This window comes from Trachurus japonicus, chromosome 19 (assembly GCF_045865225.1).
Source record: "Trachurus japonicus isolate A0001 chromosome 19, Traja_1.0".
Taxonomy (NCBI): Eukaryota; Metazoa; Chordata; class Actinopteri; order Carangiformes; family Carangidae; genus Trachurus; species Trachurus japonicus.
The window spans coordinates 15,976,235-16,231,694 of NC_140925.1; the positions used below are offsets into that span (position 1 = coordinate 15,976,235).

General features: G+C 41.6%; 15 protein-coding genes across 21 annotated transcripts; 7 read left to right on the forward strand and 8 right to left on the reverse strand.

The window, feature by feature from the left end:
- The first annotated feature begins 13,695 nt into the window (after positions 1 to 13,695).
- Positions 13,696 to 16,876, forward strand: LOC146967635 (ectonucleotide pyrophosphatase/phosphodiesterase family member 7-like). The gene is made up of 4 exons (XM_085761594.1): positions 13,696 to 14,190; positions 15,382 to 15,527; positions 15,711 to 16,343; positions 16,625 to 16,876. Exons 1-4 carry the CDS (start codon positions 13,914 to 13,916, stop codon positions 16,850 to 16,852), a joined length of 1,284 nt encoding a protein of 427 aa, XP_085617720.1. The 5' UTR covers positions 13,696 to 13,913; the 3' UTR covers positions 16,853 to 16,876.
- Positions 16,877 to 19,950: 3,074 nt separating this feature from the next.
- On the forward strand, positions 19,951 to 24,988 carry LOC146967636 (DNA-directed RNA polymerase III subunit RPC4). Of its 2 annotated transcripts, none has more exons than XM_085761604.1 (8): positions 19,951 to 20,764; positions 21,621 to 21,667; positions 21,758 to 21,918; positions 22,005 to 22,129; positions 22,615 to 22,693; positions 23,505 to 23,776; positions 23,947 to 24,096; positions 24,404 to 24,988. In XM_085761604.1, the coding sequence occupies exons 1-8, from the start codon at positions 20,573 to 20,575 to the stop codon at positions 24,542 to 24,544; spliced, it is 1,167 nt and encodes a 388-aa protein (XP_085617730.1). In that variant the 5' UTR covers positions 19,951 to 20,572; the 3' UTR covers positions 24,545 to 24,988. The 2 variants fall into 2 exon arrangements, with proteins under 2 accessions (XP_085617730.1, XP_085617729.1); XM_085761603.1 differs by having other exon boundaries at positions 19,952 to 20,764; positions 23,944 to 24,096.
- A 1,275-nt stretch (positions 24,989 to 26,263) lies between these two features.
- Positions 26,264 to 31,556, reverse strand: tfam (transcription factor A, mitochondrial). The gene is made up of 7 exons (XM_085761066.1): positions 31,309 to 31,556; positions 30,434 to 30,573; positions 29,707 to 29,777; positions 29,363 to 29,512; positions 29,153 to 29,248; positions 27,970 to 28,026; positions 26,264 to 27,867 (listed from the first exon to the last, which is right to left on the reverse strand). The coding sequence occupies exons 1-7, from the start codon at positions 31,392 to 31,394 to the stop codon at positions 27,592 to 27,594; spliced, it is 876 nt and encodes a 291-aa protein (XP_085617192.1). The 5' UTR covers positions 31,395 to 31,556; the 3' UTR covers positions 26,264 to 27,591.
- A 1,079-nt stretch (positions 31,557 to 32,635) lies between these two features.
- Positions 32,636 to 39,743, reverse strand: ube2d1b (ubiquitin-conjugating enzyme E2D 1b). Its single transcript, XM_085761394.1, has 7 exons — positions 39,518 to 39,743; positions 38,451 to 38,514; positions 37,726 to 37,757; positions 36,387 to 36,464; positions 35,324 to 35,429; positions 33,598 to 33,691; positions 32,636 to 33,506 (listed from the first exon to the last, which is right to left on the reverse strand). The coding sequence occupies exons 1-7, from the start codon at positions 39,539 to 39,541 to the stop codon at positions 33,461 to 33,463; spliced, it is 444 nt and encodes a 147-aa protein (XP_085617520.1). The 5' UTR covers positions 39,542 to 39,743; the 3' UTR covers positions 32,636 to 33,460.
- Positions 39,744 to 45,768: 6,025 nt separating this feature from the next.
- ipmkb (inositol polyphosphate multikinase b) lies at positions 45,769 to 67,372 on the forward strand. Its single transcript, XM_085761381.1, has 6 exons — positions 45,769 to 46,124; positions 57,152 to 57,237; positions 61,143 to 61,239; positions 62,547 to 62,719; positions 65,515 to 65,596; positions 66,336 to 67,372. Exons 1-6 carry the CDS (start codon positions 45,887 to 45,889, stop codon positions 67,172 to 67,174), a joined length of 1,515 nt encoding a protein of 504 aa, XP_085617507.1. The 5' UTR covers positions 45,769 to 45,886; the 3' UTR covers positions 67,175 to 67,372.
- An 8,171-nt stretch (positions 67,373 to 75,543) lies between these two features.
- naglu (N-acetylglucosaminidase, alpha) lies at positions 75,544 to 85,674 on the reverse strand. Of its 2 annotated transcripts, XR_015034374.1 has the most exons (7): positions 85,170 to 85,674; positions 81,283 to 81,430; positions 80,880 to 81,026; positions 80,035 to 80,120; positions 79,018 to 79,274; positions 75,790 to 78,788; positions 75,544 to 75,749 (listed from the first exon to the last, which is right to left on the reverse strand). XR_015034374.1 is itself a non-coding variant. In XM_085761206.1 (6 exons), the coding sequence occupies exons 1-6, from the start codon at positions 85,580 to 85,582 to the stop codon at positions 77,584 to 77,586; spliced, it is 2,256 nt and encodes a 751-aa protein (XP_085617332.1). In that variant the 5' UTR covers positions 85,583 to 85,674; the 3' UTR covers positions 75,544 to 77,583. The 2 variants fall into 2 exon arrangements, 1 of the variants encoding a protein (XP_085617332.1); XM_085761206.1 differs by having other exon boundaries at positions 75,544 to 78,788.
- A 3,773-nt stretch (positions 85,675 to 89,447) lies between these two features.
- On the reverse strand, positions 89,448 to 104,981 carry LOC146967641 (signal transducer and activator of transcription 5B-like). The gene is made up of 18 exons (XM_085760652.1): positions 104,853 to 104,981; positions 104,026 to 104,182; positions 102,958 to 103,047; positions 102,612 to 102,789; positions 101,627 to 101,757; positions 100,525 to 100,676; positions 100,197 to 100,352; positions 99,186 to 99,365; positions 98,933 to 99,020; positions 97,917 to 98,039; positions 97,563 to 97,655; positions 96,523 to 96,729; positions 95,969 to 96,063; positions 94,716 to 94,858; positions 94,472 to 94,627; positions 94,270 to 94,321; positions 93,898 to 94,005; positions 89,448 to 93,677 (listed from the first exon to the last, which is right to left on the reverse strand). Exons 1-18 carry the CDS (start codon positions 104,978 to 104,980, stop codon positions 93,554 to 93,556), a joined length of 2,361 nt encoding a protein of 786 aa, XP_085616778.1. The 5' UTR covers position 104,981; the 3' UTR covers positions 89,448 to 93,553.
- A 2,176-nt stretch (positions 104,982 to 107,157) lies between these two features.
- Positions 107,158 to 132,703, reverse strand: LOC146967642 (caveolae-associated protein 1-like). Its single transcript, XM_085762128.1, has 2 exons — positions 131,864 to 132,703; positions 107,158 to 111,165 (listed from the first exon to the last, which is right to left on the reverse strand). Exons 1-2 carry the CDS (start codon positions 132,392 to 132,394, stop codon positions 110,293 to 110,295), a joined length of 1,404 nt encoding a protein of 467 aa, XP_085618254.1. The 5' UTR covers positions 132,395 to 132,703; the 3' UTR covers positions 107,158 to 110,292.
- A 3,560-nt stretch (positions 132,704 to 136,263) lies between these two features.
- atp6v0a1b (ATPase H+ transporting V0 subunit a1b) lies at positions 136,264 to 162,723 on the forward strand. Of its 4 annotated transcripts, none has more exons than XM_085761379.1 (22): positions 136,264 to 136,343; positions 138,289 to 138,445; positions 138,576 to 138,654; positions 139,684 to 139,781; positions 139,940 to 140,068; positions 141,284 to 141,366; positions 141,529 to 141,655; positions 141,807 to 141,889; positions 143,107 to 143,200; positions 144,591 to 144,803; positions 145,146 to 145,296; positions 145,608 to 145,747; positions 145,838 to 146,001; positions 146,284 to 146,374; positions 147,425 to 147,543; positions 147,869 to 148,085; positions 148,863 to 148,970; positions 150,374 to 150,481; positions 152,190 to 152,207; positions 154,053 to 154,170; positions 154,500 to 154,671; positions 161,493 to 162,723. In XM_085761379.1, the coding sequence occupies exons 2-22, from the start codon at positions 138,329 to 138,331 to the stop codon at positions 161,584 to 161,586; spliced, it is 2,523 nt and encodes an 840-aa protein (XP_085617505.1). In that variant the 5' UTR covers positions 136,264 to 136,343; positions 138,289 to 138,328; the 3' UTR covers positions 161,587 to 162,723. The 4 variants fall into 4 exon arrangements, with proteins under 4 accessions (XP_085617505.1, XP_085617503.1, XP_085617506.1 ...); XM_085761377.1 differs by having other exon boundaries at positions 150,281 to 150,481; positions 161,493 to 161,866; XM_085761380.1 differs by lacking the exon at positions 152,190 to 152,207 and having other exon boundaries at positions 161,493 to 161,947.
- Positions 162,724 to 166,534: 3,811 nt separating this feature from the next.
- Positions 166,535 to 179,330, reverse strand: rfng (RFNG O-fucosylpeptide 3-beta-N-acetylglucosaminyltransferase). Its single transcript, XM_085761382.1, has 9 exons — positions 178,954 to 179,330; positions 176,752 to 177,303; positions 169,983 to 170,031; positions 169,739 to 169,841; positions 169,448 to 169,601; positions 169,191 to 169,276; positions 168,789 to 168,954; positions 168,187 to 168,272; positions 166,535 to 167,534 (listed from the first exon to the last, which is right to left on the reverse strand). The coding sequence occupies exons 2-9, from the start codon at positions 177,235 to 177,237 to the stop codon at positions 167,459 to 167,461; spliced, it is 1,206 nt and encodes a 401-aa protein (XP_085617508.1). The 5' UTR covers positions 177,238 to 177,303; positions 178,954 to 179,330; the 3' UTR covers positions 166,535 to 167,458.
- Positions 179,331 to 180,141: 811 nt separating this feature from the next.
- Positions 180,142 to 191,188, forward strand: dcxr (dicarbonyl/L-xylulose reductase). Its single transcript, XM_085761337.1, has 8 exons — positions 180,142 to 180,359; positions 181,381 to 181,478; positions 182,488 to 182,642; positions 182,773 to 182,815; positions 183,398 to 183,497; positions 183,595 to 183,659; positions 184,994 to 185,111; positions 190,945 to 191,188. The coding sequence occupies exons 1-8, from the start codon at positions 180,308 to 180,310 to the stop codon at positions 191,046 to 191,048; spliced, it is 735 nt and encodes a 244-aa protein (XP_085617463.1). The 5' UTR covers positions 180,142 to 180,307; the 3' UTR covers positions 191,049 to 191,188.
- A 3,009-nt stretch (positions 191,189 to 194,197) lies between these two features.
- rac3b (Rac family small GTPase 3b) lies at positions 194,198 to 202,474 on the reverse strand. The gene is made up of 6 exons (XM_085762400.1): positions 202,271 to 202,474; positions 199,488 to 199,559; positions 198,215 to 198,332; positions 197,310 to 197,372; positions 196,526 to 196,685; positions 194,198 to 195,084 (listed from the first exon to the last, which is right to left on the reverse strand). Exons 1-6 carry the CDS (start codon positions 202,303 to 202,305, stop codon positions 194,954 to 194,956), a joined length of 579 nt encoding a protein of 192 aa, XP_085618526.1. The 5' UTR covers positions 202,306 to 202,474; the 3' UTR covers positions 194,198 to 194,953.
- Positions 202,475 to 205,568: 3,094 nt separating this feature from the next.
- Positions 205,569 to 219,137, reverse strand: lrrc45 (leucine rich repeat containing 45). The gene is made up of 18 exons (XM_085762399.1): positions 219,054 to 219,137; positions 217,735 to 218,028; positions 217,184 to 217,245; positions 217,032 to 217,102; positions 215,373 to 215,551; positions 214,821 to 214,949; positions 214,514 to 214,626; positions 214,099 to 214,157; positions 213,822 to 213,899; positions 213,420 to 213,555; positions 212,642 to 212,719; positions 211,511 to 211,622; positions 211,327 to 211,397; positions 210,350 to 210,442; positions 209,265 to 209,357; positions 207,961 to 208,134; positions 206,666 to 206,813; positions 205,569 to 205,978 (listed from the first exon to the last, which is right to left on the reverse strand). Exons 2-18 carry the CDS (start codon positions 217,961 to 217,963, stop codon positions 205,779 to 205,781), a joined length of 2,025 nt encoding a protein of 674 aa, XP_085618525.1. The 5' UTR covers positions 217,964 to 218,028; positions 219,054 to 219,137; the 3' UTR covers positions 205,569 to 205,778.
- A 284-nt stretch (positions 219,138 to 219,421) lies between these two features.
- On the forward strand, positions 219,422 to 226,235 carry trub1 (TruB pseudouridine (psi) synthase family member 1). The gene is made up of 8 exons (XM_085761563.1): positions 219,422 to 219,608; positions 219,696 to 219,794; positions 221,531 to 221,586; positions 222,111 to 222,192; positions 222,324 to 222,396; positions 224,623 to 224,762; positions 224,916 to 224,972; positions 225,642 to 226,235. The coding sequence occupies exons 1-8, from the start codon at positions 219,461 to 219,463 to the stop codon at positions 225,821 to 225,823; spliced, it is 837 nt and encodes a 278-aa protein (XP_085617689.1). The 5' UTR covers positions 219,422 to 219,460; the 3' UTR covers positions 225,824 to 226,235.
- A 4,967-nt stretch (positions 226,236 to 231,202) lies between these two features.
- Positions 231,203 to 236,360, forward strand: hhex (hematopoietically expressed homeobox). Of its 2 annotated transcripts, none has more exons than XM_085761281.1 (4): positions 231,203 to 231,930; positions 234,919 to 235,097; positions 235,779 to 235,829; positions 235,959 to 236,360. In XM_085761281.1, exons 1-4 carry the CDS (start codon positions 231,522 to 231,524, stop codon positions 236,262 to 236,264), a joined length of 945 nt encoding a protein of 314 aa, XP_085617407.1. In that variant the 5' UTR covers positions 231,203 to 231,521; the 3' UTR covers positions 236,265 to 236,360. The 2 variants fall into 2 exon arrangements, with proteins under 2 accessions (XP_085617407.1, XP_085617406.1); XM_085761280.1 differs by having other exon boundaries at positions 231,204 to 231,930; positions 235,956 to 236,360.
- Positions 236,361 to 255,460: the final 19,100 nt, after the last annotated feature.

The window sequence follows — 255,460 nt, forward strand, 5'->3', positions numbered from 1 at the left end:
AATATCTTCATATGTTCTGACAGTTGATTGTACAACTCTGGATGAGATGAAAATGCTGGCATGTGAGAAGCCGTGTGTGTGTGTGTGTGTGTGTGTGTTGCTCTGGCCATGGTGCAGGTATATGAGCCGGAGCTGGAGCTGTCCAACTGTCCTTTAACTGATAAAACCAGGAGACGCTGCTGGCTTTGGGTCGTCTGGATGGAGTCTGATTGCCTGCCCGTCTCTTCGGGTCCAATCCGCTATCAGGTTTGGTGGTGCCACTCAGGAACCACTTGCACAGACCCCCTACACACACACACACAGTTTTATACGCACACTGTGCACATACTTGGAAACGCTGACACACGCACACACACACAGGAGGAGAGAGGCTCTGTCTCACCTGGATGCACACACAGAACCCACAGAAATATAATAACCAAAGCAGATTTCCACTCATTGTGATTGTGCTGCACTGTAAAGTATGTACACATGTGCCTGACGTCACAGTCGTGCACATCCACATACTGTACATGCTTCCACACGGATCTACACACACACGGTTAATGAAAAGCAGGATTCCTGGGAGTGTCTGGCCAGAGTTTGATCTTTATCTCAGATCAATGTCAGTAGATTGCAGGGGAGCCGTGAGTCTCACATCTCCACTCAATACTAAGACTAGACCAAGCGGCTGTGTGTGTGTGCATGTGTGTGTGTGTGTGTGTTTGAGATAGAGAGAGGGAGCAGAGAGTGTGTCTGTGAGTGAGCGAGGGGCAGAACCCCGTTAGACAGTGATTTTTAAGGGTAGCCATTTGACAGTCTGCTTTACTAAGTTTTGTGAAACTTCATTATACTGCCAAACTCCACTCAGTCCACTCAAACAGCTGCACAAACACTATCGCGACTCACATTTAGAAAATCTCTGCTTGTGTCAGTAGGTGGAGTGTTGGAGCCTGCACGGAGAAAACCACACATTCTCCTTTGGCTGTATGAAAAGTGTCCTGACATAACCTCTGTTGGGATTTTGTGCTTGATAGATAAAACTGACACTGAAACTTTTGTTGCTTCCATATTTACTGTAATTCATTTTGATAAAACACTGGTAATTAGTTTTTTAACTTGTGTTCTGTAGTTATCGTAATATCATTTCTTTTAGTTCAATGTCAGCAGGTATGTTGGTTTAGGTAATTGTTAATGCATTATAACATTAACATAATATAATGCAACATAATACATGTGCATAATAAATATTAAGCCATTTAAATAACCATAAATATTAACATAATAAATATAGATACATATGTGTATAGAGGTGACATGAAAATAAAAATGGGCCTGTGGTATTTGACTCCTTCACATATAGAGCCCATTATTAAACTTTATTTTAGTTCAGAGAGTACAAATCAAATTGGACAGTAATAAACAGACTTATTTTAGTGACTGTGTCTTTTATCACTGGATCTGTCAGTAATAATATTCTATAGATGTGAGCTGATCACAGACTTCAATTCACATCACATCATTATCCTGCTGAATAAAGTCAGACTAGATGCCTGTTGTCTTCTGACTGGTGTTCATACTGTGCGTACTGGGGTCTAATACTGGGAGCTGCTCTGCTCTTCTTGTCTCTTGTCTGCAAAGTAACTGCTGCTGGGTGCACAACTGTCTGAAGTAATTAGTTTCTTTCTGTGTTTGTAATTTTTTTTTCTCTGAGTTTTTCAGACAATCAGTGTGTAAAACAATAAATGGCGAGGAGCTGCAGGACTCAACAGAGCGTTGACAGAAACAGACGAGGGAGATGAGAGTTACATATAGCCATGTTCCACAACACAACCACCTCTATCTCTATTACTCAGCAATGTTGTTTCAATGAGAAAACACTGGTTCCTCCATTAAAAAGTTGAACCTTATGCAGCATTTACCTCCTGATTTTGGTGTGAACATCCAGTAAGTTCATGAAACCACCCTGTAGACAGTTTCCCGCTGCAGTCGTTCCACATTCCTATTGAACCGGACCTTTCTTACTATGTATCACAATGTAGAGCCAGAGCACACGTTAACTCTGCGATCTTTCCCCAATTTTTCACAGCAGCTGGTCATCGTGGTAGCTGGAGGGCCACTGTGGCTGCGAGTGAACAGGATTGAGTGAAATGTTAAAAACTCCTTGATATATGTGTTGATCCCCTCTGACTCCGTCCGGACGTGAGCGCACTGTCAAAATCCCCCCTTGCGCTCTTCCCAGCTGTGAATTTTCACACAGCCTTCTGGGAAAGGGTGTTCTGAGGAAGCGTTTTAAGCTCTGCTGATCAAGCCTGCCAATGGACTACAATCAATCCATGTCCACCAGCATATTATTCATTAAAGCATCAAGTGAAAAGAGAGAAGGGTGGGCAAGGGGGGGGTACTTGACCCACTTGGAGCCTCTCTCTCTTAGTCTCTCTTTGACACATATCCACACAAAGCTGTCAGCCATGTCCCCTGTTTCCACTCTGTGTTTTGGTTAGCCGCTGCTTATAAATGAAATGAGACTTCACCATGTGTCAGCCCCTCCGCAGTCTGAGCCGGCTCACCCCTGATTCATGGACAGACATATTTATTTACAAGCTACACGCCATGACTAAGGCCTATCAATCACACACACGCACATGTTCACACACAAGAAGTCAAACACAGTGGCATGTTGATAGCTGCCCCTTAGTGGTGGTCATCAAGGTGCCACAGCCACAAGCTCTAAGCTGCTGCCTATACCTGCTGCAGCCCCTACCTGGCTATTAGTAATCACTGTGTATGCATACTGTGAGCAGATACAGTCGGTGGGTACATGTACATGCCAGTGCAGCTCCACTAATGGCCACTGGTTCTGGCGTTCTTCAGTTCTCGCTGTTTATATTTACATTTGATCCCCTGTGATAGCTGCATCTAAAAATAAACCGATGAATACATTATTTCCATTCTCTGCTAATGAGCAGCAGCAGGTTTTTTTTTTGCATAACGCACTGAAATATTATTGTGATGATCTGTACCATGTCTCCCTCACACTTCTGAAAAATGTGCCGTTACCTGTAATTACACTTATTTTTTCCACCTTCCAAAAAAAGTAGTATCCATACTGGTGCGCGAGCCTCGGTGTGTGCAGATGGCAAAGCAGAAGGAGTCGGATGTTTTCCTGCCACACTAACAAGGGGTGGAACACTCGTTCTTTTAACTTGCATTTTTAAACTCTGACAGCTTTCTTAAAACTCTGCGGTAATGAATCCATTTTGTCAGTTTTATTGCCAACAGCACTTTGATCATTCACACAATTAAAAGCTTGTCACAGTGTCCATTCAGTATTGTATACAATCCACAGACTATAGCTGACAGCACCTCTTTCTGTCAGTCTAATATATATTTTTTCCATTAAATATATATTGCGGTTACACCATTTACAGCATCCAAAAGCTGTGAAGAGTGAAATTATAATTGGCTGGTTATAAGTGACCCCCTTGAGCCCTGTGAGTGGGGGCATTGGTATCCAGGAGAGGGCCCCTCCCATTAGGATAGAAATGTGTCATGCATCAATGACCCAGGAGTAAATTCCAGTTGTATCTTTTCCTATATACTGGCAAAACCCTAATGTTAGTGGTTGTGGCCAATGTTTAAGTTTTTTTTTTTTTTTTTTTTTTTAATGTTTGTCCACTTTTTTGATTTAATGACTACATGAAGGTAAGCATAGCAACATGTTTTTACAAAACCTGATGACCTGTGTTTTCCTCACATGCCCTGACAATCTTGTGGTGTAATAGAGTGCTCGCCTCCCTCAGTTTGCAAGTGTCCCCACAAATGTTCAATGCGGTTGAGGTCAGGTGTCGGTAGAGGAAGGTCCATGACAGTCAGCACTAACTTTGGTCTTTTGCAAAGCTTTGGGGTGTGTTTGAGTCATTATCCTCCTGCAGTATGAATCTTTCTCCACTAAAGTGCAAACCAGAGTGTTATGTGTATATGTCTCTGCAGATCAGAGTGGTGCATCTCTTTGGTGAAGGTGGGGGTGATTCAGTGCAGGAGTCCAACTCCAGGAATAAAAAAAAAAGCCTAATCTTGAATATTCCCACCGCCATGTTTCAATGCTGCCTTTCTGTTGTTTCCATGCGTCTAAAAGTTGGATTCATCGCTAAATAGGACTTTTTTCTTCCCCCAAGCATTTGTCTTTGCCACCTCTCCTGAGAAGTGGTTTAGAAACTGGTATTGGTCCTCTGAGACCACTACAAGACAGTTGTCTTTTGACAGTATCTGTATCACTGATGAAGTTGTTTTTTCTTTCTCCCAGGGAGGTAGGATGGTGTTGTGGTTATCTGCCTGATCAGGATTTGAAAACAAGTTCCAGCAAAATGTTTCTCTTTGCTGAGAAAAACAATTTGACACTTGAAGTTAGTTATGATGTCTTCCTTCCCTCCATCACAGTGCTACTTATGAGCTATGGCCTGCTGGAGACTATAGGCACAACCTTATTTGTAGGTAATAGGTCATTTTGATACCAAGCTGAGTTATTTGAACAAGCTTCTCATTAGTCGACAATCCACATTGCTTCACTGGGTGGAATACATCTCTTGGAAATCAGAGAAATTAAGTTGGTTATATTTGATTTCTGACACAAAAACAGTGCAGAATCATAAATATTTCCTCTCTCTTACACAATGCAACTTCATGTATTTTTAAATGTTTCTGATATCTTGATTTTTACACACAGCAGTCTCCAGACTTTTGCTCAAAGAGACAGTGATAAGAAACATCCAATCAGCTATGTGGATAGAAACACACTGTTGATGAAAGGGGTCAGAGGAGAATGGACAAACTGGCTGGAGCTCCATAGATTCAGACTCTCTTGAGTGAGTAGAAACGTATCTCAGAATGAAGAACATGTTCAACCTTGGTTGAACCAAGGTGGATTTACTCCAGTAGCAGAAGACCAGGTTATAGGTTCCACTTCCTGTGAAGCTGCAGTTGACACAGATTCACTAATAGGCTACTAGACAGTTGAATGATCAACAGCATGAACAAGTTATGGAGAATTAAGGTGGTGGCGAGATGATGTAAGGAATGTTTTCTTCTGCATTCGGCTGTGACAGAATCAGGCTCCTTATGTCATGTCCTTCATGTGTTTCCCTGTTTAGTTTGAGGTTTCCTGTTTTATTTTGAAATCACTTTGTCCTTGTCTTTTTCCTGCCGTCTTTGTCTTCCACACCCTGTCTCATTTGTCATTAACCCTGTGTTAATTTAGTCTGTGTTTCTTTTTGTCTTTGCCAATGTGTCTCATCCACCTTGTCATCCTCATGGTCTCAGTCAGTTTGTTGGTTTCTCCTCTATGTCCCTTCTTAGGCCCTATTGTGAGTATTTGGTTTCTTTTGCACTTTTCTGGTGACCTCTTTTGTGTCCCCTTATTGTGCCTTCTGGGGTTTTTGGCCCATGGTATTTTGTTAGACAGTTAGACACCTTTTTGACTTTGTTGTACCTTTTTTCAAATAAATTACTTTGTACCTGCTCCCCTGTGTCTTCATCTGCGTTTGGGTCCTAAGTTTCCCCAACAAAGGTGACACCAAGCATCCAGACAAAGAGCTGAACTGCAGTGGATACTGCAGTGGCGTGTTCAGGAGGTGTCCTTGGGTGGCACAGGCCACCCCTAAAAATCTGATTGGCCACCCTAGGTGCCACCCCAAAATATGATCATCATTTTATACATTGTTTATACTGGCTTTTGTTTTTTTTGTTTGTTTTTTTTTTGTGGTAGCCTACTGAGGAGTAAGGACCACACCAACACCAACATCTAAACAGATGTAGGAGGATACTTAGCAGTTAGCAGGGTCTCAGTGTTTAGTTGCGTTGCACTGCTTTGAATCCGTGTATCTGCTGTGATTACATGAGTAATTTGTTTGTTTTTTTTTTTTTTTTTTCAGGAATAAACATTAGGTTTTCTATCACAATTGTATGTTGCCACTCCTGCATTTTGACTAATAGGTCTAGTTTTTCTTGCAGTGTTAGTAATTGAAGTAGATATGGGTTTTGCAGACAAAACTGTGTGGGTGTGTGTTTGCATGTGCATACATGAGTATGTAATGTGTGCATGCAGGCATTCATGCTCAGGCTTCATGTCACCCCACCATAAGTCAGTACCCCACTTGGGCCACCCCTATCAAAAATGTCTGGACACGCCCCTGGGATACTGCATGAGACAGGACAGAATAAGATTTGAGAGAATAAGAAAATGCAGAATACTCATGAATCATTTGGATGCAGACACCTGAACATTGTCCAAAGACTCTGTATAATGTGTTTATGCTTGTGTGTATGTGTGTCAGTGTGGGTATCATGACAGTTCTATCTCCCCGACATGGATGCAGGAAGAGATTAGCATAAACATACTGCAATTCCCATGAACACCATTGTCAGGATCTGTCATTGCAATAGCACTGACACCACAGAGCACAAAGCATTAACCCCCAGATTAACCCACATCCCTCCTTTGGACAGGAGAGAGGAGGAGGAGGAGGGGGAGGAGGAGGAAGAAGGAGGAGGTGGAGGATTGAGGAAGATGTGAGGAAAAAGGTGAGAAAAGATGGGGTGAAGGGGGAAAAGAAGACAAGTAACAAAGAGAAAGAGAGAAGGGGGGTGAGATAAAGGAGGGTTGGAGAGGGAGGAAAAGAGGAAATGACAAAGAGTTAGACGAGAAAAGCATAGACACAGGAATGGAGAATGAACCAGCAGAGGAGAGGGAAACAAGGGGGAGTAGTGCCAGAGAGGAGAGGATTAGATGAGTGTCATCGTGGAGTGATCACATGCAGCCCTCATCCATCACAGACCCAACAGGAGGGAAGCTCCGCTGTCTGTTCGTCCACTCCATTGCAACTGGTAGAAAGGCACAAGGACACAGAGACGGTCAGAGTTTTCAAAATTGACTTGAATAACATAAGCAGGGGCCTTTTTTCAGTTTGGGTTCCTGGGCTCCAGGTCCACACCTAAAAATATTCCATATATGGTCTGTGTGATGGTCCAGGAACTGTGAACATGCTGCAGTGATAATCATAAGTGATAGGTTAAATAAACACTCCAGGAACAAAGCAAAACATCCACCTGATGAGACTCAGGGCCGTTGTATAGGGGAGAAAGGTGATGATAATTCTAGGGGCCCAGCACCCAGTAGGGCCCACAAAAAACCCCAGACTGAATTATTCTGCATAAGACCCTGACTAATACTTATAGTAATGCTGCATTAGCATCAAAATAAAGTAGGCTAAATAAAAAATGATAATACATACGTAGTCTAAGAAAAAAAGTGGAAAAGTCAGGGGCCCACTTTGGTATTCTTTCAGGGGGCCCAGAATTCCTAGCAACGGCCCTGTGAGACTGAAGCTCAAGCAAACCTCCATCAGCATCCAGATTTTATTTGGAACAAGTAGGTCTGCTCAACTGCAAAGCACTTTTACATGCTAGAACAAACTACGTCTCTTTGCTGCTGTCTGGTATTAAGTCAAATTTTAATTTTTTTTTTTTACTATGATGGCTTTTAGGTCTCATTTAGAGCATTTTGAATTGTTTTATTGTTGATGTTCTCTACAAATAAAGTTGGAAGCAGTCGATGACTGGAGAAGAAACCCTGGCAGCATGCCTAGAGCATCTCACTACATGTATCTAGAGAGAATATAAAGTGTAACACATGTGTGGACATTTGAACAAAGTATGAGGAATTTCTTTTATTCTGAGATTTAGATTTTGTTAGGAAGTTTAGTCTGGAGAGAGAGCTGAGTACAATGGTCAGTGCAGCCTGACTCAGTGACTCTCCACTCTTTTGTCCAGTTTGGCCTGAACCTCCAGCCCTCTGAGTTTATTCATTTTCTTCTTAATAAACTCACTTTGTTGTTGTTGTGTTTCTTTCCATTTACAGTCCGTTTGTTCTTTTTGCACTTGAGTATTATAAAATTCACTTTATTATCTTGTCTCTGCGTCCAGACCATAAGGCCTAGGTGGAGAAGCCCCAGCAGTTTCCAGAAAAAAGTTTTGATTAGTGAATTGCGTTTTTCCTCACAAAAATAACACATCCTCCTTCCACCAAGACCTATTCATTTCAGATAGAAGAAACTGTCAACATATAATAGTATAAAAGTACTGTGATTACTCCAAGCACTACAGATTGTTGTGACTTAAATGTCCTCGAGGTTTCACATGTTAACTGTAAAGGGTGTATCCCAGACATGAATGAGAACCATAGAGCGAACGGTTATCTATGTGTGTCTGGCCTGTATGTCTCAGCTTGTAGCCAGTCCCTTAGAATCATATGGCGCCATCTACACACACACGCACATACACACACACCTCCTCTTCCTCAGTAATGGCCTGAACCGCCAGAGGCCGAAGAGCAGAGCAAACAAGCAAAGTGGTTTCCAGGACAATGCCACTGACCCTTTGGCCCTTTTGCTGTCCATATTGGAGGCTCTGAGGTCACATGACAACAACGCACACAAAAAACAAATGAGAGGGGAAAAAAAGAGGAAAAAAAGGTGATATTGAATTCAAGTTAATTAAAAATGTTTGTACAAGAAACGTGAGAATTGCGTGTTTACTTATACACTGTAATGTGTGTGCTGTGCCACCTTTCTCCCTCTCCCTCTGCGAGTGGATGTAGATGAGTTTTCTCAGTGCTGTAGGCGAATGGGCTGCGGTTGGCTGGCCTGACTGCAGACCGCTCTGTGGAAAAGAACGACTTTTTAAATTACCCATACATCACTGTCACTGCAGCACAGACTGGGGCGATAGTGCCGCGAACACATGCACACGCGCATATACATGTATACACATTCACACCGTCCCCTCGCTCCTCCTCCTCCTCAGTCAACATGTTTACAGACATGCAAACACGCAGCTCTGCAATGCAAACCTAATCACATTCTTGTATGTACACGCAAAATATGGAAATATGAAGACTAATACTGAAGCAGCATCTATGAAAAAGATGTAACTGATTTATGAACTAAATAAACACATGCATAAGCCATAAGAGTACAACTGCAGAACCATCAGCAGCTGGTGAATCTCTTTCTCCCCACTCTCTTCCTCTCTGCTTGCCATTCTCCTCCTCCTCTTCCTCCTCCTCCTCCTCCTCATCTAACGAACTGGATCTTAAATGCAGGTAATTAAACTGCTCATGGTTTACAAAGCAGGGAAAGTGCTAGCAGCATGTGTGTGGGCAATAAAACGCCAAGACATTACACCACTTGGAAGAGTTTGATGGTCGTCACTCGGATGGATGTTGCTCCGTTATCTCTCCGTCTTATTCCTCTCGCTCAACTGCTTAATTACAATATCAGGAAATGTGAAACATAGGCTGAACGCCCACTCAATGAGCAGGCATATATATACACGCCCACAGAAAATGCATATTGCCATGTGTGTTTGAGTGGATCTTGCAGGTGATATGCAGCAGAGGGGGACAGAGAGCCCGGAAATAATGGAGGAGCACGGCGGTGACGCTACAGAGACTGTACGGATGGATAGGTGTACGTGTTGAGGTTTATCTTTGTGAAAATGTGATGGAATGTCTTTTGAGTTTTTCTTTTCTTCACTTTAACTGTCTTCTTTTAAATCCAAATGCAGACATGCAGGCAGACTGAAGCAGTGAAGTCTCCTTTAATGAAGAAGTGATGAAGTGGTTGACAAGATGACAAGATGGCAGGCAGGTATCCAGGAACAAACAATAGGGAAATGAACACAGGTAGAGGGTTACACTCGGCAACTGACACAGCATCCAGCAAATGTGGAACACAAGGGAACACACGCACAAGATTGAGACAAACACAGAGACTAAACACGCAGAGAATGCAGGGATCACCAGGACCAGGTGGAGCTAATTGGGGCGAGGCTTCAATAGAAATGGCAGAAGGCACACAAGAGTAAGTAGTTTCAAAATAAAACAGCAGATTGTGACACTTTCTTTTTTTTTCTGTGTCCAAGAGTGAACTTGACACCCTCAGTGACAATTTAGATTATTAGTTTAGTACTTTTGTTCATGTCCTGTAAAGCAGAAATTTTAAAGAGACAGTAGATGACAGTTCTCAGATAACTTCAATATCAGAGATGTGTCAATAACTTCATGATCTTGAGATTCTGCTGCTAAATTAAGTCTTAGTGCATTTTATATTATTTTCACGAGGTAGTTGTAATTCTGTAATGTAATTCTCCCGCAAGATACATTCACATAGGAACTCAAACAGGTCACAGTATAGTATAGGCTATAGTCCTTGCCGCAGCGCCCCTGGTTCGATTCCATCAGTGGCCCTTTGCTGCATATTATCCCCCTTCTCTGTCTCCCCACTTCTTGTCGCTCTACAGCAGGAGTCCTATCAATTAAAGGCCTTAAAGCCCCCAAACACAAGTAAAAAAAAAAAAAAAGGTATTCTTTCACTTATGTTGTAGGCTACATGCATTTATTATAAGACATAAAAAAAAATACACTTCTTGAGAAAATTCTGTGCTATTAACTACTGTTTCACTGTGCCCAAATCAAATTCTGGGTTGCAACCAACTGCCTCCACAGGAGGACAGTCTCCATAGGACACTATAGAAAACCTGGAAATGTGCTGTATGGTGGAAAACACTGATTGATCTTGGGATGGATCTTGAATGGGTATACAGGCATGGGCTGAGCTCAGACAGCTTTTCTAGTGTGGTCAAAAGAAATTTCAAATCCAGTTTCAGGAGCCAGTGGCAGCACTTAAAGTGTGTGGTTTTGACATGAGACTGTGTTCACTGCATCTTGATATCTTCTGTACTGTCCTGCCATTTTGCTGATATAATGTCAGATGCTGTCGTGAAGTGATTTACGATGCTGCACAGGTACTATGAAAGTTTTCTTAAATATTACACGGTTGTCGTTTCTTTTCAAAAGTTACTAAAAAATTCAAGTAGGAATCAGACCAAATGGAGAGCTGTTTCCTTCCAGTCTTGAATGAATGAGTCTGGCTTTGACTAATATCATGTTATCATCATGGTTTCCACAGGAGACAGGCGGGGGGTAAATGTTGCTGTGGGGATGTATAAGCCTTTTATAGTGAAAAACTGTGCAAATAAAACCCATATCAGTCTAGTTCAAAATGCTCTTAAGTGTTGGTCTGTGCAGAAATAGAAGATAAACTCATTTATTTTGCTCACCAACATAATGTGAGTGTAATAACTATGATTCATGTCTCTGTGCTGTGGCTGGCAGTTATACTGCACCTCATTCCCTGTGTGACTTTTGAGGCAGACAGCAGTAACCATCTCTGGTTTCATTAAAGGGCATTTTCAGTAAAATACTTTCAATCAGGCCATGGGAGTGAAGCTGGACCTAATCCTGTGGAGTTTAGAAAACACTCACCAGCTGCATTCTTTGCATTTGTTTAATGGCTCACATTTTGAATCAGGATTTAAATACTGAACAGATAAATAACATACACACAAAGATGTATGAACCTATAGGCTATATTTTGACAGACACAATCTGTTTGGTATCAATGTTGGTATTAACTTTGTTCATCAAAACAGGAAAGAAAATATGGCAAATTTAAATCAATAATCATTTTTGTTAATTTCTTCCCCATGGAAGTCAGAAAATTTCTGAGTACCAGTAGCTACTTTTCAGTATGTTTTAATGTAGCATGACACATTTTGACAGTTTCATTCTCCCCTATTCTGATTTCATTCTCAGCAGAGAGGTGAAGACAGAACCAGAGAGGACATAGGAGGAGTGGACACGGAAAGATGAGTACTTCACTGACAGTCTGAACCACTGGCTCATAGAGTGGAGTCGCCACCTGCTGGTTATCAAAAGTATTGTCTGGGTTCTTTGTTTTCTACTGTTGAGTTTTTGATTGGGTGTCTTGATGGATGATCAGATTCTGGTTTAACATCGTTATGTTTATCACTAGTTTAATATAGTACTTTTCCTCCAAATCTGCAGTGTATCGTGGTTAAATGACATTGAAGAGTGACTGTTTTAATTACACTATACATACAAGCTCAACTGGGAACAAGAGTTTTGTAAGACTTAACAACTTGTGCAACTTGGAACTTTATTAAATCACAATGTTTCTAGCTACTACTAAACTTCAACCTGTAGTGTGATTTAGCTCTGAGCTATACAAAAGCCTGTCTTCTTCGAAAGTTAGTAACAAGTTGTAAGAGCATGAAATTAAACAAGGCTGCAAAGGTGGACAAGTGGGTAGGTCAGTTTTTATGTTCACTGTGATCACAATCAACATTTCCCTTGTAGACGATTGTTAGAAACTGGCCTTTTTAAGAGACATCAAAGCTCAAAGTCCTCAGGAGTGGGATTTGTAACAGCAGGAACCAACACTGGATGACAGCCAAGTAAATCTTTAGTCCTACTTTAAAGTGGCCCAGTGGCATTCACCTCAACATTTCACTCATTTGCAAGATGTCCAAGGAAGTGAAGCAGGTGGTGTTGGAAACAGTCAAAACAAACAAACCACTGTGCCGTGTTTACAGAATCACAGAATCCACAGACTGTAAAATCCATTTCCTCAACAGTATGACCTCAACTCGGTCATTCCACATTTTGACTTGAATTATTAATGGTTAATTCATTGACTATTTCATTATGTTAATCAATAACATGCAGAGTAGAGTAGTCATATCATATATTCAACTTCATCTTCCAAACTACCGCTAAACCAGATTCATATCATACTTGTGTAGAATTCTACTCATGTCTCAAAGTGTGTGTCAAACCTCTTCACAGTTTGCTGATCATTTAGTTCCCATCTTGTTTGTCCTCTCACTTTCTTTTTGCCTCAGAGAACAGGAGACAGAGTTTGTAACAATTCATGCTTGGGTCCTCCTTGTTCAAAGTACTGTCTAATGAAACAATAGAAACGCACTTATTAATCAAAGGTCATTACCACTACTTACTGCAGTGTGAACAGATGTAAAAATGTGGACATATATGTTAGTGCATAAATGAAATGGACTCTTTGTCCAGCTGTGATTGTCTTGGACAGCTACCAGTTCTGAATGTGTGTATTTAGATGAGTACAGCAAGTATATTGAGATGGCTGTTTAAATACGCACACATAGCCTATGTAGACTAATACAAACTGACTCAGACAAAATGGATTTAAATGACAGGAACGTGGTAAGGTGGTGGTGATTATTGCTCTGACTAGCCTATAAGATAAAAGGTTGAGTATTGATAAGGCAGTGTGAAGGCTACAATGAGTTGCTATCAGAAAGGTTAGATGGGCTGATATTTTGAACTTTAACTTAAGCAGAAGAAAACGCGATATAGACAAGAGGCGAGTTCATTTCCAGCTCTGGAGAAAACTTTTGGTGAGTAAAGACATGAAGTTTAATGCTGAGCTCACATTTCTTCCAGACTGGCAAGTAAACAGCTGTTACTGCTAATGCTCTGAAGCGATACCAGCACTTACAAATAGCTGCACTCCTTTTAAGATTATTGTATATTTTCCTAAGTGAATTCACCTCTTCACTCCTGTTGGACATGCAGGTCCAAGGGGTTGACAGTTATTCTCAGCAATCTCACACATGCACACATGCACAATGTTCTCTCTCTCGCTATCAACACTGTATATCACTAATAAAGACATAAAACTTGCCCTCTTTGAAAGGATAGATAAGGGTTAAATAATATCCCATATCAAAACACGAGTTAAGACTGCACAGTGAATTGCACAGCACAGTCTCATATTAGCCTCGGGGTAATGTTGTACTTTTGCAGTTGGAGCAGAGGAACAATTAGATTTTTCGTGTAAAATATTTAGCGTTTAGCGTGGCGTAACATTGCAGACAGATATAAATGATTTAATTTAGACTAAATTAAGGCAGGTAGAAGAGAGAGGTCTTGATAAATTGTAATTCAGTGGATTTCGGGATACAAGGTCTAACCCTCAGTCATGCTGCTGGTCTGTCTCACTATCCTCGGCCTAACTGCCAGCTCTCCCTGTGTCGCTGCCCCGCCGAGGACCTATGTTTCTGATCTGAAGTCAGTTGTGACAAGGTCCACCAGAAACAAACTTCTGCTGATCTCCTTCGACGGATTCCGCTGGGACTACGACCGAGATGTTGACACCCCAAACCTGGATGAGATGGCTCAGGATGGGGTGAAGGCGGCCTACGTCACTCCAGCCTTCCTCACCATTACCAGCCCTTCACACTTCACAATGCTGACAGGTAAAACCACAGCTTAGCATCCACAGTATGTACGTAACTTTTAAAGCTGTGCAAAACATTATCTTCTGGAGAAGGCTCAGAGTTTGTATGTATTAGTATATAACATTTGGGTTTCCTTTTCTATATGTAAAAGATGGTTTATATCACAATATGTTAAGAAGGAACAGGGCCGGGGCATGGTACAGCTCTTTGGGTTGAGCAGACACCCCATATACAGAAGCTATTAGTCCTTGCTGCAGCCAACCCCAGTTCATATTCCCCATTTCCTGTCTCTCTCTGACTATCATATTAACTAAAGGCATCAAAGCCCCCCAAAAAACAGTCAAAAAAAGAGAGGGAAGGAACAGGGCCAAATTTCCAGGTCTGGGTTTGGTGCTCACAAGGACTTCAATGCAGAATGCATCAGTTTGTTTGTAAACGTGTATTAATTATTGCTTTTGGCACTAATTGGTCCTCCTACGTTCCATCCTCGGGGACACCACGGTCTCTCGTTTCACTGAGCAGAGTTGAGTTCCAGATAATTGGGGAGATGTGCCATTTGTCTGTCACCAGTGCTATCACATTGAACAGCAGAATAACCATGTATGGAATTTCTGTCATGTCTTTCAAATCTTCAGCTCTTACTCATTTTACGTGTAGTAGACAACACATACAGGATTTCAGATATGGAAAATTTTTTCCCAAGAACATGTTTAAGTTTAAGTTTAAGTTTAATTTATAGCACCTTAAAAGCAAAGAGCATTTGCACCAAAGTGCTTCACAGTCAACAAGTCAAATAGGCATAAACCAACATCAATACAATGCAACATCATACACTTCAATTAATCAAAAGAAGAGATAAAAATTATTAAATCCCAGGGTTATCGAATGTATATTAAAAACAGATTAAGTGCTAATTAAAAGCCAAAAAATGGGTCTTAATGTGGGAGCCAGACAACCAACCCTCGATCTCCACAGCCGAGAACTGTGGCCAAATTCATTACCCACTTCCTTTGAAATATTAATTAATATCATTTTATAGTTGTATGAATCTTGACCAACAGGATCCTCCTTTTTAAAATGACCCAACTCTAATCTATCAAATATTACATATCCTCTGTGAGTATGAGCAGTCCATTGATCATCTGCAAGCGAACGTCAGATTTGCATACGTCTAGCTTTCTTTATCTGTTTGTCTTTGTCTTTTATCAGGGCGACATATTGAGAATCATGGAGTGATCCACAACATGTGGTTCAACACCACCACTCAGGAGAAGAAGCAGTACCACGCGACTCAGTTTGTCGATAGCTACTGGGACAACGGCAGCTTACCCATCTGGATAACAGCACAGAGACAGGTTTGTCCATCCAGCCATTAGCCGTACCACTTATCCATGCAGGGTTGCAGAAGAGTCAGACAGGTTCAGGCTTACCACACTTGTATTTGTGTTTGTTCTACCAATTAAATACTCATTAATGTCTTATTAAAGAAGTTTTGAAGGTTCATTTTCTTACATTTAAAGTGTCTTTTCTTTCCCCAGGGGCTGAAAGCAGGGTCTCTGCATTTCCCCGGCACAGCAGCTGTCTACAAGGGAGAGAAAGTGGGGGTGGGACAAGTGGAAGGTCCTTTCTATGACCATTCCAACGAGACAGATTGGAGGCTGAACGTTGACAAGGTGATTGGAGAGTGGTTCCACCAGCAGGACCTGGACTTTGTCTCCTTGTACTTTGGAGAACCAGATTTGGCTGGGCACGAGCATGGACCAGATTCACCAGAGCGGCGGGAGATGGTTCAACAAGTGGATCGCACTATAGGCTACATCCGGGAGAAGATCCATGACCATGGCCTCACAGACCGCCTCAACATTATCATAACTGCTGACCACGGTATGAGTACAGTTCTGCGGGGTGGACTGGTCGAGGAGATCATCCTCTCTAAAATCCCTGGCTTCAGCTTCAGAGACATTCAGTTCCAGCTGTTGGATTACGGTCCTGCTGGGATGCTGCTTCCTAAAGAAGGGAAGCTGGAGAAGGTGTACCAGGCTTTGAAGGGAGCCCACCCTAACCTTCATGTGTATAAAAAGGAGGAGATGCCAGCCAGGCTGCACTACAGTAAACATCCTCGACTCCTGCCCATCATCCTCATTGCTGACCCTGGATATCTTGTCAATGGGGTGAGAGTTAGAGGGTGTTTTTAAGCTTTGAAGAGTTCTGTATGTTAGGAAAGTTAATATGAATCGTATTTAGTGGGGTACTCAGTACTCAACAGACCTACAGATGTATCTTTGAGGCTGATGTTGTATTGGTTTTCCCTTTATGGACCTTTAATTTAAAGGTTATCACATGATCATGCAGTGTCAATAGTTCTCATATCCTGCTATTTTACTGAAAGTCTGAGTTTGAATCTGTCAGGGGACCTTGACTCTTATGAACTGTCTTGTTTCTGTGTCCATAGTTTTTACCTCTGAACCCCAACAAAGGAGACCACGGCTATGATAATGAAGTCATGGACATGAAAGCCTTCTTCAGGGCAGTGGGGCCTGACTTCCAGAAGAACGCGAAGGTGGATCCCTTGGATATGGTTGATTTATACCCACTGATGTGTCACCTACTGGGAATAAAACCAGAAATCCACGATGGAAACTTGAACAAGACCAAAACCATGCTGCTGGAACGTAAGTGAGGGAAAGACAACACAATATTTTTTGTTAAGGTGAAAGTACCATTTACATTATCATGTATATAGACTTATTGTCTTGCTTGTTTCCACTGGCAGTAATGTTTAGTTCACCTTGACCACTGAAACACAAACAATTCCAGCCTTAAATTTGAAACATGTATTGCATTTATCTCTTCTATTTATTTGATATATCAGGTGTCCAACCTCTGTTGGACTTTTCCATACAGATGATATCTTTCTGCAGTGGTGAATATATATAAAGTGGATTTGGCAGCCACTGTTACCCTTCAGTATATCATAGTGGGAAGATAAGAGACCACTATCTAGCCTAGTGATAGCCATCAGCAGACTTCAACCCTGACATTGCCATGGGCTCTTTTACATTATCTAACTGCTGTGAGGTCATATCTTATCAGTTTAAAAAAAGTTATTGTAGTCTGAGATTTTTGAATCATCATCAGAATTTTTAATGATGGGAATTGTTTTTTGTATTTGGTTACTTATACACTTTTTCTGTCTTGTCTGCAGATCCAGAGAACATGATGGACATAGTGATTGGCTTGTCAGCAGTAATTGGGATTCTTGTGCTTGTGTTTGTCATTGCAGTTACTTACAAAATGTGTAAAGGGACTAGAGCATAATGAATTCGGAAAGCAATCTCAAAACGTAGAGTCACAGGGGAAAATAAAGTAAAAATAAGTTATTCCGTTCCGTTTAGGTTTCCCGCACAAATATTACTTAGCCATATTGATTCTGCAACTAAAAACAGTGATTTTGGTATCTTCATGTCAGTTTGTTTCATAGCAAGATGCACTCTGGACTTCTGTGAGCCTCGACTGTTAAGACGTTCTGCTGCTATTTCTTCTTTCTTCCTCTGTCCCTGCACACACGCAGTCTGTGCTTCAGTGGAATCACTCCAATCATATTGCCCTTTCACAATGTGGTTACAAAAGATAAGACAGCATCAAAGCCTCCCCTAATCAAAACTAAAGACAACTATACAGTTCACACGTGTTTGCAGAGACTGATATCAATGTTCCCCTAAGAAATCAGGGATCAACACACATGCACAAAATGAAAATTCAGATTTTCCAAAACAAACGTAACAAATATAGGCTGTGATGTTGCTGTAATGTTGTTGAAGTAACTATTCCATCTGTATTTTTCAACATTTTTTTCAATCAAAGCGCAACAGAGGTAATAATAATTGCTCATTTTAAGACATAAAATAGTACAAACAATTGGATTCGTTTGTTAGTCACTCATGACTATATTGCAAGTTTGTTTGCTTAAAATAATAACAACTGTTCTTTGATTAATAAATTAATAAAAATTTTGATATAAATAAACCATTGTGGATTTTTTTTATTGTAAAATAATTCAAACAGTGCATATGGAAACTATTCAGACCCCTTTCACATTTTCAATGTTATTTTGCAGCTTTATGTTATGTTTATGTCCCCCCCCCCATAATGACAGCACAAACCCAGAATTGTTGCAAAAATGATATCCATGAGATCCATAAGGTCAAAGAAACTATCCCAAGAGCTCAGAGACAGAATTGTAGCAAGACACAGATCTGGGCGAGGCTACAAAAATATTCTGCTGGCCGTTCAGCCAAACTGAACAGTTTGGGGAGAAGAGCCTTGGTCAGAGAAGTAACCAAGAACCCAAAGATCACTCTGAGCTCAACAGATCCTGTGTGGAGATGGGAGAAAGTAGAAGATCAACCATTCAACCATTGCTGCAGCTTCCAGCAGCTTCCACCAAATAGGGCAGAGTGGCCCGACGAAAGCCTCTCCTCAGTGTTAGACACAGGAAATGCTGCAAAGAGTTACTAACAGGCTTTATGTGGTTGTTTGCAAACTCTATATGCAACCTTTCATGTGTTTAGAACTGAGGAGAAGCTTTTGTTGGGCCACTCCACCATATAGTAATATAGCCTATATTACTGATTGATTCGAAAAAATACCAAGGCAGCTCTGTTTTGACAAAAAGTTAAAATGCCTTAATTAACATGGCCAGGTACAAATAGAAAAGGTTAAAAAGCTAAGACCAACGGGTTTCAGCTCAAATGAGCCTTCATCAGGGTTGCTACAGGCCCAGGCTCACACTGGGGCATCAATTATGAGGCACACCTGTGTCAACAGGCTGCTGCTTTATGAAGCTTGAACTGACAATTAAAAGAGGGTTAACAAGAGGTAGATCAACATCATAGGGCAGTGGTTCTCAACTAGTGGGTCGGGACCCAAAAGTGGGTCGCGGACCCGTTCTGGATGGGTCGCGGACAGCTGGTCATCTGATGTTGGACATGTCTTTTATTTTGAAAAATAACTTATATTGAAAGGCACGCGTCACGTGAACACATGCAGTTTAATGGTCCTCCTCAGTTTCTTATTATTTGCTCTGAATGCAGTGAATCTTGTTTTGTTTTGTGGGTCTTTATTTTGTGCAATTTGATATTTATTCACTTTTGTGAATATGCTCTGAATGCAGAGATGCATTAGAAGTGAATGTCATTTTGTTGGTCTCCATTTTATGCAGTTTGATATTTTTTCATTCACTTCCGTACATGCAGTTGTCATGGTCCTCAGTTTCATTCATGTGCTCTGAAATGCACTTTGCTCAATAAAGAGCAAAATGAGTTTTTAAAGGCTTAAAAAAAAAATCTTGGTTTGAATTCTATAAAAGTGGGTCGCGACTTAATGACCATGGGAAAATGTGGGTCCCAGAGTGAGACTAGTTGAGAACCCCTGTCATAGGGGACAATACAGGAGGAGCACAGATATCGATCAGAAAGTTTAGATACCGGTATGCCAATTCTACCAGCAGACCCAAGCCAACCAGATGGACCACAGCATACAAGACAACCTAAATAATGGAGAGAAATTCTATTTTTCGAATCTATCAGTTTTGTGGCAGCCAAAGAGCAACTGTTTTTTTCTTTTTCACTCCAAGATCCACGCAGCGCTTCCTCGTCCTCTTGTTTCTCTGGTTTGGTTGGGATCCTAATATAATACATCCATGGTTGGGATTCTTTGTAACTGAGAAAAGACAGGAAATGCTCTCACACACACCGGACAAACACCGCCATCTTGTGGTCGCACGTGTGAAGTACCGTTTTCAAAACAATAACAATAGCAGCGCAGCACGGAAGGACGTTAGAGCCTTTTAAACTGACCTGGTACCAACAGGCGGTAAAACGGAACTGCCGGAGTAACGAAGCTGCCTGGACGTATTAGACGACTTTACCTGGGGCTGCATTTTCTACAGACCCCGCCCGGAGACCCCGCCGTGTTTTGACGAGACGACGAAGTGTCAGAGATGAGGAGTTGTCTGTGCACAGCCTCCAGGAGGAGGACAGCTACTGCCCTGCAGCGGGACACTGTGTAATCACCGTCCATGGTGCCGCGTTCAGCAAAAACGGAAATAATTGTGTCTGCGTGGGAGCACGGGGCAGCGGACTGGCGCAGTCTTATAGCGCCTGTAGGAACAAAATGGAGGATAATAAGCTGATAAGTTGTCTGCTGTGTGTGGAGCAGTGCTCGGTTTAGACTGTGGTGTCTCCATTAGAGCACAAGCAGCTGAGTGAAACCTGACTTGCGACGCCATTACTTTAAGAATAAAAGCGCCAAGACAGTCCCAAACTGTGACGCTGTTCATCGGCCTATGAAGCTCCGGTTACCGCTAAAGTGAAACACCACACCTCCTCCCCATCCCATCATGACCGACCCGGGGGACTCGGCCAGTGCACCCGGTCCCTCCGGCCTCGGCAGCGGGGCTGGGGTGAGTCTCATAGCGGGGAGAGGACTCCCAGGAGCGGTCAGGGCTCTGTCCTCCCCAACCGCACCAGGTAGACTGTCGTCCCTCAGGACCAGGGACTTCACACTGGGGGGAGCCTACAAAAAACCAAAGGTAATGATCCATACACCATAGGATCATAAGATATCTATTACAGCGCGAAGGGACTGAACCATAAAACTGTGTTAGAATATAATAACTACAAGTAGAGAATCACATGGATACAGGTGATTGGATAAATATCAGGTGCCTGATTTGGCCCAACCCACATGAGATTACACCCAGATCCTCACTCTCAAAGTGAAGAAAAAACAAAGAAAAAAGCAGGACACAGATCTATATGTGTCTAAACATATGAGATGATATTATACTGAAACTGAATAAATCCAATTTATAACACTGTCATGTTGATGACAGGCAAATCACATAATTGAGCCATGTCAAATGTCTTATATTTTCTATCAGACCTGTGGGACAGATAGCACACCTAATTTCCCTAAGAGAATATAGAAGGAGAAAAGGTTTGTGTTATGCTGCTGCTGGAAACTAACATTTCTGTTAAATAAAGCACCCCAGACTCATACTGTTCTGGATGAGAACCAGCAGATGGCAGGATTTGCTGGTTAATGTGCTGGGACAGTTTTGGGTCCATGTATACAAACCAAAAAGAGGAAGAGCCTAAAGCAAAGACTGAAAAGTAGTAGTAGTAGTTTAAAGTTGAAATGGTCAAAAACGTTATGTAAATCTACAAAGCAAGAGAGTCACAATTAAAGTGAAGCTAGTTATAAAGAACAAACATAATTTGCTGGTGAGAAAAAACAACAATGTCATCACCAACAAGAAAATACAATTTATAGCATTTAAGTATTTAGCAAATACATTATACAATGTTTGTAGCAGATTGTTCCAAATAGTATTATGGTATTGACAATATTTTCTATTTCACTTCTTCTCTTTTTCATCTCCATAGAAAACCTTTGAGCCGAACATCCACGCTGTGAGGAAGAGCAAAGATGAGTAAGTGACCATCGATGTCTCATAATGAGCACCGCCTTCTCAGGGCGTCGAGTTAAATGATGGTGAGCTTTGTGTCCGACTCTCGCCCAGGTTAAAGGAAAAGACGCGCGTGGCGCCGAGGAAGGAGAGAAGAGAGAGGGATGAGAGGAGAGGAGCGAGGGAGAACAGAGGGAAGAGGAGAGAGAGGCCTCAGACCATCCAGTCTCACTCCATCTTCGAACAGGGCCCCGCTGACACCGTTTGTAGAACAGGTGTCCACCTTGTTTCTTTCATATCCTTCCTTTTTCAGCGAGTTTATACACTAGAGTTTAATTACAGATGGGTTATATGTGTTCAGGCTGGCGAGGTTCTGCAGACCTGCGCGACTCCACCACCGCTCCCGTGTGTAAACTTGTGAAGAAAGAGAGGAAACATTCAGAGGACGATGAGGATGAGATCCTCAGTAAACTACAGAGGGATGATGTGAGTACTTCCAACCATCAACACCCAGTTTCACAAATGTATGAGTCAATCGTAACGCGATTGTCTGGCGCCAAAATGAGCAGATTAACTTTGGTGTAAAGAGAGAATGGAGGGTTCCTGGATGTGGTTGTAGATGCAGTTTCAGCTTCTCCAATTCTCACTTGAACTACATTATGCTATTTCCCATTTGACATTTAATCTCACATTTTGCTGACACCAGAACATTTGTTTCTGGACTTATAACTAAGTTTCACCTAGAGCTTTCATGAAAAGTGAGCAGTGTTATGTTCAGGTGACTGTTCTCCATCTCAAATACGAACAGAAAGCTGTTCTCCAGGAATGATATCTCTCCAATTAAACAGAAAATAAAGTTCTTGTTAGGCGCTTCCGTTAAGGATGTCATCCACGTAAAATGATTTCTTAAGTTAACAATAACTGATAATAAATAGCTCATAACTCTTTTTTATTATTTGTTCCACTTTCAGTTCATAGATGATCCAGATCTGTGCAACGATGACAGGCTGAAGCCCATCCAGCTGCCTCTGTGTCAGTCCAGCAGAACATGTGAGAAAACCACCTTCCTCTACTTCTGCTGCAGCTTTTTGCACAATAGTGCCACATTACATGTCGGTTAAAGGGATAGTTCAACATTTTGACAAATTCGACTATTGCCATAATCCCTATAGTCAGAGAGGTAGGTTAATTATCAGTGTATGTTGTTTTGAGATCAGCGGGGCAGAGGTGCAAGCTGTTCAGTGAACACAATGGAGGTGAACGGTACAGGTCCCCTGTCCCTCAAAACTCATCAAATACACAATCCAACAACTCCAAAACGCTCTCGTGGAGAAGTTGTGACCTGCACATTCACCACACTATGAAATAATATTGTGACATTACGAGACTGAGTTGTTTTCTAGGCAAATGCATAGCTGTAACTACATTCCAGACATGGCTGCTGGGCGGAGTGACTTCAAAAGCACAAATAGTTCAGAGTATTGCTTCATGTCTCAGAGTGTTACATAATAATTACACATGATCATTTCATAGTGTGGTGAATGTGCAGGTCACAACTTCTCTATGAGAGCGTTTTGGAGTTGTTGGATTGTGTATTTGATGAGGGACAGGGCACCTGAATCATTCACCTCCATTGTGTTCGCTGAGCAGCTTGCGTCTCTGCCCCGCTGATCTCAAAGCAACATGCGCCGATAAAAAGGTAATGAACCTACTCCTAAAACTATAGGGATTATGGCAATAGGTGAATTTGCGAAAATGTTTAACTATCCCTTTAACAAGGAGCTCATTACAGTCCATGTGACTATAATGGGACTTCCTTGAGTCCATCCTTGTGTTGATGAGTTTGTGGTTGTGTTGTCAGGTCCAGAGAACCCTCCTCCGGTCTGTGGAGCCCAGGCGAGGAGAGGCCCCAGCAGGACGGACTTCAAAAAAGAGCAGTCATCTCTGGTGGACCTGCTGCAGGACCTCAGCCTGTCTGGTAGAGAGGAGCTCTTCTTCATGCAGCTCCCTGACTGTATGCCGGGCAGAGCGTCTGGACAGAAGCCAGACCAAACTGTAGCTTCTACCGCCGCCAAAGCTGCCAAGAAGGGAGGCAAGGCTGAAGAGAAGAGGCCTGCACATTTAGAAGCAAAGGTGAGTCAACACAAAGAAAACTAAAACTGATCTTATAAGTTCTTACGTTTCTGTATGACTCCCATCTTCTCTCCTCTTTCCTATAGTGGTCTCTGCTTGCAGATAATTCTGATGTTACTTCATACCAGCTAGTTTTTCTGATGCTGTGTGTCTGTGTGTCTCTCCAGCAGGCTGTGATGAAGGAAGATTGTCCCGTGCTGTCACAATTCCCAGAGGGATTTCTGGGTAAATTGCAGATCAGAAGGTCAGGAAAGGTGGAGCTGAAGCTGGGCGATATCGTCATGGACGTCTCTGAAGGAGCTGCGTTCTCCTTCCTGCAGGTACCGCATGCGTCCATTATAAAAGGAGAATGGTAGCTGTCATTTTAGTTATTTGTCTTAAAAAATGATTACATTAATAAACACAGCTAAATGTGACAAATTAAATTGTATTTTATTTTTTGATTTGTCACAGAAAAACGCATACCATTAATAATTTCTTATTACTTGATTATATTAATTTATTGTTAAACATGTCTTCAGAAACGCTACCAAACCAGAGCAATATTGTGCCAGTGGTCTTGAGTCAGTTTGTGATTTAAAAATAAAAGTACTTTGTCACAGAATCCATCTCTTCTTCCTTCTGCAGCAACTGGTGTCTGTGCGTCTGTCTGAGGGACGGCCTGGAGACATGATGGTGCTGGGAAATGTCCACCACAAACTGGTCTTGTCTCCCGACTTCCATGCTTTACTGAAGCAAGCCTCAGCACAGCAGCAGAAAGGACTCTGATCATCTCAGCAGATCTGAAAAGTTAAAAACTATTCAACAAAAGTGGAAATAATGTTGGACCCTTGGCCTGCCGGCGCTCGTTTTGCAGTTCTGGCACAGTTCTCTATACCTCGGCTCTGAGGTCTTTAAGGCAGCTACTTCATGAACCTGATTTGACTATTTTTAATCCGTGAAAACTTTTATCTGGTTAGAAGTTTTTTAAATCCTGCGATGGTACAAAAACAAACCATCATAATTTGAATGAATCTCTGTCTGAGTTGATTTCTGGAAAGATGAATACTGGGTTTAAACTCGGTCTTTCTGTTTCCTGTGCACTGATAACTGATAACTAACTCAGCTCTACTCTCACCAGCACAGCAGCAAACATGATTGTGAGCTGACTGAACACCAGTCACCAGCATCCACTTGGAAGAGGTCAAAGGTCAACATTGTAATGCAAACTTTGAGTGGAATCTAAAGACTGAATGCTTCTGTTGGAGCACTGATAATGTACATGGTGGTCTGTTACATTTGTAGCATTGAGTGATGTTTCACTGCCATATTTCCACCACTATTGTGTTTGTTTTGTCTGCTTGGTCTTCTGCTGCCTCCGCATCAGTTACTATTACATTTCTCTCCACATCAGCCTGAGCATGTGTGAATCCAGATGCAGACCAGAACTGGACTGGAAAACCTTTCCATTGCACTTTCTGCTCAGTTAATCTTGAAATACTGTATATCTCAGTGCAGAAAACTTGTCAGTCTGATGCAGGAGGAGACACAGCTCTGTTTTTATTTTTGCTGGACTTCAGTGTAGTGTAGCTTCTTATCCAGTTTAGCAGACCGTCCTATGAGCAGCCCTCAGCAGTGGCTGTGAAGGTTTGTACTGAAGGTTGTTGATCGCTCAACATCATATTTCATCCTGAGTGGTGGACACAAACCTGCTGCTCCTGTCCATGGGTTTAAAACTAGACTGAGGAGCTCAGGCTAAAGCTCATTTTTATTAACTGTCCATCATTTATTTTGATGTCCTTTATACTGATATCATCTGTTTTATACTCTGGACATTGTAAATTGTGATGAGATTGATGCTTTCTTGGCTTCATGCCTTCAATTAATTCAGAATCTTTGAACTGTTTTGCATTGGTTTTGAAAAATGCTAAAATAAACTTTATTATTCAATTAATTCACAATAGTATGTCAGGGTTATGGTCTTTCAGTGTTAGACCACAATTTCCTTTAAAAGGAAGAAACATCCAACAGAACCAGTGTGGAGGGTTGAAGGGTTTGAGATTGATTGTCATCTGGTAAGTGTTGTCAGCTGCAGTTCAGCCTGTCATTACTGTTGACTGTAAATACTGCTGCAACTGCTTTTCATTTTCACCCAGAGGAGATGAGTGACGCATTTCAACTCAATGTTTTATTACTTATTTACTCAAACACAACATACCTCGGCTTGACCATGCTCAAAGTCAGCAAAAGTTGTCATGATTCTCCTATGTACATCTGTAGGTGTCAATAGGTGGACAATAACTCAATAATATTGTTCATGGCCTGATATTCAACACATTTATGTAGTTCAAATAACTCATTTGGAAGCTGTATTATTTCAAATGAGCAAATGATGCATTTCTTGTCTGATGGTGTATTTTATAACATCTCACTCCCACTCTCTGCATCATAAAATCTACTGTTTATTGATATGAGTGGGGGTGGCGTGCTACAGAACACAAAAACTCATTTTGTAGAAAAGTTTATGTAAATGTTTATTCAGTTAACACACAATACAAAGAAAAGAAACTGTTACTGTCTGAATATGGCAGCTCTAAACACAAAACCGTCAATACTGAAAGTATGTTCTTCATAGTTAACAAGAGTGTGACTTGACATGAAGACCAGAGAGAATCTGGATTTCAGGGTCATTAACCGACATTATCTGAGTTTTCATAAATGAGGAGGCTCTGACAGGGGGGAGGCCCTTAACATCAGTTTGACATAATCATTTGGATGAAGATGCTGTGGAAAAAAAAAAAAGAGCATCTCATATAAGCTCCTTTGTAACAATGCATAGTCATGATGTTTTGTGTTTAAAGCCCAAAATGTCAGTTGATTATGTTACTTATGCAACGATTTCACAGTTTTAGGATGTAAAAGCTTATGTAATGCTAACAACAGTGACCGTCCAGTCAGGTTGCATTCAGGGGAGCTGTGGTACCGTCGGATCTTTAAGTGCTGTCAATCCATAGCCAGTAAGAAGTAGACTAATGAGCTCCACTGTGCCATCACCGCCTCCTGACTGTCTCAGATCACAGTGAGCAGCTGGTTTGTGAAATTTCTGAACCTTTTTCTTTTTAAATTGAAACTGTATTTGAGAGGTAATATGCTCTTCAGTAGGAACTAAAGGGGTTTTGAGCTGAGACTTACAGTAGAGAAGTCAGGAAGTACTGACAAACAGGCAATCACACTGTTATAGACTTTTCATGGATTTGCTGACAACAAAATAGAGTCTCACTCTTTATCTCAACACTCTGTGGTATAACAAAAATAGAAACTGTGGTTGTTCTTGGGACGGCAATAGTACTTTTTTTTTTTTTTTTTAACATTTCCCTCAAAGTTTACCATGGTTCCACTCAGGAAACCTGAACACTCCTGTATTCACTTCCACACCTCACTCAAATATCTATGCTTTTACAATCATTACATCTCATCACTTATCAAGCTGCACTGCACAACTTTCAACCTCTCTAAGCCAGATGTGTGTTTTTAGAGTGGATGAGAAAAAAAAGCTCATAATGTGGCTGGCAACAATCCTGCTTTCAGGATTCACTTGGAGTCATTTGAACTGAATATGGGAGTAACTGCCGTGAAATTATTGTAATAGTCTGAATGCTGTAAAAAGCCTGGCCAGTTGGAGCTAAGAAGCATGATTAACAACAGCTCACTATGTGTTTTTTTGTTTTTCTTTGAACTTGAAAGTCAGAAACAGAGCCCAGCCCTGTGCCGTCAGAACTCCTGTCTTCAGTTGTCATCACTCTTTTTCTCCTCTAGACTCAGTAGATGGACACATTCTATTTGCTCTTGGTGGTCTTGGTAGTCCTGACAGTTTTTGCGGGGCTACTTTTCGTTGTCTTCCTGGTTGCTTGTGTCTTTCCTGTGGCAGCGGCCTTCTTCACTTTCGCTTTTGCTTTCTTTGTGGGTTTCTTTTTGGTAGCAAGTTTTTTCTTGGCAGACACGGTCTGCTCTCGGATCAGGTCGTCTCGACCAATGTCCACCATGTGCTCCTCCCACGACTTCATCTCATTCTTGTAGCGGATTTTGTCGTCTTCAGCCAGCTGTGTGTAGACCTGAGAAGTGGCACAAAGACACAGAACATCTGTATGAAAACCTTGTAACTGTAACAATAAGGCATATGTCATGACTGTATGTGTGTGAGTGTGTGCACCAACCTGTTTCTGATGGTTGAACAGATTCCTCCAGTCCTCTATTAGGGACTTCATCTTTGCCTGGATGACAAACATCAGCAACAACGTTGTATCATCAACTGATCAAAAATTCTCTTTTGCAACACATAGCCACATGTAGCCTGAACACGTCATGTATGTTAAAGGGGAACTATGCAATCCCGGGCGCTTTTCCACTGTCTTGCTAACCCTCCTCCTGTCCATGTGGGTGGCTGACGAGAAATCAATCAATAGAGCAGTAGATAACCTTATATATCATATACGATGTTACGACGTATATATTTGTGTAGTTTAATCCATCATAAACAAGAGATTACAGATTATGGGGCGCGTTTGTGTCACGGTGCACAGAGATGAGAGCTGGGACACCAGGGCAGCGGCCTCGATCTTGCAAAGTTGTTTTTCAACCAAGCGACGCAATAAGTGACACACACGTGGAAGGCAGAGAGCCTCCATTCTCCCTCGCAACAAGTTAAGCCATTTATTAAACCATCACAATTACTCCAAAGCAGTTTAATTAAGGTAAAAATTTAGCATAGTTAAGAAACAAATCCTGCATAGTTCCTCTTTAAACACTACTTCAAGTCTGGAGATGATAGAGGGATACAAATACAGTGGAGTCCGCTCTGAGAACTGAGCAAGAAATGAAACATCAGGGCTTCTACAGGGAAGGACAGAGCTGCCTTTGGGGGAATTAAATGCAGACCTCTGTTGTGGCCGTTGCAAAGTTTTTTGCTGCAGTGTGTTGAGGCAGCAGCACCAGATCCAGCAACACTAACAAACAAATCATGTTCAGGAAGGCTGGCTCTGTGTCTCTGGAGCTCTTGAACTTGGTTATAGGGAGGAGGATGCTGCACAAACTGCTAAACATCATAGAGAACATCACAGTGCCTCCACCACCTGCTGCTGAACAGCTGAACTACTTCATCTTCTTCACTTTCATCTCATCAGCACACACTACGGCTATGGGTCTTTTTTTAGTCTCTTTTTTTGTATTGAAGCTTAAGGGGGGAAAAATCCTCATTTTCATCTAAAACATTTTTCCAATTCCAGTGAAGTTTACTAGGACAGGACAACTGCACCATGTCTGACCCAGTCACCTGCACACCACGCCACGGATCTAATACCACCTTATGTCAAAAAATCATGCCATGGTGTAGTGATGTACCTGTGTGGTGGTTCCTCTGGCCTCTTCAAAGTGCTCTGACATGAAGATGTTAAACGGAGAACGAGGACGTTTAGGTTTCCCCAGGCTGTTTAACTCCTGGATCACACACACACACAGGGAGAAGCCACAGTTTAAGTATTCTAGATACTTGAGATATCACAGAAATGAAAATATATCTTGAGGGTCTGACTACTACACAGTCTATCTTACTCTCTTCTTGCGGATGGTCCTCCTCTTGGCCAACTTCTGCCTTTTCTCCTGGGCTTGCTGCTGGACCTCTGCTGGGGTCAGCTGGGCCTGGTAGCGCTGGAGATCCACCTTAAATTGCTCCCTGGCCCGTAAAGAGGCCTCCTGGAAGGGCTACACAGGAGAGAAAACAAAAACTTATACCTATACCTACCTATATGGAAACAGATACTGTGTTTTTGTGTTGTGTTACATTTATTCTGTATCAGAGATGATCGGCCATGTGCCTTAGCCTACAAGCTATGCACTTCGATTAATATTAAAGCTACGCAGACTAAAAAGGTTCCAACAAGTACGCAAGTAAATACCTGTTTCTGTTGTGGACTCAAAGTTCTCCACTGCTGGGCGATCTTTCTGATGATATCCACTGGTTTGATTTCTAAAGGTAGATATTACAAGATGAAAATGAATAACAAAATATGATTTAAAGCAGAAGTAAGTGATATATTTGTGTTAATATAAGTCTTAAATAGTTATATCTTCCGACAGCAATCACTTACATAGAGTGTTTGGACTGAAACACGGGTCTGTCAGTCCCTCTGCTCTGCTCTGAGCCGAGGAGAAAACATTTATCGTATCCTACAGTTTTTATCCAATGAGGAGAGAGAACGGCATGCAGGGCTGTGTGTGCAGCCAAGGGACGCCGTGAATGTGGTGATGCAGGGACGAGGACTGTTATGGTGCGTTCAAGGAAACTCGTATTTTTCCGACCGTGAAGTTGTACCAGTTTGATCTGGTACGAGTTCACGGGTCAGAAGTTACGAGTGGCCGTTATAGTGACTTTTACCGGTAAAACAGGTCGGAGAAACACGAGTGGGTTGCCTGGAACGCTACAAAGTCGTAAGTTGCGACTTGAAGCTGTAATTTACGATTTCAAAAGCCTGCCTGGAACGCAGCATTAGCGAAAACGACCGGACCACTTACTTCTGCTTTAAGTCCTGTACTAAAAACTGTGATTTCATTACACAGTCTTCATACTTCTTGTCATACCAGTGCAATGTGTTAATGAAATCCCTATGAGAATCAACAGTTTACCTGGGTTTTGTCTGATAACGAATGGCTTCTGCTCCATGACATATCTCATGTATCCATTCAGGGGCCTCTTTGGAGGGCCGGCCTGGGAAGTCAGACATTTCACTTGGTTGATGTAAAGAGCAGGGAGGACACTGGTACACCTAGAGGGAGGCATGTGCACACACACGTTAACATTATGTTTCACAAAGATCGGCTGCACATGTATTTTGATGGTGCCTTCTCTAGTGCATCTTAACATTTCAAACATCTCTTGTGCAATATAGTATATCCCACACAGCAGAGCAACACTTCTTTGAATAAATGATTAACTTAACTAACTAAAGGATCTGAACTCCTTTAACTCATACAATCCTTTTACACGAAAATCCACTGTGGAATTATACATAAGCTATCTTGGTCACTGTCTGCTGGATCGCCTGTGTTAGGGCCTGAACTAATTCATGCATGTACTTCTCCCCCTAAAAAGACAACATTACTGCAAGAGGCTAAAATGCTGCACGTGGTTATGGACATGTAAGCCCCACAATCGTGCATTTCTTACAATGTCAAAAGTCAACTTGTTTATTTAACACCTTTTATTACTTATTGAATATTAACACAAATATCCTCACAGCCGTTCAAAGCGTCCTACAAACAGGATGTTGTTTGAATTAACGCACTTAAGCGTGGCTGTCTGCTATCCGGTCGTAGTTGACTTAAGGTCATATACTATTTCCTCTCCCTTTATGTTCTCTCTCGTCTCAAAAAATAAAATAACATGCTGTCTCTTAGCATGCAGACTGTCGAGGCAGTGAGCTGAAGCTAGCTGGCTAACTTAGCCGTGCCCCAGCTTCAGCTCGCTGCTGCCTGCACAGAGTAAACTTGAGGTTAGCTACCTGGCCAGGGAGCTGGTGCAGGAGAAGACGCCGAAGGACTTAGCCAGCAGGCTAACGCTGGCTGTTAAGACGCTGAACGGAGCCATGTCGGTGTTAATTACCCTAAAAGGCTGTTAACTAAAGTAATGAAAGACAGTAACGTATTGTCCCACAAAGCCAGCGTGTTATTAATTTCATGCATTAGATGTTTGAATTGAAGCGGTGTCTCCTCCCTCCTCCTTGTTGACATGCAGGGAACAGCAAAAGGCGCCCTCAGTCTCACCCGGTGCATTGTGGGAAAGGGTCAACGCTGTTTACTTCCGCTTCCGCCTCAGTTCTATTTATTCTACATGGATGTGTTCATAGCATGGATCTATTATAGCTATAGAAATGTTTCTATATCTATGGATGTGTTGGTGTATTTTGGCATAACTTCATCATTTTGATGATATGGTCATATATATTATCCTAAAAAAAGAAGAAAATAACCACCTGTTGTCCAGCCTGTGCACATTGAACCTCTCTGTAACTTTATGAATGATTAATTAAAATACTACGTACGTACCCAAATACGGTTTTGTGTATTACAGAATAGTCTGTTGTCTTCTTTACTAGTGTAGACTAGAGTGCACTCTAGTGTAGAAAACCTGTATGTTTTGCCCTTTTGCCATGCTTTTTCTCAATTTTGAACCAAGACTTTGCCCTTTATTTAGTGCAATTTTGTACTTGTACGTTGCATATTCATAGGTCTCCATATTGATGTTTGTAAACATTAGCTATGTTCGTTTACTACTTTTGTTCGTCTATAGCATTTAGGTGTATGTTTTTGTACCAATTAATATAGCTACCACAAATTAGAATTAGATTAATACCCAACGATGCTGATCAATAAATGAATCAAGACAACATTACAAAGACTGTACTCCCCACAGCTATACACACCGCTAAAAACTGAGCTAGACCATGAAGTCATGATTAAAAAAATAAATAATAATAATAGAAAACACTGTACCATTCTTTAATTCAGTACAAAAGGTGCCACACAGGCCTCAAAGACACAAGTGAAGGCGTGTTTACACAGGTACTGAAAATTAGATTTCTTTATTTTATTTACCCTTTGTATAGCATAGATAGATACTGTATTAAGACAGATTAGAGGTTGAAGAGAGGAACAAGTTCAACCCTTGGGTAGAGCTTTTGCTGGGTCAAAAATCTGATCTTTGTACCTGTGTAAATCCAACCAAAAATCCAACATTACAGCTATTCCCAGGGGAAAAGAGTACATAATTTTAATGATAGATTTACATTGTTATGACTCTACTTCAAATGAGAACAAATGAAACAGCTATACAGTTCAAGAGGAGGCTTTTAATACTATACAAATAATAATAATAACAATAATAACAATAATAGGAGATGAAGAACACAGTAATACGTGACTTGTAATTGCTCCCATTTTAAGGGGATCTGCAACAGTACATTCTTTCATTCGACTTAGTCTGCAACAAGATGCAAAAGAGCTAAACAAGAGTCTCCTTCACCCCCTACATGAAGCTGAGGTGACGTTGTAATGTTACAGGGGTTACCGTAATGCTGTCAATATTCCTTTGTTTTACAGACATGTGTCAAAATGAGGCTCTTACATATTTGGTATTCACGCATCGACATTCCCTTGGTTGAGCGTGTATCTTGCTGGCTGCTGATGGACGCGAGCAGAGACTGAAGCTGTGATTTTCCAGTTTTGGAGCAGTGCGTGTTGTTAAGTATGTGATCCTGCCGCTCTAATACACAGCTCCTCCCTTGTTGCTGTGCAGCATATTGTGGGATTTGTGTCATACAGTTCACTACTTTTGCTTAAAAATGAAGAATTCTGTCAAGCAGTTTGAAACAAATTGGTGTTTTAAAAATATAATGTCATTGATGCAAAATCAACTTGCCAAACTTTAAAATGTCAAGACGGCCATTAAATGACCACAGGCCATCTCTCTCAAAGTAAAACAAATAATGTATGGTCTCAGATTAATAACAATGACATTACAGTTTGATGAATGTTAACAAAGATTACTGAATGACTCCATACTATAATTTACAGTGTGTTGTGACTTTAAAAAAGGACGGAAAAAGAAGAAAAAAAAATCAGCTTTTTTTTTTTTTTACTTTGATATTTTTTCATTTACATGGCATACTTTTGGGTCCATTCTTTTGCTAGTTTGTTGTATCTGAGGAGAGAAGACAAGAGAAGAGTTACTGAATGTTGACACTGATATAAGTGGACAGTGAAGCATCACCTGAACCTGTGCTCACACTTACTTGTCTTTGTCGTTCTTGTAGATGTGTGCTATGTCTGGAACTAAGGGATCGTCTGGGTTTGGATCACAAAGCAATGAACATATGGACAATAAAACTGGAACGAAGACAAATTCAAAACATCACATTAGTAAAGGACGTTCAGGCAAAGTTAGTTTATCTTTATACCACCTTTAACAATAAACAGTGCTCTAAAGTATTAAAAGGTATTAGGAAAAGAAACAAAGAAGTCTAATCCAACAGTCCTGCAATAAATTCTCCATTATGTCATCATAAAATGTAACGTTCAGCTTGTGTTGATCAATTTAAATGAATGATTGTTTTGGAGGCTGCAGTTTAGGTTGCTGCTGAGGAATCTCACACTAAACTGTTGCAACTCATAAACTTTATATTCTCTATTTATATGTTGAATGGAAATAGTGCAAACTATTTTCAGTTCACTGTCACTTATTATAGTTTAATGGGCAGCCACAGCTCTCAAAGAGACTGAAGCTCTTGGTAGATTAACACACATGAACACGAAAAACCCCAACTACGAGTCTGATGTTGTTTCCTCTCGGTTAACGTGCACAACAGCATCTCAGCTGTAAAGAATATTTTGACTGTAAAAACGGTCAAAAATCACATTACCATACAGTCATGGCCAAAGTATTGGCAACCCTGCACTTTTTTTCAGATAATGCCCCAAGATCTCTCTGGAAATTGTTGCAACTACAAATGTTTTGGTATTCAGAAGTGTATTACTTTGGTTAGAAATCTCACATTTTACACACAAAACTCCAAAAATGAAGTGTAATCCCTTACCAACAGCACCTGTTAATTGGCAAAGGATGACTTAAAATACAAATTAAAAGGGACATCACATGCTTAAAAATCCAATGTTTTCTTTCACTTTTGAAAAGTGCCAATTGTTTTCTCGTGTCTATTTTCTGGAGTTATGTGTGTATAAGGTAAGATTTTACCTTTTTCCTCAGTGTTTAGCAAACCAAAGAAATACGTACACTTGAGGGAGAAATGTGGAATTATCTGTTGTGGAGCTATTCAATTATTGTTAGTATTATTGTTTAGTGAAGTATTTAGTTCAGTTAGTATTTAGATTTTGATTTACTGATTGATACAGTAGTATTCTGTCAGTTTATTATTTGTTTAGTTCAGTTGTGTTGTTGTTTATTATTTGTGTGTTTATTTCATTTGGGCACATTGTGGGCACCAAAAAGAGGTAGGTCGCTGGTAAGGGACCAGAATGCACCTGGGTGGGCTGATGTTTTTTTTTTTTTTCTTATCAGAGCGGGAGAGGCACGGAGGAAATTCTTTTGTTCTATGTTGTTTGCTCGTTTTGGTTAAATAAACTCCTTTTTTGTTGGAACTGAACATGGAATGGACGTTACATTTTTTTCGCCCAAGTAAACCACCAACCATACCCATGGTGCAGCAGTGGTCTTTAGATTTTTTACGATTTGAAGAGTTTGACCTGGACCTTTTTGACCTACCATCTAAAAAAGTGCAGGGGTGCCAATACTTCTGACTCTGACTGTATATAGTGTAAACCTGTTATTAATGTTTTCACATTTCAGAATGAAATCTAAAACATGTGGATGAATTCACACTTGCACTGATGGAAACAGCCAAAACAGTATCGAGCACTATTCCATTTTGATTTGACAGTGGATATGTGGTTGTGTCGTAGTCACATCTGACAGTAGTCATAGCAACAGGAGAGCGTGATTACCTTTAGACACTGTTAGTGCTGGAGACCACTGTGACCGTAGAATGTCCAAACAGATACTGCCATTGCTGTTAATATTTGGGTGATAAATCTTTGTTGTAAACGCTACCTGTGAAAATATCAAAGAGACACACACAGGCACATTTATTCACACAGGTCTGTATGAGCTGATAAAATATACTGAAGTGTTCCTCATGCTCCGTGTTTCAGCACATTCAATTTTAAAGAAAGAAGAAGTCTCAGCTTTAATTCAAGCATTTTCATCAATAGATAAAGAGAGGGTTAGCCTTTTAAAGACACACTTCCAAATTTGCAAAATATGTGGTTAGACTGCCTTTGGCCCTCTAAATTTTAGAGAGACCGGATAATTTGGAAACATGAGAGAGAAGATAAGAACTTGTCTCTTTGTCTGGGGTTAACAATAGTGTAGCCTCTATTTACATCGCCCTCTAGAATGGGACAGACTTTTAGTAGACCTTGGTCTTTATTCCTCCCTCTGTTTGCTATGTAGAGTACCAGTATCTCTCTATCTTTCCTGCTTTTTCTGCACAGTGTGACTTATGTCTAGTTCGTTGTCTGTCTCTTCCAGCATCAATGATACATGTAATGAAAGTAGTTTTATTACATGTATCATTGTACTCAGTGTACTGGGAGTGCTCCTCCACTTCCCTGCAGTTTCTGGGCAGCTGGGAAACCAGAGCGGCTCAGTAGAGTGCGTCTTGGGGAAATTCATGATTAATGAGGGCTGGCCCCACTGTTGCAGTCCAGCCAAAAAGTTGTATAAGTTCGTATTTTTGAAGACTGTTACAGATTCCAGAGGAACGACACCACAGGCAGTTGCTAATTATCCACCCCCTATCACACATCTTGGCCCAAATATCGTCTGCTGTCGCCGTTTATTGAAAGCAATCATGGAGCATACATCTTGCCAGTGCTGCCATCCTTTACAAATTGTGTATGAAAGAGGATAGGTTTTGAGCACCTGATGGTTTTGTGACTGAAAACCAGCTGTGATAAATTCCATGATACGGCAGGACAAGGCTTTAGTAACCACAGCAGCTCTTACCTTTGGTGGCTTGAATGGGTAGTCGGTGGGGAAGTGGATTGTGAGAAAGAAAACTCCTCCTTGATAAGGACTGTCACCCTGACATAATGACAAGTGAGACATCTGTCAGAAAAACATTTCCCAACATTCAAATGACTAACAATCAGCAGACTACACCTTCAGAGAGAACAGGGCCCTTTATCAAAGGGTTCAACTAAATGTGTTATTGGTAATAATATATTTACCAATTGATAAAATAAATACTAATAAAAACTAAATGGTCAGATCTTTCTACTAGAAACATGCCATTCAGCTTTATAATGGGAAAATATGATGTAACTGGTACATTCATTTTGGGCTTTTTCTTCTATAAAGACAACGACTCAGTTTTTCCTCTGAGGCGAGGCGACTCATCAATATGTGGCTTGAGCCACATATGAATGAATTGAATGAATTGAATTTCGAGCTGAATGTCTGACATGCCTGCACTCCAGGATAGGATAGCTGTGCTTCATAGGTTACCATGCTCATCACTTCCAGTTAAAGCCAATGTGATGCCACAAGGTTAGCTAATTAGCTAACATGACTGTACTACAGCTCCTGTGAGAATATGCAGCAATTTCATAATAATGAATTATGAGCAATATCAGTTCTTTATGCGTCATTTAGGTGGGGACGCCTATCCATATAGATTTATGTTCACTTGGGGATGATGCAATGATGAGCACGATGCAATGAGCCAATGATGCAAAACTATTAAAAGGAAATGCAAAAGTAGGTAGCCACGGTCTTAAAGGTACACTACCGGTGAAAAGTTTTAGATCAACCCATTTTAAGCAGGTCAACTCCAGTGAACAACTGGTACACGTCAGCAGTAAACTGTCCCAAGGTTTACCATCCCTGACATGAAAGAGTTGTTTAACTTCCAGCTTACCTGCAACAATAGAATTAAAGGAAGTCACAAAGTCTCTGTCTGTACCTCTCTGTTTTTCTACACCCTACGACAACAATGTACTGCAGGGAGTGGGACTTAATACTGATGACAGAATGGAGATATAAAAAAAAGACAAGTAGATAGACTGGTTCAGGTTCATCCTCCATTAGGATAATGAGCCATATAAAGGGGAAAATTAGCCCAAAAACTATTTTACATTTAGTTCAATGAGAACTGTCTTTGGTTGTAAAACCCCTGGTTGTTTATTTGCTCTGTGCTTTTATTTAGGCAAAAATTAGACACCGAATTATGCAAATTTGAATAAGAGCTGGAATAACTGAGGTGTTCTAAAACTTCTCTACTAGTGTTTCTAACATAAATTATATTTAAAGGAGTGGAAGTTTAAGCAGATGGTGTGATACTCACTGGACCCATTATGGTTGCCTGCCAATGAAACACTAGAGGCAATCAAGGAGAAAAAGAGAAAACAGAAGAATGTAAAGTGAATAACACAGACAGAGTGTTCACCTGTCATCATCCATCACCCACTGCCCACAGAAGCTCACACCACTGCTCTCTCTTTGTTTATCTATAGGTGAAGCTGGTTTTACCACTTTGACCAGTACAGGTTTAGACTATTTAGAAGGTAACCTATCAGATCTAATGCAGGTTTTGCTGTGCTGAATGTATCTGTCAGCACAAATTTCAAAGTCAAGTTCCCCGACTATTACATGTTTCCCATCCTGTCACTTCCTAAATAAGTTGGGATGCTCGCAATCAACCCTGTAGGCAAAGCTTTAAATCTGGACTGACTCTTCTAACACCTCTTCCTCTAACTAACCTTGTTCTTCTTATTTGAAACACTCATTCTGTTGATGGTGAGTCCATTACAAGGACAAACTGTCAGCCTACAATTACAGTTCTGAATTTGTTAGTATTATGCAACCCAATTGAAACAATGTAACGATTGAGTGTTATTACCACACATCAACTATCAAACAGCCCCCAGCAGGAAGCTGCCACTTTCAGATGTACTCAGGTGAAATGCTGTGGCCTGAAATGTGTGTGTGTGTGTGTGTGTGTGTGTGTGTGTGTGTGTGTGTGTGTGTGTGTGTGTGTGTGTGTGTGTGTGTGTGTGTGTGTGTACTCACAATCATCCCCCACTGGTCCAGCAGAGCACTGTGCTGGAGGATCTCTCTGCAGGTCCTGCAGCTCCTGCTCGACAGCAAAAATACTACACTTAGTTATACTGCTTTTAATGCATCATGTTTTCCCCTGGTTAAATTTGATGAGCTTAACCTCAGTGACAAAAGCAGCCGCATGAGGGTAGTCGAGGGACAATGATTTCAGTGGGGTGGGTGTATATTGTCTGGCTACACTCACTGGGATACATCAGTTACCAATTGCTCTTCTTGATGTTTCAATAACAACTTGTCCCAAGAGGCCTGCATTTACTATGAGTGCTCCCCCCCTCCACTGCCTGTACCAGGGTACTTCCTGGTTGGAAAGGTGTGGCACCAGAGAGGAAGGGTTTTAAAGATCTTCCCTAGGAGGTGTAAAACTAGAATAAAGTGTATAGAAGTTTTTTATATTTCATATTCTCCCAACTAAGTAAATAATTCACCTACAGGATACTTGTGCTTGTATAGAGGGCAGATATCTGACTCTTTCCTGGTGTCCATCCATTTTTAATACTCTATTAAAGCACTTGATCCTGCCAGCACTAACAGCAGAGCAGACGTTTGATAACAAAAAACAACAAAATGAAACCGTTGGAAATGAACGACGTTGGGAATAAGGGACTTTCCTTATCGTTGTAGTGCCTGGCCACAACCAGGAGAACATGTATAAGAACAACAGGGTTGTGGTTGGGTCACTCAGACCAGATAAAGAGCTTGTCGAGTGACAGCTTTAACAAAAAACAAAAATACAGTGACAGACTGACACGGAGGTAGCCAAACAGGACACTCACTGAAGCTAACTTGGCTACATGTTAGCGAGACAGTACGAAACTTTGAAGTTGTTATTGTGTGTGTTACGGGAGGTGTCAGCTCACAGCTCATTCCCAGAAACGTTACAAAGTTCACCAGAAGTTGTTTATGTGCGGGAAAAGCGTTGAAATCTTCGTTAGTGAACCATATTAACTCTTAACGTTAGCCTCTGCTCGGTCAGTTAGCTGCCATTAGCCGGGGAACCAGAGCTAGCTAGTCAAACTTACCTTCTGTATTCTTTTCAGCGCCATGGTGACTGATGCTGCTCGCTCCTCGGCTCACTTCCACTCGCTCTCTGTTTTTTAGTTTTATTAATATTGCTGCAGAGGTCAATGGCTGTAGTTTATTCCCTGAGTACTGCCACGGCCAGGGATGTGTTTGTGTTTTAATAAAACCTCCTTTGTTTCCGCTTGTTTCTGTTTACGGTCGCTCCTCCGAAGTGGATCATGGGAAACGTAGTTAAACGCACTTCAGACACACTCACACAGAGAGACACACACACGCACGCACGCACACACACACACACACACACACACACACACACACACACACACACACACACACACACACACACACACACACACACCTAATATGAATATGTATACAACAAATAAGAGAATATATCGCCTATATATTTTCTTATTAAGAGATAAATAAGAAAGAAGATATGTAGGCCTATTCTTATTTGTTTTTGATTTACATTTACAACTGCTCTTCAACTGCTATTTTGCATTTAAGAGAAACAAACCTGTAGCCTACCTATAATAGCCTACTGCATCTATCTTTCCCTTCTACATGATATATGATGAAGCAATGAGTTTCCACAGGCCTCTACACTGAGCATGAGCAAAAAGAAACAACAAAATATAATGAAAAACACAGACTCATTCTTGACCAAAGCCCACAAATAGGTTATAGGCTATTAGGCTATAGCTATGACCTTAAGTCCACGCATCAAAGAGAGACAACTAGTCTGCTGATTAGCTGCAAGTAAATACTTTTCAGCACCCAGATACTGTATATTGTATATTCTGAATGAGAGTTGGTATTTAGGTTGACTTGACATTTAGTGTCTCTAAAGGAAAACCATTGCAGTTGTCAAATAAATCCAACATGTTCATAAAACAGACAGGTCAAAAAAAGTTAATTCTGTGTCGTTTCTCACTCAGTTGTTTTATTTATTATGAGTAACAGTGGGTTTGCAACTAAGTATGTGGATATTTAATCTAATTTGTAAAATATTCAATACATATCAATCCAATACTAAAATAATATGTTTTGTACTGTTTTTCCTAAAAGTTGTTGTCCAAAGAAGCTGCATGCACCACAGCATCTGCAGGCCTAGCCTACAACCCTCAAACCTGTGATAACATCATTGTGTGTTTTAGTGACGACTACATGAAATGACTGTCTCCAGATAGGTTGATAAAACAATGTTTATTGATATGAAAATTATATCCCATGGAGGTATGAGCCTCTACTTATATAATACAGACAGGAATCATGAACTTAATCAGAACATGACATTACGGATGTGGGCCTACAGAATAAACACTCTCATTACGTTGTTATGAGCAAGAGAGTGGACTGAGCAGCTCCTCACTTCAGTGTAAACAGAGCTGCAATCTGTTTACTGATCCCAATATTTGTGTTTATGGAACTTTAGGCCAATTAGAGTGATAGCATGAATTTTCCGACAGATAAGTGTAATTGTCAGTGCAATTAGGGATACAGACTCATCTGGAGCTGCAAATTGCAAAGTCCCAGTATGATGGGAGTGATAATTGGATGTCTCACCCTTAGATTACTTGTATCGCATGGAAAACTAGAATGGAAAAATGTCAATATAGAGCACAGCAAAATGTTTACAGCAAAGACCAAACAGAGGCAGATATCTGAGAAGATCCAAACCTGTACTACAAATTATGTTCATATACAGTATACGTTCATTTAGGGGGAAAAAATCAAATTCAGAAAGTAATGTAATATTCTATCAAAGGCCTGACAGCTGGTCTTTATTGTGTGTGATTGTGTCTTAACATATGGATAGATGTAAAAGTCATCAGTTGTAATATAAGCCTATCTCTGAAATGTATTTCATAATTATACTAATAGCATAGCTCATATCTATAATATTATTCTTGTGTGCATATAAATAGAGTTTAATATTAACTTTTTGAAATGAGACAATTAAAAGGCTATGCTCTACTGGAAACATTTAGTCATTCAGTTGATGACAGATATAAACTTCTGTTAAACTGTGACAATGTTGATGACTGATAGGGGATTAACCCACAGAGCATATTATTTATAACAAATTTGATATTTTCTGCCTGCACAATACATATGATTCTGAAACTATACAGGCTGTGGTCTTTCAGCAGAACTTACAGATCAGGGTGGGAGGATATACAGTAGTGTCCACAGGCTCTATTCTTTGCATGGTTGCATGGCTGTCTTTACCGGACACTATTGTTCCTTAGCAACTACTTGTTCACTATTTGTCCCCTCTGCTGCACAAAATGCCTTTCGGCGCTCCAGGTCAAATGTCCACATGTCCAACCATTCTGTGCAACCCTCAAACGTATGCATCACACTTCTGCCTGCGTACCACTGCTATAGCTACTACATCTCTACTCTCAGGCTGGAGAGATGCTGCCATCTCCCACCAGACACCCCCATCCTCTCTAATTAATGGTATTAGCTCATAATGTTAATTACTGTGTACTGCATAATGGTTCCGGCTCACTGGAACACCTTAATGAGACACTTTGGATATGACTCATCATTAATGCTATGAGCTACACCTGTGCTTCACAGTTAACTGGTTATAACATAACCAGGAAGCCTCCTCAGAAATACACTAAAAGGTAGAGCCCTATATCATATGGTGAGCAATACAACATGATGATGATTTCATTTTCAGTGTCACCTACATCACATAACAAACAAGACCAGAGTAGTTAGACTTGTTTCTATATAACGATGGTAATGTAGCCTACTTAAACATAACTGTGTACACAGAGATGTTTGACTTCAATTGAATTCTGCCTCACAGACACAACACTGTTTTTCACCAGACAAAATGTCCACAGTTTAAATTGGTTCCAAGAATCAGGAGCAATTTGTGTTTTGGATTATGAATATTACTCTATAATGTAGGCCTAATCTGATTGGAACACAAAATGGCTGCAAGACCTTAACAGAGAGCAGCTTCCTACATTTACAATATGTCTGATGTTTGAAGCTTTATGAACTCCTAAAATACTCTGTAACAAACTGTGCAGTTAACACCTCCACAGAATAGGAAGAATCACCTTCTGAAACAGGACACACACACAACAACACTAATGCAAATGCATCTTTAAATAGTTTGACTATCAGTCAATAAAAAACTGGTACTATATATTGAATGACACATGACATAAGTGTTGAACCAAGCCACAGAGTGAAGCACTGCAGATGTGTTAAACTCTGCAAGTAAGAACATACAGACAATCACATGATCTGTTTCAATCTGCAGGTTATAAAGTGTGAAGAGTTTATCATAAACAGAGGACAGTGCTGTTGACAACCCATTGTTATGCTTCATACAAACTTAGTGGGAAACCACCTGTTCTAAACTCAGTGACCGCAGGCAACATGTGCTTGATAAAGTGATAATATTAGTATTACATTTTCTATCTGCAAATGCAATTTCCTACTATTGGTGGCTCTCTAAGAGGGTCTTTTTAGATTTACATTCTTTAATTCTAACTCTGACAAATGAAGTTATTATAATAACTGGTGCTACTCTGGCTTTTCGCATGACAGAGCTCTCATTTACCAGAGAACCTATTATTAGTGTGACTGCTGAAGCAGTCACACTATTGTTCTTCTGTTTGGCCATTTTCTTCCGCCTTTTTACGGTCTTCTTCTAGTCCTTCATACTTTGTGCTATTTCAACAATTCATATATCAAAACGTGCAGCTTTTTTTTGAACTTTATCGGCATTACTTTTCTCTTTTTAACTATTTATACTTTTTAAAATATTTAACTTTTTCACAAAAAATCTCACATTCATCAAAGTCTCAACCTCTCTTCTTCACAACTCCACTGTAGTGTAGGGGGTAGGGTGGCCGTTTGCCAACCCTAAGGTCACTGGTTCGAATCCAAGGGAAGAACTCTTGTTATGTTATGTTGAATTCTGCTCTCCTCCCCCGCCTTCAATTGGTTACAGGTGTTTGTTATCTCCTTGATTACTCATACCAGTTTGCAGCACATCATCACATTACAATGAATGACAACAGTCTTGAAAGCAGTGTGCTCTCTGTAGCCGAGTGGCAGAGTAAAGGTTTAGTGATCATATGGTCATGGGTTCGATTCCTGCCTCAGTCTTTTCACTTCATTGCTTGACTTTTGATTCCAATTATTCAGCTGTCATTGGACAGTCTTTGATTCCTCATAGTATAAAGCTCATTGTAACTCAGGTTCTCTGTGGCCATATGGTTAGTGCTCAGCCTGAAATTCACAGACATTTTCATTCTAAGTCATTCAAGCTTGACTCTCAAGCTTTCTTGATGTTGACAGTGTGCAGATCATTAACAGACAACAGTCTCTGCAACTGTGTGTGCACTGTGGCCTAGAGGCAGAGTGGAAGTCTAATGACCATGAGGATGTGGGTTCGATTCTGACCTTGGTCAAACATTTATGGTGATCACAGCTTGCACTATTTGCTAATTCTGCAACAGCGTTCAGTTGCTATCAGCAGTCACACCATTTCCATTCTTGGAAATGCTTTTTCTAGTTTCCACTTGATCTTCAAGTGATGAATATGTTCATATTTTGCTCTGTTACAGTTAATGCCACTGTTAATTGTAATTAAGTGGTAGGATCACTTATTACTTGGAGACATGGGGTACATTGTAGCCTACCACTGGTAAGAGTTTGAAAAAGCTGGTTTAGTTTTATATTATTGCAAATGTTAAAGCTTCACACAACAATATGAATCCAGCCCATGCTCTGGCCCAATGCTTGTTTCATTATGGCCCAGTACACCAGATAGTGATCGTGATAGTCAGATATCACCCCATGACAGGACCAATCCCAGTGCAGAATACCCTTCAGCCATAGAGGATATACACAGGCAGATGTAGATCATCCAGAACCTCTGCTCTTGTCTTTACTGTACAGCACAGTCTAAAATTATCTGCATTTCACATACAGATAATTTCAAGATATTTGTATTTCTATTTGCACTTAATTTCTTTATCGTGTGGGGATCACTACAGTACAGGCTGTGTAATCTCACACAACATCTGAATTCTGCTCCATGGAAATACTGCAAAGTCTGTTAAGTCACACTGGTATTCTGTCTTTATTTAGTCACATACACATCAGTGAAAGGAAACAAAGGACAGAATGAACCTTTATGTTTTGCACATAAACGCCCTGATATGAAATGCTAATCAAGCTGCTGCCGCAAAGGTGTGAAAAGGTGGTGTGTTTTGCGACAGTAATGGCAAATGTCGCAAACGTGGGAAGCTCTGGGCGTTGGTTACGTAGAGAGGTAGCCGCCTACACTGACCTGGATATCTGCGGCTGAGGAGGACTCTGCCGACCTCTTTAATAACATGGATTTTAGGACGACGAACCGTCGTTTTTGGGCTAATCCTCGGCGGACAGGCCTTCCTCTCGGAGGCGGTTATGCGGCCGGTGTGATGTCTCTGTGGTCTGCCGAGCTGTGACGCCGCGAGGACGGGCTCGTGCAGCAGCCAAATGGACACTATCGATAAGCTGTCAATCAAAATCTGGACCGGGTCGCCTGTTTGTGTGCTTTAGCTCGGCTCGGCCCGCCTGCCTGCCTCTGTACTGGTTAACTGGAGCTGGATATCGTCCCGACTTTGTCGTAACATCAGCGTTACTGAGACACAACAGTGTCGAGGAAGTGAAGCTGAGGTTGATGAGATAAGACCGGAAACGGAGTGATTTTCCCTTCACAATAAAGGCGCCTCATATATTTGTTTTTTGTTTTTTAAATAAAGACTGTTGGAGTTAAACTGAGCTGCAAACCCGACTATCAAACCGACAACTTCCTCCTTCTTTAAACAAATAACTTCGTAGTTTACCTCGGTGTACTGCATTTTCAACGCGACAGCAGTCGTTTTATTCTGGAAGCTGCGAGCGGAAGTAGCATTTCGTCCTGCTGATTGCGAGTCTAGTAGGAAGGGGGATGTGGCCAGGATGTATTTATGCTGCTGTTCAAGATATGAAAATCATTGAATCGGCGCTGCTTCGGGAGCCCTGCTTCACCACCGGGCACAGCGGGGGAACCACGGTGCTGCCGTCCGTCAGCGTGGTGGTTGTCGGGGGTCGAGAACAGCCAACACGACCGAGGCGTCTGTGCTGGTTTCGTCTGGACTGGACCATTTCCATGCAGGCTTCTCAACCTCACGCCCAAACAATTTGTTGATTTAGTGTGCGGGGCTATATTCTGGGCTTATGTAATAACAGTATGTGAATCGACACAGTCATATTGTTTTTTATTATTCGTTTAATTCATTCATTTTGGACAGAAGGCTTTGTTCTTTTATTTTTTATTTTTTTATTTTTTACAAATGTCAACAACTCAGCATCAAGTGATGATGGAGTCCTCTCTAGCTCTCGGTAGATTGGAGCTGACCCCCAGCTCCGCCGCCGTCGGGGTCAACCTGACCCCGCGGCTGTCCGGCGGTCCCCCCGCGAAAGAGAAGAGCGGCCAGCGGCCTCTGGGGCCACAAGGCCAGGCTCACCTGAACGGCTGTGTCCCGCTGTCACATCAGGTGGCGGGTCACAAGTACGGAGTGGACAAAGTGGGTAAGTGAGCTGAACAAGATATCCTCTGTTTATGTCCTGCACTTAGAACTTCTGCCACCTCTGTTGTCAGGACATGCCATGTGTAAATGAATGAATGAGGTCTGGCTCCTGTGACTCAAGGCATCATGAATTGTGTTTATTCATTGAGAAAAAAAAGGTCCACTAAGCAGTTTCTCATCATTATAATCATGTAACTTTGTTCACACTGCTTTGTGCTTGCTACCAGTAAGAAGAAAGATCATAGGCAGATCAAAAGTGAAAGATAAAATGAGGTTTTTAGTCCAATCACTTAGCTGTATGATGCATCCTGTACCACAGCGAGGGTGACAGAGCTGTGAAACTACCAGATATCTTCACTGTCAGCAAGAACAGGACACTGTGAGAACATCCCTCGTGTATTTTCATACATGAGAGAGCAGCATGCACACGAGGTATAAGATTCATGCTGTGGAAATGATGTAGAATATCTTCCATCCTGATCTGCACCAACTCCTCTCTCTCTCTCACACACATACACACACACGAGGCCTCTCCTTTAACCTGATCAGGCACAGATCTGTCTCCCTCATCCGTCTCCATTTGTGCCCATTGAGAATCCCCCTGCTCCGTGGTCTGTGTCTCGTCTCCACTGTCACACACTCGTGCACGCACGTAAGCAAGCAAGCAGGCGCACCTGACGTTACCAAAAGCCTCCCCTCTGCATAATTAGGCTAAGTGTTGAGCTGAATTGATTGTGCATGATACAGTCAGCAGCTGGTGTCACGGTACAGTGTCAGATGGATGAGTCATTACTGTTTAGTCAGGTACATTGATGAAATGCAACTTCCTGGAAAATCCGTCTTTATTTTGTTTGGTACAGAGGGACAGGGACATTTTCCAGGAGTTGTGTCTGCTGCAGTGAGCAGTGGGTCAGGATGATGCAGCCAACACAGACCTGTCCGTCCACAGAAACCAGCTCTGGCTCCAGTTCACGGTTTTTTAGATGAGGGCAGTGGCATACACACATTCTTTGGTGTGATCTTCTATATTCACAGTGTTGATTTATGGTCCGACAAAAAAAAAAAAAAAAAAAGTCACATGGGAGCTCATCACATCATGGAAAATTACACATGACGGTTTCAAAGATAGTGGACTGCTTTGACAGAAATTAAGCTGTAAAACTAACTTTAAGTCATAAAATAAAAGCTGCTTGGATTTCATGTTAAAACAATTAAGAAATGACTTGTTACATGTGAATAATCAAATCTAAGTGTGTGTGGAATTGTGGGATGATGATTTGAGAGTCTGCTCCTCTCTTAAATGGAAGCAAAGGGAAGGATTCAGTGATAAATTACATCTGACAGCAATGTGGAACCATCTTATCTTAGTCCCTCCTTGGGCTTGGTTGTGAATAATCATTAACGCTGGCTTCGTGGGTTGAAACTAACAGACAGGTATTGACACAGTGCTGAGGCTGAAGCACCGGCACAGTCTCTCCTTTAGTCTCCACAGCGGTTGTATAACAAGCGCTGGAATCCTGTTCGGCTTGTACTGCTGCTGACTGAAAATGATCCCGCTCACTCCTCCCACCGTTTCCCTCGGCCTCCGGTCTCCTTTTCCTCCATAGCTCTTTTGTTTGAATGTGAGTTGTTAGCGGGCAGCTATGTGCCACAGTGGAGTGGGAGTGTGGAAGTTTCTAACTGTCCACTCACTAGCCCCGAACAGGTGGATTTATTGTCTCATAACTCTTTGGTTGTGATGAAGATCCTCTGTGGCACATACACATCATCTCTTTTCTGCATCTGGATGAGGATGAGAAGTGTTTGACTGGCTGGTTCTTAATCAGGAAGTTTGTTCACAAGCGAGCAACCTTGATTTCCCATGCATCAGACTGTGTTGGTGCAGTAATTACATGTCACTGTGTTGTTAATAGAGCCAGACTGATTAATCAGCCAGGCTGATATCAGCCCGTGGCTTATTACCAGCTGTTTGATTTACATAATTCAACGTCTCAGCGTTTCTGCAATTAAGTCAGAGAGCAAATAAACAGAGTTGAAAAACAAGCCTGACTGACTCGGATCTAAATCAAACTTGGTTCAGAAAGTCGGTCGTGACCGTGGCAGAACTTCACGCTGATGTGTTGCACTTTCCTCATGCTTTGCTTTCACCTTCAGTCCACTTCATTCCAAACCTCCTTCATGGAGTTGACAGATAAAAACATTACTGAAAATGCCTTAAAGGAGACATATTCTGCCCCCTTTCCACAAATTAAAATAGTTCCCAGATGTCTTAAAGACATGTCTGTGACATGCTTTGGTCAAAATACCCCAAGGATTTTGATACTCTCAAAACAGAACGGCTGGTTTCAGTGCCTGTCCCTATAAATGCAAATAAACCACTGCTCGCCCCGCCCCACCCTTTCTATCGATCCCAGGTAGGGGTGATATTATGCAAATTTGAATCCTAGTTACATCACTGAAGACAACTGAGGGAACAGCTCTTAAAACCACGTGGATTTTAACCTAGGGAACCTACACCCAAATACAGTGGGTACGGAAAGTATTCAGACCCCTTTAAATTTTTCACTCTTTGTTTCATTGCAGCCATTTGCTAAAATCAAAAAAGTTCATTTTATTTCTCATTAATGTACACTCAGCACCCCATCTTGACAGAAAAAAACAGAAATGTAGAAATGTTTGCAAATTTATTAAAAAAGAAAAACTGAAATATCACATGGTCATAAGTAACCCTTTGCTGTGACACTCATATTTAACTCGCATGCTGTCCATTTCTTCTGATCCTCCTTGAGATGGTTCTACTCCTTCATTGGAGGTTACAAAAGAATTTCTGCAGCACTCAAGGTTCCTAAGAGCACAGTGGCCTCCATAATCCTTAAATGGAAGAAGTTTGGGACGACCAGAACTCTTCCTAGACCTGGCCGTCCAGCCAAACTGAGCAATCGTGGGAGAAGAGCCTTGGTGAGAGAGGTAAAGAAGAACCCAAAGATCACTGTGGCTGAGCTCCAGAGATGCAGTGGGGAGATGGGAGAAAGTTCCAGACAGTCAACTATCACTGCAGCCCTCCACCAGTCGGGGCTTTATGGCAGAGTGGCCCGACGGAAGCCTCTCCTCAGTGCAAGACATATGAAAGCCCGCACAGAGTTTGCCAAAAAACACCTGAAGGACTCCCAGACTATGAGAAATAGGATTCTCTGGTCTGATGAGACGAAGATTGAACTTTTTGGCATTAATTCTCAGCGGTATGTGTGGAGAAAACCAGGCACTGCTCATCACCTGTCCAGTACAAAGGGCTGCAGTGATAGTTGACTTTGTGGAACTTTCTCCCATCTCCCCACTGCATCTCTGGAGCTCAGCCACAGTGGTCTTTGGGTTCTTCTTTACCTTTTTCTGTTTTTTTCTGTCAAGATGGGGTGCTGAGTGTACATTAATGAGAAATAAAATGAACTTTTTTGATTTTAGCAAATGGCTGCAATGAAATAAAGAGTGAAAAATTTAAAGGGGTCTGAATACTTTCCGTACCCACTGTATATGTTAAAGAGCCTTCAAAAAGTGATACTTCCATAATATGTCCCCTTTAAGGAAATTTTGGTTCCAGTTGCAGCACCATATAAAAGAGAAGAGAAAGAATTCACACAAAAAAAACAAAATTCTAACAAAATTAAAAATGGGGTCAGATATCATATATGGTTGAGCAACAAACAGATGAAAAGGTTAAACATGTGCAAAGGTAGCAGTAGTTACATCATCTTGAGTGACTAATTTAAAAAAAAAAAAAAATAAAAAAATAGTGAATCTTGATGTGGAAAGAAGGGATGTCCTGACTGATCACCTTAAAACAGATCCCCTGTGGTTAATACTCCTGTGTCTGCGGCTGATGTCGGCGCAGAATCACTGTGGTGTGTGTGACAAACCACCAAAACAAAACAACATGTTGGCAATGAGGAACTGTAAAGTGTGTGAGACTAATGTGATGTGCAGCATCTGTAATGCATGATGCCGAGTAACGCTTGGTATCCCAGCATCAGCCTGTCCCGCTCATAAACGGCTGTGTGTAGTGAGTGTCCAATAGGGACACTCACTATCTGTCCTGCATGTCAAGCCACTCTCTGGTTCATCTCTTGTCATGTTTGACTGGACAGTGAGTGGACAGTGCATGCTGCTTTGCCATGAGATGATGACTCTATTACATAGGGTTACTTTAACTCCATTGTTTGGGATATTATTACAAGATGAGGTGAAATACATACAACAAGGCAACATAGGCTTTATTTAAATGTCTTTTCAACATGTTTGCTGATAGAGATGCCAAATCAGAGAGTAAAAGTGCATAGTGTGAATAAGCACCAACACCTAGAGTTATTTCCTGGAGAGGTAAAGGTGACAGACGTGTTGGATGTAGTTTCTCAGTTCAGGGGAATTTTTTATCTCCCATTAAAGGTGACAGTGGTTGTGCTGAATTTCTATGGAACAGTGGTGGAGCAGGTTAGACCTGCAGCATGAGTTGGTGATGAGCCAGTTGTGTGATGAGTTGAACCCCACTGATAACTGATCAATAATCTTTCTTTGCGATAAGGCCCCTTTGTCTTATTATAAACAGTCTGTGTGCATTAATGTGTGTAATTTGTGCAGATGATGGAAACAGAGTGGGTCCAAAATGTCCCACACTGAAAAGTGTTTGCAGAATCAAAAGCATATTTCCTGTTCTCTGCTTATGAACGTGGCACCAGTTCAAATTTAGAATAGTTCTTTTTTTTTTTTTTTGCTCAACCTGGAAACCCACTTGCAGATTTTTTTTTCAACTGCTTTAGATGAGAAATTTGTGCTGATTTTATATAAAAGTACAATTGGGTTATGAAACACGCTCCTCTGTTGGTGTGTGTGTGTGTGTGTGTGGTACGCTGGTGGTTAGGTCATAATGTTGTTAGAGCGTCTGATGCAAGACAGAAAGCAAAGGTGAAAGTCCGGCTGTGTGACTGAGCAGACCTCACCTGTAAGTCAGCTGCTGCCGGTGGAGGAGTCTTCATGTTGAAGTCAGGACAGGACTCACCCTCCATCCTGACGGCTGCATTGTCCACTGGGATCACTGACTCTTTTCTGTTTTATTATACTGCATCTATTATAACAGGTTCAGAAATCAGAATCAGAAAAGGTTTTATTGCCAAGATCAGTAAAGGTCACTTCACAGCTCAAGGAACTTGACATAGTGTCAGGTGCAAACGCTAAAGCAGTGTTTTTCAACCTTGGGGTCGGGACCCCATGTGGGGTCGTCTGGAATTCAACTGGGGTCACCTGAAATGTCTAATAATTGATAAAAGAAAATTACGGATAAAAAATATTTTTTAAACTAATTATTATTTGTTTTAAATGTATGATTAAAAACACCACACACAATCTTAAACAACTGTATTCTATACACGCAGAAATCTGATATGTCAAAATGAGGTCACGAGCCAAAAACGGTTGGGAACTACTGCACTAAAGGAACAAAAAATATTAAAAAGTAGCGATAAATGAAAATAAAACAAAATAAAATAGTACAAAAAACATGCATATTCTACAATTTAGGATTTATATACAATAGAATAAAGATAGATTCATTTATCTCCAAGCAGAGTCACTCAGTGTGGTTTTAGAGAGATGTGATAAAACAAAAACCAGCAGCAGTTGTAATCATCACATTATGGTTTATTGTCTTATTAGTTGATTCACTTACAGTCTTACAGTGTTATAACTAGTTGTTTTGGACAAACATGTGCAAACCTCCACCTCATGCTGGACAGTAGAATTAGTTGCTTCCTCTTTTTATTTTGACCTCTGCTTTTTCCCTCCTGCCTCTGTCACACCATCATTCACCAGTCCAGCTCAGTGTCTCATGTCAGCTGACTCTGTGTGTGTGCGTGTGTGTGTGTCTCAGTAAGTCATTTGATGTCTTACAAAAATGACACACTTCTACAGAACCGCCTGATTAAGTGACAGGCTGGTGATGAGATGTGTTCACTGACTGACAGACTCTGTGTGTGTGTGTGGTCAGCAGACTGATGCACTGACCAGGAAGTTCAGCCCATACAAACTTGTATATGATGCCTGTGTGTGTGATGTAATCCCCTTTTGTTGTTAATGAATCAATCCATTTTTCTTGTGAACACCCAGTCAAACATCAGCCCACTGTTCACACAAATCTACTTTGTCCCAGCAGCAACACCCATAATGACACAGTGTACTCATGCACTACGCTGTTATTATGTTATTACAACTGAAGCTATTTATGCTTTGAGCTTCCGGAGATTAAAATGCTGCTTATGGAGTATTTCATGCATTAGTCACAATAGCCTAGTGGTATAAAGTCAGTTGTTGGTTTATTAGGAACACCGAGCTAACTCTCAAGTCAGTCTAATGCCTCTCTAAGGATTTGAATAAAATCTGAACATTTTTACTTTCAATATGGAAAAATAATTACAGGGCTGATGTGTTAGCCTGGTTTAGTTTTATCTAGGTATTCCTAATAATAACATACTGCTGGCTGAGTCTATATAATTATACAACCCTGAAGGAAAGGGGTAATTTTCTATAATGATATCTGAAAGAACGAAATATACATTTCTAATAACTGAAGTTTTAAACTTTAAATTCTAATAAACTGTAATGGAGCTGTTATTATTTAAGCAGAATGAATGTTTGAATACTTATTTCAGCTCTGTATGTATAAAGCAGTGTGAGAACATAATGTAGGATCAGTGGTTGTCTGCACAGGCTCAGCTCTGCTCAGCTGTGTGCAGTTGTGTGTCTCCCACACACACTGGACGGAACAGATGCACTTCTATTTTAATCAATCCAGCTGTCTACACGCACGCCGCGAGACACACAGTGCGTCTCCGTCGCGCTGTTGTTTACACGTAGCCGTGACTACGAGCCCGTGTTCACGCCTCACGTCGTCCGTTTGACACGTGTAAAGTGCTGTGATTGTGTCGACCTGCACTCAGCACTGTGCCTGAACGCATCATGTGTGGACTGGACACACACTAAAAGCTGCTGTGCTGCTTTTCCCACACAGACATGCTGTACCATTAATTTGTGATGATGATGATGATGAAGAGGGGTGGAGCAGTGCAGATACACAGTCCCACTCAGGGGCGGTGCGAGGGCAGCAGTGCACTGAGGCGATGACTCTGCCTCCTCTTCATCTCAGGGCTGACAGTGATGACATCACAGACACAGGACAGATGTCTCCCCTCAGGCTCGTATTGCTCCCCCCCCCCCCCCCAAACACCCACCCACCCACCCTCACCCCTTCACCTCCATCCCCTCCATCCCTTGTGTGCTGGTTGTTTTCACATGAGTCAGGAGGTTTTGCATATTGTTTCGTATTTCTGTGTGTTTGTGTGTGTGTGTGTGTGTTTGTGTGTGTGTGTTCGCACATGCACATCTTTGTGTTCTTAGAAAAATCTAGAGATCAGCCAGAGAGCGGACTAATCCTCTCCACTGCAGGTTCCTTCATTCAGACTGTAATCAGCTGTGGTCAGCTTGTGATGATGTAACAGGACACTCATCATCTTTCTTACTAAACAAGAAGTAGGTTAACAGAGGAGCCGTGTTGACTGGTAACTTAAAATAATCCACTCACTCAGAGTTCGGGCTGCAACTAACGATTATTTTCATTATCGATTCATCTGTTCACTATTTAAACGACAGTTGTTTGGTCAATAGAATGTAAAAGAAATGTTGAAAAATATCAATCAGTGTTTCCCAAACCACAAGATGACGTCCTCAAACAAAACCAAAGAGATACTCAGTTTATTGTCGTAAAGGAACAAAGAAACCAGAAATATTCACATTTAAGAAGCTGAAATCAGAGAATTTGGCCTTTAAAAAAAAATACTCAAACCGATTATTCGTTTATAGTTGACGAAAAAAAATGTAGCTATAACCTTTAAATTAATCGTCAAACGATTAATCTTTCAAAAATAATACATCCACAGAACGTTTAAAGGGGTGCAGAATAAAAGTATAAATTTTACTGAAAAAAAATATAGTATGGAAATAATTATTTTATACATTTTGACGGGTCCAAAATATATAAATATTTACACCTGGTTACGTTGGCAACGTCAACATGAATCTCTGCGCCAAAAGCATTAGTTTGTTGATGTCACGTGAGACGGCACAATTTAAGGTTGGAGCGAGAGCGGGCGAGTGTGACACCTACTGGCCAGGAGGAATTAAACTTGTAGCTAACCCCTTTAATAATCAATTATTGTTAGATTAATCGATAAATTGTTGCAACTCTACTCAGAGTGCTCCAATATAAAATTAATATATTACTTTAGCGTGTATTGTAATGACCAAATGAATTTGAACGGTCAGATAATAGCATGTGGCATCGCCTGCTGAAACCAGAGTCATCATGATAAATCCCAACAGCGATTATGTGATGTGTGTTAATCAGGCAATAATACTAATGATCCATTTGATTTTATGGAGGTTTACTGTTTGTTTGTATTTGGTTTCACTGCTGCACATACACAGGGCTCACTAACCACACTGATGATACTACTATGCATGAACGTGTTTTTCTTGCTCTTCCTACTGTGTCAACATTGAGCGAGCGTATCACCTGCTCTGTGCTAATGTTCTGTTAAACAAGGACCATAAAGGAGACATGAAGAGCAGCTTTTCCATTGTTTCATATAGGACAGTGGGAGCAGATGAAGTGAGCTGTAATGGTGAAACCCTGAAGAAAGGAACTTGTGCAGCTCTGTTTTGATGAATTTATGACGTTTGAAACTGGTTTCAGGTGCCTTGCTGATTCAGCTGGGAGAGCTTTAGGATCAGTTATTAATAAAGTGAAAGTTTGTAATGATTTGGGTTACTCTACATATACTCAACTGTACGATGCATGCGTCTCTCCCGTACTGAATTACGCTGCAGGAGTGTGGGGATTTAGATAGTCCAAAGCTATTAAGAATAGAGCTATACAATGTTTTTTGGGTGTTCATAGATTGGCGCCAATTCCAGCAATAGAGGGAGACTGGGCTGGATTCCAGGATGTATACAAAGAAAATGAAATGATTCGACTGTGGAATCAAACAAAATGGCAGAGGATAGAATGAATAAAAAAGTATTTATATGGAGCAAATTATGTAGTTCCCCCTGGTCAAAAGAGATTTACTCCATTTTTGAGTAGGTGGATATGGTGTATATTTACAGGAATAATTTGTGTAGTAATGTTAACTCCATTAAAAATAAGCTTCTATTTATAATTTGAAGAGAAATGGTTTGAAAATGTTCTATTAAAACCAAAATTAAGGACATATATGCAGATTAAATCTAACTTTGGCCCTGCATTGTATGTTACATCACATTTACAGAGAAGTCAAAGATCTTTAGTTGCACAGCTGAGATCTGGTATTCTTCCTCTGGCCATTGAGGTTGGTCGTTTTAAAAATATTCCAGAGGAGAATAGAATATGTGAAATGTGTGAGTTAGATGAAGTAGAAAGTGAGTCTCATTTCCTTAAAGTATGATGATTTGATAGAGGTATTATTTCATGAAATCTGTGGACAAAACCCTGAAGTATTTTGCTGCTCTGATGAGCAGAAGCTGGAGTGGTTGTTTAATTTCAGTGTGTTTGAGACTGCTAGTTTTATTTCTAAAGCCTGGAAAAGAAGACAGGAAAATTCTAATTAATTAATTTCTGATGATTTCCCTTGAACACTGGCATTGTTTTCCTTTTCTTTTTTCGGATAATGGTTTTGAACCCCTGTTTGTTTTCTTGTTTCTTTGATGTGTTGATGATGTGCTCTGCTCCCGCTTTGTTGTCTTGGTGTCTTCTAAGCCCAGGCGGGCTGGGCATACAGAAGTATGCATGACACATTAATAATAATAATAGTCATTCATTCATTCTGTCCAGACTTGGGCTGAAACTCATGATCACTTTGATTATTGATTAATGAGTTGAAGGCGACGTCTCAGTTTGTTTAACGACGGATTAAAACCCCAAAGAGATTCCGTCTGTAATCATGTAAAACAAGGAGAAGCCGATTTATTTATCCGTTGATTGACTAATCCAGTAAGCGGTCACTCAGACAGACAATAGCACCCATTCATCCCGCTGTAATACAGTGTTGTTATTGTTGATGCGAAGTGATTGAGCAAAACACTAAGTTGTCTGACAGCTGTTGCTCCACGGTGGTAACTTTCCAGAGGAGGGGTGTAACTCAGTATCAGCGTTCTGATCCACTGTTGGGTGATGTGGTGAGATGATAAAGCTCCAGAGATGTGGATCTGTTCCTCAAACCGGTCCTCCAGTTCCAGCTCAGATACTCAGAGAGAAAAACACAAGACCTGGTTCCTGCATTCTTTTTCTCTGGCAATATCAGATTGCATTTTTTTTTTCCTGTTTATATCTTCATAGATGAGATTGAATTTCATTTGTGTGGTGTAAATGTAGCATGAATGAGTGGAGTTTCTCATCAGCAGGCTTGTAGAGAATTACAGTTTTATTGTAGGCCTAGTGTCTGTATGACAAAGTTACTCATTCTCTCTGATTATTTATCTCTCAGTGGTTAATATATCAATATCTAAATGTTATCAACACATTCTTTCTCCTGTGCCTGATGGATGGTTTTCTCCCTCTTATCTGTACCTGTCTATACTTGTGGTTTACTGCTGCTGACTAAGCTCTGTATGTTTGATAAATGTCAGAGTTTGTTGTTCAGTATCTAACACTAACATTAACCTCAGCGTGGAAGGCAGTGAACTCAACAGTGTACGGTTGAACAGGCAATGTGGTCGTCTACCAACATTAAACCGAGCCGTCTGAAAAACCGTCATTTAACCCTGACGTGCTGCGGCGGCGGGGGGGTCACAGGCAGCTACCCCCCAGGCCGGGGTCGCCTCCTCTCCTCTCCTCTCCTCTCCTCTCCTCTCCTCTCCTCTCCTCTCCTCTCCTCTCCTCTCCTCTCACTGACACTTGTGCTGCTTCGCTTTTGGTTTTCACTCTCACACTCTTCTCTTCTGTGTCTGTTGCAGGGATCCTGCAGCATCCAGACGGAACGGTCCTGAAGCAGCTTCAGCCTCCACCAAGGGGTCCACGAGAGATGCAGTTTTACGGCATGGTAACACCTGAGCCTTCACAACACACACACACACACACACTTAGACTTACATAGGCAGAATGGGGACACAACAGTCTGTCTGCGAGATGAACGAATGCTTATTATCTAGATTAAAGTGAAATTCCGGCGTAAGTGTAAACCATGGTCAAACACACCGTAACACCGAGTTAGACCCCCCCTCGAGAGATCAATTTGCCCGACCGCTACATTCACGAGATCCACCAACTTCAGCAAATACCGCAATATCGCCACACACGGCGCTGTCCGGATCCACTGTCTGACCGCAACCAAAACGCCACCATTTGCCCAAAATAATGCTCAGAACTGCACCAAATGTCATCAATAGTACACACAGGGTCCCAGCACGTAGTACGAGTTGTCAAACATCTGCTAGCTTTGCCTGTTTTCTTTAGCAAGGAGATGCAACTCAACTCACCTACTTCTCCTCCGGGAGCCGCTCGTTGGTGAGGAAGCCCTGACGAGTCGATCACCGAGTGCACCGGAGTTCCGCAGCTCTTAAAAATGCTCATTTGCGCCTATATCGTGGCCAGCACTCGATAATAATAGTTATAAAGTGATATGCAAGATAAAAAAAAAAAACTCTGATTGTATTTCCATGAGGTAATTGTTGATTGAGCTGCGGAACTCCGGTGCACTCGGTGATCGACTCGTCAGGGCTTCCTCACCAACGAGCGGCTCCCGGAGGAGAAGTAGGTGAGTTGAGTTGCATCTCCTTGCTAAAGAAAACAGGCAAAGCTAGCAGATGTTTGACAACTCGTACTACGTGCTGGGACCCTGTGTGTACTATTGATGACATTTGGTGCAGTTCTGAGCATTATTTTGGGCAAATGGTGGCGTTTTGGTTGCGGTCAGACAGTGGATCCGGACAGCGCCGTGTGTGGCGATAATGCGGTATTTGCTGAAGTTGGTGGATCTCGTGAATGTAGCGGTCGGGCAAATTGATCTCTCGAGGGGGGGTCTAACTCGGTGTTATGGTGTGTTTGACCATGGTTTACACTTACGCCGGAATTTCACTTTAAGTCTTTGGTTTGTATAATCTGATTTTAAACAAGATATTTCAACTGAGCTCAAATATCTCGTGAGAAAATCACATCAACAAAACAATGACTCGTAGATATCATCTAATATCCAACAAAGTGATAAGATGCAGTTTACATGACCTCAGTGACTTTATTTTCATTATTGATTGTTCGATATCAAGAAATAACTGAAAATGTCTGTTTTTTATTGACCCACACTTAAAAATGCACAGATATTAATATTACAGTCACATAAAGCATTGAAAATACCCACAGGCTATGTGATATTTGTTTGATGACTGACTTCAGTAATGGTTTCGGTGTGTAAATCATTATTCAGCATCACATTCGCACATAGTCAAATCGTTAAATTGTGCAATATGGTTTTGACGCATTCACACACCTTTACTCATTGTACAGGAATGGATCAGAGTTGTGTAAGGTCCTCACCCTGTCAAGCTGTAAATATGCAACAATACATAAGCTTTAGCCTCCGCCGTGAGTCAAATACTGACTTGTTAAACTCGCATTCCAACGCACTCGCTTTGGTTTTCCAGTTCGCACAGGACACCTCACACTGCATACCGCACATAGACTGATTATCAGTTTACTAATGTTTGTCTGCTGCTGATATCTGACCCATTCTATGGATCTGTACAGTGGCCCGGTGTGAACACGTGGAAATGATCCAGCACATGCAGACACAAAGTAGAAACACAATAACATCACTGACATTATTATAAACTGTCAGCTTACAATAATGTATGTAATGTTTGAAGCGGAGAGTGTTTATTGTACAGGTTGTACAGGCGACATTAAGAATACAGGCCCCCGAAGCGCAACCTCAGGATTATAAAAGTGAGAGCAACTGTGGTTTCCAGTTAAGTTTCAATAGAAAAACAAGGTTATAAAAGAACCTGTGAACACCACAGCCTCCTCGGCGCTGAGCTGTTTCTAATGCAGCGTGGCTCCACGTGAAGTCGCTGCCAGAACAATAAAAGAACAGACTTTGAGAATGCAGACGGAGAAGGAACCAGAGCACTGACTCCACTGGACATGAAGTGGACAGAGCTGCAGCAGAGGTTATACCAGCAGATACACTGTCAATAACAGAAAGTGGTGATGAACCCAGTGCTTCTGACCTGACACAAGGATTATCAGTGTTGACTCCAGTCGACCATGGAAACTGTAACTCATGAGACGGCACAAAACTGCAGATTGAACAAAGAAGATGATGTACTGTATGTTGGTAGCACAGACTTTGGTCAGATGAAACCAAATAATGAATAATATAAATTGATTATTATAATAAATGGGCAGGATTTGTATGCATGATAACTGTTTTTTAATAGTTAAGATGTAGTGATTAAAGATGAAATTAACATTAACATATGATTTACAAAATAATATAACAGACATCATTACTGTAATCACAACAAAAACAAGAACAGTTGTGACTCTTCAAAAAATCAATATTTATTGGTCACACTTTAAAATAATTACACACTATTAGGCATTAGTTAAGCATTAATAAAAACTGAATTCTTCATTTATAAAGCATGAATACTCCATTAGTATGTAGTTTATAAATACAGTGAATGCTTACATTCACATTACATTACATCTTTAACTGTGTTTATAAACTACATACTAATGAGTATTCATGTGTTATAAATGATGAATTCAGTATTTAATGCTTAACTGATGCTTAGTAGTGTGTACTTATTATAAAACGTTACCCATTTATTATTGGTTCATATCAAAAATGAGCAAAGTTTAGTTTAGTTTTAGTTTAGTGTGTTTATTTTGGTCTTGTAAAAACAAGTACAATGGACAAATATAAAAGTATAGATACAAAACAAAAACACAACAAAGTAGTTCAATGCACTTTAGTTTGACCGAAAAGATGTAGGCTGACCTACCCTTCTTAGCAATGTTGGTTGCTACTAATCTGCAAAAAAATGATTTGTCTGATTTATCTGTGTTTTTTACCGATATCAGGCCGATAATTATCTATCGTTACCAATAGTTATGGTGCATCCCTACCATTACATAGTAGTGATCCTACCCTGGGTGCGCTTTGATGGGATGCTGCTGGGACCTCGGCAGTAAAGCGCAGCAGTTAAAATAAATCTCCACTTGCGGCGATAAAGATAATCTGTGTGTCCGTGCAGGTGTAAGAGAAGACAAGAGTTAATTCTTAATAATGAGCGTAGACATGAGCCGCTCCGTATGCTCCTGTCTCATCACACACAGAGGAGAGGACCATCCTCAGCTCCAGAGGCTCAGTGTTTGCTTTAGAGCTTAGCAGAGCTGTCAGTCTCAGCAACTCTCATACAAACAGGAGTGAGTCATGGCATCACGTCCACCCGACTCTCCACCCGGCCTATCAAACTCAGCCCCGGCTACACACACACACACACACACACACACCACATCACGCACTGACCCAGCATCCCTGCACTGACCTGGATGTCTAGTTACAGTAATGTAAAAAAAAACAAACATTACTGAGCTGTTTAACAGTAACCAGTATATTACATATCTTTAGGATTTCATTTTATGCTTTATTTGTTTTAGAACAATTCAACAAATCATATTATACAAAATCAGCTATTATACTACTGTCTGTTGTCTCTATCATTTTGATGCTTATAAATACTGCTGAACAGTTTTGATCTGAAAAATAAAAAAAAATGAAACAATGCCGGAAATCATTCTGTGTGACAGTGATGACAGAGATTATTGGTTAACAGAAAAACCAACAAGCCACCGCTCTGATATTCAGATCAACATTCACTCTGACACCAAACATACTTCTATGTACAGTGAAATGTGATGATGATGATGATGATGTGTCTCCAGGTGTATGCAGAGGACTGCAGTGACCTGTGTCTCCTGGAGCTTCAGAACCACCTCCCTAAGTACTACGGCGCCTGGTCGTCCCCCGACAGCCCCAATGGTGAGAGACTGATTGACCCTGTTCACTCCTGCATTGACACATGTCCTCACTCGTCCCTTCACATGAGCACAGATTCAGGTCACACCAGCCAATAAGATGCCTCTCACCTCTGCCTTTACATGCAAATAAACATGTGTGCACTGAGAGGGAGTGAGAGTGTGTGCTGCAGCCGCTGGCTCTCCCTCATACACATGCAGGTTAGATGAATCTACCAAAACACGGATGATCCTCATATCCCTGATATTTTTTACCCCATTTATGAGCAAGTTGTGAAGTGAAGTGGGTCATTTTCCAGAGTGCAGTGAAGCGTGTCAGTGCTCTCTGGTGGACAAACTCTGGAACTGAGGCGGTGTTTCTAAATGACCTGAGTTCAGCCTCTCTGCACTGACAGTTCTTTTTCTATTATCTACAATCAGCAAACATATCAGCTAATATGATGTCATAATCACAGTGAAGGATATATTGGTCTAGGTCTGCTGGTTATCTCTCTGAACTAGTGCATGCTGGGATAGGTCCAACAGTTTCGGTGAGAGATGGTGCTGATGAACCATAAATACCAAAGATTAGTCACCAATGTTATTTCTACAATAAGTTTCTTGTCATTCCTCTAAATATGATAGATATTTATGATTCCTGGGAGGTTTGTACTGCACACAGTTGAGTAAAGTCCTCACACATGTCTGGAAACTTTCTCCCTTAAAGGGATAGTTCAACATTTTGGCAAATTGGCCCATTGCCATAATCCCTATAATCTTAGGAGTAGGTTTGCTACTACTTTAATTGTCGGTGCAAGCTATTTTTAGAACGGTGGAGCAGAGCCGCAAGCTGCTCAGAGCTACGCTACGGAGGCTCATGGAATTTCTTGGTTTCCCTCATCAAACTCATCAATCTGTCTCGTAACGTTCCGTTATTATCTCATAGCGTGGTGAATGTGCAGGTCACAACTTGTCCACGAGAGCGTTCTGGAGTTGTTGGATTGTGTATTTGATGAGTTTGATGAGGGAAACCAAGAAATTCCATTAGCCTCCGTAGTGTAGCTCTGAGCAGCTCGCGGCTCTGCTCCGCCGTTCTAAAAATAGCTTGCACCAACAATTAAAGGTAATGAACCTACTCCTAAAACTATAGTGATTATGGCAATGGGCCAAGTTGCCAAAATGTTGAACTATCCCTTTAACAACTTATGGAAATAATGGAGATACTAACATGCAGTCAACAAGCTAATAAGAACATCCTTCATATAGGAAACATGCTGTAGGCAGCAGTGAAACATTTAATTCATCAGTCTTGTGTCTTTGCCTCTGACTCAGACCTCTACCTGAAGCTGGAGGACGTGACCCGTCGCTTCGTCAAGCCGTGCATCATGGACGTGAAGCTGGGCCAGCGCAGCTACGACCCGTACGCCTCGCAGGAGAAACGAGAGCAGCAGATCAGGAAGTACCCGCTGATGGAGGAGATTGGCTTCCTGGTCCTCGGCATGAGGGTGAGTCTGACCTGACCCTGCTGCCGCTGTGTTTAATCTACCGCTGTCATGGTTTTGAAACACCGGAGCCTGGTTTTCATCACATTTTTGAGGAGAGTCCATCCGTCTGGTGCATGGAAATACATTTCTCCTCCCGTTCGATCAATACCAAGGGCTGCACTTCACTTGTGGATCAGTTGCTGCAGATGTTTTTGAGGCTGTCAGATACAGATTTAGTCAACATGTCATTGAATATAAAAACTTACACACTGTATCACCTGTCTATATCCACCCATCTTCTGTTACTTATCTGGGGTAATTTAGATGTTCTTAAAAGTAGAGTTTTAGGACTACGGTGTGGAGTTTTTTCAGACATGGAGGTGTTTCAAATGCCTTTGGATAACAACTATGGTCCAGTGCAAACCAGATTCTGATTGCTAATAATGTGTTTCCTTAGAACACACAGAAGGAGCCATCACTGTGTTAACAAGTTTGTAAAAATTCAAGCCTGAAGCAAAATAGTTACAGCAGCAAATTAACATCTATGTTAGAGGAAAAATACAATTTTGTACGTTATCAAAAAATGTGGCAGAGAGGAATGACCATAGAAGAAACTGATTTTGCAGTGGCCCCTTTTGCTCTCGGGTGCATCCATTAGACTGGATGATGGTAGTTTAGATTTGTATTTTACAACAATTAAGTTAATTTATTCATACTTGTCCACTTCAATAAAACTTTTCACTGACTGAACAGATGTTTCACATGCACTCTCTTTACTGTTTGGTGTTTGCCCTCTGCAGAGGAATTGAAAAATATATAGAATATTCATTTAATAGAGGTAAACGATAACAGACTTTACTCTCAGAATTTTGCTGAATACATTTCTCCAGTGGGTCTTTCTGCCTGTGTGAGTCACATGACCTGCCCCGTGCAAGTTGTATTGATGTGTTCTGTATCTCACACCATCTCCCCTCAGCTCCCTGCACGATCAGACATAAGTTACTTTAAAGTCAGGAAGTTAATAATTATAACAGATGCTGGTTGATAATATCTTAATTTCTAACACACACACACACACACACACACACACACACACACACACACACACACACACACACACACATACATACACACACACACACACAGTGTCTTCTTGTCCTGTCACGGCAGCGAGGCAGACAGATGACAGGAAAGACAACGAGAGAACTTCTTATCTGTTGGAAAGGAAGAGAGTCAAATAGCGAAACCTTTTTATCGGTCTGATCAGTTTCCATCACAACCTACAGTTGGTGTCATCTTCTCTAAGTGTCCTGGTTTCCTGCTGCAGCAAGAAACAAACAAAACCGGTTAAAACTGACCATAATTCAAGGAGGAAACAGAAGCTGGTTTAATTATTGAACTATATTGAATTTGAGACAGAACCTTCTAGTTCATTTTTCATAAGCACAGAATTACACCATTCATCTTTAAATCTAATTACTATAATGAAAGCTTATATGCCACAGCAGAATGTCACCATATTTAAAAATGCACAATGTGGAAACTAAAAGTGAAAATGAAAAGAAACAGTGCCACGGTTCAGCATCAGAAAATAAATGGCAGAATAAACTCCAATCCTGTTTTCAGAAAGTGAACCATCAAACCCAGTGTGTTGGACAAACCAGTTCTGAACTCCTACACTATAAAGCATGTGAATGTCTATTCATCCCAGTCACATAACTTGGTTTAAGGTCATATACTCAGTGTGAGAAGAGCTGCAGATATGGAGGGGGGTGTGTTTCAGGAGCGAGGAGGTCATAAACTGTTTGGTTTTTTTTTCTTTTTGAGGAAATGATTAATATTTTTGAAAGTGCCAGTCATTGTGTAGAGGAGGAAACAGGCCTGTGATTGATGGCTGATCCTGAGAGTCCTGATAGTGTTTGCTCACCGTGACAAGGGGCAGGACTAACCCAACCTGCAACCTGCAGAGTTGGACGTAAGTTTAGTACAGGATGTGCCTGTCAGTGAGCTGAGAAGTTCCCTGCACTTATCTCTGTCCTGTGTTTGTTTAGATAGAGAAGAGACTAATTAGTGGTAATGATCTTCCTCCCAATGGAGTGATAGTGGGGTAAGAGAGAGTTTAAGAAAGACTGAAAGGAAAGATAACAAGAGGTGATTAAGGAGAGACACTCCCTGGTCTAAATATAAAACCTGAAGCCCCTCGTATAAAGTTCAATCTTCGACTGTGGCTGATTGAATCCAGTCTAACCTGCTTTATCAGGCCTAACAGATCTTGTTCATTCTCACCCACATGATTGGGTTCCAGTTGAGTTAACCTAAACAACAATGCGCTCTTGTTTAGAAATAAAGATATAGATTTAAAACCACGATCAGCAGTCATGTGACTGGCCAAGTGCTGATCATGTGATTGCAGTTATGAGGAATGTTTGGAACTTTCCCAGCAGGCACCGGGGCATTAGATTCATGGGCATAAGTCATATTCAGTCGGTGGTAGTAGCAGTAATAGTAGTAGCAAAGTGATTTTGTTGGAAATGGATAGATAATTTTCAATAACCTGTATGCTCTAATGTGAAATCCTAATTGTATCAGCCTTTGTATAGCTCAGCAGCATGAAGGTGTATGGTTTCATCTACAGTTATAGAAGGATGGTGGATGTGAGGGTAGGTGAGGACCAGCAGGTGGAGGAAGAGAGTGACAGAACCATCACTGACTCATCTCTAGTCGGAGAGAAAATCTATTTTCTGTATGAATTCAGTAGCTTATGTCGTTTATAAACTCTATTGATTATGATGTACATGTATGTTCTTGTATTGCAGGTGTATAAGGTCTGCAGTGACACGTTTGACTCCTATGACCAGCACTATGGAAGAGGACTGGTGAAGGACACTATTAAAGATGGTGCGTATGTGTGTGTGTGTGTACCTTTCATAATAACTTTCAGATGATTACAATCATATTTACAATATGCTGAGTAGAATAAAAACAGCCAATCAGACACAAGGACAACTGGACATCTTTACATGTAGAAATATGAAAATAAAGATATTTTCAAACGTACACCTTAGGATGGAATAATAATGAGGAAACTTGCTGTAAAGGAAACTAATAAGAGAATAAAGTAAAATATTGTTTCTGTAACACAATGTACATCAGATAATAACAAGTGCAGACAATAAAGATGCACTGGAACGCATAAAAAAAAATCAATCACTGCTTGTTGCAATAATGCCAGATAAATAATTCATGTCCCATCAAAACTGTAGCTTACAACACAACAGCAGCTTTGACTGGTCCGCTACAAAACTGTCCTTGAAAAGAAACGTTTCCTCAGCTCATATATTATTGATACATATGGTACAATCGAAATCTTGTTTTTCTCTGAGCAACACTTGCTTAACTTTAAACTCAACTATGATTTAAACGTGTTAATGCCTCTCCTCTCCTCTCCTCTCCTCTCCTCTCCTCTCCTCTCCTCTCCTCTCCTCTCCTCTCCTCTCCTCTCCTCTCCTCTCCTCTCCTCTCCTCTCCTCTCCTCTCCTCCTCTCCTCCTCTCCTCTCCTCTCCTCTTCATCTTCCTCCTCTCCTCTTCTTTTCTTCTTCCTCCTCCTCTCCTCTCCTCTCCTCTCCTCTCCTCCAGGCTTGGCTAAATTCTTCCACAACGGTGTGAGTCTGAGGAAGGATGCGGTGTCAGCCAGTATCCACAGGGTGCAGCAGATCCTCCACTGGTTTGAGTCTCAGCAGCAGCTGGCCTTTTACGCCAGCTCCCTCCTCTTCGTCTACGAGGGTCTCCCCTCCTCTTCCTCCTCCTCCTCGTCTCTTTCTTCCCTCCTCAGCACCCCGTCGATCAGCCCGACCGTGGTGAAAAGCGTCACGCTGTCATCGGCGGCCGACGGCCGTCAGAGGGCGGAGGGGAAGTCCAGACAGGAAGGGGCGGGGCAAGAGGAGGAGGTGGCCGAGTACAACAACAACAACATCCAGGTGGTCTCGCCCTGGGACTGCAGCCTGACCACCATCTACACCAACCACAGGAAACACGGCCACCACTACTGCGCCAAGGGCCATCTCCACGGCAACAGCGGCGCAGACGCATCCGCGGAGACCACGGCGAGCACGGTACCCGGAGATAACAACTCGGTACTGTGTCAAGAAGACAACTCGGCGTGGAAACGAACAGGTGAGTCGCAGCAGCCGCCGAACGGAAACGGAAACAAAACGCAACTGGAAAGAAAGAGCGAGGAAGGAGAGGGGGAGGACGGAGGCATGAGGAGGAGGAGAGAGGAGGAGGAGGAGGAGGAGGAGGGGGAGGAGGGACGAGGAGATGACGCGACAGAGGTGGGCGGAGGAGACAAAGAGGTGGAGGTCAGGATGATCGACTTTGCCCACGTTTTCCCGAGCGAGAGCCACGATCACGGCTACATCTACGGCCTCAAACACCTGCTGACGGTGCTGGAGCAGATCCTCTGTGACGCTGCCTAGAGCCCCCGCCCCACCCCACTCCGCCCCACTCCACCTCCACCTCCACCTCCTGACCCGCTCAGAATGAACCACTGCCCCCTCCCCACCGCTCTCCTCTTTTCCTCTCAAAAGACCGACGCCTTCAGAGGAGAGAGGGCCGAATCAAAGAAGTGAATAATGAAGCATCATCATCATCATCGTTGTCGTCATCTCACCTGATTGTGATGGTCCGTCAGTCATGTGTGTGTGTGTGTGTGCGTGTGTGTGTGTTTGTGCATGTGTGTGTCTGTGGAGGTGGTAGAGCTGTGTTCTCCCTGTGCTCAGCAGCACTACATGCACTAATCAGTCCATGAAGGCATTACAGCCCTGCACTTGAACACAACACCTCCAGCTCAACGCTTTACTGATGCTCGCACAAGCTCCGGGTCACCTGACCTCCAGGTCCACTCTTATAATACATTTAAATCACATTGATTTTAAATTTATTCATCTCTAATGAGGCTTGCTTCAAATAAATATTGTGTTTACAGATGTTTTACAACAGCTGTGTTATCAGATGTCCTCTTCTCTGGATTGCCAAATGCAAACATTTAAATATGTATTTCAAAATACAGTTATACTGTGATGGAAGATTTCATCCACGCTGCCCACCCATACTACAGATGTGTTTCTATAAAACAATCCCTAATGTGCCGGGAGATGCTACCAGGTCCTGACCTGTCAAAGTCTATTAGATTCAGGCAATAAACACTAATAACACAATAATTCCTGTAGTTGGTGGTGTGTGATGTAGTGGTATGAAGCATTACATCAGCAGGATGACTTTGATGCACTTATCTGACCTTAAACGACATCTTCAAACACAGGATTGTTGACATCTCACATCTTAGGAGCGAGCTAAGGATTGGACGTTCATATAATTCATTCAAGACTTAATGGATCAGGAACACTCCCGATCCCAGTGGATTGGCTTTCCATCACCTGCTCTAAACGTTTTCAATCACTGAGGTTTGCTACGTTGTCATGGAAATAGATAGTGTTTACATGTGAGCTCTGTAGCAGTTTTGAGTTCACCATTAAAACTTCTAACCATAGATATAGAAACATTCTGAATCCTGTTCCTATATCTACGCTTCTAACAGCTGAGGATCGGGATTTGGCCCGATCCTCAGGATTTTAAAGCGATATACAGAAAACATACAGAAAACTGATTCCTCAGACCCAGTGAATTCAAGTCAAATTTCAGTGAGCACTGAAAAAATGTAATTTTATCCACAGTGGTCACCTGGATTTGGTTCACGTAGGTTTGCCGTACATTACAAACTAACAGACTGCAGCTGGGAAGCAGACGTCCCCTGATAGTTGTCTATTCAAACCAATATGAAATGAAATAAGTAGCAGCATCATCAGAGTTAACTGGCACAGATCCACTGTAGGTTTGTGAGCATCAGGTAAAACAAGAGTCTGGGGTGTTGAGGTCGAAGCGGGTTGTCATTTTGTGTTTTTGTTTGAACCACTGTCTACAGGTTTCTAACTCAGGTAAATTTACTGTAAAAGAAAAAATGTTTAATATTACTACTATTGTCCTACAAGATGATCCTCATGCTGTCTGGTTGTTCAGCTCTAAATGATTGTTTTATAGAGTCTTATCTCATGATTCAGCTTATCTCATCAGTGTTGACCTTGACTCTTTTACTTGTTTGTTTGCTCTCTCTCTTTTTTCTTTTTTTTTTACCTCTTAACCTTACGACGACCTTACACACGTTGTGTTGTCTTTTACCATGGCTATTTTAATTGTTGTTGTACATGTGCGGCTGCTAAATCACCTCTTCTCTCTGAAGCCTGTGCTCTTTGCTGTGCTGTTTGCTGTGGACTTCAGTGCCATTGGTCTAACATTAACCAGGAGTTGCTTTGTGATTTCAAGTTATTGTGATGTAATGGATTGATTTTTTTATTTTTATTTTTTATAGAAGGTAACAGTTGGAAAAATCCACCTCCACTGTTCCCTTCCCATGTTTTTGATCCAGTGCAGATGGACAGAAATCCACAAATGTAATTTTACACTAATTTAAGCTGGAGCCAGTGGCTTCACCGGTTAATGTTGTTTTTAAATCTGATACATTGGTAGGAAATATGCTGATCCAGGAGATGGTCAGGTTTCTATTAGGACCAGCACTGTCCTCTGAACCAGTGTAATTCCTGGAGCTGTGATAGATTTCTGGAAGCTGCCTTTGTCGTTTAGTTAGTTTTGTCCCGTCGAGAGATCAAACACAACACAGCTTGTGTTTTCTTGCAGTCATGACTTAATTATCTCCTTTTCTCCAGGAAGTAACATTAGTTTGATATATATAAAAAAAACTTTATCCAGAGATTTCAGCCACATACCATGGCCTTCATTAGCAGATTGTAGAGCCCAGCAAGTCGACCTAATGACACCTTCCTTTCCCCCCCCTCTAATCCTATGAAGCTGTGCAAATATTTATTAAGATGTTTATCTTGAGTTGGATGTGTCGTGGTCACGGTGAGGAAATAACCCTGGATAGACTGTAAAGAATGAGCCTGACATCAGAGACGAGGCAGGATTAACCAATGAGCCCCCGGACTCCCAGGGGTTTGTAGTAATTGGAAGAATTTCAAATCCAAATATGTTTCATAATATGCACCTTTTTAAAGCACAATAGAAAGGTAAAAGTGACAGACTGAAGCTCTCAGTGGGGGTTGTACAGATGTTGACCTCTGTATTAGTCTGACTCTACCTTCCAGTGTGATGACAGCGAATGAAATGTTCAGCGTCTCAGCTCAGCGCCAGAGGGTGTTTTTTTTTTTTTAAAGATGGAACTACTTTTTACTCATCGATCCCTGAACGCCTCGCAGCAGACTGTGTGGTCTTCTGTGTGGGTTTACTGACTCCACCCTCTGCTCTCCACACTAACAATGGAGCTGCTTTAAATAAATAAAAAAAGTGTAATGCTAAATCTCACTGCCAAAGTACACCAACAAACACACTTTGATTTTAACCAGTAATATGCACAGGCCTCTTCAGCTTGTAATATATGAATATAACGAACATAATGAAAGTCAATGAGCTTGATTAGATGTGTAATGATTTTAATCAGAAGCTGAAGAGACTGCGATCTATTAGAATATATTTTCTCTATCGTCGTTTCTTTTTAATAAACTAGATATTTTCTTTGAAATAATCAATGTGAAAGTTTAGGAGTCTGAAGGGACATTTACAGGAGTTAGAAGAATCGATTCTTTTTTCTTTCTTTTTTTTTTAATCACTGCCTTATTTTCTGTTCATGTCTCCATGTTGTCTCTCTGTGTGTTTTAAATATTGATTATTGATCATTCTGGCAGCTTTGTGAATCTCCTCTGTGTTTCTAGCCTGTTGTATTATGGCTAACTAACAAAAAGCATATCATGCATTTGCATACAGGGCATTGTTGATCTGAAATGGTTTGATTGTTGACTGAGTCACGGTGATGCAACCCTTCACTTAAACTCCCTGCAGTCAGTGGAATAATCAGACAGTGTTGGTTTCGGCAGCACACACACACTTACACTGAATGTTCAGAGATTTACAAGCAGCTGCGGTTCACACAGAAGGGTTATGCATTGATCCCACTTATGACTTATCATTTCTTTTTTTTTTCTTTTCTTTTTACAAAAAAGCCGATCAGCTGACACCTTCCAGGCAGGCACTGGTTTCCATTTCCTATTGTTTCTGCCTTTACTGGTTTACGGGCATTTCTAATCACCACAGTGGAGGTGAAATCAACTAATGTAGAGAAAACAATGGAAATCTTTCATCCATAAAATGCATCTCAAAGAGATAAAGCTCTCAGACAGAAAGCTTGTGCTAATAACCATAACTGAACATAATGCAACATAACAAAGTTAAAAGCAGACAGGATGCTCCGTGTGGAGCCAGGACTAATTACAGACTTTTACAGTGTAATGCTATATTAACCTGAATTATAATCTTATCACACAGTAAAATGATTGTTTTTCTTATTATTAATTGATTATGTTTACATTTAAATGGTGCAATATAAAATTAATGGAAACATTTAATTTAAAGGTTTGTTGGTTAATAGTTCTTAAAGTAATAATTACTGAATTTTCAAATGAAATTCCACTATGAATATTAAAATCAATATTTTTGTGTTCCATTTAAATATGTATTTTTCTACCATTTAAATGAAATAAATTATTTTAAGAGCTGTGGAGTGTTGCAGAGATCTGGCCAACAGAGCTGCTGCTCACTTTCTGATATCTATCATGTATTTGTTGTAATTCCAATTAATCATTTATTCATAATTCCAGAATATGATAAAAAAAAAACTATTAAATTGTATTTTTTTTACATGATGTTTTAAAATTTTATGCAAATCAAATTATAATAAAGAAGACATTTATGAATTGATTCTAACAAAACACTGTGGGGTCTGTAATTTTTCCAGTGCACACTTCAGTGTGATGAATAATTTCTCTAAAGTTCCCTTTAAGTCTGCAGGTTGATTTTTCTTTAAACCACAGTGAAATGGAGACAAGTGACGCCTGGAAGGACGAAGACAAAATACTTGAGTTAAATAGATGATATGCAGTTTGTGGGTAAATGAGTTTAAACATGCATTAAAAACTAATGTAGTCATTTAGACCTTCACTTCACTGAGCTGAAACCAATTTTAAAAGGAATATTTGAAGCCAAGCAAAACCAGAGCGGTGCAGAAAGCGGACGCAGCATGTTTGGTTGCGTGTTAGGACTGATGTTTCTGTCCAATCAGTGAACAGTCTGGTCCTGGACCTGGCAAACACCACTCACCTCTACTGCCTCAGAATAATGCAGGGTCATCTCTGGATGCACCTTCAGCCATACTGGAAATAAATATGACCCCGTCTCAGTTTAGTCTTCAGGACTTAACGTGACAGCAGGAGTCGTGTCGGAGGAGGTTTACTGCTCATCTGTCACATCTGTCTTATCAGAGTGGACCACACATGTGAATCTAGTGTCTCAGTCCATCTGTGGTTAGTGCAAGTTTAATCTGCTTGTCTGACTTGTCCCCACTGAGGATGACAGTGATCAGATGAAGGTGAACCTGGGTTTGTTCTGGCTCCGCGTTGCTCTCTGTGAACGCTCTACTCATTTGTTTACATTTCAGTTGCTCTCCGTGTGACCAGGAGACGTCAGCCATGGGCCAGAGCATCATTTCTGTTCTTTAGCTCCAGGACTCGAACAGGGTGTTGAGTTCTGGCTGAGACCGTCTCTGTAGTTTTTATCTGTCTCCATGCTCTGCAGACTAATGGAACAGCCAGTTTACCACATTATGTTTTTACTCATTTCTCTCTCCTGTGAACAAAGTACCTAACCAGTCACTCTGCATTAAAGGACCATAAAGCTGGTGTGTCACATTAACCACAAGTGATGTGTACAGTAGATCACTTGGTAGCTGGATAAGCTCATCATCAGTTCAGTTAAAGCTACTCTCACTGTTGCTGTAATTGGAGAAATTGGCAGATTAGTTCCAGTTAAATCACATTCACAACTTAAAATGAGTTAAGTTGCCTCAGTTAGACTGAGTTGAGATTTATTTGCTTCAAGATTTTTCAGAAGGTCTGAGTTAAAAACTCAGCAACATTCAAAGCTGCAACTATGTAAATCTGTAAATTATTGTTATTTGGAGGAAGTTAATGGAAATTGAGAAAAAGTCAAAGAGGAAACATTAAGTTGAATTGCCTTATTTTATAGTTAACTTATAACTTGATGAACTTTTTGCTTTTAAATATATAACCTTATCCTTCACTTTTTCATTGTGACTGTTTATGTTTATAGAGTTCTTGTCTCCATTTTAAAATCATTTTGAAGAAACAACCAAATTTAAATGTTTTCCAAAACATATATATTTCCACTTTATCACTATTTAAATTCTACGAAGTAGATAATGCAAGACGTTCAACACAAAGATGTGAAATCTCTTCAACAAAAAACTAAAATCGTATTAGATGCTTTGGAAGATGCAGAGCAGTGATGTTTAAATCAAGTAGTCACACTGTACAGGGCCGGAAATATGCAAAACCAGCTGTATGGTTCCTTAATGGGCTCCAGGAAGAAAAAAAGTAGCATCTTCTCAGCCAATCAGAATCATTTGCTCTCAGACTTGGCCTCCTCCATTTGGTTTGTGATGCTGCATTCATGTCATAAGGTTTGAACCGGTTGAATGAGTCATATCTCTCTCATCCTACATCACAGATGTTTAATAAGCTAAGCTGCATCTTTGAAACCTCTGCACAGTCTGCACAGATGCAGCGCTGAGGAAAGACAAAACTCTCTGCTCCTGATTGGCTGAGATGTTCTTCGGCCTTTTTTCTTCCAGGCGATGACTTTCAATCCACTCAAGTGTCTTCATGTGTCGCCTGACGGAAACGTTCAGGCGTGAACCCGCAGTTAGCTCGGCTGACTGCCAGTACCATTGGTGTGGTGTCAAAGGTTTAACAGTGTGAATGCTGTAGCTGCGCTGTCGTCATGGAAACAAAAGCTATTGATGGATAGACGGTGTGAGTGAGAGCAGGTCAGCTTCTCTGGCCAGTGTCGGCCAGAGAGGAGCTGAAGCTGCCTCCGCTCTGCTGAACCCTGTCGTGGAAACTGAGCTCTTAAAACTCCTCAATGTGGATTTTGAGTGTTTGAATTTTGATATACTGGATTTAACATGTTATAAAAATGAGCCTAAAACAGAACAGAACATGTCATCAGTGTACATAAGGAGAGGAACTCAAACAGTTCAAGTCCCTCTACAACTACAAACCTGATAATCATTATTTTTTCAACAATAAAACTATTAATCAGACTGTGTCGGTCGCCTTGTGTTTCATTTGTACAGTCATCACTAACTAACACATGCTCTTTCAAAACACTGCTGCAAAGAGCAACAATATTAACATTAAATATTGAAAAGGCTATGTCATTCTGTGAGCCATGCTCTCTCCTCTTCCGTTCATCAGATCAGGAGGAACAATGCTGAATGTTGCAAAATGAACTCATCATGAAGTATGTTGTTTTACAAACATACTAATTAGTCTCAACTTTAATAACTACTTTTTGTATCAAAGTTAAAATCATTGGCCAGTAAAATGAGAATGTGAAAAAAGTAGCATAACAAGATTAGATTTAGATTAATGTGGTTAATTGTCCTATATTATATAATAATCACAGTAAATGAGCCTGAAGGGAAACTACATGGAAATCATATTCAATTTAAAGGCATGAGGCATTTACTAAATATAGTCATTTAAGGTTACGTTTTTATATGTTGATGATGAAGAAGAACTTTGCCTTCAACAAACTCATCACTTTGTCTTCACTGTGGTGTCCAAACAAAAAACAGCAGTAGGAAAAACAATATAGAACTGTAATATACACTACTCACAAAAAGTTAGGGATATTCGACTTTTGGGTGAAATGTATGGAAAGTGTAAAAAGTTCATGCTACAGTGATATTATATCATGAAAGTAGGGCATTTAAGTAGAAGTACGGAATAATAATTTCTTTATCTCAAACAATGTGTTGAAACAAAAGCTAACAACAGCGGTGGTTATACAGTACCACAACAAAACGTCTGTTGCAACCTGGTGGTGAGACACTTCCCTCTGACAACATCCCATCATCTGAAGCCTCCACATGTTCAGGTACTGATGCCAGAATGTGAAAAGCATGATGAAGAGGACTGTTAATACAAACTGTCATTAAAGCAGAACTTTTAATTTAGTGGTCGACTCATGGATCAGACACTCAATTAATCACTGTGTTAGAAAACAGCATGTTTGGGCATGTGCATTCAAAACTTCACCTGTAAAGGTGCATTTTAGGTGCATTCTGAATTTTTTTCCCAATATCCCTAACTTTTGGTGAGTAGTGCATGTTGAATTTGTAGGATTTAATAACTGTTTCTACTATCAAAACAACTGTCATTTCTATACTGTATGTATATTTTTGTGTGTGTGTGTTCTTGTACATGCTACGTTGTGAGGACCTGAACGAGTTTTTAACCAACAGAGTGAGGACATTTTTGGTAAGTGAGGACATTTTGGCCGGGCCTCACTTTTTCCAAGGGCTGTTTGAGGGTTAAGACGTTAGGTTATAATTAGGTTTAGAGTAATGGTTAAGTTTAAGCATTTGTTTTGGATGGTTAAGGTTAGGGTAAGGGGCTGAATTCGGAGTATGAATAGTTGTGTGTATGTAAAGACTGATGACCTGCTGGGATGTGCCCTGCTTTTTCCCCAAAGCATGCTGGGACATGATCCTACCCAGTCCTCCCTAGTTGAGAATAGAGATTGAAATGTACTGTACAGTGTTGTGTGGAGATGTGGTAACTGAGCACACACACAGGTCAAGAATGAAATCAATGTATTAGTCACACAGCCTTAAGACTTTTATGACATGCCTGAGTAGAAGAATCACAACAAGTTGAACTCATCAAAATACAAAAATAAACACAAAAATTTATACAAAACAGAAACTAAAACACTGTGCAACTTGGAATGCTTGTTATCTGCTTATCATCTGTTCCCATAGTGACTGATAAAAAAATTAAAAAACTGAAAATCATCACTATTCTCCCAGAATATTAAAAATCACCTTTAGCTAAGAATACATTTAAGAAAAAGGGGGGAAAAAACATGTCATCTACACTGCAGTGATCCCAAAGGAAACCAGTGTGACTCAGTACATACAGTATATATAATCTGTAAGAGTTAAAGGCCATCTAGGAACCGAGGACATGGGGTTATCTGCTAAGGTGCATCATGAACCGGTTTGGTAGAGCTACTTTTCAGAATTAGACTACTTTCTCTCCACAGACTCAGAGTGGAGCAGTCCAGACTCTCTAACCACAGTAGCATGAAACTGTAAGTGAAACAGAAAAATAGGTCAGGTCTATGAGGCAAACGGTCGTGTCGGCACTTTGCTCCAAATAAGGCACAAGGTTCAAATTCGCTTAACTCTGATGAGTGACAGTAAATTCATTAGAATACCCGTCTGTCACTGTGTGGTACATGTGATTTAAAGAAGCAGGCAGTCTGTGTGTTAAGAGCCTGAATCAGGATATGGTTAGCCTAGCTTAGCATAAAGAGTGCAAGCAAAGGGATGGATGATGAACTGAAATGTAAATATAAACAGTTTGTGGTTTCACTGGGGGAGTTTTGCACTCAAACTATGATTTGTGAACAACAAACCAAGCACCTGGACTGTGTGCTACTTCCTGAAGTTAGTGAGGTTGCCAGGTTTGATACTATTGTGGCTGTGGAGACACCAGAACCTCGCCTGTTACCTGTGCTACATCTGAAGACCCTGCAGAAGTATGGATGTCATTTTCATGTGTGTTTACAGGTTAAACAAAAAGTCTACACAGCTTTAGTGTTGTTTTCACTTTGGACAGTCAGGCTGCTTTTCCCTTTCCTTCCCTTCAGAGTGCTAAGCTAGGCTAACCACATCCCAGCTCCTTTGAAATACCTCACTGTGAAAAAGAATGCATCTTTCTAAAAACGCTGAAATATTTCTTCATTAATAGTGGAATCAATAATCGTATGAACAGACAAACAAACCACACACAACAGCCTCAAATCACCTTCTTAAAGGGAAAGTTGGACATTTGGGCAACTTGGCCCATTGCCATAATACCCATCATAGCAGTAGGTTCATTACCTTTAATTGACGGTGCAAGCTATTTTTAGAATAGTGGAGCAGAGCCGCGAGCTGCACAGAGCTATGCTACGGAGGCTCATGGAATTTCTTGGTTTCCCTCATCAAACTCATCAAATAGACAATCCCATAACCTCAAAACGCTCTCGTGGACAAGTTGTGACCTGCACATTCACCATACTATGAGATAATAACAGAACATTACGAGACGGAGATGTTTTTGAGGTAAATTCATGCAAAACCGCTGATGCGTGTTGCTGTCGGGGGCAATTTTTCAGCAAGCAGTCTCTGCATTTGCCTCGAAAACAACTCCATACAACTTTCAATGAGCCTCTGTAGCGTAGCTCTGAGAAGCTTGCAGCTCTGCTCCGCCTACTAAAAATAGCTTGCACCGACAATTAAAGGTAACAAACCTATTCCTAAGACTACAGGGATTACGGCAATGGGCCAATTTGCAAAAATGTTGAACTATCCCTTTAACTAAGTCATTACCATTACTGAGTCATTCGTTTTTGCTTTCTCCTCTTTTATAAGGCCTGATTGGTGTCAATGTACAAAGGCGATTTTAGTACATCTGCAAAACAGTTCATGTAAATTCCTGTGATTCAGGCTGTTCCGATTTCCTACATCACAATGTTTTGGGATCACCCTGCATGACTGGAGGTGGAGGAAGACATTCTTCACGCTGTGACTTGAGACAAGTTTTTTCCACAGTATGGTGGTCTCTGCTCACTATAGTCTCTTTAAGGCCTGCGGGTAGTACTTGAGGAAGATCCTGTAGGCGATCTCGTAGGTGTCTCCCTGAGGCTTGGTCGGGTACTTCCTACCGTTGTAAACGAATCCCTTTTCTACCTGGAAAACCATCTGGTTGAAGGTGTCCTGCTTGAACGGTCGCCCGCTGTCCAGACATTCCACCAGCGTGTTGACAAACAGCCCCCAGCGTTGGGCGTAGTAGTCTTCCATGAGGCCTCCCCACTCCTTACTTGCATAGTCGAGGATCTCGCCGCTGGGACCCCACAACGTGAGCTGGTTTCTGGCATTTACTTCATACAGATCTGCTTCTTTCTCATCCAGGCCTAAGGATCTTGCCCGTTCCAGCCACGTCCCCAACAGGAAATTGCGATCGCTGTTCAGCAAACGATTGAGCTCAGGCAGCACGTCGTAGACCAGCACGCCGCCTGCGACCAGCAGTTCGGGCATCTTTTGTAGCGCAAAGGCTCCTGCGATATCCTGATAGAAGGACGTCGTTAGATCTTGAAGGACCTGCCGAGTCACATCAACAAGGTCGTACCGGAAGGTCTCCTTGGACATCAGAGGGGGGGCCGCCTCCATGATCAGTTTCCAGGCTTTGATCAGGTCTGCGGGGTCGTACCAACGGCCGGTGTTCAAGCGAAAGGAAGGCCTGCGCACCAGCGGGCTGTGGTTGTGGTTTCTGTAGTGTGGCACGGTGCAGTTGTAGACACTGCCGAACAGGAGCACCCACGCGGCCGTCAGCTTCTCGTCCGTGCTGCCGTAACGGCGGATTGCGTACAAGGACGCCCACTTGGCCAAGTTCACCGGCTCTTTGCGCCAAGCCAGCTCGCTCATCAGCTCGTACATCACGGGGTTTTGCTCGATACCCTCGGGCGTCATGCCGATGCCCACCATGGTGGAGTTTGGGAAATTCGAGGCTTCAAAGGGACCCGTGTTGATGCTCTCCACAGTCCCAAAGAAACCGCTGTTACCGCCAAAGTTGTTCAGCATGCACCAGATAAAGGGCTGCCCGTAGAAAGACTCTGTGTAGTTGAATATCGGTTCAGTCTCTGCGAACAGGTCCAGCACGATCATTCGTCCAAGCGGCACCCCGTGTAGCAGGGCCTGAATCTGTTCTGGCTGCCAGAAGGATGCGGCACTGAAGAACAGCCAGCCTTGCATCAGCCAAATTGCATGAGGATCAACTGGGGAGAAAAAAAAAATTAGATTTGGTTAAGGGACAAAAAGGGGACAGTTATCAAACATGGCAGAAAACCAGGGGGGATCTCGAGGGGGGGGCTGTCTGCATAAGTGTTGTACAACAGGTCATCCATGGGTCAGCAAACTAGGGCAATTACTGGACTTGTATCCTGAAATATCAGCACCCAGGAAAACTTACAGGCTCTGTCAGGCTCTGTTTACTAGTGCACTCACCTGCAGTCATCGAGGCAAAGACAGAGCGACTGACTGCAGACAGGTACTCCGGGTCAGAGGAAGGAGGGATCATCTCATTGAAGGTGTCAGTGTTGTAGATGTGATCTGTCCCAAACATCTTCACCACCTGGGACAGATACATGGAGCCGATCTTGAGGAACAGTGGATCCCGAGGGTCCAGGACATAGGAGCATGAGAAGCTGCAGTTGAACTGAGCCCAAGGCCCCAGTCTGGTTACATTGGCTGCTGGATACAACCTGAAACACAGCAAATACTTCAGTGATTACTATTACTATTGTACTATTACTTTTTACTATTTTTAATTCGAAGTTTCACTATGACATCACAAAGTTACAGAAGTCCTGATGGCTTGTTTTAAAGCTCAGTTTCTGAATACCAGATGCTTTTTTGTGCTTTTTGACTTTGATATTTTCACAGTATTAATATAGAACATAAACCTGATCTATAATCAAAAACACATAGACATCTACATTTATAGTATATGGGACTTTAAAACTACCCAAAAATATATAGAGTAGCTCAAAGTAACTCAGTTTTTACTGACTTTTTTAAATTAGTGCATCAGAAATGATAAACCAATAAGATAATATACACAAGTAGAACAGTCTGATTGGCCATTTCTTTTTACTTTTAATACTTATGCAGATTTTGCTGAAAATACTAACACTTTGTTACTTAAAGGACCGGTAAAAATATTAAAAGGTCCTTCAGAGCCAAAAAGAGGCTCAATTAATTAACAGAGATTGAGAACATCATACTCAATAACTTCCTTTAAGATGTTGACCTCCTGTAAACAAGCCACAGATGCATCAGTAGCATCATATACTATATGTTAGTTGATAAATGGAGAAATAGAGAAATATCATAACAGAAACACCAAAGATATGAGAAAGGTACTGTAAGTTAGAGGTAAGTTATAAAGTCTGTTCACTGAAGAGCACAAATAACCAGTCTTAGATGTTGTCTGTGTTGCTGTGCCATAAAACGCTGAGTCACCTGAGGATTCCCTTGGGGATGTTCCCAGAGAAGGCCGGCAGCACAGGAACCATACCAAACGATCTCATTCGCTCCAAGATTTTATACTGCAAAGAGAAATGAATGAACTTTTATCATAAACATCACAAACACTGAGCCCTTCAATGACACCCCTGCTTTACAACACGCTGTTTTTTATTATTGAAGTTTTGGCTGTCACTCCTTCTCACTAAGGCCAAAGAACATGAAACATCAGATGAACAACCAGAAGAGAAAACAAAGGGGAACAGTAACACTATGACTCAAACTGTCTGTTGTCATCACCCACTTCCTGCTTCCTGCTTCAGGTGATCTTCTGGCCTGGTTTACTGTGCCAGTGCAGTTCCATGTAAAAAGCTAACTGAAGAGGAGACTGGTATCAGCTGAAACTGACCAGTCCACTTACTTACTGTTGCTTTTTTCTTATCTTATATTATTTACTTAAATACATATACCCTGCCACTTGAGGGTTTCAGCATTTGCTTTGTATTATGTTCTCATAAAAAAAAAGCTGGCAAAACTAGAAAAACCTGTAGTTTCTCCCATGCAGGAACACCTGTGTTTATTGTCTGTTACCATGTAATACAGGTGTACAGGCCTCTGAGGACAGTAAAGACCATCTATCGATCTAAACTAAGACCCAGCATGTAATGAACTGGAGTTAAATTTAAACTTGGATGGCAGTCAAAAACTATCTTTACACACTACTTTCTGCTTTTAACTCATTCATTATTATTTTAAGTGTTTACTATGACCACTAGGGGGCACCAAAGTGAGAAATGTTCTGATTCTGCACATTGTAGCCATTAGTAAATGTGTTTCAGTACCTGGAGGATGAGCTGGTTCACGTGCCAGGACTGTGGCAGAGGACCGCCGAACCTGAACATGTTTCCCATCCGGTTCCAGGCCAGAAACGCCGGACCTGAGAAGAAATCCTCGATCTCCGTCTGGTTTAACCCAAGGGCTTGGTAAACCTGAACACCACAGAATAAGTTGATGAGCAGATGTTCACATGCTACGGCACAGTTCAAGGTCTGTGTCATGGATCTGTTTCTAATGGACCGAATACAGTATCAGTATCTATCTTATAATGGAAATAAAAATAAATTCAAAAGCGGCTTTAAAGGAGCCAGTAATGAAGTTTCCACTGATACTAAGGTCTGTTTGAACTGTGCTTTAACATAGATTTTGTAGAGACTAGACAGTTTCAGGTGACAGGTTTACTCTAACCTCTTGCCACAGGGCTTCCTGGCCAGTGAAAGCCAGCGGCAGGTTGATCCCATTGAGCGCCATCCAGTCGATCTCTCTCTCCCATCTCGTCCAGTCCCACCACACAGAGGAGTAGCTGAAGGTGCAGACGTTCTGGTAATACCGGAATCTAGACGCAAAGACGTAGACGTGCTGTTTATAGGTGATCTGCCAGGCCGCGTATGCAAATTTTAAAACTGAAGCTACAAGATAGGAAAAAGAAACTAAATGATAAAAACAGGCCTTGTTGCATTTGGCTGAGAACGACAAGCAGTGTCGTTGAAACTGAACTTTCATTCAAAGTTCAGTTGAATGCATTTAGTGCAGATATTCTCCTTTACATTTTGTCACTGTGCCATCTAGAGCCGGTTTGCGCCTCTCATGTATTATCATGGATTTAGGTCACAGATCATAGATGCATCTGACCCTCTGAAATTTACTCCATGAGCTCCATAATTTCTAACCTTTGATACTGTGGCCTAAATCAATCAGTCATTGGTATATTAAGCAAATGGCACATCGCATATGGAACATATTTTACAATGCTTTTATCAATTATGTTGTCCATAATTTTCACATGTCATATATTCAACGGTCATATCAATGTATTTTCATCCATCATCATCTAACAGCATCATCTTTATCTTAACCTTTTATGCCCAGTGCTGTGCTTACTTTAAAGTGTTGTGATGTTTTGTATTCATTGTGTTGTGTCACTGCTGTTGTCCTGTGAGCACACCAGTGGTGTGTCGTCAATTAAGGAAGCAGCGTTAAACCTCTTAAAGCTAGAAGACAGAAAGATTAGAAAGATACTGAAGTAAAAGTGATATCTCTTCTAACATCTGATCTCAGGACAGCCTTCTGTCCAATTAAATATCAATTGCTTGTTTGCAATCATCATGTAATTTACTGCTAATTTTCAACAGGGTCTGTGGAGGTTTAGCTTCCAGCTGTCACACCTGTTTTTTCTCTCATTGTCCTGGGTGTCATGGCGTCCCACTGACAGACTGGGGCCTGTCAAGAGGAAGCGAGGACGTTGTCGCATTTTCTGGACAGACTTTGACAGTTGACGAGCTGTTTACACACAGGTTTCTACTGATTACAGTGATGTCAGCTGCTACTACACTGAGATCAGTTACTATAATACACATGCACTTCTGAAGCATGTAAAGACAGAGGCAGCAAGTAGATAAATTACACTGTGATAGGCGACAGTTAACACATAATTACAGTCAACTATGTACTTACACAGAGGTCTATCGATTCAGTTCTGCTTTTTAGTCTTCATATGAATATCACATTGTTTCCTTTCTGTTGCTCAGTGTGTCAGGTTCTCAGCAGCAAGTGTGAAAAGTTTGGGGCCTTTGTTTGGACATATATTTTTTCCTCTGTACTGGAGATCTGATGCGTTTACCATCACTTCAAGTACGGATGTGCAGCAAGTTAACTTAAGTTAAGTTCCTCCTTCCTTTTTCTCTGGTAAAAGGGTTTTTACCAGAGGATGTTGTTATGATGCTCTGTAAAGCCCTTTGAGACAAACTGTTGCAGCAAGGCCTATATCCCTAGGCCTATCATTGTAACACAGCTTCCACTAGATATTACTACCAGGACTTTCCAAGCACTTTGATGATTGTAAGCACTTTATCCCCTGCCCGGGCACGGTTGCACTTTTGTACTACTGTCGTACTATGGTACTGAATCTGTATTATTATATTCTACTGTACTGTAAACTGAATGCTGCTATTTTATAACATGCTTTTGTTTTTATTTATTGTATTTGTACTAGGGAACATCTATGTATCGGACAACGGATGGAAATTAGCCTGTGGCTACAATCTGGCTTGTTTATGATTTTATACTTCGTTCATGAACATGCACTGTCCCACCTCAAATAAATTGAATTGAATTGAAGGCAAAATTGCCTCGCTTTGCTTTGCCTTGCCTTAAACTTTACTCTGCTCCTTTTCCAGTCTGTGTCTAGCACTACAAATTATTTTTTGCTGAAAGAAAATGAAAGAATATGCTTTATTTATTTATTTTAGGTATTTTTAGATAACTTATGGATATAAAAGATTCCCTGTTGTTTGCATTCAACAGCACACAAGAGGCTCAGACTGGAGGAGCCTTGTTACAATAATAACATTCATAGATATTCATAGTTAGTGCTGGATTAAATATCTGACTAGCACCTACACACATCTGACCGGGCTTCACACAGACTATTTACATTGGATGCATGGACGCACACACCTCCATCCTAACCTTTACCTTGTAGGCTGTAACACACACCAGAGGAGCCACTCTTTGCACCAGCCATGTGCTGTAGTTGAGCCTTTTTGTCTGTTGTATGTCTGAATAATCATAAATAATAAACGATGATCTGAAGTGGCTATGAGCTGGCCTCCACCGCTAAGTTATCGTCATGGGAAAACCAGACTGTGCCATGTGTGCCATGGCTTTTTCAATCTAACTACTGTGCACATGACATAACTGGGGTGAGCTGATGCGGGTCTAATGCACAACAGATAATTGAAAGGAAGGGTCCTTTAAAGGGCCCGGCCATGGTACAAGTGTGCATAGTAAACAATGAAAAGTAATGTGTAACAACGCTCAATTTGTCATGCACCCATGGGTTTTGTTGTGCTGCGTTGCAGAGGAAGGGGCGGGGGGTGACATGCCCCCCAAACCCAAAACACTGTAATGACAGAACACAAACACATAGACAGATCATGGCAGGTTTTATCATAAGGTTTGAACTGTGTCTGCAGCTCTACAACTGAGAGAAAAAGCTGATCAGTCATAAACTGTGATTTTAGCAGAAGTGGTTCCTCTATTGGTGAAGTTCTCCTTCTGCTCGTGGAGGGAGGAAGAACACACTGTCGGCCGCAGCAGAGTGAAAAGGATTTGGATGGGAAAACAATATTTCAAAAGATGCTGTTTCGCTGATGTCAGTAAAATACAGTATGACCCATCGGTGGTTTCTACCGTTCAAACACATGGGCTATGAATAAGGAAGGGAAACTACAAGCCTACACTTGAATACATAAAACACAAATGGCACCATGATAAAGATCACAGAACATACAGTCTGACAGGTCATTATTATTTATTTTCTAGATCATATTTTATGACCTATTAGCTTCACTCTCCTTGAGTAACCTTTTCCATATGAAACTATTTATTCACTTAGAAGTAGCAACACCTCAACAGCTCCTGTAAAAATATGTCATTACTACATCGTTAGTGCATGTCATGTTTTTCATGTCAGTGACACAAACCACAGACGAGCATCTGACAAGATTTTTGTTTTTACAGGATGTCTCTGAAACTCTTGACCTGAATTGTCATTCAATCTGCTGTGCTCTCTGTTTATTATTGTGAAAATAAATGGTTCTTCTTTTGACTGGTGACCCCTTTACTGACCCCCGGGGGCCCCTGGGCCCCTCTGTGTGAATCACTGATTTAATCTATATTCATTTTTGACCTCAAAAGTAACTAGTGGTGAGGATTAAGCCTAAAACAGGCTAGAAGATGCTTCTTCACACTCCTTTTCGATTATGACATTTATTTTCTTTTTCCTGTGTTTTATTATTATTTTACATCCTCGGTTTTCATTTCTATATTGTTGTGCAAATAATTTGGGAAGCTCTTTACTATTTGCATAATGGATATAGTAAACTACAAGGAGAGAGCTGAAACAACCGCAGTAATGAAGTGAGAGTCTGACAGCTGCCCTCATTCAGTCCTGAGTGAACCTCTGTCCTGTAGAGATGATCTCTGCTCAATCAAACATCTATAACCAATAATAAGCTGTGATCTCCAGCGGCTCTTCCTCCACCTGAGTAGGCTGCAGCGTGGCGGCCACTGACCTGTGCGGGGTGTTGATGCGCAGGACGCCGGTGAGCTTGGGCAGAGGCCGGGGCAGGTCCAGCTGGTCCCCGGACCAGGAAACATGGCAGTTGCAGAAATACTTCAGGTAGTTGTAGATGCCGGAGGCCAGGGCCACGCCGGAGCTGCCCGTGGCCACGATCTTGTTGTTCCTGGTGGACTTGAGCTCGCACACGTCCAGGCTGTCGTTGGAGAGGCTCCTGTTGACCGACACGATGAACTCTGTGGATCTGTTGCCGATGAGGCGGCGCAGCAGCTCGGCCACGGCTCTGCCCTGCGCCTTGCCGCTGGCTCGGGGCTTCAGGTGCTCCAGCGTGGGGAAGTCACAGTGGGCCGTCACGACCAGACACAGCGCCACGACCAGCACCAGGCTGCGGCCGCTTCCCGACGACATGCTGATATATACCGGTGCTGCTGCTGCTGCTGGGATCCGGACTTTCCCACCGGGACACAGGTTTAAAAACAAGTTGTTTTCTCCAATGGCTGAAAAACCAGGAAGCGCCGCTCTAACTTGAGAAGCTGCGGACCAATCAGAGCGCGGGGATCCGCCCTTAGCTCCGCTCACAGCCAATCGCGTCTGCAGAAACACAGTGTGAGGGGGTGAACTGCTCGTCCTGTGATGACACTGTCATGTGATGGTAATATCACAGAGGTGACCTGATTCCAGGTGGAGTCATGTGATCATGTTATAAACACACGATGCCGGAAAAAAAAACTACTCCACCTGCTTTGTCATGAAAAACAAGGTTCGAGATACATAACCAGGACAAGTGGGTCGTGGCTGTTGAAGATCTGAAATCACAAACAGACTCCCTGTTCTACCATAATCACCATTCAGCACAGTATCAATGAACCCACAGAAGCTTTTAGTCGTGGAGTAATAAACCATTGTGCTACATTAGTTAAAGCAGCTGGCTCTCATAGCCTACTACAGGTCTGTCATGTCCAGGGCCGTTGCTAGGAATTCTCTACCCTGAAAGAATGGGCCCCTGACTTTTCCACTTTTTTTCCTTAGACTACGTATGTATTATCATTTTTTATTTAGCCTACTTTGTTTTGATGCTAATGCAGCATTACTATGAGTATTAGTCAGGGTTTTATGCAGAATAATTCAGTCATACAAAATTAGACTACTGGGGTTTTTTGTGGGCCCTACTGGGCGCTGGGCCCCTAGAATTATCATCATCTTTCTCCCCTATACAACAGCCCTGGTCATGTCATTTCTGGCTTAACTCAGATCAAAGCCAATCACAGGACTGGACCCTCTCTTCTTATTGGTTGATTGTTTTCTGAGAGATAAAATCAAAATTTTGTAGATCAGGAAAATTAATAGGGAAACCAAATCCTGCAAGTGTGGATGGTGGATTCAGGTGGGTGAGAGTGGTGACATCACAAAGTAACAGATGTCCTGCTGGCTGGTTTTCAGACACGGTTTCTCTGACCACATTACTTTCACAGTAACAGCTTGAAATCAAAGTAGACAGAGACCTCACTTTATTTAAAAGAATAAAAAGTGAATAAAATGTACAGAGGAGCTCTTTTTTTAGTTGGCTAATGGTAACGCACTGACTTCATGCTTTTTCAGGCTGAAAACAAACTCTATGTCAAGAGAACTGATGTGTTTGGATCTGCATGAAGCTGATTGGCTGCTGACGAGCTGCTGCCACTGCAAACTGCAAACTGTCATCACAAGACATCTGCTCAATAAGCCAAAACCCTGTCAAGTGACATCTCTTACATAACATCTGATAGTCACACAGTGTTGACCAACCATCAGTATCAATAAAGCTCTTTACTGAGGTAGTGAGTCAAATCAACTATGGTATGTTTACTCTGGTCCTGCACAGATGTCACAGTTTTGAGGTTCTTATATTGGGTGATGATACTTTCCATTAAAAAACAAAAACAAATACAGGAGTTTTCCATGTAATTGCACAATTTTACATTTTGGTATTTCTACATTTAAGTACTGCCATACAACCCCTGCCCACCTGCATACCTGTCCCTCATTACCCACTTACTTCCCAGTTTATATCCTGGTCTATTTCTTTCCTCTATACTGAAGACCTGATGTGTTTACCACCATGTCAAAGAGTTCTGAAGTCTTCAGCAAGGAAGATAAGGATCAAGTTAAACTTTCTCCAGCACTACACATTACTTTTTAGCTGAGCTCACAAACAGAATGTACTTTTATACTGATCGAGAACATACTTTTTTTTTTCCTTTAAAAAAAAGGATATTTTCTTGTTGTTTGCATTGAACAGCACATGAAAGGCTCAGACTGGAGCCATGTTACAATAATAACATTCATATCTCTAGTTTGTGTTGGACTCTTGGACTCACTCCATCTGTATGGGCTGTGAGTTTGTGCTGGATTAAATATAAGACTAGCACTTTTAAACACACACACCTGACAGGGCACCACACTGTGTCCATGACACAAATTAACACATTTCAATGATTTACCCAACGACACACACTTTTCAAGGACAGTCAGTTTTCTATGTCACACTGGTTTCAGGTTAAGAAATGCTCATTCTGAGTCAGGTGTAAGATCTGTTTTTAAAAGGACCATATTTATTCCCTAAATCCTTATTGGCCTAAAGTATAACATAACGTATCACATCTCAGATATAGACAGTGACCCAGTGGCTGTCCTGCATTTTCTTTATTTATATATGGCAATTCTAAAAACTACAGTGTCATACAGCTTTAGAACGATGAATATTTAAAAACTATGTCTATGTCTTCAGAAACTGTGTCTTTTGAAGATTGAGGTCCTCACCAGGAACCAGTAAAAGCCACAGGATTCAGAAGTTGGATGTGTAGAGAGAATGTTGAAAATAAGCAAGATCCAGAGGAGCAGCCTTATCATCCCAAAGCTCTGCCTCCACCCCAATCCCTTTTCTCTCCTAATATGTCCCTGCAGATCGATTGAAGAAGAGAAACTGTAAGTTCAGCTCAGCAAAGCTTTGTCTGTTAAACCTTCTGGTATCCTGGTATCTCTGGTATATGGAGGTCTGGTCTCAGGCCAGTGCTCTCCTGCTCTTCAAGCTCTCTGTTGCTGGTGTGTAGGGAGCACGTCACAGCTCTGTGATGTCACTGGGCTGCCTGATGACACAGATGAGTGGAGCCCTGTCTGCTGTACGTGGGGCACTGTGGGTCAATGGGAAAGCTCCCGCTCAGAAAACACTGGAATGCAGAGAGACTCACTGCTGCTTTCAAGTGACATTTGTCTTTAATTAATGAAAATTCAGCTCCTGCAATTGCTCAGCTCCAATATGAAGCACTGGAGTCAGACTGTAAAATACTCATCATTTTGTGATCGATCATTAGTTACCCATAAGAAATGTGGTCAATGTGGCTCCATAGTTGTTTTAACATGCATTTTCATATCCTTCACACACCCGACTATTAGCCTATTAAAATTTCTGTTTTGAAATTTTGGTGAAATAAAAGCACTTACTTATGCCTACTTCCCCAACTTTGGGCATAGGCCACGAACAAGAGCCCTCCAGGCATCCTGAGTCCTGGGCCAATTTCTCAACTGTCCCCATGTATGGCCAGACCTGCCAGTCACGGCACCATGTGTTTCTTGGTCTGTCTCTTTCCGTTTTCCCTTGTGGATTCCAGAAGAGGGCATATTATATCTTGAACTTTATGGCTCCTGTTGTCTCACAAAAACAAAAATCCTCAAAGACAAAACACATCCAGGTCACTGTCTTTTTGAGCTACTGTCCTCCGGCAGGAGATACAGATACAGGACAGTCAAAGCCAGTACAAACAGATTAAAAACAGCTTTCACCCCAAAGCACTAATTGCACTCAGTGCTATGGGGATGTGAAAATAGAAGGTGCTCAGATGTAGGTAAAAGGACAGTATATTGTATGTTTCTTTTGTCTGTGTTTTATGTGTTTTTAATGTTTTTATGACTTTGCACTACAGGAGATGCACTTCAATTATGTTGTAGTGGAAATGACAATGACAATAAAGTATCTATCTATCTATCTATCTATCTATCTATCTATCTATCTATCTATCTATCTATCTATCTATCTATCTGGCCGATTAGTTATGAAGGATCAAACACTTAAATCATAGTTACATTCATATATTTTTTGCCAAACAAAAATGTCAATCTGTAGGTGACATCACCAAAGTGGACTGCCTAAATGTTACTGTCACCACTGCAGTCATTTAATGATGATACTAAAATATTCTACTAAAGATTAGGAAAATGCCAATAAACCACAATGTAATTCAATTACTTAAAAAAAACTTTATTTCCATGTCCCTAATCCGAAAACATCAAACTTCCAGCAAAATGTAGCACAATTTGGAAGTAAACAAGAAATCTGCAAAACAGGCCACAGACTCTACAGAAGCCAGAGGACACATGGCAGCATGGACGCACAAACACTGAGTTGATTCAAGGACAAACAGGAGAAGTTCTGCATTATTAAAAAAAAAAACAACATCAAATAACTGCTGGTGTGAGCAACAAAGTGCTTGTTCGCTTTTCTTGATTTAACATGATCAAAGTTCGTGTTTCGACGTTTAATTAACGATCTAAAGACAAGCGTAGAAAGAGGCAAAAGTAGCTCGAGAGTTAGAAAAGCATCTCCACTTGAGTCGCCGGCTGTTATTTGGTTTTTGTTTGGACTCTTCTACTTTTAGTTCACAGTGACTTTTCCTGAGGTTTGCTGTGTGTACTTTCATTCTGGGTGAAGGAATTCAGCATTCCTGGTTGACGCTGGTATTAGTGCAGCGTTAATGACAATGGCTTCAACATGTCCTGTATAGACAGTGTTGTCCCTTAACTATCCACAAGGCACAGACAGATCTACAGAGACTCCAGCTGTGTCCCGGTTCAGGGGCTGCATTTTGAACACTGGACTGAAATGAGTAGATCCTCGTTGGCCCAACCTATCCCAAGATTCATTGCGTGCCGGTAATTAAAACAATATGATGGCAAACACCAACAGAGAGCAGGAGGGTTACACTTTAAAATGTGCCAGATCAGTTCAGCAGCTGTAAAAGCCTCAAGTCCTCATGGGAAAAAAAGGGTACATGTTGTCAAAGTTGCTAGGTGGCAGGAGCTGCACCTTGTTACGCAATGGTAGAGGCAGGCACAGCTGAGAAAAGCCTCCTGAGGCCACGCCTCCGTTCTCCATCCTCTGGAGGAATCAGCCCCTGAACTGTGACACTGTGTGAGTCTCCACAGACAAGATTTGAACTGAGGGTTATTTCTGGATAAATGAGAATCTTTATAAAAGCTTTCAATGCAGAATCATCATCACCACCATCACGACGGTGCAGATTTGACAGACTCTAGCTGAGGTTGATTGTAGTCTTCTTGTTACAGAAGCAATGCTGCATGATTGAGCTGTGAAGCTGCAGTGATTATTTCAGAGAGAGAAATTAATCATATCTTCATAATTGATTATTTGTTTAAGTCCCTTTTCATGCAAAATGTGTGAACAATGAAAAAAAATAAGTTTTACAGTTCAAGCATCTCAAACGTCATAGTAAACTGAATATTTTCGCATTTTGGAAAATAAATTGATGTGATGATATCACTTTGGGGAATTCTGATTGTAAAACAAACAAACAACAAAGAATTGTTTCCCATTTTTTTCTTCCTCAAAACAACTGCCAGATTAATAATGAGAAGAATTGTTAGTTGCAGCTTTGAGGAGTTGCTGTCCTGATTATCCTAGCTGAAGTGTGAGGTATGGGTATTTTCCCAAAGAGTCCACCGACAGATAACTAAAGTTAGCTTGTAAAATACAGCACATACATCCAACCACGGGTCCATCCTCACTACATATGTTCATATGCGGGAGATTCATTCAATGTAAATGCCTCAGTCCCACTTCCATGAAGCGACACTGACTCGTGTCATTGGTGGTCGAGCTGGAGTCGCGTTTAAAAGCACTCGTTCGTTTTAGGTTTGGACAGACACACCTGATACAGTAGGAGAGAGAGGAGGATCAACACTGACGTCCACAGTTGCAGGGAACCTCCTCTGATCGTTGGGAGGATTGGGCAGCTCTAAGGAGACTGCAGGGCGTCACAGAGTAGAAAACAATAATATGATGTTTACAGACTGCTACAGTCAGAGAAGAGATGAATAAACTGTCAAATTATTAAGTAAAATTTAGTAGTTCAACAGCAGATTTGAACCTCTGGAATCTGACATTTAGCATCAAATAGGGGAATGAAAAAAATCCTCAAATAAACTTGTTAAAGAGGAACTATGCAAGTCTGGTGGTATTTCCGCTGTTTTGCTAACCTTCCGCCTGGTCATGTGCATTTGTTTTTAACGAAGTTGGCGAAAAAACAATACATGGAGCGGTGGATAACGTTACATACGTATATGTGTAGACAGCCTCAGTTTAATCATCCCTTCTCTGTGACGTAGCGATCTGTGTGCATGTGTTTGTTTTCTACCCTTTGACAACCTGTGAGAAGAGCTGTATAAAAACAAATCTTTAAATTATGAGTTCATCATTCATCAAGGTGTGGAGCATTTACCAAATGCAGTCTACAACATCTGTTTTCTGCACAGAAACATGTCTTGTCAAAGTGTCCAGATGAAAAATTAAAGACTTTGTGTGACCAAAGCACCTAATCCGTAACACCTGAGGCTGTTTGAACATTTTGCTGTAGCACCAGATCCTCAGAGAACAGCTGTAATAGAAAAATCAATTTCTAAAATTTTACAAAATCACCAAATGAAAGCAGGAACAGATTTAAAACCTAGCTCTGGTCCTTAAAGTTGGACTATATAACCTTTGAAGTAAAATAAATAAATAAAACAAATCCTTGTATTATTAAAAGCTGGTTGTGTGTGTGTGTTGAGTTCAGTAGAATCCAGGTTCAGCTGCTGCAGTCTTACCTCACTGTGTTATTTCACCAGTAGCTTATCGAGGCTAATGTTCGCAAATTTAAGATTAACATTACTGTGTACCGTGTCAGCTTGCTGACTTTGTGACTTTGTCATTACTTGTGCTCCAACTGCTTGATTATTATCATGATACAGGAAACTGAAACACTGTGTAAACACATGGAGGCTGTAGTGATGCTCATTAGCTCAGCGCAGGTTTGAAAACAGCCTCAGTTACTGCTGATTTTATAATTACTGCCGATCAGATGATTCAGTAATGTCACTGTAGGAATAAACTGTGCATCTGATCATCACAAAATAACATCACACACTTGACTGTCAACATAGAAGCATATTATATAGGTAAACGTCTGGCCTGTATGATAATAACTGTTCCTTTGAAATTTGTGGCAAGATCAACAACCTGTCAAATACCCGTTTATATTCTAACTGCTCTTAAAATGCATCTTTGCATCTTTGATTCTGTGTTTTTTGTAACAATCACAGTCTCAGGTGACAACACAGAGGCTCAACTGTCTGACACCTTCTGTTGGTGTGTGAATTCGTACATAGTTTCTGCACAGAAACTTTCACTGACCTCTAGTGTTGTTAGATGGTTTCTACAGGACACAGCAGCTACACCACAGGTGAAGCTGAAGCTGCAGCTTCTGAGGACACAGTCGTGGCATTGAGGAAACCATTCAGTTTATGACAGTACAGGTTTATACCCGTTTTAAAGCTGGAGGTAACGTCAAAGCAGCAGCTCTGTTTGTGGATCTACTGACTCACCAGAAACTTAGGATATGAAGGAAAATTCAGTCTGCCACCATGCTGTAAATACTTGTGGTCTTCACAGTGGTTGATGCTCAGCAAAAGTTACATAGTCTCACTTCAGGACTTTTATATGAGATTTTCAAACATAATACTAAAAATGATTAACATATATGTTAAATGAAAGAGATTCAATGTCAATATTTCATCAATCTGATCAATGTTGGCTGTGAGATGAATTTTAAAGAGAAGCTAGTTTGCTGTGAAACTTTATGCAAAAGTCTTGTGGTGCTGGATAAAACTATTCAGGCACATGTGAATGCGAAGCTTACATAAGAGCTAACTGTAGTTCAACATTTTGTCCCAAACCAGCTCCACACGACCGCTCTGAGAAGCTCCGAGAAGTGGGAGAGGACATTAACACCAGTTTCTGTCAAATGCAAGTAACACTGACTTGAAAAAAATGGTCTGCTGCCTCCACAGAGGCATTTGGGCGGCTCATCATTACCGGACCTGTCCGTTTCCAAAGCACGAGGGGCAACTAAAGCTGAAGATACATGGTGAATGGTAATGTGGCTCTGGCAGAAGGACTGATAAAAAACAGGAAATATCTTGCAGTCCGGTGAGAGAGAATTACAGGTGTGTGTTGCTGTTGGATTAGATGGAGAAGACCTGAAGTTGGGCAGCAGGATTCAGGGTTCTGGTTCAGGACTGCTGGCTGCTCCACTGGTTGGCCATGGGCCTGCGGAGCAGCTCCTCCACATGACGCGCCACGTCCATCGTGTCCTCCAGGTCAAAGTCTCCGTCTGCATCCAACATGCTGTCGCTCCTGACAAGACCAGAGCAGCAGAAGGACGTTCACTGGAAATACTTTGTACAACACTGAGCTGGGATTGTGGACATATTTATTTATATACAGTTGTTGCATTGATTGCACAGGCAGGGGTGTGCATGTATTTCAAGAGTCATGTATAAAAGAACTGTTAATGAAGGGAAAGGTGCATTATCAGACAGTGTAGTGTGTAAATGCAGTAAAGCAGTGTTCTTACATGGGAGGATAAACACTGAAGTTGTTGGGGTGGCTCACAGAGGGAGAAGCTGTCTGGTCCATGAATGTCGGAGTTCCTCCGCTGGGTTCAGGGTTAGGGGTGGTAAACCTGCCAGAGACACGCGCAACACATTACTTCATTCAATGACAGTTTAAAATGAACTGTTCAATTGAACTGAATTTTAATGACAAATACAGAACGTTCTGAAAGTGTTAGGCTCGTATCTGCCACACTGTACCATGTAGGAGTCTGATGGCTCCTGAACCTGCCACCACATGTGTTTTAAACCTTGGAAACTTACTCTATATTCATTCCTGTTGGATTCATAGGCATGTGTGAGAGTGTGTGTTTGCATGTGTGTATACAACTTACTCTGGCACAACTTGTTTAATTTGTGGTTTTACGTATCCATCCACTGCTTTTGCTGCAAGAGAGACATAATGCCAAAACTGTACTTTAGGGTGATTGAAATGTACATGTCTTTATATACGTATACTGTATATATATATATATATATCCATCTTAAAGAAGTGATGTATTGATGTGAAAAGATGTACGTAGTGCTGATACATACAGAGTGGAGGGGTGTAGTACTTGGCAAAAACCTCATCTTTGGGCCGGTCGGGGTAGAGGAACAGGAGGTGGTTCAGGTCACTGATGCGATCAGCCAGGGAGCGGATGGAGAAGTCCTTGGTGGTGTAAGGCAAAAGATTCCAGACCAGCCTCTCACCTTTCCAAAGACAGGAGCAACCAAAGACTCAATCACTGCTCTACGTATATATGATCATTTTCTTGAAAAGCAAAGCAAAGTTCAGCACCTGGTTTGTTGGGATTCTCAGCCACCCAGGCTATGGTGATGCCTCCGATCTCAGAGTCACTGAAGCGCAGCAGGAAGGTGCCGTTGGGTTTGGACAGCAGCATGTCCTGTGCCTGCTGCTTGTTCACAAAGCCCAAGATGGCTCTGCAAACAGAACACAGACACATGGGTATTTACACATCAACTCTTTACTGTTCTGGCGACACTCCCTCCACCTTCTTTGTCATTAGCAGCTGAATGTTTGAATTCATTCTTACAACTGGTAGAAAAACATGACGGTTCCTGCTCAGTAAACACAACACTTTATAATAAGCACACACTATTAAGCATTAGTTAAGCATTAATAAATACTGAATTCTTCATTTATAACACATGAAAACTCAGTAGTATGTAGTTTATAAATACAGTTAGTGCTTATCAATGATGAGTAAAACACTTTTAACTGTGTTTATAAACTACATACTAATGAGTATTCATGTGTTATATATGATGAATTCAGTATTTAATGCTTAACTAATGCTTAATAGTGTGAACTTATTATAAAGTGCTACCAGAATCTCTGCTGTCCTGTTGCATTGCTGTGTAGTAGTATAGTTGCTCCTTGGTAAAGGTTTGTTAATTGTTTTACCTTAAAGCAGATATCAGTGGCACGGCCGTTTCGGCTAATGCTGTGTTCAAGGCAGGCTTTTGAAACCGTAAGTTACAGCTTCAAGTCACAACTACGACTTGGTAGCGTTCCAGGTGACCCGTAGCTCGTGTTTTTACCGTCCTGTTGTCTGTGAAAGTTCCCTATAACGGCCACTCGTAACTTCCGACCCGTGAACTCGTACCAGATCGAACTGGTATGACTTCACAGGAAGGAAAAACACAAAGTACGAGTTTCCTTGAACGCACCATGAGTTAGCAGCCCCCACCCTTGTCAGGCATCAATTGGTCCTCGTGCTACGTCACCACATTCACGCGCATCCCTTGGCTGCACACACAGCCCTTCATGCCGTTCTCTCCCCTCATTGGATAACACTTGTATCCCACAAGGAAAATTTTCTCCTCGGGTTACAGCAGAGCAGAGTGACGGAGAGACTCGTGTTTAGGCTGAAATACTTCATGTAAGTAATTGCTGACGGAAAATAGGACTATTTAGGACTTATATTAACAAAAACATTCCACTGATATCTGCTTTAAATAACAAACCGTTGTCTTTGTAGTGAACATAAAACCATTTTCTAGCAAAACAAAGTGAGGCGTGGTCATTACCCATCATTCCAGTGAGGCTTGAGATGTTTCTTCATGAGCTCCACAACTCCATCAAACCACTGCCAGAAGGTGAAGTTGCGTCCAGGTAAACTCTCCTGTACAAATAAAACATGTTCCATCAGTGTGTTTATAAGCTCACAAGAAAACAGATTAGCCTGTGAATTCAGGCTCATCAGAACATGTATTAAAAGCACTGCAGTAACCTGGTTACCATAAAAACACACTATCACATAGCAGGGTTATTTAGCGGCTGTGGTTTAGCTTTTTCTTTGGGAATTCTTGGGGCTTTTTATGACTCTATTGTTGCTTCAGTGAGAGAGAGGAGAGAAATTTGGCAAGACAGAGAGAGGATGATATGCAACAGATGGCAACAGGTTGGACTTGGACCAGTGCCAGTGTGGTGATAATAAGCCTTAAAGATGAGCGCTCTACTAGCTGAGCCAACATGGTGTCCTGAGTGGTTCTAGTCTTGGTGATGTGAAGCTGCTGCTGACTTGCTGTAGTGACAGTACAGTGTAGCCTGGTCTGGAGTTCAGTCAGTAGTCTGGCCTCACCCGGTTGAACTGCGCCCAGGATATGGTCATGTTGAGGTAATCCTCAGGATTGTTGCTGCTGCTTGTGAAAGCCTTTTGTGCCAAGAAGACTAGGTTATCCTCCGACAGGCCACGCCCACTGCTCATCTCCGCCTTGTACTTCATATCCAGGGCCTCGCACAGCTGGGGCCACAGCACCTTGTCTGGTACGATGAATGGCACCCTGCCCTGAGGACACAACAGACAGCAGTGAGTAAAGATGCCCAACAGTTCAGATCCTGACTGCCACCTTCTGGCAGGATGCATTATTGACTTACTTGCTTTAACAAAACACCAAAATGACACCAATAACAATCTGTTCTTTTCAAATGATTTGAAATGAAACTGAAGGGAGGTCGACGATGTGGCACAGTCTGCAGCTTTACTCCTGTCAGTCTGATGTTTTTGTTTCTTATTCTCAACAAATGCATTTGTTGAAATCAGAAAATATAGAGTATAACCACACTTACTTTAAAGGGATAGTTCAACATTTTGGCAAATTGGCCCATTGCCATAATCCCTATAGTTTTAGGAGTAGGTTCATTACCTTTAATTGTCAGCTACACTACGAAGGCTCATGGAATTTCTTGGTTTCCCTCATCAAACTCATCAAATACACAATCCAACAACTCCAAAACGCTGTGGTGGACAAGTTGTGACCTGCACATTCATCACGCTATGAGATAATAACGGAACGTTAAGAAATTTGCCTCGAAAACTGAGGGAAAATGAGGGAAACCAAGAAATTCCATGAGCCTCCATAGTGTAGCTCTGAGCAGCTCACGTCTCTGCTCCACCGTTCTAAAAACAGCTTGCACTGACAATTAAAGGTAACAAACCTACTCCTAAAACTATAGGGATTATGGCAATGGGCCAATTTGCCAAAATGTTGAACTATCCCTTTAACCAACCATGTTGCTACCTAACCCCTGACAAGCTGATACTGTGAGCAGTAGGGAAATATTACTTGATATCGTGAAGTATAAAGGAGCCACTGTGGAGTCATGGAGCAGCCAACTTACAGGTTCAGCAAAGGCGTTGTCCCACAGGACTGTTGCTGTGGCATTGTTGTCCTGACTGCCGTGGACTATCACTACAACAGGCAGCGATAAGGTCTGAAAGTTACAAGCACAACAGGAGGGACAGTTATAAAATCAAGAAGAACAGACTCTTGGGCCAATTTATCGCTAGAGAGCATTTAGATCAAATGTAGACAAAGCCATAATAGTATCTGGCGTTTCTTTCTCAGACACAGTGAAGATGACATCAGGAGCGAAAGGCCACAGAGTAAAGCCGACCACTCAATAATCAAACAAGATAGGAGTCCTTTAGCTGCTTTTAACTGAAACAGGAAATAAAATGTCCCATCTGATTACTTTGACATGGAAGACCAGCTCGTTGCCCCCGACACTGAACTGTGATTCAAACAGGACTGTGAACTTCTCCTCCGTCACCGACTCTGCACCTCGACGGTCAGAACGTTTGATCCGTTTCAGTGACTGCAAACACACACACACACACACAGCAAACGTATGAGACAGGTTGCTTCATTCTGAAAAACGTAGTAAGTGTAAAACATTCTGAGAAAACAGTGCGACTGCATTTTCAAAGCTCAGAGAGAAATAAACTATATCAGGCTTTGGATGCACGCACAATACTTGTTAGCAGCAGGAGTCAATACAATAATAATACTGGATAAAATTGACAGATTCTTGAAATGTACATTCATGCCATATCTTAGTAAAGATGTCTAACTTTACTTTGCTGAAGTTTTAAAAAAAAGAAGTTAAAAAATATGACACTGCTATGCGCTACCTTGAAACAGTCTCATAAACATGACTAACATGACACAGTCTGTGTGGACATCCCACAGTTTTACAGGTTAGTTGTGAAACAAAACAACTCATAATTAATGTTGATGAAATTAAAGGTTGTTGAGTAAATTAGAGCTGCTTTACGCAATATGGCGATTAATCAGATACAACTGAATCACTAACACACCCATATTTTAGACCAGTCCCGTATTTCATTTGAAGGGTTGATCCATAGGAAGATATTTTTGAGGTTTTAACAACCATACACCATCTCAGTTTTGTTGTGCGTCTCCTCTCTCAGGCTTCTCTCTAGAGCTCTAGTAACAACAGATCAGTAGGCCAAATAAAAGAGAGGATTAAGCCTCTCTTCAGCCAATCAGAAGACAAGACGCTTTCGGACACTCTTTGATGAAGTTTTATGTCGTAATCATACATGAGGTTTCTAACCAACCAAACTAAACAAATGTAAATAGGAAGTTAATTGCAACACAATTCTATTATTACTATAAAAATGTTATACTGGTGGTGGACATTTACGCAAAGACCTTTCGTTATCACTCTAGCTGACATACACTTACCATGTTTCTGAAGTGTGCACTGAGGGTGCCAGTGGCCTGGTGATACTCCATCACACAGTTGTTGTTGAGGATTTCTCCACTGCTTTCACTACCCAGGCAAAAGAAAGATGCACTTTTTTCATCATTTACTGTATCTCTTTAATATAAGCTTTTAATCTCACATGGTACCAAACCACAGTGTAACATTCAATTAATCAATTACCAATGCATTTGAGATCCTTTAGTATTCATGGACAAGTCAGTGCCAGCTCACCTGTGTGTGCTCTCATTCTTCAGCAGAGCTTTGGCCTGCTGCTCGCTGACAATGACAGCCTTGACCTGCGGTGGGTTCATGTGGACATTGAGTTTTCCGCCCACCAGGAGGCGCACGGTGGCTGCAAACTTGGTCTGGGTCTTCAACACCTGGGGCGGCTGCTTTTCAATGATGAAGGTGCTGAAGAGAGGAGGAGACAATGAAATAATGAGCTGGTCTTATGAGGGGGGAGTAGTGTTATGACATAACAATATGCTTCTTGTCATAAAGACAAATACAGTTCTCACTCTGGTTCAACAGGGACAAAGTTAGCCTATAATGTAGGTCCTAGACCCCTATACTCAAGCAGCCAATCGCATATTCCCCACCGAGGATCATCCAGTCCACAAATAAAACATGGACTGGACGCAGTGCCCTTACTAGCAGTGTAAAGAGAGAGAGTGAAGTAGAGAGAGAAGTAAAACTGAAACTTAACTTTATTAATTGTGCAATGTAATTCTGGTGTAATTCTGTGGTTGCATGTTGCACTGGAGATATGCAAAATACTCTGCAGACAGGGGCATTGATAAAGGTGACAACCAGACATTACTGAGGGTGAGCGTCAATTCATTGGCCCTGTATCTCCTGTATGAAAAGGGCAAACAGCTTCACGCTCTGGACACAATAAATAGACCACTTAAACAATACTGGCCAATGCCCAGTACTTGCAATGTATTGGGTAAAGTAAAACAAAATACTTTCACTGCCTCTGTGTTTAAAACATCTGACAAGAGGAAGTACTTGATCACAGTGATGTAATAAAAAAATAGCTAAGTTAAGATAGCAGTTCTGACACAGTGGCCACAAAAAGACAAAAATATCAAAACTAGCTGGGCTCTAAACAAATTGAGATCAGTTTTACAAAGCTGCTCCATAGTCAGAGCTGTGGAACCCTGTACTCGCATATCTTATCCAAATTCACAAAGCTCCACCACAGGTACTCTCAGCAACCAGGTGCAGTCCAGTTCTCACCTGGTAACCAGGGCAGAGATGATATCAGTGATGTCACTGTTGAGTTTGCTCAGCAGCTCCTCCATGGGGCCCGGCAGAGGCAGCTGCTGGGTGAGATGCTCACAGCGCCGGATCTGCTGCCGGTTCTGCCAGATCATGTCAGCCAGCTTCTCACACCTCGAGGACACAGAGAGGAGGTGAAGACATCACCACAGTATGGAGGCAAAGGAGATGAGGAGAAAATCCCTACATGTAAGTATTTTCATGCATAGACTATGCATATCAAAAAAACATTTTAAACATTAAATAAAAACTCCATGAATATGATATGTAGTTCAGTAGTATGTACCAGGACTGGAGGACGTCCAGTCCTCCCTCATGTGGCCCCCCATTTCCTGCCAGCTGCTGCCTCCTCTTCCACTGGATGAGCTCCTCATCCAGGATGAGAGTCTGCTGCTTCCTCAGGAGGCCCAGGGTCTTCTGGTGCTGCTCTGACAGGTCCTGAAAGAACACCACCAGCCACATGCTGAGGAACATTTGCATGCGTGACATTCAGTTTGTTAACACCCACCAAAGGAAAAACGGACACAGTGAGCAGGAAATTGTTTCTGAATAGTGGAGTAACCCAATTACCGCAAAATCTATATTTTCGGCATGTGTGCATCTCAGCAGTGGAGATTTTGATTTAGCTATTCATCAAACTTGTTGGGAAAATTATAGTGAGGTCAGTAACTTTTCCTCTTGTGCAGAAAGTACTGAAGTACAACAAAAGTCAAGCTTCCCTATTGGCTGATTGTGTTTCAAAATGATGGCAGTGCTGCTGTGAAAACCCATCTCTAAGCCTCTCCTTCAACTTACTGCACTTCAACTGACGAACACATGAATGAGATCATGAAATATTTCTCCACATTATTTACATGAGCGGAAATCTGTCCTAGTTTAGTTACTGTTCATTAGAATAAACTCAAAATTTCAAAAGGCAAAAATAAAATGTATTAATTTGGTTCAGTGCCTGATTTGTGATCCACGATACAAGTGAAAGTGAAATTAAATGACATCCAATTAAACTGAAAGTGAAACATACCAGTTTAGTAGAATATGAGTGACAATCATATTGTTTTATTCAAAGAGTTCCCTCAGGAGTTTCTAACTATCTGTGGCATTATAGATGAATGCTTTTATGAGTTGGCCCCCACCTTATTTGTCAACACACACATACTGCACACACCAAGAGTCAAAATCTTGCACAGGAGGCAGTATGCCACTATGAAACAAGGCAATGTGCCATCAAAGGCAGTGATGAAGAAGACTGCAGACAGGTAAACAGAAATGAAAGTGGTGCAAAATATGTATCTGTTTCAAATAGATCAATGTTGTGTATCATTGCAAAGCTACAGTATACAGCACATGGTGTGTGTTTGTGTGTGTGTGTCCGTGGAATGTCTTCCTACAAGCCTGTATTTCTGTAGTGTGCTGGCCTCTCTGGCGAGCCAGGCCTCCACAGTGGCCCTCTTGCTCTGCAGGGTGGTCTCCCGCTGGGTGCGCTCAGCCGGAGGCAGCGATGACAGGCTGCTCAGCTGGGCTGACAGAGCAGGAAGCAGGAGACAGACAGAGACATTAGAAACATGCTGTGAACTTTTGAATGACTAAATGAACTTTTCAGCAGCCCACAAGGAAACATGTGAGTCAAACAGGCTGGTGACAGACAGAGCAACAAAGCTGAGTCTTTGGTTACTATCACATCCTCAGTTGTCTTTCTCTGATTCAAACAGAAAAACGTTTCCATCTTATTTATGAAGTGAATTTACTTTACATCCATGGCTGATGAATGCCCAGCAGAGGTGGGTAGAGTAGCCAAAAATTGTACTCAAGTAAGAGTATAGTTACTTTAGAATAATGTTACTCAAGTAAAAGTAAAAAGTAGCCATTCAAACATTTACTTGAGTAAGAGTAGAAAGTACTTGGTGAAAAAGCTACTCAAGTACTGAGTAACTGCTGAGTAACCTCTGATTTGTTCGTTTAATGATCAGCGCGTAAATGTAGGCCTAATCAAATACACAAAAATATAGGCTAATAGCAATGAAAAAATTCAGATATTGCCAAAGAAGAACATTTACTAAGACAATAGCCTAAATGAAATTTTTTACAAAGTAACATAAATTAAGACAAATTCAGCCACAATAACTTACATAGGCCTATCTATGAAAGATCTATGACTAAAAAGTTACTCAAGTAAATGTAACGGAGTAAATGTAGCGCGTTACTACCCACCTCTGATGCCCAGTGAGTTCAATCCTGCTTAGAGATTCAATAAAATGTTGGGTAGAAACTCATTTTTGGGCCACCTCTTTATGAGTGCATCCTAAGCACCGTACTTTAGCGTGCAGTGTAGCTTTTGTCCATTGGTATCAGTGTGTGTTTGTCCCTTGTCCTCACCCTGGATGCGCAGGTTCTCCTGGTACTGGATGATGAAGTACTCCTGGCTGTGCTGCAGCTTTCTCAGCTCATTCTCAGTCTCCTGCGTGGCCAAGCGCAGCTCCTCGAAGGCCTGGTTGATCTGCTGGTGGCGCTGTGACAGGGTGTCCATGGCTTGGCTCCCAGTCCCGCAGCTGGCCTACACAAAAATAAAACATCACAATTTTTTTGGCTGTTATGAGTCATTTAGTATTCATGAATACCATTCTCTGCTCTTATTATTACCATCATGATTATTAGGATTATTATTTTGATTATTAGGATTTATAGGAATCCTGCAAATGAAGAGAAATCAGCAACAACTTACATTTGTAGCTTCTTGAACCAGCCTCTGTTCTGAGTGCAGGATGTGTTTAATGCAGCGCACCAACTCCAAAGGACAGCGGTCATAAGTGCTCTGCAGACACACGCACACAAATCATTAATCAAATCAATTAGGAAAACTCGATAGAATACCAACAATGTGGCCAGTAATGAGAGAGTTCTTTCTGTCCAGCTCCTGCTCTTAATAAAGTGAGACGATGCTTTTTGTTATTATTGCAACACATTTCTCAGAAAGGTTTAAATACTTATGACTTTCTAATATAGACTGTCTATTACAGATTATTTAATTACCTTGAAACTGGCACAACATGAGATTTATTTCTCTTAATCACTCAGTGTTTCACCCACAAAAGCAGTGGACATTTGACCTAAAGGAAATCATCTGTATGCGGAGGGATAAATCAGTCTTTCGGTCAGTTTTCAAGTCTCTGGCCTTTACAGTTAGATAGCATAAAACTAGCATCTAATTATTTGTTTATCTATTACAGGATCCCCATTAGCTGATGTCATTGGACATCCAGCTAGTCTTCCTTCCTGTGGGCCCTGAGTTACAGTAATTGTTACATAATTAAAAATTATTAAGATATTAGAGATTTCACATTTCTGATGAAAAGAAAAAAAACTCTTTATTATTAGAGATAATGACAAGCTGCTTAAAAGCCGATATGGCCTAATCATTCTTGACATTTTAAAGACCTACTCTCTGGAATTCGTGTTGATTTACATCAAACAGTTCTCATATATCTTCACTATTCAGTCATAAATCATTGGTCTAACTCATGATCGCTCTCTGTACACTCAAATTGTTGTAATAGGGTGAGGCAATCAAGAGTCATAGCAGGTTGAATTGATTTCACCACTCTGATCATTGTGTCATTGTCGTCAGCAATCAGAGTGTATTAGGCATGGTGACCGTGAGAAGCAACTGTTCATTAGGGTTTTTTTTTTGGTTCAGTGGGCATCGCCTGAAACCTGCTTCACTTTCACTGCACCTACGTAACTTTCCATTGACTCATTCTCTTCTGTCCCACAGCAGCTGACTGGCTGGTACCTTGAGCTGGGTGGCATAGTGGCCCAGCTTGATCTTGAGCAGAAAGCCGTCCTCTCCTCCCTGAAGCTGGGCTTTCCTCTGCAGTTCCGCCACCAAGTTGTCCAACAGACGCTTGGCTTTGGCTTCCTCTGCTGGGTTGTCCAGCTCCACTGAATCCCTGAGAAGCAATTATGTTTATAGCTTTATAATCAATCCAACATTCTGATCGTAAATTCAACTCTGCATGCAACTCAAAACACAGTCACAAAGTTCTTTGTAAAATTCACTCAATATTTTCATGCCAGTAACATGGTTTAATTTAAAGATATGTATTATTTGTTTCCAATTGTGTATTTAGAAACTCATGCAATACATTTTCTAAATACACTGTAGTGTGTTATTTAGTCAAATCTATGAAAATAAACAATAAACATTTATAACTATGACAGGCCCATCCATCTCTGCATCTTTTAACTCAGTCACATTAGAGAGGCATTACCATCTTTACTTTAAATGAAATGCATATAGAAAGGCTACAACCTTATGAATATGTGACCAACACATTATACTGTATTATATCATATTATATTAGAGAGTACCTGTGATGAATCATAGAATTAGGATCTTGTATACAAGCAGACTGATAATACCATGGAAAAATCCATGATCCAACCCACTGGCCAGATGCCACCACAATAGGCAAGGCAAGGTCATTTTATTTGTATATCTCCGGTTTTTACAAACAGTTTGCCTCAAAGGGCTTTACATGGCATCATAACAACATCCTCTGCCCTTAGACCCTCACATTGACTGAGGGAAAAACTCCATAATAAAGTTCTGTTACGTACCAAAGCTGGCTCTCAATCCACTGGGCCAGGTAGTGTCGCACCTCAATGGGGAAGTGCTGGCCGTACAGTGCCTGCATCTGGTGCAAGGCATCCCCCTGCAGCTGCTGGGCCTGTATCCACATTGCCATGGTGCTGCTGTGGTGGAAGGAGGAGGAGGATGGCAGGGAAATGAGATCAGTAAGAGATGAGTAATCGTGATGTGTTATTAGTGACGGGAATCGTAGACAGAGCTTGTCAGAAAAGCAAGCACAAACCAATACCTCAAGTGTTGCGCAGTTCCAATGGGATGCAAGTCTTCTTGATGATCTCTTTTATAAGCTCCTACGGCTACAGTCCTGACAAAACCCTGAAATGCTTCCAGAAGCCTCCTGATTCAACATGGCAAAAAGACTGCACCTCCCACTTCAGATCATTTCAGACACCTCCTCTTCCATCTGACACCCTGAAACAAGAAGCAGAGACTTATGAATTATTTTTAAACCATCAACCATGTCCTGCAGATTTCCTCCTACTTCCTAGCTGGGCAATAAAACTTCATTTCAACCAGAGGTGCATTACTCTGTTACATTACACAGCAACATTTAACACTAACCCGCTTGTATTATCATTATCTGTGCACTCATCCGCAGTAAACAGCACCACCTTCCTCCTCCTGTGCTTGGGTAATAAGACTTCACAAACTGGCTGTAGCTACGTGCGAATCTAACTACTGTTGAAAAATGTGAAAATGTTGAAAAGTACAAATAACTTGGCAGTGAGAAGAGGACACATTAGAAGAGGACCAGTCGTGGTTCATTCAGCTGCACTGTAGGACAGCGGGACTCATCGGGGCAACAGCAGCAAGGAAGCTTTCACTCCCAGCAACTTTGAGACATACAGTAGCCTAGCCTGCTGCTAACGTTACTCTGCGTGGATACGGGCTCGTTGGTAAACACAGACTGTATGGCGGAACTTGTAAATGGCGTCCACGGAGTTTTGCTGAACACATGTACACACATACTGAGTGGTGAGGCGGTGAGTTGAAGTTACGTTTACTACTTCGTTGGGTCGATGCAGCGTTACGTTAGCTAGCTAAGTTAGCGGAGGAGGAGTGCTACGTTACTCTACGAGCTAGCTGACTGATAATACAACTTCACTTTTCATGCTCCACAAGTGGTTAACAGCCACGTCTTTCACTCACCTTTAAGTGACTGCAGCAGCACGCCTCACAGAAACACCACGGGTCGAGACGGACAGCACACACACACACATACACACACACACACGCGCGCGTATACAACTCCTGTAGCTTACAGTTGGTTGACGTGCATGTCACATCGCCAACTCCTATAACGCTCTCTGGTTTCTGGTAAAGCAGCTGTTGTTGCATCGAGTCAAGAGCCGACATTAAGGCCAGCTTCCGCTTTTAGTTTCAAAATAAAAGCATTACTAAACCACAACAGTGGGTCTAAATATGCAAGCTGTTTTGTTTCTGTAGCTTATCTGTATATAATATAACACACAAATTGAAGTCATTTGAACTCTGGTGTTGATTTCGCTAAGTAATCGTGACAATAATTTTGGTCGAGCGGCGGAGGAGCTGTATATCCGGGCGGGTTGGTGCTAACTTCAGGTAACTTGGTGCAGCGTTGCCAGCTCTCCTGTTTCCGCCGAGAGCCCCACCTCCATCCCGCGCCCAGCTGTGTGTCAAAAACAAATCTGTGTGTGGTCGCGTTTGCGTGTAAACTTTTATTATAATGTGTAGAAGCACAGCTAATGAGCTCTAGACAGCCTTGGATGAGGAGTGGGGATTAAATACAATAGTTAAAAGTAATGTGAAAAGGGTGAGGAAATGAGAAAACTTCTTTTTCTAAATTATCATGCTTTTTAAAATATTTTTTTTATATATTTATTTATTCAAATTGATTAGGGGATGCGATTTGGGGGCTTATGTTGGACTCTGCCACAGCTAGGCCTATATAGCCTGTTTTTGTGACCTTTTATAGCTAACACATAGAGGTTTTTGTGGTTCTTGCAGAAAATATTTATGATTGAGATTAAAACATGTGACAGTAATAATTGGTTTTATTAAGAAAAGATGGGCTTCACCCTTAAAATGGCTGCATTTCTATGTGCAACTGGTGGACCAACCACAGCTATTTGCCCTGAGCTGAAATTTGCCAAATCACTAAAATAAGCCAAGAACAACCAAAACCAACCTATTGTATCCAATGAGGTAGGTCTGCTGTGAATGTGTTTCTAATGAGCTGGTGTTTTGTATCCAGACCTTCACCTTTATGGCATCATTAAATAAAAACACAGCAAATGTGAACCAAATAGTTTTTATTAATTAAATCATTAGTGGTTAAGAAATGAAACATTAAACATTATGCAGGAATCAGTTAATGACAAAACAAAAGCAAGGAAACAGTTACGTGTGAACTACATTTTGTGTTTCATTGAGCATAGCTGCATGTTGTTACTGCTTTGAAAGACATGATGGCATCGTAAACCTTTGAACGTCTCTATCACAACTGTGCATTGAAAAGAATGTTTGTTTTTTTGCTTTGTTTTTTTTTTATCCTTGCTGACATAGAGCGCCAGTGTCACTTGTTGCACCGTGGAATCCGTGCAAACATCAAAAATGATTTGGCCCAAGGAGAAGTTGTTCTAAATGCTGAAGAAGTGCAGGCGACAGTAGGCAAGAGGCTTTATAGTAAATAAAATCAAAATGCATTGTGATCTGCATTGGCAGTGATTCACATTATATACACAAAATGAACACAAATAAAACTGTGATTTGTCAGAGCTAGACAATAAACTAGTAGACAGTACAAATACTATGGCCATGTGGGATACCTTGGCAGCAGGTATATGAAACTCTATAGTCTCTTACTTTGGATTGATAAATGTATTTTGTGTCTGTCTCTGTGTTAGCCCTTTAATAAACTAGGTCTTACGCCCCTTCAGTGGAAGTATGTCAAGATAGGCTCCAGCCCCTGAAGCCTGACCAGGAACAGTTTTGAAAAAACATGGGACTGAAATTTATCTTGAACAAACTAGAAGAGATTCAGTCAGAGCAGAACATTTAGGAATGAACCACCAGTTGTGGTGAATATACAAAGCATGTTTTTACAAAAAGGTAAATGTGGACAGTAAAGAAAACCTATCTGAGAATATTTAAATGAAATGGTCATTTGAGGAAAGAGAACAGATGGAAACTCTTCTGAAATGCGCCATAAACTGGATGAGAGGGGGAAAAAAAAATCATGAGAGTGAGATGACTGAACACTAGGGGTCAGTGTCAGACTGCAGCAACAACACAAACTTAGTCCTGGGAAAAGGCAGGTTGTAGGAGTGGACTGAGTCTAAACTGGTTCAACCAGAGACCTGCAAGACTTTCTTAATGTAGCCTATTGGTCCTTATCTCAGTTTATTTATAAATAACACATGACAGGTTTATAAGTGGAAGATTCTCAGGAGAAATCATTCAAGTGAATAGTAATGGACCTGTGGATGAGCTGTATGAACTTCATTTTCATGGGAGCAGGATGTTCTTTGGGAACACTGACAGAAAAATGCTATAAGAAGATGAAACAAGGTGCATTGAATAGACAGTGATTAGGCTGCATTCTGTCAGTTATGAGAAGGAGATGACATCAGCCTAATGTAAAGTGTGATTACATACAAAATTCTTTCACAAATACTCAACTGCGAGCTCATGAAAACCTAGAAACAACGGCATCAGATTGTTTCTCTTTAGGTACATTAAACAGAGTATGATAACACCTCAATATTTAAAACAACTGGACAACAATGGGGGTGGAAATAATAGTTTTTGCATGTGTGATTTGGGATATTTAACACACACAAGGAAATGTCTGGATAAGTGTTCTCAGCGTGTTTATGAATAATTTGGCCGTGAGAACACAATTGAAATCCACTGGGCAGGAGATGAGTCATTTCCATGGGCTCATTCATCTCACGAGTGGTTAGTGTGTCTTGATTTCAAAAATTAAACAAGAAATGAAATGCTGACAATATATACTGCTTTACAAAGGGAGTAATGGTGTCCCCTCCTAATGATCACTCAATGACTGTCTCTTAATAAATGTTCTGATATTTCCATTTCCTGTTTTCTTCTTTGTCTTTTAGTGATCATCTACACCAACCACACACAAAGGGACTCTAAACAAACCCTGATGTGCTTTTGTAAATATGACAAGATTTTCATTCATTCATTTCATTTCATTTTAGTTTTAAGCACACAGCCTGAAGTCAAATAAAGTAAAACCTACATTGTTAAATGACAACTGTGTTTATTTCAACTTGGGTCTTATTTTTGTCATATTGGCCATCATTGATATTGGTAATAATAACATTGTTCCTGACCAAATAAACTGCTAAGGCCTGATAACATGGCAACCCATGGTTAGATTACACAGCTAGGGGACGCCAGGGGAAAATTAGCACCTTGTGACTTCGTGTTTCTACCACTGTCTGCGTTCTGTACATTTTAGGTGAAAAGTTTCTCATTTAACATGAAGCAGATATACTGTTCCTTTAAGCTCTGTTTTGTTCTCCACCAACTCCTGAGAAAAATATCTGCCCTCTTGGTTTCTATACCAGCAAGTTGCTAACATTGTCTATCAGCTGTTTGGTTCTAGGCAGGAGGCGAACAGTGAGCTAAAGGATGCAAATACTACAGAGCAGATGATAATTCTCTACATTGTCAGGGCCCTTGTGATTACATAATAAAGTAAGACCTTTTTTTTTAAATCACCATGTCAAGAAAAACTAGCACAAATCAATTCAGACATATTTATCCTGGATCTTCAGCTGGAGCTGGGGCATTTGCTCGTCCTGCCAGTTGTTGGATTGGATGGATTGTTGTTGTTGGATGGTTTTTCTGTAGTAAGTCTGAGTGGTAAAAACTTCAATACAACTTTTTTTTTTTTAATCTCCTACCACACCCTCTCATCAACACTGTAGCACTTTGCCAGCTTCTAATTGGAAAATTCACTCAACAGGTCTCGGCAGGATCAAGACGTTGCCTCATCCTTCGTTGTGGATCAGATCTAGCCAAGTGATCTGCAGTTAGAAACACTGTGATTTTAACGCTCAGTGACTCCAATCAAATTGTACAAACAAATCATGTCATTGTAAAATGGGAGTACTATCCAATCTAAACTGGCAGTGTTATGCTTTTCTTTCTGGTTTCTCGCATCCTGTTAGGATACAAGATATCAATTCAGGATCTCAACAGTTTCTTTGCTGAGTAAGTCATTATACCTAATAGGAAAAATGGCCAAAATAATCAAAATAAAACCCAACTTGTAATCAACTGTAATTACTTCTTAGCAATCTTCTTGATCCCCACAATTTATTCAGTTTTTTACAGAACACTCAGGGTTGGTGCAGAGGATGTTGTTAGGATCTTGGCAAATTCCTCACTCTTTATCTAATCACTGTCTCTATCTCTGTCTTCTTCATTCTCGTCCAGGGCCTCGTGGCTGTCCTCCTCTTCATCCCCCTCAGCCTCTTCATCATCTCCTCCATTCATCATCTCCATCTCAACCTCCACTGCTCCTTCCTCAACTTCCCCGTCAACTCCACTGAAGGGGTCAGCATCCTGGGACACTTCCACCATCTCGGTGCCCTGGACCACCTCGACGGCACCCTCGCGGATTTTCTTGACGTGGAAGGTGAAGGGGGGCACCTTGTACACGGCAGTCTTGGACCGGGCATAAACGGTATGGTCTGGCGTGAAGGCCTTCTTCACCTTCTCACGGGATGTCTGCATCTTCTGTTTGCGCTCAGGGTTGACGCTCATGCGTGTTCCAAGTTTGCCCATCTTCTTCTCGATGTTGTGACGTGTCTTCTCCAGGTTCTCTTTTGTCTTCTGCTTGGTCTTCTCTAAGTTCTCCTTGGTTTTCTGCTTGGTCTTTTCCAAGTTCTCCTTTGTCTTCTGCTTTGTCTTCTCCAAGTTATCCTTGGTTTTTTGTTTGGTCTTCTCCAGGTTCTCTTTGGTCTTTGCCCTGGTCTTATCCATCTTCTCCTTTGAGAAGACTCCCTTCAGGGTTTGTACGCGCTGCAGGCTGCTGCGCTTAATGCGTTCAGCACGAGACTCCTCAATGGTCTCCTCGATCTCCACGCCCTCCTCGTCTGATGAGAGATCTATGTGGGGTTTGTCTGCCTTCTCTCCTTCTCCCTCCTCTCCTGGCTCATCACCTTCCTTCAGCTCTAGCATGCTGCCTCCTCTACTTCCTGACACAGACTCAGAGACCCTCATGGATTTAGAGACGCTGAGTTTTGAGGGCATCTTCACTTCATCCTGTGGAGAAGAGGAGATAAGGACTGTTAATGCACGGTTAATGTGAGAGGTAATTGTTTCTCAAAGTTTAGGTTGAATACTTTGTTCAAGTTTTCAAATGTGACACAGAAACATTAAGGAAAAATATAAGGTTTAGCATAAAATCTCAAAGAAGAAAATCATCCTAGAAAGCAAAATAAACCCATTATGCTCATGACCCCTTATACACCTGGTTTCACAGGCTGGATATGGCCCATAATTATTGTTAGATCCTACTTTCAACTAGGAGATGACACCATACGTATAACTTGTGTACAGGTTGCATAGTAGGTCATATGTTTGATGGTTTTCAGAGTTTGGCTGAGAAATCTTAGAAGAATTTGCCAGTGTCCATGATTAAGCAGAAATAATGTGTTAACCATTAAAGAGCAGCAGAATAAGCTGTAAATACAACGTTGACATTTTATCTCTTAAAGTTGATATGGCTGCCTGGTGACACATATAGCAGCACAGTGCAGACACACTGGATCACGTGGTGGCTTCATTACATTATATTTGTGTAATCAAGCAGCAGATGAAGTCGAGTCTGTTTCCAGCTGGCAAATGTCAACCCAATATTTGTTGTCTCTTTTCTCCACTCCAGCTCCTGAGAACAACACAACCTGCCAAACGCTTCACTCTGGTCATTAGCCAGATGCTAACTATGTCAGTCTACAGTGGGTTTATCAGAGAGCCATTGAAAGCAGGTGCCAGCTGGTCAGTGAGAGTGGCTGCAAAAAAGCAGCAATGACTGAGAAGATGCTGTAACTCTTTGTAGAGTCAGGTTGTTCTATCAGCCAAAGCGTTTGTGTTATAGTACATAGTTTCATACATAATTGATATAAAACAATTTATTATAACAGCGTTGTGGTTAAAAATAGATTTAGTTTAAACTAAAAATAGGTTTATTGTATTATTATTATATCAGTGTGACTGTGGTGAAGCAGGAGGGTTAGATTATGACTTGAGTATTTTTAGGTTGGATCTTGTATGAGTATTTTAAGGATTGTAAAAAAGTCTGGAATGTCTTTATTATCATTAAATGGATTTACAGTACGTCCAGAGGAAACAGAGATGAGGGCTGATTACACTTAGCAGACGAGTGGAATCTGTAACAGGACTCCGGGATTCAAGTATTTATGTCATATCAGAGGGAAGGTGTGACAGAGAAAAATGTAACTGACTCAGAGACAAAGTAATGGAAACATGGAAATGGAAATAGCCTGTGGTGTGTCTCCGGGGGATTCTCATCAGGATCAGGATCAGTTGAAGTTCGGTCTAATCATGTTTTTCTCTGCAGGCTGACACATGCTCAGACTCTCTTTAATGTTGTGTTCACCCAGAAACACTGCATCACCTGCTGACAGAGACATGAGCAATTACAGCAGGGGAGGGAGAGATGGTGCAGTGTTTCCTATGTACTTTTCTGTTGAGGGCATGGGTGAATTTACATTTGGGTTTTTGTGGACATCAGGTTACAGTACTCAAAGTCAAAGTTGTGTTTTTTTCTTTCTATTATAACTGTTATACGCACACTGACTGTTTCTTCCAATTGTCCAGATCAACAAATATCTACCAAGCAGCAACCTCCAGGGCTAAAAAGTGAAGCCAACACCTAACAGCCAAAAACCTGCAGCTCCTCAAACGACCACTTGAGGCTGCTCTAAAAGTGAGTTAGTCCCCATAGACTCCCATGTTAAAATACCCAACATCTATAGTAGAAATAATCGTACAGCCTGGTATAAAAAAAGGTGAGCTCAACTGTTTGAATTGTATCAGAAATTAGAAGGGTGTGTGCATGCACTGGAGACTCAGTACTGCCAAGGTGGTGACGGTGGAGCAGCTCACTCTGAGATTCAAGTCTGCTCTTCAGACATATGTGTGGCATCCTGGCTGCCACAAGATTTCCAAGCAATTTGCTCATAATTTGACTTTAGTGAACATTATAAGCTTTGTTCTGGCACTCCCACAAGGACAAAGTAGCTCCACAATGGGCAAGCCCTTTAAATCTGTTCAGTCAATCTGGATGTAATGAACCTTGCAGCCTCCAGGGCCTTCTAGTTTGGTTTTGGGTGTTTACACTTGTTACATAAATGTCTCAGTCCACCTCCTGTGCAGAACACCATTCACATCTCAACACCCAAGTAAGTATGACCTGACTCCACCTAATCTGGACCCACCCTGATAAAGCATTCCTGCGCAGCACCACTTCATTCTCCTCTCCTTCTCCCATCATCTCCCTCCATTCCCATGGCCCCTCCATCTCCCACCCACCTTTTTTTCTTGCCTTTCGCCCATTTGCATTCCAGATGAGGGAGCCTTTCTTTCCCTTTCTCTCTTGTGACCCCTTCACCTCGTGAATACAATACTCTGACTTGTTAATGAAGGGATGGGAAGAAGGGGTGAGAGGAGGGAGGTCTTCCGTTTTCCATCACGGCAAATCCTCATCCAATTGGGCTCCTGGATGTCTGCATCAGGGCCAATACTTGTACGTATTGTCTTTTCCTCTCCCTCTACATGCCTTTATGGTCAAAACAGGAACACAGCATAGCCAGAACAAAGGACCACAGGGTTTGGGGGGGTTGGAGGGGGGGCAGCTGTAAGGTGTGGAAAGGAAAGATAGTTCGCTGCTGTCGTATGCACTGAGTAATAGCACAAATGGGATGATGCTTTTGGAGTCTTGGAAAACCATCTGCTCAGCAGGAAGATGATAGCATCAAAGTGTTGGCTGGAAGGTGGAGGTATGAGAGGCGGGGAGGGGGGGTGAGTGGTGGCCTAGCGTCTATTGTATTCAGTTGCTGTTCAGTGTGATGGCAGTTTTATGAAGGTATTGTGTTGCAGTATCTTGGGTAAACTTGACCCTGGATGTGGATTCTTGGCCCGAGCAGCTGTGTTGACAGACCGGGGTGATGGAAAATACCTGTGCTGCTCAGATTCATTACATTTTGTTTTAATCTCAAGGACAATAGAGTGAGTAGTGTAAATTGCTTGAGCGACAGCCTCACGGTCTGTCACGGCTTATTCTAGGTGGATTTTAGGATGAATGCATGTGTACTGATTTGTCCTGTAGGACTGTATCTGGAGAATAGGGGTTTCCTTCTTTATCTGTAAGGAATAGCCTACTTCAATATGCTCTGACAGCATTCAGATAATGCTAGAAAAAACAGTACTGGCCCAAAAGTGAATTAGTTTACCCTCTGGGGATCATGAAAGTGTCCGGGAAATACCATATAAACTTAAAGGGATAGCTCAACATTTTGGCAAATTGCCCCATTGCCATAATCCCTATAGTTTTAAGAGTAGGTTTGTTACCTTTAATTGCCGGTGCAAGCTATTTTTAGAACAGCGAGCTGCTCAGAGCTACGCTACAGAGGCTAATGGAATTTCTTGGTTAACCGCTGATGTGCGTTTCCGTCGGGGGCAGTTTTTCGGCAAGCAGTCTCTGCATTTGCCTCGAAAACAACTCCATCTCGTAACGTTCCGTTATTATCTCATAGCGTGGTGAATGTGCAGGTCACAACTTGTCCACGAAAGCGCTTTGGAGTCGTTGGATTGTGTATTTGATGAGTTTGATGAGGGAAACCAAGAACTCCCATTAGCCTCCAAAAAGTAGCATCATCACGGCCACACCCCTATTAACCTCAAATCCACACTCTTGTCTGGGCCTTTTGTTATGGACCTTTTTCTCTCTCTCTCTCTCTCTCTTTTTGCTTTTTAGGCCTTTAATGCATTGGACAGTAGAGAGACAGGAAATTAGAAGACATGCAGCAAAGGGCCGGCGTTGGAATCGAACCAGGGCCACTGCGGCAAGGATAATAGCCTCTGCACATGGGGTGCCTGCTCTACCCACTGAGCTATACAATGCCCCCTATGCACACCAGTTCACACAGTAGGTAGCACATGCATGCAGTGAACCTGTGGTATTTTGGGTGCATTGGTGCTGGGGCCAATGTGGTGGTTCGCTGACGTTGTGCAATCTCTCAAGGTCAGATGTTCAAACGATGGATATCTTTGATGGAAGAGAATAAAACTTTGAATAAATGGAGCCCAGTCTGACTATTCTGGAGTCATTTTAAGTCGCGTGGAATATATTCATTAACATCCTGTGCAAAGCGGACGAATGAAAATATAGCCAAACCCTATTAGTTTTTAAAATGAGGCGTAGCAGGACTGTTCCATTATCGTGGAGGAACCTGTGCATACAAACAGTGCGTGCCTGGGAAAACCCAGTCTGTCAGCTCAGCTCAGGGTGTATGAGGTCACATGTTGATGTGTTTGCACAAGATGGATTCAGCAGAAGCCTGGGGTACAGGAGGGAACTCTTTGCTGCGTACATGTCTGTGTGTGTGTGTGTGTGTGTGTGTGTGTGTGTGTGTGTGTACAGTATGCATGTGTGTGTGTGTCCAAAGTACATGGAAAGAGTGTATGGGGAAGTTCAGGCATTCACCTTGGTGTGTTGACTTCCTGACCCTCCTAATTTAATAGGACATTGTTCTCCATGAGGCTGCTGGGCCAAAGACAGGAAGGTGCACTCAGAGCCATGGAAAATAGAAATAGATGAATGAGGTATGTAATGGTTCTGCGAGTAAGTGTGTGCGTCTGTGCATGTGTGTGTTTGGTTTTCTAGGCAAAGTAGTGAGACAACATTTTGCCCTGAGCTCTTGAAAAACATGAATTTTTACATTTCACTTTATTTTCATGTCTGCATTGCACTTCAATTACAAAATGACAGTTAAGAGGGAAGTTAGTTGCAAAACACACTGTACTAAAAAGTGCGTGTGCGTGTGCGTGTGAGAGAGAGAGACACACACACACACACACACACACACACACACACACACAGATAGACAGAGAGGCAATAATGTCAGTGTGTCCTGAAGCAAAGGGAGTAGTCGGCTCATGATTTGTTTCATCACAATATGGGGCTTCCCACTTTGCTCTTTAGCCCTTGTTAGGCCTTCATCTGTGTGTGTGTGTGTGTGTGTACACAATGCATTGGACTTCAGTAACCACTGGTGCGTTCCACTCTCCCATCACTTACACAACCTACATCACTGCACAACTGACTTGAGTTTTCCTACTTCATTCCTGTCTTCCCCCCTTTTCTTTGTTTCTTTATTTCTCTCTTTCCTTTTTTTTTCCGTCTGACAGTGGTGGACAGATCGCTGCAGTGACTCATGGCTGGTGGAAAAGTCATTCATCTGAGAGGCATTTACAGTGCTTTTACTTTGGCTCCCTTCCTCTAAAGGCCCACCACTCACTATGTGTGCGTGCACCGACGCATGAGGACTCACACTTTCTAGCTCCGGGGTATAATGTGCTGTATACAGTATGTATCACAATCCAGCTGATATACATCATCCTTTAGGACTGGTCCTCACCTGACAGCTGTATATTCAATGAAACACTGTATATGTGCAGCATCACTCTTTTACATTCTTTTATTTGTAACTGAGATCTGGCAACTAACTATTGTATAGCAACATGATAAAAAAGTATGGTATAGATGCCAGACTTTTACATGGAATGTGTTATTAGTCAGACTTAACATTTGATTTGGACTTGATCCAGGTTCCTGATAGTCTCTATTTCTGGACTTACTTATCTCAACACTTTGGTTTCTGGCTGCCACGACTTTGCTGAATCTAACACTCTGCTCTGCACTTCATTGTCGTAATTTGTTTTGCTTGCTTTGTGTCTTTTGTTAATCTCTTAATCTTAATCTTGTTTTCTCTTTTAAATCAGACCACCCCCTTTTTTTTGGCCTTCCTGCACTTCTAGACTCACTGTACAGATCTATTGACTGGTCACAATGAATGGAAGTGTAGGTGTGTAACCCTCACAGTTTTGTCCATTCAGAATTACAATGATGTGGACCACATCTGTACAATTCTACCATGATGGAGTTGCTACACTGTAAATCCATTCAATGTCATATCATAGCACAGTTTCATTCAGGACATTTCAGCTACACAAATTACAGTCGCCAACCAAAATTTATGACTTGTCAGAAACAATAGGTCCATGCCTTGTTGAGGAATTTGATCCATGTGACCTCAAACTGTGTCAAAGCTTGCATGAAACGCCTATGGCAGAAATTTGTCATGATTCTAAAATGAATAGGGGTTACCCAAGCCAGGGTTAGAAGCCACACCATGTCTGGAGCTCTGCGAAACTTTGTGATGTTTTTACACAACACATAACCAAGATACTCCACATTCCTTATCTTAGCAGTGATTCCACAGTTATGGTTATAGTTCAATAAAGAGCTGTTATGTCTGCAATAACAATATCAATGTTTTTATTCATCTTCTAATTGGAAATAGCAAACCATATGAACATTGCACCATACTGAAAAGCCGAATCCCTGCTTAGGCCAAATAATAAACCCTCAAACTGGGAAGCAGAGCAAGTTTAAACGGAAGTAAAGAGATACGAGGTTGATAACAATATGAAGCCTATAGTCCTTAGAAAAGCCTCTCTCTATCTGTGTGTGTGTGTGTGTCAGTTGCTGAGATCAGCTGGCTAGTGCTCTGTGTTGTCAGCACAACGCAGTGTTTCTCTCTCATGATGTGAGCTGTCCACTCTGCTGTGGACAGCACAAGCTTTCTGACATGAGCTCAGACATTTCTCATGCTTTAACCTTCGATTTTTCTTTTACTTTTGACTTGATTTATAATTATAAATGCACATATGCTCGGAATAACATAGGATAAGGGTCTAAAGCCAGGTGGTTTATGTTAAGTATGTAAAACTGAAGAGCTCATTTTAATAGGAAGTAAAATAGGCTAAATATTAGTTTATCTTTACGGATATTATGACAGTGAAATCTATGCTCAAACTATGTAAATACATGTGTAGCCTAATCAATAACCACTATTAAAAAAAAATCTCCTCCTAACAATACATTTATTCTGACATTTCAATCTCAACAAATCAGTGCTGCCCTTCCTAGAAGGACATTAAATAATGGTTGACTCTGATCTCTGTGTTTTTTCCTATTTGCCTATTATTTACTTGTTTAACATCATTATTTCTGTGTCATTTGATGTCTCTATTTCCTGAAAGACTCATATCAAAGATGTGGGGGATGTTTCTGGGCACAGGCAGTAGAGCTGCTGCACAGGGGAACCATGGCAGCAACAACAATGCCAAAGCATTTACCTCAGCCAAGTGTGTGCAAACAGTTCCTGCCTCAATCTGAAAACTGTTTCATATAGCCTATGTGTTTCTTTTTCCTGCCAAATCTGTGTTTGTGTACTCCATATCCTCGCTATTACAGCATAGTCTCTACTAGCAACTGTTTTGTATAAAATCTATAAATAAAAATCATGACTTCATTCTGCAGTCAAAAACATTTAGTTGTACTTGTGTCTCCATGGTAACAGTGGTGAGCCTGACTGGAACTATAATGCTTCCAGATGAAAGGAAAAAGATTTTCACCAGAAAACAGTTGAGTCAGAGGGTTACTGCTGCAGGAGGTGTGTGTGCCCAATTAGTCTATGTGTAGGGAAAAAACACAGATGTGTGTCTGTGTGTAAAACTTTAGTAAGTGTATGAACATACATGCTTATACAAATGTTCAAATGTGTGACTGTGTTTGTGTGAGTCTGCCGTCGGAGAGCGCGCGTCCGTCGGTGTGTGTGTGTGTCTGTGGGATGTGAAGCACACGATGGAAGCTTTCCACTCTCAGCCCACACTGCAACCACTCATCAGCCCAAAGTAGGGAGAGAGAGAGGAATCCCGCTGTAACACACCCCTCTCTGTTTCTGTTTTCCTGTTTAAACTCAAACCACTGAGAACTCCCCTCTGCTGTGGAAACGCCAGATGTGTGTGTGTGTGTGTGTGTGTGTGTGTGTGTGTGTGTTTGTGCGTACTGTACCTGGGTGTGCAATATGCTTACTATACTGTATGAGCGTGCCTTCCATTACACACACACACACACACGTAATGAGGGGATGTTCCAGTAAATCCAGGAAAATGTCAAATGCTCATGATACGGCTGCAGATTTAAGAAAGAACTTCACGCATTTTAAGAAGCAAATAAAGACACTTTCTTTTTCCTGAGCTTTTAAATCACAATCCCACTTAGGCTGAGAAAACAGCTTCACATCACGGTTCATTCAGTAGCTGCTATGCAACCTTTGATCATATCAGATGTCATGGAAATGTTGAAGCCTCTGTTTCTGAAAACTTTACATGCTATATGGAAGTTTGTCATTGCTTTATAGCCATATATTTTTTAATGTAAGTAGCCTTGAAGAGAAAGCAATGCCAATGTTAACACTTCTACCTCTGAAACATCCCTCCTTCATGTGAAGTTCTCATGCTATCCTGCTAGCCTCAGTCCAGCTGGACCGTCTCGTGGCGTGCTGATAGTGAGTCACCGAGGCTTCCCCTCTGCCCCGAAGAGCTTGCACTGTTCATAAATCCTAAGTACCTTGGCAACACTGAAAACTCACATACTATATCCCCTGTAAGACCATGTTATGTAATATGACGGACAGCTGAGAAGCAGCTACTGAATGGACCTTGTGGTGAGATTATTTTCTCAACTGCTGCTTTCAAGGTCAAGAATCAACTCAATTAACCCATGAACTTTAGAGCTTAACTCTTTCAACCAGCTCTATACTGTATATGGAAAAGAGACACACACACACTGATTATTCCCATTGACATGTGGGGATGTACAATCATCTCAAACCTGAAAATGGGATGACACAATAACATTTGTGAGGTCACTGTCTGCAAGCAGGAACCCTTTCACACATTGAGACAAGTCTTTGTTAAATGTTGAAATGCTGAGCTGGGACAAAAGTTGAGTTTCACAAATACAGAAGTCCTTATATCTATGTAATGTCTGATAAAACTAACTAACATTAGCCGCCATAAATTAAAGGTACAGTTTGTAGAAACAGAACCTGCATGGGGGAGTGGAAAATTCAATTCAGAGAAATGTGTTACTACATAGTCTGGCTATGTAATGATACGATAACCAATATCTTAATGCCCAGCCTGTGAGACTGCCGGGCCCTTGAGGTGATGGATGTGTGGTTATACATGGCTCCAACCAGTCAAGAGACTCTGTGCGTGTGTTTGTGTGAGTGCGCTTCTCATGTGAGCACCATGGGAAAGAGTGTAATGGTCACACAGTATAAAACTCTGGGGAGAGAACTCTCTACTTTCCTCCTGTTTTCCACTCGTCCCCTTTAATCAGAGACATGGGACCAGGGAGAGAGAGAGAGAGAGATTGCTATATAAAGTGATGGCATGCCGTAGGTCCCTGAGGGCGGAGAGAGAGGGATGAGTCACCGAGCCCATTGTTGCATCGGAGCGCTGCTGCAGCTCTCTTTTCTGTCCTTTCTCTTACTTTTTGCCTCTTTTACTTCCTTCCATTCTCTGTTCATCTCCTCATCCCTTTCTTTGTTTCTTTCCACCCTCCCTGGTTTCTACCTCCCCTGGTATCCTGACAGTTTGTGGTAAAGTTGAGTAAACGCCGATTCTACGAGTCACTGAGAAATGGAAGAGATCGCGTGGGCAGCTCCATGGCAACGGGATAAATATTCCTGTGCCAGATGTAGGCTATGCCAGATATTCTCACTTGTTTTTGATTTTGCGTCAATTGTTCTGGTGGTCGTTGCCCAATAGCATGAAACAAGTGAGTGTGGACAGACTTCCCCGGTGGCAGGGACTTAAAAAAAAACACTTGATCTACGAGTTGTCCCATTTGTGCATCAGATTTAGCAATATATTCATCTGGAATGAGGTAGAAAATAATCGTTAACTGTTCCTTCATTCTTTTTTAGCATTAGTCTTTGAACACCAGTGTTGATCAAACATATACTGTATGACTGAATCAGTTCTCCTGGTAACTCACTAAAGTCTGACAGAAAAAATGTGTTTTTTATATGTTATCAAACCAAATGCCATAAATGGAAGTGCAGCCTTAAGTTATGTAAGTACTGTGTGATACAGTTGAGCTTTACAGATATAGGTCATGCTTTTTGGATAGAGAAGATTGTGGGCTTTGGGGTTCACCTAATTCTTAAAGAGAAGAGGCCCTGAGCCTTGGCTTATAATTTTTTATTCTTTTCTTTTCTTTTCTTTTTCTTTTTTTTCATGTTCAAACTTAGATAAACCAAATCCGCAAGTCTGGATGGTGGGTCCAGGTGGGTCCAGATGGGTGGGGCTTGGGCGTGACTGAGAGCAGTGACTGTGCAGTTGTGACATCATAAAGTCACAGATGTCCTGAGAGCTGGTTTTAAGGTTCAGTTTCTGAATACAGGCTGTGTGTATTACTCTATGGTCTGAGGCTTTGATACTCTCAAGGTATAAAAGAGGATAGACCTACTTTATAAAAGCAGATTTTTGTTTTCATAAAGTTCTGAAATATTCCTTTAAATACATTTCATCACAGCCATTATTCAAATTTTCCTTCCCTACATCCTGCCGCCCTCTCGTCTGGTCAAATGTGTTTCCTGGTTGTGTTATTGTGTTGTAAACATGTGATGATAATATTTCCTACAGTACGTAAGGGAAGTACAACAAATCTGATTGTTTACTCAGGATGAGGAACCACAACAGTTCGCATCATGTATGGACCTAGACATTGGCGTTTTGTAAGGAAGGATACATGAATGAAGCACGAATAAGGATTTCTTGAAGTGTTTCCAAGGCTGCAAACACGTGTGTGTCAGGCAGCTCCGTGCTGTTTTCATTCTCACTCCTTTCAGTTCTCACTGCAAGACACAGCTTGCCATTGTCGACTCTCATTGGAGGTTGTTTTTACGACATACTTTGGTTGGTGGGCATTCTGATCATGTAGTCTCATGCAGGAGCATAACGAAACACACACACACACACACACACACATATTCACATGCACACACGTAAATGAAGTCTCATAGACACACAGTCCTTTGTAAACACAAGCACACTCAGAACCCATCATTAATGATTCCTGAGTGATGACATCCACATTTCATGGGTGAGTGTACCATTCCATTGTCATATCCAATGACAACTTCATTCAAACACACAAGACCTCGTCCACCATTCATGAATTTTCCATTTTACTCACACACTTTGAAGATCACATCACAAGCTTCGGCTGAATGAAGGGATCTAATTATTATTATGATGGGACGAGCAGCTGAAGCTTGGCAGCCCTGCCCCCCTCCTCTCTCCTCCTCCTTCTCCTCCTCGCCGGCCCCTCGGGTGTCTAAGAACAGTTCCCCACGCTTGACTAAAAGGGACCTGGACACTGAGGGATGACAGTGGTCGTTCCCATGGCCACCTCATGTTACTCTTTCCAATAACAATGGGGGAGGTTGGTGTTTATGAAGAGATTTATGGAGCTTCCTCTTCTTCTACTGTTTGCTCCTGCCTTTCTCTCTGTGCAATGTGAGTTTTCCCTTAAGTTTCATAGAAATGTGAGGTTACTGATGGGCACAGTTATGTACAATAGAAGTAAAATGGTGTAAGGCTGAAAAATGTTGCATATCCCATAATGCAACTTGGTACTGTCTTTCAATGGATATACAGTATCTCTTGAAGTACCTGAAAGCTGCTGCAATTTGCACAATAAATCCACAGTAACCAGCTCTGACAAGGCCGACACTGTGCTCCAACTGGATAATAACATTACATCTCTCTGGCTCATTGAGGAAAATGAAATGTCTCCAGAAAGTAGATAGTTTGAATGTTTCACACTCACCAGTCAGAGACCTGAGGACCCACAAAGCTATGAAAAAAAGAAAAGAGAAAGAAATGCAGTTGCAAGTACTCATTTCCACTTTTGAATCCAAAAGGCAAAATCTCCACGCTGGACTAACAGGATAAAAATAGCGTTACAGAAAATCAGAGTCTGCCATAAAGACCTTTGTGTGCACTGCATCAGTACGAAAAGGATGTCACCAAGTACTGAGTATTTCAAAATAAAAATATGAGCGTGAACCATGGAGTAGGGAAACCCATGAAATATTGTACCCATAATGAGATTGAAAGACTACCACTTCTAATGCCATAACCACATACAGTATATTTGCATGTGCTCATAACCATGAAAATATCTCCACACTGCAATTACCTAAATAAACAGTCAAACAGACCATTGATTAATCAGCTGGATTCATATTTGCACTTTGAATCATTAACCTCCTTAATGTTGTCAGTATTGTTTTCTTCATAATAATTTACAGTATAATAGGTGTCATCATCTGACTGAAAGGGAAAAACCTAACTGCTGACTATAATGTGATAACGACTTTGTTTATCTCTAGATAGCATCAAGAGATGCTGTCCTTTTGCAAACATCTTGTCTTATTTTCTCCCATAATCATAACCTCTGTGTGACATGATGGCAGGATACCAGACTTCTGTACTTTGTAGTCTAAGTGAGTTTCACCATGGCATCATTCCACACAGCTTGGGCACAAAGAAATTCCCAATATCTAAGACATCATAGAACTAGATAGTATGCTAGCTTATCACAAGCGCTCCTCTGTTCTTGGCCAAGGCTTTAACTGAATGGCTATGAGAGGATCCAAGGCTAGAATCATATGATGGTTTGGGTCATATGAGGAAGCAAAGTAATCTTTTCAATAACCACAGCTTTTGACTATGAGTCATCCACCGTCTGACTCATGTGGAAAAGCTTCTCCATAGAAATAAATAATAATCTGGATCTGAAAGATAATTTCTGTATTGATGTCAACTGAGCTGCATTAGAGCAGACTCATTATGAGTTTCCCCACAGCAGAAAAATTATGATTATGTTTTTATGTAAGGTTTGTGACTGAAACCCTGAAGCGTCTGGCAGAGGTAGACTGCTCCGTTTTGAATAATAATAGTTCAAATTTGTGACCTGAGGCGTATTTTTACACTTCAAGTATATTAGTTGATGCTTGGAGGACAGTGCACTGCAGAAAAAAGACAGCAGGCTGTTCGCATGAACTCAAAAAAGAAACCCAGGGACTGCACTTCTGCTAAGTCTGTTCCAGAAGTTGATAAGATTTTTAAAAGGAAGCAGCTGGACCTGCCTGCAGCTCTGTGGATTAGACTCTTCTTGACCTGTGCACCATGAAGCATATGCAGTGTTTGGAGTGGGAGGACTGGGAAGCCATATCATAACACTATCAACTCAGTCTTGTTAGTTGTTGTGTCTTTGTGGAGGAGAAGATCGTATCCAGGGAGACTGAGTAAGAAAAACACTTGTAAATAATAAATAGATCAATAAATAATAATCATAAAGTTGTTAACAGTGGTTCATTTTCCAGAGACAGGAATCTTTAACGCCCTAAAGCTGAGTTTTTATCTGCATGGCTGGGTGGATAATAATTCTCTGTATTAAATGTATTAACAAAACGAACACATTTGTTTGTGTGTGTCTGATTGCTCTTTAGTAACAGGAGCTATTAGCTAACAGGAATAAACATGCACATTGATGACATGCAGCCTTAAACACATGCACTCTGTTTTTCTGCTGCGGTGACTGTGGCTTGATTGAGATGTCTGAACAATGCATCACCCACGGGCGGGTTTGCCTGCAGCATGAAAATAAATCCAAAGCAAATACGGGAAATGACCTCAAAGCGAAAGGGTTTATGGGTACTACTAGGAGTCAACTGCTGACATAAGATGAATAATATACTGTAAGAACCAAGAGGGAGGCTGAGCAGAGAGATGAGCTGGATCACCGCTATAGCAACAACACTCTGTTTCAGCAACACTGAAGCATTGAAGTTGACAGAGGTCTTTACAGCACGCTGCAGCAGGGATGTCAAAGCCAGGAAGAAAAATGATTGATGATATATCTACGTAATAAACAAGCAGCAGTGGTCTGAGCCCAGCGTCGGATCTTAAAAACCAAACAGGAACACAATCTCCAAAAGGTCCTTTCCTTCTCACAATCAAACAAGTATGCGATAGTTGCTATTTTTAGACGGCTCTCCCCTTCTCTTTCTCTGCCTCCATGAGCCCTCTGATACCTCGCTCTGTTTCCTTTATTGTCCCCCGCCCCCCTCCTCTCTCTTACCCTTCCTACCCGTTTTGTCAACATAAGCTCACATCAGTGTTTTGACCATGTGGCCTGACATGCACACCGCCCCTTATGTACTGTACCAAAGAGAAAAAAAAAACACACTGCACCAAAAAGCCCTGCTCCCAGCTGAAACAGTGTTAGACACAATCTGGCCCGTAAACGGAGCTGGGAACATTTCTGGCTCACATGTCCATATAAGGACCTGGATCGACCTGTGGGAGAAGACGGGGTTCAATCTTGATGAATTTACTAGCAAAACGTTATTGGGAGGCTGATCGCTCCCAGGCTGTTGGTGAAATGTTCGACTTTGCAGTGTTACAGATGTGATTTAAATCTTTGAAAAGAAGAAAAAAAAAAATCCAGACTAGCTCATGTGTAAATTATTTGGATTAAGTTGTGATAGCCTCACAATAAAATGAGATGGCAGTTTGATGACATGACGTTGATTGAAATGTAAAGGGTGCAGAGGCAACAGGTGTTTTGGGTTGTGCTGGAAAAGTATGACAGATGAAAAAGATGAACCAAATCTGTTCTGACAAGTTGTTTGTGAGATTTTTCTTCCCCTGCCCAACATCCTGATGTCTTTGAAAGTCAAGGGGGAAAAGAAAGAAGCTGCACCTTTAAAAGAAATATACAGATTTACATTCATACTTTGGCTTTAAGCCTCAGAAGAAACACTGAGATTCATCCTGTCTTACAGTAAAAAAAAAAAGAAAAAAAGTGATGCTTCGTATTAGCAGCAGGAGCACCAGCACAAGATCTGTGCTGCTGTGGATGGAGCACAGATGTCCACAGAGAAAAGCTAAAGTCAAATTAAATGTATGATTTAATTTCAGTATTTTCTGAGCTTTATATAGCTGCCAAACATCCCATTCCTTTGGTAGAGGCTTTTCTTAGCAGTTGAAAAACATATTCCTACTCAATAAGATTGTTTCTTTTTTTTTCTCTCTGGGCATGTTTTGAAGTGCCTGTGCAGAATAGACCACTGCCTATAAACTGTTACCTCACACAACCTCACATTAAATTACCCCAACTATCACTTTAAAGGAAAGAGTCATGTGGAGTAATGTAAAGCAGCCTGCTGAGGTCATAAACGGTGCTAACCATGGTAGCACTAACCTGCCATGCTTGCTACCTACAGTATTAGCAAGCTAGCTAAGACAAGAAGTGTTTGAATCAACTGCTGTCTCATGACTGACTGCAAACTGTGCAACATTTCTTTCATGGAGTTTATAGCAGAGCAGATTTATATACAGTAAGAGAGTCTTTCCTTAAAAGGCCAGCTCTTCTTAGATGGTTTGCATCTGGTCAACACGAGACTGACTGATACTCACAGAATTATTCAAATCAACAATGCTTAAAAACATAGTGATGATGCATCTTAGTTCTGTTTTTGCAGGTTTATACCTTAAATAATGAACTCCAGGCACTTTCAAAATATGCGCTATTCAGAATGACTTTACACAAGTAAGACGATCTTTTTATTTAAAATCTCTTATACAACCTGAAAATAAAAAGGAAACAATGAGCTGAGGAGAGAGAGAGGGGAAATGATGGCTGGTAAGGGACTGGGATGGTGTGCAGGGCGGGGTGGGGTGAAGAGGACACACAGCGTGGATGCGTAGAGGAGCTGGGAAATGGGAGGAACGGAGCTGTGACTGGTTCCACATTAGGAGGTGGAGGCAAGAGGAGGTTAGTGTGGAGAGCTGGGGATGCCTGCGCTATGAATCAGCTGTCTAAATATGGTCCCTGCTCTTCATTGCAACACGCCCGTCCACTCCCTGCACAAAGTGGATGGACGTCCCCTCTTCTTCCAGTTTATCTGCCTCTCCTCCTCTCCCACGTATAATATTCCACCGATTAAGGAAACTCCTCAGGTCAGTGAATCATATGCACACATTCATGGAACAGAGGGACAACTCTACTCTTCATAGTCATTGGCTAAATCCCTACAGTATCTAGGGCATTAAAACTAAATTGACCAAGATGTGGTCAAACCTAATGACAAAAGTCGTTCTAGCACTTGAAAACAGTGAGAAAACCCTGAGGTGGTGCAATGAACTCAACAGATATGGATGACCAAACACACCTCGAAGCAGACCCCTTTCAAAAACAAGCATGGTGTTGCACTCGTTTAAGAAAAGAAACCGAGTTGATGAGGGAGCTCAAACATCTCACCAATCAGTGCATGAAATGGGCGCTGAAGATAATCTGTTTCTGAAAATGACTGCTACAGTTATTTAGTCTGACGAAAAACTGTAAGACCTCTTCATAAAGACATTAAACAACCCGTAAGGAGCCTCTTTGAACCAGCTTTGGAATGTGTGTTGTTGTTACCACTTCAGATTATCTGTTTATTTATCTGGAGGGATGCAGCAAGTGATTCCTAATCACTCAGGGACAGAGGAGCAAGCAGGAAACACAACACCGACATGCTCAAACAGTAGTTTATGGTGAATGTGTTATAGCAGACAGTTGTCATTCAACATATTCACATGTGCTGCTACATTTGATAACTTCGTTTGCTGAAATCAGCTGCCTGTTGCATCTCAAAATGGGCTCATTGGGAGCACAGGTGTGAGCTAACCTATTTAAGATTACATTTTAATTTGATACATAGTAAATATAAAAAGACTGAGCAGTGCAGCTTTAATCTACAAATATTTCCATGACTCTCACTCTCTCACACTGTGGGTTTATTGTCATAATCCAACATGTGGAACAAACTCTGCTCTCTGACACCACATGGACTCAGCTGTCAGGGGACTGAACAGAGACGTGAGGGAGGACTGGACAGTGAGTCAAACACACACATGCACACAAACACTCACTCCCAGAGGAGGACAGCTGGTCATGCTAACAGGGAAACAGACAGAGCTGCCACTGATTAGTCTCCACTCACACATCATACAGTAGCCAGGGCTCATCCAACATACCAATGGATTTATGGGCTATTGTCTGGGCTCTTGGCATTAACCAGACTCTTGGTCTAGGATTGGGTCACCAAGCCCTCCTTTAGGTCAATGACATCGCTTCTTCATAAGGAAACAAGATGAACATGAATCTTAGGACCACACTTGTCAAGGGGCCCCCCTGCAGGAGTGGAGTTAAAGCTTTGGGGCCACTAAAGCAGAGATTAAACATCCTACGCTCCACTACAAAGCCCCCCTCCTCTTGTTAGCTGGCCAAATGTAACCATAAGCACCACTCAGCAAATGTGTGTTTTATTATCAGCTGAGCTCCAGGTCAGGGCCTCTCTTCTCCTCAGGGCATAAACAACACACGTTCAAAACAGGAGTGTCTGAATCTGAACTCCCACCTCGCACACACTGAGAAGTGAGAACCATTTTGGAAAAATGTCAGGAATAGATGTGAAAACACTATTGTTGCTAGGCTGCATGTGCCACAAACCAACAAATAGGCCTATACTCATGTTAGGCCAGCAGCTTAACGCACTAAAAGCAATATAATGCTTCTATTGTTTTTGAAATGACGTTGATATGCATATTTTTAAACACGGTTTTCAGGTCGATAATTTGCTGATGCTGCTCTAACCATGTTGTTTTGGGCATGAAGACCTCTGAGAGAAAATTTTTATATTAAACCTTGACAGAGTGACATCATCCAAATACTACCGCCCTCAGCAAAGATAATACTTTATATCATATGACAAAAGTTGTGCTGATGGTGCAGGTCGCTAGTGTTAATGCCAGGGAACACAAAGAAAACATGATCTTAGTCAGTCAGACATCTTCAGCACTGTAGACACTTACATGTGGCTACATTATAATATGCTCATTAGTAAAAATTCCAGTGCAATATATTTGAATCTTCAATCTTTTGATGTACTTTACCTGCATTTCCTTCTATGTTAATGTTAAAAAAAAGAGTAATTCAATATTGGAGCAAGAGCAAAAATAGTGTTGACAATGGCCAAAATTTTAAAGGGTCGTTTACATTTTTTTTATTTTTATCAGGCGTGTTCAAAGAAAGTAATTTGCATAGCATATTTACTTGTATGTACTTAGAGTATGTACTTGAGTTGATATGCTAATAGCAATATTGATACTTAAGAGTTACAAAAGTCTGATAAAACATATCACACCCTTATAAACATTTTTAATTAGCATCCTTTACATTAAACCAAGATACATACTGAACCTTTATCATTGTTCTCTGGTGAACAAACTGTTGCACTGGGGACACTGTTTTCCAACTGTTATATAGACACATAATCAATACACCAATATGTACTGTAGTGTATAGACCTGTGACAAAATAATGTTGGGTGGTCATTTTGACTGGCTAATGGACCGGTTTGGCTCTGATACTGCACATGTACTGGCACCTTGAAACACATTCACAGCAGTATGAAAACTACAGCCCAGTTAGTTTTGTTTGTTTTTCCATGATGTTCTTTAGAGTACAAATCCACACCACTACTACCAGTGCTGCTGCAGAAATCCCTCCACTGTGTTTCGATTGCTGTTGTTGTGAGTGCAGACCAACAAGTCGTCAGCACTAATGAGTCCCAACAAAGGCCAAGTATTTATGTGTTGACAGTGTTACAGTTCACTGGGGGTGTAGCTGGAGTCTCTCTTTGTCTACTGCTGATTTTGTAGGAATCCGCTCTTGAGGAGCAACAGAGTAGCACAGAAAATTGAAAACAGAACAGAGTTAGTGAGATAGGCATTTCAGAGGGAGTTTCTCTTGCCAAAGGGCCAAAGAAGTTGGCTAATGCTAGCAAAATCCCAACCCTCTTGTTTTTCACTGTGTGGTATTTCAGGTGGTTTGTATTGGAAACTCGCAGCCCTCAAGACATTGGTATATTATAATTAAAAAGCTGATTTACGATCCCTGCCGATTGAGAAACAATTCAGTCATCGAATCCACTCAGATGCAATGATGGAGATTAGCTCTGTGTTGGCTGAGACCTCTGCCTTGCTCATCTGCACATCATTATATGTAAAATCTTGCGTTGTTATGCCAACGGGAGGGAGCCAAATATATTGTGTAAGTACATTAAAATAGCTCCTAATGAACAACCATTCACAGTCAAATAGTCTGGGTTGCCTAAGATGGAGCTCTTATTTAACTTTTTGCCCAGCCCCTGGACAGAGACTGAGAGAAACACACAGAGAGGGAGGTTAGTCCGAGCCATGTCTGATGTCTGAGTCAGTGCTGGAAACTCTGAATGTTCTTGCTCGCACCACTGTGCAAAAAGCTGCAAGCTATTATACATCACACTGCAGCCTCAAAGGCTAAAAAAAGAACAGGGCTCCCCTCAACTCCCCTCAAAAAAAAGAAAGAAAAAAAACTTGCTCTCTTTCTTTAAATGAAACATTTCTCGGCCTTAAACGGGACCTTGAGCTCACTTGTGGTATTTTCCGTCTCTGTATAAAAAAAGGGAATAAGTGAAATGACTTTGTGAATTAATTCCGTATGACTTGGGCAGCCTTCACATGTGAGGGCTTGTATCCCTCAGTCCTATACACTGTCTGCTGTGAGGGGAAAATATCTGGAAGCCACCTGGGGAGGATACCGCTTATTGATCCAACGTACAGTAGACGTGGGGTGGGGCAGGGCAGGGGTCGGTCAAGATCACACACACACACTGATCCAACATAATAAGTTGTGCTTCTGTAAACTAACTGTAGAATAAACCAGATTGATTATAGATCCATGCACGTTGTTGCTACTTGGAGGTTTTGGAGGAATTTTGTGAAAGTTAACTTATGAATACTCGGAAAAAGTGTCTCGATGAGACTGGAAGCTGTGTTTTCTGATAGAAGTGTGAGTAATGAATCCGGTTATTGTTCCCACAGGTGTGTGGATGTGTCTTGTCCGTATGACAAATAATTTTTTGCAATGTTTTGTGGTATTATCATGAAATTAATTTGGTTTACATTAACTATCAGTGATATGTATTAGTTGCTGTTTGTACATTTCTTGTTGTCTCTCTACTGCTGCACACTGAGTTGCAAACCTGTCTCGTGGAAATTAAATTTGCGTCCTACTAATTAGTTTTGCCGTAAACATTTGAAGGGAAACATAATTTCATCATGGATTATGATCACAGATTTTTCCAGCTAAGAAAATGAACTCACAGTCTCTGGGAGGTGCTCGGGGTGGAAAGTGAGATTCATGTCCCCAACCTGTTTTCTCAGGTTTGTACAGTAAAAAAAAACAGTGTAGGGTCAGCATCGGGGTGTACGTTTTACATTAGCTACAGCACCTTGACAGCAAATAGGCCTGTATTAAAAAATAAAGAAGAAAGAGGGGTCCTTTTTTATGATTCAAATATCATCTTCTGGCTGTGCAGGTTCACTGATGAGACATAGCACAGTCTGTCACTTCACCTTCAACCACTCCCTGAAATCCTCTCTCACCAATCTAACATAGCGTAACATGTCTGTCAAAGCGCAAAAACGTTCCTATTCATTTGCATTAAAACCATCGCTGAGACATTTCCAGTAGGATTTCTTGACGAGGTGATGTGATACATTTACCCGTGGGCCACACCCATCCCTGGACCAGTAAGGTGTCATGTATGTTACATAAACAGCCCGAACCTCAAACACCAACCACAACCACACACTGATACATGCATTTACTGTAAGTAGGTAAACTCTGTCCCACCTGGTAGATCATGACTTTGAAGTTGCGTCTCTTGAGCAGCTCGGCCTCGTTGTTCTCCAGCTTCTTGATCTGGCCTCCTTGCTTCTCCAGGGTGGCCCGCACCGTCTTCACGTTGACGCTCACCTTGCGCACCTTCTCCATCATCTTGTTGACGCTGTTGGACGTGGTGCTGTGGCTCTTGGACAGCTTGGTCAGCTCGCCCTGGATGGTGGTGACCGACCGCTCCATCTCCTGCTGCCTGGCCTCCAGCCCGTTCTGGGTCTGCTGGATCTGGTCCACCGCCCCGATGATCTTGTCCAGCAAGGACAGCACCAAGACCCCGTTGGCCTGCGGGTCCAGCTTCGCCGCCTCGTCCTTGTCTTCGGTGGCGTCCCCCTCCGTGCCCATGGTGGACAGCTCTCTCTTGGCTGCGGCGAGGGCATCGTCTTCATCATCCGAGGGAGGAAGGTTGACCTCATCGTCTGAGATCTCGGTGAGGGTCTGGGGCTCCAGCTGGGCACTTGAGGATTCCAGTGCTTCCATGGCTGCCATGTTGGTGGATTTGTAGTGTACAGCTAATCAACTTTCCTTCACCACTGGTTCTTCTAAATCCCCCTTTTCTCAGCTGTCTTCTCTCCCACCTGCTTCTGCTTTCTTTTCCTTTCCTACACCGGACCTCTGTTCTTTTTCCCTCCTACTTCTAAACTCACTTATCTCTCTCCAGCATACATGCACTTTGTCTTTCTTTCTTTCTGTCTGTCTGTCTGTCCTGTCTTCTTCAAAACCCTGGAGTCAGGCCAGTGTGCAAAGGAGGCCAAGCAATGCTGGATGTTACCACATGAGCGTTAGACTGCGAATGCCACACCAGGGAGAGAAAACCCTCCAGTCAAGCTAAAGCCGGCAGAGTTTTTTTTTTCTTTCCAGCCCCCCCCTTTTTTCCACTGGACTCTCCTCCTCTGTTTAAACCCCTCCCTGATCTCCTCCCTAAATACACACACACGCTTCAGTACAACACCACCCACAGCTGGATGGTCCATCCCCTTGATGATTCAGTGACACACCCCCTTGGTCAAACCTTGTCCCATCAGCGTGGTTGGAATAGTTAGAGCAAAGCTGCGCTGATCTGCTTGTATACAAGCTCAGGCACAGCAGAGGAGGAATGTCAGGCAGGATCCGTTCCTTTTTCCACTCCTTTCTCCCATCTATGAAGAACATGGAAGAAGGCAGGGCTGCATTTAAAATGGTTGAAAGGCAGGAAAACTTGGGACGTAAACAAGTTAGGACTGGGCACTAAATCATTACTTAGTGAAGTCTAGGCAGTATTGTTGTAAATGGCAACACTTTGTATGCCACATCTGTAAATACAGTAGGCTACATGAGTATTTTGCAGCTTGGGTGATGACAGTGTGGGGTTTTTGGTTCGATCCCCAGACCCTCCCACGTGCCTGTGTGGGTTCTTTCCAGGATCGCTGCCTTCCTCCTATAGTCCAAAGACGTGGACATTAGGTTGACTAGACTCTAAATTGCCTGTAGATGTGAATGTAAGCTGTGTTTGTCTCTGATGTACACTGTCCGGGGTGAACCCTGCCTTCACCATACGCCAGCTGGGATTGGCTCCAGCCTTCCAAAAACCCTGGCACTTATAAGCAGTATAGCCAATGGATGGATGAGTGGATTTTACAGCGACAAATTTAGCACAAGGTCCATCTGCAATGATTAAATGTAATAAGAACAATATTACATATCTGGGGCTATTTTTTGGTGTATTCATCTCATCTCATCTCATCTCCTCTCATCTCATCTCTCCTTCCTGTCTGACGTGACTGAGATGAACTGAATATTGAACTTCTGACCATTTGGTAACCTATTGTCCTGGCCTTAAAAAATAGCTTTGGCCATCTCTGAGGTACTCTGGTGCCAAGAACAAAGGGCATTGGTTCACAAGTCAAACTATTTTCTCAACAAGCGCAGCAATCAGATTACACACTCTCCAACCAGTAGATGCATTCAAGGGTCCTATTTTCATGGCACTCTGCATTTGGCACCAAAATACCAAACACACTGACAGAGGGAATTTCACAGCCAGACACTCACTGATCTACGGGAGTGCGCTGGACATTGCATCAACATGAAATTATCCCACTTAAACAAACCCAAAGTAGGTAATGCACATATTAAAAATACAGTTTGACACTCACAGAAGGCAGAAGAAATAGATATTTAGACCTCTCCGAGGAATCAAGATCACTACAGTCATTGTCTAAACTAACTAAGTAATGAAACATTATGGCTGAGACTCCGCAACTACACAATTATGGCTAAAAAATATTAACACCTCATCAGTTAACCACTGATTCAGAAAGTACTGTCAGTAGCTGCATGCACTTATTGAAAGCTGGTCATTTTCTTAAACGATCAGTGCAGCTATTTTAGTTACAGTAACAATGGCCCAGGAGGATGAAGGTCATCGACAACTGAGAGAAAGATGCATGTGTTTTGCCAAAGCTTTTAAAGGCTCTGTTGTCACGGAAACCAATTTTCCAAACTGACTCTTCCAGTCATTACGTTCACATTTTACTTTTCATGCGCATCTCACTGGTCCTCTCTTCTGCGCAGCGAGCAAACACTTCACGAATGCATTCAGGTTAGGAAAACCACATGGCACCCCGTATGAGGCAGAAAAGCTATCTTTGAAAAGCTGTTTCTCGTAGAAGTCTTGCCACAGTAATTTATGCATATTATGGGAGTTCCATGTTTCCAAAATTGCTCCCTGGCAGCCGGCCAGTGTCCTGGTTTAAACTCTGCTCCATGTGGAACTGAGTGCGGGTGAAACTCCTCTGTGGCTGTTTGAAAGGGGAAAATTTCTACAGTATCTCGTTAGGACTGACTCAACACTTGGCCAGTTGTGGACTGTTCCACCACATCTGGTAGACCTTATTCTCAGGACTTTTAGTGAGTGGGTTTTGGTAGCACTCTACTTTAGGTATTACTCACAAGGAATTAAGTGTCATAAGCAGTTAACAGGCACATGATAATTATCTGGTCAGAGCTTGGTAGAAAATGAGTTTAAAATATGGACTACATCTCTACTGGCAGATGGAGTGTGACCAGTAGTCAAACATCTTTAGAGATCAGAATCAATCAGAGTTTGAAACTTAGACTGTACCTTATGGGGGCTATCAATACATTTTATATTGTTAACTTGCCAATGTTAGCATTAACAACGGTTCTATCATTATACAACGGACAAAGCTCTTGTCAAGCTGTTCATGGTAAGAAACCATGAGAATTAAACTTACATAGTTTGTTATTAAAGCCCTGGATTCACCACAACTGGGGAGGTGAGGTTGACCTTCAGCTTATGTGAGAAATACGTGTTTGTTTAGTTTTCAGGCTAGTAGTAAGCACAATGACAGATATATCAGAGCTCTGAGAAATGTATCTATTCAGTTGTAATTACAGCCTGAATGTTGATTTGAATGCTACATGCAAGGAACTGATAACTTGATGGCACAAGCCCCACAGACACCACACCCTCACAGAGTCCAGTGATCTCTTTCCCAGCATACTCTTCTCATTGAACTTAAATTGAGTCCAGTCAGACACAATGATTGAACACACCTGTGTGTGTGGTCTCTCTCACAGGTGTTTTCACTCATCCTGATTAGCTCTGCTCAAGGTGGGCATAACCTGCTAATTAAGGTATAGCCCCAGCTGCAAAACTACATGATGTCATGCATCTAACATGGGTACAGAGCAATAATAAACCCTATCTTTAAAATGTAAAGGTCATGCAACAGAAGTGTGGGGATGAGCTGCTGAATTCTGCAGACACATCAGTGTGCTGACCTGCAACACTGACTGAGCTCTGTTGTAATGTAATGTAGGCTACTGAAACTGAAGTGGTTCGATCCTCAGTGGTAATTGACAATTGAGTTAAACCCACCTTTTTGAAGAAGACTATGTGCTCTGACTCTGTGTTCTCAGCGGTCTTTCATTATAGGCCAACATGTGTGCGCGTGCACGTGCATGTGCGCGTACCGTGGTGTCACGTGTCTTTTTTAAAATCCTTTTGATATATGAATGTGTCCAGTGTTGACGACCTGTTCCAGTTGAGTCACCATGTCATTACTAGTAATCCTGGCTCAACCATATAAAATCGACGGAATTTTTAAGGGAAGTTTCCGATTGGTATTTTCAAAATAAAACTACAATGACAACTCCATCAGCCTGACATTGCATAATAAGAAGCAACACGGTGAGCTATTCATAAAAGAACACATTCAAAATGCACTCATTCAATTGTCATCTTTGGAAATGCCACCGAAAAAGTAGAAACTTAACCGTCAAGTAAAGATGCTATGCTTTAATTTTGAAGTCGTCCACTCCCGGTGAAGTTCCGGGCCGACTGTGTCTAACTTGATGCTCCAGGCTGGACCACAGCAGCAGCAGCAGCAGCAGCATCCAGGAGGTCTGACAGGCCGGACTGCAGCGAGCACAGGTGGGAAAAGTCATATTATAAAAAATATGTTTCATGTATAATGAGATGATTAAAATATCTCGGTCTCAGTGTCAGTGGAGGAATCATTCACCAGTGTTTTGTAGTAGATATTTAGATGCACTGGCTGTGACGACAGTGATAACGAGATCCCGACGAAGGCGCCACTCGTTCACCAATACTAATACATTTCTTTTTTTAAACCAATATTAAATGTCGACGTTTGACACGTTTGTCATAGAACCGAGTTGTCCCGTTCTCAATCTGACTGCAGCGTTATCAGGGTAAAACCTGCGTTAATAACGACTCACCCTGGACCATTCTCCCCTGCTGGGATTTTAATGCGGACGCAATGATTGTAAATGACAGATAAAGACACGAAATGCTTTAAACAGTGAGTCGTGTTCAGAGATGAACTGAGTCGGTGTGTGAGCGGAGCTGACAGATGCTCCCACAGAGCTGCAGGCCGGACTCCAGCAGCATCATGGCGTCCTTGAGCAGTGAAGGGCACGGATGCAGAGGAGGAGGAGGAGGAGGAGGAGGAGGATGCTGCGACGTCAGCGATGCTCCGGTCCTCCTGCTGGAGCCTGCTCGGCTCCTAAGACCTCTCTAATCAAATAATATTGATCCCAACGCCTTGCACTGTATAGCATCCAGAATTTGAAGTTGCGCCCAAAGCTATTGCATTTCCATCCATTCATTCATTCATTCATTCATTCATTCATTCATTCATTCATTCATTCATTCATTTCATTATTACCTTATTTCACCACCCCCAATGTATAAATATAACCGTCTGTCTTCATTATAGTTGAATTAACATCCATCCATTCGTTCATTCATTTCGTTATTACCTTATTTCACCACTCCCAATGTATAAATATAACCATCTGTCTTCATTATAGTTGAATTAATACAGTTACATGAATGAATGAATGAATGAATGAATGAATGAAGGCCTCCATCCTTGATCAATCACCGCCCTTGCATTAGGAGCCTAATGGATAGGCTATTTAAACAGCCTGTGTACATTAGGTTATATTTCAGTGCTGGATCCTGTATCTGAACCTAGGACAGCTGATGAGGGTAAAATGGAGTGCATGTAAGAATGTAATAATTTCCATTATCAGTTGGTTGAATCATTCATTTTTCTGATCAATCCTGAATTTTCAGATGCAGTGTGGTAGCTGCTTAAGCACTATAAACTGAAAGCAGTTTCATTCATATGCACCATGTTAGTAGCCGACAACAGAACCTAAAATAACAGCAGCAAGTCATCATAAACCAGTGGTAAACATGATGTTTTGACCCACATTTGATAGGTTGTCTATAACTGAACTGATTTGTTGCTGCTCTTTGTCCAATTTAACAGTTGACAGTTAATAAGCAAACATTAAAAGATGTCACCCTGGACTGCACCACTGACAAATGACATTTTCTGACATTTTGTAGATGAAAATTAATCAGTTAATCAATCAGTTAATCAAATAATAATTTAGCTTTGACAACAATAGCTACTGTATAGTAGGCTATAGTGTAGCATACAGTAGTAGGGGACACTATTGGCATTATTGTTTTATGTGCATTATTATAAAATATATCTCATATCATTTAAACATTTTGTTGGCCATGCTCATTCTTCTTTTGCCTGTCAAAAACAACATCATAAACGTCAGAAACTAATGTTATTCATTCAAAGTTTGGCAGTAATGGGTGTGGCATAATGTAACGAAGAGCACAGCAGGCTGTTTGTGTTGTACTAATAGGAATAAGGTACTAGTGCACAATGTAAAACTGAATTGTATATTTTTATGCTGTTAAATTGTTCTGATTGGCAGGTAGCCTAATATTTACATCAGTTCATATACACAGCAGTGTTTCTTGTATTTGTCCACTGAAAGCTCCTAGTTCTCATATCTAATAATCCATGTTTGGTTGTGTCCTGCAGTGTTTCTTCATTCTAGCTGAGGTGGAGTGAGGAGGTCATCATGGGGGAACTGTTCAGGAGTGAGGAGATGACCCTGGCCCAGCTCTTTCTCCAGTCTGAGGCAGCCTACTGCTGCGTCAGTGAGCTGGGAGAACTGGGCATGGTCCAGTTTAGAGATGTAAGTACAAAGTGTATGATATCATAAATAACTAATTCATATTTATAAGTTCTTCTTTCATTTCCTTGGCATCATTACCATAATGATTACTTTATCTAAATATTTCTGTCTTGTCTCTTTCCTCTCACAGCTGAACCCAGATGTGAACGTGTTTCAGCGCAAGTTTGTGAATGAAGTGAGGAGATGTGAGGAGATGGACAGGAAGCTGAGTAAGTAGTGGGGTCAAGTAAGAGGCCAGTCAGGCCCAGACAAAGGGACAGTGTGGCACTCAGGGCCGTTGTATAGGGGAGAAAGGTGATGATAATTCTAGGGGCCCAGCGCCCAGTGGGGCCCATAAAAAACCCCAGTAGTCTAATCTTTGTATGACTGAATTATTCTGCATAAGACCCTGACTAATACTCATAAGTACACTGTAAAAACTCAACATCTTTCCAAGAATATTTGTCTTATTTCTTGTCCAAATGTCTCATTTCTAGCCAAAGCTAATCTCTTTCCACTTAAAATAAGACTCATCACCTAAAAATGTACTTGTTTTTAGATCATTTTCACTTGTTTCAAACAAATTTTCACTTGAAATAAGTAGAAAAATCTGCCAGTGAAAGCATGTTTTTTGTAGCCTGACAAGCCAGACTATATCACTAAAATGTCTAGTCTGGAAACGATAAGCCCACCCAACGACTCTCTAAACATATAGAGCACTGTGATTGGTGAACACAATCGGTGTTCGAGACTCAAAAAGTTCCTACGGCTCGTTTCTAGACCCACCTACGGAGCAAATATTTTTGCTGCCGCTAGGGTGCGTCTAGATTTCTAGGCTATGTTTTTTGTGCTTGTAATAAGGAAGAAAAACTTGTTCCATTATCAGATTTTTTCTACTTATTCTAAGTGAAAATAAGCTTGAAAGGAGTAAAAAGTGTCTAAAAACAAGCTACTTTTAATATGATGTGTCTTATTTTAAGTATAATGAGATTTGTTTTGACTAGAAATTACATTTTGACCAGAAATAAGACAAATATTCTTGGTAAGATACTTGAGTTTTTGTAGTGTAATGCTGCATTAGCATCAAAACAAAGTAGGCTAAATAATACATGATAATACATACGTAGTCTAAGAAAAAAAAAAACTGGAAAAGGGCCCACTTTAGTATTCTTTAAGGGGGCCCAGAATTCCTAGCAACGGCCCTGGTGGCACTTACCTTGGGCTTATATGAACACACCTGAATTTTCTCTGCTGAACAGGGTTTGTCGAGAAGGAGATCAAGAAGGCCAGCATCCCAACTGTGGACACTGGAGAAAATCCAGAGGTGCCATTTCCCCGGGACATGATCGATCTGGAGGTAAATCATCAGTTCATTCAAACTTCTGCTGTGCTACAGTGTCATTGGAATAAAAACAGAAATACAGAAACTATTCCATTAATCCACATTTTTGATGCTTGTCAAAATTGTATGTTGCCATGTTCACAGTAAATCTGATTGTGCTTTGTGATTGTCAGGCCACCTTTGAGAAACTGGAGAATGAACTGAAGGAGATCAACACCAACCAGGAAGCTTTGAAGAAGAACTTCCTGGAGCTGACGGAGCTCAAACACATTCTCCGTCGAACACAGCAGTTCTTTGATGAGGTCTGTCTATTTCACCCTCCGACACACACACACACTTGAACCAGTGCAGAAAAAATATCTTGTTACAGTGTGTTGGTGAACCTGGGTTAGTGACTATCTCATACAGTATGTTGTCAGAGGTAAATAGCACAGAGCAGTGTATAAAGCAGTGTATGCTTTAAAGGCCCCAAATTGTGTAGTAGATGTCAATGTCGTCTTTGGTTATAAAGCGGGTCTAGTTTCTATATTAACAATGTCAGAAAAAGCAAAAATCTTCGCACATCTATTTCTCAGGCAGGTGCGTCGGAGGGCGACAATCAAGTCCAAATTAGAAAAAGAAGAGTTCCCGCACACATGGCCAACTTGCAGAATTCATTATGCAACGTTGCATCTTTTTCTATATTAACAATGTGAAAGAGTAAAATGTTTAGTCCAGAGAGAGATGCATACAGCCTGCAATCAGAAATTGAGCCTTAAAGGGACAGTTCAACACTTTGGCAAATTGGCCCATTGCCATAATCCCTATAGTTTTAGGAGTAGGTTTGTTACCTTTGATTGTCGGTGCAAGCTATTATTAGAACGGTGGAGACCACGCTATGAGATAATAACGGAACGTTACGAGACAGAGTCGTTTTCGAGGTAAATTCATGCAAAACTGCTGATGCTTGCCGAAGTTTTTCGGCAAGCAGACTGCAGACTGCATTTGCCTCGAAAACAACTCCGTCTCGTAACGTTCTGTTATTACCTCATAGCGTGGTGAATGTGCAGGTGGCAACTTGTCCACGAGAGTGTTTTCCAGTTGTTGGATTGTGTATTTGATGAGTTTGATGATGAAACCAAGAAATCCCATGAGCCTCCGTAGCATAGCTCTGAGCAGCTCGCGGCTCTGCTCCACTGTTCTAAAAACAGCTTGCACCGACAATTAATGGTAACAAACCTACTGCTATGACTATAGGGATTACCAGCTACAGCTTAGCCCAGTCCACTCCGACACACCATCCAGCATTGGTTTCTCCGAAGCCTCTTTCCTATCGATCAACAAAACAAAAGACCCAACAACTTGAGGTTTTGGCAATGGATAAAGGTACCAACTCTGTAGTCAGACCTGTCACCTGTCCAGCACAGTGCTGTTACAAACACCGTGACTAACTACTCTGCTAAGCTCCAACCCAGAAAAACGTTTCAGAAAACAATCACTGATTGAAGTGTCTCTCTTTCTAATTCTTTCTGTGACAGATGGAGGATCCCAACCTGCTGGAGGAGTCATCAGCCCTGATGGAGGGCAGTGAGGGGGGGCGTGGTGCCCCGCTCAGACTCGGGTAAAGCTCATGCTCTGATAAACCTTTCCTATTTGTTTAGACAAATAGCAGTAACAGTAATAATAGTCACATGACTTAGGAACTTTATTTTGAAACTACTACTAAGCTCCCCTGAATCAGTACTGCTCCTCTCCTCTGAGCTCCTGCGTGTTGTGTGTTCAGGTTTGTGGCTGGAGTGATCAGCAGGGAGAGGATTCCCACCTTTGAGAGGATGCTGTGGAGGGTGTGTCGTGGCAACGTCTTCTTAAGGAAGGCAGAGATCGAGGACCCTCTGGAGGACCCCGCCACGGTCCGCACATAACACAAATGACACCATATAGCCCATACATAAGCACAAAGCAGCATATGATCTAGCAAACTGGCAAATTTGAATATTTAGACATTGGTGACACACACATACCAATCATTTATAAGTTTAAGTTTCTCTTTCTTTCCAACAGGGAGACCAGGTCCACAAATCAGTGTTCATCATCTTCTTCCAAGGCGACCAGCTGAAGAACAGGGTGAAGAAGATCTGTGAGGGGTGGGTGTCACATTCATCACAGACTCTGTATCAGAACCAAGCACAACAATGTGACCAAACAGACACTGTAACACTCTGCTGCTGCCATCTGATCATTAAGAGAAACTGTAGTGTTTCTTGTTGTGAGGATTCCCACACTAGCAACCTGGTTCAGGCCTTATCCTCTTATCTGATGGAAACCTAAGTGTTGTCATAGTGATGATCTGATTCTCACAGTTGTAGCTAAACTGTATCCTGGTATCAACACTGCTCAGAGGCTCTGTGATACTTTCTGAATTGCAGACAGTCTTCACAGAGAATTAGTCTTTATATCAAAAATGTTTTCATGCTGTTACTGTGACAGTGATATCGCAGTAACACGCAGTTTCTTTTTAATTTGGCAAAGGTCAAAGGTTAAGGTCACTGTGACATCACAAACGAGTTTGACCATAACTCAAAAACTCACAACTTATGACAAAAAGCAGTTAATGCATTTTATTAGTTAGGCCTATATTATCAGTCTGAACTGACATGAATGCAAACAATCAATTTTCTTATCCTTTTTTGAATTTCAAATTAGTCTATAGAGCACAAATTTAATTTGTATTCACTGATAAGAAACACACTCAGGTGTTTGAGACATTACACTACAACAGATATTATCCTGTAGTTGTGAAGAGAAGTCTGAATTACAGTAAGTTGTTTTGAATACATGGCAAACAGTGTGCAAACAATGTTGGGCTGATAATGTCTATGGAATGCATTAACAAACAATTTTGCAACCCATATTGAAATTTTTTAAATTAATGTGCATCCCAAAAATCTTTCTGGTAAGAAAGCTGTATTCTTGGACAAGTAAACATGAAAACAATGGATGAGCCAGGACTTTATTCTGTTTTGTTTGAGTCAGGGAGCAGCTCAGGTTGGATGACCAAGCAGAAATCTATTTAGCTGAAAGGGATGATGCTTTGAGTCAGTGAAGCAAAGAGAAGTGACATATTTTTGTGATTTGCTTTACATTTCCCTTCAGCTCATATCGACCGACCGGTCATGGCCCTGCACCGGGGAGCTGGTGGTCGCTGCTGCACTGTTATATCAACATGCAGGATTAAATGTTACACTTCTACAACAGAAAGCCTGTGTTATGCTACAAAGTGGGGGAGAGTGTAGTGAGCTGACTCTGTTGGTGTGTGTGTGTGTGTGTGTGTGTGTGTGTGTGTGTATGTGTATGTTTCCAGGTTCCGTGCCTCTCTCTACCCGTGTCCAGAGACCCCACAGGAGAGGAAGGAGATGCTGGCTGGAGTCAACAGCCGCATTGATGACCTCCAGATGGTACGTTCCTCACTGTAAACCCTTACATCCAATAACTGTGTCTTTAGATGATGAGCCACAATCACATGAACAACCTGAACATTAAAAAAAACAGAGTAGAGGTAGGGCGAGTCGGCCTTGGATTGACGCCTGCTTATTGTTTAAGCTGCATTACCATTAGTGGCACAGTTCATTTTTTGGATTGAATAAATTCCTTCAAAGCGTCTTTGTAGTCTTTGTTCCACTGCTGCCCACTAAAAAACAAGACATTAATTTTACTTTGCACAGCAGGATGTGTGCGCTCAGCTTTCCTTGATAAAAAAAGTATTTCCAATCAAATTACAAAAGACCTCAAGGTGTGGGCGGCTGTGTTCTCTCGTGCATTAGTTCTTATCTGTGAAAGACCTTTGTCCTGTCTCATGGTGATTTGCTCCCCCAAAGTCTGCCCTTATTAAGCCTGGAAAGAAGCTGGTGTTCTGCTTGAGAGGTCGGCTCCAGCACTGGGACGGCCGACCACTGACAATGTGTTACACTCTGCCACAATAGAGCAATTTACTCTGAATGGTATAGAAAACTGAATTCTGTGCAGAAACACGGCCTGAGTTGAGCGGCATCACAGAGCAGATAGATTCTAGACACCCAGCTGACATTGTGATACGCAGAGACATGCAGTATAGGAGACAGAATACAGAGGCATGCAGTCGATACTAAAGAAGTCAGAGGCCACAGAATGATAACAATAGATACAGTAGGTGTTGCTGTGTCCTCGGAATGACACTGCAAAGTCCTCTGGATAAAATATTGTGTATTGTTGGCTCTGATAATAGAATGTAGAGCCACTGTGTAGTGTCAATAATACCAGATTTCAACAGAAAAAGAGCCACAGTGCCATAATAAAACTGTAGTTATACTATTTTCACATGTTCCATTTTCAGCTCCTTGTGGTGGAAATTAGAATCACAGGGAGATAAGTGCATATGGAGTTAGACTGGAGAATAAAAACTGTGTCCATCACAGGTTGCTGTTAAGTTTGTCATGTAGCTATGATGTCATTGGCTGCATGTGACTAACAAACAAAGTCACAGTTGTTTTGCATCTCATTATTGATCTTGGAAACAGCAGCTGAGAAAATCATTTCAAATCGAGGTCCACTGACAGGCTTGTTTTATAGCTCTTGAGCTTTGAGATATGACAAAAAAATCGCAATTCTATTTCAACTAAGGAAGCTCTATCTGCTTCTCCAGCTAAATATTATACACGTTTAATATTATATATTTTCATTTTATTTTTTAAAGGTGGGTAATGATTGTATGTTCATGTCAGGGTGTGCAGTAAAACTTTAAGTCTTACCACTTCAAGTCTGACACCGTCCACACATCCCTCGCTGACTGAGTCCAATCTGCCCCTGCAGGTGCTGAACCAGACGGAGGACCACCGTCAGCGGGTGCTGCAGGCCGCCTCCAAGACCATGCGGGTGTGGTTCATCAAGGTGAGGAAGATGAAGGCAATCTACCACACCCTCAACCTCTGCAACATCGACGTCACCCAGAAGTGTCTGATCGCTGAGGTGTGGTGTCCCGTCTCCGACCTGGACTCCATCCAGTTTGCGCTGCGCAGAGGAACGGTGAGTTCAGTTTGACATCTTTTACACCGGAGACTTTTATTTTTCTGCTAGATTTGATTTCAGCAGCAGTTGAAGTTTAACCTTCTGCATAGGGAAATAGAAACTATACCAGGAATATTAGGGGATGAAACTATATTTACAGATGTATATGGAAATAGAAATAGAATAGGCTCAGCTAACATTAACCGTCCCACACATGTTGTTGTGATGGCAAAGGAACAGACTGTGAAATCACACAGTGACTGCATGTCATGAGGTCACATGCAGGTCTGTGTAAGTCATCAGGTCTTACACCTACAGCATGAACGGTATGTCAATGGTATGTGTGGCTTTGTTCACCAGGAGAGAAGCGGCTCGACGGTGCCGTCCATCCTCAACAGGATGCAGACCAAGCAGACGCCACCCACCTTCAACAAGACCAACAAGTTCACATCAGGCTTCCAGAACATCGTTGATGCCTACGGCATTGGGAACTACAGGGAGATCAATCCAGGTTGAGCAGCAATTCCTTTAGTCTCTATGATAATGAATTATCATTTCATCCTATAAGTGCATTTACAATCTAAAAAAACCCCATCTATTCTTGTTTTACCTTCCTTGTGTATTATAAAATAATTAGAACTGAAATAATCTCCAAGATCCTTAAATATTTCTGCAATTTCATATAATCACTTTCATATTATGTTACGTAATTTTCTTGAAATTCGTTGTCTGAATGCAATATGATTGCAAAGCTGTATACCAGATGTTCAGCACATCATCACTGACGTTTGAGCCGCCTCCCTGTGTGTCCCCTTGTTCCAGCTCCCTACACCATCATTACGTTCCCCTTCCTGTTTGCCGTGATGTTTGGTGACATGGGTCACGGCGTGCTGATGACCTGTGCTGCCCTCTACCTGGTCATCAGAGAGAGCCGCCTCCTTTCCCAGAAGAGTGACAACGAGGTACAGTCAGACACGTAAAAATCAGTGAGTTTGATTTCACGGCACATCTTATTTTGAAGCTCTGACACCAGTGGCTGTGTGTCCTTGTAGATGTTTAACATGGTGTTTGCCGGCCGATACATCATCCTCCTGATGGGCGTCTTCTCCATCTACACCGGCGTCATTTACAACGACTGCTTCTCCAAGTCACTCAACATGTTCGGCTCTGGCTGGAGCGTCAGGCCCATGTTTGGCGCCAAAGGAGCCAACTGGTCGTAAGTCATCATCACTGATACTGTAGATGTTCCTCATCCTAGATTACTTTCCTTGAATTAATGTAATAATATACAGTATTTATACAGAGCAGATGAGTGAATTTTAAATAATAAACCATGAAAATTCTTCAGATCAGTCAGATTAATTCAGCTACTGCTGTGTGATTTTTCTACTCTACGCTGTATGTGATTCATTCATCCTCTTAAGCGTTTTGTTTGTGCCTCTCAAACCCAGGGGATGTGATTAACATGCTTTCTTTGTTTGCTTCTGATTTGTCCTAGAGTTGAGACGCTTGATACAAATGGAGTTCTACAGTTAGACCCAGCTGTTCCTGGTGTGTTCAACGGGCCTTATCCACTAGGAATCGACCCGGTAAAACCTGCACACTGTTATAGTATCTCCCCCACACTGCAAATGTTTCCTACACCTTGTAAACTTGAAGGGATATTTCAATGTTTTGGCAAATTCGCCTATTGCCATAGGGGCAGGTTCATTACCTTTAATTGTCGGTGCAAGATGTTTTGAGATCAGTGGGGCAGAGACGTGAGCTCTGCACGGTGCATGGTATTTCCGGGCTTTCCCTTATCAAACTCATCAAATACACAATCCAACAACTTGAAAACGCTCTCGTGGACAAGTTGTGACCTGCACATTCACCACGCTATGAGATAATGATGGAACGTTACGAGACAGAGTTGTTTTTGAGGTAAACGCGTAGCCCGAACTATATTCCAGTGGTGGAGTGACTTCAAAAGTGCAAGTAGTTCCAAGTATTTGCTTCATGTGTCGTAATGTTACATAATTATACGTTATTATTTCATAGCGTCGCGAATGGCAGCAGGTCACAACTCTCCACGAGAGCGTTTTGGAGTTGTTGGATTGTGTATTTAGTTTTATGAGGGATTAGAAAATACCATGAGCAGCTTGCGTCTCTGCCCCGCCAATCTCAAAACAGCTTGCACGGACTATTAAAGGTAATGGACCTACTCCTAAAACTATAGGGATTATGGTAATAGGATAATTTGCGTTGTTATGGGATAGAGTATTATGAATATTCTGCATTAGGAAGGAGACTAACCAGACCCAAACCAACATGTGTGTGTCCTTTAAAACTGATGATACAGCTTGTGTATCTGTGTGAATACATGGGTCCACCAAATGTCATTCACATGTGTATACTGTCCATTTAACAAACTCAAAGCAGTTTGTCCTAAGTAATTTAAGTATAACTGAGGCTCAATGGGTTGGCCCCATAGAGGCAACAACATCAAATATTAAAGAGCAAATAATCTATATAAATAATCTGTATAAACAGCCTGTTGGTGGCTATATCAGGGAAACCTAATAGAAATACATAATCATTAAAAAGGACCAGTCAGGTGGCTGTGAAGGTGTTGTGAACCTGCTGTGTGGTCTTTGCAGATCTGGAACGTGGCCACCAACAAGCTGACTTTCCTCAACTCGTTCAAGATGAAGATGTCAGTGATCCTGGGCGTCATCCACATGCTGTTTGGAGTGTCCCTCAGTCTCTTCAACCACCTGTAAGTGCAGAACATCGACACGTTGCAGCACTCGATCAAGCTATCTAGTAGTTCATAGAGTTATTTTAGTTGTGTGTCAGGGTGTGATGAAACATTCAGCTGAATTCAAGATGCAGCTCTTCTCTTGTAGCCTCAACAGTGCCAGAGCTGACAAACTCCAGCTCCTCCTCATGGCATTTAGCTAGTGTCTACTGATTGTTTGCATGTGAGGCGTTTAGGGGACATGTGTGAATTGTAGCTCGGACCTCTACTACGATATTGCCGTTGCAATCCAAAGTCATCAAAGTAAACCTACTCAGCAAATGATGATGTCACTGCACCGCAGGTACTTCAAGAAGCCACTGAACATCTTCCTGGGCTTCATCCCAGAGATCGTCTTCATGGCCAGCCTGTTCGGCTACCTGGCCCTGTTGGTCTTCTACAAGTGGACGGCTTACGACGCCTTCACCTCCAAGGACGCACCCAGCCTGCTCATCCACTTCATCAACATGTGTCTCTTCAACTACAACGATCCCACCAACAAGCCCCTCTACAGGGGGCAGGTGCTCCCTCCCTCGTCCTCCCCTCTGCCTCTCCCACCTTCCTCCCCCCCTTTTAGCACTAACATTTTCTTGTAGTGTACTTTAGAAAGGTCCAAGGTCAGGCATCTAACAGGGACTCTGTGCACTGATACTTACATAAGACAAACGACAGTCAGTCAGACCCACAGTGAAGTCGCAAAGTATTTGGAAACAGTATGGTTTTTATAGCTCTGGCTCCACTCCTGCACAGTCTGGCTCTTGTTACATATGGTGTTAGTTATTGGGGAACTTTTTTGCACAGCTAGTTACTAATCTATTTGTTTTTGTTTTCCATAGTGATCACCAGCTAAGAACATGTTTAAGATATCAGAAATGATGGTATCAAAGCTGTTTTTTTCTCCTACATTTAATATTTGCTTTACTATTAACATTAGTATGACTCAGCCCTTCTTTTTTCTAATAACAGAAATGAGGAAGGAGCTGTATCTAGAGTTTCCTGCACTTTTCCCCCAGAGTAGTTTCAAGTTGTAGATCAAAACCAGTAGAAACACTCAAGCAGGAAAGTCTGGGACCAGACTTGAGGTAGTGTCGAGGTAGTCAGTCAGCCTCCATCTTGGCTAACTAACTCATGCTATAGGATCTTGTAGCTTTCAGATTAATTTCATGTAGCATCAGACTGAAAGACAAAAGACAGAAAACTCCCTGGTGTAGTTTTGGAGTGTCAGGGGATTAGCCTTCTTCAGATCACTGCTGCACATCGCCAACACTTTGTTAACTTGTCTCTGTTTGAATCTGTAGATGGGGATCCAGGTTTTGTTGGTGCTGATTGCCCTTGCATGTGTACCCTGTATGCTGATTGTGAAAACTATGGTGCTTCGGCGTCAGCACCTGTGGAAAAAGCACCTGGTATGTGGATCTGACCCCACCTATAACCTTACTGCCTTTGAATGAATAACAAGTATAACCTTTGATATAACCTTTTTTTTTTCATTCCTATTCTGCCATTCATTGTATTGTGTAACGTGGTTGGTTGTGTTGCCATGAAAAATGCTTAAAGCCTGCCTTAGAAACGCTGATATCTTGGTGGAAAATTTTATAAGACACACAGACTGAGGGCACCCTTACAGCGTATTTTACTATTTTTATTTTCCCCTGTAGTTTCTGCCAAAACGCTATGTATCAAACAAATATTTACCACCCAAAGTTAGCCGCAGTATACGTGATGTATAGCAGCCACTGGTTGTTAAACCTCAAAGAAACTGAGCTCCATATAACATTAGAATAGTAGTTAGATTATCCATTCATCCATCTATCACTTTATCATCTGTCTGTTATTTGTTGATGAAACAAATATGTTTTGTCATGTTATTTATTTTCAAATTACTTTTTACTTTGTCTCAGTTTTTTTGCTGTTGTGGAACAGAAAGATCATCAGTTCATTACTTCATTAACAAAATGAAGATTAGTGCCTGTTTACCTCAGGTGGACATTTTTTAGACTAGAAGAGGCAAAAGCCATTGTTCAAGCCCTTCAGTTACAGCTCTCTCTGGTTGCCCAACATTAGCATTTTTCATGAAGCAGCATTTTTTTTTTGTCTTCAGTCGTCTATCATCAGTGTCCTCTTGAGTTGAACCGATTGAATGGCAAATATTTATTTTTAAGTTGATTACTGCTTTATTAGTAAATTGAGTTTATCTAAGTTATCTATGTAATTGTCTAATGTGCAGACAGTGAACCAACAGGACGTTGATTTTAGTTATTTTAGACAAAGGCTGGATCAGTCAAATTAACTTGAACACATGATCATGTGACACTTTGAATTCAGAGCAAATTTTCCTCTTTGATATTTAAAGTTCACAGTTGTCGTTGTCGTTGTTATTTACATACAAATGGAGTCTTCAGTTGTTTTTGTGGTTTAACTGAATCAGTGGGATAATTTTAGTGTTCTTACTCTCATAATTTACTTTTAAAGTCTGAGAGAAATACTTACTGTATCTGGACAAGTTAATCTTCTGCAATTCTACATTTTTTCAAAGTAAACTGTCACATTTCCGAGATGTTTTGATAGATTTCATTGTGGATTGGAAGCCCCGTCCCGCTCGCTGTACTGGGTGCCCTGTGTTCTTGAAAAAAAAAAAAAAAAGGAAGTAAATTAAAAGCGTTGAACCTAAGGCCCGCTTTAAGCTAGACACAGCTCTTGTGGCTTTTGTATCTAGTCCCAGAAGAGGGAAGAAACCCCTGCAGAGAATCTAGAGCAGTCTTTAGAGCAAACAGGCGTGTCCTCATCATGCACCGGACTCACCCAACAGGGCACGCAGAAGTTCGGAGGAGTGCGGGTGGGTAACGGGCCCACGGAGGACGAGGCTGGCATCATGGACCACGACCAGCTCTCCCAGCACTCAGAGGAGGGAGATGAGGTGAGCACGTTAACAGACACCTCCAACTTCAAACTACCGTCCTCTTCCAGGCCTCCGGGCTTCGCTTGATTTTGAAATTCTGACTAATTTTTGGCCTTTATGTGGGACTAGATACAAACACATACACTGTACTTTGCATATTTCTGCAGGGACGTTAGTTCATTTCTTTTTTTCTTTTTCTTTTGAGAGTTATGAAAATTCTTCATTAGAAATTCTTGAGATTCCTTGTCTTAATGATATGACACAGGAAAACATTTAAGATCATTACATGAATATATTATAAATGACCTAAACAAATGAATTAAGTATCAAAACTGCTTTATTTCAGCTTAATAGCCTAAAAGTTGTTTGACAGTTTGTCATCAGTAAAGTTTTGCTTGCCAACAAACATGGTCTCCTCAGTTAGTTCACCTCACCTATTATAGATACAGCGGTTCCACAGTCAGAGCAGAAAATGTTTATAACTTTAAAAACCCTGGTGTGTCCGCCCAGCCACCAGCTGCCTGTTGTACCTTCACATCTGAGCACAGTTGTTCCTGGGCAGTAAGGAGAGATGGGGGTAACAAGCAGAGGGCGGGGGGTGGGGGGCTTGGCATGGATCAGAGCTGATAAGAGATGGATTTTTCCATTCCAGAAACGTAAACACAAAGGTGGTTTTCATGAGAACCAGCGGGTGGAATATGTGAATTTTGTTTTTTTCTACTCTTTCTGTGACTCAGAAGTTTGGTATCACCCTGATAATAAATCTCTGAGTGTTGATGTTTTTGCAACATATTGCGTAACTGTAATGCAATAAGACAACATATTGCCATAATCGTTCCAAACATGTGATTTTACATTTAAGCATTACTTATAAAGAGTTCATGGAACTCAAGACTTTGAGAAGTTACTGTAACAATATTTAGACTGAATGCTGCAGAAAACATTCGTATCCACATACATTTGATAGATACTCGGCCCTTTCTCATGTTTTATTAAAACTAACATGAAACCTGATTTAGTTTTGGCAGGTACAATTACTTTGGAAACTTGTGTCCCCATAGAAACTTTTAAGGAGCCTCTTCTGTCAGTTTGACTGGCTTTTAAAACTGCAATACCCGTGAGCCTTCTCAATTGTCACTACGGAGATCTATTAATTGAAATTAATCTTAGCTGCCAAAACCTGGACAGATTTCTTCTAATTGTGTTATTTCTAAGTTCTGTCATTGCTCCATAGCATTAACAGCTATTCACTCACCAGTCTAGAATAAACATTGTGTTCAATCATCAAACTCCATTCTTATACTCATCAGCAGCCGTCATACTCTGACATTTCACCTTCTTATCAGTGGTTCTTGACAGTGCTGGTTATTTGGAAATGTAAATATATTGACTTATTGCACAGGATGAGTTGAGCTCCTTGGTTTCACGGTTATCTGCCATATCTAAAGGTGTATACCATAGATCATCTAATACAGCACACATGACACTCAGAATAGTTCAGCTGTAGCTAATATAAGGCTCTTGCGTCTAAATACTGTATGTCTTAAATATCATTACGCAGTCACTCCTGTGTCCAGGCCTACTGTCAATCACAGCCACTCATGTTCAGACTTTGGAACCAGGACTCCAATATCATGTGCAACAAACTCCAACTGTGAATAAAACTACTAGACTGATGCAGTTCTTGAAGTCCACCACTGACCTTTGACTTTTGTTTGCTTTCAAGCACTCAGAGGAAGAGCCGGTAAGAGCCTGAGTTTGGTATCTTCTTAGCATGTCTGGATGCTGTCTTGTTGATGTACATGTCCGTGCCTTTTAAAGAAGGTGCTTGTTCTTTCTCTGAACTTTCTTCCTCGATACTTTCCTCTTGTTCAGTGTGATAGTGCATGGTGGAATCACATGACTCCGCTCAGTTGCAAAGTGTGTTAACAACTTTTCCAATGGAAGCCACTTGGGTCCATGTATTTTGCCATTACGGCATGTTATAGAGTGTTGTTTTCACAAGCCTGTTCTGTCGGAGACCCTTTGAATGGGAACAATGAGCAGTGCTTCCGTGAACTCTTGTTTCACGAGTCCAAGGACAAAAGAGAAGCATGGAAAGAGGAAACCAGACCAGCGCCAAACCAAACCCTACAAAAGCGACGTAGAGCAATAGACTCGCACAGCCCCCCCCCCACCTCGCTTTCTCCCAGGCCGCTTCGTACAGGAAAGGCTAGTCTTGCTCCAGGATGGAGAGAATGGAGGAACAAACAAGGCCTTGCACTCTGGACCTGCTGGGGAAAAAAAGACGAAACAAACCCAAACAAGCCAGAAGTCTTTGCTCTTTGTTTTCTGCCTGACCAAAGATAATGGCACAGCCAGGGGTCAAAGGTCAAAGCAAACGCTCATTAAGATGATAAGGAAGAATTTCCAGTTCAAGTCATTTCCACTGGTGAGGCCTATGGACAGTAGAGATGTTATTATTGGACCCATTTTCAACCACAGAGCCGGGTGATAATCTTTTTTCCACGTTGAGTAGATAAAGTGTTTGTTTTACAAATTTATGCTACGGGTCAAAAGTTTGAGGACACTTGGTTTTTATAGTCTTCATGGAGACTCGTGCAGCTTGACAGAGAAAGACCGATCCCCAGAAACTTAAAAATCCTTTTGAATATTAAAGTGAACCTGTTTTTTCCAGTGATGAAGAAGTTGAAGAACTTCCAGCTCTCCTGTAGCAATGGAAGTAAATGAAGCCCTGAAAATTGATGCAAATGGTTCCTACAGCTTCAAACTATGTTACTACACCTTCAGTATCAGTGTATGTTACTGCCATGGGCAAAAGACAAGTAACAGAGGACAGACAGTTTGTCAGTTCATCCTACAGTAAAATAATGAGCCACAGTATAAGGAAGAGAAGAACAGAACCAGGAGGAGGCTTCAGAGGGACGATGAAGACCAGCACAGTCCCCAGACCTGAACCTCATTCAGCTGCTTTGGGATAAGCTGAAATACAGTGTCAAAAAAAAATTGGAGTTGAAGCTGAGACACGGTTTGATGCCGTGGTAGCCTGAACATAAGGGGTGCCATTTGTCCTCAGTGCCACTACTCAGGTGCCTTTGAGCAAGGTTAAAGGGCGTTGGGCCCCTGCCTTGTGCTTTCACTGCATGTACACGTGGATTAACCAGGTTACTGAAGAGCATGTGCAGTAACCATGTTATCCAACTTCCTGCTTAACCAATGTACAGTAACCTTGTTTCTTTTTGTGTATGTTTAAGTCTCATTTCTTCTTGATAAATATACACATTGTTACAAAATATGAACTGAAAATACAGCGAGCAAGATACTGAAATCATCCCTTCCCATTCGTCACTCCCTCACTATACAAAAAAAATATCAAATGCAATCATGTGCAATTTAGCATTAATAAAATATTTGATACATGGCTGATAACGCCCCACCTGCCTATCCAGTATATCTGCTACACCATAGTTCACTATAAACCATTTATTCAGTGTTTTTAAACAGCTTATAAAAGGTAAACATGAGGTCTTTTGTTGCGCTACCGGTGCTGTGTGGTGTGTTTTCTAACCATCTTATACTTCCACAACAGTTTGACTTTGGTGACGTAGCTGTCCACCAGGCCATCCATACCATAGAGTACTGTCTGGGATGCATCTCCAACACAGCCTCCTACCTCCGGCTCTGGGCCCTCAGCCTGGCTCATGCACGTGAGTACAAACACAAACACTCGTGCACATCATCTGTCGAATGTTATGGTGTAGATAAAGACCTTGTTTATCTGGAATTCCTGCAGTATCTCCATCACTGACACTGGATTCAAATATTTTTATTGTATTTATTTTGGAGCAATCTGTTTTATTTATTATTATAGTCATCATTATTAACGAGTGGCTGTAACTCAGAAGGGAGAGTTGGCAGTTATACCATGTGTGTAAAAACGGTGATGGGTGGAGTGAATGTAAAGCAGTATATATAAGTGCAGTCCATTCTTGTTATAGCTACTATATTCTAACTGTCATTGTGTGTGTGTATGCAGAGCTGTCAGAGGTTCTGTGGTCCATGGTGATGCACCTGGGTCTGTCTTCCCGGAGCGGGGGCGGGTTCTTCGGCCTGGCCATCATCTTCTCGGCCTTCGCCACGCTCACGGTGGCCATCCTGCTCATCATGGAGGGGCTGTCAGCCTTCCTGCACGCCCTGCGTCTGCACTGGTTAGACACACAAACACACACACACATAACAGCCTTCATACATGTTATTGAAATCATGCATACACCACACCAACAGACTCTCATAGGCCCACACAGTGAATCACACATGGATAGACAATAATATATACACAGTGAGGTTTCATCCCCCACCTCTTGAACCAGGTATCTCTTCCTAAGCTGCAGTTCTTAACACAATGTACAAGAGGAATGTTAGCAGTATGAAACATTCCTGACTCGGAGATGGTTTACCAAACAGTGAGCACGCAGGCCTTCAGCTAATCTCTCACACACACACACACACACACACACCCAGGATCCATCGCCTCCTTGCACCACCTCCACCCTTCTGGTCCAGCCTGCACCACTGACACTGACACACAGAGAGTGTGGAGTAGGGGCATCTCCAATGCAGAGAAGTCATGGATTACGCTATTACCACTCTGACATAATAAAAATATATGTATTAACAGGTAGTAGAGGTAATTAGAATCTGTTAGAAGATAGTAACTGTCATCATGAATCATATTAATGGATTCATTTTTAATAGACAATTCGCACAGATGGAGCACTGCAGAGAACTGTGTGGAGGAGGAGGAGGTGTTGTTAAAGTGATAGATGGTAAATGTTCAGTTCCCGAGAGGGAAACCTCCCGTTCAACACAGAGTACATAATTATATGCATGCAGTGATTTATGAGCACATAAGGAGTGTTTCATACACACTCTGGGCTTCTCCGGTGGATGGCTTTTCAAGAGAAGCAGCAACCTGGTGTGAGGGAGAGAGAGTGTGTCCATCCATCCAAACTGCAAGAGATATTTATTTATGTATTCACAGTGGTATGTTGAAAGGGATTTTGTGTAACCTGCTGGAGGAGAATCAGCTCTCTAACATCCAAATTCACCGTAGAACAATGTTTGGTCAGGGGAAGAACTATTTCTATAATAAAACTAACAGTTATAATAGCAGATGCATATGAATATATTGTGTTACATGTTGTGTATTAGTAGTTATGGAGTAACAACTTACTGTGACAAGTGGGCTGAACTCACAAAACTGATATCTGAATAATGATGATCAGAAAACACAGCTACCATCCTTTGCTGCTATAAGACATAAAAGCTGATTAAAGGAATAGTTCAAAATTTTGAAAAAACACATTTCATTTTGAAGTTTATGTCTGTGTTTTAAGGAGAGAGCCTGAGTCAGGACGTGGTTGGTCTAGCTTAGCATAAACAAAGGAATTAGAGGAAGAGCCAGTCTGATTCAACGCAAAAAAAATTCACTTACCAACATTTCTAAAGCTACCTGATTAAGCATGTGGAATATTTTTTTATTTGCACATGAACCTAATTTCTAGTTTAACACTGTGATGTTTGGAGTTTTTACTAAGAAGCGGCACTATTTACATCAGCCCAACACTGCAGTGCAGAATTTCTGGCCATGACTGTCAGGTAGTTGAGGAGATTGGACCCAAACACAGACACGGAAAAGTGGGTGTGGTGGAACAAAAGATATTTAACTTACAGTACAGACAAAAACTCAAGGAGCAGGAACACTGGAGGAAAACGCAGGGCACGGAAAACAAGGTACAAACACAGACAATCAGACAGACAAAGACAAAGGGGCTGTACACTGAGGTTAAAATAAATACACAAGGGAAGACACAGGTGGTGCAATCAACCCAGGTGAGACACATCAGGTAATCACAAGAGGGAGAACACAGGAAGACAAGACAGGAATTTCAAAATAAAACAGGGAAGGGACAGGACGTGTGTTACCACTGCCATGAGCAGAAGTTTCGATGCTGGTTTTTGGTTTTACCAAATCTGGCAACCTCACTGTGAAGACCACAGGAAGCTCACAAACTCACTGCACCCATCTTTGTTTACACATACAACATGTTTATTAACCGACCGACAGGAAAGCTTGGCTACCATCTCAACTTTACAACCCTGAACCCTGTTTGTGTAGCTTTCAGTAGCACACAGGTTGACGCAGAGTGTGTTGACATATGAACTGATGTATTAGAGTTGATGGTATTCACAGGCCTCTCTGCTGTGACATATACAGCTCGGTGATCACCTTTATTTGTGGCAGGTTAGATTTGATATTATCAAGCGCACCCATTTCTGCTTGACAGCTCATTCCTTTAAAGCATATGACGTGAAAGCAACAGGTTTATTTGCTTTAATCCTTCTGGTCTGGCTCCCAATAATAACATAGAGCTTGATGTCATGGCTTTGAGATGGACCAAATGAAAGGAGGAATATCGTGTGTGTTTTTATTGGACGGTGGTATGCTGTTAATGCTTAACGGCTGTTCTCGGGACTGATTGTTGTAAGTAGGTTTAAGTGGAAACGGTCTGTCTGTCTTGTGTCTGTCTGTCGTTCCTGTAAACCAGTGGAAAGTGATCTGACCACCTCTGAAAGACCAGCACAGCTGTCTCTTGTCCAGACCTCCATGGCCTTGTTGTGTTGTGTTGTATAGTGTCTCACATATGGGTCAGCTGTACGTTCCAGACAGGAGGTCATGTTAAAGCTGTCCTGCAGACCATGGGTTGTTGTGGAGGCAGGTGTAATCAGCTAGTGTAGAATGGGTCAGACTGACTCCAGGCCAAACCACACATCCATGTTTTTGTATCAGCAGCTGCAGAACATTTAATTCTAACAGCTCAGACAAGTGGACCCAACAAGGAAAATACCTTTAAGGAACCACTGTGTTTCCTGGTGATAGCAAACATCTGTGTGATCACATCTTTGAGACTGGGACCTGTTGCTGGATAATGTAAAAACAAATATTGACTGGTCTGCAGAGGTTAGCTGGTCTGAAACTGTCTTAAATCTGGATGTTGATCATGTTATGAATGTCCAGTCCACAGAGGATCAGAAGCAGGGAGGTGGTCTGACATCTAAAAGTGAGGCTCTCATGAATGTCCATTGATGTTCAAAGGAAGAGGGTGTGGACTGAGCAAACACCAAGTGGAAATTATGTTCACATCCATGTGAGGATGAGAACATGTACAGTAATCGTCAGATTTGTCGAAGATATGACTGGTGATATTGTGTTTTCTTCTTGTTGATAAATGCTATTTCCTATCCTATCTGTAATTTCCCAGCTTGGGATCAATAAAGTATATTGATTCACAGACTGAAATTGTAGACTTATGTAAAGATGGACGTAGCCTCCATGATGTCACCCACAGGGTCTCTAAGCTCAGAGTGGGCTGTTCCACCTGCCACCAGCCTTAACGCCAGACTAATCCAAAAATGTTTAAAGAGGTGGGGAGAGTGGAGGTGTTTTTTTTTTCAGCCCTGGAGGCCGCTCTTTATCAAAACCAATAATCAGTGTATCAGAAATTAGATGTATTTAACCAAAGCCTGATACTGCACTGGGTGACATCTTCCTTTATCACTCACTATCAACACATTTCAATCAAGTTCTTTTCCAGTTCCTTAAACAAATATTCTAAGATGAGTCCATGTATAATCCCAGTAAGAGGCTGTGGTTTAGTGGCTCCAGTGTGTGTGACTGTACGTTAACACAGCAGCAGTGTGTCGGCTCAACAGGTGTCCGCTAAGGTTAAAAAGAGTAATAGAGTATTTTTCACAGAGGTGAGTGAATGGGAATAGTCATGTTAAATGTAAACAGCAGTTAAGCTGGAGCCTCTTCTCTGCAGTCCACCCTTCACACACACATGCTGATGAGTTGTCTGCAATAACAGACACACACACACACACACACACACCAGAGCAAGTCGAGCGTAGTGTGTGTTAGCTACAAGCATTTTTTCCACCTCTACAGCTGTGTGGAGAGGCAAAGGAGAGGATCTCTCATTTCTTTCCTCTTTTTAAGTGTTGCCCTCTCACAGCTCGGGCAGTCCAAATATTTGCCACAGCCGGGAGACATTCCTGGACACTCCCCTCTCTCTCTGAGGCCAGGAACCAGCAGGAACTAAAAATCCACTCTTAGTTTTTTCTCCTAAATGAAGACGTCAGAGGTTGTCAAGACGTGAGGATTGCAACATACAGATACAGAATAAGCAGGGCTGCTGATATTAAACGTAGTTAACTGATTTAGTCAACAGCCTGATGAACTCTAGTTATTTATGATAGTTTCATTACACAATACTCAAATTCAAATCTTCCATTCAAAAAGTCAGTATTTACAGTAACTAGACTCGGTCCCACTGGCCTCGAGCCTGGGTCACCTGCTAAGAGTGTTTTGTGCTTAGTTTTTCGTCTGCCTAATGAAGTTATAATTACACATGTAATAACAATAGTTTATTAGCTGTAATGAAGGTGAGTCTCAGTGTGCTGGAAGTGCTCCTCTGCTTCCCTGTAATTCCAGAGGGGCTCAGGTCTTCATAGGGCAGAAGTACCATCAGTCAGGAACATTTGTACAGTGCCAGCCACTGAAAATCCCTTATTACATGTATGCAAGTTACTCTACATGCAAAATAGAAAAGCTTACTACTATTGCATGTTATATTATCTCCTCTCGAAAGGCAGTCTTTAAACAAACAGATTATATGAATACTTGGAGTGAAACAAATCTACGAAAATGAGATTATTTGGCTGAATTAAACATCTTTGACCTTGTCCTCAGCACTTTTAAATTAAACTCATTGGGGATAACAGGTGACTGTAGATCTCTAGTGTCAGGTTTGAATATTTCTACAGTCATCAACTGACTTTGCTTGATGACCTTTGACCTCCCAGTCATGCTGTGATTGGTTTTGTCCAGTGGCTGTACTCAGTGGCTCAGGGTCTTGTGTTTTTGAACTAGCACATATCCCAGGGGACCAGTGGTGTTGCTGTAGATATTTGTTCTTTACATTTGTTGTTTCTAGCAGAAACAAACATACATAACATTTTAATACTGTCACTATTCTCTGTTCAACTTCCCCGTGACAGATAAAAGTTTAAAAGTTCATTCTCAGTATGTCATGACGTGAACATAACCTCTCCAGAATGAGCGGCCAGCACATCAGGGCCCAGTTTTATAGGTAGAGATATGAGAGGAGGTGTCACTGACAGACTGCTCTGGCTCGCAGCAGCCATATTTGGTCACACAGCAGTCTGAGGTTGTACAGACCATAAGTATGTATTCCTCCTCAGTGTCTCAGTCATCTCTACAACTCTGCTGCCATCTCTACAGGTACAAATGTCTGTATCTATGGAAACAAGAGGCTGTGGTAGATACCTCAGCCTTTGGTCCACTCACTGTCATTATGTATGGTTTTAGTGACCAAAATTCATGTCAGTGCAGCTTAACAGGTTGGTAACCAATCAGAAAGCAAGGGGGCTCAGAACCTGTCTTCTGATTGGCCGACTGTATTCTCAGCAGTCAAATAAAAATGTAGTAGATTTCAGGTGGCCTACAGACTTGCATCAGATTGAGATAATATTGAGTTTTAGTACATGATTCATCTTTTTGAATTCATTCATTGAATCATGATCCCCTTACTGAGGGCACCATATAAAAAGTGGCACATTAATTAGTAGAAAATAAAAGGTTTCATTGAACAATATGCTCAGATTCCTGTGTGAGCAGGTTCAGAGCTTTAGCTTATGACAGCAGATTGAAACAACACTGTTTACTCTTTGTTTACCGTGATAATCCAGTACTGTGTGATACTGTAGTGTACACAGTTTGTGATGTTGATACAGGCTTCAGGTAGGATTACAGCCAGTACAGTTTGCTCAGTCCACTGTTCTATATTTAATTAAAATCATAACTCAGCCAGCTGCTGATAAGATGTTTTTATCTTTACTTTTCATATTTTTATCAGACATTTCATATGGCTGGACAGAGAATGAACTCCACTGTTGTGAGGGAGGATCTGACATTTTACTTGTATGTCTGGAATGTGCCGTTCCCTAAACACATAAAATCCTAATTAACTTCATCAACTTTGTTGCTTTCACCCTCATGAGGATGAGATGAATATCACTACAAGTGCAACACTGCACTTCAGTCAAATCTTCCAGTTGTTCTGGTTTCTAGTGGACTTTAAGGCCATCTGCTGGCGTGTTCCCGGCAAGTGTCATCTGTGACACCCACGTTTAAAATGTATCATCAGCACTGTTCAGTTAAAGGGATATTTCAACATTGGATTTCAATAATGAAACAACACGAGACAGACTTGTTTTCGTGGGTGTACTATCATGAAATGTTGTTCACACATTCATGTTCCTTCCAGGATGAGCTGTAACATCATCATCAGGTCAAGATTTCATTGACCACCAAACACAAAACTATAATAATAATAATAATAATAATAATAATAACTTTAATTTGTAAACTGCTTTTCATAAAACAATCTCAAAGTGCTACAGAAACCAGAAACAAAGTAACAAAACACAGACAGCAATAAAACATTAAAATCAACAACAAAAAAATACAAAAAGAACATGAATAAAAACAGCTAAAAGGAAGAGTTGGAGTACAGGATGAATTCTAAGGAATCTAAGGATAACTTAAGAACGCCTGCCTGAACAAAAAGGTTTTAAGCCCTTTTTTAAAATGACCACCATTAGCCATGCCACTGTTTCTGTAGAAGGCGATTCTAAGAATGACCTATGTAGCACCACTCAGCTAAAAGTTTAACTGGATGGACTCACATGTACACACTACCAGGCTGGCAACAGAGAACAGATTGGACAGATCGTGGATTGCAACACACAAAGGCGGTGTGACCATGACAACACTGTGTCTTTACATGGAAAATAGTTGTTTAAAATCTTGTCAGCAGATTTTCATTGTTATCACACTTATCAGATATGATCACTAACGCCTTCCTGTCTGGCCTTTTCCTTTCAGGGTGGAGTTCCAGAACAAGTTCTACTGCGGCCAGGGCTTCAAGTTCGTCCCCTTCTCATTCGAGAGCATCCTGGAGGGCCGATTTGACGAGTGATTGGGCCCCGATCCCTCCAGCATGAGTCCCCAGCCCGCCCCCTCTCTATGGTGTTAATGTTAATGTGTGCGTATACAGCCCTCTGTCACCCTCTAGTGGTCATTTGTGAAATCTCAGTGTGTAATGAGTGTAATGACAACTTCTCAGAGGCTTTTCCCCCCCAGTGTACTAGCACCAAGCTGTTCCCACTGGCGCCTCTACAGCTGTGACACAGAGCTCAGCACTGTCCCAACATCTCCTTCACCTCCAACAAGGGTTTTCACTCTTGAAGCGCTTTGTTAAAAAAAAATGTTCAGGAAATCCTGATTATATTTTGAAAGCATAGTCATCAAATGCCATTAGGACATACAGAAATTAAATGGTCCACAAATCTTAATCATTTCTGTTATGAAATGTTCTGTATTGTGCTGTTAATTTAGCATGGCTCAAAATCTGTCATAGAGACACATTACTATGGGCTGTGGACTGCAGTTTTCGCAATTTCATGATATGGAGTTTATTAAGCCATTATTCAACATTTGGTGGCATTTGTAACATGACTGAAAGGCAGTACGATTCATCCCAGAATCTGAATATAAGTGTTTAAAGTCAATGTATGGATTTGAATGGGTGTACTGATTTGTTACTGTCTGACCATGAGAAGAACAAAGCTTTTTTTTTCAACTGAGTGAAGAGATGTTGCCCCTTGTGCTGTGATGTGTGATTTCCTTGTACTCCTCTCGTGTGAACTGTTGCAAACCAACTGAAGAAGTGAATTGGTGCATTTAGCCTGAAATGTTCAAACATTCCTTAGATGGAAAAAAAATCAATTGCAGTTGTTCCATATAGTATGTGGGAAATAATGTCATCTCTTGTTCATCCTTTATGGAAAATGTGTATTTATTTTCTCTACATATCTTTAAATCTGAACTGGTACTGTATCAAAGGGTTAAATAAAGCTGGCTGTTCTGCACTGAAACATCTCATCCATTGAGAATGAGACACAATAACAATCGTGTTTGGATGATAATCAAAGCTATTGATGCTGAATTTGATTTCAGAGGAAAAGCTGTACACATCAACTGCAACTGGTGTTGTCAGTGACTGGTGACATTGAAGATAATGTGTTTGTGGTCAGTAATAAACAGAAACATGGGGGTTCATCTTATGTCCTGTTTTTTGTTCTCTCTGTCTGTCTGTCTACTGTATGAGCAAAAGCAGGAAAATCCTCCAGGCTTTAATCCTCATGTGACCCTGAACACCACAGGTTTATGTCCTGATCACATCTGAGACAGTTCAGCTTCATGCTTCTCAGTCTGAGACAGGGGGCTAAGGGGACATGTGCATATAATTAGATGAGCTCGATCAGCTGTTTTTGGTTTGTTTGTTTTTCTGCCTCCAGCTGATTACTGTTGTTTTAGAGGGAGAGTTTGAGTAAAGCCTCTTTACACTGCTGACAATTACATGGACGACTTCACATTAGACTAATGTTTATGAACATGAACCTGGAGCTTTGGGAGTCGTCACAGAGATCAGACTGATTAACCTCATGCTTTCAGCTCAATAGCGCAAATTATGACAATCATAGTGAACAAAATAGACTTACGGGAGTAAATGGCAGCCCTGGTTCACTCTGATGCAACAAGCACATATTATGTTGTGCTTTTCTCACTATGACAGGTCACAATGTCAGCAGTAAAAATGAGTCTGTCACTTCTTTTTTAGGTCAGTCTCTCAGGAAGAGGAAAATGCCAAGCTCCATAAGTTTGTATTGGGGTTATTAACTGTTTAAACCATAAAACCTTCATGCCCAATGTGTGCTGCAGATATCAACTCCACTGCCTCCTGCTGGTCACCACTGCTGCATTACAAACAGAAAATGCCACAACCAGATAACAGGAGTAGTTGGATATGATTTTTTTCACTGTCATCTGAAAGTCACATTATTCAGATTTCAACATAAACAACAGGTCTTTTTTCCACAGGGTCATTAATGAATATGGAATAAAATAAAATAAACACATGTACGTACGTATGTAGTGTCAGGTTTCTGGTAGAGTGCTGAGTTGCTGCAATACTGTCATGCCTTGAACTCCTCCAACTGAACCTCCAACATTTTTTTATTCAAATTTTTCAGAAAGTAAGACAGATGCTCGTCACAGTAAAACATAAAGCACAGTTACCGGCAGCACAACAGCAACTGGTGGAAGCAGCCAGGAGATGCTGATGGAGAGAAAGAGGGGTTCCTTTGCACTTAAAAAGCATCTTGTTTGTTTCTGGAGGCCTTGACCTCTTTGTGGATCTGATTTGGATATGGGATATGATCTTGTGGCCACTCACATTCAAACATTTGCATCTCAAGCTTCATGAAAACAATGTGCTAATCATGGGCTGGGCTTGGGGAGGAGTCTTTGATGTGATCTGGATCAGCTCCACCAATCATAGTGACATAACTGGAACCAGCATTGAGTTTTAGCCATAACTTTAAACACATATCTCTAAATCTAACTGTATACCCATATCCATCATCCTTATCCTGATTCTTAGTGAGAACTCAGTCTTCTCTTTCCAGTCCTTTGTAATGATCCAAGGAGCCAAAACCTTCTCACTAGGATGGTTTCAATCCAAAATGGTCCTCCCAACCACAGAATGACATGTCACACAGATGATCACTGAAGTTAACAGACAAACACAGTGATGGATGAAGGCACAGTCAGTCTGTGATATGGAAAGTCCCACAGCTCCATCATTAGCTCATCAGCCTGTCTAACAGGGGCTGAGCTGATTAACCAGGCGGCTCCCAGGAGGAGGCATGGCACAAACTCCCATCATCATGACAGCCATGTCACTCCATGATGTCATTGTCAGTGCTGAGTCTTGGTGACATGTGAACTCCAAGAAAACAGGTGCAAACTTCAATGACAATACAATTTAACAATCAGACAGTCAAACACTGGAGAATGCAGAAACCTTTATTCCTGAAACAACATAATACTTCAATGGTAAAACAGTTTACAAAAGCACATCTCTCCCTTGGACTGGCCCACTGACCTGCAGTGGGACACGAGCTCTGGATTTTGGATTTTAGTCTTGTGTGCAAAAAGGTAGACGGATGTTTCACACAAATACTTTTTACAGTTAGAGATACAGATGCTGGGATGTGGAAGCTGAGTGGATGGAGCCAGAGAAGCAAAGAAGGGACAGAGGACTGGATCTTTCTCCATTTTAACGGGACCGTGTTTGATGTTGGAGGGTCAGCAGACCAACTTTTTGAAACTTTTTGTTGTAGCCAGTGAAGGATTTCCTGAAGAGCAGTCATCAATCTAAGGTTTCATGGCTCTGTTAGCCTACACTAAAGCACAGCAGTGCTCTAAACAGTATCATCTTAGTTTGGCATGTTAGCATGCGAATATTTGCTTATTATCAAAAAACATCAAAGACCATTAGTTTTGCAGATTGTTATCAATTAACCATAGTGTTTGATAATGGATCATTTAGACCTTTTTAATGGTGTTGGATGAAAAGTCACAGTCAATCCTCATGAGACCATGAATGTCTGACTCAAACCTCATGGCCTCCTGGAGTCTGAGCCAGTGGTGGACTGATGGACTAACATTAGTGTGGCTAAAATCCAGGCAGTTACATGGCTGATAAAAAATAAAGCTCCTATAGGCTGTTGTGTTTGTTAAAATACATGCTGAAATAATGGAAATAAACTATTTTTTCACCATTGACAGAAGTACAAATGTAAAATTTCTCCTGATGCTGATACAAGCTAATGGTGAACCCTAAATGGGAAGGGTTTTTCCTTTTACAGAGAAGGAATATCTGACCATTAGATTATGTTCTTAATGTGTTAAAAGTGCAGCCTAGTGGTGACACCTTAATTTTAAAGTTATTTCCTGATCCTGGACCAAAGTGTTGCTCAACAGTAAAGGTTGAACTCATGGTAGTGTTGAATAAAAAGCCACAGATTACCAGGATGATAGGAAGTTGAACCATCCCGTGCTGACCCTGCACACCACATTTCATGGAAAGGTTGTTGAGTCGTTCTTTGGCTGCGCCCACTGAAACTACAAGGTGAAAAAGTACAAACCGCTGAGCAACATGGTTGCATGGAGTGTGAGGACATATTTCTTTTTGGCCTTACTTCATTGTAACTCCAACCAACAAACTGCTCCGCTTTAAAGACAAATAGGCAGAGCTACAACTACAACCTAAAGAATAGAATAAAAGCAAACAAACAAAAGAAAAAGACATTAACTCATATTTACACCGACACTGTAACATGTAACTACAGGAAGTGACACAATAAAAGTAGTGCAAAACCATGAACATGAGCCTGTGAGAAGAAGGTAAGAAGGTGGTGTTTGGCTGAGGAAATGAGGGCGTCACAACACTGACAGACAACTACAGTCCTGTTTCTCATCATATCCAGCTTCAGGTCAGTTCAGTTTGAGACCACGAAAAGAAAAGAAAGAAAAAAGGAACAAAAATAACAGTTTGCCAATAGGCTGATTAAGTGAAACCACAGTGGATGGAGCTTAAGACTCAGACCGTTTCCTTCTTTCCACCTTTATCATTGTGTAATTGATAAAGGCAGGAAGTAGAAAAGGTGGATGCCAGAAGGTTATTTTAATAATCAAACCAGTAGTCTCATTATAGTGGTAGACAAGCTGACCAGCCTGAGAAGACTAAACTGGTAGGAGGGTTTCATACTTCGTCTATTAATCAACACATACAATGAAGAGATCCATTCATTGTCAGACTGGGCTGGAATCCTATGCAGCTTGCTTTATTTAAAAGGATAGTTCAACATTTTGGCTAATGAACCTACTCCTAAAACTTTAATTATGGCAATGGGCCAATTTGCCAAAATGTTGAACTATCCTTTTAAGTATTGTATCACAGATGATATGGAGTGAAGGGATAATTACAGTGACCCATAACTGATCCATCAATGAGGTTAACTTCATGTCTGTTTGTTGGGTACATCCACTGTGATTTAACTTAACCAATCCAGCAGCCGAGTGTTATGGTACTGTACGTGGAGAGATGCAGTATATTCTGTGTGCTGTGTAAGGTGACTGTTGATCCCAAGAGTCAGGAGTGAAAATGTATCTGTATATCTTACATAAGAAACCAGGTTCAGTGCTGATTCTGACTGCAGACACGGACTGTGAACATCCCATCATCACACTCCAGCTGCCCATCGTGGCGTAACACTAGCTAAACATAGTGAGGTAATTCTACTATTAGGCTGATGTGACTGCTGTTTTCCACTGTACAAGTGATGATTACCCTCATGATACAATGAGGATGGAGTCTTCTCTATCTCTATCAATGGCCGCTCATTGACAGTGTAACATTTAGCGCCATGTCTCACAACTATTCAGGCTTAAAACGGAAACATCTCTGCACAGTGGCATAATAAGGCTGTACATTTTATACATGTCACTATGATGTACAGATAGTAAATCAGAGGGTTAAATAGACTACACTACCCATAAGGCTGTGCGTCAAAAAACGAAAATGGTGTGTTTGGAAGTTAGCGAGCTGCTGCTGGTAGAAGGAAACAGAGCCTCTGTTTAAATGTGTGTTTCTTCATAATGTTCACTGAAGACATTATGGGTTTAAAGCTGAGGCTCATCATACTAGTTATACTTAGCTACTACACTGGGAAGAAAGGAGCTCCACTCACTGGTCACATGCTGTGTTCTTTGGCTCCACCTATATCACTGAATGAGCAGGATTGGTTCTATCTGAGCGTGAGGTGAGGCAGCTTTGGATATAAAGACGTGCACTACAGGCAGCTGAACAGGCATGGCAGAGTGAGGCAGTGGGGTGAAGGTTTCACCAGGTGTCAGTGCTGCTGGAGAAAACACAGTGGCTTTCAGTTTTTGTGGCGAGGTTTGGGCTCCGGACACCAGTCAGTGTCTGGGTAGAGGAAGCAGTGGACCGTCTTAAACCTGCAGGATGAAAGAGACCAGAGTCAGGGAAAATATGAGCTGTGAGTGTTTCCTGCTTTGATATCATCAGTTAGATTAATTCAATAATAATCATACAGATACATTATTTTTAAGGATGTGACTGTTCCAACTAATTTTAAGCTTAAATCTGTACTGCTGCTGCAGCTCCAATCAACACACGTCACTTACACATGCTCTTAAGGGTGAAATTTTTATAGGGCTTAGCTATTGATCAAAATAATGATATATAATAATATTTTGTATCACAATATGGCCAAGGGCAATTTCCAAATCACAAGAGCTGCAGATGTTTCAATAAAAAAGGTAAAATGGGTCATAAGCAACAAAAGAAGCATGGTGGTGGTATAGAGACGGCCCAGCAGACAGATTACTCTCCAGACGTAAAGAAACTTAATTGTTTGCACAGAAACAATTCAATTTAGTCCTATATGTGGTCAGAAAATATAGACGACCAGATTAAATGTTCAGATGTTCACATACTCGTCATATCCTGCAATACATATAGGCAGAACAGGTGTACAGTAGCTGATGAGTGATTGTTACAAATATAGAACCACGTCACCATCCATGACCATCAACTGTGTATGTTTAGACCTCCATATTTATCTCGGTGCAGCAGTCTGAACTTTACCGTGTGGGGTCTTCAGCCAATGAGAAACCTCCGACAATGCTGACCACGTTCCTCCTGTTGTCGAAGCCTCCGTAGCTGAGGGTCGCCTGTGGGAGAGCAAACCATTGGCATGTTGGTTTTGACCTTGCTGCAGATTACAAAGACACTATGAAGGCCAATATAAAATATTAAAGGGAAAGTACAACTATCCAGTCTTAAATGTAAATTATTCAGCTTTTAAATGGCAAAACTTTAAAGGGATAGTTCAACATTTTTGCAAATTGGCCCATTGCCATAATCCCTACAGTCATAGCAGTAGGTTTGTTACCTGTAATTGTCGGTGCAAGCTATTTTTAGAACGGCGGAGCAGAGCTGCGAGCTGCTCAGAGCTACGCTACGGAGGCTAATGGGATTTCTTGGTTTCCCTCATCAAACTCATCAAATACACAATCCAACAACTCAAAAACGCTCTTGTGGTCAAGTTGTGACCTGCACATTCACCGCGCTATGAGATAATAACGGAAGGTTACAAGACAACACAGCACAATTATGGTTCCATAAAGAGTTTGTGTCTTTGCCTCTGTTTGATTTGCACCCCAGTACCTTGGGACACACACACTCACCTGCTCAAGCACGGTGTCTGTGGGCAGCTTCTGCAGGTTCTCCAGGTGAGAATGGAAGAGATATGTGTGCGTCAGCGTGACCTCCAGCAGCGCCTCGATGATGTAGCCGATGGTGCAGTCGTCCGGGAGACGGATCTTCTCTGCCGTGCTGATGAAATTTCCCAAACTGAAACAGCAAGAAAGAGATTCAGCCGACAAACCTATCAAAGTCTGTTTTCACACACAAACTGACTCTTAATTAAATCATCCTCATCCAGACTAAACAGAGAGAAAGTGGGGTGTAACACAGGGAGGAGGGACACATTTTCATCCTGGAAAAGATCTTCGATCATAAGTAACAGAAATAGTAGTTCAGTAGTTTGAATTTCCGTAGTTCAAAGACCTAGAAATTTCATGACCTACCTGGCCCATGGGCTCATTTTCAGAGCCAGACCTCTGCTGATACAGAATCCTGCTCCACCTGTGGCGAACCAGAACTTGACCGACACCTGTAGTGAGACAGAAACAGAGAGATGAGCGAGGGGTTTGGCGTGTGAAGGAAAAAAAACAAAACAGATTTCTGCTACATCAGCCAGGTTCCTGACACTCTAGTGCTTGCTGCTGTGTTTTTTTAATGACTGAGCCCTGAGGAATTATAAATAAAATACAAGTCCACTGACTGATCCGTCACTCTTGACTCTCTCTGCAGCCTCTATGGGGTGATCCAGGCTGGGTCGGCCCAGGTACACATCCTGGCTGTGGTGGTAGGAGGAGAGCATCCGCAGCAGACTGGGCAGAATCACGTAGTTATCATCGTCCACATGGCAGAACCACCTGTAATATACACACACACATATAGAGTGAGAATTTGATTTCTGAGTATGTAGGTGATGGCCCTGTTATCAGCTCCTGGCGTATGAATTAACTGTTGACTGTTAATCGCCTTCCTGCTGCCCCAACGTCTCACTCACTTCTTCTGCGACTCGATGAACTTGTCGTACTCCACAGACATCTTGCAGCACAGAGCCTGTCGGGTGTGAGCAGCTGAGCAGTTAGTGTTGATGATGTTGGCTCCTGTGAGAGAAACAACAGAGGACAGTTCAGTTCCCTGCTGCTGTGGACAATGTTTTACTACACAGGTACATTATTTGACCATGAATAATAATGTATGTGTTATTAATTCTCGTTTCCTTTAAGAGCAGTCAAGCATCTCACCTGTCCTCATGCGCAGCTCCTTGTCCTCTCCATCAGTGAACATGTAGGTCTGAAACAGAGAGAGAGACACACTCAGTGCTTTGACCAGGACACAGTGAAGTGCTCCATTGTTTTCTCTCATTGATGAGGATGTGTGTGCGTGGTTGAAAGAGGAAGAGGAAAGACACACACAAACCCACAAGAGTCCTTGATACAGCTGGAAAAACATAAATTTTTATCACAATGAGCAAGCAGCTAGCAGCACACAATTTCACTGAAATAAAATATTAAAATATATATTTAAAAAAAACAGTTTGTTTAAAACAGTTGCTCCTTCATATTAGTGCATCATCAGTTGTCCTGTCCGAAGTCCGTCCACACTCTACTTCTCATGGCAGTTTGCTGTCAGAGATCTCACTGGTCTGATTCTCCATCAGCTCTGAGCATCACAGCACTCTTGTTCATGGTAAATGGAGTGGACTCAAAGCTCAAACCACATTCACCCTTCACTAATATACTCTCACAGTGAGTGACAACACTTCTAACACACACACTCATACAATGATGGACAGTCATCAGTGTGGGAGTCCAGTATCTTGCCAAAGGACACTTCAACAAGCCGACTGGAAGAGCTGGGGATCAAACCACCAACCTTCTGATTACTGGATGGACGACCGGCTCAACCTCCTGAGTCTCATTCCCTAATGAATCAGATCCAAATGTTCTCCAGCAGACAGACTTGGCCAGTGCAGAGGAAAAAACACTGGTGACTCATAACATTAATACGGCTCCATGACGGGTAATAATGTTATCTGTCTATTTATTGTTTTAAGATATTTATTATGCCTTTATTTGACAGGAAAGTGAAGAGAGACAGGAAAGCAGGAAGAGGGACTGGTAGAAAAGATCGGGTAGGGGTTGAACAGGCGATCACTGCTTCGGACTATGCCAACATGGGATGTGTGTGGAACTGTTGCCACAAGAGTCTTTTTGTATTAGAATTTATTGTGGCTTTGTCAACATTGTACAGTATGCTGTTGTTTCCTTTCTCTCTTATCTTAGTGTCTGTTGTGTCTTATAATTGTCAAGCACTATGCTGTAACACTATTTAAACACACTATAAAGACTTCCTTATGTGCTTTCACCACTCGACTACCAACCACCCCATAATAATGTTATCTAATAGTCGATACATCTCCTGTGATAAAGGCCTCACCTTGCATTTCTTTCCCAGGTTACACATGAGAACACACGTCAGAGACAAAACTACTGACTGGATGAGTCAAACACATACAAGTACACAGGTCTGGTGGATTAATGAGTAACATTAAAGCTGCTTCTCTTCTATTCATCTTCACAGTGAACGATAGAGTTTCTAGAGGAGGTCACATTCTCTCAATAAACCAGCAGTGTGTTGGCTATTGGCTAATGACAAATTCAAAGTCATGGATCTGTTACTCAAAGTCGACTTTCTGGATCAGATTATGTCTCAGAACCAGGAACCCCCCGCCTCCCTAAACACACACACCAACGCAGCCCCTTGCAGTGTTTTGATGGAGAGCTGTTTTTGGTCTAAGTGCCCACAAAAATGTCCTAGGAGGGAGGATAACGCTGGCTGCTTTACATAAGGGACTTGGATGTGTTTCAGTGCTTCATTGCTGCCACATTACATCACCCTGGCTCTTATTATACAAGAGGTACAGCATGTCAATCTGACAGCATCGGTCACAGTTTGGTAAAAAAAATAAAAAAATAGAGATTATTCTCAAATCCAAGTTTACATCACAGCTGCAGATCGTGAGGCTGTTTTTCCGTACTCGCAGACCCGTTGAGCCTGTTCAGAGCCCAGCAGGCAGCCTGTAACCTCCACACAGCATCTAATGAACCACAAGGTCACTGACCTCTAATAAATAACCATCCTCGGTGTCTTTGCGTAAAAGAGACCACCTCCGTATACGTGGTGGTGGATGATCACAGAGGAAGAGCTGCGCTGACACATTTACACCAAACACTCATTAGGAAGAGCAGCTTTTAATTTTACAAGGAGCAGTAAAGACGAAGGGGGCAGACTTTAACTGACCTGAGAGCTGTAAAAAAAAAAAAAAAAAAAACACGGCAGCATGCCTGCAATGCTTCTCGGTGTCTGACAGTAAGCGGTCGGTCGGGGCTGACGGCTAACACAGAACAGACTCTCAGACCTGGACCCAAGGGCCAGAACGAGACAAGCTGGGAGCACAGAGTGGATCTGAACTCTTCTAGACAAGTCAACAGGCTCTATCACATTGCAGGGTTCCTTCCTACACATTTGACATGTCAAAATTCCATACTTTTTTCCAACCCTAATTTCCAGACTTCTCTGTAAAAAAAAATCTAATAATTTGTGACATTTGATTAGATGTGTATCATGTAAATAAATTGTGTAATTGATTTGATTTAATTGTATTTATTAATTTTTTTTTTTCTAAATTTGTATGCCATTATGTCATCAAATTGTAGCTAGGTACAATACAAATACAAAATAATTAACCCAAATAACTTAAGCTGCTGTACCGAGTGAGCTATACGCCGCCCCAGTTGTAGATTCATTTATGTGAAGTTTCTTCCCTGCAAGTGATTAAAAATTCTATCCTTTCTATTAATCATGTTAATCACAGAGCTGATTTCAGTGAGTGGCTTCTCAGCTGCAGCACAACAGTGCAGGATGTAACTCATCCTGCATATGGAGTACAAAGACATACAGATGGAATGGACCAGCGCAGTAAAAACCTTTAACACTATTGCACAACACATGTGTTCTCTATGAATCCACGCAGACGCCAGATGACTTCACTGAACCACTGTTTTGATCCAGCAAGGCTAAGATGTCTGACTGACTATGTTCAGGCTGTGCAGTGTTTCTTTTTGGAAATATCACAACACACAGGCCGTGCTGGAGGCTTAGTGATGTGTCACAATTTCTGCTCTCAGTTAACAAAACAGTGAATTGACAAAGGGGTATTGTGATATATTGGGATACTAGGCAAAACAATATATTGCGTATGATTTTTTTCCGTTTTTGACTCAGCTAAGTTTTCTAATGCTTGAGCATGTGATGAGTCACAGACCTGTACTCTCTCAAAGTCTCATTGTTCCGTTGGAGCGGAGGAGTCGACGGCTGAATGACTGCTGCCAACCAGCAGAGTTTCAAATGCAACACAAAAATGAACCACTGCCTTAAAGGTTTGCATACAAATTGTTAATAAAAAAATCAATACTGTGCTTTTAAGTATCGCTACATGAAATATTGTGATTTTTCAGTGTATCGATATTTTCGTACACCCCTAGAATTAACACAGTTATTTCAAGGGAATGTATCCACTGCGGTTGCAGAACACAACCTGGTCAGCAGTTGTTAAATGGTCCAAATGTATAAGTTTCAAACGTGTCAAAATGCACAGTGGTGACCCCTTTGAAATCAGTAGATTATTGTGGGTTATTCTGCTGCTTTTGGGTCCTGGCATGATCAGGCCTCTGTGTTCCTTGTAAAGCAGGAATATTTACACATAGTTAGCACTTCCCTTCATAGTTCAGCCCAACAATGTTGAGACTGTTGTGAAAAATGCTCGGCACTCCCAACAAAGACCTCAAACGGCAGTTCAGTCTGATTTAGAGCTGGACTGAAACAGAACGAGAGGAAATGTCTGCGCTGGTTGTGTATACACTTATATTGATAAATCACAGGCTAGTTTTTAAGCTGACCTCACAGTCCATCCACTCACAGAAAAACGACGGTTGACAAATCAATGTCCAATCCAATTATAAATTGGGATTTTTCAACTGTATCATATGGTCTTCATCAGCAAACAGACTTTACTCAGTTGTCATTAGAGCTGAGGTTAACCCTGTCACGTTGGAGGAGTCAGATCTGCACTAAGTGATGCCTGTGTTCGATACCAAAGCATAGCAAAGTGTTTCAGCATGGGTCTTCCAGTTTCAGGTTTCTGTGGAATTTCCTCTCCGGAGACACGAGCGAAAAACTGCACCAATGGAACATACGGTGCCTTGCAAAAGTATTCATAATACCCCTTGAACTTTTCACATTTGTCATGTTATAACCACAAACTGAAATGTATTTTACTGGGATTTTATGTGATAGAACAACACAAAGTAGTGCAAAATTGTGAAGTGGTTTATGTTGGTAATGGTAGTGTTTTGCATGTAGGCCAAACAGTTCAATTTTGGTCTTTGATTTGTTAAGATTTTGAACACACCATCCCCACCGTGAAACATGGTGGTGGCAGCATCAGGCTGTGGGGAGGCTTTTCTTCAGCAGGGACAGGGAAGCTGCTCAGACTTGATGGATGGAGCTAAATACAGGACAATCCTGGAGGAAAAGCTGTTAGAGGCAGCAAAAGACTTGAGACTGGGACAGAAGTTCACCTTCCAGCAGGACAACCAACCTAAACACACAGCCAGAGGTACAATGGACTGGTTTAGAGCAAAGCATATTCATGCGTTAGAACAGCCCAGTCAAAGTCCAGACCTAAATCCTACTGAGAATCTGTGGCAAGATTTGCAAACTGCTGTTCACAGATGCTCTCCATCCAACCTGACTCAACTGGAGCTGTTTTTCAAGGAAGAATGGGCAAAAATTGCAGTGTGTAGATGTGCAAAGCTGGTAGAGACAAACCCCAAAAAACTTGCAGTGGTAATTGCAGCGAAAGGTGGTTCAACAAAGTATTGACTCTAAAGTATAAGCTCTGAATACATACGCACACCACACTTTTCAGATTGTTATTTGTAAATAATCTTTAACACCATGTATCATTTTCCTTCCACTTCACAATTATGCACTACTCTGTGTTGGTCTATCACATAAGTTACATTTAAGTTTGTGGTTGTAACGTGACAAAATGTGGAAAAGTTCAAAGGGTATGAATACTTTTGCATGGCACTAGGCTAGCCCATACATACTTGAATTTTAAAGGGATAGTACTACATTTTGGCTTTGTTTGCGAGGTAAATTCATGCAAAACCGCTGATGCGCGTCCCCGTCTGGGGCAAGTGGTCTCTGCATTTACCCCGAAAACAACTCTGTCTTATAACGTTCCGTTATTATCTCATAGCGTGGCGAATGTGCAGGTCACAACTTGACCACAAGAGCGTTTTGGAGTTGTTAGATTGTGTATTTGATGAGTTTGATGACAGAAACCAAGAAATCCCATTAGCCTCCGTAGCATAGCTCTGAGCAGCTTGCGGCTCTGCTCTGCCATTCTAAAAATAGCTTGCACCGACAATTAAAGGTAACAAACCTACTGCTATGACTATAGAGATTATGACAATGGGCCAATTTGCCAAAATGTTGAACTATCCCTTTAAGTTTGTAGTTGTAACATGACAAAATTTGGAAAAGTTCAAGGGGTATGAATACTTTTACAAGGCACAGTATGTACATACTTGAATTTTAAGTATGAGGCCTTATCCAGAGGAGAGGACAACAACATAAAGTGAAGAGTGACCTCGATAAACAACTTGATCTGAGGGAGGGGACAGTGGATATGAGGGGGCGATATCAAATGTTATGTTCTCATAAACGCCCTGTGGTTTGCCTAAATGTCAGCGAGGACAAACGCTGACCGCATCAGTATGAAAATCACCCAAATCAGAGATGCAGGGTGTCAACAGCCAATTCCAATAACATTCACACAAACATCAGCGCTGCACCCAAAGCCAAACAAACATTGGTGGATCCACCGCCCTGAATGTTATGTCCCTGCCTCAGTAAACAGCTGACAGCTTCACTGCCCACAAGTCACTCATTAATGCATTCATAGATCCCACCATCGCAGACCATAATGGATTGTTCAAATCTTTGGTAATAAGGTTTATGTAGGGCGGTTCCACACAATCAATCGGAGGTTTAGAGCGTTTTCATTGCAAGTCCAAAGGTCAGTCAAAAAAAGATCAGGATGCCAAAATCTAAAAAATCTAACATAGCACACGGGCCTTATTCATGGATGAAGAAGTTGAAGAAGTCCCAGCTTTCCTGCAGCAGTGGAAGTAAATAAAGACTCTGACTGTGTTGAAGCAAATGATGTTTGTACATCCTCTGGTGATTTATCAGGTCAATAATGTACACTACTGTATAGTCAAAGCAGTAAGAAAGAGACAAGTAACAAACAAAGCAAGGCAACCAGTTGGTGAGCCACAACATCATGAACAGGCTGCACACGGTGAGGTCTGTGGACCTGAACCTCATGGAGCTGGACAGAAAACAATTCAAGCTGCAAGTGACACAAATAAGTGAGACCAACTCTCTGAACAGTGTTTTCCATTGTAGAAAAAAAAGAACTTGTGAGTTCAGCTGCTGGATGAAATTTGGATTAAACCGGAATTATGGGGGTGTATTAGACCTTTTAACTAGACCAAAGAGGTTTAACAGGTTTGTTGAGGTAGTGTTTTGAACTGGAAACTGCTGAGGCATGTTTTTAAAGTTGTTATGTCAAGTTGAGAACTCAAACTCCGAGCTAAGCTCAGAAGTTTAGGGCTGCAACTAACAATTATTTCATTATCAGGAAACAAATTAGTACAGATTAATCTATCCATAAGAAAACCCATACAACAGTCTGACTCTCTCTGTGTGTGTGTGTGTGTGTGTGTGCCCCCCTGGAACTCCAAAAGCATTTTGATAACTCTGAAAGTTCTCCAAACTCTTCCTTGGCATGACAGTGAGTAGAAAATTGGTGAATTATTGATTTTGGGTGAAGTATCCCTTTAACAACTCATCCACAACAACTACAGGTCTGCTCACCTGTTCTTTAGCTTGGGAGACCCAGGTCTGAATCAGCAGCTCCAGTCTGGACTTGTGGTACTTCCTGGTGGTCTTCACAGCAATAAAAATGTCCTTCAGCTCTAATGGGTCATGGGACTTGGACCCTGAAAGTCCAACACCAACCTTTCCTCCAGGTAGAGCCCCTCTTCCTTGGCCTTTTTTAGACTCCACCCCCCTCTTATCATCCCTGATAGCGTCTGTCTCCGTGGATCCCCCATGGCCCGCTGAGCTCCCATTCAACCCTGCGGCCAACTCAGTCTCCTCAGCATGAGCAGGCGCTGCTGCAACCTGTGTGGGTCTGATTTGGGGTCGGGGCTGAGGCAGGTCCACCTGGTGGGACGGGGGCTGGAGGGCGGGGAGGAGCAGGAGCAGGAGGCCGCAGAATGCCAGGGAAAACAGGAAGCAGAACTTGCTGACACCCACCGAAGCTATGTGCATCCTGGCTGGCCAGTGGAGTGGATTCATCAGCCTCCAGGGCTGCAGTCTCCTCCAGCACCACCTTGTCCCATCCTCACACCACCACTAGGAAGCCTGCACAGAAAACACAAGATACAGGAACATATTCAGACGTGTGTTCATTTGCTTGAGTACCTCAAACAGCATGTACTTCACACAGTAGTGCACACACAGGACATATCATGCTACTCATGGAGCTTAATTTACAATGCAGAGCAACTTATTCACTATATAGGGGTGTTAGATATTATAAAGCACAAGCGCCTTTTGAAACACCTTTCTTTTGAAACCTTATTCTAATAAAAAAGCAATAAGAGTCCTTCTTTGCTTTTTAAGCATCTAAACATATTGGACTCAGCCCAGATAAAAAAAACACTTAAACATGTCAAATCTTTATGAAATTTTCCAAGAAATGCCAGATACATATCGGTGAAACAGAAAGAAACTGATTTCACTGCTTATCTTATTTACACATCAGACCAGATTCAGATCAAAACCTCAGAGCCACAGCAGACTGTGTGACAGATGCCTCTGTATAACCTCTGGGGTACAGAGGATCACATATGGTTGTTAGGAGACTGGCTGGCAAAGGCTGCTGGGTGGGTAGAAGAGAAGAGATAGATGGACAAACATGATGAATTAAATGATTTCTCAATCAAATGTTAATAATTATTAGGATGAATACTGACACAAGGCTGTCCATTAAAATGTCTTCACATACAGATTGGTGAACAGCAAGCACACTAATGGCTGAATTATGGTCCAGCGGGCCTCAGGGAGAGGTTAAGCATGGAGGAGAGGTGAGAGAACAATTGCTTAATATATTTGAAGAATAAATAAACCAAATGAAAATACTCAAACTTATTATGTTTGAAGTAAGAGAGTGTAAATCACAAATGAAATAGAAAAAGGTGGACTTCAATAACTTTCTAGCCGAATAATTACATTATTCATGCTACTTAGGCCTATAGCCTACTTGTAACTACTTCACAGCTCATAACCTCTTTTATATACAGTCTCATAACGCAGTGAAATCACCTTTGTCTTTATTACAGAAATAGAATCTGAAACCGGAACAAACTCCTCCAGATATGACTAGGTACATATATCTGCCCCTGCCTTCTTCAATGTGAAATAAAGATGTGAACTCGCCCTTGCTTATTGTCATGAATCAGACTCAGCTTTCACAGATTTAACCTACAACATCCAAAACCCCTCCACAGGGTGGCTCAGCTCAGTAGAAGAACAATCCATGCTCAAGTAAGAAAGCTGTGCTGATAATCTTCTTATAAAACCTGATCCTCTACTTACCTTTAATTGTTTAATGACATAAAAACTCACAGTGGGAGATTACCTGAGATTTGCCATATCACTTAGAACATGCAATTATATTGTTTATGGGCAGTGATACATAAAGTTTCATTGTGGCAACTGGCAAACACACAATTTACCAGCCAGTTCCATTTATCCTACACCTTAATTTGTTCGACGTAGACTACAAAGGTGTGTTAAACAAACAAAAACAAAAAAAACACCAGTGCTGGTTGAAAAGTTACACCTGGTTTCAACGTGAGCACTATTCTCTGTCCATATCTGTCCATTTAACCACCATGTTGATGTTCTGAGACGGAGAAAGTCTCTATAAATGGACAGATGTCCTGTGGAGTTGTTCGTGGTGCGGCGGCTTCAGAAACAACAGCACTGAGCTTCACTGCAGCAACTCACCGTGAAAACCCAGAGGACGCATCGGTCTCGTTTCTCCCACCGTGCCGCCGCCTTCAAGTCGCTTCACTGAAACACAACTAGCTCGGTGGAGCAGCTCGGTTCAGACGGTGCTGAATGGTTCAGCTACCGGGACCGACCCGCGGCGAGACTCGTTGTCCTCCTTGTTTTTGTCCCGACGTGACTTTAAACTCCCAGCAGCCCCGGGGCTTTCTCTTCCGTCCTCGAGGACCGGGTCACTGCGTCTTATTGTGGAAGTTTGACTCAGAAAAGTGTCCGAACACGGAGTCGCCGCCGCCGCGTCCAGTCTGTCTGCGTCCACTTAACAAAAAACTCCACACAACACTGATTGAACTCAGCCCGGACGGCCGAGCCGAGCTGTGCTGAACCAAGCCATTGCAGTAACGTTTCTGATCCGGTCAACCCTTTCAAAATAAAAGACGAGAGGGTGAAGTCTAAACGTTAACAAATTAAAATGACCTAACTTCCGGGAAGGAATAGTGAAAAATGATGATGATATTAACACAAAAATAAATAAATAAATAAATAAAAATAAAAAGCAGTTTCGTTTGGATCCAGAGTGTGCCCATATAGTTTTGTTTGTGTTAATCAGTAGCATAATAAAACCCTAGAGGAGTTTCAGTCACTGAAGCTAAATGTAATCTCAGTGACACAGAGCATACAGCCTATTGAGAATTTTCACTTAGACAAGGCCAGCCTATTATTATTATTATAGGCTATTATAAACGAATAGCCTACGTGTGCAGAAGATTTTATTGAAATTAATAAGAAGAATAGATTGTGTGATTATGGGGGGAGGGACAAATATATGAAATGGCATGTTTATGCTGCAGTAAAGCCCTGCAGTGTTGTTGAGGTGAGAGAAATCAGACAATAGCTACCTGAAAACCAAAACTGCAACTTCGACACGAGTTACTATAATATGATTGACATACGGTGGTTTCTGCGTGTTCACAGTGACTGTGCAGGACTGACCTGGAAGACAAACATGTTCTGACCATTAACTTAGTGGAAGTTTAATCTTTGAGCCCAGCGGAACAGAGCAGAGAGACACATCCTCCCTGCTGCTGCTGCTGCTGCTGCTGCTGCTGGTGAGTAGGCTATGCTGCTGACACGCTGTTAATACAACCACAAACCTACACTATGGATCAGTCTGAGTGTCCAGGGAAATGTTTGGAAATTGTAGGAGAGATCAGGAAGTGGCGGCTCAGTTTAGCTCCATACTGTCGGTAGACAAGAACGAGTCACATGACTGATCGCTCCTCTCTCTCCTGTTGTGTTAAATCAGTGATATTGCAGGTCAATCTGCGGCTCATTTCTGCAAACCACACCGACCATGGAGATTTCATTTGCGGGTAAACGAGCTCTGGTCACTGGAGCAGGAAAAGGTAAAGATAACAACTTATACAAATAGATAGGCTACACAGCACGTTTCCAGTGCGCACACTGACACCTGCAGACTGTTTGAAAAACCACAGGTCGGTGCAGGACAATCTGATCTCAGAACTACTGGACTCACATATTGTAGTTTCTCAAATCTAAAACTGTTTTACTGACCTGCATCCAACAAATGCAGCAGTGCTGACTTCATGAAATTAATATAAATAAATACATAAATAAATAAATAGCCTAAATTTAAAAAGAAAGAAAGAAAGAAAGAAATACAGTCTTTGGGTCTCCCACACATCAGTATCCTGTCTTGTGGACCCAGTGTCTTCAGGTTTATCATTACAAACTCATGTTTTTCAGATAATATTGAAACTCAACTCAGTTCAGATCCATTAATTTCAAAAGATACCAAGCACAATTCAGGATCAGGATATTTATTTTGCAGCCACAGAAAGCAGTGTTGGGTTTAAACATTTCACTCAGTTACATGTAGCTTCAGGGCCAGTGAACACCTGCTGAGATTTTAAGTATAGGCTATGTATGAACATGTTTTTCTATAAAAATCTTTTCAGAGTCCAAAGTTGTCAAATGTTAAATGTTGCAGAAACACAAACAGTTACAAGAATTGTTTAAATGAGGTATGCAATCTGCAAATGTATGATAACGAAGTAAGATAGAGAAAAACATAGTTGGGATAATATAAAGGATTTCCTCATAGAAGCTATAATTGCTGTGCAGTAATAAACACTATGTCATGTTTTAATTGTGCTGCTAAAAGCAGAGCTGCTGCTGATGAACTGTGCTAAATGTGCATGTGAACTGATCAACGCGTTGGATAAATTTGCCCAAAGAGTCTTGTCAGCTCCAACACACTCAGAAAATGGAATAAAAAAAAGCTTTGTTCATGGAGCCTGAGACATGCGTGGAATGTGTGTGTGTGAGTGTGTGTCAGCTCTGGTGTCACAGTGGCAGCTCCGCTCTGTAATAAGTCTTTGTGTTTATGGATGTTTTGTGTCTCAGGGATTGGCAGAGCCACGGCTCTGGCCCTGGCACGCTGTGGGGCAGAGGTCACGGCGGTCACACGCACACAGGCTGACCTGAACAGTCTAGTGGAGGAGGTACGACCCCCCCTCACCCCTCTACAGACACACACACACACACACACACACATCTGAGAGGCCTCTGTCCACGACCTCTGACCCCCCCCACTCTGTTTTATCTGTCCCACTGTGCCCCCACTCCCTCTCTCCACTTATCATCATCCAAGGTGTACGTCACTCACCACCACCCTGCTGTGTTTTTCTTGCGTCATCCTTTTCTCATCTTCGTCTCAGGACAAACGGACTGATGAACTGTCTTTGGTCGTCATGCAGCATCCATATTAGTTTACATCGTCAGACTCCTCCATGTCATTTGGTGTCAGTCAGGCTTGGACGTTGATGCTGGATTAAACCATCTCTGCCTTGAGATGAATGTGTCTGGAAACAATTCTTTGAAGTTTGCGGATCATCTTTTTATTCGTTAATAGCAAAGTAATGTATAAAAACGTACAAAAATAGGAAATCAGAATCTGAAAAATCCCAATAATTTCAAAAAAGATCAGTAAAAGAAACGAGGATGAAAGTTTTTGAAGATGATCATGAAGAAATCTTGTAAGTTGAAGCAGTTTCAATCGATCAAATCAATCAAATTTTATTTGCCTAGCCCTTTACAAAAGCCAGAAGGTACCCAAAGTGTTTTACAACAAATCCATAAAACAATACATAAAAATAATACATAAAAACAAGAGAAAGTGCTACAGTGCTACAGGGTGTTAGTGATGTAAGAACATCAGAAAATTCAGCCTCTGAAGTGATTTGTTTGTTCCTGTGGAGAACACTGGAGTTACATATTGAGTATCACAGCATTTGGTTTACACTGATTTTCATAGTAGACTGTTTTAGTGCGTCAGTGCACTTGTAATCAAAAGACAAGACATGTACTGTATTGTGCTGTTTTCACTGTAGAATGCATCATTACTGTTTATCAAAGGTTAATATTGAAGCACATAACATCTACACATTTGTGTTTTTCCTGCTGATCCTACTGTTATCCAGCATATCTGTTTTTTTCTGGCTGCCCTCACAGTGCCCGTCCATCACCCCTGTGTGTGTGGACCTGGCAGACTGGGGGGCCACGGAGGCAGCGCTGCAGAACGTCGGCCCCATCAATCTGCTGGTGAATAACGCCGCCTGTGCCAACCTGCAGCCGTTTCTGGAGGTCACACCCGACCAGTTTGACCAGTGAGACAAATATGAGATACTTTTATGAACCTCAGCTAAAAAGCACAATGTAGAACATGAGTCAGGATTTACAGTTCCACTGTGTAGAAACCTGGTAATGATTATTCTCTAACATGTCTTTTATCTGCAGATCATTCAATGTGAATGTGAAAGCTGTGCTGCAGGTGTCCCAGGTAAAAAGATCTTCTATATCTATATAACTACACTGTATTTACATGACCTTTTTCCACCTACTGCTGTTAACTTTAATTCTTTCAATTGTGCATTTGGAATATCCATCTGGTTTCTGTGCTAAATAACTACAACTACAACTCTGAAGGCCTTCTTTAAAGCCATAAAGAATATTAATAAAGTTGGTACTGGGCTTTTCACAAATACTTAATATTGTACTTCTGTGGTGTACCTCAAGGTTTAATATTTGGCCCCATTCTTTTTTCTTTTGAACATGCTGACACAAATACTGTTTGGGTACGAGATGCCACGCCTGATCTGGTTTTAAATAAAGCTTAAGCTGGCTTTCCTGTGATGTCTAAACATGTCAAATGGATAAGGTCTAATTGAAAAAGAGTGTGCGAGGGTAATGTTTTACATTAAAAATCTCAACATAAACACAAAGAGCTGGGCAAATCACCATCTAACATTCTTGTTGGAGTAATGGAAATGCCTCAGTACTGTCCAGATGCCTAGATTAAATGCAAATATCCGCTTAATAGAACTGGATCAGTTGAATCAAAACCGAAGCTCTGTCTCTGTAGATAGTGGCTCGTGGTATGAAGGCTCGAGGATCAGGAGGCTCCATTGTGAACGTGTCCAGCCAGGCCTCACAGTGTGCCCTCAGAGATCATGCTGTCTATTGTGAGTTACAGATGAACAGTCATGTGTGATTTCAGTTTCTGGAGTACATGGTGAAAGTGGCTGAATGGCAGTAACTGTTATTCATATCTCTGTTCAGGTGCCACTAAAGCAGCCCTGGACATGCTGACTAAAGTCATGGCTCTGGAGCTCGGACCCCACCAGGTACCATCACTCTTTTAATCCTTTTTTAAGATATCTGACAACATTCTGTCAAACCCATATTTAAAAGCACAGCTAAAACATAGATTATTCAATTTAACTAATACAAGCTGCATTGCCACATGACAAAGCAGTAGCTGCTCTGCTGGATCTGTGCTCCAGCAGGCAGCACATCCAAACACCTGGACCAGCAGCTGGTCTGTCTGTCGGAGCCTGATGGAAAGTTGAAGTCAGTCTGAACCCATTTCAGCACAGCTGCACGTTCTCAGATTCCCAGGCGACGTCGTCCTCTGCAGGAATGCTTAAAGAGTAAAGTGACTGCAGGCTAAACATCTCCAGAGTGATTTAGTCTACTTCAGCTCTGACCACACTTAGCTCTCATCTAATCAGTGGCTCAATCCCAGCTCCTCCCTTTGGCCCCACTCCTAGTTTTGGAGGACTCTTGAAAGGGTAGTGCTGCCTCAGGATGGAGCTAAAAGGGGCAAAGCATTCTGGGATTTATCCTCTACTATATCAACTGGATTTTGCATCTGAAAAACACTTCATTTGGAGGCTTTATCACCACTACCTATCAACCCCTAAAAGAAGCAGGACATCGAAATGGAAGGGTAAAGCCAAAGGAGGAATTGAATTTGGGTCAGTGTGGCTGGGTGTGGTTTTAGGTGCTCTGTTTCTCCCTAAAACCACATGCATCATTGATGTCATAAGTACACTACATCACTGCACCAAGGGGAGAAGTCAAACCACCTGAGGTCAGCAGGAAGAGGATTTTGATCTGTGTGGTAGGCTTTAAGGAAAAGCCCAAACTGTAGTGATAAGATCTCTTGTGTGGCTCCATGGTTAATCTCAACATAAACACAAAGAGCCAAGCAGAACATACATCATGTGTGGTTCTTGTTAAAAGGATGGAAATGACTCAGTATGCCTAGTTTCTGACTGGGCCCTTTAACTAGTGTCAAAACTCTGAATCCTGCAATGACAACACCGGTAAAGTTAACAAGGCCTAAACATATTCCTGGTTACAGTTAGAGTGGGCTCCACTGAGTTAATTTTACTGACCACGAAACAGAACCCCAGTTTATATTATAATGTAATCTCACACTCACCTACTGTAACCCCATGTTATGGTGGTTATAACATTGTATTGTTATTAGTATCACATTATACTCATATTATAGTCATATTTTTATGCATCTCTGCTGTATATTTAATCTTATGATGCCTTTTTTCTTTCTTTTTTAAACCAAATCCATTAAAAGAGCACAATAAAATCAACTTCATTGTCTGACATTTAATATCTATTAAGTGAAGTGTTGTAACTGTTGTGTTGTGACCAGATCCGTGTGAACAGTGTAAATCCCACTGTGGTGATGACTGAGATGGGTCGTCTGGGCTGGAGCGACCCTGAAAAAGCCAGGACCATGACGTCTCGCATCCCCCTGGGCCGCTTCGCAGGTCAGACTCAGCAGCTTCTTCTGAATGCACCGTATCTGTCTACCCTCCCATTTCCTTTTTTTTTCATTTTTTATTTTTTATTAGGTGCTACGGTTACAAGACAGGTCGGGAAAAACACAAACATAGAGGGACATAGAAAACAGCTTATTACAAGGATTGACGAGACAACTTAGAAAAAATAACAAAGACAAGGGCTGTGATGTTAGCGGTGCTGTACATACTGTATATTGTTGTACAGATGTTAAGTACAATATCACATATGGTCAAGAGGTGGCGCCGTTGAGGTGTGTTGACATGGTTTAGGAGCATAGAAGAAGAATGTGTTATATCTGTTTACCAGCACCAGTAAAGGAAGCTGTGTGGAGTTTACACGAAGTCTCTGGAGTCTGCTTTCGCACATATAAACACTACCACAACATGGTGTCAGAAATAGGCGAACCTACTGTGGGTAAAAAAGTGGGTGTAGTTGAGTTAAGTGAGGCTGAAATAGCCCAGCGGAGGTCGTCATTGTTTACCTGGCCGGCGCGCAGGCTAAGCTACGCGAGGCTACGGAGAGCACGGTGAGCAGCGGATCCGCATCGGAGCCCGGATAAGGACGGGAGATGACAGACCAGATTTTCTCCATCGCGCCTCCTGGCAGCTTCAACTTCGAGGAGCCCAGCTCGTGGCCGCAATGGTTGAGACGGTTCGAGAGGTTCAGGATAGCGTCGGGATTGAGCGGAAAAGAGGACGGCTATCAGGTCAACTCCCTACTGTATGTGATGGGCGAAAAGAGTGACGACATTCTCACTACGTTACCACTAAGCGACCAACAGAAGACAGTCTATGCAGAGGTGACAAAAGCCTTTGATGAACATTTTGTGGGTAAGCACAATGTCATTTATGAACGTGCTAAGTTTAATAGCAGACAGCAACAACAAGGCGAGTCTGCAGAGAACTTTATCACAGATGTGCATAAGCTGGCAGAGCACTGCAAATTTGGTGCCTTAAAGGAGGAAATGATAAGAGACCGCATAGTGGTCGGGATAAGAGACTCCAGGCTGTCAGAGAGACTTCAGTTAGACCCAGAACTGACGCTGGCAAAAACAATAACCCAGGTCAGGCAGCAGGAAGAAATAAAGAAACAACAGCAACTGCTACGAGGGACACACACAGAAATTAAAGGTGCTAATGTGGATGCCATAAACACAAACAGAGGGAGAACACAATATAGACAAGCTCCCCCACGCAGACCAGAGCAGTCTATGTCCAAGCCAAGCACTGTAAACAAGACATACTATAATGAGAAATGTAAAAGGTGCGGCAAAACGCCACAACACCCCTGGAAACAGTGCCCAGCCAAAGAGGCCGAGTGTCGAAAATGCAAAAAAAAGGGACATTTCGCTGCAGTCTGCAGATCATCTCAAAGAGTGGAAGCTATAGTGGACAGCGACACAGAAGATGACATAGCTTTCATGGGGACAGTTAACACAGAAGGAATTGAAGAGGAGTGGTTAAAAGAAATCAGCCTCAACGGAAAGAAGGTAACATTTAAACTGGACTCAGGAGCCTCAGTTACAGCTATTCCATCTTCCATGTACTCGAGAGCACGTGATGGCAGGCTGAGGACACCACCTAAAAAGATTAAAGGTCCAGATAACTGTCCATTGAAGGTTTTGGGCATCATGAAAGCACACATTAAAACTGAAAAAAGAGAAACAAGGCAGGATGTATATGTGGTGACAAACCTGGTGATGCCACTAATGGGACTTCCTGCTTTAATAAAGCTGAACCTGGTTCAACAGGTAGCTTCAGTACAGGAGGAGAAACAAGAAGCGAGCCATCAATACAGAGCTATGTTCCCAAAAGTGTTTTCAGGGCTGGGAAAGCTACAAGGAAGCTACGAGATAAAACTGAAGGACGGAGCAGTTCCTTATGCTCTCTCGGCTCCGCGCAGAGTTCCATTACCTATGAAAGAACAAGTTAAAGAAGAGTTAGACAGGATGGAAGCAATGGGAGTCATAAGAAAAATTGAGGAGCCAACTGAATGGTGTGCGGGGATGGTGGTGGTCCCCAAGCCAAATAAGAAACCCCGCATTTGTGTGGACCTTACCCGACTTAACGACAGTGTGTGCAGGGAAAGACACATACTGCCTGCAGTTGATGAGACACTGGCGCAGCTGGAGGGGGCAAGAGTCTTTTCGAAATTAGATGCAACATCTGGTTTCTGGCAAGTTCCTCTACACGAAGAATCACAGCCTTTAACAACTTTTATTACCCCCTTCGGAAGATATTGCTTTCAGAGACTCCCCTTCGGCATTTCTTCTGCGCCTGAGCATTTTCAGCTGAGAATCTCACAAATAATCGCAGGGGCAAAGGGCGCTCTGTGCCATGCGGATGACATCTTAGTCTATGGACAAGACAAAAAAGAGCATGATGAAAGACTGCAGGAAGTACTGAAAAGGTGTGAAAAAGCGGGCCTCACCCTCAATGAAAAATGTGAATTTTCAGTGGAAAAAGTGAAATTCCTTGGACACAACATAAGCGCATCAGGAATCGAGGCTGATCCAGACAAAATCAGCGCCATTAAAAACATGCCAGAACCTCGCAATGTGGAGGAGGTCCGCCGGTTCATGGGAATGGTGAATTATGTTGGCAAGTTCTCACCCAGCCTACCAGCTCTCACAAAACCCCTACGTGACCTGTTAAAAAGTGACAGCACATGGACATGGGACGCACAACAGAAAACAGCCTTTGAAAAAATTAAAAAAGAGCTGAGTTCCCCTCCAGTCCTTGCACAATACAGTCCTAAGAAAGAAACAATGGTATCGGCAGATGCATCTTCATACGGACTTGGGGCGGTCCTCCTGCAGAGGCAGACTGATGGTAGGTGGAGACCTGTTGTGTACATATCACGGAGCCTGACGCCCACAGAGGTCCAGTACGCGCAAATAGAAAAAGAAGCACTAGCGGCAACATGGGCCTGTGAGCGACTCAGCTCATATCTGCTAGGCTTGGAATTCACAGTGAGAACCGATCACAAACCTTTAATCTCGCTGCTGGGTTCTCGGTCTTTGGATGATCTACCTCCAAGAATACTTAGGTTTAGGCTAAGACTGTTGAGGTTCAACTACAAAATCATACATGTCCCGGGAAAACAACTTGTCACTGCTGACACTCTCTCAAGAGCCCCCCTGGGAATGGAGGACAGAGAGGCCAATAGCAGCTTGCAGAAAGAATGCTGTGCACACATTGATCACATTCTACACCATCTCCCTGCCACTGACAGTAAACTAGCTCGCATCAAGGAAGCTCAGAGCACAGACAGCGTTTGCAGGCAGCTGAAAACATTGACAGAAAAAGGCTGGCCATCTCACAGGAGAAGCGTTCCTGAGCATCTTCTGCCATTCTGGGCAGAGAGGAACGACATCAACATGGCAGAGGGCCTGCTTCTTAAAGGAACGAGGATTCTGATCCCTGGATGCATGCAGCAGGAAATGATGGAAAGGTTGCATGAAGGCCATCAGGGCGTGACTAAGTGTGTGGCAAGGGCACAAGGATCCCTATGGTGGCCAGGGATAACAAGACAGATTAAAGAGATGGTGGAAAGGTGTGAAATCTGTTGCCAATATTCACAGACAAAGACAGAGCCTTTAATGACCACGCCCCTACCAGCACGACCATGGCAAAAAGTGGCAGCTGATATCTTTCAGTGGAAGAATGGACATTATATCGTGGTGGTGGACTACTACTCCCGATACATTGAAGTAGCAAACCTCCCGACCCTGACAACATCTACGACTGTGGAGCGACTGAAGGTAATCTTTGCAAGATTTGGAGTGCCTGAAATCTTGGTGACTGACAACGGGCCGCAGTTTGCTTCCACAGACTTTGCCACTTTTGCCCAGGACTATGGTTTCAACCACACGACCAGCAGCCCTCGCTATCCCCAGAGCAATGGGGAAGCAGAGAGAGCTGTCCGCACGGTTAAACAGCTGCTCAACAAAAGTCCAGACCCTCAGAAAGCTCTTTTGGCTTACAGAGCTACACCACTGGCCCACGGGCTGAGTCCAGCGCAGCTGCTGATGGGGAGGAGGATAAGATCAACAGTTCCTACTACTCCACAAGCGTTGAAACCAGCCTGGCCAAACCTCAGAGCTTTCAGGGAAAAAGACAAAGAACTAAAAGTGAAGCAGAGAAAGTCATTCAACCTGAGACACAGGACAAAAGACTTACCAGTTCTGGTTCCAGGACAGAGAGTGTGGATTAGAACAGCGCAGACCACAGCTACTGTACAGGGACCGGCTTCAACACCAAGGTCTTACACTGTGGAAACAGACCAAGGGAGCTTAAGAAGAAACAGGGCTCACCTGACAGTGCTCCCTGAGAGAAGTCTGTCCTGCTCTGATGAGACAGAGACTGTCCCAAGGCAGACAGATTCAGGTGAAACAGTGACCAGGTCGGGAAGAGTTTCCCGCCCTCCAGATAGACTGGATTTGTGAACATTCTAATTGACCAGAGAGTTTTCCCTGGTCTTTGGAAAAAAAAATGTGTAGACCTAACAGTTTGTTGTTCCTAAAAACATGTGTGTTATGTTGGGTACTAATGTTATTGAATGTGAGTTGAACATGCTCAGTTATGAATACCTGGTGATTAAGATAGAAGTAACTATCATTTTGGAATTATTTTATTTTGAAACAGTTCAATCTTTAAAGTAAAGAAAAGAGGTTTACAAGCTAAAAGGGGGGGATGTACAGATGTTAAGTACAATATCACATATGGTCAAGAGGTGGCGCCGTTGAGGTGTGTTGACATGGTTTAGGAGCATAGAAGAAGAATGTGTTATATCTGTTTACCAGCACCAGTAAAGGAAGCTGTGTGGAGTTTACACGAAGTCTCTGGAGTCTGCTTTCGCACATATAAACACTACCACAACAATTGTGGTTGAAGGTGCATATGTATGTGAGTATGTATGTGTGTTTATAAATATGTGTGTGTGTGTGTGTGGTTAAACTGGAATGATTGAATAAAGCTAGAAAAAAGAAAGAAGGGTGAAAGCAAAAATAAACAACAGGGGAGAGAGGGAAAGAAAAAAGAAAGAATAAATAAAATAAATAAAAGGAATAAAAAAAATATAATAAGAATCCATACCCATCCATTTCCTGTATCTGCTTATCATGTGCTGAGACTATCCCAGCATGCATTAGGTGAGAGCCAGGTGAAGCTCTGGACTGGTCAACAATCTGTTTCACATCTGCATATCTTGAAGGATTTCAGGAAACACACTTTCATGTTAAGAGTTGGATAAGAATACAAATATCAAATAAAAAACACTTTTCATGCTTTTATTTAATACAATACACACATAAGACTGATATTTTGTCCTTTCACACAGGAATGCAGATAAATGTTTCCCATCACGTTGAACTTTGTGGTGACATTTGGATGGTCCACTTTTAAGAAGTGGACCTGGAGGGTGTGATCCCACCGCTCAGCCTCCTCTCTCAGCTCATACCAAGGAGCTGAAAAGGTTGATTCAGATTCAGGAATGTGGATTTCAGCCTGGTTGTGGAACAATGGAGCAGCTGTTCACCCTTGCCTGCTCATGCAGTCTATATGTGTTTGTGCTTATATGTCCTCTTATAACTGGAGCGAGAACTGTGTGCACATTGTCTGCAGTGAAGCCTAGAAAGCTCTTAGACTCCACAGAGAGTCTCATCATATGGTTTTAGATGGTTTTCATGGTTTTCCAGTTCTCAATCACATGGGAATAAACTAAACCGTGTTCTACAATCACACTTTATGAATTTGTGAACCTGAATATTAACTGAGCTCCCCGTGTGTTTGTGTGCAGAGGTGGAGGACGTGGTGAACAGTATTTTATTCCTGCTCAGCGATAAGAGCAACATGACTAATGGAGTCACTCTGCCGGTGGATGGAGGGTTTCTGGCGTGCTGACCAACATGAGACACCCGAGCAAGCACACTGCCCGCCTCTGCTCAGAGGAAACACAAGGACCTGTCTCATACCTTCACTGCATCACACACACAGGTCCACTTTATTCACTAAATAAACCCTGCCTCTGTACAACCAGTGGATTTCCTGTTTTGCTTGTGCTTATTTGAATCTGTCAAATTAAGAAATCAATCACAACTTCTCTATTTATTGCAGTGACTATGAAGACTGAGAGTATCATTATTATACATTGCAATGGGTGTATTATGTTTTATGATTTATTAGAGATTCAACAAGTCATAATGTACTAGTTTCAAAAGAGATATTTAGGTGACCCTCCCAAGACACTGTCAAACAGGAGGTCCAAATGACTAGTACCATATTAGTTTGTGCTGGTTTGAGGATTAGAGAACCAGATTTATCTATACAAAAACACAAAGAAATAATAATAATAATAATAATAATAATAATAAAACCACTAATATAATATATGTAACATATGATGATTTTCCATATATGGAAGATATAGAAATTACATATGATATACAAACAGATATCTATAATAATCTAAAAAAAAAAAAAAAAGTTAATTTATTATGTCTAGCCCAAAAATGTATGTTTCCTTTTATTGTAGACATATACACACCAGTAAAAGCACTGATGCAGCAAACAAACTTGTAAGAAATGCACTTTATAAATTATTAGTGTCTCTTGTACTGGGTGTTGGTTTTGTGTTTTGATGTGTTCTTAGCTACTTTCTGCCCTTTTAAAATGCCCTTTGGGGTGATTTGAATTTGAAATACATGAGATGAATACAGTATATATCCAAAGCCTGTAAATATATGTTGTTATTATTTAAGCACAGTAGTCTGAGACCGTTTTACCAGAATGGGAATAAAGATGTTTAAAATTTAGAGAAGAAAGAATTTAATTAGGAAAACATAGTAGTGTTGGTTTAACAAACCTGTAAATTAAATATACATTGTGAACAAACACAATTATATCTGATTAAAATTAAATCAATTCATATAAATTTCACTCTGGGTATTCGATATGTTATAACAGTGTATCTAATAGTGGACTGGCAACACCACATATTATCTTCACTGTCATTGACCATTTCCTTGACATGTGTTTCTTTGATGTTATTATGTGTAACTAATACAGGACCTCATCATGTGGCTGTGGTGGAACAAAGAGAAAGAGACAGAGACAAAGTCACGACTGACAGCAGACTACTTTACATATACATTTGTATTTAGTATACAAAAAATTGAAATATTTCACCACACAAACGTGAAGTAATAAAAAATAAGACAAACAGTTAAAACAAGTATACAAGTCATCTTACATTACATACGTACATGGCCAATGCATTTCATCATACAACCTCTCCTAAGAATTACAGTGGGGCAAATAACCAGAGAACTTCCATGCAATAGTAGATTAGAACTTTTTGCTGCATTTCTCAGCTACATCTCAACACCTTAGCTAGGCAGGACCACATGACATGATTCAACCACACAGTTTTGCTATGCCAACCAAAGACAGCATGACAGAGTGGACTGCAGTGCTGCGTCTCGCCGCGAGGGGGAGACGCGCACACACTCGCAGGCCTGCAACCATACAGAAATGCATGTCATAAAGGTGCAATCTGCGCTGTTTGCCACCATGACAAACCCCACAAAGATTGGCTCCTTTATTGTACACTGTTAGCGACACTTCTAACTTCGACATGAGCAACTAGAATCCCTTTAGTTTGAATTGTTTTAGTTTTAAGAGCTAAATATTCAGGTACATGTAGATAGATATTCATAACGCATTCCTCTTCTAAGGATTATTCTGTACATCACTAGATGTCATTGATACCCATTTTTTCTTTCTTTATGTCCACAGAGTGTTGAAAAGTCTTGTGTATTTCTACAATACAATATGAAATAGTACCAAAAACTGGACACTAAAAACTTGGCTTAAAACAATACTGTCTTTTATGCGCTATCCCAAACTGTCAAACAACACCGTCTCACTGATACCGACACGTGCTTGTCCACACACACACAAACACCAGCGATCATACACTCACTCAATCATTCATACATACATTCGCACATACACACACACACACACACAGAGGAACATGGACAAGATCTAAACAATGGGATAAATTAAGACAGAATATTTTAAGACCCATGCAAGCTCCTCCACCCCCAGAGGCAGAACTCAGGCAGCAAGGTTGTACAGCCCCCATGTTTGGCATGCTCGTCTGTCACGTTTTCACAGTTAGATAAAGTTACCCAAAGACACTTGACTAAGATCAGATTTTTGTCCAAAGTAAGAACACAAGCGTTAAAAAAAAAGAAATACTGCATACACCTTTTACACTTTGCTAACAGTGAAAGGTTTCATTAAAAAACAAATAAATAAAATAAACAGCTAAAAATCTGAATTCAAAGACCACTTGCTCTCCAGAGCTTTTGACCATATCTCATGGTTTTCATTTGCAAAGACAAAGCCAACAAAGTGACTGACCTGGAGTAGGATTCATCACATCACTGTCTTTGCTGATGAAGACCATGCCATGAAATTAAACTATTGTGAAGGAGATAGTAAGTGGAACTTAAGTTAACCGTTCTTACTGTTGAATATCAATTCTTAACCTTGTGAACAGCATTGTTCAGGTTTAAACTCATCTTTACCGTAGTAAACTGATGACTTTATTATATAATATAATTCCAATGGTCAGGAATCAGCCTTTACAAATGTGTGCAAGGCTAAAACAGAAAAGAAAAAAATGTGAGTCTCTGCTTTTACTCTTTGTTGCTTTTTCAATATTACAGGTACCTTCATATAATCATTTTAGTTTTATCCATCATTCCTATCAGTACTAACAAGGTTGTACTCATCAAAGGTTTTTGCTGAAATGTTCAATAGGGAAAGAAACAGGAGCATTACACAGCTGTTACCATGGGAGAATATGAGCTGCTGGGTCCCACTGACCTCTCCTCTCCTCTCCTCTCCTCTCCTCTCCTTTCCTTTCCTCTCCTCTCCTCTCCTCTCCTCTCCTCTCCTCTCCTCTCCTCTCCTCTCCTCTCCTCTCCTCTCCTCTCCTCTCATCTCCTCTCCTCTCATCTCCTCCCCTCCTCACTCTAAACCACAGCACTACCTGGCCTCAGAGTTTCTGTGTGGTAATTTAATGTAACACATTGATCAGGGAATATGGAACATAATGTAGGTCTTGACACCTTGAGCATCAAGACCACCTTAAGGCTGTTATAGGGGGGGGTTATAAACAGGGCTGACTAGACTGGAGGTTTGCTTTGAAAAAATCTCAGCAACTGGTTTGGTGAGCACAAGGCCATCCATCTGAAACTATGACAACGACCTGAGGCTTTGTTATATCTCATTTCATAAACCCACACTGACTGTCTTTCTTAGACTCCAATATAAATGCGGGCAGTATTATTTTGTTTTTCCAAATGCTGATCTTAGATCAGAAGCTAAGGGTAACTTCCGACCTGAAGGCGTATTCATAGTTCACTTTCTATCTAGTCAACACTGCATTAATTCAAGCAAGCATGGCTGAGAAAGAAGAGATGTTACAGTATGAAGACGAGTAATAGAAACCTTTGTCAGCCCTCATGGCAACTTGATGTGGTTCTATGAGTACAAAGTAAGTGGACAGTCACTGTCTTTCAGAACCTATTCAACTATTCAGTAATGGTAAAAAAAAAAAAAATCAGAGTAAATATTGGCCTGGTTACCAATATCGTTTTGAAAAAACATCAATATAAAGAAAGCAATCTCAGCAGTGCACACTCACTCGCACTAGTTTTCTCTCATCCTCTCAGAGAAGTAGTGGTTGTTGTTCATGGTGATGCAGTGTGTGGGGTTATAGCAGTGTTTCCTCCTCAGAACATGGTGCACCTTTTCCCCCTCTTCTTCACGGGCGGAGGGCAGAGCACGGCTCGGATGGCCTCGTCGAATACTGTCTTCAGGCCTCGCTGGGTCAGCGCGGAGCACTCCAGGTACTTCACAGCCCCTGAGGACCAGGAAGAGGGCATGATGGGAAACAGTTCTCAGCAGCACTGCCTCTAGTGCTCATGTGTAGCAGGGAGATTCAAAGACAAAGTTAAGAGAAGAAGGAGTTTTCCTGATGGACACACTTAATGGCGAGAAATTTCTTTTGCCACATAGATCTGTTTGACAGTCAATAAGATTTTCTTGCCGTATTTTCTTCAGCCGTCTTTTTTCTACAGACAATAGCAGGTGAGGTGATAATGGATACCACAAGCCCTGATGTGCTAATGGAGACAAAGGGTCTCCATGGAAACTGTAGTATTTTACCAGTGTAAAATTCCTGTTATTAATTTAAGAGCTTAACTAAGAAAATCCTTTAGCTAAGTAGAAATTAAACCTGTGTCATATTTAAGTAGAAGCCAGTGATGGATTGGCACCAAAAAGAGACCCTGGCATTTTTGACAGAGAGGCCACATCATTCAGTGATGAAGGAAGGAATCAAACCCAGATTGCATTAGGGGACTGGGCTACCGAATAAGCTATAAACTGTCCATATTCAAGCAAGAGATTGAGTCTTCAGTCTTTCTGATTTGGCCGGCCATAAACCAGCCAGCCCCAGCCCACCATTTCTTTATTTTTTTGCGGCCACATCAACATGGCTGCATCTTTACGCAGCCGCCTCAGCCACATCATTACACGGCCGTTGTGGCATTTGCCCATATTGCCCAATGGCCAGTCCGTCACTGGTAGGAACCTTAAGGGTTTTTGTGCAACCAACAATTCTCGCCTTGGTTTACTGAGTGTGCTTCCTCCATTAAACTTGGCTTAAAGGTGACTGCAGTGAATTCCTGGCAGCTTCCTGCTTCACTGCTTAAAGGGATACTTCACCCAAAATTGATAATTCTGTTGATGTTTGTGAGCATGCGCACGATTTGCTGTGAGATGTTCGTTCTTCGTTGTAAACCATTGGATGAATGATGTAAACACGGAAGAACATCTCGCAGCAAATCTCACAACAAGGCTAAAAACAGAGATCAAATAAATTTTTCCCAAACAACTTTTTCACGTCGCGACTTCAGGACACTTGGGTCAGTACGGACGAGCAGTATGGAGGTATTTGGATGTTTCATAGTGTGTTTTGGACGATTCAAAACTGAGCTCTATCTGCCGCCATTATATGAAAATCTGTTGCCAGTAGGATCAAAAGCGTTTTGATGACTCTGAAAGTTCTCCAAACCCTTCCTTGGCATGACGGTGAGTAGAAAATGGTGAATTATTGATTTTGGGTGAAGTATCCCTTTAACCTGATTTGAAGAAATACCTCCCTTCCTGTATTTGCATTATTAAACACAAGGCTACATCTTCACCATCACTCACCATTTGAAGTAAAGAAATAAATAATAACAAATGACTGATCGCCATGCCGACTGTATCCAGCTGTGCACATGCCACACACGCCTTACCAATCTCTCTCGCCATGGCCAGGCCCTGCGGGTAGGTGATGGGGGAGAGCTTCTTGTCGCGCAGCCTCTCAATGGTGTCCTTGTCATCTCGCAAATCCAGCTTAGTGCCCACCAGGATGATGGGCGTGTTGGGGCAATGGTGTCTCACCTCAGGGTACCACTGGGGCACCGCAACACACACGCACACACAGGAATATGCATATACAGAGGACAGAGTCGACGAGAGAGGAGAGAGAGAAGAGTTAGCCGGATACAGAGGGAGAGCGTCGAGCGCCTTTCCACGATGACATTCAACAGACTCTGTGAGTTGTGAAAATAAGAGGAAATGTTTTTAATACATCAGTCTGAAAGGTAGCGTGGCTGTGCGAACACAACACAACACAACACACCCTCAGGCCGAGCAAACCTCCAATCACTTCACTTCATCACATGATGAGAGAACCGATCCCGACAGACCAGGGGCTCTGCAGAGGGAGGTCGGACCGTAAGCAGAGTGTGATTTCATACGAGAGCGTCTCATGATGCTCAGCAGACCAAACCACAGCCGGACCCCCCCTCCCTCCCCCTGCAGAGCATCTGGACTCATTCAGACCTCGTCTTACAACGTGTCTCAGTGCTGAGTTCAAATCCAGACCGTTCTAAGGCGAGGTCTGGATAGGTGGCGGCGGCGCAATAAGCCAGGTGGAGCAAAAGATGTGCCTCCTTGTGGTCAGACTCGGCATGGTGGGGGATGGGGGATGGGGGATGGGGTGGGTGGGTGGGGGTGGTCAGTCAGCGTACTGACCTTAGCTCGGACGTTCTCAAAGGAGGCCGGACTGACCAGGGAGAAGCATATCAAGAACACATCCTGGGAGAGAACCAGAGAGATGGCTAGTTGAGATCAACATCGGAGTGTGTGTGTTCCAGCGTATGTGTGTGTGAGTTACAACCATAAACATAATCCCTCATTTTGCTCTGATATATAGGTCTTTTTTTTTCTTAAAAGCCACTAATACTTCTCTATTTAAGGGCCACTATCAAAGAAAGTCTTGCTCAAATAGAATTCCTTAATTAATTTTCTGTTTTAATTAAATAAGGATAAGTGGGGTGCTCTGGTAGGCGAGTGTTTAGAGATCAGCTGATCGAGAGTTTGACCCCTGGCCATGTTGATTATTTACTGCATGTCATTTCCCCGACTTCCTGTCAATCTCCACTATCAATAAAGTCATAAAATGGCCCAAAAATACTTGAGAAAAATGGATTTCACTTCATAACAAAATAGTTCCTTATGATATCTACAGTAATTGTTGGTAGGACATGTTTCAGTTGTTTAGATGTAGAAATGTGTTTCTAACAGAGTAGAATTAATGTCATTTAGAGCCAATGGCATTATCTGATCCTGCATGTAACCAAACTGTAGTGTTTTTATAAACTGAGGTTTTGTGACATGCAATTAAAAATTGAGATAAACCAAGATATGATCTAAATAAAGGTTATTGTTGCTACTGTTTATATGTCCACCATACATTCCATGTCTTTACTCTTAAATCTTTGCATAGATAGGCTATGTTTTGACAGAAACTTTAAACATTGTGTAACCATTGACTTCTAGGTTAGAAGTAGTTTGATTGGTGCAGCACACTGTAGAGTTCTTCTTCCTGAGTCGCCCTTTGTGTGTGTGTGGGTTCGGAGGGGAAAGAGTATGAATACCGTCTGTGGGTAGGACAGTGGTCTGAGCCTATCGTAGTCCTCCTGTCCTGCTGTATCCCAAAGGCCCAGATTCACTGGTTTCCCATCCACCATAACATTGGCGGAGTAGTTGTCAAAGCTGCAGGAGGGACACAACACTGAGTTACACACAGTGACGGGACACGCTGCATTCACATGGGTGATTTAGTTAGAAGTGAATTCAATGGAATTCAAGAAAAAACACATTGTAAACCACAATGAAAAAAAGGCAGCCCTCAAACTTAACCCCTAGAAAATATGGAGGCATTTACCAAGGAGAGAGTGTTTTAAAGGAACAATTTGGTATATTATTATAAATAGGCATACTTATAACAGTATATTTAAAGCATTCAACATTTTGATAAACCCTAAAATACCCATTATGCTTAGACCTAGATTAGAAGAAAATTGATATCAGTCTAATATCTACCATGTTAGCTTAGTTTAGCTTAGCTTATTTTAGCATAAAGACCTAAAGACCGGGGGAAACTACAAACTTGACTCAGAATAGCCTACAGTACATCTACCCACACCCCTAAAGATAAAAAAAAAACTGAATGTGCTACATCTGTAGGCCTAACTGTAACTGGCAACGCCCATGCATACACACCATGAAATCTCACCAGTTACTGATCCCAGTCAAGAAATAGTCCAACCATAACCCACAGCAAAACCACAACTTGTACATTATTAACATGAACATTATTAATTGATGAGCTCTACAGGAACTGGGGACAGAGTCGGGCTAGTTGTTTCCCTCTGCTCTTAGCTTAGCCTCTGCTAAGCTAAACTAACAGGATGGGTTGGGCTGACATTTCAGCAAAGAGCTAGCTCGTCAAACTGAGACATTTATTTCGTTTTCTATTGCGAAACTCCTTTTTTTTTCTCCCAGGGTCGAGAATAAACTAGATAAACAACCTGGATCTGTTTTTTTTATGTGGCAAGTCTGAATAGGCCAAAGCAATAAAAAAACAAAAAAACAGATAGGCTACAAACAATATCAATATAGATCAGTCACGTTCATTGGTTTGGATTATTAAAAGCTAAGATTTAATACATAAAATATAAGTGCTAGCACAGCAAGGGCTACCAATATTGCAAATCTATAATCTCATGGCTGACATAGCCTATATTAGTCCCACAATCATCTCATGTCATACAGTGTATTGTCACAGCGCCGGTCCTACAGCATCAAGCCACCGCTTACGTCAAATAAGTGTGTGAACGTGTGTGGCAGTGTGCGGTGTGTACTCACACAGTGGGGATGTATTCACCAGGGAAGGCATTGGTGGTGTAGCTAATCAGCAGACAGGTCTTACCCACAGCCCTGAGGAGGGAAGAAGGCACAGCAACGTTTCAATACAGCTCCACACACACCAGTACAAAAACCAGATCTATATAAATTGTATGGAATAGTGTATGCATGGCTGTGTGTGTACGTGTGTGTGTGTGTGTGTGTGTGTGTAAAAGCAGGCTGCTACTCCCCTTCCCTGAGTGCCACACACAGACACTGGCCTACATTCATATTGCCTGAGGGACACAGTGGCTCCCAATGAAATATAGAGGATGAGTAAATAACAAGAGGGAGGGAGTTAAAATTACTGATACTGACAGCTTCAATTAATTTTTTACATTTCATATAAGGAAGACGAGAGCATACAGCAAGCTTTACGTTATGGCCATCGCTTTGAATAATTCATGTTTCATACATCACTGTGTCACGATTGCTGGGCTCCACTACAATACACATGAGCTTCAGCTGAGGTTGCCATGGAAAAGGAGAGAAATTGGGTGGGAATCAGAGCTGGTGCAAAAATTGAAAAGCACTCTGTGGTTTCCAGGTGGAACCAAAACACTGTGAGATTTCATCCAAAACCGAATTCATTTAAAACGATGTTATCAGTTGTGTCTAAAAGCCTAATCTGCTTGTCGTAAAGCGAAACTGTCTTTGACTTTTTCATGAAACAGTTTTTCTAAAACTGTTTTTCATGTGCGCCCAATCCTGTCTGTGAAATGAGCACAGCCAAAGGATCACTCGTCCCAGCTGTGACTCTATTGATACAGTAGATCGACAGACAGTTTGTCAATAAAAAAAAAAGAGAGCAAGCGGTGTGAAATTGTTTTTGGAGGACACAAACAAGTAGAGAAATCCATCATGTGAGTTGAACCGGTTTAAGTTGACTCACATGTAGCCTACCACATTTACAACTCTAACACACAGACAAACACACTCCAGCATGGTAAAATAGAAGGTCACCTCCTCCAACTCTTTGTATTATCGGTTTTTAGTCCTTCACAGTTTTATATTTGTATATCTGTGCAACTTTCCCATGGCCTAGAAAAGCATTGGTCCTGTGTGTGACATCAACACAATGTATGGTCTATAGATTGAGCTGGAATGTGAAGGCGGAGCCAGTGGGAGACACACTAATGAGCCACGTAACACAGAAGCAAATGTGAAAGGCAGAACATGTTTTTTTTGGCTGGAGATGTTCATTCAGGTGAACGGGAGCCATGTTTGAGTCCCACCACTATCCAGTTGTTATAATACATTCATGAGCTGGTGTCTGTGCAGCTGCTGGTCCTTTACAAAGCAGACATTTGGATTTAGATGGAATAGTTATATAGCATTAATTAAATAGCTCTGTTGTATAACAGTGCAGCCCCAGTCAGTGATGACAGTGTGACAGGTAAAAAAAAAAAATTGGTCCAAATGAGCACAGCTGAACACAGATCACTATGTTACACACACACACACACACACACACACACACACACACACACACACACACACACACACACATGCACACACACACTGGCTGGCTGGCTGGTTACAAGGCATCAGTACACTGTGTACTATGACAATTCCTGGTGATCAAAAACTGACTGCAAAACACACATTTGTAGGAAAGAGGCAAAGCAAAAAAAAAAAAAAAAAATCTCCTTGCACTCAGCCTGGCCACACCTTAACACACTCTCTGCCTGGTAACACCCACACCTTTCACACACCTCCAGCCTTCTCTCCTCTCTCTCTCTCTGTCTCCTATAAACATGTGGTTTTCTCCCCTCACACTCACACAATCCTGGTGATTCTCCTCTGAGCCGGAGCTTCTCCTCATGACCCATAAACTGAGCTTGGTGTGTGAAATCAGCAGCAGGCTAATGACCTTTGAAAATTGCTGTAGCCTATGAATATCTTTTTTTTATGGACATATGTAACACACGGTATCATTTCCTCTAGTACAGTGCAGGATTAAGGTCACAAACTTTTTCCTCAGAGATCTGAGATTAATCCCAGAGAGAAGTCAAAATTTGCAAAAAGAAAAAAATAGGAGCATTTTCAAATTGAATTAAAAGTCACAATGATTTAATTTCAACATTTAGACTTGAATTGTGTGAATATGTCTCCAATCAGAGGCCTATTCTTGTTTTTTTCCCTAAAAGCTGGCATTAATGTAAGGACACATTTTCCTGCTCTCAATCTGCACCTAGCAACGATATCATGAATTTACACCATCAGTGCATCAAATCCACCCACAGATGTCAGTGCGTGGAGCCGAGTGGGCTGTGGATGCGGGTAAGAAAAGGCTCACAGAGCAGAATTAGGGCAGCGGGGCCTGTTTGCCACTGACAGGGCCACAAATTCCTTAGCGTGCATCAGCACTTCAGCCTGCCTCCAGTGGCCTGCGAGCAGTGCGAGGCGTGTAGGTGTTCCCGCATAGCATCCCGAGGCGCACCGCTCCCACCGTCACAATGAACCGGAGAGCACGACGGGAACGGAGCCGACGCGCCCGCAAAGCGCACGATCGAGGAGAACGTGTCGAGCATCGGGGAGCGGCGGCGGCAGCAGCGCGGAAAAAGCGGGGCGACGGACCGACCGACCGACCGACGGCTCGGTGAGCCCCCCAGATCCTTTTCCTACATAGCATCCTCCCATCATCCATCCGTCCGTGGACGCATCACTGAATCTCACAAGAGGGGGGTAAAAAAAAAAAAAAAAAAAAAATGTGCTGGTGCTCGGCGTGTTGGAGCTCTTACCCGTCGCCGACTACCACGCATTTGATCGCCTGCATTTGGACACGAGCTGGAGGCTGTGAGGGAGCCGCCGATGGTGGTTCAATAGATCCGACAGTCTGCGCTGAGGTCTCGGATGAGAGCAGCGGGCCAGTCCGCTCGGCGATGGAGCCGCAGTGAAAGGGGACGATGACGAGCAGCGCCGAGTGAGTCCGGAAAGCGCCGAGCGCGTTTAAAGGGACATGTCGCAAAATTGAGGCATCCCGTCGAAAGGAAGGGATGATTCACTTCCTTCCACTTCCGCCTTCGTTCACTATTGTTTCCTAGCTACAGTAGCGTGTGTTAACCATGAGCTATTAGAAGAATAATGCAATGGTACAAACACTTTCATCCTGTTCTATTGCACCTTTGCAGCGCCTGTTTGAAAGTGATGCTGCTGATAAATCACATAAAATAGACTAACAACCGAGCCAAAGACCATTTCACAAAAATAGCCTATTGAATGTTAAGATAATACAAAAAAGGCTAAAAAAAAGAGTAAAAGATTAATTTCTCATCATTCTGTCAATCATGTTTGGCATTACTTAATTTTTCTAAGAATAGACTCAAGATGGTTCTTGAATCTTTAAACTGCTCATCTTTCATTGCACAACATTAATCTCCTTTCACATTAAAATATTATTTACTGAATGTGATTTATTTTCTTTTGCTGCTCTTTTATATCATTTTTGTTTTAACCAGGTGCTATTTACTCTATGAGATAGGCTTTTGGTTCTTTGTGGTTGTAATCAGCTCGTATCAAAGTTGAACCACAGAACAGCAAACAGAGGGTTGAATTATCTTGAAAATAAAAGCTCTTCGGCTGCAGTTTGAAGACCCAGTGACCTCATACATCCCCACCCCACCAGCACATTACACACACTGAACATTGTACCCAGTGATATAGATTGATACCAACCAATAACACATTCACACATAGAAAAATCACAGTTTTTTTTTTTTAATTATTATTATTATTTCAGAAAAATCTTTTCATTTTGCTGTTACAAAAACACGTGTCGTCAAAAAACTGAGCAAAAATGGTTTTAAAAAAACATTTACACATCCAAATAAAAGATCCATCCCACATCTGGCCCACATCTGGAAACATATCACCTCATAAAACAGCAGTTTCTGTTACAAGAGAAAATGCCATTTGTAAAAAAAAAAGCATTTTGTGAATAATTTTTCTGCTCTCTGCATCTGAACTGAAAGGTGAGGGTGAAGGGTGGTGGGGGCAGCCGTCTGGTTTGACAGATACAATATTAAGGCATATTTTAACCAAATCTCATTCAGCATGTAAACTCTTTAACGCTGCCTTGGATTCATCAGGACTGCAGGAGACAAAGACCAGACAGAGTGGGTTCAGCAGAGTGGAGCTGGATGGCCCGAACAGATATAAATGATCACTTGCAATTAATTTCAAGCACAGCTCATCTCAGTTACAGTGAGAGCTCCTGACATAAGAGTGGGCTCAGCTGTCGAAGATCTGAGCTGTGAATAAAGCATTAAGACAGGGGCTGAGTTTGGGCTCAGTTAAATATTTCTTCAAAATGAGACAAATTACAATGTAGGTGCAACAGCACTTCTTATTCCATCCTTTGAGTATAGAACAAGTTTGATGTGATTGACTGAATAATTGAAAAGGTAATGCACATGTGGAAACAGAATTTGGACTCTCGCTCCATTGATATGTAATAAAACCAAGTTGACCACAAGGAAGGATGAAACATATGGTTTCGAAACTGCTAATAATCTCCTCCAGCGGGTATTCGGGTAAACAAACAAACAAGAGTATGAGTCTGACTCTCTAGTGGAAAACCCTAGAGGCTGAAGTGTTGAGTGCAGCCCACAGTCTAGAAGCCACGCACTGAATAAACAACATATTGTTTAGTGGGGTACAGAAGTGGGGGTAAGATGTACATCTAGCCCTGAGGGTGGCGACACATGAAAGGTTCACTGACACAGGAGAACGACTGTGCTAAATCCTTCATTTAATTAAGGCTTTTAAAAATGCGAGGGAGGCCATGAATGTGTAGCGCTGGTGTCACGGGTGTCAGGCCGGTAGTTTACGGTGTGGCTCTACAGATGGAGATGTCACTTTGTTGTTTGGTCCAGACTGAAATATCTGTTGGGGGAGTTGCTATGAAATCTTGTGCAGACGGTCACGGTTTCCTGGTGAAGAACCTTCATCCCTGACTCTTCTTCTAGAGTCATGAGGTTGATATTTATGGTTTTGTGGGAGGTGTCTTAACAATTGTTGTATTCATTTACACAAAACCTGCTGAACACATTTCACTCGCCCCCCCAAGGTATGTGATTAGCCCTTTGATGATCCTGCCGTTTCATCTACCACCATCACCGGATGAAAAGTTCACTTTATCTACACGATAAATCAAATGGTGAATAAATATCTACCTTGTATATCTATAGAGAAAGCTGCAAACCAGATGACATTCCATCGGTGCTGTGTTTACTGGTAGCACATGTTAAAATAAAATGGTGAACGTGTTATAAAACGTGCTGATATGGATCAGATATTATCTTGATATCAGCATGTTGTCACTATGAGGATAACATTAGTATTTCACTTAAAGCTTGCTGCCTACAGCCTCAGGTCTACTGGAGGTAGGACTGGATGGATGGACAGACAGAGCAGCAGAGAGACCTGCAGACCTTAGTAAATGTAATAAAGCCTTCCATGTAGGAAGATGACATTCCCATGACTGGTCTGTTTTCTCCCAACAATGGAAAACAGTCATCATTGGGCACAAACACCAGTATCATCACTGATGCTACTGTGATGATGCAGAGGTCGGGAACCAGCTCAGCCCAACATATTTGGGACGGTCTATTGTTAATGACCAACGCATTTTGACAAACTCACTTCTTGTGTTAACTTTGACGATGAAGGGTTATCACATTGCTCGTGTTCTCACTTCGAAATAAAGTGGTTTAGTTAATCTGGAAAAAAAAAAAAAACTATCCTCCTGCTTCCAACCCGTCTGATCGTCAGATCACTTGTGCTTCTTGTGTGACTTCCTGAGGATGCTGTACTCCCAAATCTCTTATCATAACAGAGAGAGAGTGTGGTGATAATAAAATGAGACTCAAACTGTCATAAACCATAATTTCATTTCAAGTTTTCAATGTTGATTTACTGAGCAGAACTGCCGTCTATACTGGGACAAAACTAGATTCAATCCCTAATTCCAACTGTAAATTTTGCATATGTGTTGGGATTAAGCCATTTATAGTAAAGCACTGTGAGGTGCAGTAACCGGAAGTAAGAAAACAAGCCTGCCAGCAGTTTTTGAAACCTTGTTTTTTGTCTTTATCTGCACGTTTTGTTGTGCCGCCCCCGCCCGTGCAACAGTGATCTCCCAAACTACTGTTACACTCATGATTCTTTCATTATGCACGCTCTCCTGACCTGCGCAGGATCCCGCTGGGGGCTCAGAGCTTATACAGCCACGGTGCAGAGCTCTCCTGGTCATTTCTTGGGGCTGCCGTACTGTCCCAGAGGAGAGCCCTGAACGTAGGTGAGGATGGCGCTCTGCAGGTAGCTGGCTCTGTTGGCCTCGTCCTCCCTCATCCGCTGGATCTCTGCCTCCTTCAGCCGCAGCTTCTCCAGCATGGAAGACATCTCGCTCTCTTTGTCGAGGAGCGCCTCCCTGTGGTTACTGCTCAGTACTGCAAGGGATAAAGCCACATCTTTTAGGCAAATTAAATCCAGACACCACAGACACCACCACCCCCCCCCCCCCCCTTCACTCACAGAGTGAGGCCGGTCTCACAACAACACTGCTCTCCAAAGACCAATCAGAGTAAACCACGCTATAAAACAATGAAAATAAGCCCCTGTTAAACACTGGAAAGAGGAAACTAGAGGCTAAAGTAGATTAGAATCTTATCTGCTCCTGAACAGAGATTATACATGTCATAGGTTTTAACTGTCATAGATAGAAAGCAGAGGCAGCTCCTGCCTGAGGATGAAAAAAGATAAAAGAAAAACATGGCAATGAGAACATAGCATGTGGTCAATGATCCACAGGTGACAATGAGATAGAGGTGGACTTCCTCCTAAAATGTAAAATAATTCAATGAAATGAGGAACATTTGCTAAAATGAATTCAGCTTAGTTGTTCAAAATTTGAATGAGCCGAATATGATCTGACAAATACTCCAAGGGGAATTACTCCTCTGCATATCATTAATACATACTGTATGTGTAATCGATCTTAGTGTTGATCATTGATTCTGTGTTTTGATGCTTTGGCTGCACTGTTTTTCTAAAATGTTCCTGCAGATTGAAATTTTATTTTAATTTGAGACAAACAGACATACTAAGAAACTAATAAATCCCCAAATTAGTGTAACCTTTAAGCTCTCTCTCCAGAGCATTGATCTTCTCTTTGAGTCCTGCCTGGGCCGTCCTCTCTGCCTGTAAGTGTCCAATCTGCTCCTGCAGCTCCACCCTGACCCGGCTCACCTCAGCCACCTTCTCCTGGTCCTTACCCGACAGCTCCTGGAACAACACAGCACCTGTTCAACTCCCAGAGCACATTGATGCTAACAAACACCTTTTATATTTTTTATGATCACTTCTGGAGATATTTCAGATGCACACAGTGCAGGTGCCTTTAGTGGCAGTTTGCATTTATCTCAGCATAGGTAATAGATGAGGTGCGACTTGGACAGTTGGTAATCTGTCATTGAGTTGCAAAGCAGGCGGCATTACTTTGGCATCCAGTATGTGTCTAGTATAAGTGCTGTTTGCTGTTTGTTTTCTTTGTTTGTTGGGAGTTCTCCTGCTTGGATCATGAGTACAAACAGTGCAGAACTGTGAAAACTGAGAAACAAAAGGGAAAATGTCTCAATAATATTCAAGCCTGAGGAGAGAAAACAACTGTGACAATCACCTGAAAGCTGAACACTATGAGCCACTGATAATAAGCAGAAGATAAAAATGATTGTAGAGACCTTTATAATATTCTCTGCATGAATAAGTTTCTTTGGATTTTGAGTTTGTGTTTGAGGAGCTTGGGTTCTTCTGTGTTTTAGCGTTCTGAATTTGTGACGGCTGCTTAGTGGTCCAGCTGTGTCGTAGCTGCTGGAGTCATGGTCACATGACATTAGAGTAGATACATGGTCAAAGGTGGACAGAGTACACAAGTATAGATACTGCTGGTGAAATGTCACTTACTTGAGTAGAATTACTGTAGTATTTGATTTTAAAAAGATTTTAATATCTAATAGCAGGCTCCAGCCACTGCTGCACCTCCACCTGTTACCCATCTTGATAACAATGCCAAAAACAACTTTCATATCAACAGTCTGTGATACTTTTTTCCTTATATCTCTTACCCACACAGACAAACATGCAAAGTCCTCTCAGACAAGCCTCACCTGGCTTCAAGCCCGTGGAGGTGACAGTTCTACCGCCGAACCACGGGGACTTCAGTGGAAAAGCCGCATTCAACAACAAATCATGTATCCGATACTGTGACTGACTGTGCAGATCAGATAAATTGTATTGATTTGCATGCGATGATCCCGCCACTGGTTCAACCGTAATGTACGAAGTGTCAACACAGGGAATACGATGACGCCTACACATCCTGAGCCTAGATGAGTGTTCTGCATGCAACGGGTCGGTGTTGGTGGGTCCTGACCTGCTGTAGGTCCTCGATCCTGCGCCGCAGTCCGTCCGTCTCGGCGCTCTGCTGGCTGGTCTTGGCCTGCAGCTCGGAGATGGTCTGCTTCTGCTGGGAGCAGTGGATGTGCACCTCCTGCAGGGAGGAGCGGGCCGAGCGGAGCTTCTCCTCTACAGCGGACAAATGCTCCTGCTGCTCAGAGGAGACGGGGAGAAGGAGGAAGGTGATGAAGGAACTGAAGAAAGGACAGCCCTGTACATGGCAGGCTGCATCGTTTTGTGTCTTTTATCCATCATTGCGTACATGTAAAATATCTACAAAGTCATTTTAGGACAACATCCAACGTCTTGTTGTGGATAACTGCAGAGCTTTTTTATCATGTGTGACAGTCACAATAGGGGTACAGAAGCATGACAGCGGTGTGTTGCTTTCATCTCTTTGTTAATCTAGGTGAACTGGCATTAACCGCAGTAAACAGTTTGCAAACTGAAAATAGGGCACCTGCCCAGTCGACTGCAACAACCAAGTGAAGCAAGCATAGACACGAGCTGAGTTTTGTTAGGGCCACATAATTTCTTAATATTGAAAAAATAACCATTCACCATAATGCTATGACTTGCTACTGCAGCTTAAATCATCCAAACAAATCAGTAAACCTGTAACTGTCATAACTATAGCTAGGTAATGCACCTTAGTGCCTCTTGGAAGCAAATATTGTTCAACCATTGTATCTTGTATAACTGTATTTTATTTTCTTATACTTGGTAGAATTAAAGCCTCTTTTAGTTGTACACCTCGGCCAACCAGCTAAGAAAGTCACAACTTCCCCTTCCTTAGTTACAGCACTGAATAATAAGTGAACGGTTGTGACAGATGTAATGTCATTTATTCTTGGTGTTGCTCAAGTACATTGGTTCAACCAGTTCATCCATGCATTTTAAAAATTGTCTGTGCCCTCGAGAACATACGAGTATGTTCATGAGTATGGGACTGACAGACAACAGAAGAAACATAACGTCTCTTTCGTCTCAGGCAGTCACAGGTGTTGTTTATATTCCTCATAGTAAAGTATTGTTGAACATAGAAACTCTATATTGCACCAACAGCTCTAATACAGACATGCTGCTGTATCTTTGCTGTGAAGGTGGAGCTGCAGAAAGGTTCAGGGGGCTGAGCATTATAATCAATGGGCCAGTTAGAATAAAGAGCTTCTGTAAAATGGACGTTTGGTTAATCAGTTTTTCCATTCACTAGACAGTTGGAGGTAATAAAGTGAACACGATATCGATAACAGATCTGGGAAGCAGATTTACTAAACCCACCTCTTCCAGGCGCACTTGAGCTCGCACTCTTCCTAGTTCCTCCTCTGCCTGCGCCCTCTCTGTCACACACGCTGCTTTGGCTTTAGTCAGCTCCTGTAACACATACACAGGACATCATAGAACAGATATACAGTACATGTCTTTATTTACCTGTGCCCATCAACTGTGCCTCCTCGCTGACAATGCGGACAGTGTTTGATCAGAGTGGAGGGAAATCCCCAGCTCGCAAACACCAGTCAACTTGTATGTATTGTATTTGAATAACTGAACTCCCTGGGAATATACAGTTATACAGTTAGGGAAAGTAATAATCACCTACGTTCAATAAATTCATCATCCACTATTTGGAAATGAACTAGAGCTGCTTTGATTTTTTTTTTTCAGTGCCAGATTTGCTCTGTTGATAGCACCGCAGCAGCACTACACAGGTGCAGCTCAGCATGACCGTTGTATGATTACGGAGCCGCCATGTAGAGGAAGTAAGCATTACAGATAAATCATAGTTTAGACGGAAACAACACAATGATTAATTAAAGAAGCGGACAATACTGTAGTTGCATACATACATGACAAAATAACACTAGGTGGTGGTCGTCGCTGACACCCGTGTCCAAACCATCAGAGAAAGCAAAATAGAAGCTAAGGGACACCGTTCTCTACAGACCTCTCACAAACTGAGTCACATTTGGTTTAAAAAGCCAGTAGTTTGTACATCTCATGTAGCATGTGTGTCAACCTCTACTGATACAAAACCTCCACTGTGATGGAAGTGGCAAAGGTCACTGGAATCACACCAGTCACTTTGCAACACAGACAAAATAATATAGGAATCCATGTTAAAGTGCTAAATATAACGGCTGAGGAGAAATTAATGTTGCATGGTTTTTGTTTTCAAAACAAGATTTAACAGCACGGCAGTAGCATCTTATGCTAACTGGTGCAGAGATCTTCTCTATATACTAATACTAAAATACTAAAAATGTGATTAGATCCCAGCTTGAGTAGCATTACAGTGACTGTGGTGTGCAGTAATCAGGACATCCCAGACTCTGCTCGATTTAAACATGTCCATGCTGAGCTCTCACCTCTTCCAGCTGTATCCGCTGTCCCTCTAGTTTGAAGATGCGTTCTTGCAGAGCTCTCTCACTCTCTTCCAGGTGACGATTCATATGATCCACCTGGACAGAAAATCACATTTCGGATGATCTAATAATTTAGATTAGAATACTCAGTTTTAATAAATCATACAACACCTTTAAAGCGCAATGATGACACAAATCATGTCTGAGTGATCAGCACAGAAACCTGCACAGGGGAGTCTGAAAAGGACTTTTTCTTGATCGGGTGTTATAAATTCCTTAGAAACATGGTGACAAAAAGATTTCAGACTTCTGGGAACTACGTGTTATGACATGACTCATTTTTCCATTTAAGTTGCCTTGTAGGGTTTCCATGAAAAACAAACAATAGCTATGTTTCCTGTGAGGCATACTGGAAACGTGGTGTCATCCCTCAAAACAAGTCTGAAAACAAATCACAATCACCTTTAATTGTCAGTGCAAGCTGTTTTTAGATTGGCAGGACAGAGACGTGAGTTCTGCACGGCGCTGTATTTGCGGCTTTCCCTCATCAAACTCATCAAACTCATCAAATACACAATCCAACAACTCCAAAACATTCTGGTGGACAAGTTGTGACCTGCACATTCACCATGCTATGAAATAATCATGTAACATTACGAGACTGAGTTGTTTTCGAGGCAAATGTGTAGCCAGAACTACATCCCATACACGGCTGCTCGGCAGAGTGACTTCAAAAGCGAAAGTACCGTAGTTCCGAGTATTTGCTTCATGTGTCGTAATGTCACAAAATTATACGTTATTATTTCATAGCATGATGAATGTGCAGGTCACAACTTGTCCACAAGAGTGTTTTGGAGTTGTTGGATTGTGTATTTGATGAGTTTGATGAGGGAAACGTGGAAATACTGTGCGCCCCAAAATGTTGAAATATCCCCTTAAAAATATAATTTCATTCTGTTCAAGGAATTTCATGGAAGCACCTCTTTCTGTCGGAGGGCGTCCAGGTCCTCTAGGGCTTGTTTGGATCTCCGTTTCTCTGTTTCCAGACGGTCTGTTGGAGGGTGACACAGGAAATCTTTGTGAAAAAGACTCACTGTGTGTGTGTGAGTGTTCAGAGTGTGTGTGTGCGTGTGTGTGTAGGTGTGAGTGTTCAGAGTGTGTTACCTTCTGCCTGTGCCAGTCGCAGCTTGAGCTCAGCTGTGCTGTTGGTCAGTTCTTGCTTCAGGTCGAATATCTGGTTCTGCTGAGACTTACACCTGCGCTCCATCTCTTCCAGCTTTCACACACACACACACACACACACACACAAAAAGTTAGGCTCACATCTACCACAGCTGCCACATCTGGCACAGATGTATTACTCAAGAGAGCAGCCTTAGTGTCAACACCTGATTTATATACAAACAGCGTACAATTGGCCCATTGCCACAATCCCTACAGTTTTAGAGTAGGTTCATTACCCTTAGTTGTCGGTGCAAGCTATTTTTAGAACGGTGGAGCAGAGCCACGAGCAGCTCAGAGCTACGCTACGGTTTCCCTAATCAAACTCATCAAATACACAATCCAACAACTCCAAAACGCTCTGGTGACCTGCGCATTCACCACACTATGAGATAATAATGGAAAGTTACGAGCTAAATTCATGCAAAACCGCTGATGTGTGTTCCCGTTTGGGGCAGTTTTTCGGCAAGCAGTCTCTGCATTTGCCTTTGCATTTGATGAGGGAAACCACAAATTCCATTAGCCTCTGTAGCATAGCTCTGAGCAGCTTGCGTCTCTGCTTCGCCGTTCTAAAAATAGCTTGCACCGACAAGGTAACAAACCTACTCCTAAAACTATAGGGATTATGGCAATGGGCCAATTTGCCAAAATGTTGAACTATCCCTTTAATGTGTCTTACAGACCCTGTACAGTGAGGAGGCTTGAAGATGGTTTACCTTTTATTAACACTTTATTGTCTGATCTTATTACTTTATTGTTGACAGACTACATACTGCAGGCTTTTAATGTTGCAGTAGAACAGGAAGGGGAGACTTCACCTAAGTATGAGGCTCCTCTCCTGCAGAACCAGCTCTCAGTCCGGCTACAGGTGACAGACAAGCTCTCTACAATTATAATTAGGCATAAAACCATCCGCTTAAATAAAGCTTATAGTTTTACAGCTTCTACTGCCTCAGCTGAGCCCTGAACCATCCCTTAGTTATGCTGATTTAGGCACTGACTGATGGAGGAATTCCCATGACTCTTTCTCCTTTCCCTCCTGTCAACCCTGCCAGTTACACACTGTTCTCTTACTTTGCTTCTGAGTTGGGTGTTGGTTTGGTTCTGGTCCTGGATCTCTCTGTGGAGTTTCCCCTCTCTGAGTGCACAGTCCTATAGGATGGAAAACACACATTCATAACAGTCATATCTCTTCCTGGGTGTAATTGATTGTGATTATGTGTGTGTGTGCTTGTCATGTTACTGACTCTAAGCAGGCTGTAACTGGAAACAGAAAATTTGAGTCAATTTTGTCGCAACACTGAACATGACCTTGATGTTAAGCTGTTGGTAGATTATTGATATTACATGGTTGCTCTCATTTATTTCACCCTCACAGAGCAATTTCAAGCCACTACTGACGCTGGTGACCTTGCACAACCACCTGGCTGGGATCACCCCGGGGTCATCCATCCAGCTGCTGCGAGCTCACCCACTGCAAAGGGGCGGGGCCTTATATGAGCAACAGTTACACATAATGATTCTGTAGATAAAAGTCAGCAGAGGTTAAACATGCTTCGCCATAATATGGAAAGCAGCGGTGGACTGTAAATACAGTCTACAAATAATAAACGGAGCGTGTCAGAAATTTGTATTAACATGCAATTTACAGCCTATTACAGTTTGTGATGGGAAAATACCAAGAATAAGAGGAAAGGACTTCTTTAGAACTGATGGTTAATAATCCCTTAAGACAGTTCCTGTCTGACACTCACGTGTATAGGCTGTTGATGTTTCAAAGAGCACAGCAGATCATGGTGGTCAGAGAATGTAAATAATAACTGTCAAACTTGATTTTACATCGTTTCCCCACCTCTTGCTCTTTCTGTCTCTCTCTGCTCTGTCGATCCCTCTGCTCTTCTTTCTCGGCCTTCACTCGGGTCAGAAGTTCTGCCATGTTGTGATTCTTTTGCTCAGAGAGGGCGTGGGCCGCCTCCGTCATCTGCAGCCTGCACATCGAATAGTCACGTGATCAGCTGTATAGCGATTAGTTAAAAACTGAGAGACAACATGACAGGGTCAAGACAGGGTTTCAGGCTGAGGTCACATGATCAAATATTCATCATGTGTGACTGTTTCAGGAGGGCAGAGTGAGTGTACACTGTGGGTTTTACTGCAGTCCTTACTTGACTGAGCCTTACACACAGCACCCAGACACAGACTGCACTGTTCTTCATATGGTAAATTTGGAATAAAGGAGGGTGCTAATGCTTACTTGGCAGTGAGAGAGTTGACAGCTGACTTCCTCTCATTCAGGGCTTCCTGGAGTTGGCTTATCTGAATGGAAGTGGACCTGGTCGAACAGAAAGGAGGTAATGAGGTCATGGTTACTTAATCTGATTTTCTTTAAATATGTTTGTTTGAAGATGCATGGTGATTGTTAACCACCTATATATATCATGGTGCGTTTCCTTTCCAACACAAATATAAAGGATAACACGCTGATGATTCCCACTTATGGTTGCAGCAACATATTAATTTACTTTGTTTACCTGTTAGAGCGTCCTAGCTCCTCCCTCTGCCTGTCTATGGTTTCCATCAGGTTTAAGAACTGAAAGAGAAGAGTAACAGCAAGAGTGATGCCTACAAACTTTGTCATTAATCTGAAAAACTGTGACAATACCAACCGTACCACTCACATCATTAACATTTGTGATTGTGATGTCTATTTGTACTAATTACACAAATCATAACAAATTATTGAGAAGATTAAGAAACACATTAGGTTTTGTAATGTACCACATGACCTGCTGTCAGTCGCTGGAATATGAGTTCACTATGTGAGTTTGTGCTAATGAGATCATTTAGAAATGAATAAACCAATTCCTTGGTTTGGATGAAATAAATCAAAGTACAGGTGAGATAGCGACCTATCAGAATCATTCCATACTTCAGTTTAAGGGTTACCTGGCGGCCCTTCAAGTCTTTGAGATTCTGGATCTCCATGCTGAGGACCTGGGTCCTGCTGCGGCTCTCTCTCAGAGTCGACTGTCTGTCTGAGTTGTGCCCTGTGGTCTGCTCTGAAGTGGTGAAACAACAAGCGCAAATGGCAAAGGAAAAATTTAACAAAGGGGACAGCATGCATGATTCAATCAGTCAACATTATAGTCATCATGTCATAAATCACTATTTAAAAAGAGAAGACTGTTACTGTTAGACTTGGATTCACAAGTGTAATTTTAATGACTATACCTCCTCTGAATGAAATATTTACCAAGTGCTTTGAGTGTATCACTGGGTATGTTGTTTCCTGCCATCTCCAGCTGCATTATGCTCTTATTCTTCTGCAGAGCCTCTAACAGGGACCTGCCGCCCAGCAGACCAATGTTGTTCCACCTCAGATCTGTAACAGTGGACAAGAGGACAATATCAGACTGACTGAAACAGATAAAAAAACGTATACACTCACACACAGCAGCCAAAATGAGGACTGTTATTTTCAATTCATATGCATGAATGACCCACATAGGCAGGGGACACATTCAAACTGTGAGGCCAACCAGTAACCACTGTGCCAGCAACCTGATTTGAGGAATACCCATGGCAAATGTTATTCTATTCAAATGCTGACTAAACTAAACTAAACTACAGTTTGAGCTACTAAATTATGAAAATGATTGACAGGGTGCGTGTTGTATTACAACAAAGCCCGACAACCACTGTGCCCCCAGGAAACCAGAAAAACCTACAAGTGGAACATCGTGATCAGCTTGTGATGCAGTACAGACAAACTGACAGTGTCATATTTCAGTTCTCTGTGAATCACCTAGCACTTCCAGGGCTGCGTTGCGTTTGAGCGCTAGTGCCAGCTCAGATGCCCCATGATGGTTGATCTGGTTGTTGCGTAGGTCCAGGTGTGTCAGGGCGCTGTTGGAGGCCAAACCCTCACAGAAGAGTGAGAAGGCTTCGTCCCACACGCCCAACGCATTCCACTCAAGCACCAGCCTGCAGACAGCAGTTACAAGTTTGTGTTGATTAAAGGGAATTAAAGGGCTTTTTAAGGTGTATGTCCTGGTTGAGAATCATTTCTCTGACAGATTAGTGGCTTAATATCAAATCAATCAAATAAACTTTTCTGTCCCGACAGGGAAATTTGTCTCAGGCACATAGTTCTGCAGAATAAAATAAAAAGCATGTGAAAACATATGTAGACAAACAATATTAGACACAAGACTTACTCGAGCCTCATTAAAGCAGTTACTCAGATGATTCTCAGGTAACTTGGTGAATAGAAGACCAAGTCATCATCCAGCACTTCTAATTTAATGAGGGTACATTATAAGAAAAACAATCACTGCTGTGATTAAAAATTGGGGTTTTTCCACCAATGTTGATTTCTGAACTTTTAGAAAATAAGTGTTGTGTTGTTTTAAAATGAATATAAACTTGTTTTCTTTGCATTATTCAAGGTCTGACAACAGTGCATCTTTTTTGTGATTTTGACCAGATGTCAATTTCTGCAAATAAACGCTCTCACAATATATCTATTTTGAATTTGGGAGACATGTCATCAGTAGTTTATAGAATAAAACAAACTTATTAATTTTACTGAAACACATCCCTATGAATAATAAAACCAGGGACACTGATCATTTTGAAGTGGTCTCAAATTTTTTCCAGAGCTGTATGTGACTAGGCTGGGCTATTAACCAGATAATGATAGTAACTATTTTAAAAAAAAGGCAGGTGATGAGGTGTAACAGCAACGTTTTCCAGTGAGGCCCCTCCCACATGTTTATCCAGCCATGGATTCGCTCAAACAAAGAATGTTGACGTGAAATGTACGAACAGAGCAAAATTTGTACAGCATCCATTTTTCAGCAGATACAAATAAATGTAAACAGGTGCACAACATGCTCGGGCATTTTCAATGAGTTCGTAATAATTTTGTTTTTTTATTTTGATTATAGCCTACACGGTGCATCTGTCAAGCATAAATGATAAAGAAAGATTTTTTTTTTTACTTTAGGAATAAGTGCTTGACTCAAGTTCCTTTTACTTTCAAGTTACCAATACTTTCAACCCCATCAGTGTTTTAATCAGTGGGTGGGGTGTGTTAAAGTGTCCTAAAAAAAGGTTCACACTTTGGTCAGATGATGACAACCGAGAAAACATCTGCTGATGAAGCCCATGCAACATGGATGAAAACTCTGACAGAATCTGGACCTGGAGTTATTATTCTGTTGGAATTCATGAGATTGATTTTGTATTTTATGTAAGAAAATTTAAATAAATAACAATAATTAATAAAGGAATCACAGAAAACATTGGATCAAGATTTGTTGATTGTATAAAGCTGGTAAGAGTTACACAGTTTAGATCCTCATCAGGTGAGGAGCAGTTTCATTTTTCATGTTATGACTAATTAATAAAGAAAACTGCTGTGAAAACACTGTCTTACAGCAACAACAAATAGCATTCTCACCTCCGCAGAGTCTTGTTGTGAGCCAGCAACTTTCCCAACACCTCAGCCCCTGATGACCTCAGGTTATTTCCCTGGGAACAACAATTTGCATCAGCCAACAAACGATAAACATCTAGTGAAATGAAAACAGTCAGGATTACGCAGGTGATAACCTTGAGATCGAGGATTTTCACTGTGTTGTTACCAATCAGTCCAGTCAGGAGAACTTTTGCGCCTGCAAGTTACATGCAAACAAAAACACAGACAGACACTGTTATTAGCAAAAGCAATAAATGTCAGAGTGATGTGTATTTTTCCTGATTGAGCTTATCAAAAACACATCAGTGAGCTTAAACGTTACACTGAGTGACATGTTCATTCTGAACACACAAACCGTTTGGCTCATTCCCACGCTGCAGTTAAGACGAATTTGGATTAATCTGCAGGTGCAGACTGCAAATTGTGCAACTGCAAGTTTGATGTAGGTGCAGCTGTTTTATGTAATTACCGGTACTGAGCGTTGACAATGATATAAATGGTGAGATGCTTTCAAAAATGTATGTCTTGGCAGCATATTTTATCATAGGAGGAATGGAAAACATGATCAGCTTTACCAATAAAATGTCAGTTAGTTGAGCTTATTGACCTGCTGTATTATGAAACTCAACAATGTTTTATAGCAGACTACACATAAACAGCATGTTTGTCTCACAAATGCCAGTACCTTCTTCAGTGAGCATGCAGTCACTGAGCAGCACCTCGCTAAAGATGGTGTCTTTGTGGAAGGCCCTGGCCAGCACAGAGCAGGTGTCCACAGACAGACTCTGTCCATTCAGGTCCAGTCTGGAGCCTTGAGCGGCCCTGCCCTCCTGAAGCTGTGCCACAACACTCTCCTGGGGCTCCACACCTCCCTCCTTACACAGACGCAAGTACTTCCGTCTGAAATCCTCCATCGTGGGTCACAAGTGCCTCCTTTTCATCTGAGATACTATGTGCTGTCTTTCATTAGGGATTTGACCTGTTGACAGATGATCAGTTGGTTCATTGATTAACAGAAATTTAGTCAGCAACTATCCAGCAAATATTCCAGTGTTTTAACTGTTAAAATGTGAGGATTTCCTGCTTTTTAACACTTGTGACTGTATAGTTAATGGACCTAAGTTTTAAACCTAGCCTTAAGGAGATCATGATGCTGATTAGATTGACTATTAAAAGATAAAATAACAATTACCAACAAAGTACTGTGTGAAATTGTGGGTCTTGGACAGGTGTTCAGAGAGAGAGAGAGAGAGATTTCCTCTGCCCTCCATCAAATACATCCAAACTGCAGTCCAAAGAGGACTCCCTCTATAAGATGTGTTTTATCATGTAGCAGCAGATGGAAATGAATACAGGAGGACTGCAGCACAGGAACATGGGTCAAACAGTTGTAATCAGCTGCTCTGTAAGGCTGGACTTGCAGTTTCCCCACCATCTCTGTTCTAACCCAGAGGAAACTACAGTGCTAAGATCCACTCATACACAAACACTGTGCTAGAGCCAGTGAGATCAACACCAACGTCTTAACCAGCTGCTCCAAGTAACAGCCAAGTCTTAGAGCTTGCATACAATTATTATAGCCTTATAGCGTGCATCGTGATTTCAATAAAGCACACCAAGCTTAAATTCAAGGAAATATTTCAAGAACTAACTTTTCAATTTGGCATAACGTTCAGTGTTGATGTTCCAGTAAAGTTAGCTGGCGGAAGGAAGCGGTGAGACTTACACACATAAACAATGTCATATCGTTTGTTTGCCGGGTCAGAGTGTGGCTTATCTTGATTCAAAATAAAGGCTGCGTCTCGTATTTTACAACATAAATTGGTGACTGAAGATGTCTATTTAAATATTAGGCTACAACCACATTTTGAATGGGGGTGTCGCGTAACGTTGTTATCATTATGTCTCCACACGAGCCATAGGCTGGAAAATGGTTAACCGACAGGCAAATATGTTTCCCCGATTATTAATGACCTTACATTCAAACAGAAGAAACCCACAGACCTCAGTGGCTAAAGCACATATCTTTCTGGCGGTTGTTGTTGTAGACAACACAGCTGACAGGCGAGGGAAGCCAAGCGACAAAGTAACTAGGAAGCAGCCAGGAAGTGTATTTCCGCGCAAAGCATCCTGGTCACTGTAGTTCTGAAGAACATTCTCGAGTCGTCTGCTCTCGTTCTCGGGGAGGATAACTACAAAACAACTAAAATGTACTTAAACACACTTTACTGGTCAAAAAGTGAGAGAAATTACACTTTCATTTAAAACAGTGTCTTATTATTTTGACTTGATGGGGTCAAAGACGTCGTTGCCAAATTGAACCAGTAGATGGCGGTAAAAGTGCAACGAGTCGTTGCGCAGCAATAGTTTGCAGAAGAAGAAGAGTGTCGACCGTGGAGGACCAAACAAGCATGGCTGGAAACATAACTAACTCAGCAGCTCCGATAACAAGTTCCCTGTCTAAACTGCAGGCTCTAAATGGGTTGTTTGCCATTTACAAAAAACAAGGACCTACGTCTGCAGACGTGTTAAACTCGCTAAAAGAAGCTTTACTCAGAGGTAATATGCGACAGGGCAGCACCGAGATATGACTCTCTTCTCAACAGCTGAACCAAGTGAAATGTTTTTGTGTTGTGTTGTTTTTAGAGGCTGGAGTAGAAAACCCAAACCCGCGAAAAAGAAAGAAGCAGAGCCTGAAGATGGGGCATGGAGGGACCCTGGACAGCGCTGCTAGCGGGGTGCTAGGTAAGAGGAGGAGAGCACCATGGAGACGCTACACCTACACCCAGGTGCAGGGGCGGTGCACGTGCGGCAGTTGTCACATACAGTGATGTAAACAGCCAATTACTTAGAACCAAACATGTCAAATTTTAAAGGAGTTAAAGGGATAGTTCAACATTTTGGCGAATTCACCTATTGCCATAATCCCTATAGTCACAGGAGTAGGTTGCTTACTTTTAATTATCAGTGCATGTTGTTTTGAGATCTGCGGGGCAGAGACGCAAGCTGCTCAGCGAACGTAATGGAAGTGAACGGTACAGGTCCCCTGTCCCTCATCAAACTCATCAAATACACAATCTAATAACAACTCAAAACGCTCTTGTGGAGAAGTTATGACCTGCACATCCGCCACACTATGAAATAATCATGTACCATTACGAGACAGAGTTGTTTTTGAGGCAAATGCGTAGCCGGAACTACATTCCAGACCAGAGCAGCATCTTTATGCAAATGAGAATGGCTGAGGCATCCTGGGTAATTTAGGGGCAGCGCCCGGCATTTTTAAATTCTCTCAGGTCTGCACTCAGTGGCTTTTCGTGTTTTGATGGATTGAGACTAACTAACAATCAGTTTGAATGTTTTATTTTTTGTTTCTTTTATAGCACTATGTCTTGTAATTATTTTGACACCCTCCCTGAAACCGACCGTTCATGCTATCTTGAAAAATTGCAATCAGCCTCCCACAGTCTAACTGGATCAGTGACCCCACACAGTGGCCAGAAATTTCTTACCCAGACATCTACACGTATTTGGTCAAATCACCAGGTAGGTTTTGGCTAAGGGTTCTCTGTAAATAGCCTGTTAATAGCCATTATTTGTTAGTTAGTTTGTCAAGCCAGTAGGCTGAACATTTCAATGGAGGGATGCCGGGCGCTGCCCCTAAATTACCCGGGATCCCTCAGTCACCCTCATTTGATTAAAGATGCCGCTCTGGTCTATGGCTGCTGGGTGGAGTGATTTCAAAAGCGCACGTTTAGTGCAGCTGTTCCCTTTTACTCAAGAAAGTAGTTACGATTATTTGCTTCGGGTGTCGTAATGTTACATAATTATTGATTATTCATAGCGTGACACGTGTGCAGGTCACAACTTCTCCACAAGAGAGTTTTGGAGTTGTTGGATTGTGTATTTGATGAGTTTGATGAGGGACAGGGGACCTGTACCATTCACCTCCATTGTGTTCGCTGAGCAGCTTGCGTCTCTGCCCCACGGATCTCAAAACTACATGCACCGATAATTAAAGGTAATGAACCTACTCCTATGACTATAGGGATTACGGCAATAGGTGAATTTGCCAGAATGTTGGAACAATCCCTTTAAGTCTGTGTAAGGTCTCTTGATATCATCTCACTAATGAAAGAAGGGGAGATTTATTTGAGTAGCTACAAAAATTTTACAACTTCAAAAAAAAAACTTGTGTCAGTGTGTTGTCCCAAAACTACGGTGGCCGTGAGGGCTTAACACAACGCAAGTTAAGAAAAACAAACATTCAGGGAACATCATGCATTTGTCAGCATATGTGCTGCAAATACAATCAGTACAACCAAATACACAAACCACTGCAAATACACTAAGGACAACCAATGGGATGCACTCGCACACCACTGTAATATTACCATAGGGTGTAATGAACATTGCCTCCTCTGAGGGAGCCCAAATATAATTTAGGATTCTATTCTAACAGGATCTGTGTTTTCTTTCAGTTGTTGGTGTTGGGAGTGGAACAAAAATGCTCAGCACTATGTTAACTGGCTCAAAGGTGAGTCTGTTTATAGTGACACATGAGATTGAGCCATGGCAAACTACAGTAGCAAGAAAAAGTATGCTACTTATCATAAAAGTTGATTGGATCTTCATCATCGCAACTCTCAATCAGTGTGTATCAGTCACGACCTGGTGCTGTTTGTGTATGTGTACTGTAAGACACAGTGGTGGGAACAAAACTATTCTACAGTGCTTTAATCAGTGCTGGTTTGAATTGGCTGCACGTGCTGAATTTTTGAGACATGTTTAATATCAGTAGTTTACTTTTTGACTTTTTTTAAATGAATATCTGCGTCATCTGATTATTATGTTATTAAACATACATAGTTCCCCAAAAGAGAATTGTGATTTACTGTGTAATACTGACTGTTTTCTTAACAACCAAGATGTGATTTGTGTTTCTGTACTGACTGTATTTTTTGACCGACTGATGCAACCCTATTCTTATCGTCTTGTGAGAGATGTGTTTATAGATTCTGGTCTGTACAAGGCCAAACAAATGTGTGTCTCTGTTTTCAGAAATACCTTGCTGTGGGGGAGCTGGGGAAAGCTACAGACACCCTGGATGCTACTGGCAGTGTGGTTTTGGAGAAAAACTTTGGTAAAACAGCAAACACCACCAATCAGTTAATTTGACCCTGAGCAGTTTATACCCAAGGCGTCTGCTGGAAGACACGAATCAGAGGAAGACATGTCATAGTGTGTTTGTGATGTTTGTTCTTCACCCCTCAGAGCACATCACCAGGGTGGAAATTGAGGAGAAGCTGAAAACTTTCACTGGTGACATCATGCAAGTTCCTCCTCTGTGAGTAAGGCCTCCAATCTGAGAATGTGTTTCTATGATGATAAAACTTGTGTATGTGAAAATAAACAATCTGATTTCCAAGTAATACCAATCTGATTTCCAAGTAATACCAATCAGGTCAAAGTGTCACACATAAAAAAATATATAATTGACTAAAAGCAGATGTGTAAAACTGAACAGCCATTTCGTGTAATAATCCTGTTTTTCTGATGAAACAAGTTCTATACAGTAACAGTGCATATATATATATATATATATATATATAAAATACAAGAGGGTCCAGCAATGATCAGTTTAGATGACCTCAACAAGAACCAAGTCTCTACAGAGATCTTTTATTTACAAAGCTATATCATTATGGAATGACCTACCTCCATATCTCGGAGGTATCATAGCACAAGAAATCGGTCTTTAACAAGAAACTTAAACTTTAATGGAAAAGTCAATTGTTTTTTTTTTGTTTTTTTTGTTATATTATGGTTGATGGATTCTGGCTATTAGGTTTTTATATTGTATATGCTTTTTTATATTTCGTGAGAGGCCCAGGAAGATTAGCTGAATGCTACAGCATCAGCTAATGGGGATCCATTATTAAATAAATAAAGCATATGAAACCTCTCACACTATCCTCAGACAAATTTTCAGTTTTCTAGACATATTTATAGTTCATAGGAATAAACCTATATTTTAGGGAACTCTGGACTTTCCTACCCAATTTCCCATTTGTGGAAATGAGAGTGTGTATTGGAACAGGCTGCTTATTATCAGCACCAGCCTTTACACTCTGGCCTTTTATTATTATTAAGTTATTAGTAAAAAAAATTATAATTATAATGAAAAAAACCTTCACTTAGAGTTCCTGTTCGGACAGTTTAGGAATGGAAGCCATTTATTGAATCTCCTGAAAGTCCTTTAAAAATGAGTGATGCATCTTATGTTGGTCAGGCTTTCCTAAATAGACAGAAACAGAGGTTTGTTAGTCATAGCTGTGGGAGAGCACTGGGACGAAACTCCGTCACTTTTACTCTTCAGCTGATTAAATGAAATAACAGCAGAGATCCAAAGACTGGATCTGCTTATTAAAACAAATAAACTGTCAGTGTTTTCATCTACTTTATTCATGGTCACTGAATGTGTATCAGCTGATTTCCTAATATAGTGAATTAAGACAGAAAACATACTTTCATCCATCACTCGGTCTTCTCACAGTCTCCTTAATCTTGATGTTGCCTCGACACAGACACATGACAGAGTTGGTCTGGATGCACATAGTTGGCATAGTGTTAATGTGGCTTTGTGTGTCATACAAAATAAGGTACCGGTAGTTGTGGCTCACATGTGACAACAGCCAGGTTGTGAGTCTCCACAGCTTTGATATCATGTTGCAGCACTTCTTTGTTAAAACACACAGCGTGTAGGAGCTGAGCGTTTCCTTAACGCTGCTCAAAGTGTTGAGAGCTGTCACTTGAACAACAAGGTGATCTGCTGTTCTTACATCATCTTTTAGCCTCTGCCATGTGTGATGTTGCTTGTTGTAACACCAAGTCATTGCCTCAGTTAATTCAGAAAAGCTGTGTTTAATACTTGCTTTTAGCTTCAGGTTTCTATTTCTAGTTTTATTTTCTTCTATCTGTCTTTATTAATCTCACACAAGTTTTCACACATTTATTTGTAATTCCACCTGTTGCCTTGCAGATCGACACTTTGCATATCTTCCCTGTGTCCTCTATTGCTCTTCACATTGTATTAGTACAGCACTTTATAACTCTCTTCTGAGGAAAAGCTTTGTGAATTAAGTTATTATAATATTTTATAGCCCAAACGACCACTGTAGTAGCCATAAAAACATGATGCTGATTTTGTCACAGGCAAAACAGGAGCCAACTGATTCTGAAGCGAATAAAATTAATGTTGCCCTTCTGCAGAACCTTATCATCAATCTACCAGTAGTAAAATAATAAATACATCATCCTTTTTTTTTTTTGCAGTGCAGTGAGCCTTGCGTCCTCTAGAGGTTGCTAGCAGGACTTAGACTTCAAATAATACTTGTGTGACTTCTCTTGAGGAGAAACCTGCCTGCAGCTTTGAAGTAAATCTACAAGCAATCGAAGAATGGGAGAGGGTCTTTCTCCTGCAGCAGTTTCACTTGGTGCAGCTTTCTTTTCAATGAAAACCACATGCAGACAGCTTGAGTGTGATGTGACGTGTTGACTCTTCTCATTGTAGCTACTCCGCTCTGAAGAAGGACGGCCAGCGTCTGTCGGTCCTGCTGAAGAAAGGTCACAGTGTGGAGGCCAAACCTGCCAGAGCTGTCACCGTGTACAACCTGACCCTGCAGGAGTTCAAGCCTCCTGTCTTCACTCTGGGTGAGCACATGTTGCATAATGAAGTATTTCCTTCTCCCTCTATGTTGTAATACAGAGCTATTACTGTCATTTCCGGCCGTATCTGTATTCTTCGAATGTGGAAATAGGCTACACATTCAGGAAAGAATCACATCAGATGTGTTTCAATTGCAGATATTGAGTGTGGTGGTGGATTCTATGTCAGGAGCCTGGTGGACGACCTGGGAAAAGGTGAGATCACTTCATTCTATTTCACATTTTCCTCCTTAAAGGGATAGTTCAACATTTTGGCAAATGGGCCCATTGCCATAATCCCAATAGTTTTAGGAGTAGGTTCGTTACCTTTAATTGTCGGTGCAAGCTATTTTTAGAACGGCGGAACAGAGCTGTGAGCTGCTCAGAGCGACACTAAGGAGGCTCATGGGATTTCTTGTTTCCCTCATCAAACTCATCAAATACACAATCCAACAACTCCAAAATGCTCTCGTAGACAAGTAGTGACCTGCACATTCACCACGCTATGAGATAATAACGGCATGTTATGAAACTGAGTTGTTTTCGAGGTAAATTCATGCAAAACCGCTGATGCACGTTCCCGTCAGGGGCAGTCTTTTGGAGTTCTGGAGTTGTTGGATTGTGTATTTGATGAGTTTGATGGGGGAAACCAAGAAATTCCATTAACCTCCGTAGCGTAGCTCTGAGCAGCTTGTGGCTCTGCTCCGCTGTTCAAAAAATAGCTTGCACCGACAATTAAAGGTAACGAACCTACTCCTAAAACTATAGGGACTATGGCAATGGGCCAATTTGCCAAAATGTTGAACTATCCCTTTAACATTTATGGCAAAGTCACGACGGATCAGAGAGTAAATCAGAGTCTGTGTGTGTGTGTGTGTCCTGCAGCCCTGTCGTCATGTGCTCACGTGAAGGACCTGACCCGGACCAAGCAGGGCCAGTTCACGCTGGAGGAGCACGCCCTGCACGAGGAGCAGTGGACGCTGGAGCACGTCCTGCGCTCTCTGCAGACCTGCTCAGAGTCGGAGCAGCAGGTAGACTGTGCCAAGCCACCAGAGGCCGACACCTGAGGAGTGAGCGCACTCTGAACAGGACCCGGTCTGAGGGGGAGGGGCTGGACCTGCCGCCTGGTGAATGGTCAGTCATCACGACAGGCCCCCGCTTGGCTTTTCAATGACAACAACACCAGGTGTCGTTGTGTCTTTTTTTCCCCTGGATATTTCAACTTGTGTATGTAAATTGCAACAATCACCAAACCCTGTTTCATTGGAACTCACTGGTCCAGTGTCATTATTCTGCACTGGACTCCAGATTTGGAGGTTTATGTCTCATCTCCATTTCAAATGGATTTCTAATTTGGTCAAGTTTGTGAATAATTAGTATTTTAAGTTTGCGAGCCCCGCTCCAGCCCAAGGCTTCGTCTTATTTCATACTTACTATAGAACTGGATGGATGCAACAAATGTACTGTATAGTTATCACAGTTTAAGGGCTGTGTGGGGGGGAGACAACTTGATTGAATGCACTTTCAGTTTTTTGACATCACAGTCTAATATTTAACAAACTCTGTGGGTATTATGCAAAAAACATTTTGCACCCCAAGATTTATTCAGATTTTAAATCTGACTCCTTTTTTTTGCATCATTACTGTATTAAAAGGATTTTCAGTTCGAGAGTCTCAGATCAGCAGGAATATTGACCAGTTATACCATAAGGATATAATGATATTAAATGATGTGGAAGGAGCTGTTCTGGTCTCGGTGTTATCATCATTTAAAAGCAGGTGAAATATGTCAAACAGTGAATGCACAGATGTACTTGTTGAAAGGCCCAGGTGGCTGCTCTCACTAATACAATATGCAAATGAATGAATGGCTTCCTCTGATAGAGTGGTGTGTTGCTTTTTCAGAGTTTCATGTACCTCGAGTGCTGCTACATCAGCACTGTTTCTGACTTCATTTGTTCTGCATTTGCAGTTTAAGTAAATATTGAAGTGAAACTAACATTTTTACTTTGTTAAATACTCTTTTTTATGTTATTTCTCGCTGGTTGTCAGGGTAACCCAGTTTTTATTTTATTTTATTTTTTTACTTCATTCTTTCTTTTAATGAAACAGTTTGAAATGAAAGTATCAACTTCAGCCAATCATGCTTTATGTCTGCTGTTGAGTACAGCACAGGAAGCAGCAGAGTGGTGTTATCAGGTCTGTATTGAAGGTGATAATGATGCTGTCTGGTCACCTGATAGACTTGAAAATGAAAAATAAACTGTACATAAGATAAATCAAAATATTGACTCATCATTTTGTCATTTTCATAAGGAAAGTATTCCTCCAAATTGTTTGTGTTCAAATCATAACTGCAGCTCCAGTAAGTCAAAGTTTCAGTTTCAGTTTCAGTAGATGCCATGTAAAAAGTATATATATACAGTATGTGTTATGACATAATCATTTAGTCCCTGTATCCCACAGTGAACCCTTTTTCACAGCAGACGCTTAAACGGGCCATAAAAGCAGAGGTTTAATCAGTAACGTTAACAATGGGTGCATTCCATGTATGTGAGCCATTTCCAGGCTTCTGGTGTTGAGCACACTCACTAAGTGTTATTCATGGAGCTGAGGCATTATTAATGTTATTCATTACACCAGTGTCTCTCCTCACAGGTTGTAATGTACAGATGAGAAAGGCCTGATTCGCCTTAGGTGAGTCTGGGTCATGAGACCTGTTACAGGACGATGGAGTTGGAATCACAGGAGAACACCAAACTATCAAATAAAATGAATATGATGTCAGTTGTCCTGGTGTAACGAGAGAGAGCGACAGCTGTCAATCAAGTGCAGTCTTCATCACATCTCGGTGTGAAAGACAGATGCATCATTTTTATCCAGACTCGCGTCACTGGATGCTGAGGTTTTAAACATCTGATTTCATACCAGTTTAGATTTTACCTTTTTTTTTTAAACGTGAAACTGTTGAATTTGTTAAAAGTCACTCTGAGTCCTGACAACAGAAGTGACTGGTGAATATACTACTAGGGCTTTAAGATGTGTACATTTCAGCTTGGTACATAATTATGACACAAGTTATTACTTTGTTTTGTAATGATATAACTTTCATGCATAATGATTAACTTTTCAATTTCATAAATGGACAATGATTGTCCATTTGCCACTCATGACTCATTACTATTTTTTTCTCATGACAGTATGAAAAAATATATACTTGTGACATATGTTGTGTTTGGACTCTTGTATTTGGTTAGGATCAAGGAGAGATCTTGGTCTTTTTTTTAAAGGAAATTTTTGATTTTATTTTCTTGGGGGGTTCCAGGTGATCCTCAGCAAAAAAAAAAAAAAAAAAAAAGGAGGAACAATTCACCACATCTTTAGTCTAACTATATCCATAACTATATCCATAGTTAGACTAAAGATGTGGTGAATTGTTCCTATTCAGTGGTCTAGTTTAAGTTAGTTTCCTTGCCATGTAAAAAGTTAGAGAAGCAGCTGTGGCTCTATTAGTCAAATAGAAACAACCACCCTTCCAATTGAAACACACGAGTTTGGATAAATGAGGGTAATCTACCAGTCGCTGTCGTTTTTATGACACCGCCATGTCCCACATGACTGAACATTACCATCACATTAAGTTTGCTCTGCTGTCATTTGGTATAAGATAATGTGTAACCGTGGCGCGGTGTCTCCTTCTCTCTGGGAGTTAATAGGAAGATATATGGCGCCAGCTGCCAAGGAGCGGCAGAGGCAGCAGCAGCAGCAGCAGCTCGGGCTGTGAAGTTATCAGCGGTGGTTGGTTGGTCAGGAGGAGTCTGCCGCCACGGGAAGCCTCCCGGATCAATGCGCTGTAATCATTGTCTCGGTCCAAATATTGGCCGTTTGGTGCTTTCTTTCATGTCTTCAAGGCTGATCATAGCCCTGTTTGCTCTCTTAGTCCGCTTTATCTAAATTGCGGCCGTTAGAAAGTTGGCAGTCAGCGGAGCGCGCTTTAAAGACGCATCACAAAATCGAACCATCGGATTGTGTTTGCGCGCACGGGGCAACAGGCTCCTGCTGCCCCTCCTGCCCCCCTCCCCTCCCCTCCCCTCTGACCTGTGCCCACACCACTAATGAACCCAGCTGGTAGTAAAAAAAAAAAAAAAAAAATCTCCAAATGACCATGGCACGTGGAAGGCAGCTCCTGTGTGCGCGCACGGTAACAGAAGCACGCGCAGAGTTATCTATCAATTATGGGCCTATTGTTTTTAACCTGTGTGAGGGGATAAACGTGCGCTCAGTGAGCAATTGAAGCCATTTGCGTGTAGCCGATAGTCATTATCATAAATGTATCACCTCAGCAGCGCTGATAGGTGGATTTCATAGGAAAACTCCAAACACTTAAATCATGAGTTAATCACTGGCCGTTCAGCTGCACCGTTAGGGATGTGGATTGCAGTTAACCTGTGTATTGCTTTGTCAGATAACAGGCCACGCTGTGTGATTAGTCAAAGCGTCGTTTACCAAGCACATAGGCCGAGAGTAAACACAAAGCGTGGGGTCAGGTCATCTGAATCTGTTTAATGGGAATCTGGGAGAGTTGTTTCTACACACCTCAAACTTACACATACCCTGAAATTTCTATTAAAAGACGATTGAAAAAGAGAAACAGGCACGATCCGGAGTTTATGAAGTTATGAAGGAGGGGCGGTATTTAAATGTGCATAGAGCAAGGAGAGGTTCTACAATGTAAACCTTCAACACATTGGAATCCAAATGTGAAGCATCCACTTATATTTTATTTAGTTATAGGCTTATTAGAGTAGATTAATTAATTAGCAAACCACTGTGGCAATAACAGTCCACTAGTTTATTCATGTCAGTCAAGATTTGTTGAACTCAGAATTAGCCATCTGTGAGGCTGTGGGTCCGAATGAGACTCCTGGTCAAAAGGCTGACGAAGTCGCTACTGTAATAATTTGTTCATATGGTCCCATAGTTTATTGATTCTGATTCCTTAATATGAAAATGCAGCTTATACAGTAAGAATAATAAGAAATGTGTCTGATTATTTTTAATTCGTCTTTTCCCTTCAGCTGCAGAACAGCTACTTTAGGTGTATCACAGGTTTCTTCCCGTTCGCCTATATCTGAGGATTTAGACAAAATAGTACCAACCAAACAATGCAAGTTAGGGGTAATAAGGTGGCGAAACAGCAGAGAAGAGCAACGCAGTGGGGAAGACGGAGGCTTTTATTTGTCTTTACTTGTCAGGGGCCCATTATCTGATAATCCAAATCTATTATAGTTTTTTTTTTTTTTTTAAGTTTGCAGCGTAACAGATACAGACTACATAACCACATAAATACATCAGTACTTATAATGTGACACCTCATCACACATTATAGACATGTCCGAGAAGCATTAGGCCCTATCTTAAATTAGAGAGGCTATGGCATTATAATAAGACCAACGATAAAACACAATAATTCATAATTTCTTCACTGCTGTGAATACTCAATATGTTTGTTTAATATTTATACGCTTTGAGAAGTTTTTTTTTGTGATAATTTTTATTTTGTTTACTCATACACACACTCAACTGACCGGTTTTGCGGATTAAAATTTTTACACATGAAACAAATGATCCTTTTATTTAAAAAAAACCGACGCTTCAATACAGAAACTGAAAACTGCGTGATCTTCATCCAACATTAGAGCTGTTTTACACATCCGATACTCTGGAACTAGGAAAACAGAGTGTAGCCTAAATAACATGTGCACAATGTAAACATGATGCACTATCACTAACCGGCTCCGCGTCCAAATCAAATGAATCCTCCCCTCCTCCCCCCTTATACCTCCCCACCAGGTTTGGTGCAAATAGGTTGAGCAGCCTACATTTTGCATAATCCTATGTACCGACAAACACGCTGACCACAGATGACCCTGCACTAACAATACAAGTATTCTGCTTCAGTATAATAACTGTATTTGCTGATAATGCGCCTATGCTTGACACATACTATTTTTAACGCAATGATTTTTACTTGAAATATCACTTTTATTCATGCTTTCAAAGTAAAGGACACGGAAACAATGAGCTTCTTCTGGTTATTTTTGACCCACCTGAGACGTGTTAAATCGTCATATTTCATTTGCATAAGAATCTTGTTTTAAATAGAAAGTCTGAAAAGTCATGATATAGTCTATATGGGTTATTTCTGATACTTCTATGACTTTCAGTGACAGCAAACTTTAGACACTCTAAATATTCCTCATTGCATTGTCTTGTTTGTGTCTCTGTTGCGGCCGTGAAGTGATTCTCCCGAAATACAATCACCTCTCCCCTCCTGTCATCTGATCGCTGAGGCTCGATTGGAGCTCCGGGTTAGCCAATCAGAAATAGCCGCTGGCCACCTGCAGGAAGTTGGCCGTCCACTTATCTCCTCCCTCCTCCGCCTGCAGCCAGATAACAGACCCAACAGTTGGGTCAAGTACCAGCCTGATCACCACCGCAGCCTGATGGACACTGAGTCGCTCTAACGGTCTCCACAACGACTCTATTTGGTTTTTTTTTTGGGGAAGAAAAAAGAAAGAGAGAGAGAGAGAGTTTGGCAGCGGAGTGAAGGTTGCGCTGAAACTTGGAGAAGTTGTTAGTATGTACAAACTTTGTGTGAGACTCTGCCGCTAAAGAGGAAGGCTGAGGGGAGAGAAGGGAGGAACGCAGCTTTCCGTTAACTCAGCTCCAGCGCGCGGCCACGGCCACGGCGACAACGGCACCATGAGTGTCCCGCTTTACGCACCGACTCCCATCCAGCCGGCGCACCCGACCCCCTTCTACATCGAGGACATTTTGGGGAGGACTGCCTCCACCGTCTTCTCTCCCTCCTCCTCTTCTTCTTCTTCCTCCTCCGCCTGTTCATCCTCCTCCTCCTGCTCCACGCCGGTCATCCCCACGCCGACTCTCGCGTCGCCCAACTCTTCCTTCACCAGTCTCATCTCGCCGTACAGGACGCCGATTTACGAACCCACGCCGATCCACCCGGCGCTGTCACACCACGCCGCCGCGACGTTGACGGCGACCTACGCCTCCGCCGGGGCTTTCGCCGGCCCCATCTACCCGTTCCACCACCAGCACCACCGCTCCATGGGGGAGTACGCACAGGCGCTGCTGAGGCGCGACCCTCTCGGTGAGTTTGGGCAGCTTTGCGTGATGCGTAAAAACAACAAAAAAAACTCTTTGGATGATGTTTAAAAAACTGCATGAGGAGTGTAGACATGATTTGTCATTAGTGAATGTAACAGACGGAATCACAGAGGACAGCCTGCCACCATATCCTCTGTTTCCTAACCTCAGCTCACTGCTCTCGACTGTTGCCCTTGTGACACTGACAGACTCTGTTGTGTTTGTGCAATCAGCCTTCATGACAAATCTTCTCACTTCTCATATGTGCATTTGTCATGTCAGCCCACATATTAATCACGCCTTAGATTTCATCTTTTCTCGCCTTTCATTTTATTCTTTGAACTTTTTTTGTTCAATTCCAGCGCAAAAAGAAAAGAGGTCCAGAGTTTACTATCTGTGAAGTGGCAAAGAGAGCACTTTTCACCCTGCATTAAAACTTGTTCACAACCTTCATAAACCCCGTTTCACTGACAGCGAAACTCATTTTGCATAAGTATAACACGCTTGGTCATGCATGCATATCGAACTTAAGACATGTGGCCCACGTAAACAGACTGTTAGGCAGAGACCATGCTTCCCGTTATAGTCTTCAGCTCCTCTGAGTCCTGAAGAACAACATTTTCTGGACACATGAGTCACATTGTTACATTGACAGACATATTCTGTGGAGGAGGAGGAGTGGGGGAGAGGGAGGGGGGGGGGCACAATAGCAACAGGCTTATCCAATTCCATTCAGTCTGTTCGTGGTGGTAGTGGAGTGGGAGAGGGGAAAGGGGGGTGGGGAGGGGGGGGGGGTGCATGGCAACCTTGACTCGTTTTCCTGACTCCCATTGTTCTGAAACATCAGAGAGTCACCCGGTGACTAAAACATATCTGGGCTCTAAATCACTTGTTATTTTTCACTGCGTTCTGTGCGCGCGCGCGATAATATAAATGTATTTATATAAATATAGATTACCTGTGAGCACCAGGTGCCCCCCCCCCCCCTTTTTTTTTTTTGCACAATAGCAGCCTACTGCTCCTCTGGGGATGAATATCATGGGATGTGTGGGCGGGTGGGATGCGGTTACGCACATGTTGCGCGCCAATAAGTGCCAAACTCAGGAGTTGTTTTAAAGAAAACTCTGGTGAACAAAAGATGTCATCTATGTCACTTTAATAAAAAAGAAAAAGAAAAGAAAAACACATACTCTGATAAATAATGAAAGCATCATAGAGTATGTGACATAATAAGAAGGTGCTCATGGACTCTGGAGTCAGGAGGTCGTGTTGACTGCTGTGGATGGAGTTGTGTTATTTGTATCCCCATTACCCCCGCGGTGCTCTCAAGTATAGTGTGACAAGCAGGCCGCCTGGCTTTGTGTTGCGCTGAACAAGCCCGGCTTTTTCCGTTCATGGCGGAAGCCGTGAGCCTGTCGATAGGAGTAAATCTGGTTTCAGAAGCTGTTAAATGTTTTCCTGGCTCACCCCGGCCAGCCGCTTCCTCGGGAGCCCGCTGCACGCTGCTGATTATTTTATCGACATCCTCAATACAGACATATTCAGGAAACACTCGGCCTCTGATAGCCCGGGATCCGTTTTTCACATATTGTTGCACTTCCTCTGCCTGGCCAGCGAGGATGTGGCTGACTTTCTTTATGGTTGGCGGCGAGAAGAAAATAAAGCAAACAGAGCAGCACGTCAGGGCCTAATGGGATCTTAGAGAAAAGATAAAGTCTCATTTACCAGAGTTTAAAGTAGACCACAATAAAATAACAAAACATAAATAATAAATAAATAAAAAGGAAAGGCTGGAGTGACGTTTCGTGTTCAGTAAAAAAAAAACAAAAAAACACACACACACACATCTGGGCAGAGGCTGAAAACAGACTGAAGATAGATTAACAAAGTGATGCGATGGATCCAGTCTTGATGTGAATTGATTATAATGATTATTTATTTAATCACATCTCTCTTTTTTCATTGACATGAAAGTGAAGTTAATTATGATTAGGAGAAAAAAAACAAGAGCAGCTCCAGGCTCAGTCTTTGGCTCCTGCGCTTTAACAGCTATGAAAAGCCTGTCTCTGTGAAAAACTTAAATCTTTATTCTACTCAGTCTTTCACCTCATGACTCTTCTGTTTTGAGAAACGCATCTCATGGGACTGGATTAGCTAACTTCCTTTGGAAAGGAGCAGCAATAAGAAGGTCTTTGACAGCAGTTTCGACCACAACAGATTTATATATTGTGTCAGTGCAGAGCTGCAACAGAGAGGAGGACACTGGGTGTCTGCTGGTGGATGCCATCGCCTATAATCACACCGCAAAGCAGGAAGCACATGAAGCGGATATTTGGCCATAGTTTTCACTCCGTCACGACCTTCCTTAAAAGACAGCGTGCAGCAGGCCGGGGTGGCGGCCGCAGCCTCGGCCATTGTTTGTTCCCGGCCATTAAGAGGAGAGGAAACCAGAGCAAAACACTCTGATTGCGCTGCGTGTCCTTTCTCCCAATAAATCAGACAACATGTGGACTCATTAAAGACCATTGAATCCACCAGTCATTCAATTTCCTTATTTATTTGAACTCTAAATGTTCTGTTGTAGTCTACTAATAGGCTATCTTATTTAACAGCTGCTGATAAAGTACAGTGTTATCCTTATCAGAGGAATCTGTATTATCAAGGCAGAAAAAACACCAGATAGAGGAAGTCACGATTTAGATCATGCGGGGTTAATTTCATTTATTTCTATTTATCTTTTCTTTCTTTCTTTCTTTCTTTCTTTCTTTCTTTCTTTCTTTCTTTCTTTCTTTCTTTCTTTCTTTCTTTCTTTCGACATTTCTTTAGCTATGTGTATTAAAATTCCGGAGCTTTCATGCACCTCCTATGGGATTTTCTCTTTTAAAAGTGTAATAGACCTGTTTAAAAAGTTGGCTCACCAATGAGAAATAACAGCGGATGTCCGCAGACACGAGGCCTTGGATCTTTCTTTAATGACTTTCCTCCTCCACAGGGAAACCTCTGCTGTGGACCCCCTTCATCCAGCGGCCGCTGCACAAACGAAAAGGCGGACAGGTCCGGTTCTCTAACGACCAGACCATCGAGCTGGAGAAGAAGTTCGAGACCCAGAAGTACCTGTCCCCCCCAGAGAGGAAGCGGCTGGCCAAGATGCTGCAGCTCAGCGAGAGACAGGTGAGTCCGCACAGACACAGACACACACACACACTGGACCCACTTTTTATCCATTTATTCTCCCACTGATGCCCTATCTTGTAATATTTTGACTGGGGGACTCAGGCCACCACATCACTTCCCTATTTTTCCTATCAGCACTATTAATAGAAATACTAGACACAATACTGGAACATGATTTAAATTTGGTTAAATGAGGTTGCCTGTGAAACATTCATCTCATGTTTAGGCAGTCAAGACCATTAGATTAGAAATGTGCGTGTGTGCCTCCACCTGTGGTAAAATTATAGCTGATATGATTCATAATTATTATCATTAGTAGTAGTACTAGTCGTAATATTTGGCATTATTATCATTATTGCTGTTATTATGATTATGCTCACCCATAGGTACATTTTTCACGGTAGGACAAAGTGCAGGAAAAACTCATGTTAACACGTTTAAATTCTGACTTTAGACTACTTCTGTAACTTAAAAACAATTCTGATCAGCATCACAACGACAAATTCATCAGGAGCAGGATTTTAGAGTTTTATTTGATTAGACATGAGACGACACCGTCTACTTTATAATCATCTGTAGCTATTACAAACAGCGCGTCCATTTGACCTGTTTGTGTATGTAGTTTTGAACAGTTTAAATAAAAATCCTAAATCCGCTCCTCTTAATTTTGTCTTGTAGGTGAAAACCTGGTTCCAGAATCGACGCGCGAAGTGGCGCAGACTGAAACAGGTGAGTTTTTATACAGTCATTATAATATTGAAAAGTTGTAGCCTAAGTGTCTAGGCTGCATTAACATATAGGCCTACAGCTGTTCGAGGCCATTGTGTCTTATAAAACCTCCTCCGTGCTCTCCAGGAGAACCCCCAGGGAGGGAAGCGGGAGGTGGAGGACGACGGTTCCACCGGGAGGAGCGGCAACAAAAGGGACGAGACCACCGAGCCGAGTCCGACCGGAGCCCACCACGAGAGCCCGGAGCAGAGACTGACAGTCCTGGCCAGCGAGCCAGCGCAGCCTGGGGCCCGCGGGGGGAGCTCCGGGTCCCCGCAGCGGCCTCACACTCACACGGAGCTGGACTCTGACTCGGTGTCCGACGACTCGGACCAGGAGCTGGACATAGAGGACGACGACGACGACGACCAGTTCACGAGGAGGCCCAGCTTGTGAGGCGCGCGTGCAGGCTCCACACTGACACTGACCCACTGAGACAATTGGAGCCGGATGATGAAGATGATGATGATGATGATGATGATGATGATGATGAAGAAGGACACCGGACTCAGTCCTCCCTCCAGTCGTTGTACACCTGCTGCACCTGTGTTGATAGTTGTGTGTTCTGTCCACCACTGTAAATGATAGACGAGTTCCTCTGTCGGCTGCTGTGCGTCGTTTTACATGATGAACGCTCTTAGGCATTAATTCTCTTCAAATATCACATTCCGTTTGATAATCAATAGAGCGAATGACAATTTTTCAGCTCGGTTATTTTTTTTTTTAATAAGAATTGTGTTCTTGGACGTAGTTGGAATTTGATTGTGTTTCATGTTTTATTCCCTAAAATATTCCCCTGAAGAAAGAGTAAAAAATAAGATTTTTTTTTAAAAATTACAGATCGGTCAAGAAAAGGTCTATTAGGTTTATTAAAACTAATCAATAAAACGAAAAATAACTCGAACAAACGGGGTCATTAATAAAGCAAATTCAATAGTCTACATGTAAATAACCAAAATGTTTGAGTTTTAAAGGGGGAATCTGGAGATTTAATGACTGTGGGAACATCCATACTGTGGTCACTTGAATTTCCCAAAGTTCAGTCTGATACATTTTTACATTTTTTGTAAACTGAGATCTGAGATTTTTCTAGTCTTGTATCTTGTGACCTGATGAAACATAATCATTCCTTGGACTCTTTGCTTGAATTCAGTAAAAGTATTTCTCACATGTTGGTGTGATATGTTGTTTTTCTTCTTTCCCCTGGTTTAACCCAGAGCCTGAACCAGTTTCTATTGCTTCATCCCATTCTACTAATTTACCAGATTCATTTAAACAATGCAATCATTTTATAAACACAATGTTTTAGTTTTTTTTTATGCTGCTTGTATAATAATAGTCTAAATAAAACGCCCTGATGATATAAAAAAAAAATTTATTCAGTTCTTTCCTTAGGTAAAAGTAATAAGTAATATCAAATAGAAATTCAAAAATGACAGGTTTAAGTGCCACATTTTAAAAAACCTCAATCAAAATAAAGTTATTGTTTTCATTCGCAAACAACATTTAAAGTTCAGTTTAGTGACATATTATATCATTTATCTAAGTATATATTATAGGCTATAAGATTTATTTTATATAATGTGAAAATTACTGGCACATGAATGCTTTTAGGTGTAGGTGGGGGTAATGTTTATCAAGTTCATCAAGTTTTGTAATCATATGCTTTTAAACTTTAAACGCCAGCACAACTGACTTAAATATTCTCATATTTTCCATTAAAGATATTTAATTGTGAGCACAGGATATTATGGTTTTGGTTTCCCGAGTTCATCCTCTGAACGTGGATCATAGATCCAAGGTCCCACGATAACAACAGTTCAGGGGCATAGACCGCAATTTGATCTCAAGTGGGCCGGATCAGTAAAATAATAGCATGATAACCTGTAAGGAAAACTAAATATTCCCTTTGTTTTACTCCTTTTACACAAAACATGTTATGAGCAATTTTCTGAATTTCTTGAGAAAAATACTTGCCATGTCAACAATTCACACTTGGTAAATTCATCCCACGGGCCGGATTGGACCCTCTGGCGGGCCGGTTTTGGCCCGCGGGCTGTATGCTTGACATCCCTGCTGTACTGTCATATTTCAAAAACATATTCACTGTTTGATGGTCAGAATCACTTCTGCGGATTCCAAAACCACCACCTCCTTCACCTCAGTTGAGTTGAACGCTAAAAGCTGCCTTGACTTGTTAAAAGTACAGTTTGATGGTATAAACAAACTAATATAAAAGTTTGCTTTTGGATAAATAAATGACCTGCAGACCACTGCTCTTCATTCTGCTGTTTCACTACCTTCCTGATGTCCCCAGGAATCAAAGGCAGCCACAGATTAGCAAACAGTTTGGTCCATGTCAATCGTTGTCCCATCACCACCTTCATCTTCAAATAGCTTATCATTGAGCTCTCATGCACACACACTGAGTGGGAGTTTTCAGTAAGTAGATTAGGTTAATGATTGAGTGAACCTCAGAGGAGCAGGGACAGCACACAGATAGCAGGGGATTGATTGATAGTCATACAATAAGTTCACAGTACTTTTTAATATATGAGATGATTAGAGTCATTGATATGAACATTCACAGTCAGGATATGTGGAAGTAGTTGAGAAATCATTCTTAACCATGTGGGGTGTTCTGTACAGATTGAAGCTCATCGCTCTCATAACCTTGTTTGAGCTACATTTGGCGAAGTTCAACGGCCTCACACGTACAAGACTATTCCAAAACCAACAGTATGCACATTGATCTCGGCCTCTGTATTGTGTAATGGTTCACAAATTGTGCTGGGTAAAGTCAACAACTGGAGGAATAGCGCACACAGTTGGTGGGTAAAATGTTCAGCAAATAGACGGCTGGTTCCAGAGTGCCTGTCTGATCAGGTCAATTCACACACAGACACGCACACACACACACACACATACTTAGCAATATACCGTATATATACAACTTTGTTTTATGTGCCCACAGATAATAACATTTATCTTTTCAGGAATCACATTTGTTCCTTGTGTAAGTGACATGTTCTCAAAAATCACAGGTCATTTTAGGCAAGATGTGCAATCAGTACGTCGCACATGAATTCAAGGACATTTTTGAAAAACATATGGTAACTTGAGACTATGACAAATACTGACAAATGTCATTCTCAGAGTCATTTTGTCACCAGGTGAGACACTGTCTTCACAAATGATAATTATACACAAGTGTATTCAAAAGGGTATGTTTTGTATCTGCAAAGTAGTTATTATGAATGTATGTAAACAGTAATAGTAATTTCACTTTTCCTATAATATCAAGGTAATTGTCTCAGGTTGGGGAAAGTCTGAAAAAATTCCACCACTGACTTGAAGCAAATTATAGTTGCCTGAATGTAACAGTATAGCTATGGTTTAGCACTCACAGGATGCATTCTGGGATGTTTGAAACGCTTGCTGGACTGGAAAATATGGAAAATAATATTGATTAAAACAAGCTATTAGGTTTTCACCATAATGGCAGTTTAGTAGCCTATTTAAGGCCGATTTGAAGGTGTAGGGACTTTCAAAGATCTAATGTGGACTGAAATCTCTGACCTCTGAGGATCATTCAACACTTTCAGAGGGCCACTGATGTTGCTCTGCCATGAAGTGACATCTTTACTCTATTTGTTTTCTCATCGTCAAATAAATCCACGTAAAGCTGCAAACATTGAGTGAGTGCATCTCTCAACACCCTATGACTTCCCTCCTCTGTCTGTGGCTCTCTGCCTCGACTCCATTCTGACAATAAAAAAAAAAATCTATTAAAAAAAAAAAAAAAAAACACCACAGAGTCACTAAAAGTCTTTCTCAAACAACAACTGGACTTTTTCTACCAGACAAACAGAAATAGTACATTTGTTCAGAATCATTTTCTGCTGCAGTGGGTGTGTGGGGCAGCAGGACATTGTGTGCGGGACCGAGCCAAAACAAACTAGTGTGTGTGTGTTGATGGTGATGAAGGAGCACGTCAGCCAGTGCAACAGTGGGACTCGCTGATGTGTTCTGATGGTGTTTTGATTAGGAAACAGAGGAATATGAAGATAAAACCAGTTTCATATGTACAAATAATTGCAGAGCATGTGATTTCTTCTTGGAATGAAGTGAAACTACGACAGAAGCCTGACCCTTACATGACCCACAAACACTATGATAAAATACTATAAAATCATTGTGACCTAATCACAGCCCTGAAGAACTGGGCACGACCTTTGTAAAAAAAAAAAAAAGCTTCAGTTCCACACAGATATGGATATCTCAGGTCATGAGTGCTGATTGGGTAAAGTATTTTATTTGTCTGTGGCTGTTATCTGAACTTAACCACTCTGATAGTCAGCTGATTTTCTGATCACAGATCCAAGTATTAGCTCTTTAATAGGATGGAACCCTCATAGACAAGACTGTGTTTCTACAATCTATTAGCCGTGCGTGTGTGTGTGTGTGTGCGCGTCTTGTGGTATTGGTGCACACAAGTTAATGTGTGGTTATATTTGAACGACTGAGGAATGTGTTGACTGTTGACCTTGGCCAAATGGAAGCCATTATCTCCCCCTGCCGAGGCCTCCCTCCTCCGCTGAGCTGATAAATTAATGAGAGAAAACATCACTTACATCGATACTCGTGTCGCCAGCAGCCACACAGACACTGAGAGGAGGAGGAGGAGGAGGAGGAGGAGGAGGAGGAGGAGGAGGAGGAGGCGGGGGAGAAAGGGAGAGGAGGAAATAGAGACAGACATGGAGATATCAGTGGAAGATATCAATGATGACACACAGGTAGGTGGATCAAGGAGGAAACAAAGTGTTAATTGAGAAATATAAAATACACACAGGAAATAACTTATTAGGCTAAAGTTTGTCCCTCCTTGTCTTAATTGTCACTGTAATGACTGTAATGTTAAAGATCAAAAGTTTCAATAAGAGTAGATGTTTGTGGTATTTTTTTTTATCATAATGCAGGTCTAGGTTTATAAAAGTATCAAAGCTTCCGTCCACAGAAAAAAAGCAAACAGCATCTATTCAGAATCTGAGCCTTAAAACCAGCTGCCAGGACTTCTGTAACTTTGTGATGTCACAACAAAGCATGCCACAAGCCCCGCCCACCTGAACTAATGTAGCGTTCCAGGCAACCCGTAACTCGTGTTTTTCCGACCTGTTACCCGTGAAAGTGCACTATAAAAGCCGTCAAACTCGTAACTTCCAACCTGTGAACTTCACAGGTCGGAAAAACACAAGTTACGGGTTGCCTGGAACGCACCATAATCATCCAACTTTGCAAGATTTAGTCTGTCTGTGTGCTTATATGAATTCTGATATAAACCCCTTAAAACAGTCAGCCAATCAGAGGTGGGGCCCAGAGCCCCCTCTCTTCTCACTGGCTCCACAGCCTGTTGTTCTAGAGCGCCTTTGTATGTCCTCCTTTATTTTTCAGTATTTTGAATCATTTAACATTTAACATATAGAGATTGGTTTTCTTGTATACTGTTATCATCGTCTCCACTACACATCTGGACAGATACAGCAACAAAGACATTAGACCATTTGGCTTTCAGCCGCTCACAAGCAACCACTTGTTTACTCCCTGCTTTAGAGAAGCTCACATGTTTTAGGGAGGGTCCAGAGATTATAGTCTGTGAGAACCATCGATGCATAGTGGGGGTCCAAATTTAAACAACACAACTTATATCAGTAAATTTATTCTGAATGCAAAGACACACCCTTGTCTTCAAGTTCAAGTTCATTTACGTCAGTCTTTCAAAGGGCGGCGCAGGGCAACTCTTCTGAAAAAAGAAGAGTAATGAACTAAACTTTTCCAACAAATGGGAAATTTGTGCAATTTCTAAACAGGTTTATGTTTGCAATTGTGTTGCCATATCTATTCGCATAAAGTTTTAATTTTGATACCTAATGACTTGTGAGCTTATCTCATTCATCTGATTTGGTTTGGAGATCAGTTCGAGTGTTTTTAAAGAAAAAAAGAAAATACAGTATATACATAAATGTAACAAATAATGTAAAGCCCGCCTTTTATTTTAAAAGTAAAGCAAGCTTTCAGAATAAAAGAGATCGGAGACTCTGTATTTGTGAAAGAAAAGAAAAGTTAGTCATGATTTGTCAGTATCAGCTCAAACCTATTCTGGAAAAATACTCCAAAAACTATTTAACTAATAAAGACTGCACAGAACCAAGCACTACTGTGACTTCAAATCCTCCAAAGCATAGAAAACATTAGTATTATTTTATTCATCAGTCATCATCACCAATTTCTCATTTTGTTAAAGTCCTCTTCACATCCACTTTGCAGGTCGTGTGTATCTGTTCAGCGTCCCATATGGTGAGTCAACAGTGAGGACTGGAGTTGTCCCAGAAACCACTTACTGTGTGTGTGAAAAGGATCCACATCGAGACATTAATCCCCAAAACAATGTTCCAATAGATAATGCGTGAGGGAGCCCATTTGAAGCAATGGAAAACAGGAGAGAGGTCTGGCAGGAGAGATTCATTCCTCCGGCAGCTAAGGAGATATCACTCACCGATTCATGGGTGCACTCAAGTGTACTATTTGCTTTTCAATTAGGCCATATCCAAATGGAGGATAGCGAGGTTTTAAAAGTATTCCCATGCTAGTCAAAAGAGTACAGGATTTTCTGCCTCACCATCCAATTTAGATAGAGTCCATCTGAACAATTAGCTGCTCAAACAAGCTGCCGGAGCAGGGCACACACACTGATAATAAATAGCTATGGCCAAATGTTGCAAACATCCGACTGAATTAAGGTGCTATTAGGGCACAAGTGACATTTTAGGAACAATATAAAAGGATATCTCCAAACGGAGGCGAGCGTACGCTGGGAAACAAGGGACTTGTTGAATTTTCCACCACGATAAAAGCATGAAAAGCTGTTAACAAGGTGTATGGGATAAGTGTTCCATTACAATCCTCCCACACTGATCAACAATGTTGAGACCACTTACCTGTTTTAATCTTGTGAATCCTGTTTATATATAAACAGTTTTATATATCTGTGTGTGTGTGTGTATTGCAGTAGTTTCCCATTGGGAAAGTCGTCTCAGAGCTTCAGACCTGATATATTATGTGCATACAAAACTGAGGCAAGATACACGTTTTTATCACAAACTCTTAAAACTGTGAATATAAAACACATGCAAGAGCTCAACTTAGCAAGATGTCATAAAAATCAACATATTAGGCATCGATTTACATCATTTTAAAATGTCCCATGTTTACTGGCCTCTCTGCAGGACAGATACACGACACCTTCATCAGTTGCTTGCTAGTTAGTTTGTGGTAAATGTATTAAAAACTTTTAGGAAGCATGGACACATTATTCCAAAGTTGATATTCAACATTTCTTTGCACTTATAAAGTTAATCTTTTCACTGATGTATTTTTAAATAATGCCGTAGATTCAGATCAATGAGCTGCCAGTTCAAAAAAAGCAGCAGGAGGTGAGTAATGAGCTGCTGAGGACGAGGACAAGAAAAATGTGTTTTAGCCATGTTAAAGCTGTAAACAGAACAAAAGATCTTATTAAAGTGTACCTAACTTATTTGGAACATTATAATCAATTTGGAATATTTTATTATATCAAATGTTATTTTGGATAATGAATCTTTATCCTGTGAACCGTTGAACTTTTGTATTTCATAAGTGTCACTGCACTTGTATGTACAATAGCTGAACATATATTGTTCCTAATGAATGTGAGATACTGTAAAACAGTGGAGAGATGTTTTCTGCCACCCTCTTCACTCAGCTTCTCTAAATTGGTTGGTAGCACACCGATCTAAATCTACTGCACGTAACACACTGCCTATAGATAAGTAGCTCACACAACTCCATGTCGAATTAACCCATGTATCACAGTGGCTGTGGTAACAACAACAACACTATGAAGTGTCTCAGCCCACTCTCATGCAAGTGCCTCATCACTCCCTATTTGCAGCATACAGTACATACACAAACCACAGTGAGACATCCCCTCCACACACACACACACACACACACACACACATGCAGATATCAGATTTCAAATCTAACAGATCACCAGTTGACATTTCAATTCACACCACTGGATTTATACCAATAGCCAAGTACGTGGCACCACGACCTGTGAGAAAACTGTACCATAAATAAGGCCAGAGATACCACAGAAAACATGTCAAACCACAGATGTCTTTCTGTTTCTCAGCTACATACTACCAGTGCTGTAATGTCTGAGTGTTAAACGTTGTTTTCCTGCCTAAAATGAAAAAAAAAAAAACTGGGTCTGAACCTCATCTACACTTCCTTTCTCACTGAGAAACCTGGATACGGCCTTTGCTAGGGTGAGAGGTGAAAGAGAAAAGAGCATCAGAATGGTTAGAGGAGGAAACGTCAGAGAGACTCAGACGAGGGGCCTGTCTGTGGAGACCAGGGTCAGAGATTAAAAGATGCATCGAAATGGTTTTTATTCATTTATGCTATTTGTAAGCTTGTAACAGTGGCTGTGGCAGCTACAGCGTTAGCGGTTGTGCTAATGTGGCAGGTTTAGATATAGGTCATGTCAGGGTTCCAAGTGAACTTGTTTCACCACTGTCCCAGAACCATCACAAAAAAACAATAGGCCTACCAACCATCCAGAGGTGATTGTAAACCATTCAAAAGGGGTGTTTCTTTACGTTGTTGTTAGTTAGCTACCATACAGAAAATTCGAGGAAATATGTGTTTTTATCATATTGCATCAGAAAAGTGCAGGTTAAACAATAAACTAAGCAAAAAAAACTAAAATTCTGTCTGAGTTGTCTTACAGTAATCGTAGGGTCAATTTGCCCTAAAGCCATGACTCCACCACTTGGTTACTGGTTTCATTGAGTCATGCTCTTGTGGGACATGAACAGAGGTTTGCAGGAAATAGGTGAGTTGATGTTGATGTTTCCCTTTTACTTCATCCATGCTCCCTTCCTCGGAACATTTAGGCACATTGGTTTTCTATGGATGTGCTGTTTAGCTTCAATCTACACAGAGTTTTATGCCTCTGGCCCTTGACTGAAATAAGAAACGGGGTAAAACTCTGGAGTCTGCAGTCAAATCCTGAAGGCATTTAAGAGGAGTTACATTTAACTAGATTGTATCACATTTGAAAAAAATGCTTCAGGATACAGACAGAATTTTTTTTTTCAAGCACCTCATTAGGAGTGATCAGCTGTAGTGAATGTAAAGCCAGCCACAATCCAAGAAAGCCAAGGAGGAGGACAGGGAGCTTTGAGCTGCAAGTCCTTTACCAGACCTCATCCAGACAAGTTCAAACAACACACACACACATATGACCACTGGCCTTTGCTTATTAATGTGGGGTTTCAGGAAACTATTGCTGCGCTGATGTTTCCAGCTATAATGTTACTGGCAGAACAATGCAGTGTTAATTTGTTTGGTTTCCGGGTAAGGACTGTGAAAACAGTGATGGCCACAGAGACAGGAAAGGACATTAATAGATGAAGGAATGCTGGGGGTGGGGGGTGCTGGGCAATGTCCATGTTGGAGAATGTCGGACAAAGAGAGAGAAAGTCTGAGGGTGGTGCGTTAGCAACATCGCTCTGGACTGAACAGTGATGTTGCAGTAATTAAGAGTGATTAACACACGTCCACCTCTGGAGTACACGGTGAAGGACACTCACTTCCTACATCTCCTGAGCTAACACCCCTGAAGAAAGAAAAAAAGAAACTTCATCACTGTAGAAAATGAAGTTGTGAAGCTTTGAAGTGCATTCTGTGGGTGATTGATGCCAAGCTTCTCGCTCAGACCCTGATGATGACTGTGATGACACTGTTACACTGAGCCAGAACAGCTCCAGTGGGCTGGAGAGGAGGAGACTCTGGTATCATATTGTGTAGAAAAAATATAAATTGTCTGGACCAGTGTTTCCTAATGTGTGGGCCATGACCCCTGATGGACCGAGAAGGTATTGCAGACAATGAAAAGTTTTCCATTTTCAAAAATTCTATCAGTGTTTCTATTTTTCTGAGCAATATGGAAATATACTTTTTCATGTTCAAATGATGTCACCTGTATCATGTCCCATAGTAAGTCAATTCCAGTTTGCACATCTGGGCTTCTGGGGGAACTTGCTAACCCTGAGGTTGGGTCTACCCCAGGGTTTATTCATTTGCTGCTTATTTAGCTGGTTGACAACGGTAACAAGCCAAGAATGGTGGATGCAGAGACAATAGCTTCCATTGAGTGCACACAATTATACTAGAATTTCACTGTAAACTTAAAGGTCCAGTGTGTAATATTTGTCAAGGTTTATTGGCCAAATCTGAATATACAACCCATCAATATATTTGTATAAGTGTATTATCGCTATAAAATAAAATCTGTTTGGTTTTCATAGCCTTATAATTCTTCTTTTATATATACATATCAAGGGTCTTGCTTAGAGAGTGTCGCCATCTTGCGCCGCCATGTTTGTACGGAATGGAAAATCCAGCCAACCAGAGAGCATGTTTCAAGAGTTTCACATTCATAAATAAACAATAGAATTATTTAATAGATAAATAATAGTATCGGAATGCTAGATGTGACTGTTTTCCGCTTTACACACTGGACCTTTAATATTAGGCTGTGAGCATGTTTATTTCTGGTGTAAAGTTGGGTAATTTAACATGGGCGTCTATAAGGATTGACTCAGTGAAGCCAGACTCCAGTGGTGTTGCTGCTGATTTACGTAATGCTGAAGGGCTTTTCTCTGAAAGTAATAAAGTGTGGACCACAGAGAATGTGGTGAAATGAGAGCACAGCAGTCAACCTGGAGACTTCAGACAGTGATTTGTGATATTGGGTTGGATGGATGAAATTTTATTTTAACCCTAATTAACCCTTTTAATCCATCCAACAGCTTGACATTTTTATTCATGCTTCACACCAAACATCCATTTTCTGTATTTTACAAACATGTGTGCCGGACTCTGAACACCTCCAATGATGGATAACCAGTTTCACCATTGGTTTGTATGACAACTGCATTGAAGAAAAAAAAAGAAAAATGAAAACCTAATAGAAAATTGTTTTTGTCCTTTAAATATCAGATTGTTCAGTAAGAGAGGGTCCATCTACATAGACTTCAATTTCTTTAGTGGTGGGTACAAGTGAATAGGATCATGTTATCAAAAGAAATTTAATATAAATTATTTTCCACTCAAGTAATGCAGACAATTCTTTTGTTTTTATTGGCCTGGTGTCCTCTCAGGTTGCTAGTGTGTCTGTGTCTGTTGAGTCATGTGGAAGTTCTTCCTCCAGTCTGCAGCGGTCTGAAGTCAGTGATGGGACCCAGAGGATTTGCCTATCAGCAACAGCACATGTTCTTCTGTTCAAAAACAACCGGCTATCTAAGAGCACACATGTGTTTGCAGGCTGTTTGACTGCGCTGCTTTACTGAGCACCTTGTGTGTGTGTGTGTGTGTAGATATATTTATGTGTGTGTGTTTTATGCATATCTGTGCTTCTCTTTCACTTCCCCATTCTGGAGGAACGCTGGGCCAATTTCACAACAATGACAGACTGGATTAGCTTGCACATATTGTCAGACACACAAATGCACACGCTGACAAGGTTAAGACCTTAACAACAACACATTGAGCCTTTAAAGTCAATCAAACCAGATTTAAATCTAAACTCGAGAAAAATCTCAGATGGTTTTGATACAGAAAAATATTCTAACAGTTACACAATTATTGAAAAATGATTGTCGTGTACATTTTCCTCAAATGATGATGTTTATTTTGTCAAAATACGACTTTTGTCTTATGACTGAGACTGTATTCCAGTGTAACACAATGCAACACACTCCTAGAAGAGTAAGGTGGAGGGAGACGTGGCACAGTCCTGAGATTATAAAATGTTATCCATCAGGTCAGGAAAGACAAAGAGGCCCAGCAGTTTTATTGTATTGCTTTTGATTTCATTTTAGACATGTTGCAAAATATATAACCTAGCAAACTGTTGTCTAATTGGTTCCCAACAAATACATTAAACCCTAGAATCTGACGAGGGAACACACTCTGAAAGGCTTGACACACGAGGAACACCTCAAAGAACAAGACAACAGAGACTGCGGCCAACTGCCAGCTGACCGTCAGGAGAAAAAGGGAAAAGAAAGAGAGACGAGTGAAAAAGTGTGTCAGAGCCCCTTCAACCTCAGCACTATTACAGTGCCATGTCTATTGTATATGCTGTGTCAGACCCTGCAGTAAGTTATATGAAATCACACATAGCCATTTTTAAGGTCTGCAGGATTATCTGGAGTGGAAACTTTTTATGCAAAATATTTTAACTGTTTTGGTGGTTCACCGGTTTATCCTAGTTTGAATATATACTGTCCACCCACGCCTTATTAGATGTACAGTAGATTTATTATCTAATAAAGCGCCTAAACTGCTCTCGGGTCCATAAATACACACCTGTTACAGTTATGGTCATTCACAATCTATGGCTCCAGATCGGGGAGCTCTGTTAATATTTCATCTTTATTTTATAGGACTGTCATGGAGAGCATCAGTATGGTATCTAACAGTCAAATGGTGACCAATTTTTCTTCTTTGAACCTGAACTCAAATATTCACAAAAGTCTGTTTCATTTCAGTTTCCTTGGAATAAAAAACAAAACAAAAAAAATCTTGTCTTAAAGTTTACGTAGTAGCTGTTCTGGAGCTTTTAATTATGTTCCATAATACTCTTGCATCAGCTGATAAAAACTGTAAAATGCTCAATAACTGCTAATAAATTTATCTTTTTTCATATGTACAACCTGAAAATTGCATGCATTATTTTTTGTAAATCCCTCCGTTCGCAAATTATTTTATATTGGGATAAAAGTTTATTATAGGATCAATATCAGTGATACACCACTGAATCTGAACATCCTTCTACAGGTTGAGAGCCTGTGCGTCTTAATTCCACACAAGCGAGAGGAAGACCATTGTCTCTGTTTGACTTCCTCCCCTTAGTGTTTGATAAACCTGTGTGACAGGATGAGCTTGACCTCTTCTTTCAGGGGAACAGAGGTGAAGAGGAGTCCACAAGTGAGCAGACAGAGAGACTGCACTGCAAACAGTCCCACAGTGGACAGGTGCTGCGCTTCAGCAGGAGCTGCAGCTCCACTGTGTGTCCGGAGACGTGTGGGGAAATGATCTCCGTCCATAGCCTGATGTTTATCCGCCAATGAAAGTCAGTGTGTCAGTCAGACCCTCACACACTTGTATAACTTCCTATAAGCCTTGGAGTTGGAAACACATTTTCTCAATTCAACTCAATACAGTTACATAAATCAAGAAATGTATTTGCAAATTGCAACCAAATACATGCACACATGCACACAAAAACAACACATAGCCAGTGCAAGACAAACTGTACGTGACATAAAAACTGTGGAAAACAAAATCAGTGATGGTGAAAAAAATGAACAACCAGTAATATTATAATGATCATAACAGTAATATGAGAACAAGACATGTGCAACATGATTAACTTTGTAGAAATCATCCAACGAAACTTTGAGATAACATCCTATAAACTTCATGTGTATAAGCATGAAGAAAAGAAAAAAGAAAGAAAGAACGAAAAAAGAAAGAAAGAGAGAAGATGGATAAAAGGGAGAAGTGTGTGTACACATGTTAACATTCGGCCTTGTTATCCATAAAACCTGTCCACTTGAAGGAGACAGGAGAGAGCGCTGACAGCCCCTGAGAGGTTTATGTCTGCTGAGCAGTAATCATGCACGTCTGGTGTGTGTGTGTGTGTGTGTGTCGCTGAGTAAACCAGACACTGAGAGAGACACTCATACACCCCTCAGAGCTTTTTGTCCTGCTGACAAGAGCCCTCTACAGAGACACACATCCACCTCCAGCAACCTTTTCAAAGTACAAGCCCCACTGCCCATGACCGTTGCCCCCCACAGACAGACAGACAGACAGACAGACAGACAGACAGACAGACAGACAGACAGACAGACAGACAGACAGACAGACAGACAGACAGACAGACAGACAGACAGACAGACAGACAGACAGAGGCAGCTACTGTGGAGTGATGTTGATTTCCACAATTACAATCACTTTTTAACCCATCAGTTTTCACATGTGCTATCAATAAGGCTACAGCCAGCTGAGGCACAACATGATGCATTAACACTGTTTTTACTACATTGTAATTAAACATACTTATGACTAAAGTATAGTGTTGTATAAACATAGAAACAAAGGCAAACTATCTGTGTGCTTACATGGTTTCAAGCTGGTATAGGCCAGTGTATTCCACAGGCTCTCTATGGCTCCCTCTGCAGGTCAACATCAGTCATCTGAGCTGAGAGTGTAGCTATGTGATAAACACAATGATGCTGATGGTAAACGCTGGTAGTGTTGGAGAACTACATGCAGCATATGAGGAAAGAGTAGTGTGAAGATGGTGATACAGAATGACAGGCTCCTAGTGATACATTGCAGCATAGGGACAGACAGATGATTGGCAAGTGAAAGTGGAAATGATCCTTTACTGCAACCACAATTTACCACTACTGTAGTATACTAATGTATAATATACTTGTCTATATTATACTAATTCATATAGACAAGAGGTGTTCAACAGGGAGTCCACAGAGGTGCAGTTTGTGGGTCCCTGACCTGAAAAACGTTAAAGACCCCTTCCATAGACCATCTGTCCTCCCTATTGCAAGTACTGAACTTGCTGCAGCTGGTGAGTAGCTATTATTACAAAATGACTGAAACATACTCTAATTTGTCAGTTTATTATGTACACCTACCTGAATATAAATCAGTCTGATCCAACAGTCCTGTTATAAATCTTCTCTTTTGGCTCCAATGTTCAGTTTGCATGTGGTCATGTTGCAGGGTGAAGTTTGAACTGTTTATACTGCATTACACCAATGCACGTGTCAGCTGTTTCTCTACTGGTTTGAATTGGTTGGATAAAATCTGACCATCCAGATTTTAAACACTGCGTCACCCTTCTTTTATCTCCACCCTAACCCTCCACCTTTATTATTCTAACTAGGACATGGAGTCAGATGGCCTCATGTAATTCCTCGTGTAATATAACACAACATTCATCCCTGCTTCCAGTCCTTGTTACTAAACAGGAATGAACCCACCCAGGAGGCATTCTCATTTTGTTGTCAAAGTACTGTATCACATACTGAGACGTTCATTTGATCCAGTGGTTCCCCTGGCCTTGCCTGAAACATCTGGACAACCTCCCTGGCTTCGGCAGTGGACTGTCCCCATCCCATTCCCGGATGTCCTTCGGTGCTATTTGTTTGGAGTGTAACTTACAATGGAGGTCAGCAGTTCTATAGCAGCCTGACTGCAGACAGACTCAGGAAGCTGACAGGAAGCTGACAGAGCACGGACAGGAAGAGCACATGGAGAGAAGAATAGGCACAGTGACAGTTTACAGCGGTCCCTCACTGCTGTGATCCATATATCCTCCTCTTTCAAAGAGGACACATGCACGCTGATTATTACTCAGTATGAACTACACATCCTCATGTAGACAGCTTGTTAAAAGTATTACAGTGTTTAATGATCGCATGTTGGCAAAGCACCATTAACCAAACCAAACCGTAACCATTGTCGGCCCTGCTCAGAAATCTCTTTTGCTGGTTATTTCAAAAGGTAAATGTGCATTTTGTTAAGTTTTAAATTAACTCTTGACCTTGGAAATGTCAAGAAATCAGGCACATGGTCACTGAGTGTGGGTTTCCACTCTTTTTTTTCTCTCCATTTTTATGTTTGTTGCTAAATTTAGGTTAAAAACATAACACAGGGCTATTGTAGTTCCCAAATCTTTTACCTTGAAGTCCCCCTAGCTTGTGTCCAAGACAAGCCAGGCCCCCTCATCCACAACCCCTGCCTGCACAGACGTATTAAAAGTATAAAGTGATTAGTTAGACACTTTTATTTCAAAAAATAAACAGCAGTTGTTTTGTTCCTATTCTCTTTGTGTATACATAATTTTAATTATGTAGAATGTGTGGGATTTTTAAATTTTGATATGCAAAAATGTAACACCAGAACAGACAAAGCCCTGTGGACCCCCTGAGATCTCTGGCGCCCCCCTGAGGAGGGCCCAGACCCCAGGTTGGGAACCAATTAGACAACAGATTACTTGTCTAAAATGAATTCAAAAGCAGTACAATGAAACTGCTGGGCCTCTTTGTCTTTCCTGGCCTGAGGGATAACATTTTATAATCCCAGGACTGTGTCACCTCTCCCTCCTCCTTACTTTAGGAGTGGAAAGTTCACGATCAGGTCTGGCTTGGACACAGTGAATGCTGGATGTCTGGACAGATCTGCAGTTGTCAGCGTGTAACATGCTGCAAAACCATTTATCAGGTGCATTGCAAAAAAAGAACATGGGATATGAAGTTTTTTTTTGTTTTGTTTTTAATTTCATTGCTATACTAAGTTGTTAACTTTCCATTTACTTGCACTCGCACTATTAACCTCACATCCAAAATGTAACCGGACATCTGACGATCAACTGTTGTGATCCTTTCAGTGGTTTTCAGTGTCAGCTATTAAAAAGAGGATGATTTAAAAGTATGAGCCAAATCATTCATTGAGTGGAAATCCAGACAGGAAAAGCTGCACGCTGCAGAGTTGCAGGGCAGGATGTACAAGTGGACATCCAGAGGCCAACAGCACAATATGATGCCACTGCACACACTCATCCGCTCTCGTCTCTTCCTGTTTTCTAACTTCATCTCTTCCCTTTCACTCTGATGCAACACTTTTACTGTTGACAGTTAGTAACTGCACTAACTGTTATCTATCCAAATTAATGTATTAGCTGATTACCGTGCATGTGTTTTCATGGCTGTTTAAGGCTAAATAGAGAAACAAGAAAAATCTCATAAGAATGTGCAGATGTGTCAGTTTGAGCTGTACAGTAAACTACAGTAAATGTCACTAGAATCATGTGATGATCAAACAGGAAACTGAAAGCCACTCACACAAGGCGCATTTACTGTATGTGAACAGTTTCTAATCAGCATCATCTTTTGAACTCAGTGGAGTTTCTTTAGACAATGTGAGCATCTGTATGACTGGAAACAGGTCTGTAGTATAAAACATATAGGCCTACATTTATTATGTAAAGAAAATAGTGAATACATAGACATTTTGAAGAAAAAACAGAAGTATGATAAATTGTTGTAGCATTTTATTTCATTTCTTCGTTCGTGATTTGATGATGCACCATGCAAGATTTTTTTTAATTTTATTGTCATCATCATTTTGCAGCGTGAGATTTTCAAAGCTAAAATGCAGCACATGTGAGACCTTAGTCCAGACAGGTGGAGGGCAGAACAATCAATGTACTGTTAGTTGGAATTTCTTAAGTGATAACATTACAAACCAGATATTCTAATGTTATGAACCACCGGTCTCTGACTGGACTGTTTTCACCATGATCATCTTGCAGCTGCAAAGGTTAGAGGATTTCCAACAGCTTGAACTCACTCTAAAGAAGCTGGAAGCAGTCCTATGGAAAGGTTAAAATGTAGCCTAAGTTTCTAATGTGTTAATGCACTAAAAACTCTCTTTATGTTCCTCATCTTCTCAAGTTTAAAGAAAAAACTCACTCAAAGTTACCTGAGAGAGAAAAGCAGCATTGTTTCCCTGATAAAAATCTTCTACAGAGACTGCAGACAAAACAATCATTTTTACATAGGAAGTCAGAAAGTCAGTGAAATGATCTGGACGTATCTGAGTGGCAGTCAGCTCTCTATCTTATCTGCTTTTGGCATAGGATATTCTGCAAGGGAAGGAGATAATGATGTTCCACAACTCCTTGGAGCAGCAACATTTAAAGCAGCATCACAACACCTGTTTTATGATTGTCATCCATAGAAATTCACAAATATGTACTTCTCTTCCTCTTTTAATTACAATTTACAATTAATATAATCATCATAACAAAATACTAGATAGGCCTACATAAATGTGTATGCAGTCAGTCAATAAAGTGCCCATACCAGGAAACTTTACTCTGTATACTACTACTGTCAGGAAGGAGTATTTATCCTCCATCTTATAAACAAAGTTAATTTAAAAAGAAAACTCAGTAATTGAACTCCTAAGTCTTGGGCCTCTTTTTGACCACAGCCCTGATGATTCATTTCGGTACCATTACAGGAAGTTTGTCACACAATGAGGGGGAAAGTATGTGAAACATCAGTTATTTTGAGTGCATTTTGCCATAACAACAAACACTGTAACCATGCAATACAGATACAATAAATGTTTTTAATGTTGTAACTGAATCTAGCCAAATTATTCCAGTTAGTCATCTACAGTTTGTACTGTAGGCTACTTCTGTTAGGAAACGGACATGTAGTTTACTCACTGACACAGTGTTAGTATTTTGATAAGGTGCTTCTGTGTGTGTATGCCACCTATTATGCTGCTATCTGCGCTGAAGATGTGTCTGCTTTCCACAGATAAGGCTGCGTAGACTCCGTCGTTTTACAATCAACTTTTTGACTATTTCTTTATCAGTGCCTGGCTGATACAGAAGAGGACCCAGATACAGATTCTCTGTTGTTTTATAATCTCTCACAGGCTCTTTGATCCCCTACTGACAACTTTTAAGAACACTTGTATGTGCATGTACACTATGCTCCAAAACTATGGGATACCCAAGTGAAATAAAACTACTTTACCTTTTTACGGACTGTCACTTTAATTTAATTTCTTCTATTTTCATTATTCCATCTATTGCTGTATTTTTCAGTATGAACATAAGCATATCAAATTAGCACGTGTTAGTATCCAAGGATGCACTTTAACAAGCAGCATATTTGCCAAACCTTCTGTCTCATGGCTATGTGTATGGTAGGCTATACAAGTATCACCCAGAGCCCTGAGCACCTGCAATATCTTCAATATAAACCTCACCTGTTGATGCAGGCTTGTGTGTAAAGGACACTGCAGGCCAAATTAATTTTAGTTAGAATAGTTAAACGATTATTTACTAAATTATCATTACTCAATGACAACATGTAGTAAAGTCATCGCTCCATATGTTATAATGTCCAACAATCCAGCAGCCCACTTCACACAATTTCAATCGTGTGGACACATGAACAAAGCCAGTAACAAACCCATCAGCCATGTGTTTATGGTCTGTTCAGCTGTAAGACAGAATGTCTGTGAGGTGATGACCTCAGTGTGACTATGGGCCACTTATCCCATATTCACAGATACGCTGCAATCAGAGAGACATGAAAAACATAAAGGAAAACATCTTTGAAAAACCACAAACACATTCTTTACATCAGTGTGTGTGTGTGTGTGTGTGTGTGTGTGTGTGTGTGTGTGTGTGTGTGTGACTCACTTCTTGTTTTTGGTGGAGTAATAAGGAAACTCATAGTCAGGGCTTTTGTAAAGGGCTCATTGTCAACTACTACATCCACACTCCTAATGGCCCAATCCATTTTGAGAAGAATAGCAGGAAATAGAAAGTGGTTGTGTAAGCTGGTCAAGGTCTGCAGCTT

Excerpts from the sequence above, each read along its gene's own strand:
- LOC146967635 (XM_085761594.1), top strand. The coding sequence starts at position 13,914 with ATGCTGCTGGTCTGTCTCACTATCCTCGGCCTAACTGCCAGCTCTCCC. Across the intron at positions 14,191-15,381 it reads ACACTTCACAATGCTGACAG|GGCGACATATTGAGAATCAT; the intron begins GTAAAACCACAG and ends GTCTTTTATCAG. Across the intron at positions 16,344-16,624 it reads CTGGATATCTTGTCAATGGG|TTTTTACCTCTGAACCCCAA; the intron begins GTGAGAGTTAGA and ends CTGTGTCCATAG.
- LOC146967636 (XM_085761603.1), top strand. The coding sequence starts at position 20,573 with ATGACCGACCCGGGGGACTCGGCCAGTGCACCCGGTCCCTCCGGCCTC. Across the intron at positions 20,765-21,620 it reads GAGCCTACAAAAAACCAAAG|AAAACCTTTGAGCCGAACAT; the intron begins GTAATGATCCAT and ends TCATCTCCATAG. Across the intron at positions 22,130-22,614 it reads GTAAACTACAGAGGGATGAT|TTCATAGATGATCCAGATCT; the intron begins GTGAGTACTTCC and ends TTCCACTTTCAG.
- tfam (XM_085761066.1), bottom strand. The coding sequence starts at position 31,394 with ATGGCTCCGTTCAGCGTCTTAACAGCCAGCGTTAGCCTGCTGGCTAAG. Across the intron at positions 29,778-30,433 it reads CGTTATCAGACAAAACCCAG|AAATCAAACCAGTGGATATC; the intron begins GTAAACTGTTGA and ends ATCTACCTTTAG. Across the intron at positions 29,513-29,706 it reads TGAGTCCACAACAGAAACAG|CCCTTCCAGGAGGCCTCTTT; the intron begins GTATTTACTTGC and ends TCTCCTGTGTAG.
- ube2d1b (XM_085761394.1), bottom strand. The coding sequence starts at position 39,541 with ATGGCGCTGAAAAGAATACAGAAG. Across the intron at positions 38,515-39,517 it reads CGCTGAAAAGAATACAGAAG|GAGCTGCAGGACCTGCAGAG; the intron begins GTAAGTTTGACT and ends GCTGTCGAGCAG. Across the intron at positions 33,507-33,597 it reads TACAAGAACGACAAAGACAA|ATACAACAAACTAGCAAAAG; the intron begins GTAAGTGTGAGC and ends TTCTCTCCTCAG.
- ipmkb (XM_085761381.1), top strand. The coding sequence starts at position 45,887 with ATGTCAACAACTCAGCATCAAGTGATGATGGAGTCCTCTCTAGCTCTC. Across the intron at positions 46,125-57,151 it reads GTACGGAGTGGACAAAGTGG|GGATCCTGCAGCATCCAGAC; the intron begins GTAAGTGAGCTG and ends TGTCTGTTGCAG. Across the intron at positions 57,238-61,142 it reads AGATGCAGTTTTACGGCATG|GTGTATGCAGAGGACTGCAG; the intron begins GTAACACCTGAG and ends ATGTGTCTCCAG.
- naglu (XM_085761206.1), bottom strand. The coding sequence starts at position 85,582 with ATGTCGTCGGGAAGCGGCCGCAGCCTGGTGCTGGTCGTGGCGCTGTGT. Across the intron at positions 81,431-85,169 it reads CGCATCAACACCCCGCACAG|ATTCCGGTATTACCAGAACG; the intron begins GTCAGTGGCCGC and ends CTTTGCGTCTAG. Across the intron at positions 81,027-81,282 it reads AGGAAGCCCTGTGGCAAGAG|GTTTACCAAGCCCTTGGGTT; the intron begins GTTAGAGTAAAC and ends TGTGGTGTTCAG.
- LOC146967641 (XM_085760652.1), bottom strand. The coding sequence starts at position 104,980 with ATGGCAATGTGGATACAGGCCCAGCAGCTGCAGGGGGATGCCTTGCAC. Across the intron at positions 100,353-100,524 it reads CTGGACGTCCTCCAGTCCTG|GTGTGAGAAGCTGGCTGACA; the intron begins GTACATACTACT and ends TGTGTCCTCGAG. Across the intron at positions 96,730-97,562 it reads ACAACGCCTTTGCTGAACCT|GGCAGGGTGCCATTCATCGT; the intron begins GTAAGTTGGCTG and ends TTGTGTCCTCAG.
- LOC146967642 (XM_085762128.1), bottom strand. The coding sequence starts at position 132,394 with ATGGCAGCCATGGAAGCACTGGAATCCTCAAGTGCCCAGCTGGAGCCC. Across the intron at positions 111,166-131,863 it reads TCAAAGTCATGATCTACCAG|GATGAAGTGAAGATGCCCTC; the intron begins GTGGGACAGAGT and ends TCTTCTCCACAG.
- atp6v0a1b (XM_085761377.1), top strand. The coding sequence starts at position 138,329 with ATGGGGGAACTGTTCAGGAGTGAGGAGATGACCCTGGCCCAGCTCTTT. Across the intron at positions 148,971-150,280 it reads ACCTGTGGAAAAAGCACCTG|TCCCAGAAGAGGGAAGAAAC; the intron begins GTATGTGGATCT and ends TTTTGTATCTAG. Across the intron at positions 154,672-161,492 it reads CACGCCCTGCGTCTGCACTG|GGTGGAGTTCCAGAACAAGT; the intron begins GTTAGACACACA and ends TTTTCCTTTCAG.
- rfng (XM_085761382.1), bottom strand. The coding sequence starts at position 177,237 with ATGAATCCACTCCACTGGCCAGCCAGGATGCACATAGCTTCGGTGGGT. Across the intron at positions 168,955-169,190 it reads AAAATGAGCCCATGGGCCAG|TTTGGGAAATTTCATCAGCA; the intron begins GTAGGTCATGAA and ends TTGCTGTTTCAG. Across the intron at positions 167,535-168,186 it reads TTGGCTGAAGACCCCACACG|GTTTAAGACGGTCCACTGCT; the intron begins GTAAAGTTCAGA and ends TTCATCCTGCAG.
- dcxr (XM_085761337.1), top strand. The coding sequence starts at position 180,308 with ATGGAGATTTCATTTGCGGGTAAACGAGCTCTGGTCACTGGAGCAGGA. Across the intron at positions 180,360-181,380 it reads GGTCACTGGAGCAGGAAAAG|GGATTGGCAGAGCCACGGCT; the intron begins GTAAAGATAACA and ends TTTGTGTCTCAG. Across the intron at positions 182,816-183,397 it reads CTGTGCTGCAGGTGTCCCAG|ATAGTGGCTCGTGGTATGAA; the intron begins GTAAAAAGATCT and ends CTGTCTCTGTAG.
- rac3b (XM_085762400.1), bottom strand. The coding sequence starts at position 202,305 with ATGCAGGCGATCAAATGCGTGGTAGTCGGCGACGG. Across the intron at positions 197,373-198,214 it reads CACTGTCCTACCCACAGACG|GATGTGTTCTTGATATGCTT; the intron begins GTATTCATACTC and ends GTTCTCTCCCAG. Across the intron at positions 196,686-197,309 it reads TTGAGAACGTCCGAGCTAAG|TGGTACCCTGAGGTGAGACA; the intron begins GTCAGTACGCTG and ends GCGGTGCCCCAG.
- lrrc45 (XM_085762399.1), bottom strand. The coding sequence starts at position 217,963 with ATGGAGGATTTCAGACGGAAGTACTTGCGTCTGTGTAAGGAGGGAGGT. Across the intron at positions 217,103-217,183 it reads TGAAAATCCTCGATCTCAAG|GGAAATAACCTGAGGTCATC; the intron begins GTTATCACCTGC and ends TGTTGTTCCCAG. Across the intron at positions 214,627-214,820 it reads TGATACACTCAAAGCACTTG|AGCAGACCACAGGGCACAAC; the intron begins GTAAATATTTCA and ends TCACCACTTCAG.
- trub1 (XM_085761563.1), top strand. The coding sequence starts at position 219,461 with ATGGCTGGAAACATAACTAACTCAGCAGCTCCGATAACAAGTTCCCTG. Across the intron at positions 224,763-224,915 it reads GCCTCCTGTCTTCACTCTGG|ATATTGAGTGTGGTGGTGGA; the intron begins GTGAGCACATGT and ends TTTCAATTGCAG. Across the intron at positions 224,973-225,641 it reads GGTGGACGACCTGGGAAAAG|CCCTGTCGTCATGTGCTCAC; the intron begins GTGAGATCACTT and ends TGTGTCCTGCAG.
- hhex (XM_085761280.1), top strand. The coding sequence starts at position 231,522 with ATGAGTGTCCCGCTTTACGCACCGACTCCCATCCAGCCGGCGCACCCG. Across the intron at positions 231,931-234,918 it reads GCTGAGGCGCGACCCTCTCG|GGAAACCTCTGCTGTGGACC; the intron begins GTGAGTTTGGGC and ends CCTCCTCCACAG. Across the intron at positions 235,098-235,778 it reads TGCAGCTCAGCGAGAGACAG|GTGAAAACCTGGTTCCAGAA; the intron begins GTGAGTCCGCAC and ends TTTGTCTTGTAG.